The sequence below is a fragment of the Mustela erminea genome, chromosome 19, assembly GCF_009829155.1.
Source record: "Mustela erminea isolate mMusErm1 chromosome 19, mMusErm1.Pri, whole genome shotgun sequence".
Taxonomy (NCBI): Eukaryota; Metazoa; Chordata; class Mammalia; order Carnivora; family Mustelidae; genus Mustela; species Mustela erminea.
The window spans coordinates 15,206,945-15,483,655 of NC_045632.1; the positions used below are offsets into that span (position 1 = coordinate 15,206,945).

Consider the following 276,711-nt stretch of genomic DNA (forward strand, 5'->3'; position numbering starts at 1 on the left):
CCCGTTTTCCCACTAACGTTCTTTTTCTGTTCCAGGATCCAATCCAGGATACCCCGTTGCGTTTGTCCGTCATGTCTCCTTGGTCTCTTCCAGTCTGTGACAGTTTCTCAGTCTTTCCTTGTCTTTCATGACCTTGGCAGATTTGAGGAGTCCTGGTCAGGTATTTTGTAGTGTGTCCCTCAGTCTGGGTTTGTCTCCCATCGGTTCTCCCAGTTAGACTGGGATCATAGGCTCGAGGAAGAGTCCCGCTCAGGCAGGGGAGGCTCGTTTCTTGAAGGAGGCATCCCCCAGGGCTCTGCCCTTTCCTCACTGTGTGTGTCAGTAACAAGTCGCAAGATCCAGCCCACACTCGAAGGGAGGAAAATTCCATTTCGGTTCCTGGGGGGGGAAATGTCGAAGACTTTGTCCTCATGTATGAAAACCACCACAATAATTAATGAATGTGGGAAGGTACTTTGAGGCTGCACAAATGTCCTGTCTCTCCTCAAAGTTCCTCCGCCTGATTTTGGCATCCATCAGTGGACCTTGCCTGGGATGGTTATTACGGTGCTCTTTGTTTTGGTTTTTGTTTTGTTTTAATTGGCTCCACACCCAATGTGGGGCTTGAACTCGACCCCGAGATCAAGAGTTGCATGCTCTTGAAGACTGAGCCAGTCAGGTGCCCCTACTGTGGTGCTCTAATGATGCTTTTCTCTTTTCCTCAGTTCTTCTGCGGTTTTGTTTTTTTTTTTTTAATTCTTCTCCCCACCCCATCCATTTTATTTGTATTGTCATTAATTTATATCAGTATGGACTCGTAGGTAGGGATCATATTCCTTCCATATAACCCAATTATCTTTGTAATTAATGTTTTTCACTCAGGTTGTTACAGGTTTGGCCACAGAGGCCCTGTCAGGTTGGCTCCTGTGTTCTCGACTCCTTTTTTCCCTTTCAAACACCTCCTTACTTTCTGGCACCGTAAGACGCCCCAGCCCTCAAGTCAGCTATCTGCCCGGGGGGGCTCTGGTCGGTTTTACTGGAGAATGGTAGCGGAAACCAAGGTCCACACGCTGTAGGTGCTCATCGCCGGGCCGTCCCTGCCTCGAGGCCCTCCCAGCTGACGGAGCTCGGAAAGATGTCTATACAAACCGGCGTGGACACATACCTCTGCGTTTCCGACTGTGTGTGTATAGCTAGGTGTCTGTGTCTGTGCTGATGGGTTCACCCTGCCAGCTCTGACCCTGAACCGGGGGCTTCGCTCCTGCCACACCCCCCAACCTTGCTTTCTTTATAACCCCTTTCTCTGCCAACAAGAACCTGGCTCAGGGGGCACTTTCTAGCGCTCATCTTACTGGCCATCTTGGCACAAATCAGCAGTGTTCGCCCTTCCTGCCTTCTCAAGGAGCACTCTCCTCTAGGTTTCTGTGGTGCTGCTGTCCCCTGATTTTTCTCCTCTGTCTTGTTTATTTGCAAGAAGTTCCTCTGATTTCACCAGCCCCCACTTACATGTTGGGGGCTCTTCTCTTCTTCCCCCGCTGAGCCATCTTACCTGCCTTTATGGCCTGTTTCCTGTCTCTGTGCTGGTAATGCCCACTCATTCCCTGTCCTCCGCCCTGACCTCAGCCCTGAGTCACTGCATTCCAAATTCTAAAGCTGCTGCTCCTCCAGGGCTGGCCCCTCCATACCCCAACTTTCCAGAAGGAGCCCTGGGCCTCATCCTTGATGCTTCCCTCCCTGGCATCCCCCACTCCCAGCCCGATCCATCAACCTCCATAGCTCATCCACTGGGCTTCCCAGATCTCTCCTACTTGCCCTCTTCTCCCCTTTCAGAGCCCTGCCTTGGTCCAACCCTGCCTCTTCCACCATGGCTCTGCCCGGCCTCCTCCCTGGCCTCCTAGCTCTCACACTGAGCACTTGGCACCTGGAATTTTGTGGACCACAAATCTGATTGTGTCTTCCTGCTAGAAGCCTTTCCACGTTTCTCCAGCATCCTGAGGACTAGGTTCTAAATGATCCTGAGGGCCTGGTGTGATCTGGCCCCTGACCCTCACCCCAGCCTGTCTCCCCAGCTGCCTAAGCTCCAGACACACTCAATTTCTCTTTCCTTGAGCATGACCAGCACGGTCACCCGGGTCTCCATGCAGACCCTTCCGGAGCCCCAGCCATTTTCAGTCCAGCCAGTCCCACCCAACCCACACTCCACCCACTTTCTCCCCACTCACTCTTTCATTATTTTGAAAGGATTCCAGACATCATCATCTGTAAGGCTGATGAGTAAAATGAAACCAGTGGTTATTTCTGAGTGTTGGAAGAGGGTGGGGGCCTTTAAAGAAATGTTCACAGTGACTGTGTTTTTACTGAACACTAACATAACACCACTAGTTCTTGTGGAGAGAAAGTTAACAAGGAGGGAAAAAAAAAATCCCCTTGCGTTTGAGTTTTAAGAGACAAAAAACTTTGAGGAGTTAATTTCTTACTTTAAACATCGCGCAGCAGCAGGACAGCATGGCTCTGTTTCTCTGGGCGCTGTGGGAGTCGTCAGGCCAGAATGAGCTTGTGAAATGTGCTTGTAAGCTTTCGTTCGACTCACATCCACCGAGGGGATTTTCTGCTATTGATTTTCACAGTGACTGTAAACACGACTTCTGTAACATATCTAAGTGATGTGTCCCACACATCTGGAACAGCCAGCCTCTCTAACAGAGTCTCCTACGTGGGAAGGAAGCTCCCTTGGTGTATCAGCGCAGGGAGAATTCTCGTCTTTGCGTGTCCTTGACACCAGTGACTGCTGGGACAGTGAGCTCCCTGTAAAGGACCCCAGAATGCATGTGGCTTTGAATCTGGCAGGCACACACTATATAGTAACAACGGCCACATTTTATCTAATAAGGTCCCGCATTTCTGCAGCTGCCCCCTTCAGCCCTTCACATACATGAGCTCACGAACCCACACAGCCCTTAGGCAGCTGCTGCTGTCACCCCCGACCCGGGTGTCAGTGGGGCACTCAGAGTTTACATGAGTTGCTTCGGGTTCCCTAGCTCATAGGTGGTGGCACCAGGATTTGAACCCCAGAGTCTGGCCGCACGCACATTGTCTGCCTTCAGCCACCTTTTCCTGGATGCTGCTCTTAAAGGAGGCGCCCCCCACACTTCTGATAAGGCACTTTCTTCTTTTCCGAGGAAGGGCTTAAGTTACTTTCTTCTCCATCCGCTAAAATCCTTTTCAGCAGCCCCAGTTATCTGGAAAGAACAATGCATAAGTTCTTTTGCTTTTAGGGACCATTTGAAACAAAGATGCAGAAAGCAAAGTCTAATGAATGCTGATGTCCCCATCTCCCGGCTTCGGCCCTTGAGGCCTTTCTGGCTCCACCCGCATCCTCTACATTTGCTCCTCTGCTCAATTACTTTACATCAAATCCAGGTATGTTTTAGAGAAAAGATCTGCAGTCCCCAGCCCCAAGGCCTCCCCCTACTGGCCAATGGACGACCTTCCAGATTCTCTGTAATGCAGATGGATCTGTGCACGGGGTGATACTATCACTAGGCTCTGTCCCTGGCTCGATTCTCTCGTAACCCTATCCCCCAGGCCTTTCTCCTCGTTACTCTGAAACCTGAAAACGATCCGATCCCTCTTAGTGACTGTGGAAAGGCTGGGGTGGCTCTGCCAGCCCGCCCTCTGCAGTGGGACATTTAATCTGCTCCTGGCGTTTTGCCATGATAGTGGCCTCTTCCCTTATTTGGGTTATTTTCTGGACGCCTCCTTCACTCCAACCAGGTCAGGCCTCCTGAACTTGCACTCTGTAACTTCACTTGAACCATACCACCCTTCCCATAGTCAAAATGAAGCAGGGGCTTGGGTACTTCTCAGTTAATGGCCAGGGGGGCTCCGTGAGGGCAGGAACCACGTCTGTCTTGATCCATGCCATGGCCCCGGCATCACCCAGCACAGGGCCTGGGACTCGGTCGGTGCTCAGTAGTGGTGAGGAATGAACGAATGAATGAGCGATTGCCGAGGTTGGTAGCTGGGCAGTTTTCATGGGGGCAGTAAGAAACCACAGAAGTGTTTGGGACAGAGCCGGACCCATTTTTCCTCAAACCCATGCACCTGTAAGTCCCCTGGGATCTTGTTAAAATGCAGTCACTGGGGCAGGGAAGGGCCTGAGATTCTGCAGCTCTAGCAAGCTCCCAAGTGATACCCGCGCTTTGAGTAGCGATGGTCTTGCCACTCATGTGGCACTCCAGCACCTGAAATGTGGCTGGTATGAATTGAGAGACACTGGAAGTGTAAGATACCCACCAGATTTCAAAGACTTAGTACAAAAAAGAGAATGTAAAATATCTCATTAATAATTTTTATATCATTCACATGTTAGTACAGTAATATTTTGGATATATCAGGTTAAATAAAATATATTATTAAAATTAACTTCAACTGAGTTTTTTTTTTAATGTGACTACTAGAAAATTTTTAATACGTGGTGAATCACGTCTGGGGTTCTCGTTATGTTTCTCTTGGATGGAGCTGATCTAGAACACTCCAGACTCCCTGCCACCCCTAACATTTGTATATGCTTTTTCCTTATTTGGGGCATCTTCTCCCCTTTTCTCCCAGCTGCCTCCTCACAACTAATTCCTACGTCTTTCAGGTCTGAATTAAGATGTCTCCTCCAGGAAGCCTTCCTTGAAACCCCCTCTGCCAGGGTGGTCCGGTGCCGCTTCCAGGCTTCTACAAGTCTGGATTTCCCCTATCTCGGTCCTGACCATCTGTGATGTCAGCATCTCCTGTCTGTCTCCCTCTCTAGACAGATTTATAATGAGGATGGGGACAAAGTCTGTTCTGGCCACCACCTTATCGCCAGAACCTGGCACTGAATTACTATTTTGTGAACTGAATGAAGAAATGACAAGTCAGATGTGGGCTCTGCACATCTTATGAGTCTGGAGCCAGCTGTAGTGGTATTTCTATGGTCCCAGCACCAGCACAGCATTGCCTCCGCTGGGCGTGCAGTAGCCCCATCGTGGGCCTCCCCAATCTCTTGGCAGAATTATTCTGCTTCTGCCCCTGAGCTACCGGGGTCTCCTCTCTCCACGTGTGTCCTCTGCTGATGGCCCAGGTCTGAATGGGGACTCTCTCGGTTAATACCTACCCACTGTTGTTGGTATGACACAGATTGATACAGATTTTCCCCAGTCTGAGATTTATTTTTCTTTTAATTGCTTTTAAACAATAGTTTAAACATTGTTTAGAAACATGCTTTTAAAAAGTAGTCATGGGGTGGAGCGCCTGGGTGGCTCAGTGGGTTGAGCCTCTGCCTTTGGCTCAGGTCGGGATCTTAGGGTCCTGGGATCGAGCCCCGTATCAGGCTCTCTGCTCAGGGAACCTGCTTCCCCCTCTCTCTCTGCCTACTTGTGATCCCTCTCTCTCTCTCTCTCTTTCTCTGTCAAATAAATAAAATCTTTTTTAAAAAAGTAGTCATGGGGTGCCTAGGTGGCTCAATGGGTTAAAGCCTCTGCCTTCAGCTTGGGTCATGATCTCAGGGTCCTGGGATCAAGCCCCGAGTCGGGCTCTCTGCTCAGCAGGGAGCCTGCTTCCCCTCCTCTGTCATCTCCATCTGTCAAATAAATAAATAAAATCCTTAAAAATAATAATAAAATAAAAAGTAGTCATGAAGCAATAGTCTGTTGGTCTTCTCCCTTCTCCATCCCTCTACCATTGCTTCAGTAGTTTTGTAATGAATTTGGTGCGGAGAGCCGCTCTGTCTCCTCAGTAAGCAGGGGAAGACCAGGGAAGGCCACACTGAGGTCATCGTCATCTTCTCCCAGCCTGCTTGGGCCCCCCTCTGTTAGCATGGCCATGGTCCCCACACCCTCCCTCGCCTCCATCACATCCCTCCTCTTTCCTCCACACCCCGCCCATGTCCCTACCCATCACAGAATTACAGTCACTACACTCCCTTCCTCTCTCATGATCCCACCACCCATCTGACCGAAGCCTGCCCATCATTCTACAAACATCCAGAGGGGAAAAGAGAAAGGGCCACACTGAGGGTCTACTTTATGTTTTCAAATTGACAGAACTTAGGATGACTGCCCGTGGGGACGGAGATTAGCAGGGCATCCCACGAACTTTGGGTGGGAGAGCAAGTCACTGTGGCTGTCTGGAGAATAGTTTGGTATTACTTTGAAAATTCAGCCAGGGTGAGGATTGGAGTCCCTCACACTCAGCATCTCCAGCCCTAGGCATTTCCCCAGAAGAGATCTGAGCACATGCACTAGCCGAGGTGTCCAGTAACGTTTGTATGATGCTGTTCAAGGGAACAGAGAGGGAGACAGACAGGAGATGGAAGATTGGAAACAAACCTGACATCCACTGGAAGGAGAATGGGTAGATCATGGTACATTCACACAGAAGAGTGTTAACACAACAGTGAAACGGAAGGGCCCAAAATTGCACAGAAACAATAATGTTGATAGGACAAAACTCAGAAAACTCCATATAGAATGACATTTTTAAAAAATAGATTTATTTATTTGAGAGAGAGAAATAGATTCCATGCTGAGCAAGGAGCCCAACACGGGACTCAGTCCTGGCCAGGACCCTGAGATCACGACCCAAGCGGAATGCAGATGCTTGACTGACTGAGCCACCCAGGCGCCCTAGGATGACATTTTTATAGAGTTCAAATCCAGGCACAAGGAGACATCGTTTAGACTTACAAAAATATGGGACAAAAAAACTCTTATATTAAAACAGCAAGGGGCAAAAGAGAACCTTTTGGGATTCATTGAATTATGCATGTAAAATGGGTATGTTTTATGGCATGTAAATTATGCCTCCATAAAGTTGAATTAAGAAGAAATGGGCAGGATGCCTGGGTGGCTCAGTTGGTTAAACGTCTGCCTTCAGCTCAGGTCATGATCCTGGAGTCCCGGGATCAAGTCCCACATCAGGCTCCCTGCTCAGCAGGGAGTCTGCTTCTCTTGCTGACCTCTCTCCTCTCATTCTCTCTCTCTCCCTCTCAAATAAATAAATAAAATCTTAAGGGAACAAAAAAAAAAGAAGAAGAAGAGATGGGCAATTGCCTGGCAATTTGTTGGCATTCAAGAAATGGTATATTTGGGCGCCTGGGTGGCTCAGTGGGTTAAGCCGCTGCCTTCGGCTCAGGTCATGATCTCAGGGTCCTGGGATCGAGTCCCGCATCGGGCTCTCTGCTCAGCAGGGAGCCTGCTTCCCTCTCTCTCTCTCTTTGCCTGCCTCTCCATCTACTTGTGATTTCTCTCTGTCAAATAAATAAATAAATCTTTAAAAAAAAAGAAATGGTGTATTTTTAGGTAATATTTTTATTGAAGTATAATTTCATTGAATTTTTCTTAAATGTTGGAATTTAACAACCCTGGGACAGACAAGCTCTGGATTTCATGCTCTGTGAAATAATGTGTTTCCTTCTGATTCAAGCAAGCCCTGTTGATTTGTGGGTCCTCTTCCATGCCATCAGATGCATCATAACAGGTGACCCACATGGTGAGTGAGTAACCGCTGACATTTTAGGGGGTCCCCCCACTATGTGTCATGCCCTGTGTCGAGGGCTCTATCTGCACGATTTCTTTGAGTCTTCACAACACCCTTGTGAGGTTGGTTTTGGGGCCACCATTTAACTGAGTGAGCCTGGAAGAGCCTGCAGATTGTCTTGCTTTGTCTTGCCATTTGTTGGATGGCTCCTGGCTGCAGACACACAACTGTACCCACCTGTCACCTCCAAGGAATTCCAATACTTCAGTCACATATTGAAGACTAGAGAAAAGTTTTCTACGTTCACATCACAGGAACCACTGGCGGCATCCCAGTGGTTCCAGTTGTCTACTGCTTACAAACAAACCACCCCAAATCTTCGTGGGGCTTAAAACAATAACTTTTTATGTCTCGTGGTTCTATGGGTTGACTGGGTTCCGCTGGGCACTTCTTGCTTAAGGACACTCATACCATTGCAGTTGGATATCAGCTGGGTCTGCAGTCACCCCAAGGCACAGGATGTCACGATGGCTCACTCACGTGGCTGGCCATTGACACTGACCGTGGCCGTGGGCTGTGGCTGGAGTGCCCATCCGTGGCTCTCCATTGTATCTTGGGCTCCTCAGAATGGTGGCTGGGTTCCAAGAGTAAGCTTTCCCAAAGACCCAATTCGAAGCTGGAAGGCTTCTTACGATCTAGCCTCAGAAGGCCACTTCTTTGTATTCTGTGGTTAAATCAGTAAGCACAGCCTGGTTTCAAGGAGAGAGCACTCAATCATCTCCTGAGGGGAGAAGCCACTCCAGGTGTCTGCTTACATTGGCATTTTACAGTCAACGTATGACTCATCACCAAGAATGGCCTAGCATCAGGTCCCATCTTTTCTTGCTCCATGCCCCTCCCCCATGGTGCCACTACCTCTGGGGCTCCGGGCCAGAAGCTTCCTCTGGCATCAAGACCTGTGGGGAGGGCCAGAGGTGGGTCAAGTTTTCACTCTATCTGACTTTCTCTGATGTCCTTCAGCTTTGAAAACTGTACCTTTCTGTTGTTAAGTACATTTGTTTTCACTCGAGTATAGTAACATAAGCCATAAAGCACACAGCTCCTGAGTTCAGTGTGGAGTAGATGAATGAGTTCCCACATCCAGCTCCATGGCTGGGGATACCGAGGTGAGCAAAAAGCGTCACCGGCCCTTGTGACACTCACGGTCACAGTGCGGGTCTTTGAAAAGGGTTCTGGTTCTCTAGGGACTTTTAAGACAAACCCAGAAAGCCCACTCAGAACCGCTTTCATCTTCACCCTTTAAGCAGTTCTGAATGCCTGTTCTCTATTGTACATACGAGTACAGTCCAACTTGTTAGTTACACACGTGTAGCGGGGATGCGTATGGGAGACTTTTGTGGGGTGTGTGGTCAGGTTAGAGGACTTCAGTCTAGAGTTGGGGGAAAGAGGTAGACAGGACCGCCGAAGGTACGGTGGTGTGTACTCTGATCACGGCCTCACTAGGCCCAGTGGTGTTGAGAAGACTAAGGACGGGGAGGCGGTGTGGAATGTTGGTGGTGGTTTTCTGGAGGAGAGGACAGTAAAGCTAAGACAGGAAGGATGAGAAAAGTCTGGAAGTGCATGGGCAGAGACTCTGGAAACGTCATGGCAGGTGCAGGGGGAAAATAGGCAGCCTGTTGTAAATAGTATGTAGATTAAGAAGCAGCATAACGAGGCCCCCAGCAGCCCCCCTTCATGCCCCCTCCTAGCCTTCCCTCCCTGTGGCATATCATAGTTTATTTTATAAGATTTGTATTCATTTATTTTTGTGAGAGAGAGAGCATGCATGTGAGCACGAGCAGGAGGAGGGGCAGAGGGAGGAAACAGACTCCCTGCTGAGCAGGGAGCCAGATGCGGGGCTCAGTCCCAGGACCCTGGGATCATGACCTGGGTCGAAGGCAGACGCTTAGCTGACTGAGCCACCCAGGCACCCACATATTATAGTTTCTAAAAATATTTATAACCATATGCTCCACGTGCTCTGCTTACAACATCAAGAGATGGCATGTATGACCACTCCTCTTGGTCCTGGACAGACGTTTATGACCAAGACGATCAAGGGAGTACGGCCGAAGCGACACTATGTGACATCGGAGGCCACATCATAAAAAAAAAAAACACTGTTTCCGCCTGGTTGTTTCTCACAATGCTTCCCTTCAGAACCCAGCTGGTATGTGAGGAAGAGCAGACTAGAGGCTCCTGTGGGAGCATTCAGGCCTGTAGCCCACACAGCTGCCAAACCCATGAAGGAGGGAGCCTTCAAGATGACCCCAGCTCCAGCCACCATCTGACGATCACCCCATGAGGGGACCCCAAGCAAAAACCACCTGGCTGAGCTCAGCCAAATTCCAGAAACGTGAGTGATAATAGTGATCAGTGATCTTTATTTGATCTCACTAAGTATAGGGAGGTTTGTTATGCGGCAGTAAATACCGGATCCCCATGGGTAACCGCCCTGCTGATTTCTAACACCATAGGTTCTTTTTGCCTGATTCTTTATATAAAAGAAATGATAAAATATATCAGCTTCTGGGCTTTCTCTTTTACCGTGGTCTCTGTGCTTGGGCCCATCTTAAGAGAATTTTAAGGAATAAATACACATTTTGCTTTTGGCTTAGTAGACCTTGGTTATGTTAACCTGTCCCTCTATTCCCTTTTCTGGCTACCCTGAATCCACCCACCCCCCCACCACACACACACACACACACACACACACAGGATGCAGCTGAGTCTCCCTGCTGGCTCTCTAGGGGTGAGCCCATAACCCAGGCCTGGCTCATGAGAGAACCTTCTATCTCCCTGCCCACAGTGACTGTTTCAGAAATGGGCCAGTGGCCCTCGCCTGGCCCAGTGAGAGCCAGGGTGGGCTGAGAGAGGAAGAAAGGGAGGCTCCTTTGGTGACGTGGCTTGAGAATCGAAGCCGCTGGGGGCCGCCGTGAGAGGCGAGCTTGCCTGAAAACGAAGACAACACAGAAAGGAAGGCAGAGGAGAGATGGAGAGAGAAAGGATCCCAACTATCTCCTTGGCCCTGGGTCCACCCGTACCTAAAGGCAAACTTAAACCCATTGCTGTAACATGAACCTGCTTCAGCCAGTTTGAATTTGGGTTTTCTGTTGTTTGTGGGCGAGTGTCCCAGCAGGTGGCTGTGCACGTGGATTTTCCCATAGAGCCCCAGTCGGCATCTCCATCAGCTGGGAAAGGCGGGATAACAGCACGACCCTCCTCCTGCTGTAGAATCCGGGCGGGGAGCAGCAGCATCACCCAGGGCCCCGTGGGGAGTGCAGATTCTTGGACCTGCCACCCTCAGTGACTCACAAACAGACGCGTGTTTTAGGAAGCCCTGCAGGGAATGTGTGCTCAAGCAGGGGGAGCACTGCCAGGGAGCACAGCGGCCCGGGGAGAGCCCTGCTTCAGGTTCCGGCTGCACCTGCCTCTCCCACTCTGAGCCTGGATGAGTTACAGAAATCCCCCTGCCTCGATTTTCCCACCTGTAAAATTGCACCCCTCCTATCTGTAACGCTGTCATGTGGACCAGTGAGTTGCTAGAGGAAAATCACTCTGAAGCGTGCCTGGCACCCGGTCCAGGCTCGTCAAAGTGAGATCAGGGGTTCTCAGGCTTGGTGGCGCCGGAGAATCACCTTGAAGGGCTTGTTGAAACACCACTTGTTGGGCCTACCCCTCCTCCCAGAGTTTCTCTCACTAAGGGGAGCATGGGAATTTGTGCTGTGAACGAGTTCTCAGGTCCTGCTGGTGCTGGTGGTCTAGGGGATCCTACTCTGAGAACCGCTAAGCTAGAGGTCACTGTTCCTCAGCTCCAGCTCCCTTTCTGCTGGGTCTGCATCACCTCAGGTGCTCTGGAATCGCTCTTTCCGCTGACTCAGGCCCCTGTCTCCTCCCGTCCCTGCCCTCTGGCACCAGTTTTGAGAGCTGGATCTCTGTGCTGGTAATCGGAGCTCTGAGCCCAGCTTTCCGCTGAGAGTAGCCCCAGCCTCCACCTGTTCAGGGCACCTGATGGATGGCTCCTTCCACCACAACTGTTCCTTTTTGGGCAGCCTTCAGAGCTGTCTCCAGCTTTCTTATATAAGCAGACACCTTTCCTCCCAGCCCCAGAGGGCGCCATGTCACTCCTGCCACTCCAGCCCCCACCCCCACCACTCTCTCTCCCCCGACCCCCATCGGAGGCATGTCTTCACTTTGCTGACACAAAGGGCTTTAAAGGCAGGGTCAGACAGCTCAAACTAATGTAACATCATGTGTCAGACTCATTTTTTTTTTTTTAAGATTTTATTTACTTATTTGGCAGAGAGAGGACGAGTAGGCAGAGCCTCAGGCAGAGGGCGAGGAAGATACGGGCTCTCCACTGAGCAGAGAGCCCGATGTGGTACTTGATCCCAGGATCCTGGGATCATGACCTGAGCTGAAGGCAGACACTTAACCCACTGAGCCACCCAGGCGCCCTCGACTCAAATTTTAAAAATTAAAAATAAAGACAGGGCCAATTCAGCCCCCTCCAACAAACTCCTCTGTAACTTGGCCTTCTAGGTGGAGTGTGAAGGTCAGTGTGGCTGGAGCTGAGAGCAAAGGGGAAGATGGCAGGAGATTAGGTCAGAGAGAGAGAGCAGAGGACAGATACGTGCGCAAGGCTTTATGTCATGAGAAGAGCTGGGGCTCCAGCCAAATAGTGGTAAGATTTTTAAATCATTTTTTAAGTTGTGAAATATCATAAATCTTTGCCTAAATCTTTATACACACAACTTTGCACATTTATACATATTATACGTATTTTGAAAATTATACAGTGAGCACACATGTAGCCACTACACAGGTGAGAAGTGGAACATGGCCAGTCAAAATCAGCTCTAACATCTGTGGATCCTGGATGAAAAGTATAAATGGAGGCTCCCTACCTGCCGCTCACGCCCTTCTCTTCCCGTTTCTGTCTACACCCCGAACCTTTGAGGGGTCGGTCGTCCGTGCATTGACCCTAACACCCTCATCTCCGTGTGACAGCTTGGCCCATCTCCCAAATCACCACTTGCCCACCCCTTGGAATGCAGAGGTGTGCACACCAGCATGACCTGGCCTGGCTGTAGGATTCAAGGTGGGCCGGGAGAGAGGTGCACACAGGGGCTGGAAGCAGGTTCCAGAACACCTGGGTAAGGGATTCTAGAAAGCAGGCAACCTTCCAAAGTAGCTATTGTAAATATGTTCAAATAACCAAGAGGAATCATGGTTTTAAAAGTAAAAGGAATGGGACACCTGGGTGGTTCAGTTGGTTGGACGACTGCTTTCAGTTCAGGTCATGATCCCGGAGTCCTGGGATCAAGTCCCGCATTGGGCTCCCACCTCCACGGGGAGTCTGCTTCGCCCTCTGACCTTCTCCTAGCTCACGCTCTCTCTTACTGCCTCTCTCCCAAATAAATAAATAAAATCTTAAAAAAAAAAAAAAGGAAAAAAAGAAAAACCATATTAAAAGTAAAAGGAAGGGGCGCCTGGATGGCTCGGTGGGTTAATGCCTCTGCCTTTGGCTCGGGTCATGATCCCAGGGTCCTGGGATCGAGCTCCACATCAGGCTCTTTGCTCAGCAGGGAGCCTGCTTCCTCCTCTCTCTCTCTGCCTGCCTCTCTGCCTACTTGTGATCTCCGTCTGTCAAATAAATAAATAAAATCTTAAAAAATAAAATAAAATAAAAGTAAAAGGAAGGTATGATGATAATGATTCACCAAATTGAAAAAAAAAATTAATTCCAAATGGAAATCTGGAGCTGAAAAGTGTAATAACGGAAATGAAAAACTCAGTAGAGGGGCTCACCAGTAAATCTGAGCTGACAGAAGAAAGAATTAGCAAATTGGAAGATAGCAATTATGCAGTCTGAAGAATGGAGAGAAAAAAAGAGTGGAGAAAAATGAACAGAGCCCCAGAGAAATGCAGGACACCATTAAGCCAAACAATACACACGTAATGGGAGTACCAGGAAGAGAGGAGGGTAAGGAGCAGAAAAATTATTCTAAGAATTATTCTAAAAAATATAGTCTAATAATACACACATATACCCATGTACATTTATATAGAGTATTGTTGGACCTATAACATGTAGAATTGTGATTTCCAATTACAGCCCCAAAGGTTAATGTCATAAAAACTAAAAGAAGAAGAAGGAGAAAGTATGTATAACAAAAGCTACAAGGGGAGTCTGGGTGGCTCAGTGGGTTTAAGCCTCTGCCTTCAGCTCAGGTCATGATCCCAGGGTGCTGGGATCCAGCCTCGCATCGGGCTCTCTGCTCAGCAGGGAGCCTGCTTCCTCCTCTCTCTCTGCCTGCCTCTCTGCCTTCTTGTAATCTCTGTCTGTCAAATAAATAAATAAATAAAATCTTTAAAAAAAAAAAAAAAGGCTGCAAATACATACTTGCTCTCCTCTCAGCTTCTTTAAAAGACGTAACATCATAGGAGCGCCTGGATGGCTCAGTGGGGTAAGCCTCTGCCTTCAGCTCAGGTCATGATCTCAGGGTCGTGACATCCAGCCCCACGTGGGGTTCTTTGCTCAGCAGGAAGCCTGCTTCCCCCTTTCTCTCTGCCTACTTGTGATCTCTCTCTGTCAAATAAATAAAATCTCTTTTAAAAAGACGTAACATCAGGGACACCTGGGTGGCTCAGTGGGTTAAGCCGCTGCCTTCAGCTCAGGTCATGATCTCAGGGTCCCAGGATCGAGTCCCACATCGGGATCTCTGCTCAACAGGGAGTCTGCTTCCTCCTCTCTCTCTCTGCCTGCCTCTCTGCCTACTTGTGATCTCTCTCTATCAAATAAATAAATAAAATCTTTAAAAAAAAAAAGACGTAACATCATATAAAGTAATAATTATAACAATGGGGGTGCCTGGGTGGCTCAGTCAGTTAAGTGCCTGCCTTCAGCTCAGGTTATGATCCCAGGGTCCTGGGTTCGAGCCCTGCCTCGGTCTCCCTAACCCTGCTTGTGCTCTCTCTCTCAAATAAATAAATAAAAATCTTTTTAAAATAATAATTATCATAATGTATTCTGGGTAACACTGATAGATGTGACATGTATAACAATAATACAACACGGGGGGAAGGTAACTAAGCTATATGGGAATGGCGCTTTTGTATCTCATTGGAGTAAAGTTTGTATGAATCTACGGCTCATCCTGATTAGTTAAGATGTATAGGGTACATCCTAAGCAACCACTAAGGTAATAGCTCATGTCTATTTCTATTTCTGGAGAGCAGCCAAGATGCCCTCAATGACAGAATTTGATCTGATTTCTAGAGATCTTGAAAGGTGAAAAAACAGAGTAGCTCAGAATTCATAAAATCATGTAGAAACCTTTGATTGAGCCCTTGCCGTGCAGCTGGTGGACATCACTGCAATGGTTCTCAGATGAGGAAATGTTTCAGGATCTCTGCATCTCAGCCTCCCTCATTCTGACCCTCAGTCTCCCCCCCTGTCTCTATGTTTCCCTCTGTGTCAGGGTCACCTTCCCCGTGTTCCCCCTCCCCAGCTTCTCTCCACCTCCTTCTTTCTCCCTCTCCCTCATCTCTAATCTGTGCAACTCTCCCTGTTTTGCTGGTTGCCCTCAAGATCGTTCAGGGTTCTGACTCTCCTCACTGTTCTCGCTCTTTCTCGTCCAAGCTGTAAGGAATGGCCAGTTTGTGCTCCAGCTTCCTGCCCCTCCAGCTGGAGGGGCTGAGGGAGGAGTCACTTGAACGGTGGGCCTCTCCCATTAATTCGCACATTTCTCTGCCTTCTGAGACGATTCCATATGATTTCATCTTTAACCTGGAAATGAGCCGGAAATCTCTGGCACATTTTGCCTTGTTGAGATATTTCTGTATTTCTAAGAGCATCCCTACCATTTCTTATGAATCACTGTCTTAAAACATTGCTGAGTTCAATTGGTTAATTTTTTTTTTAATTTCGTTCTGTTTTATGAGTGACATTTGCCTAGTGTTTTGGTTTTCTTTTTAATCCTCTTTTTCTAGGTTTGTTGCAGGAATTGTGCCAAGCATTCAAAAGATTTTGGGAATGTCCTTTCTTTTTCTATTTTCTGGACTTCCTCCCACAACCTAGGAGTTCTTTGTTTGATTATATGGCAGAATTGGCTCTAAACCATCTAATGCCATTCTTAAGACTGTAGCTTTTTTACTTCCTTTGTTACTTCTTTGATTATTGGTGTATTCAGATTTTCCACTTTTTCACGTGCCAATTATTGTCAGGACTACTTCCATGGAGAAACCCCATTTTCATTGTATTTGTTTGTTTACCTTTTTTTTTTTTTTTTTTTTTAAATAAAATAGCCTCTGCCCAATTGATGCCCCAAGGATCCAGCCCTCGATCCTGATTGGACATCAAGGATAAGGGGTGGGTCTTAAACCCAGAGTGACACTGCTGGAGACACCGCAGGAAACTTGGATATAAAGTCCTCAGGCAAAGCGGGTCCCGGTGGCTGCACACACGTCCACTCGTGTTGAGCGACCAGTTCGTGGACCCGGGGAGCAGCGGCTGCCTGTGGGGGAGGAGTACTGCCCACCCACAGGAGAGGGAATAGGGGACCGCACAATCACGGGCACCGTCTTGCAGGTTATGTGCGAATGCCGCCCCCTAGTGCTCAAATGTGGGCGGTGACCCTGGAGTTAGGCAAAATGAGGCGACCGACAGGGAGGCGCCCTGGTCTTGCTACACCCATTGTCCCAAGCTCTCAGGACATTGTTTGGTGCCCTTCGGGGTCACACTACCCAGTCAGAGTCCCACCATCGGGACCTCTGGTTTATTCACCCCATTTCCTTTTTTTTTTTTTTTTTTTTTATTCACCTCATTTCTTAATAACCATCTAGCCAACAAGGGTGCGGATGTTCATGTGTGGGCCAGGGCCTGTGTGGATGGGGTGGAAATGTCAGCTCCCAGGCACATTGGCTTGCAAGCTCCACGGGAGCTTGCCAGGTATGATTTGAAACTGGCTACCGTACAGAAAGGGCAAGGAGAGACAAAAGAAAGAGGCAGACTACCCCAGCTTGGTGCGTGGAAGGTTTAATAAACGAGGGAATTTACATTAGGATTGGGGAAAGGCAAGTGGAATGCGCGGTCCAGGAACAAGAGAGGGGCCCAGGGGCCTCTGAATGCAGGTGTCCAGTGCATGGGTCGAACAGCCGTCCCCTCCTTTCTATGCCCTCCTATGCCTTCCTCCAACAGGAGCTCAGCTTAGTGGCATGGACTCTAGGCACCTTCCTCAGCTGGGATTAGCGTGGGCGAACATTGGGTGTTTGACCCCACTTGGGTCCTCATGGTGAAAGCTGTTGGAATATTCTCCTTTTTTTCTCAAGTGGAGTAGGGGGAGGGGTGTATCTCCGCCAAGGGGATCCCCCTTGGCAGCAAATTGTAGGACTAGGGGTTGAAGTGACACACGTAGAATGGTTTCTGTGCTTTTCTACAGAGGCCTTGGGCTCGTACTCCGGAACTCTTCTCTGAGCTATTTTCACCCATAAGTACCTTGTTAAATCATTGTTTTTCTGGAGATACAAGTGCTGGGACCTCCTAACCCACCATCTTGCTGATGTCAAGACAACTTTTTAATTTTTCTTATTTTATTTTAAAAGATTTTATTTATTTGACAGAGAAAGAGAGAGAGAGATCACAAGTAGGCAGAGAGGAGGGTGGGGGTGGGGAGGAAGCAGGCTCCCTACTGAGCAGAGAGCCAGATGCAGGGTTCTATCCCAGGACCCTGAGATCAAGACCTGAGCCAAAGGCAGAGGCTTAACACACTGAGACATCCAGGTGCTTTTTTACTACTGCAACTTTTTTAAAGAGAGAAAATGGTCCCTCGGGTACCGGTGCTCAGTCCACATGGTATTGACTTTTGTTGGGGGTGCTTTCATGGAGCTAACTCCCCTGGGACAGGCAAACACCCAAGGAAAACTAGCTGGTTTCTGCTACCATTCTACAGGCACCTATGACTGTCGTTGATACTGAATTTGGTTGAAAGGATACTACTCACAGGACAGAACAATGATGAAAGGTAGAGCAATTTATTTTTTTTTAAGATATATCTTTTTTTTTAGATTTTATTTGAGAGAGAAAGAGAGCATGAGCAGGAGGAGAGGGAGAGGCAAACTCCCCACTGAGCAGGGAGCCCAAGGCGGGGCTCGATCCCAGGACCCTGCAATCATGGCCTGAGCTGAAGGCAGCCACTTAACCAACTGAGCCCCCCAGGAGCCCCAGGTAGAGAGATTTCTTTCTCCTTACAGAACCAGATGGACTGCTGGGCTCTGATCCATTTAAACTTAAACTGACCCATTAAACACGTTTGGAAATGTCGCTCGGTTGGTCAAGATTTGGATCACGGAACACCTGTTCCGGCACACACCTGTTTTTCAATAAACAGATAAATGGACATGTCAGCCGTACCACTTCACCTGGGCCACGTGGGGGAGAGGTACTGATCCAGACTGTGGGGACCATCATCCCCAGGTAGGGCATAGAGCTGTGTAAACTGATCGATGTCATAGGGACTGGAGGCCCAGGGAGGATCAGAGTCCCCCAGACATAGATCTTGGAGATCTGCAGGCTGTGAATCCCAAGATGAATTCCATCTGGAGGGACCAGGTTGCTCGTTCTCGGAGGACTGAGGCAGTTCATGGTCAGGGGTGTCTGAAATGCGGGGTCTTTTATGATGATGAGTGTTTGCTGAAGTTACAGGTGAGGAGGGCTCCTCCTCCTCTTTGCCCGCAGTGGTCGGGTTTGGTGACTGTCGTGATGAATTTGATCCATTTGATTGCTGCTCTTTCTTCCTTTTGACGCGCTGGTTCTTGAACCAAGTCTGGGGAGAGAGGAGGGGAGAAGGTTAATAAAGCGGGGTGGGTCCAACAGGGAACCCGCATGTTCCCGGGGACTGGGCTCTTTTGGCATGAGAAGGCTAGTCTCGCATCTCTTCAGTTATGTGAATGAGGGACGTTCCGTCTGTCCCCCGTTGTCCTGAGTTCCAGATGGCAAAGGGAGCGTGAGATCGTGCTTGCAGTGGGTGGGATAGGACAGAGCACTGAAACGCCAGATCGGGAGGGGATAAGGCAAGGTGCTTCTGTCTTGTAAATGATCTGCATTTTTCGAGAGAATTCTGAAGATTGAGACTATGAGAAGCCGCAAGACATCTAGAGGACTGTGAACGTCCTGATTAAGGAGAACCTAGAAATGAACAGGAACAGACCCTGAGGGGATGATCTGAGATCCATCCCCAAAAGGTCCCCTGTAGCATTGTGGTTCTGGAGTCAGAAAGGTCTGGATTCAAATTCCAGCTCTTGTGTTTATAACTCTTGGAGGAGTCTCTGTGAACCTTAGTGTTCCTCAGTGAAATAGGTGATCGGAAGAAAAAAAAATACAGAACATCTGTCCTGACATGTACCAGTTGTTCCATAAACAGGAATTACATGATGTGCGAGTTACAAGTGCGTGTGACACTCTGGGTTAGGTGTGCTAGCTAGAGACATCCGCAGAGATGTACCTTTATTACAGACTCATCGAGATGAGTAATGGAGATGAGCTCCTCCGTGGTTGTCCAGTCTGGGTACATGGTCTCTTCAAACACACGTTTCAGGGCCTGGAGCTGCTCCACAGTGAATTGTGTGCGGCCCCGGCGAGCATACCTTGGATTTTCTGCAAAAAGGATAGACAAAAGCTTTCATTTAAACACACACACACACACACACACACACACACTCCAAGGTAAACTCCTGACCTGAGCCTGAGCTGAGAGCTTGGTCTAAAAAGTTGACTCACACTTCACCATCTTGCTGGGGCTGCCCTGTGTCCCTGAAATTGAGTGTCCCCTACTAGAAAATGGTTTAGGCCTGATTTAAGGGCAAGTAACTGTCCCCTTGTTCTAGAGGAATATGCTAGAAACTCATAGCCTAGAAAAATGAACCAGACGAGTGGGAGAAAAGATAGCTGTCCTTGTTGGGATAACATAGGGACATGACATCGACATGGGATTCATTGGCGTTCATACGATTCAGAGAGTGTTTGAGTGTCCGAGACCATGAAATCAGCAATAGGCTCTGGGCCACTGCTGTCTACACTGGTCGGTGCATGAGATCCTGAAGCTGTTGATTCGGCCGTTTATTAACGAGGCCAGTTAGGGAAGTAGGCGTGAAGCTTAGTGACCTGAGAAAGCATGTTGATTATTCTGTTTATGAGCTCTGTCACTCTTGCCTCTTTTCTTTATCAGTGAAACAGTCCCATATAATTCACTCACTTTGGGGAAGACACGGAGTATCCAGAAAGCAAGTCTGCTAATTACCGGCTTGATGCATCATAGGTACAAATTGGGAGTGGTTTTTTTTTTTTACTGTTGTTTAAAATGTTAACGTAAAACCACGTCATCTAGCAATATTTGGTCCATTCTCCATGGAAGATTCTATATATGTGGGAGGCACACAAAGGCATACATACAAAAAAGTCAGCATTCCGCTAACCACCCCACTGTGAAGACAAGAGGTCATTCAGGGATTTCTCGCAGCTTCTCAGAGTGTCTTTGAACACAAAGTGGGGGTGGCTTAGAAGACCTTGGAGGAAGACACAGAGACAGAAAAGATGAAGCAGGAGGAAGAGGAGGAACCACAAATGAACGAACAGAAACATTTTTCTTAAGAAAAGGAATAGAAGTTGGGGCATCTGGGTGGCTCAGTCGGTTAAGCATCTGCCTTCTGCTCAGGTTGTGATCCCGGGGTCCTGGGATTGAGCCCCACATCCGGCTCCCTGCTCCTCCCTCTCCCTCTGCTGTTTACCCTGCTTGTGCTCTCTCTCTATCAAATAAATAAAATCTTTTTTAAAATAATAAAATAAAAACTAAAGTCTTAAAGGGGTGCCTGGGTACCCCAGTCATTTGAGCACCCAACTCTTGGTTTCAGCTCAGGTCATGATCTCAGGGTCGTGAGATCAAGCCCTGCGTCAGAGCCATGCTTAGTGTGGAGTCTGCTTGGGATTCTTTCTGTCTCTCCTTCTGCCACTCCCCACTTACATGGCTGTGTGCTCTCTCTCTCAAATAAATAAGTAAAATCTTAAAAAAAAAAAAAAAAAAGAGGGGTGCCTGGGTGGCTCAGTTTGTTAAGCTACTGCCTTCAGCTCAGGTCGTGATCCCGGAGTCCAGGGACTGAGTCCCACTTATGGCTCCCTGCTCAGCAGAGAGTCTGCTTCTCCCTCTGACCCTCCCTCTTCTCATGCTCCTCTCTCTCTCTCTCAAATAAAATAAAATCATTTAAAAAAAAAAAAGAAATAAGGGGCACCTGGGTGGCTCAGTGGGTTAAAGCCTCTGCCTTCGGCTTAGGTCATGATCCCAGGGTCCTGGGATCGAGCCCCACATCGGGCTCTCTGCTCGGCGGGAAGCCTGCTTCCTCCTCTCTCTCTGCCTGCCTCTCTGCCTACTTGTGATCTCTCTGTCAAATAAATAAATAAAATCTTTAAAAAAAAAAAAAGAAAAAGAAATAAATACACTTCTCAACTAGGCTTTCTTTTTTTTTAAGATTTTATTTATTTGACAGACAGAGATCTCAAGTAGTCAGAGAGGCAGGCAGAGAGAGAGGAGGAAGCAGGCTCCCTGCTGAGCAGAGAGCCCAGTGTGGGACTTGATCCCAGGGCCCCAGGACCATGACCTGAGTCGAAGGCAGAGGCTTTAACCCACTGAGCCACCCAGGCGCCCCTCAACTAGGCTTTCAAAATAAATAACAAAAGGAAAATATAAATATCATAACATCAATATTTAAAATATTTGGACAATAGAAGTCTTAAGTAAATTGAAAAATACAGACCACAGATGAGAGAACTTATTTTCAGCAAATAAGAGAAATTATCAGTGTCTAAATACAACAAAAATGTTCTCCTGAGGGGCACCTGGGTGGCTCAGCGGTTAAGCCTCTGCCTTTGGCTTGGGTCATAATCTCAGGGTCCTGGGATCAAGCCCCGCATTGGCCTCTCTGCTCAGCAGGGAGCCTGCTTCCCACCCACCCCACCCCACCCCCCCGCCTGCCTCTCTGCCTACTTGTGATCTCCCTCTCTGTCAAATAAATAAATAAAATCTTAAAAGAAAAAAAAAAGTTCTCCTGAGCCTCAAGAAAAAAATCCTAGAAAATAAAAAACGGTAAGTGGAGAATTGACACAAGAGAAAAGCAGAATGGACTTTAAAATTGTACAGGGAGGGGTGTCTGGAGCCAGTACAGGAGGCCTACTCTAGGAGCCGTAAGGGACTGAATATGATTGGCTGTTCATTTAGGTCCACTCTCGCGGGAGGTGCATGAGCACTGCATTTTGATTGGTTAACACTGCCTGTATAAAAACACATGCGCCGAGGGTAAGGGGAGGAGAAGAAGAAAAGCGATTAAAGAAGAAGGTTCGCTGCTACGTGAGTCTCCGAGTCGTTCTTGCGGGCCGAGAGCGACAGAGGGGCGCCTGGGTGACTCATTCGGTTGAACATCTGACTCTTTTTTTTTTTTTTTTAAGATTTTATTTATTTGACACACAGAGAGACAAGGAGAGAGGGAACACAAGCAGGGGAGGGAGGTGGTGGGAGAGGGAAAAAGCAGGCTTCCCACGCCCCTGAACATCTGATTCTTGATTTCTGCTCTTCTGCTCAGGTCATGAGCTCAGGGTTGGTCATAGAATTAAGCCCTGAGTTAGCCTCCCACTTAGTGTGGAGCCTGCTTAGGATTCTCTCTCTCCTTCTCTGTCCCTCCCAGTACACTCTCTTGTGCGTGCTCTCTCTCTCAAAATAGCGCAAGGAGTCTCAGTTTCACTAGGTAATAAAAAAATGGGAAATGGATCAAATATTAAGTACTATTTTATACCGTTAAAAACAAGACAATGGGCCCAAAATGGAGTGGCTCATGCTAATCCCCATATCACTATACTGACACTTAGTTTCTGTTCTCCCAAGGATGGAATCTTAAAACCAGTCAGGAATTACTTGATCACCACTAGTCAGGGAACCACCTGGTAGACCCCTGCCAGCCCCCGCGCAGGAAACCAACTTTGCAATAACCAATCGGCTTGTTTGTCTAGTCTCACTTCCTCTTTCCCTGCTCCTTTTTACCCAGAAAAGTCTTCCTTTAGTACAACTCCCCAGAGGTCCTTTCTGTTGGCTAGATTGGATGTTGCCTGATTCACAAATCGTCGAATACAACCAGTGCGATCTTAACAATGTACTCAGTTGAATTTCCTCACTGAACACACACCAAATGGCTGACATCTGAAAGTCAGACGGTAGCAAGTATTAAAAGGACTTGGAGGGGCACCTGGGTGGCTCAGTGGGTTAAAGCCTCTGCCTTTAGCTCAGGTCATGATCCCAGGGTCCTGGGATTAAGCCCCGCATCAGGCTCTCTGCTCAGCTGGAGAGGCTGCTTCCCTCCTCTCTCTCTACCTGCCCACTTGTGATCTCTGTCTGTCAAAGAAAGAAAGAAAGAACTTGGAAAAACAAAATCTTGTGGCTAATGGTGGAGTCCAGTTATAAAGCGTTTTCCAGTGCTCCCTGTTGGTACAACCCAGTGGTTTCCCAAACTGACCACTTGGTGTTGGCAAGAGGCTACAACAAACCCTCACCCACTATCCTCTGCTTGTCCACAACCCTCTAGCATCTCACTACTATGCTTTGCCTTTGCCCCCAGCTTACCTGCCATATTATCCCCGTTGAAGTACAGAATCCTTCAGCTCTGTGTTTTCCGACCTCCTGAGTTTCATCTGTGTATCTGCTGGGTTTAGGGAGCTCCTATTTAAGCAAGATTTTAATGTAATCAGGCCCCTGCCCAATCCCTCCCTCCACGTCACACCTTCCAGTAATCCATTCAGTACTTGTGCATTAAGAACTGATTCTGTGCCTGATGCTGCGCTGATTTCTGGATAAAGCAGAGATCCCAGACAATCTCCGAGCTTCAACAGTGGAGGGAAACAGACAGAAGTCAAGCAAACAGAAAATGGATAAAATGTCCAGAAATTCCACTCAGGGCAAAAGAGGAAGCACATGGGGTGCTGGGAGAAAGAGTAGGTTGGTAAGATGAAGGAATCCAGAAGCCGAATGATGGACTCTGTGCGTGGGCAGCTCCTGGGGAGACCTTCAGAGCAGTGAGAGAGGGGACAGGGAGCATGGAGAAGCCCCTCATTGTACCCCCTACCAGGCTGTTGTTCTCAGAAGAGGCAGCAGCAGACAAGGGTGAAGTTCTTAGCAAAGCCTAAATCATAGACGTCCTTGTAAATTCTGTTAAGGAGTTTGCATTTGGGACCATTGAAGTCTCAAAGAGAGTTCTGAGCAAATGCCAATTGCTTTTTTTTTTTAAGATTTTATTTATTTATTTGACAGACAGAGATCACAAGTAGGCAGAGAGGCAGACAGAGAGAAAGGAGGATGTGTTAGGACCAATTTAATGTTAAAACCTGTTTACTATTAGGGCCTGCTTAGCCAGAGTGACTCCATATTGCCTCGGTAGCCATATTGTTGTTTACATCCACAGACTTCATTCCAGAAATAAACGCCCCAGTAGTTCCTGGTATTGGTTCCAGGTATCAATTCCGGGAGTAAACACCTTAACAATAGAAGCCACGTACCTTGGGTCTGCGGTTATGCCCTATAAAACCAGCCTGTGAGATGGGGACGGGGGTCGCTCTCTTCAGAGATGGCCCTGGCCGGTCAGTCTAGCTTCTAATGCTTGGCATAGAATAAAGCTTTGCATAACTTTCACTTTGTCTCAGTCTCGTTCCTTTGATAACGGACCCCAACATTCTGGGGGCTCATCCGGGATCAAATGACGAGAAATGAGCCAGCATCAGATTTCTGGGAAAAGCCTATGGAGGTAAGATATAGAGATTTTATTTTGCGAGATCTGGTCTATCTGTCTGGTTGTGGAGCTCCAGGATATAGCCCACTGGGGAGAAGCTGGAAGCAGCTTTGCTCCCCAGGGCTGGTGTGGATGCGGGGATGCCCCGTCCCTCCACTGGGAGATCGCCAGGGGGTATGGGTCCCCCTAGGCGGTCAGGGGACAGAGAGAATCCCCACCAATGGGTGTTTGCAGGGGACCGAGAAAATCCTCACTGGCCACTGGATCTGTGGTTGTCTTTGTCTTGTCTTTTCATTGTCTATTATGTTGTTTGTTGTGTTTGAAGGAATGGGGCAAGCAGGGAGTAAAGGGACTATGACTTTTACTCATTTCTTGTGTTAATGTCTATAGCTGGAGCCAACTGTGGTTAATCTAACTCGAGACAGAGACTTTAAGGAATATTCTCAAGCAGCTGCTGAAACTCCCTTTGTTTCAGGGAAATTCCCTGTCTTCTCTGGCCCGACATGGACTGCCTAACCCCTCCCCGCTTGCTGGTGGGAAAGCATGGCGTCTGCTCCTCTGCTGAAGCTGATGAGCTCTAAAACTGGAAACCCTTTCTCTGCCTTCTGGCAGCACTTTGTTCTTCTGTCTCCCCCTTCTGTTTCTGCACCAACTTGGGTGCGGCCTGCATAACTGGCCTCTAGACCATCCTCGGTGCTTCCTGCACTATGGCTCCTTCTCTCTTCACTGTCAAGGAGCAAGAAGAGCAGCCCCTGGACCTAACACACCCCCACTCCAGATCTTCCCACCTGGGTCTCCGGTAAACATTAAAAGTGGAGTGGGGGGGCACCTGGGTGGCTCAGTGGGTTAAGCCTCTGCCTTCAGCTCAGGTCATGATCCCAGGGTCCTGGGATCGAGCCCCGCATCGTGGTCCTTGCTCAACGGGGAGCCTGCTTCTCCCTCTGCCTCTGCCTGCCATTCTGCCTGTGCTCGCTCACGCGTGCTCTCTCTCTCTCTGACAAATAAAATCTTAAAAAAAAAAAGATAGACATGTCTTTAAAGTTACAGCAATAAATGTGAAACTTCAATTAAAGTTTACTGAAGGTCAAATAAGCTCATGTTATTTATTAAAATCTGTTAGCAAAAAATAACTGAACTGATGGTTAATTGTCTGTCTCAAAGTTTTAATGGGTAATTGTTAAAATGGCTTTCAAAGTCTTTGGTAACCTGAAAGTTTAAAGTTTTGGTTGGATGACAAATGAAATTAAATTATGAACATCAAATGGGATAAAATGCTAAAGCATTGAGTACTTGATGTAGGTTTGTGCTTTTGATTTCTTACCGCAAAGAAACTAAGAATATTTAAGTCTATTGGTAAACATGTTTTGTGCTTAACTGATTCATAAATTTGCCATCTAAAAAATTCTGTTATAGGGATGCCTGGGTGGCTCAGTTGCTTAAGGGACTGCCTTCGGCTCAGATCATGATCCCAGCATCCTGGGATTGAGTCCCATATCAGGCTCCTTGCTGTGCAGGGAGCCTGCTTTTCCCTCTGCCTCTGCCTGCCACTCTGCCTGCCTATACTCTCTCTAATTCTCTGACAAATAAATCAATTTTTAAAAATTTTGTTGTAACAGATCACAATTGGTTAATACTTAGCCATCACTAGAGACTGAAGTATTTATAGAATAGAAAATTCTGCTAATTATAACTAAGACTGATGAAATAAAGGAAGCAATTCTGTATGTAAAAAAGTAGGAGATATGCAAGAAAAGTATAAGGAATGAAAATACATTTTGTTGAAGGTAATAGAAGGTAATTTTATCCTAAATGAGATGGTTGTTTAGAAGAAAATGGCTTGGGACAAAACCTGGGTGCAAAAGAAAGTTGTAAAAGGTTTGTGAAGGAAAATCTTCAGAAAAGAAATTTTAAGTATGGTCAGGACGGACTAAGAATAAAATGAAATCTTTTTAAAGATTTTATTTATTTATTTAACAGGCAGAGATCACAAGTAGGCAGAGAGGCAGGCAGAGAGAGAGAGAGGAGGAAGCAAGCTCCCTGCCAAGCAGAGATCCCAATGCGGAGATAGATCCCAGGACCCTGAGATCATGACCTGAGCCAAAGGCAGAGGCTTTAACCCATTGAGCCACCCAGGCGTCCCTAAAATAAATTTTAAAATGTAGCACGTCAAAGTGGCAAAAACACATTAAATGACTCCATGTATTCTGGACAACCAAAAGAAAAACGCCGTAAGGTTTTTATTAAAAGTTTTTTTTTAAGATTTTATTTATTTACTTGACAGAGAGAGAGAGAGAGCACAAGCAGGCAGAATAACAGGCAGAGGGAGAGGGAGAAGCAGACTCCCTGCTGAGCAGAGAGCCCAATGCGGGGCTTGATCCCAGGAACCTGGGATCATGACCTGAGCTGAAGGCAGAGGCTTTAATTCACTGAGCCACCCAGGCACCCTTTTATTAAAAGTTTTAATGCTGTCTGAAAAACCAGAGGGAAGGCAGTTGACTGACAGTAAGACTAAGTCATAGAAGGATTGGGGAAAGTGACTTTTCTTTGCCTTGGTTTATAGGTTTGAAAGGAAACAATGAAATATGTTGAAAATTTGACCATATTAGATCAGTTTTCCCTTCACAAGAAGGGAAAAAAGACTAATAAATCTATTCCTGTAAAATGTTTCTGTTCAAATGAGACATAGTATTTAAGGAAGGAAGACTAAAGCCCTGTGTCATGGCAAATCTATATTGGTGATCCATTCAAGTAAATGTTGACTATTATGTAAACTAAAAAGACACTGGTATTAAAAAAAATCTGCTTTCTCTCTGTTCAAAAAAACAAAGTTTTCTTAGATTAATTGATCTGCTGTTAAGAAGAAAATGTAAATGGTTTTCTCTTTGCCTGCCCAGAGAAACCAGTTTCTATGTTTTGTTTTATCAGATCTTAAACATCCATAATCCTATTTAGGCATGTGCTTTAAAACTTAGATTTTAGCAATTGTCAACAAGATTTAAATTGTAAATGAGATCTCTTTGACTAATAAGGCTTTTCCTTGGTATGCTAAATTACTCAGGAAGTACTGCTAAACCAATGATAAACCTTGGGTTACATTTGGGTAAATGCTATAACTATTATAGAGAGTCTATGCATTTCCTAAAATTTTAACCTTTTGATAAAGTCATCACTTGATATTGTAATTATTGAAATGTTATGTGTCACAGAAGTAACCTGATTTTCTTGCCAGTTAAATTATAAACTCTCATCTCATCAGTTCTTTAACCATATCTATTCTGAGCTTTTGTCACTTATAATTGTTTTAATTCTCTTGTAAAATAAGTTTTACCTTAAAGGAGATTCATATAAAGGACTTTCAGGACAAATACAGGTATTTGATATGTTTAAAATCCTAAAATTGAAATGGATAAAAATTTCCAGAACTAAGTAAAAGCTGCATTCAGACTAAACCAGAATTAATAACATGGGACTAAATAAACTAGAAGATTATAATGTTATATCTGTTAATTTATTTTTTTTTAAATCTTTTTTTTTTTAAGATTTTATTTATTTATTTGACAGAGAGAAATCACAAGTAGGCAGAGAGGCAGGCAGAGAGAGAGAGAGAGGAGGAGGCAGGCTCCCTGCCGAGCAGAGAGCCCGATGTGGGACTCGATCCCAGGACCCCGAGATCATGACCTGAGCCGAAGGCAGCGGCTTAACCCACTGAGCCACCCAGGCGCCCTATATCTGTTAATTTAAACATTGCTGGTTCTCTAATGTCTGCTCTTCCAGACTAAGGAAACTTTTTTCTTAAGATGTCTGTGACTGGGACGCCTGGGTGGCTCAGCTGGTTAAGCCGCTGCCTTCGGCTCAGGTCATGATTCCAGTGTCCTGGGATCGAGTCCCACGTTGGGCTCCTTGCTCAGCGGGAGCCTACTTCTCCATCTGCCTCTACCTGCCACTCTGTCTGCCTGTGCTCACTCTGACAAATAAATAAATAAAATCTTAAAAAAAAAAAAAAAGATGTGACTTACAGAAATGTAAAAATATTCATTTGTAAACAAATCAAAGCATTCAACTTTTCTCTGTATCTAAACCCTCTGAAACTCAAAAAGGTCTCAGCAAGTATTCTTTCTTCCATGGCAATCAGTCATTTGTATAAGTTCAGTAAAAATCTGTTCTCCTTGTAACAGGACACCATTGGAAACTCTGGTTATTTTACCAAAGCTTTGACTGGAATGTCATATTTGAAAAAGATTCTGATATGACCAGACAGCTTAAAGGAACTAAGGTTGACTTTATAAAACCTGGAGCCATAAAGCCCCTTGGAACTGTTGGCCTGATACCTTGCTTACAGAGTTCCCAGCAGCCTCACCAGGTGAATAAAGAATGTCACTTCCTGGCAGGTGCAGGAATCTCAGGATACATTAGGGACCTCAGGAAGAAGAATTCACCCAAATCGACAGGTACTGCAGGTATGTCTGAGGCCAAGTACTTGGCTTGACTTCTGGCCTGGAGAGGCTATTACAAGTTCAACCTAGAGATTCCTTATAAGAAGTTCCAGCAAAGGGGCACCTGGGTGGCTCAGGCGTTAAGCGTCTGCCTTTGGCTCAGGTCATGATCTCAGGGTCCCAGGATCAAGTCCCGAGTTGGGCTCCCTGCTCGTCAGGGAGCCTGCTTCTCCCATTCCTACTCCCCCTGCTTGTGTTCCCTGCCCCCGCGTCAAATAAATAAATAAAATCTTAAAAAAAAAAAAGTTCCAGCAAAGCAGATTCTATAAGATCTATATGATCACACTCACTGTTCTTGCTGAGCTTATGTAAATAATTAAGCCAAGTTTGTTAAAGCTGGACTTGTTTTTCAAATAAATTAGTCCTGATTTGGCTATCTCTGGAAATGAGGGTTATTTTAGAGAGAAAAATTACGTTTCAGTAACACACCTTTGTGGATGTTAAGTTCTAGATTTTGTTGTCTTTAAATGTTTGTTTACCTAAGCTAGACAACTTGAGGTAAACTTCAGAGAAGTTGCACAATAGCTCGTTTAGATGATCTTGCCTAATATTCTGTAGGGATAATAACAGAATCCATTGGACACAAATATATGTTAGTTTTTAATGGATACCTTTTCAGGCTGGGTAGAGGCTTTTTCCGCCAAACATGAGACAGCAGGAAAGATAGCCAAAAGCTGCTAGAAAAAAATAATTCTTAAGTTTGAGTTGCCTCTCACAATCGGGTCAGACAACAGCCCTGCATTTGTGAGTTCAGTCTCACAGGCATTGGCTAAGGCCATGGACAATAATTGAAAACTACACTGTGCCTACTGGCCCCAGAACTCCGGACAAGTAGAGAGAATAAACCGGACTCTTAAAGAGACCTTGACAAAGTCAATTCTGGAAACTGGCGGTGGATGGGTAGATCTTCCCTTCGCCCTCCTTAGGATGCAATGTACACCCTACTTAAACAAGTTTACCCTATTTGAAATAACAAGAGGTTGCCCTAGCGGAAATGACTGATCAGTCTATACTCCAGTCACTGCAAGTGCTACAGTCTGTCTTATGAATAGAACTACATCCTTACCAACCCGGAAACTTGGTTTGGATATGCTGCCACCAAGTAAAAAACTTGGAGCCTGGGACGCCTGGGTGGCTCAGTTGGTTAAGCAGCTGCCTTTGGCTCAGGTCATGATCCCAGGGTCCTGGGATCGAGTCCCACATCGGGCTCCTTGCTCGGCAGGGAGCCTGCTTCTCCCTCTGCCTCTGCCTGCCTCTCTGTCTGCCTGTGCTCGCTCGCACTCTCTCCCTCTGTCTCTGAAAGATAAATAAAATCTTAAAAAAAAAAAAAAAAAAAAACTTGGAGCCTTGCTGGAAGAGACCATTCACTGTCATCCTGACCACACCCATGGCAGTAAAGGTAAAAGGCGTCAGGGTCTGGATTCACGTGTGTCACGTCAAACGAGCCAAAAGCAAGGACACCCTCTAGAAATGGGAGCCACTGCCGGTGGACCCCACCAACTGTGGACTAAAACTAAGACTCAAAAGGGTTTTATAACTTGGTCACTTTTAACCCTGTTCCTACTCAGCAGCAGCCAGGGGACACCTCACAGGCCTAAAACAGCCCAGTAGAAAATCAAAAAGACAGCCGATAGAACAACATTCAAGGGGACGACGTGGCTCAGTTGGTTAAGCAGCTGCCTTCGGCTCAGGTCATGATCCCAGCGTCCTGGGATCATGTCCCACATCGGGCTCCTTACTCAGCAGGAAGCCTGCTTCAAAAAAACTCAAGGTTAAATGCAGAATAGAAGAGTGCTTGACATATTATTCCTTAAAAAGTGGGGAGGATTTCTGCGTAGCCCTGGGAGAGGAATGCTGCTTCTGGGTATTAAAGCCCTAATGTCGTTTGTACAAGAAAAGGAATTGGGGCGATAAAAATGTTAGTCCTACAAACTCAATATAACCCCTTACAACAGGAAGACATAAAACTGGCTGAAAAGTCAAGGAATTGACTAATCTCCAAAGAAAAAGGGGGAATATTAGGGCCAATTTGATTTTAAGACCTGTTTAACTATTAGGGCCTGCTTAGCCAGAGTGACTCCATATTGCCTAGGTAGCCATATTGTTGTTTACATCCACAGACTTCATTCCGGGAATAAATGCCCCAGTAGTTCCTGGTATCAGTTCCAGGTATCGATTCCAGGAGTAAACGCCTTAACAATAGAAGCCACATACCTAGGGTCTGCGGTTATGCCCTATAAAACCTGCCTGTGAGATTGGGAAGGATTCACTCTCTTCAGAGGTGGCCCTGGCCAGTCAGTCTGACTTCTAATGCTTGGCAGAGAATAAAGCTTTGCAAAACTTTCACTTTGTCTCAGTCTTGTTCCTTTGATAACGGACCCCAACAGAAGCAGGCTCCCTGCTGAGCAGAGAGCCTGATGCGGGGCTCAATCCCAGGACCCTGAGATCATGACCTGAGCCGAACAAAGGCAAAGGCTTAACCCAATGAGCCACCAGGCACCCCAGGATCTTTTTTTTTTTTTTAAAGATTTTGTTTATTTGGGGTGCCTGGGTGGCTTAGTGGGTTAAAGCCTCTGCCTTCAGCTCAGGTCATGATCCCCAGGATCCTGGGATCGAGCCCTGCATCGCGCTCTCTGCTCTGTGGGGATCCTGCTTCCTCCCTCTCTCTCTCTGCCTGCCTCTGCCTACTTGGGATCTCTCTCTCTCCCAAATAAATAAATTTTTTTAAAAAAGATTGTTTATTTCTTTGACAGAGTGTGTGAGCACAAGCTGGGGGAGTGGAAGAGGGTGAAGGAGAAGCAGGGAGCCCAATGTGGGGCTCAATCCCAGGACTCCAGGATCACAACCTGAATGAGCCAAAGGCAGATACTTAACCCACTGAGCCACCCAGGTGTCTCGATGAAAGATCTTTTATAGCCAGTGGTTCTTAAACTTTAGTGTGCATGAGAACCACCCGGAGGGCTTGTAAAACACAACTGGGTTCTACCTCCAGACTTTAATTCAGTAGGTATGTGCTGGGATCCATAAACAGACATCTTAAGAAGTTCCCAAGTGTACTGATGCTGTTGGTCTGGGGACCACACTTTGAGAACCACTGTTCCTAGCAATCCCAGGGTCACCTTTTCATAGAGACTAAGACCTCTTGGGGACTTCTTGGATGAACTACGAAGTTTTAGGCCAGCTCTATATCTATTATAATTGTTACCAACATTAAGTTTTAATGATAGTTTAGTTTTAAAGAGCCTTTTAAATTTAGGACACAGTGAGGTGCCTGGGTGGCTCAGTCGGCCAAGCGTCCAACTCTTGATTTTGACTCAGGTCATGATCTCAGGGTTGTGAGTTGAGCCCCACATAGGGCTCCTTGCTCAGTGGGGATCCTGCTTCTCACTCTCCCTCTGCCCCTCCCCACCTGCTTGTGCCGTCTCTATCTGACAAATCAATAAAATCTTTAAGAAAAAAACTGCTATAAAGGGGAGCCTGGGTGGCTCAATGGGTTAAGCCTCTGCCTTCAGCTAGGGTCATGGTCTCAGGGTCCTGGGATCGAGCCCCACATCAGGCTCTTTGCTCAGCAGGGAGCCTGCTTCCTCCTCTCTCTCTGCCTGCCTCTCTGCCTACTTGTGATCTCTGTCAAATAAATAAAATCTTAAAAAAGATTTTAAAGAAAATGAACTATTTTTAACCAATGAAACAATGAAAAACATGGTGGAATCTCATAAAAATAATGTGTGAAAGAAACCAGACTCAAGAGTATATAAAATTAAAAAAAATAATAAGTGAAACTAAAATACAGGAATGCACCCCTGGGTAGCAAAACAAAAAGCAAAACAAGGAAGCAATCACTGTAAATACCCGGATAGTAGTTACCTCTGGATAGGAAGGACAGGACAGTGAAGCAGGGGGAAGGGTTCAGGAATGTTAGAAATCGATTTCCAGGGGCACCTGGGTGGCTCAGTGGGTTAAGCCTCTGCCTTTGGCTCAGGTCATGGTCTCAGGGTCCTGGGATAAGAGCCCCCCATCTGGCTCTCTGCTCAGCAGGGAGCCTGCTTCCCCCTCCCTCTCTGCCTGCCTCTCTGCCTACCTGTGATCTCTGTCTGTTGACTAAATAAATGAAATCTTTAAAAAAAATTGAAAGAAAGAAAAAAATCAATTTCCAGTGGTGGTTACATGGATGTTGGCTTTCTGATCAATCAACCCGCTGTATATTTTCTATACTTTTCTATGTTATACTGCACAGATACGATTTAGAAAAAAAAAATGGCCAAGAGTGGCCAAAGAAATGTTAAAGACAATTGGGGCGCCTGGGTGGCTCAGTGGGTTAAGCCGCTGCCTTTGGCTCAGGTCATGATCCCAGGGTCCTGGGATCGAGCCCCGCATCGGGCTCTCTGCTCAGCCGCGAGCCTGCTTCCTCCTCTCTCTCTGCCTGCTTGTGATCTCTCTCTGTCGAATAAATAAATAAAATCTTTAAAAAAAAAAAAAAAAAAAAGAAATGTTAAAGACAAGAAGGGAGTATGATTAGAAAGCTTTAGTAGTTCAGAGGATTGTTGTGAGGAAGATAAACAAATGAATAAACGGAAAGTAATAAAGAACACCCTCTCCCTCCTCCTGCCAAAAACCCCACGAATCTAGACTATTTTGGTATACAATACAGGCGGCTTTTTTTTTCTTTCTCCCCTGCAAAATGCTTTATTGTTTCCATTTGGTCCACAGCTTGGGGGAGGACCTCTCCCAGGTGGTTAAAAAGCTGCCTGGCTGCTGGCTGCTCCGACAAACCCAGACAGAAGCCCCGGGACTAAAGGGATGTCAGAGGGCCCCCTCAAAGGTCGCTGGGCTCCAGAGGCTGACAGTCACGCTTGAGGGTGAGCCTTTCAAAGAGATACTCGCCCAGCCCGACCTGGGTGCAGGACACCCTGCGGAGGTTTGTCAGGTGGTCGCCCATCTTCTTGATGATTTTCACCTCCTCGCCCAGGAAGTGGCTCTGCAGGAAGTTACAGAGATGGGCGTCCGCACGGGAGGAAGCCAGGGCGTGCAGATCCAAAAGGGCCTCGTTCAGGTTCTTCTCCAGGACCACAGCGGTTTCCATGGCGTCCAGGGCTTTCCCCCACTTGTCGTGGGACGGCTTCTGCACGTCCTGGAAAAGGGAGCTGCCGCTGCGCTGTTCTTGCAACATCAAGAGCTTCTGGGCGCCTTCGAGCTTCTTCTGGGCCAACTCTTGGAAGAAGTGGCCCAAGCCCTCCAGAGCCACATCGCTGCAGTCGAAGTAGAAGCCCAGGGAGAGGTAGGTGTTGGAGGCCCGCAGGTGCATGTTGACTAGGCAGTTGACGGAGGCCTCCACCTCGGTGGAGTAATTCTGGCGAACCTGACAGCTCATGGTTGGTTGGCAACAGGGAGCTAAGCTCAAAAACCGGTGTTGGTTGGCCCCGGAGGCAGAGGGTAGCTGAGGAGATGGTTCCGAGGGTTGAGGCTGTACAGAGGGTTGAGGCTGCACCAGCGGCTGGAGAGCGACCGGAGTCTGGAATAAAGGGTGGCCCTGGGTCTGTTCACAAATTCTGTTGAAACACTGGACAGATCCAGGGGCCCGCCGGACGCACTGTTGGTGGGGCATTATAATCATGGGAGAAGAAGCTTTGAGTGAAGCATCTTGGATGGGATCTTGGGAAAGCCAACAAGAAGCAGTCTTGTAGGACTTTCCTTGTAAACGTTAAACTGGTCCAAATGGAATACATGGCTCCGCCCTCGGACGGTCGGTTACACCCCCCACCCCCCGCGGCAGTTTCAGCTGTGATGGCACATCCGACCGCTAGGTGGCGCCTGGCGGAGAGCGGGTGCCCGGGCACGACGCGTGCGTAGTGCGCCTGGGTGGAGCCGTAGGCCCTGCGCTCGCGCACACGGGATCGCGCCCTGCGTTTCCGGGCGCGCACGGCGCTGGCGCATGCGCCCTCAGCTGCACGCCCGTAGTCGCGCTCTCCTTTACCGCAATATTTCTGGGAGCGGCTGAGCTGCCCTCGCGGTCCGAGATGTCCGAACTGCCCGCCGACAGCAGTATCCGGCAGACGGACGCGGCGAATGGCCACCGCGACGTCCGGCAGGCGGAGGTAGGCGGCGGGAGGCGGGAGCCGGCCCCGGCGCGGCCTACGGAGCCCCGAGAAGGTCCGGTGGCGGCGGCGGCGGCGGCGGCGGCCGGGGAAGCCCGCGAGGCGGCGGTCGCCCGCGAGCTGGCGGGGCCGGCGGAGGAAGAGGGCGCGCAGGCCAGACTCCGGTCCCGGCCCGCGAACGGTCCGGGCCTCGCTGCGCTGCCGTACCTCCGCCTGCGTCACCCGCTTAGTGTTTTAGGAATTAATTACCAGCAGTTCCTCCGCCACTATCTGGAACACTACCCGATCGCCCCGGGCAGGATCCAGGAGCTGGAAGAACGCCGCAGGAGGTTTGTGGAAGCCTGCAGAGCCCGGGAAGCCGCGTTCGATGCCGAGTATCAGCGGAATCCCCAGAGGATGGATTTTGACATTTTGACGTTTACTATAGCCCTCACCGCGTCTGAGGTTATCAATCCTCTGATAGAAGAACTCGGTTGTGATAAGTTTATCAGTAGGGAGTAGTCTGGCGACGGACCTGCGTGCAGGGGAGTGAGACTTGGCGCCGGCCGTGTCGCTGCGTTGTAAGAAGTCCTTGTATAGGAGATAAGGCCTATGCCTCGTCGGGGGGGAAAGGGAGGTTTATCAGGAAAAAGCATCAGGAAGGAGAGAGAAAAGATTCAAAGCCTCGTGACTTCTATGACGTTGGGTTTGCGACTGATAACATTCTTGACCTTGCGTGGTGGAAATGTCTTTGAAAAACTGCTTCCCCAACATGAAGGAGAGGTTTCCTGCAATTGAGACTCGGTGTGAAATATTGGCCATAATAGAGCCGGTGATGAGGAGAGAAATGGTCAGATACTCATGGTAGCAAGAAGGAGTCACAGCTGAGTTACTCTGTAGACAGATTGGAAGCCCCCGGAAGAGAACTTGAAATTGTCAGAATTTGCGCTCTCCTCGCGTCAGGTTTTAGTCTAAGGTGATTTTGTGTTTTCTGAGGCATTTCAAGTGGCAAACAATGTAACTGTTGTATATATTACGTGATAAATTACGTGTTCGAGAGTTTCTGAAGTTTCTGGATTTTTTTCTTTCATTTTTAATTTTTACTTAAGGTGGGGTTTTGTTTTGTTTTTTGGCAAATGTATGCACACATCCCCAAAAGTAAAATATATGCTGAAAAGCCTTCCCTCCCTGTCCCCTCCATCCAGTACCACAACCCACATCTGTAGGTGCCTCTTCTGTCTTTGCAGTGTCCTTATGTATACACAAGCAAATGCGAATTTGGGTATTTGGCTGGGGGGGGGGGGGTCTGTTTTTTTGTTTTTCATTTCTTCACAAAAGTTGGTGTATTTACTGGTTTATAAGTTACTTTTCTAGTAAGAACGTATCTTGACGATCCTTCCAAACCACTAGGTTTCCTCGTTCTTTTTTAGAGCTGCATTTTGTTTCATTCTGTGGCTGGTTATGCTGTAATTTACTTATCCAGGAACCTACTGATGGGCCTTTGGGTGGTTCCCCATCTTTTGCTTTAGATTTCTTTTTAACGATTTTATTTATTGGGGCGCCTGGGTGGCTCAGTAGGTTAAAGCCTCTGCCTTCAGCTCAGGTCATGATCCTAGGGTCCTGGGATCAAGCACCACATCGGGCTCTCTGCTCCAAGGGGAGCCTGCTTCCTCCTCTCTCTCTGGCTGCCTCTCTGCCTACTTGTGATATGTCTCTGTCAGATAAATAAATCTTTTTTAAAAAACGATTTTATTTATTAATTTGAGAGAGAGAGCACAAGCAGGGGCTAGAGGGGCAGAGGGAGAAGTAGACTCCTCGCTGAGCAGGGAGCCCAGCTGGGGACTTGATTGATCCCAGGACACTGAGATCAAGACTTGAGCTGAAGTCACACATTTAATCAAGTGAGCCACCCAGGTGCCCCTTGACTATATAATACAGCATTTTCCCCTTAACTTTCTTTTCTTCTACTTTTTTTTTTAGATTTTATCTATTCGACATAGAGATCACAAGTAGGCAGAGAGGCAGACAGACAGACAGAGGGAAGCAGGCTCCCCGTGGAGCAGAGAGCCTGATGCGGAGTTCAATCCCAGGACCCTGAGATCACGACCTGAGTCGAAGGCAGAGGCTTAACCCACTGAGCCACCCAGGCCCCCCTCCCTTAACTTTTATAAAATGATGGAGCAGCTTATAATCAGCAGCTTCTTAGATTCTTTGTTATATATAATACCCATAGTGTGAATTTACAGAATTCAAAATTCTGGGCCAAAGGTACTTATTTGAAATGTTACAGATCCTGCGAAGTTGCCTTCTGTACGTGTTGTACCACATTCCACTTCTGCCAGCAACCGAAGGACCTTTCCTTCCAGTCTCGCTGACATAGTTAAGCCACCAATGGTGTGGATTTTTCCAATCTATATACTTGAAAGGTAGTGTGTTGTTGTTTTGAGAGAGAGAGAGCAAGCATGTGCACACTAGCAGGAGGAGGGAGGAGAGAGGGAGAGAGAGAATCTCAAGCAGACTCCCAGAGGCTCAATCCCAGGACCCTGAGATCATGACCTGAGCCGAAACCAGGAGTCAGAGGCTTAACCCAGTGAGCCACCCATGCGCCCCAACAGTATGAGTTTTTTCTTTAAAAAAAAAAAAATTTTTTTTTTTAAAGATTTTTATCTACTTATTTCACAGAGAGAGAGAGAGATCACAAGTAGGGAGAGCAGCAGGCAGAGAGAGGGGGGGAAGCAGGCTCCCTGCCGAGCAGAGAGCCCCATGTGGGGCTTGATCCCAGGACCCTGAGATCATGACCTGAGCCACCCAGGCGCGCCTGGACAGGATGAGTTTTTTAATTTGCCTCTCTCTTAGGATTGAAAAATCTTTTCTGAGAGTTCTGTATATTCCCTTTTCCATGAACTGTTCATAGCTTCTATCCATTTCTCTCCTGAAGAATTTTGCCCTTTCCGTGTTGATTCCAGGGCTATTTGTGTAACAGTGATATGATAGAATAGCTTGTAATGTGAGTTACAGGTGTGTTTTCCCTGTTGGTCATTTGCATTTGGTTATCCTGAAAGCCTTTTGGTATGGAGTTGTTGGGATTTTTTTGTGTTTTGTTTGTTTGTTTGTTTGTTTGTTTTTTGTGGGTTTTTTTTTCTTTTGCTTTTGTTTGCTGTTTTCTTTTAAACGGGGAAGATTTTGAATCTCAAGGTTTTCTTGGAGGAGGTATGTGTAGTTGGCGTATATTTGAGTCTTTGAGCCACTTGGAATCTATCCTGTAGGAGGTAAGGATACAAAATTTCTTTTTTAGAAAGAAACTGGTATTGTTCTAACACCAGTTAATAACCAGTCCAGCTTTTCCCCACTAACTTTGTTTAAAGATGCTTCTAGGTATACTAAACTGTGCTTTTCATTTTCTGACTACATTATTTTAAATCTGGTAGTGCTAACCCTCCTTACACTTCTTTTTCAGAGTATCTTTGGCTGTTTTTGTTTCTCTTACTAGTCAGCCTCAAAGTCAGCTTACATTGTTTCAGGCAAAGCTTTTCTTTTCTTTTTTTTTTTTTTTTTCTTTTGAGAGGTACCTGGGTGGCTCAGTTGTTAGGCGTTTGCCTTCGACTCGGGTCATGATCCTGGGGTCCTGGGATCGAGTTCCACATCCGGCTCCCTGCTCAGCAGAGAGCCTGCTTTTCCCTCTGCCTGCTCTGCCTGCTGTTCCTCCTGCTTGTGCTCTCTTGCTCTCTCCCTCTCTGTTAAATAAATAAATAAAATATTTTAAAAACAAAACAAATCTTTTTTTTTTTTTTTTTAAGAGAGAGAGAGAGAGAGTGTGTGGGGGCCAGGCAGAGAGAGAGGAAGAGAGAGAATCTCAAGCAATCTCCACACCCAGCACGGATCCTGGCTGCAGACTGGATTCCACAACCGGGAGATCATGACCAGAGCTGAAACCAAGAGTTCCACTTGACTGACTGAGCCACCCAGGTGCTCCTCAAGCAAAACTTTTTTATTAGAATTCCACAGCAGTTAATTTAGGAGTAACTGCTATTGTTAAGATACTGAGACTTGGGGCGCCTGGGTGGCTCAGTGAGGTAAGGCCTCTGCCTTCAGCTCAGGTCATGATCCCAGGGTCCTGGGATCAAACCCCCATCAGGCTCCCTGCTCAGTAGGAAGCCTACTTCTCCCTCTCCCACTCCCTCTGCTTGTGTTCCCTCTCTCTTTGTGTCTGTCAAATCAATAAATAAAATCTTATTAAAAAAACAAACAAACAAACTGAGTCTTCCCATCCCAATGGTCTATTTTCCCTTTTAAAAAAAAAAAATTTTTTTTTTTTTTTTTTTTTTTTTTTTTTTTTAAGTAATCTCTACACCCAGCATGGGGCTTGAATTTACAACCCCGAGACCAAGAGTCCCACACTCCACCAACTGAGCCAGCCAGGCACCCCATTTTCCCATATTTTTAAAAAAGATTTCCTTTGTGTCCTTCAAAGGAATATTAATGTTTATCCTCAAATGAATGTTCCTAAAGCAGGCCTTTCACAAATCTAGTTATGTATTCCTACATACATTTACCTTTTTTTGTTTTTCCTATGTAAGTGAGGATTATTTCTGTTACATTTTCTCAAAGTTTGCCTGTGTGAAAATAATTGGTTTAAAAAAAAAAGAAATTCATTTTTACATACTTACTTGCTAGCCTGTTAACACATTGAATTCTCTTAATTGTTTATAGAAGTATTTCATGTGGTTCTCTGAGGTTGGAAAACAAGTCCTATTAAATAGAGAAAATATTGCCTCTTTACCTTTTTATACCTAAAACTTCTTTCTCCTTATAAATTCCAGTTCCTTCTGTCAAATGTAAAATTATGTGAAAGACAGACATCCTTGTCTTGTTCCCCATTTTGTGGAAATACCTCACATTTGTCCCTCTGGAGACGTGTGTTTTACAAAGAATGATGATTGAATTTTGTCAAAGCCCTTTTTAGACTCTTCAGTGATCCTAGGGTTATTTTTAATAGAATACTGATAATTTGTGATTTTTCCATTCTTCAAATGATCCTTATTTACAAATGAGGTATAATCCTTTTATTTGTTTTTGTTTTTTAAGATGTATTTATTTATTTATTTGACACAGAGAGAGAGAGATCACAAGTAGGCAGAGAGGCAGGCAGAGAGAGCGGGGGAAGCAGGCTCCCTGCTGAGCAGAGAGCCTGATGAGGGGCTCAATCCCAGGACCCTGAGATCATGACCTGAGCCGGAGGCAGAGGCTTAACCCACTGAGACACCCAGGCGCCCTGAGGTATAATCCTTTTAATGTGCTTTGGATTTCTCTCTTTTTTTTTTTTTTTTTTTTTTTTTAAGATTTTATTTACTTATTTCACAGAGAGAGCACAAGCAGGGGGAGAGGGAGAGGGAGAAACAGGCTCCCCACTCAGCAGGGAGCCTAATGCAGGGCTCGATCCCAGGACCCTGTGATCACCATCCCAGCTGAAGGCAGATGCTTAACTGACTGAGCCTCCCGGGCGCCCCTCTGCTTTGCTTTTCTTTCCTTTTTCTTTCTTTCTTTCTTTTTTTTCTAACAAAAAAGAGGCTGGCATTAGTATTCTGTAAGTGAAGTTGCTGTGTCCTTTTCTTGTGCCATAATTGTTATTCTTAGATACTAATGTTCTTGCATCATATAAGTAATAGGGAAGCCTTCCTTTCCTAAAATCTGGAACACTTTAAGACCCACTGGAATCATCTTGTTAAGATTTGGTGGCATCTCCTTTGTGACTGTCGGGGCCCCATGCTTGGGGTGGTGAGGTGAGGGTCTGGTCGTCACTTTCCTCCTTTTCCCCGCCCTGAGAGAGGTGGATTTGTAGGCACTTAGAAGACACACATGTCCTCGCAGACTCGGAGTGACTGGCTTTCTTGATGGGGTGCCTTTCTTTGCACTCCTGGTGACAGAAGGACTCGGAGGCGGCAGGCACTAAATACACGCCCCTGACCTGCCAGGCGCCTTTTTGATTTCTCTGGTGTGGTGTGTATCTCAGGGTCAAGGCCTGGAGTTTCTGCTTATCAGGTTACCCCGGAGGCTGCTTATTCTCAGTTCTTCCAGGATCTGGCCTGAGACAGAAATAGCAGGTTGTTGCCCAGACAGGAAGCAGCGTGATGACTCTGACGTCCACAGTTGTAAAGCCCTCCGAAGACCTCTTGTCCCTTCATTTGTCCAGAAAAGAACACGGAGGCTTAGAAGGCTCCAGGTCCATCTAAGATCCTGTGTTCTTCCCACTGAAGGGCATTAACCTGAAAGTCGGGATAGCCTCTCAGCAGGGGAGCGGGACCAGGGCTTTGCGGAGGGTGGATATTAACAGCATCACTTGGGGTGTCAGACTCCTGGGGTTCACAATCTGATTTTGACAGTTTTCTGTGAGACCCTGGGCTTATTACTCAATGCTCTGTTTCTCCTTGAAGATACTCTCTCTCTGTTCCACAATCTTTATTGGTGATGAAATCTTACAGGGGTTAAATGCATACGCTTTTGGAATTTCAGAGGAGGGGACACAAGAATCTAGAGTTCCTGGACCAACACGGGTTCCTTAGAATATGTAAATGCATGTTGTCACGTGACCAAGTTAAGTTTTCTTGTATGAAAATCCGCGTGTATGATTGCCTAGCAGAGTCCCAGACTCTGGGACTTTTGGTTTGGAGAAATGCTCCCCCACAGATCATCCGAGCGTGGGAAGGGTGTCCAGTAAAAATGGCACTGGGACTGCCAGCTCCGAACTGGATGTAATTAGGGTCGTGGATAAAGCTCTGTTTTCTTCAGGGACTGAGTGGAAGACACAGAGAAGGAAAGTAGGTCATTCTCAGCCCGCTAATGAAAATGACTATGTGGTTTCCGTTTCCTCCTGTCACCAAGACCTACCCATACCTATTGTTTTCTGCAAGGAAAGGGAAAAATACGGCCCTTTCTCCAGAAATGGATGGGCCGCACTGCACCCCCGGGAGCAAGCACCCAGCTGAGAATCCTTTCACCTCAAAGCAGACATAGCCTTTATGGTATAACTAGGTATGTGGTCTTTGCCCCTTGTTCCTGGCACAGAGCTCCTGAAATTCACCTAGGATTTCCTGAATGATAAGAGTGATCGGTGTCTTTTGTGGATAAGGGTCTTTTGTTCTAAGGAGGTGACTCTCAAGGTGGCCCCATAGATAGCTCCAGGATGAGGACTAGCTGCCAGAAAGACCAAGCCTTGATTAGAAGCTCAGACCTTTCAGCCCCATCCCAGGCTCTGCGGAAGGGACAGCGGCTGGAGGCTGAATGAATCACCCACGGCCACTGATGTCATCAGTCATGTCTGCATAAGGAAACCTCCATAGACAAGAATTTGGAGAGATTCCACAAGTGGGTGAACACATTGAGCCGCAGGGAGCTCCGTGCCCCTTCCAGCATACTGTGCCCTCTCTCTCTCCCAGTTGGCTGCTCCAGACTCATTCTGGTGAGTTATCCAACTTGGAAGGAGCTGTGGGAACCCCTGAATTGATAGCCAGTTGGCCAAACCTGCCAGCAACAACCTGGGACTTGGGGTGGGGTCCAAAGTGTGGGCAGCCTCATGGGACTGCGTCCTTCCCTTGTGGGATCTAACGCCAACTCCAGGAGAATGTCAGCACTGGGCTGACCTATAGGACACCCAGCTGGTGTGCAGAAAGCTGGAACTGGTGTAGATAGCACCTACGCACCTGATGTCAGGCCCATTCAGGGTAGTCTCCGGTTTGACTAATTCACGGGGCAAAATCCCTTTTGTCATTTATTGTGACATGTCCTGGGAGTGATAGCCTGTCCTGTTCACGTGTCCCACCCACACTCAAGGGAAGGTGGGGTTATATGAAATGACCCCAGTATGCATCACTGGGGGTCATATTAAGATTCTGCCTGCCATAAAAAGTAAATATTGGGGGCACCTGGGTGTCTCAGTCGTTAGGCATCTGCCCTTGGCTCAGGTCGTGATCCCAGGGTCCTGAGATCCAGCCCCGGTGGGGCTCCCTGCTCAGTGGGGAGCCTGCTTCTGCCTCTCCACCCAGGCGCCCCCAGATAAATGAGATCTTTAAAAAACCAAAATAAAACAGGGGGATCTGGGTGGCTCAGTGGGTTAAAGCCTCTGCCTTCAGCTCAGGTCATGATCCCAGGGTCCTGGGATCGAGCCCCGCATTGGGCTGTCTGCTCAGCAGGGAGCTTGCATCCCCCTCTCTCTCTGCCTGCCTCTCTGCCTATTTGTGATCTCTGTCAAATGAATAAATAAAATCTTTTTAAAAAAATTAAAAAAAAATAAAACAGTAAGGAAGCTTATTCTTCCCTCCTGTAACTGTTCCCTATTATTGCTGTCTCCTTCCTCCGCTCCCATGGACACCTTCCCTGGCTCTTCCGGACGGTGCACCGTCAGAGTCCACATTCCAGGCAACAGCATGACTGGCACCCCTTCCCTTAAGAGCACAATCCAAAAACTGCACACCTCCATTTTCTTACATCCTACTGCCCAAGCTTAGTCATGTGGCCATGCCTGGTGGCAGAGGAGTCTGGGAAATGTAGTCTTCAGCTGGGGACTCTCAGGAAGTCCGGGAGGACAGATACTGAGGGACATAGTCTAGCGGTCTCTGCCACAGCCGGGATGGCCAAATCCTCGTCTTCACTTTCCAGCTGGAGACACCAAGCTCAGAGTGCAGATGTCACCAAAAGCAGCTGGGTAAATAAATCAAAGGTGGAGGGGGGAAGGGAACCTCTTTGTACTGTACCCCAAGACCAGGGGCTTTTACCAGCTCAGAAGAGCTGCTCTCTCATCCCTGGTGCAGGAAGAGGCAGGTGGGGATAAATGAAGGTGGGGAAATGCATACATTTGTGACAAGGGCTGGGAGAGGGTCTCTCATGGTTGCCACCTCGTGTCTGGGTGTGGGGTTGCAGGCGGCGGGAGAATGTTCTGAATTTACTGAGGCACCAGTCCTGGATGCTCCCTTCCTCTCACGCTCGTATCTGAGCCGTACAGTGCGGTGGGCAGCGCGGGGCTCTGCAGACTGACTGACTGCCCTGGATTCTCGGGGCAGGACTTACGCGCTTGCAAGGAGGTATGCCCTGAGAGAGTTAACGTGCAGAGAGTCCCTGTGCCAGGAAGCACTCTTCAGGGATTTTCACACACTTAACTTGCAGACTTTTTTCAACAGCCCTAGGTGGTCAGTGCTACTACATCCTCCATTTTACCGATGGAGCGACTGAGGCACAGGGAAGTGAAGTTGCCAGAGGTGCCAGAGCTAGGATGTGGCAAAACCGGGATTCGAATTTAGGTAGGTATTTGGCTCCAGGGTCTGTGCTCTTAGCTAGTAAGTTTTAGGTTCCTCCAGGTCTGCCCCACCCCCAGCTGCATGGGCTAATCACGGTCAGGACTAGAAAGAGTCCAGACTCATCGAAGGCCCAGAGCTTCACTTTGGAAGTGCGGGCAGCATGTCTGCCGTCTCTCCAGTGACCATCGCATCTCAGCCTCTGTGCTGTGGCAGACCCTGTTAGGGGCCTGCACTGCGTCTGTCCCCCCTTCTTCCACTGGAGCCGAACATGGGGCTGAGCCAAACCAGGAGCTCTCATCCTCTCCCCACCTGCACCATCCCCTCCCCAGGAGGAGGGCATACCCGCCCAGTCTGCGGGGGAGTCTGAAGTGTTTGTGAATGGACAGCTGCTCCTTTCCAAGAAGGGGATTCTTTTTTTTTTTTTTTTTTTTTAATATTTTGTTTATTTGACAGAGATCACAAGCAGGCAGAGAGGCAGGCAGAGAGAGAGGAGGAAGCAGGCTCCCTGCTGAGCAGAGAGCCCGATGTGGGGATCGATCCCAGGACCCTGAGATGACCTGAGCCGAAGGCAGAGGCTTAACCCACTGAGCCACCCAGGTGCCCCCCAAGAAGGGGATTCTTAAAAGGGTTTTTTTTTGTTTTGTTTTTATTTATCTGACCGAGAGTACAAGCAAGGAGAGTGGGAGCTCAGGGAGAGGGAGAAGCATGCTCCCCACTGAGCAGAGAACCCGGCACGGGACTTGATCCCAAGACTCTGGGATCATGAACTGAGCCCCAAAGGTATACACTTAACCCACTGAGCCACCCAGGCGCCCCCGAAGAAGGGGATTCCGACATAGAGGGTGGTACTAGGATGTGGGGGGGGAACCTACAAGTTCCTGATGTTTCTTTCCCCTCTGTGCCCAGAAAGGTGATGGCTTTGGGGGTGAGGCCAGGCTACAGAAAATTGTGAGCATTATCAGGGAAGAGATCAGGAGAAGGTAGTGGGGCAACAGGCAGGCTGGAGGGGAGGGAGGTGAGCTGGGAGGGGTACAGGGGAGAGCACCATCCTGGCATCACAGCCAAGACTGGGTGGGGCTTCCAGGGAAGGTTTGCCTCCCTAAAAAAAAAAAAAAAAAAAAACATGCTCCAGCTGGCATTTCCTTCCTTATTCAACCCTTCTCCGCCAGGAATACAGACATGATGGGTAGGAGCGCAACAGTGAAATGTGTGTGAACCCAGCCCCCCTCCTACCAGTTCATGGGAAAAACCATTAATTGGTCCTGTTGTGTGAGCCACTGGTGGTCTGGTTTGCTGTTACTTGCAGAGAACACCACTCCAAATGAAATCTACTTGTTCTGTGCCAGGCCTTAAGAATTCCATGATTAAGTAGTGTTAGGATCCCCATTTTACAGAGGAGAATATTGAGGCTCCCAGAGGGAGGGTCCCTTATTGGAGGTCACAGCAAAGGTCTGACTCCCACACTTTGCAGTGACCTCTTGGCTACTGCCCGGTGACCCCATAGCACCAGGTGCAGAGTAGGGGGCCCATCGATGTCCCACGAATCCACACACGGCCCTTGCCCCAGGTCACTGAGACCCCTCCCAACACAGGAATTCTAGGACCTGAGGCTAGATGACCAGGAGCAAACCTGGGGAGCAACAGGCCAAGGCTTCTTGTCAAAGCTGCCCTCCCTTCCCCTCACCCCCAGTCCAGACCGTTGCTGATGCCAGGACCCGGGAACAGGTGACTGCCACAGTCTTCAGGAAACAGTGGGCCAACATTAGACACCATCAGACCAAACACAGGGAGGCAGACTGTATGTATTTCCCTGTTCCCCTCCCCAACCCACCCCAGCCCCAGCCACCATCAGGAAAGGACCTGACTTGGCAACATTTCAGCCCTTCCCGGCATCCTGCTGAGGCTCCTGAAATAGAGAAAGAGAGAAATTTTTCTAAAATACAGTAAATAGTTATTTAAAATAACAACTGTAGGGGCGCCTGGGTGGCTCAGTGGGTTAAGGCCTCTGCCTTCAGCTCGGGTCATGATCCCAGAGTCCTGGGATCGAGCCCCGCATTGGGCTCTCTGCTCGGCAGGGAGCCTGCTTCCTCCTCTCTCTCTCTGCTGGCCTCTCTGCCTACTTGTGATCTCTGTCTGTCAAATAAATAAATAAAATCTTAAAAAAAAAATAACAACTGTATTTTTAAAAATAGCATTTATATTAGGGTTTACTAGGTGTCAGGCACCATACTAATGCTCCCCACTTGAGACTCCTTGCCATTTCTCAAACACACCAGACACATTCCTACCACAGACCCTTTGCACTTGCTGCTCCCTCTGCCTGGAATACTTTCCCCCAGATATTCACATATGCACATGGTTCAATCCCTTACTTCTTTCAAGTGTTTAGAGATCCAAAAAAAAAAAAAAAAAGTGGTTTTTTTTTTGAGGGGGTTGGGAGAGAGAAAGCGAGAGAGCATGACGTGGGGAAGGGGCAGAGGGAGAGGGAGAAACAGGCTCCCCGCTGAGTAGGGAGCCCACCTGGGTCTCCATCACAGGACCCCTGTATCATGGCCTGAGCCAAAGGCAGACCTTCAACTCCCTGTGACCCCCAGGGGCCCCTCAGTTTAACCCACTGAGCCACCCAGGTACCCTTCAGTTTAAATACCATCTTCCAAATAAGGTCTTCCCCACCACTCAATTCAGAATTGCAAAAAATTCCCAGCACTCCCCCACTCCTCTCCTGCTTTGTTCTCTTCTCACTACTACTTTTAATCTTCTGTTTGCTTTGCCTGGCTGTCCCAACACTAGAATATCAGCCTCCCTAGGGCAAGGGTTCTTACTGTTTTGTTCACTGTCCCATCGTCCCCAGGATCTAGAACAATATCCAGCACAAAATAAGTACTCAGCAAATATTTGTTGAAAAAAAAATGAAATCCAAGGAGGTGAAGGCTGTCATAGTTTCTGGGTTACAGAGGAGGAAACAGGCAGAGAGAGGTACAGGCATTTGCCTTACGTCACACAGCCAGTAAACAGCAGAGCTGGGATTTGAAGCCAGACAACACTGACTTAACTATTATCCATCCTCCAGATTTGTAATGTAGTTGATTGTCGTTCTGGTCCACCCAACTTTCTCCCTCCTTATCCCTCTTCTTCATGTGGTTTTGGGGGACCAACTCCATCCCCTTGTCCCGGAATGGCCACATGAGAGCACTATGTTCCCTTGGGTCTCAGTGATTGATTCTGGAAGGAAAATGTGACCTAATCCAGGTCAATGGGAACTTTCTTCAGGATTCATGCCACCATGAGGGGGAGCCTGTCTGAGAATAAAGTTAGCCCAGGAAAAAAGCAGAACACTAGTAAAGAAGAGTCAGATTCCCAAGGCCAATGTTTTGGTGCCTGGATCAAGCCATGCCTGAAGCTAATTAGCCTCTAGACGTTTATTCTCATGAGGCAATTTTTTTTTCTTAAGCCAAACTGAACTGGGTTCTCTTGCAATAAGAACAGTCATTACTTATTCCAATAACAGCAGCTGTCACTGAAGAAGGGATTTGACTGGCCTTTAATTCACAAATAACATCACCTGCTTCAGCTTTGTGTGGCTGGTGGATCCAGGGTTTGAATCTAAGTCTCTGTAACCCCAGAAGCTGCATGCATAACCATTATGCTTCTTGGCAAGTGTGAAAAACAGACCTCTCATCTGCCTCCCAAGCCCCCACCCCCGGATGGCTGCTGGAAAACAGACTTACTAAGTGCCTGGCACATAGTAGGGATTCCAGAAATCCTGTTTGTAATTAAAAAAAAAAAAAACAGCTAATATACCATGTGAACACTGTCTGGAATCTGATTCCCAAACCATCTCGACAAAAAGATATTTTTGAGGGGCACCTGGGTGGCTCGGTGGGTTAAGCCTCTGCCTTCAGCTCAGGTCATGCATGATCTCAGGGTCGTGGGATGGAGCCCTGCGTCGGGCTCTTTGCTCAGCGGGGAGCCTGCTTCCCGCTCTCTCTCTCTCTGCCTGCTACTCTCCCTACTTGTGATCTCTCTCTGTCAAATAAATGCAGTCTTTAAAAAAAAAAAAAAAAGATATTTCTGAGACACTGGAATAGTATTAAATGCCATTAACACATTTTAAGATTTTTGTTGGGGGATGATGGGACGCCTGGCTGACTTAGTCGATAGAGCATGTGACTCTTGAGCTCAGAGTCGTGAGTTCAAGCCCCGTGTTCATGGAGCCTACTTAAAAATAAAATAGGGGCACCTGGGTGGCTCTATCCATTAAGCATCCACCTTGGGCTCAGATCATGATCCTGGAGTCCTGAGATCGAGCCCCATGTCAGGCTTCCTGACCAGTGGAGTCTGCTTCCCCCTCTCCCTCTCTCTCTCCCCTTGTCTAATAAGTAAAGCGGGGGAAAAAAAGTCTAGAAAATGCAAACTAATTTATGATAAACAGATCTATGGAAAACAGATCAAAAGGGCACCTGGGTGGCTCAATCAGTTAAGTGTCTGCCTTTAGCTCAAGTCATGATCCCAGGGTCCTGGGATCGAGCCCCATGTTGGGCTACCTGCTCAGCGGGGAGCCTGCTTCTCCCTGTCCCTCTTCTCCCCCTCGTTTATGCTCTTCTGTCACCTCTCCCTCTCTCTCAAATAAATAAATAAAATATTAAAAAAAAAAAAAAAAGGCAAGCAGATCAGCAGTTGCCTGGGGCAGGGAAGAGAGCACGAGAAATTACAGTCCCCAAGGAAATTTTGGGGGTGACATACATTCATATGTCAAAACTCATTAACTCATATGTTTTAAACATGTACTGTCTCTTATACATCACTTATGCTCCCAAAAGGTGACAACTTTTTGTAAAAAATAGATAAACAGATTAAAAGTATCAAATCTGTAGCAGCTTGCAAATGTGTATGTATAGTAAGTGGTTTTAAAAATGCACTACCTGAGGGGGGAAAAAGTCCAGTATGTGGGGCACCTGGCTAGCTCACTCAAAAAAGCATGTAACTTTTTATCTCAGGGTTGTGAATTAGCCCCACACTGATATATAAAGATTATGCACATAAATTTTTTAAATGAATAAAAAATAAAAATCCAGTATCGGTGGCAAAAAATAAATAAAATCCAGTATTGGCAGCAAATAAATTATTGTGCATATGGTTTAATACTTTATACCAATTCCAATACCAGTGGAACTTTCTGCAGTGATGGATTCGATATCCTCTGTGCTGTCCAATCCAGTAGCCACATGTGGCTATAGAGCACTTGAAATGTGGCCAGTGTGACTAATAACTGCAGTTTTTAAGATTAATTATTTCTTTGTCAGAGAGCGCACACTCGAGACAGCAGGAGCAGGGGGAGCAGGAGAGGGCAAAGCAGCCTCCCCGCTCAGCAGGGAGCCTGACGTCTGCCCTAGGACTTGATCTCCTGACCCTGGGATCATGATCTGAGCCAAAGGCAGCCGCTTAACCGGCTGAGACACTCAGGTGTTCCAAAAAGTGAGTTTTTATTGTATTTCATTTTAATTAACTTAATTGTAAATAGCAGAGCATCGGCCTGCTATTGGATAGTACAGCTTTACAACTAGGAGCTAAGAAAGGAAAGAAGGAACCTTAAGTTCTTTTGGAAGAAAATTTAGCCGACATCCCACTGAGCCCTTCTCTGAGCCTTGTAAATTTATGTTAAGTGAGGCGTCTTATGGGAGCATCTCAACAAACCCATTTTACAGAGGATGAAAATGAGGTTCAGAGAAGGGTAGAGCTGACTTGTCCTGATCTAAACAGGGAGGCTGGGCTCAGCTAGGACTGTGACTAAATCACCTTTGACTCCCAGACAGTGCCCTGCCCCCACCTACCCACCACCCCCATCCTCAGCCCCACCTCACCTCCCTGACCTCACCTCCAGCTGGTCACCTGCTACCTTTTGCTGATCTCCTCCTCGATAATGCTGAAAATTTTCTGCAGCCCGGCCTCATCCACAAAGCCATCACCTTTCTGGGCACAGAGGAGAAAGAGCACGGACATGTAGGTCTCCCACCCCCAGAGGATCCCAGCACTGCCACCTGCCCGCCCGCCCGCCCTGTCTGGGCCCCTTGCCAGAATCACCTTCTTTGAATGGACCAGTTTTCCATCCACAAACACTTCGAACTCCCCCGTAGCCTGGGCAGCTCTTTCCTCCTGCTGGAGAGGGAAGGTGGGGGTTGGGGGGAAGGTGAGAGCTCCCCTCCAAGCCCCTGGAATCTCCCAGCCCTGACTGCCCCCCTCAGGCAGGCCACTCACAAAGTGGAGACGATTTGGAAATTGCTGCTCCAGACTCTTTCTCAGTAGAATGAACTGCAGAGAGGAGTGGGGAGCATAAGGTCACAGGTCTTAGAGGGAGAAGAAACAGGACCTCCTTCTAGACTTCATGTCCTAATCCCCCTTCCCAGGCCCCGCCACCCACCTACAAAGTCAAAACTACTTACCCGAAGGCTATAGCTTCAGAGGCCGCTGGAGAGAGGGCAGAGAGAGATGGAGGGAAGACACTACATCAGTATCTCCTCCAGCCCAGAGGGAGCCTGGGAACAGTCTGATCCTGTCCCTCCGCTGCTTGGAACCCTCCCATAGTGGCAGCTCACCCAGGGCAAAAAACCAGTCCTCTGCATGGTCCACAAGCCCCCACCCGCTCTGCCCCATCTCCTCCTCCACTCTCCCCCTGGCCTGCTCTGCTCCAGCCACAGGGACCTTCTCCGATACTCCAGGCATGCCTGCCTCAGGGCCTTTGCACCACCTGTTCTCTCTGCAGAGTCCTGGTATCTGCACAGCTCCTTCTCTCCCCTCCTTCAGGTCTTTGCTCATACATCACCTCAGGAAGACCATCCTGACCACCCCAGCTAAAATTGTGACTGCCCCCTTGCCTTCTGCCATTAACACTGATCACCTTCTAAGATACTATATAATTACTATGTGTTGTATTTATTGTTCATTCCCACCCTCCTCTCTACACAAGGATGTGAGTGCCATAAGGACAAAGATTTTTTTTTTTTTAAGAATTAGAGAGCAAGCGAGAGAAAGAGGATGAGCCTGGGGAGCAGCAGAGGGAGAGAGATACAGACTCCCAGCCCAGCAGGGAGCCTGATGTGGGCTCCATCCCAGGACCCTAGGATTGTGACCTGAACAGAAGGAGATGCTTAAAGAATTGAGCCACCCAGGCACCCCCAACGATCTTGGTCTTATTCACTGCTCTGTCCCTAGTGCCAAGGGCAGGGCCTGGCATGAGGTAAGTGCTTAATAAATGAATTAGTGAATTAATGAATCCATGGAGCCAGAGAAAGAGCTGGAAAGGAGAAGGGCAGGGATGCTTGGGATCGAACCCCACATCAAGCTCCTTGCTCAGCAGGGAACCTGCTTCTCCCTCTGCCTGCTTCTCCCCCTGCTTGTGTTCTCTGTCAAATAAATAAAATCTTTTTAAAACCAGGGGGAGAAGGGCAGAGAGAGATGGGGGAGATGAGGAAACATAAGAAAAAGGAGAAAGACACTGAGTTGTGGAGAGAGACTGTCTGGGCACAGAGAAATGGAGTTGGGGGAAGAGAGGAAGAGTGAGGGAGAGAGAGGAAGTGGGGGGGAAGAGTGAGACTGGGGAGAGAAAAGGGGGAGAGAACATTCTAAAGCAGGAGAGGGGGATGGGGATGGAAGGGAGAGACCAGGCCTCAGCCTCGGAAGGTCAGGAAGGTCACCGCTGTTACTAGGGCCGCTGACACAGAGACTCAGCTCTGAGACCACCAAAGAGAACAGAGGCCAACTTCCTTCAGCCTTTGTAGCTGGGTTCCTCCTCCCCCACCTTTCACCTAGATCCCTTCCCCACGCCCCAGCTCTTCCCTTAGAGGCCGTCTTCTCATCTGGGGAAAGGCCATCCCTGACAGTCTGAAATTCCCACACCCCCAGTGCTCCCTGGTGTGCTTTGCACTGCAAGGCCTAGCTGGGCCTGGGGAGAAAAGCAAGGGGCTTGGGTCAGCGCTATGTCAGAGGCATAGGCCAGTCCGTGGGGGGCAGCACACTCCAAAAATGGATAAATGAGTGAGGGGGAAGCTCAAAGCAGGGATGTGAAGCCCCAGATCTCCAGCCCGTATGAGCATGGCAGGTGGAGCCAAGACTGGGACTTGAGACTCCCTCCCTTCCCCCTCCTAGCAAATCCCCAAAGCCCCACCGCCCCGCCCCCCCACCCCCTCCAGCCTTGCCCCACAGGGAGGTAGGCAGGCATGCACCAGGACGACCCTCACCAGTAGATCACTCGAATCAGGATCTTCTTGTCCATCGGGAAGTTCTCGCTGGTGGGGGCTAACGGTCCGGGCCCCAGGATGGGCACCGGCTCAGACTCGGGAGTGGAATCTGTCAACTTCGTGGCGGAGGAGTCGGTCCTCGAGGTGGAGCCAAGGGTGAGCCTCAGTAAATCAGAGGCGGATGGAGTGTGGACAAGAATGGACTCTCGGTTGAACCCGAATTCACTGGTGACGGATGGAAAGTGCTTCACACTAGGCGGCCGCGAAAGATCCTTGTCGCGCGACGAAGCGGGTTCCGAAGCGGGTTTCGTGGGCTGATCCAAAGGTAGGGCCGAATCCGGGAAGGATTGCGACACAGGGACAGCAGTCGTGATCTCGACCCCGACCCGGGATGAAACTGGGGTTGGGGCAGGGACCGGAGGCGGGGTCCAGATTGTAGTAGGTGTCTGTGCCGGAATAGGGGTCTGGACCTCGGTCGGCATCCGCGCCCGAGTTGGGGTCCGGACGGGAGTGGGGTTCCAGACCTGGGTCGGAGTCTGGACGGGAGTCGGGGTTTGGGCCGGGGTCTGCATCTGGACCAGAGTTGGGGGCCAGGCCGGGCTCTGGGCAAAAGTCGGGGACCAGGGTGAAACCTGGGTCTGGGCGGGAGTCGGAGACCAGGCTGAGACCTGGGTCTGGGAAGGGGTCCAGGCCGAAACCTGGGTCTGGGCGGAAGCCGGGGTGTGGATGGGAGTCGGGGTCTGGGCCAGGGTTGGGACCGTAGTTGGAGTTTGGGGCGGGGCCTGGGCAGGAGTGGGGGTCCAGGCTGAGACTGTGGTCTGGGCGGAAGCTGGGGGCCAGGCCGAAGCCTGGGTCTGGGCAGGAGTCGGGGTCCAGGCCGAAGCTGGGGTCTGGGCAGTAGTGGGGATCCAGGCTGAGGCTGGGGCCTGGACGGGAGTCGGGGTCCGGGCTGGGGTCCGGGCGGGAGTCGGGGTCCAGGCCGAGGCTGAGGTCTGGATAGGAGTTGGGGTCCAGGCTGAGGCCCGGGTCTGGGCAGGAGTCGGGGTCCAGGCTGAAGCTGGGGTCTGGGCAGTAGTGGGGATCCAGGCTGAGGCTGGGCTCTGGACGGGAGTCGGGGTCCAGGCCCGGGTCGGGGTTCGGACGGGAGTCGGGGTCCGGGCCCGGATCGGGTTTCGGACGGGAATTGGGGTCTGGGCCCGGATCGGGTTTCGGACAGGAGTCGGGGTCCAGGCCCGGGTCGGGGTTCGGACGGGAGTCGGGGTCCAGACCCGGGTCGGGGTCCAGGCCCGGGTGGGGACCGGAGTCGGGGTCCGGGCGGGGGTCAGGATCTGGACAGGATTCGGTGTCCGGGCGGAAGTTGAGGCCCAGGCAGGCGTTGGGCTCCGGACCGGGATCGAGGTCCTGACTGGGATCGAAGCCTGGGCCGAGGTCAAGGGGGTTGGGGCCCTTGCCTGGTTGTTCATGGTGGGGGCAGGGGGGGCCCCCCCGGGTAACAGGGGGTTGGGGAGGGGGGATTGGGCTCCTGCCCGGTTCTCCTTCCTTGGGCAGGGAAAGCCTCACCCACACCAGGATTCTAACATGGGAGATGACCACAAGGGGGCACTGTGACATCATTTTCCACCCGGTAAGAAGGTTCCATTGCTCTGGGCCAGGGACCAGGTGGGAGGGATCTCTGGATCTCACCTAAAAATTCCCATCCCTAAACGCCCTGCCACCGCCAAGGGAAGGAACACAGACATTGCTCCAGTGTTCTCCTCACTGTCACTAAACATTCATTCATTCGGTACCTATTTCTTGAGCGCCTGCAGTGTGCACATTCCTATGCTGAGTGATTCCGAGGTCAGCCCTCATCAGGAAAGCCTTGGTCCAGGAATCAGTTTCCCTGTCCAATGGGGAAACATACCAAACAAGGACAGCCCAGGGTGGCCAGGGCTGGAGGGGTCAGAGATGATGGAGGCCCAGAAATCTGCAGGCTCTCCAGAGGTGCTGTTAGGGTCTGTAATCAAAGGAGTGAGACTGATACAAAGAGAAGGTCAAGCAAAGCTTTATTTCTCGCCAAGCATTGAGGATCAAACTGACTGGTCAGGGCCATCTCTTGCAAAGAGGCGACCCCTCCCAGCCTCACAAACTAACTTTTATAGAGGTAGTTTAGCCAGGCTATACACAGGTGGCCAATGAGATTGCAATACACAGAGAAAACTGCACAGTCATGCTAAGTCTGCCACACACAGAAAAAACTGCTAGGTAACACATGGGTGGCCAATTGAATTTTAATTTACCCTAGTAGATATATGTGCACCCCACTGATTGGATGTCTTCACCTGGCCTGACCCACCCTTGTAGCTAGGCTTTGCAAGTTAAGTTCCTCTGGGAGGGGCAGGGTCAATCTAAGTTTACTGCATGGGGTCAATCTAAGTTTACTGCATAAACACAATCTAAGTTTACTGCATAAACACAAAATGACTCCCTCTGACCAACCAGGCCCTTACATTCCCCCTTTTCTTTGGAGATTAGTCAAATCCTTGACTTTTCAGCCAGTTCCATGTTCTCTGGATGTAAGAGGTTATATTGAGCATGTAAGTCTAACATTTTTATCGCTCTAGTTTTCTTTTGTACACATGACACTAGTGCACAGTTGGCTGATGAGTTAGCCATTTACCGCTTCATCTGATTTCCTACCTATACTTTACATAAACAGGTAACAATAAGAGCAACAATAAACTCATACTTTTTTTTTTTAAGATTTTATTTATTTTACTTGACAGAGAGAGAGATCACAAGTAGGCAGAGAGTCAGGCAGAGAGAGAAGGGGAAGTAGGCTCCCCGCTGAGTAGAGAGCCTGATGGGGGGCTTGATCCCAGGACACTGAGATCATGACCCGAGCCAAAGGCAGCGGCGTAATCCACTGAGCCACTCAGGCACCCCAAAACTCATAGTCTTTGAGTCTTAGCTTTAGTCCATGGTCAGCGAGATCCATTGGCTGAGGCTTCCACCTCTGGGGGGCGTCTTCGTCCTCAGCTCATTTGAAATGACCCGCATGAATCCAGCCCTGATGCCTTCTACTTTTATCGCTGTGGGGATGGTCAGGATAACAGTAAACAGTCCCTTCCAGCAAGGCTCCAAGTTCCCCACTTGATAGCGACGTATCCAAACCAAGTCCCCGGGTTGGTAAGGATGTGGTTCCACCTCCGTCTCCGTCCCAGTGTGGGCAGTCCAGATCCCTGCGTGGATTTTTTTTTTAAGACAGACTGTAATGCCTGCAGTGACTGGAGTACAGACTGATCAGTCATTTCTGCTAGGGCAACCTCTTGTAGCTGAGGATGGGGGGGGGGGTCTCCCAAACATTATTTCAAGTGGGGTCACCTTGTTTAAATAGGGTATACATTGTGCCCTGAGGAGGGCGAAAGGAAGGAGATCCACCCATCCACCGCCAGTCTCCAGAATTAGTTTTGTCAAGGTCTCTTTAAGAGTCTGGTTCATCCTCTCTACTTGTCCCCGAACTCCTGGGCCGATAGGCACAATGTAGTTTCCAATTTGTGCCCATGGCCTTGGCAAACGTCTGTGAGACTGAGTTCACAAATGCAGGGCCATTGTCTGACCCAATCGCGAGAGGCAGCCCAAACCTAGGAATTATTTCTTCTAGTAGCCTTTTTTGCCTACCACTCCTGCTGTCTCATGTTTGGTGGAAAAAGCCTCTACCCAGCCTGAAAAGGTATCTACAAAAACTAACATATACTTGTGCCCATATTTTCCGGGTTTCATTTCTGTAAAATCTATTTCCCAATAAATTCCTGGTTCCTTACCTCTTTCTCTTTTCCCTCTTCCCATTCTAGTTCCTCCCACATTAACTGCCTGGCATTGAGCACATCTATCAACTATATCCTGAACCATACGCCCTAATTTAGAAACCTGGAACTGCTTGCCTTTAAGTTCCTTAAGTTTGTGTGACCCCAAATGAGTACCCTGATGTATCTCGTCTACTAACCTCTTACCTAGTCTTTTTTTTTTTTTTTAAAGATTTATTTATTTATTTATTTGACAGAGAGAGATTACAAGTAGGCAGAGAGGCAGAGAGAGAGAGGAGGAAGCAGGCTCCCTGCTGAGCAGAGAGCCCGATGCGGGACTCGATCCCAGGACCCTGAGATCATGACCCGAGCCGAAGGCAGCGGCTTAACCCACTGAGCCACCCAGGCGCCCCCTCTTACCTAGTCTTCAAGGAAGAATTAACTTTCCTCTTTTAGTCTTATCCCAGTCCCCTTCGTAGTCTAATTTAGCCCATTTTTGTAAATACTTTAAATCTTCATCTGAATAGTCCGTTTTTTTTGGTAGGGCTAGAGACAGGAGTGTAACCAGCTCTTGCACTGTTTCTCGGGCTGCTTGCTTTGCAGCTGGATCTGCTAATTGGTTTCCTTTTGAAATCAGATCAGTCCCATTTTGGTGTCCCAAGCAATGCATAACAGCTACCTCTTTTGGGTCCCAAATAGCCTGGAGGAGAGTCAATATTTCTCCTCTGTTCTTAATTCCTTTTCCTTCTGCTGTTAATAGGCCCCTTTCTTTATAAATAGCCCCATGTATATGGAGAATAGCAAAGGCATACCTGCTGTCCATATAGATGTTGGTGTTTTGACCTTTGGCCATCTGCAGTGCCTTAGTGAGTGCAATGAGTTCCGCTTTTTGTGCCGAAGTTCTATGTGGCAGGGCTGCTATCCAGAGTTCCTGCTCAGGAGAAACCACTGCATCCCTTGCATACCTCTTTCCATTGACCATGTAGCTACTCCCATCTGTGAACAGAGTCATTTCGGCATCCGGGAGGGGAATGTCTCTGAGATCTGGCCTTATTCCTGTGACTTGGGTTAGGACCTCCCCACAGTCATGTGGATGGTCAGCCAGCTCCTCTGGCAGCAGTGTGGCTGGATTTAGCATCTCCGGGGGCTGGAAGGTCACTCTTGGTTCATTGAGGAGGAGAGCCTGATACCCTGTCACTCGGGTGTTCATCATCCATCAGTCGGGTGGAGTCCGGAAAAGGCCCTCGATAGCGTGGGTGGTGGTCAAGATGAGATTTTGACCCAAAGTCAATTTACTTGCATCCTTGACCAGGAGGGCCGTGGCAGCAATTATGCAAAGGCATGGGGGGAACCCAGCTGCTACTGGATCTAGTTTCTTGCTAAGATAGGCTACTGGACTTTGCCAAGGCCCCAGAGTCTGAGTTAAAACTCCTTTGGCCATCCCTGCTTTTTCATCCACATACAAGTGGAAGGGCTTGGTAACATCTGGGATGGCCAATGCTGCGGCACTCAGTAGGGCTGTTTGTAATTCCTGAAATGCTCCTTCTGCCTCAGCTGTCCACTCTATCATAGGTCTGTCAAATAAATAAATAAAATCTTTTAAAAAAAAAAAAAAAAGAAGTTTGTTGACCTTATTTAAAAAAGAAAGAAAGAAAGAAAACTTTGTCTTTTTTTTTTTAAGATTTTATTATTTATTTATTTGACAGAGATCACAAGTAGGCAGAAAGGCAGGCAGAGAGAGAGGAGGAAGCAGGCTCCCCACCGAGCAGAGAGCCCGATGCGGAGCTCGATCCCAGGACCCTGGGATCATGACCCAAGTGGAAGGCAGAGGCTTTAACCCACTGAGCCACCCAGGCACCCCCAAACTTTGTCTTTTTAAACAGAGAAAACCAGCTTTTCAATACCAGTGTCTTTTTTTTTTTTTGAGTATGCAGATAATGAGTTTACTAGGTTTCCCTCCCATCGTGAATGATGTCCGCAGACAAAGGGAGGGGAATCTTTCAGATGCTGTCCTGCTCCCGTTCCTTTCGGGAACTTAGGAGCATCTTAGCTAAGGTCTGTCCGTATAAACCCCAGACCAGACTACTCAGTGGAGTAGAGGACTCAGCATGCAGCCCACTCAGACTCCATAGCGGAAGCGGTGGAGCCATACAGGCACATTCACACAGTCAGGCACTCCTCAGATTCAAACAGGTTGAACATCCTTCCCTTTGGGTATCCCTGGCTAATGGGAGGTGATCAGTCTCCCCTTCCATTCTTTTACAAATGGATTTAGCTCCGACAGTGGCCTCGGGGCGGTTTTCCTTTTTACATATCTCCTACTTTTTACATACAGAGTTGCTTTTCTCATTTCCACCAGTCTTAATTACACTTAACAGAATTTTGTACTCTTAGAAATACCTTAACCTCTACTGAAGACTAAATATAAACCAATTGTGAGTTGTTACAACAGAATTCTTTAGATGGCAAGTTTATCAATCAGTTAAGCACAGAATGTGTTCACCAGCAGATTTCAAAAGCACAAACCCAGTTCCAGCAGCCAACGCTCTAGCATTTTATCCCATTTGGTTAAGACCTAGATGTCCAACAAATTTAATTACATTTGTCATTCAAGCAACCCTTCACAGTTTCAGGTTACCAAAGACTTCAGAAACCACTTTAACAATTACCCATTAAAACCTTGAGACAGACAAATAACCATCTCCACTTCAGATGCCATGCTCTCCTGCCAGCAAGGGGGAGGGGCTAGGCAGTCCACATTGGGCCAGAGAAGGCAAGGAATTCCCCGAAACAAAGGGAGTTTCAGCAGCTGCTTGGGAATATTCCTTAAAGTCTCTGTCTCGAGGTTGGTTCATCCCGCAATACCAGTTCTGCTTACCAAAAGTGGCCTACTAGGCACTCATATTCCACGCCCGGCTCCAATGAGCATCAGCATTGGGCACCTTAACCGGCATTAGACTAACTCTGGTTGGCTCCAGTCATAGCCCTTAACACACGAAATGAGTGAGCAAGAAGCCTCACATCTATTATGAAGAACAGAGAGATGAAAGTCAGAGTCCCCTTACTGTCTTCTTGCCCCATTCCTTCAATCATAACAAACAACAGACAACAAAAGGGCCAGGCAAAGACCGCATGCCCAACAATTCTTACCCATAACCTGCCACTGGTGGGGGCTTTCTTTATCCCCTGACCGCCTAGGGGGACTCAAACCCCTCAACTGTCCAAGTGGACTCGAACCCCCCGACCATCTAGGGGGACTCGAACCCCCCAACCATCTAGGGGGGACTCGAACCCCTCCAACCACCCAGGGGGACTTGAACCCCCCAACGGCCTAGGGGGACTCGAACCCCCGTTGATCTACCAGCAGAGGGATGGGGTGTCCCCGCATCCACTCCAGCCCTGGGGAACTGGCTGCGTCCAGCTTCTCCCCGGTGGGCTATACCCTAGAGCTCCGCAACCAGACAGACAGACAAGATCCCAATACCTCCAGAGGCTTTTCCCAAAAATTCTGATGCTGGCTCAGTTCTTGTTGTTTGAATCCAGGTGCCCCTCCAGTGTTAGGGTCCGTAATCAAAGGAGCGAGACTGATACAAAGAGAAGGTCAAGCAAAGCTTTATTTTGTGCCAAGCATCGAGAATCAAACTGATCGGTCAGGGCCATCTCTTGCAACGAGGTGACCCCTCCCAGCCTCACAAACTAACTTTTATAGCCAGGCTATACACAGGTAGCCAATGAGATTGCAATACACAGAGAAAACTGCACAGTCATGCTAAGTCTGCCACACACAGAAAAAACTGCTAGGTAACACATGGGTGGCCAATTGAGTTTTAATTTACCCTAGTAGATATATGTGTGCCCCACTGATTGGATGTTTTCACCTGGCCTGACCCACCCTTGTAGCTAGGCTTTGCAAGTAAGTTCCTCTGGGAGGGGCAGGGTCAATCTAAGCTTACTGCATGGGGTCAATCTAAGTTTACTGCATAAACACAAAATGACTCCCTCTGGCCAACCAGGCCCTTACATTGCTAGAACCAGCCTGGGGCAGAACAGGCTCTCTGAATGGGGTAACTGGGTGATCTGGAGAAAAAGCACCATAGTAGCCAAGATAACGGAGTTTACAAGTATATAGTGCCAAGTGCTATCCCTACAAGCACAGTAAGTGACCTGCCGGGATCCACATGGAAACGACAGGCTCGGGTGTCCTGGCTCTTAACCACTGGTGGCCCATTCACTGCTGAATCCCAGGCTCCTAGAACAGGGCCTGACTTGTTTGCAGGAGGTGCTTCCTAAATATTTGTCTTTTTATTTTGAAATAATGAGACACTCATATGTAACACTCATAGGAAACTGAGTAAAACTGATACTGAGCACATCCTGTATCCTTTCCACCCAGCTTTCCCCAGTGACAGCCTCAGCTGTAACGCTAGCATGTTGTCAGCACCAGAACTCTGACATTGGTCTGAGACCATTAGGTCAGGTACACACCTTATTTTGAATCATGAAAGGGTTGGGTTTGGGGGTTTGTTGTTTTAAGATTTTATTTCTGAGAGAGCAAGCATGAGTGCGGAGGGGGGAGACAGAGGCAGAGGGTGAGGCAGACTCCCCACTGAGTGGAGCACAATATGGGGCTTGATTCCAGGACCCTGAGATCATGATCTGAGCCCAAGGGTGACACTTAACTGAGATGGATGCCAGGGGCCCCATGGGTGTTTTTGAAAGGGATAAGAGTTAGGAGCACCTGGGCAGCTCTGTCAGTTGAATGGCCAACTCTTGATTTCAGCTTGGGTCATGACCTTGGAGTCCTGGGATGGAGACCTAGATCAGCCTCCTTGGTGGGGAGTACCCTTAAGATTTCTCCCTCTTGGGTGCCTGGGTGGCTCAGTGGGTTAAAGCCTCTGCCTTTGGCTCAGGTCATGATCTCAGGGTCCTGGGATCGAGCCCCGCATCGGGCTTTCTGCTCATCAGGAAGCCTGCTTCCTCCTCTCTCTCTGCCTGCCTCTCTGCCTACTTGTGATCTCTATCAAATAAATAAATAAAATCTTAAAAAAAAAAAAAAAAGAATTTTCCCTCTCCCTCTGCCCCTCCCACCCACCCACACAAGTGCACTCTCACTCTCAAATAAATCTTAAAAAAGGGGGGGAGAGGGTAGAAAGTTATGACCTACTGTACTTTGCAAACACTGAGCCCTTCTTGTGTTAAACCTTTGGCCTGGGTCTCAAAAACTATGAAGATCATGAAAGACCAAATTTTCTGTGTGATGCCTACAGGAAAATATTGAAAATATTGATGCCTACAGGAAATATTGAAAAGGGTCCTCTAAGCAAAGAGAGAGCCTATAAGTAACAGATCAGAAAGGAACAGAGACAATATACAGTAACAGTCACCTTACAGGCAATACAACGGCATTAAATTCATATCATTCAATAGCTACCCTTTGTGTAAATGGGCTAAATGCACCAATCAAAAGACACAGGGTATCAGAATGGATTAAAAAAAAAAAAAAACCAAGACCAATCGATATGCTGTCTGCAAGAAACTCATTTCAGACCCAAAGTCACCTCCAGATTTAAAGTGAGGGGGTGGAAAACAATTTACCACACTAATGGACATCAAAAAGAAAGCTTGAGATAGCAATATTTATATCAGATAAATTAAATTTTTAAAAAAGATTTTATTTATTTGACAGAGATCACAAGTAGGCAGAGAGGCAGGCAGAGAGAGAGGGGGAAGCGGGCTACCTGCCAAGCAGAGAGCCTGATGTGGTGCTCAATCCCAGGACCCTGAGATCATGACCTGAGCCAAAGGCAGAGGTCCAACCCACTGAGCCACCCAGGCACCCCCAGGTAAATTAAATTTTAAGCCAAAGACTATAATAAGAGATTAGGAAGGACACTATATCATACTTAAAGGTCTGTCCAACAAGAAGATCTAACAATTTTAAATATCTATGCCCCTAACATGGGAGCAGTCAATTATATAAACCAATAACAAAATCAAAGAAATACATTGACAATAATATAATAATAGTAGGGGACTTTAACTCCCCCTCACTGAAATGGACAGATCATCTAAGCAAAAGATCAACAAGGAAATAAAGGCTTTAAATGACACACTGGACCAGATAGACATCATAGATCTATTCAGAACATTCCATCCCAATGCAACAGAATACACATTCTTCTCTAGTGCACATGGAACATTCTCCAGAACAGATCACATCCTGGGTCACAAATCAGGTCTCAACCTGTACCAAAAGACTGGGATCATCCCCTGCATATTTTTAGATCACAATGCTTTGAAACTAGAACTCAATCACAAGAGGAAAGTTGGAAAGAACCCAAATACATGGAGGCTAAAGAGCAACCTACTAAAGAATGAATGGGTCAACCAGGAAATTAAAGAAAAATTGAAAAAAAATTAATGGAAACAAATGAAAATGAAAACACAACTGTTCAAAATCTTTGGGACACAGCAAAGGCAGTGCTGAGAGAAAAATATATAGTGATACAAGCCTTTCTCAAGAAACAAGAAAAATCTCAAGTACACAACCTAACCCTATATGCAAAGGAGCTGGAGAAAGAACAGCAAAGAAAGCCAAAACCAGCAGTAGAAGAGAAATAATAAAGATCAGAGCAGAAATCAATGAAATAGAAACCAAAAGACCAGTAGAACAAATCAATGAAACTAGGAGCTGGTTCTTTGAAGAATAAGATTGATAAACCCTGGCCAGACTTATCAAAAAGAAAACACAAAGGACTCAAATTAATAAAATCATGAATGAAAGAGGAGAGATCACAAGCAACACCAAAGAAATACGAACAATTATAAGAACATATTTTGAGCAACTATATGCCAGCAAATTTGACAATCTGGAAGAAATGGAGGCATTCCCAGAGACATATAAACTACCATAACTGAACCAGGAAGAAACAGAAAACCTGAACAGACCCATAACCAGTAAGGAGATTGAAGCAGTCATCAAAAATCTCCCAACAAGAGCCCAGGGCCAGACAGCTTCCCAGGGGAATTCTACCAAACATTTAAAGAATTAGTACCTATTCTCCTGAAACTGTTCAAAAAAAAAAAAAAAAAAAAAAAAAAAAAAAGAAGAAGAAGAAGAAGAAGAAAGAAAGAAAAGAAAAACTTCCATTCTCAATTTATGAGGCCAGCATTACCTTAATCCCCAAACCAAAGACCCCATCCAAAAGGAGAATTACAGACCAATATTTTTGATGAACACAGATGCAAAAATTCTCACCAAAATATTAGCCAGTAGGATCCAACAGTACATTAAAAGGATTGTTCACCACAACCAAGTGGGATTTATTCCTGGGCTGCAAGTTTGGTTCAACAGCTGCAAATCAATCAATGTGATACAATATATTAATAAAAGAAAGAACAAGAACCATATGTTACTCTCAATAGCTGTTGAAAAAGCATTTGCCAAAGAACAGCAATCTTTTTTTTTTTTTTAAAGATTTTATTTATTTATATTTGTCAGAGAGAGAGGGAGAGAGCTAGCACAGGCAGACAGAGAGGCAGGCAGAGGCAGAGGAAGAAGCAGGCTCCCTGCCGAGCAAGAAGCCCGATGTGGGACTCGATCCCAGGACGCTGGGATCATGACCTGAGCCGAAGGCAGCGGCTTAACCAACTGAGCCACCCAGGCGTCCCAAGAACAGCAATCTTTATCAAAACTCTTCAAAGTGTAGGGTTAGAGGGTACATACCTCAATATCATCAAAGCCATCTATGAAAAGCCCACAGTGAATATCATTCTCACTGGAGAAAAACTGAGAGCTTTTCCACTAAGATCAGGAACATGGCAGGGATGTCCACTATCAACACTGCTATTCAACATAGTACTGGAAGTCCTAGCCTCAGCAATTGAACAATAAGAAATAAAAGGCAACCGAGTTGGCAAAGAAGAAGTCAAACTCTCACTCTTTGCAGATGATATGATACTTTATGTGGAAAACCCAAAAGACTCCACCCCAAAACTGCTAGAACTTGTATAGGAATTCAGTAAAGTGCCAGGATATAAAATCAATGCACAGAAGTCAGTTGCATTTCTATATACCAATAACAAGACAGAAGAAAGAAATTAAGGAGTTGATCCCATTTACAACTGCACCCAAAACCAAAAGATACCTGAGAATAAATCTAACCAAACAGGCAAAGAATCTATACTCAAAAAACTATAAAGTACTCATGTAATAAATTTTAGAAAGACACAAAGAAATGGAAAAATGTCCCATGCTCATGGATTGGAAGAATAAATATTTTGAAAATGTCTGTGCTACCTAAAGCAATCTACACATTTAATGCAATCCCTATCAAAATGCCATCAATCTTTTCCTTTTTCTTTTTTTTTAATATTTTATTTATTTATTTGACACAGAGAGAGAGAGATCACAAGTAGGCAGAGAGGAAGGAAGAGAAGGGGGGGAAGCAGGCTCCCTGCTGAGCAGAGAGCCCGATGCGGGGCTCGATCCCAGAACCCTGAAATCATGACCTGAGCCGAAGGCAGAGGCTTAACCCACTGAGCCACCCAGGTGCCCCACCATCAATCTTTTTCAAAGAAATGGGACAAATAATCCTAAAATTTATATGGAACCAAAAAAGACCCCAAATAGCTAGGGGACGGTCAAAGAAGAAAATCAAAGTTGGTGACATCACAATTCCAGACTTTGGCTCTATTACAAAGCTGTCATCATCAAGACAGTATGGTACTGGCACAAAAACAGACACATAGATCAATGGAACAGAATAGAGAGCCCCAAAATAGACCCTAAATTCTATGGTCAACTAATCTTTGACAAATCTGGAAAGAATGTCCAAAGGAAAAAAGTCTCTTCAACAAATGGTGTTGGGAAAATTGGACGGCCACATGCAGAAAAATGAAACCGGACAATTTCCTTACACCACAAAAGTAGACTCAAAATGGATGGAATACCTCAGTGTGAGACAGGATTCCATCAAAATCCTTGAGGAGAACACAGGCAGCAACCCCTTTGACCTTAGCTGCAGCAACTTCTTCCTGGAAACACTGATAAAGGCAAGGGAAGCCAGGGCAAAAATGAACTATTGGGACTTCATCAAGATCAAAAGCCTTTTTTTAAAAGATTTTATTTATTTATTTGACACAGAGAGACATGATCACAAGTAGCCAGAGAGGCAGGCAGGGTGCAGGGGAAGCAGGCTCCCCGCTGAGCAGAGAGCCTGATGCGGGGCTCCATCCCAGGACCCTGAGATCATGACCTGAACCAAAGGCAGAGGCTTAACCTGCTGAGCCACCCAAAAGCTTTTGCAGAGCAAAGGAAACAGTCAACAAAACTAAAAGAAAACTGACAGAATGGGAGAAGATATTCGCAAATGACATATCAGATAAAGGGCTACTATCCAAAATCTATAAAGAATTTATCAAACTCGGGGTGCCTGGGTGGCTCAGTGGGTTGAGGCCTCTGCCTTCGGCTCACGTTGTGGTCCCGGGGTCCAGGGATTGAGCCCCGAGTTGGGCTCTCTGCCCAGCGGGGAGCCTGCTTCCTCCTCTCTCTCTGCCTGCTTCTCTGCCTACTTGTGATCTCTGTCTGTCAAATAAATAAATAAAATCTTAAAAAAAAACTTATCAAACTCAACACCCAAAGAACAAATAATCCAATCAAGTAATGGGCAGAACATGAACAGACATTTTGGCAAAGAAGACATCCAGATGACCAACAGACACATGAAAAAGTGCTCCACATCACTGGGCATCAGAGAAATACAAATAAAAACCACAGTGAGATACCACCCCACACCAGTCAGAATGGCTAAAATTAACAAGTTAGGAAACAACAAATGTTGCTGAGAATGCAGAGAAAGGGGAACCCTCCTACACTGTTGGTGGGAATGCAAGCTGATGCAGCCACTCTGGAAAACAGCATGGAGGTTCCTCAAAAACTTGGAAATAGAGCTACCCCATGACCCAGCAATTGCACTACTGGGTTTTTATCCTAAATATACAAATGTAGGGACCCAAAGGAGCACATGCACCCAAATGTTTATAGCAGCAATGTCCACAACAGCCAAACTATGGAAAGAACCTAGATGTCCATCAACAGATGAATGGATAAAGAAGACGTTGTGTATATATACTATGGAATACTATGCAGCCATTAAAAGAAATGAAGTCTTGCAATGATGTGGAGGGAGCTAGAGGGTATCATGATAAGCAAAACACGTCAATCAGAGAAAGATCTCTTTTTTTATTATCATATGATCTCTCTGATATGAAGAATTTGAGAGGCAGGGCCAGGGGCTGTGGGGGGTAGGGAGTGTAAAATTGAAACAAGACAGGATTGTTTGGGAGACAAACCATAAGAGACTCTTAATCTCAGGAAAAACTGAGGGTTGCTGGGGTTGGGGGGAGGGATTAGATGGCTGGGTTATGGTCACTGGGGAGGGTATGTGATATGGTGAGTGCTGTGAAGTGTGTAAACCTGATGATTCACAGACCTCTATCCTTGAAGCAAATAATACATTATATGTTAATTTTTTTAAATGGAGGGGGGGGGTCTTGGTTCACCTATTATTGATTCTCCTGGTTTTCACCAAATTTTTATTTTTTTTATTAATTTGCTATGTGCCCTCCAGATCATCCCCGGAAGCTTCAAATGGTCTGTCATTTTGGTTTTTTGTTTTAAAATTTTACTTATTTGACAGCGAACACAAGCAGGGGGAGCAGCAGGCAAAGGCAGAGGTAGAAGCAGGCTCCCCACTGAGCAAGGGGCCCAATGCAGTGCTCAACCCCAGGATCATGACCTGAGCCAAAGGCAGAGGCTCAGCTCATTGAGCCACCCAGGCGCCCCTGTCATTTTGTTCCCCAGTGAGCAGGGAGCCTGAGGCGGACTCAATCCCAAGACCCTGAGATCATGACCTAAGCTAAAGGCAGACACTTAACCAACTGAGCCACCCAGGCATCCCTTGTTTCTATAATTTTCACCTGTTTGCCAGTAGGGAGGTCTGCCAGGCTCCTCATTTTGTCAGGTCACTGTAGTAATAACTCCATACAGTCCATTTTAAAAACACAAACAGTAGAACCCTATATGTTCTTCTGCACCTTATATTTTCCCCCCTTGGACAAAATCTATCAAAGATTTCAGTTGAGCACATCTGTATCTCATCATTTGAACACTGGTGTAATAGTTTTCTTATAAATGGCCCCTAATCAATGTAGCCAGTCCTCCCTCATCAGACATTTAGATCGTTGACAGCCTGTGGCTATTACCAACAATTACTCAACTACAGACACCTACAGTCACCAAAGTCTACGTGTAGGGTAAATTCCCAGATACGAAACCATCCGATTAAAGGGAATGTGAATTTTTTTACTTTGGAAGTTATACTAAATGAGTCTTCTGATGTTTTATTTTGTGCGAGACCGTAAAAACATCAGGGTATTGCAGGCGGCCAACACAGCTGCATTTTGGCTTTTAGAAACAAAGAAGCAGGGGTGCCTGGGTGGCTCAATGGGGTTAAAGCCTCTGCCTTTGGCTCAGGTCATGATCCCAGGGTCCTGGGATTGAGTCCCATATCCAGCTCTCTGCTCAGCAGGGAGCCTGCTTCCTCCTCTCTCTCTCTGCCTGCCTTTCTGCCTACTTGTGATCTCTGTCTGTCAAATAAATAAATAAAATCTTAAAAATAAAGGGGGGGTGAGCACAACCCAGGTCCACAAAAATCCGACAAGCTCTTTAGCAAGCTTTCAGCTGGAAGGCATCCTGCAGGACGACTGCATCCCAAACCCCCCAGTCTCTCCCTATCTTTGCAGCAGTTACTTCAAACTCCCTGAGCCTCAAATTTCTCTTCTGTAAAATGGATCCTTTCCACTCTTATTGACTGGTTCCATGGGGTTAAAAAAAAAAGCACAGGCTTGTGGCACCCTGCTGGCTCAGTCGGTGCAATGTTAAACTCTTGATCTCGGGGTTGTGAGTTTGAGCCCCAAAGCAGAGATTACTTAAAATCTTATTAAAAAAATAAAATATTAACAAAAAAAAACAAAAACAAAACAAAAAAAAAAAACCTACAGGCTCAAAATGGCATCACTTAGGCTAAGTCATCAAACTGGGGCTTAATACCTAACCTAACTGCAGTTTCAACTTCGCGGGAAAATTAAGTCTCACCAGGCTAGTCAGGAATTCTCTGATCAGCACCAATAATTTGTAACATGGACCCTCTCCACCCCCAAAAGGAAAATGAGGTAATTCCCCAATGACTCCCTGCCCTTCCCCTACTAGGAGGTGCCCTTGCCTGGAACAATGCTTTTTCTTTTGCTAACTTTCTTGCCCCGCTCTCCTTCCTATAAAAATCTTCCTTTTTGGCCACCTCCTCAGAACTCCCCTACTCCGCGGACAAGACGCTCACCAATTCATGAATCACTTATACAACTCTTCAAACTTACTGTGCTTTTCTTCTGGAACAGTTGGTTTCCCGGCCCGATAAGGTACTGACGTCTAGTAAGTAAGAAACCCAGATATGGGGTAGACACAGGGCCGCTGCTTCACCCACACCCTCCATTTGCTCTGGAAAGCCTGACTGACCTTACTTCCCGCCGCGCGCTAAACAAATTGCCAAGATTGACCAATCAGAATAAGCCATTCTGCCTGGGCCCCGCCCTGCAAGGCCATGTGACAAGCCGGAGCCAGTGAAAGCCCCGTTTACAAATGAAGCCATTCGCAAACACAGCTGAGTGAAAAGATACTGAAGGCACCGGGTCCCTGAATCCAGCCCCGCTGAAACTACACCTACCACAAGATGTTTCATTTTTATGAATAAACTCTCCTTATTTAAGCCACTTTGAGTTGCTTCTGATCCCTCCAGGAGAGTCCTGCTACTTCTCTCAGGAGATAGTAGCTCTCCCCTCCGTCCCAATACTAAGTACAAAGCACTTAGGCAATGAGTCAAAGCTGATCAAAATAAGAGCCTTTATAGACGTCTCTAGAGAGGAGGGGGAAAATTGGACTTAAATAAGCATTATATACAACTCCCAAAGGTAAAATTCTCCCACACACGCCGTCCAGCTCCAAAGTGTCTCAGGCAGAGATTGGGCATCACCAAGTAAGTACAAAAATATCCAGGTTCTGTCTCCAGGCGCTGATGGAGAAGGGGCAGGTCAGGCCTAGAAATGAAAAGAGTAGGAGGCATTAGACAGGGCTGCCCTCGCTTCCTCCCCCTCTCCCCAGTGAGTGGAAAACAGGGAAGCTCTGCTGGGGCTCCCCACTGTGACCTCTTGAAGGCCGTATGGTCTGGCAAATAGCTCCAAACGACAGCAAGAGGGCTGCAATACAGAACTAATAAAAGCCGTAAGTGAAATGTGGCTTAAGGACCTCCCAGAGACCCTACGCTCATTTTACAGATAGAGTAAAAGAGGGCTACAGGAAAAAAAAAAAAGAAAAGAAAACAAAAGAGGGCTACAGGAAATGCAGGGGCTGCCTCTGCCCAGCGTGCCCAATGTGTGGGGAGCAGGTAGAGGGGTGGTAACTACCTCCCGAGCATAGACGGAAGGAGCCGATATGACGTAAATCGCACGAGAGTCTCCATCTTCAGGGTGATTCCAATCCGCTGGCTGGCTGTGGGAGGAAAAGAAGATCAGATCCCTCTAATTCTCCGATCTTGTTTTCCCCACCCACCATGGAGAGACTGCAAAGCCAACTAGGGGAGCTGTCAACGACCCAATCAGAAAAGGCGGGGAGCAGGTAAGAGGAAGGGACCAATCAGGAAGGTCTATCAGGGAATCGGGTCAATTGCACTATGGAGATTGACGAAAGCAGCCAGGAGAGAAGCCAGGTGCCTGGGGCCCCTCACCTTGGCCCATCCTCCGAACCCTCCTGCGTTCTTCTGTTGTTGAGTGCATCTGGGAGCGCGTGCACCGATGGCTCCGGGGTTCCCGCCAGCAAGCGAGACCCAGTATCCTGGCCCGGGCCTCGGCGCCGCACGTGGACCAGCAAGAGCGCCGCGCCGGCCAAGCCCGCGGCCACCAGCAGTCCCAAGGCCGGAGGCAAAAGAAAGCGCTGCGGGTCCCCCTGTTTCAGGCCCGGCAGCTCTGCGGGCAATACCCGTGCGCCATCGTCCGCGCCGTCGGGGTGAACCGGGAACTCGCAGCGCGCGCCCATGTAGCCGGGGGCGCAGGCGCAGACGAGGCCAGAGAAGTGGGCGTAGCAACGGCCGCCGTGGGCGCAGGGGCGCGCAGCGCACGGGTCGGCGCGTTCGCGGCAGTCACGGCCGCCGAAGCCCAGAGCGCAGGAGCAGCGGCGCGCGCCGCCGCCCTCTAGGCACGTGCCGCCGTTGGCGCAGGCGCGGCCGGAGCAGTCGTCCAGGTCATGCTCGCAGCGCGGCCCCGCGAAGCCCGCGCGGCAGCGGCAGCGCAGGGCATGGCCCAGGTCCAGGCAGAGCCCGCCTGTGGGGAAAGGGTGTCAGGGGCGCGGCCTCGACGGGGATCCCCGAGCCTGTCCGTGCGTCCGCTCCTCTGCGCTGTAATCCTGCCCGCCCTTTCCTCTGCGTCCCCGCTGTCTCTGTCTAACTCTAGGGCCAGCCTCTGGGAGTTGGCCTGGAAAACAGGCCTTCTTCCTCTCCTCCCCAGTGAAGTCTTGGTTTGAGTCAGTCTCACCTCCTGGGCGCTCTGTATGGCCGTTTTTCTCTCGGCTTCAGCCATACTCCAATAGTTAGCAGTCCCAAACATGTTCGAACCAGCTGGCCTTTGCCCAGGGCTTCTGCCTGGGATACCCCTTGTCTTTTCCCTTCCTCCTTTACTCCCATTCTTTTCACCTTATCTCTCCCTGAGCTCCCTGGTATCTGCTCAGATGTCCCTTCCTCCAGGAAGCCTTCCCTGACTCTCCATTCCAACCCTGGGCTCCCCTATCACAACCCTGACAACTTCAGGCTCCAAGCACAACTGTGTCTTCCCCCACCCCGAGATGGTACCCTCATGAGGGTGGGGCCCTGAGCTGTCCTAGTCACTGCTGTGTCCCTAGTACCACTCAACCCAGAGTGAACACTCTGTTTTGGAGAGAATTAGTATTATGAGAATGCGTGGGGCGCCTGGGTGGCTTAGTCGGTTAAGTGGCTGCCTTCAGCTCAGGTCATGATCCCAAGGTCCTGGGATCGAGCCCCGAATGGGGCTCCCTGCTCAGCGGAGAGCCTGGTTCTCCCTCTCCCTCTGCCCCCTAGTGCTTGCTCTCTCTCTAGTAGTCTGTGTCTCTCAAATAAATGAAATCTAAAAAGAATGCACTGAGCCCTTTACTCATAATCTTATGTAACTTTGTAACACCGTTATCAGATCAGATCTCTCCACTGCTCATTCCTGTGGCTCCATCTCCCTCAGGGTAAAACCAAAATCCTCCTCATGGCTCAGGAAGGCCTACATGATCTGTCTGGATCACCTCCCTCCCCTCATCTCGCACCACTCTCCCTGCACTCACTCTGCTCGATCCACACCTGCTTCCCTGTGATCCTCAAAAGGTCAGGCACGTTCTGACCTCAGGGTCTTTGCACTTGCTATTCCTGCTTCCTGGAACATAACTCTTCCCCCTAGAACCCACATGGCTCCCTCCTTCTCTACCCTTCAGCAAGGTTTTGCCTAACCACTTTTGCTAAAATGTCAACCCTCCACCCCATACACACTCTCCATCCCTTTCTGGCTTTATTTTTCTTCTTAGGTTTTTTTTTTTTTTTAATATCTTGTGTATTTATTTATTCGAGAGTGAGTGTGAGTGTGAGCAGGCGGAGGAGCAAAGGGAGAGGGACAAGCAGACCCCACACTCAGCACAGGCTTCACACAGGCTCTGTCTCATGACCCTAAGATCGTGATCTGAGCCAAAGCCAAGAGTCCTGTGCTCGACCTACTGACCCACCCAGTGCCTGTTTTCTTCTTAGTTTTTATCACCATCTAACTTCCCATATAATTTACTTACTTGTTAATTGTCTGTTCTGTCAGCTCTATGAGGGCAGGGATTTTTTTGTTTTGTTTTGGTTTGGGTTTTTTTGTTTGTTTGTTTTATTTCATTCCCTGCTGTAACCCTAGTGCCTAGAACAGGACCTGAAACACTGCAGATACTCAATTATATGTGTTTTTAATATCTACACCCACCATGGGGCTTCAATGTACAGCTTCGAGATCAAGAGTCTCACAATTTACCTACTGAGCCAGCCAGTCTCCCCTTACTCAAATATTTTGGTATGGGAATACCACCTTGCCCAGAACAAGCAGGCTGGACAGGAGTGCCTGGGTGGCTCAGTTAGGCGTCCTTTGGCTCAGGTCAGGATCCCAGGGTCCTGGAACTGGGTCTCACATCAGGCTCCCCGCTCAGTGGGGAATCTGCTTCTCCCTCTCTTTCTGCCTCTCCCCCTGCCTCTGCTTGTGTGCTCCCTCTCAAATAAATAAAATCTTTAAAAAATAAATAAATAAAAATAAAACAGATTGGGGGTGGGGGAGGCTCACTTCCCCAGGCCAGAGGGTAGAGAAAGCTCAGCCAAGATTCCCACCCAGGACTGTCTGAGCCAAGCCCCGCTGCTGCCCACTGACCACGCAGGGCCCCTCCCTGCCTGGCCTCCCCACCTCACCGTTCCGGCACGGCTTCAGGCTGCAGCGATCCACTCTCTTCTCACAGTTGGAGCCTTGGAACCCGGGCGGGCAGTGGCAGATGTAGGCAGAGTCAGGGTCTGCGCCTCCCACACACAAGCCGCCATTGAAGCAGGGTCCATCCGCACATGTCACCCCGCTCACCTCACACCGCAGTCCGTAGAACCCTCGGGGACAGGCACATTCGAAGGATCCCGCGGTCTCCTGCGCAGAGGCAAGAGGACTTCAGAACGGGTCTCTCGGGAGCAAAATCCCAATCCCCCCTCCTGTCTTAACCAAGGAGGGCTGCTCCTTGTCGGGTCCTACCTCCCAGTCTTCGGGGGCCCTCCCCTGACAGCTCCCCGCCCCACCCCCAGCCCTCCCCAGGCTGTGATCTCAAGGAGCCGCAGACAGGGGGCGCTTGGAACTCCCGGAGGATGAGGAGGGAGGGGCTGATACTGACGCTACAGCTGCCCCCGTTGGCGCACGGGTTCCCGTCACAGGGCCCAGGCCTGGGTACAAGGCATCCAGGGGTGGCAGGAGACGGGCCCCTGGGAGTGAGGCAGCTGCTGGAGACCGGGATGGTGCAGAGGGGCCCAGTCCAGCCCTCCAGGCATCGACATTCGTTGGGCTGCTCGCAGAAGCCGTGGTCTGGACTGCAGCCCTGGCGACACGCTGCTATGGGGGAAGGAGAGGCAGAGGAAAGAGTAACGTTGATGAGGGCCGGGTCAGGAGGGCAGGAATCAGAGAAGTTTCTGAGGGCTTTCTGTGCACCACCTTCTCATCCTCGTGACAGACAACCCTCTGGGCTAGCGGGTATTGTGATCCCCAGTTTCCAGACAAGGGCACTGAGGCCCCGAGAGACACATAGGAAGTGGCAGACGGAGGATGTGAACCCAGGCCATTGAGCTCCCGACCCTGTGCTCTTAGAAGGAGAATGGAGGGGTGCCTGGGTGGCTCAGTCATTAGGCGTTCGGCTAGAGTCATGATCCCAGCATCCTGGGATCGAGCCCTGCATGGGGCTCCCTGCTCGGCGGGAAGCCTGCTTTCCCCCTCTCCCTCTCCCCCAGCTTGTGTTCCCTCTGTAGCTGTCTCCCTCTGTCAAAAAATAAATAAATAAAATCCTAAACAAAACAAAACAAAACAAAACACTCTCTCTGCCTGCCTCTCTGCCTATTTGTGATCTCTGACAAATAAATAAATAAAATCTTAAAATTTAAAAAAAAGAAAAAAAAGAAGGAGAATGGAGTGGGGCCTGCAGGTTCAGAACCTGGAAAGATAAGAATGGTCCCCTGGGGCTGGGGAGGGGCCCCTGGACTTTCAAGCGAAATGGGAGGGTCTTCAATTAGGGCAGGTCTGGGAGAATCTGGGTAAGCCTGGGAGTCCTAAGGGCTTCACTGGGATTCAGAAGTTAGGGGAGGAGTCTGAGGGTCCCCATAATGGTGGTCAGGGATCCAAGCTTTAGAAAGCAATGATATCTGGCCTCTGCAGCTGCGGGGAGGGAGCATAAAGTATCCCTTGGTGACCGGGTTGTGGGAAACTGCAAGGAGTTTCCAAAGCTCCTGGGTGGGGGTAGGAAGGGCCCCAGCATTGGAAGAACCGAGTGTCCTAGCATCTGGAAAGTGGTGTGCGCATGCGTTCGAGGAGGAAGCAGGTGGGTAGTGCTTACACGGGAAATGGGTGTGGGGCTCCTATTTGGGAAGAAAAAAGTGCTAGGGAGGGGAGGGGGTTGGAGTGCCCAGGCAGGACTGGAGAGAAGTCCAGGGTCCTCAGTTTCCCCGTGGGTGGTAGCTGGATCACGGGAGGGGGCTGAGGACCACGAGGGGGCCTGGAGCGGGGCCTGACATTCCCTAGTTTCCTGGAGAGGGGTGTGTCTGCCGCACCACGGCAGAGCTCTCGAGCCCCCGGTTCCCTGAGGAGGGTAACCGGCTTGTAAAAGGAACCTTGGGGCCGTGAGTGCAGCTAAGGAAGGAAGTGCCGGGGACGGGGTGGGGTGGAACGCAGGACTCACGCGTGGCCTCACACTCGTCCTCGACCGGCGTGCAGGGGCGCAGTCCCGAGCCGCACCGCGAGGGGGCGCTGCGCGAACGGCAGAGGCGCGCGCATGCGGTCCCGACGGCTGGCGGCTCGCAGCGCGCGCGGTAGGAGAAGCGCAGCTCCCAGGCGCCTGCGCGCTGCACGTCCCGGGCCCACGGTCCCCCGGCCGCCAGGCGGCGCCGACCCGCCACGCGTGCCAGCAGGCTCCAGGCTGGCCCTGCGGGGAGAAGGGAGCGAGGTGCTGGGGCGGGACGGGTCGCAAACGGACTCTGTCTGGCGAGACAGATGGAGCTTGCACTCTCCCTGCCGCTCTTAGCGAGGCCAAAACACCCCTTTTCCGAGCACTGAGAATGGCTGCAAACTCCCATAATGATGTAGTCATCCCATTAATACCCTAGGGCCATTGCGATGACAACGGTCCTCCCAAAGAACCCGAAACACCCCCATATCTTGCCCAGGAATCTTTGCATATCAGTAAGGAGACCTCTAACATCCTGTGACATCTGATATCTCTATATGGCCAAGGTGCAACACGGGTCTTTTGAACTGAGGTCATGACACCCCGAAACTGTGCCTCAGAATCTTCCTAGATCGAAATGGTGACAGATACCCCAATTACTAGACCGTAAATTGCCCTCATTGCCTGAAGCCTTGGGATACAGAGAGAGAGTGGCATTTTCTCCCCCAAGAAAGCTGTCACAACGCCCCCATATTGCCACAGGAGCTTTCTATATCTAAATGCTGACAGAACCCCCCAGACACACACACTGTAGACCTTACATGGCTCAAAAATCCCCTCAAATTAAGAATAAAATCACCCCATCTCCCTCCCTGAAACCTTTGCTCAACCTGCGACATCCCATAGGACTCCTGGGACCTCTGTAGGGACACCATGACTGAGCTTATAGCCAGGTTTATCAAAATCCCACAGTGACGGTGCATTACTGTGCCATCCTGTATCCTCCTGCTCTGGGGGCTTTGATTCCAAGATGCTAAGAGTGCCCTCTGCCTGGTATCAGCCCCTGGAGACTCCCGGGTCCAGGACCAGGACAATTCTACACCGACCTGCCAAGAGCCCTGGGACTACTGCCACCCAGCCCCCGCACTCAGAGCTGGGAGGACAGCACAGGCTGTTGATCCTGGGAATGCCCCACCCTACAGACAGTCCCATGTCACTTTCCTGGACCATACACGGGGCCCCAGCTCCCTGGAGTCCCCACACTGTGCACTGTAGTCTGATGACTGAAGACACTCACCTCCAATCTCTTCTAACTCCTCTCTCCAGGTTTCGATGATGAGAGAGAAGGTGCCCTGGTTGGGAGGAGAAAGGAGAGGAAAGAATGGAAGACAGTGGAAGGCCAGATTTTTGGGGTGGTGATCCTTCCAGGGACCAGGCAGACAAGGGACAATTCCCAGAGGGGCTGGCCCAGGGAAGGAATGACAGTTTGGGCTTCCTTTATGGAGCACTTCCTGTGGGTAAACGTTAGACTGGAGATAGATGGTTGAACCCCTCAAGAGGGACCCTTGTGAGGTACCATGATGACCCCATTTTACAAATGGGGAGACTGAGGCTAGAACAGGGAAAGCCACCTTGCCCAGAAGGACAGGGGTCTAGACTTCAAGTACCGGTCCGTTCACCTGCCCACTTTTGGGGTTGTAGGCTAGGAAATAGGATTTTGGAGGTAAAAGTCATGAATACGGGCCCCAACTGGAAGATAGGAGAAGGGATAAGGTGAGAGGAGACTGGGTTTCGAAAACAAGGTGGAGGAAAGTCCCCAAGTGCAGGGAGATCTGAAGATAAAGATAAGGATTCCAGTGTTTAGGAATCCCCAAGGAGCAGAGGTAGGGTCCTGTGAATTTAGGATTTACAGAGGGTTAGTTTGAGGTTCTGGGAATTTGGGGTCCCAAGCATGCAGGGTGGGTATCAGAACATCTGGGCTCCCCAAAGGGGAAGTGGGACTCATAAATTTGTGGTGCCCTGTGGGAAGTCCTTATGGTAGAATGCGGGATTCTAGGTGATAGTTACTCGTCTGGGAATTTGGGGTCCCCAGAGGAACCCCCAGAGGGCAATGCTGGGGGCTTGGAGGGCAGAAGGCCATAGAAGTTTGGGTAGGGCCTCCAAGCACGGGGTTCTCACCGGCCAGGCTTCCCGGAAGGGAACGCGCATGAAGCCGTCGGGCAGCGGCAGGTCAGGCGCCAGCGCTTCGGGCTGCTGTTGGGTGTAGACCGGTCCTCGCGCAGTCAGCGCCGCGCCCAGGGCGCACGGAGACTCGGCTGCCTCCTCGGAGACCCCTGGCTTCAGGCAGACCCTAAAGAAGAGGCGACACGGGCCCTGCGCAGTGCAGGGGGACCGCGGGGCACCCGGTCCTGGTCCCGGCCCGAAAGAGTGGATCTGCAGCTCGAAGACGCCTGCAGGCCGTGCCTGGGGCGGGAAAGGGGCACAGCGTGAGGAGGTGTGGGAGCCCAGGCGTTCTCCCCGCCCCGCACCTCCTCTCCAAGACCTCTTGGGTCGCACCCCTTCCCATTTCTCCCTCTCCACTCCCGCTCTGACCTGGGGAAGGAAAATAAGCGCCAGGATCACTGTCCGGGGCAAGAGCTGGGGCATCTGCGGGCTGACCATGGCCTTTCGGGGGGGGTGCTGGAAGCAGCTGCTGCGGGCTCCCGAGCCTTATATGTGAGGGGACGGCCCCGCCCCTTCAGGCAGCCGCCGGGCTCCGGGAGACCCTAGGGGAGGAGGTCGCAGGAGAAGGGGAGCTTGCCGGAGCAACCGTGGATTGCGGTATGGGCGCCGGCTATGCAGTGAGTGTGCCATCCTGCGTGTGCTTTGGGCCTGACTCCGCGTGTGACTCAGGGTGGGGTGGGGTTAGGGGCTTAAGCCAGTGTATTAGGCTATACAGGGTTTTAAGATTCTGTGCGTGCATGCGGTGTGAGCAAGAGCTGCAGGCGGGAGGCTGTACGTGATTCTGTGATTGTGTGCCTGGCTGAGACCGCGTGCCTCCACGTGTGCCTAAAAGTGTATACAGTTAAGACTATTTGTGAGGTTGTAAGTAATTCTAAGATTCTGTGGTTGTGTGTGTGTGTATGCGTGTGCACCAGCATGGGAGAATAGAGATGTACGTGACTTCATGATTGTCTGACTTTTGGGGACTGTGTGGCTGTTGTGGATGCTTCTCTGGGCGTGTGTAAGAATGAAGGTGAGATCCTGGACCACTGTGTGGAGTCACGTGAGCCTCTAACTTTGAGGTCTGTGCAGGTACCTCTAGGTGGCTGTGCGTGTGTGGTAGGGTCTGTGTCAGCTGTGAATAACCAAGCGTCCACGTGTGAACGAGATTAGGTGTCGGGAAGCCCAAGGGCGTAGCCATGTGTGCGGGCGATGAAGATCCCGGGTTCTTTGTGGACCTGTGTGTATGTGTGTACATGCTTGGTGTGTGCGCTGCCCTCCCGAAGACAAAGCCACCCTTCCAAACCCCGCGTCACGGATGCACCAGACGCCGGGTGGGGAGCCCCCGTCTGCGAGGGGGCTCCAGCTGTATGTAAATGCCGCCATCTGCCGGACGCCCGCGCCCCTCCCCCTTTGGGCCGCAGCTGGGCCGCCCATTTGGCCTCCGGAAGGTGTGAGGAGCAAATGGGCAGGAAATTCCGTCTTCACAGATCAGCCACCCCCCCCCCGCCCCGCTCCCTCACAATGGGGGGACCAGGCATCCCCCAGGGCCCTCCAGAAGCCCCAAAGTATTCCCGGGGCCACGCCAAGGAAAGCAATGAGAGCAGGTGCTCCAGCCTCCAGTTCCAAACTCTCTGTGCCAGGTGCTGAGTAAAGCCCTTAGGTGATGCCAACCCCTTTTCCTAACCCCACAAAGAAAACATTTTAATACTTAGAGCCTAATACTTATGGGGGAAATACAACTTCGATTTACAAACTTATTTTTCTTTTGGAGAAGACAGGATGATCACGAAAGTGCAGCCCAGCAGAACCCAGCACACACAAGCGCTTGGCAATTTTTAATCAAGGAGCGAGTTCAGTTAGAGACTTTCCCTCTTAGGGGCACCTGGTTGGCTCCAGTAGTGGAGCTGGCAGCTCTAGATCTTGGGGTTGTGAGTTCAAGCCCCACACTGGGTGTAGAGATTACTTAAAAATACAATCTTTCCTTTTTTTTTTTTTTTTTTAAGATTGATATATTTATTTTAGAGCTCCAGCGAGTGCGGGGAGAGGCAGAGGGAGCAGCAGACTCCCCACTGAGCTCGGAGCCTGGTATTGTGACCCCAGGCCAAATCGGGTCCCTCACTCAACCAAGCCACCCAGGCACCCCAAAAATAAAATCTTTTTAAAAAAGTTTCCTCTTAATCCTGAGGAGTGGAGTCATGGAAAGCTTTTGAGCAGGGGAAGGCCATGGTCACAGCACAGACAGCCCAGGCTCCTTCACACAGGTCTTCCCTCTACTTGCGTCCTCTATACTCCCTCCTCTATTGAATTCCCTTCTCAGCAGATTCCCCCTCCTGCAGGCACTTCCCTAACATTCACTAAGGTGGCCAGGCACCTCCTCTGAGTCCCACAGCCCCAATTCTTCTCTCCAGTCAAGACCATTCTGGCCCATGGGATCTAAGCATAAATCTGACCCTGTCCCTCTCCTCCATAGCTCTGCAGTGCCTTCAGAATACACTCCAAGGGCCGCCCCAGTTGGTTAAGTGTCTTGATTTCAAGGTCTTGATCTCAGGTTGAGTTCAAGCCCCACAATGGGTTCCACATGGGGAATGGGGAAGAAAGGAAGGGAGGGAGGGAGAGAGAAAAAGAGAGAGAGAGAGAGAATGAGACAGAGAGACAAAAAGAGAGGGAGGGAGGGAGGCAGGAAGAGGAGGGAAGGAAAGAAGGAAAATACACTCCCAAGACTCCAAGGCTGACATTTGAGGCCTCCCTCCATATCCTCCATCTCAAACTGGCTCTGTAGCCCAAAGCAGAGCCAAACCTCATGGTCCAACTGGGAGGCAAGTTAGGCCCTGTACTGGGGGAGGTGAAGTGAGCTTCCCATCATAGGAGACATTCAAATGCAATTTGGACAGTCTTTAGAACCAGCTGTGGAAGAAGGCAAAGTCCTGCCCTGGATGGTAACTTGGGAAGGTAACAGATTCCAGGTCCGAGATATCTCTTTTTAAAGATCATAAAAATAGCCAGGCTTTATTGAAGGTTTGTGCCAGACAGGATGTTTCAGGTGAATTCTGTCATGTCTATGTGTGAAGTATATTTTCAGGAGTCTCGTTGGCTATTCAGGATTTTTCCTTACAAGCTGATCTTAGCGCCCACAGGCCATGCTGAGGTGACATCTGAGCAAAGACGTAAGGTGGGGGTGGGGAAAAGGAAGTGATATGTATCCTGGGAAGATATTCCCGACAGAGGAAACAGCAAGTGCAAAGGCCCTGAGGTGACCATGCCAGACACAGAGATCCCCATGGCTTTCCTTATTTCCTTGTAATCTGTCAGATACCCCCTCCAAGAAACCTTCCTTGACCGTTCCATCCAGTCTAAATCAGCACCTCCAGCCCCCAAACCACTGCCTACTTACCATACCTTATTTTTCTTTATGCATTTCTTACTTTGAGAAATATCTGACCGTTGTCTCCCCTGAGACTTTTCACCTAATTTGCTCACTGATGCAGACTAGTGCCTAGAACAAAGCTGGGGAGTCACCACTTAGGAAATACTGGTGAGTCAATGAATGAGGGAGGTACTGTTATAAATCTCTTATGAATGCATAAACCAAAACCCCCGAGACCTAGCCCAGGTTATAGACGGTACACCTGGGGACTGGGCGGGTATGCAAATTTTAACACTTCTCTGTGAGCCTTTAAAAAAGGTATCGAGTCCAAAGACTCAATCCGGTCCACAGAGGTATATCTTCATTATCATCGCAAACACCAGTTAAACTATTTACCTGGTCCCCACACTAAGTGCTGGCTGGAGGAGAGGCTGGGCAGCCGGGGGCAGGAGCTGTCAAACCAGCCCAGGATGCTTCAGTCTGCGAAGCCAGTATGGGAATCTACACACGCTGGGTACAGGCTTTCCCGTGACTGACTCAACTGCTTGAAGACAGGTCCTACCATCACCCACCCCTCGTGAGCTAAGGAAGTGGAGGCACAAGATGCCAGGCCCAAGGTCCACGGCTACCATCTAAGGGCCTCCACGGGACGCCTCACTCAGCCTAGCCTGCGAGCTAGGTACCGTTACCTTTACAGACGGGGAAACTGAGGCACAAGAGGCAAAGTAACCTGCCCGAGACCACATGAGGCAGGAAGTGGTAAAGCTGGGATTTGAACATGGCCAGTCAGGAACTCAGGACTGTGGAATGGCTCGTGACTGTGCCGTCCCCAGCAGGGGCCACGAGCCACAGATGGATGCTTAAATTAAGGTTACTTAAAATGATACAAACAGAAGCTCCAGTGCTCGGCTACCCTCATGACACTGCAGTACTCTGTGGCTCTGCCCGACCATGACAGTGCAGACACGGGACACGGAATAAACATCACAGAAAGTTCACATGGTGCTTGCATACTGCCTGTCCCAGTTAGGAGCCAACATTTCACAAGAGACTTAATATGAAAATCACAACTTCGGGCTTCTGTCAAAAGAGCAGATCAAGCAACTCCAGGTACACCTTCCCGCAGGGCCACAGGTGGCGGAGGGAGCAGCCCCCCCACTGCACCCTGAGCCCACACGTGGTGCGTGCACACAGTGGCCTGGCAGTGATTTGGCTCTCGGACCCCCCGTGCCGCCCTCTCCTCCCTTTTCCACAGGTGAGGAATCTGTGGAAATCAAGGAGTGAAACGCACTTTTTGTGGTCACACGGCACATGGGAAGACGCAGCCAGAGGAACCCAGCTTTGTGGCTTTCTAGGCCAGGGTTCAAACCCATCCTGATCACTGAAGAACCTACTCTGTGCCCGGTGGCCGATCGGGACGATGACCCAAGAGTCCCGGACCTCGCCCCGATGCCCCAGGCTGGAGACTCTCGGGACACAGGAGTGTGGCATCTGGGATGGACTTTATTGGATGTGGCTGCCCAAGCCACAGTCTGGGAGCACTGAGCCCTGGGCCCAGGACCCAGGCAGTGAGTCTGAGGAGGTTCAGAGGTCAGGGCTGTTTGGAGCGAGGCCATAAGCGGTTGGTAAGAGAGCCAAAGAAGAGGTTCTGCTTGCTTGATTTGGAGAGCTCAGCCAGGCGCTGCTGTTCTTCCTGGGGTGAGGGACAGAGGAGGGTCAGCCCAGGGTGGGTATTTGCCTCCTAGGCTCCCTCATCCAAGGGCCCACCCTCCTTAAACCTCTGACCAGCCCACACCCCTCCCCAAAGCCTCTAGAACACCAGCCCTTTCCCCAAACCTGGCCCAAACCTCCTGTCCACACAAAACTGGGGCCTCCAGATCTGCTGGAAACCATCGCAAACTACCCCTCTCCAAGACCCATGCTTGGCATTTCCTGCCTCCTGCTCTCAGATGAGGCCGTGGAATCGAACCCCCTCCCCCATTACAAGAGGGGAAACTGTCCCTACAGGACAGGTCATGGGGAAGACAAAGGCCTTGCTCAAGCTCCTGCAGCCAGAGTGCAGACAGGCAGCTCAAGGGCCCTTCTCTTGGGAGCCTCGGGAACTGATGCAATGCCCCCCACACCCTGCGGATTCGGGGGGCCCACCTGCTCTAGCCGGCTCTGGCGCTGTTTGAAAGCCTCCAGGGGGTCATCCTCCAAGGCGTAATGCTCCAGCACAGTCCTGACATCCTCCACACGGTTCAGCGCAATGGCTGCAGGCACAGCAGGCAGAGCTCAGCCAGGCAGAAAGGCCATAGGGAAGCAGGGCCCGCAAGGGGAACGGTCAGATACTGGGGCTGCTCACTGCTACCTGGAATGCTCTAAAAGGGCTCCCCTGGACATTCTCCCAAGTATTCCCTAAAAATCCCCGAGCACCCCCAAACATTCTCAGAAACTCCTAAAAATGACAAGATGCTTGTGAACCTCCCACACCTCAAGTACCCAATTTTACACAGGGGTGGGGGCAGAATTAAGCAGTTATCATTCCTCCTAAGAGTCAAGGACTCCTAGGTCAGAGCCCAGGAGCTCAGGGGTCAGCCTCACTCTTAAGGAAGGCAGACAGGTCCAACAAGACCCGGTCATCGGAGTTGCCATCCCAGGGCCGCAGGGCGACACCATTGTAGGGCTGCAGGCGGAAAGCTTCTTTCTTGCAGTCCACGACGACTACGCGGGCAGGGTCCCGATTCAGACACGAAATGTCCTGGGAGTGCAAACAAGGCCCAGAAATTCACACAAGCTACCACAGCTACACAGCCCCAAAGACAATAGGTTCCAGACAGACATCAGATGGCTTCCAGATCTCAAACCCCTCTGTTACCCCCAACTGCCTCCTTTGGAGACACTCCATCCCCTGCACCCTCACTGGGAGTGGCTCCCAGCCCCCGATACTGGGGAAGGGAGAAGAACCTAGAAGCCCAGCCCTTGCTGAGGGCAGGCCGAAGGCTGTCAGAATCAGACCTGCGGCAGAAGCAGGGCTGTGGCTGGGGTCAGAGCTGGGGCCTCTTTCCCTCAGGAAATGCCACCCCTCCCAACAAGTCCCAGAGGACAACCCGTGGCCCCCGACGTGACACCTTAACATGGTGGCCATCCATGTATCTTGTGGCATCCCGGAAGAGGCGGTAGGAGATGAAGCCATGGGGGTCCACGCTGTCGATGAGTGGGAAGGCAGTCTGGGGACGGGAATGGGGACAGAGAACAGGGTCAGGCTGAGCTCTGACCCTCCCGCCCTCCGGCCACACTGATCAACCCTCTGCTGTCCTGGGGCCTTACCATGCCAGTCTCGGATGTAAAGATGACGATTTCATACAAAGGGGCAAGCTGCTGGAATAAGGTTTCGATGCCTGGACGCTTCTTAAACCTCCAGCCAGTGGCAAGCTTGGGAGGCAGGGAGGACAGTGAAACACCAAGACCCAGAGACCCCCAAGAGAACAAAGCCCCAGCCTGGGGGATCCCCAGAACGAGTGCTCTCCCCATCTTTCTAGCTCCGGGGTGGGGCAGGGAGGGAGGGGCTCAAGAGTACACGGCCGTGACGAGGGTTTTGGAGGCTGGAGGGTCTGGGTCCCAGGCTGACTGACTCCTCGGCAGCATGGAACGTGCGCCCAGGCAGCCTCACAACAAACTACGGGGTAGGAAGTCTCACAGGCAAGCAAGGCAAGGCAAGGCGAGCGACGCCTCCTCCCCAGCAACACAGCAGAGCTGGGGCCAGTGTCTCTGCCCTTAACCATCATCACGATCTGGATCCCCAAGTCCACCTAGTGTCCCCAACCTGCTGCCGTCCCCAGGACACACCGACCACTCAGGGTGCAAGAGGACGCCCGTGAGCTCCAAGACCAGCGTGTAGGGAGGCTGGTAGTACGGCTCCCGCAGAGGGTCTGGGAGGAGGCAGGGACTGGTGGGCTCGATGATCATCTGTGGGAGAGAGATGGAGTGGGGGGCACTCAGAAGAGGAGGCAGGGGCCCACGCGGGAGGGCTGGGGACTGGGCTCAGGGCTCCCGCTCACCTGTCTATAGTCTTTGAAATATTTGTATGTCCGACGCAACTGCTGTACGAGAATCGGATCTAGGAGGAGAGCAGGGCACAAAGGAGTTCCGAGATAAGCCAATGCTCAACCTCCCAGACGAAGCTGGGGTTTGTTTACTTACCGGACACAAGTCTACAGATCCACTTGGTTTGAACAAGCTCATTTCTAAGTCCAAAGGTAGAAGGGAAGGATGTAACCGTCAGGCAGGAGTAATACATCTATCCACCTGCCCAGTTTTAGTGTGGATACTTACACCCACGCGCCCCACCAGATATAAAACCGAACACTGATACGTCTCCCCACTTAAAACCCACACCCACGAGACTCTGCTGACATCATGTCTGTGTGTTCAGTCCATTGGAACCACCAGGCTTCTGGATCTGCCTGCTTCGAGCTAATATGCCGAGTCTACTTAAGCCACACTAACTACGTACACACACCTACATATTTCATAATCTAGTGGTTCTCAACTTGGAGCTATCTGGTCTGCCACCTTCCGGGGAACTCAGGCGATGTCTAAAGACACGTGTGACTGTCAAGATACTGGCGTCTAGAGGACCAAGGCCCACGATGCTGCTCAACACACTCCAAGGCACAGGGCGCTCCCCCACAACAAGCACTACCTGCTCCAAAGTACTGAGAGGACCAAGACTGAAAAATCCTGGTTCAAATGAATATACTGAAGCCCGCTGAAAGCAGCAAGTCTACCTGACTGCCTCCTTCACTGCGGTACTTTTGGTCTAGTTAAGCCACCATCTATGTACGGGCCTGCCTTTTCACAAGCAGAACACCGCAACGAGTTATGCTAGCAAACACACACTTCTTAAACCCGTGTGTTTACTGCCCCACTTAAATCAGTACGTTGACTTATTTGAACCAGAAAGATTACCCAGTTAAAAGAGCATACTTACCCACCTGCCCAGCCTAAGCAACCAGGTATTAACATGTAGGTCTGCTAACTTCCCCAGCACAAAGGTGGCTTTCTGGACCTACCAATTTTATTTTTCTCCTGGGAAAGGCCAGATGTGACAAGACTGACAACTACTCTCTACTATCCAATTTGTCAGAAACTCTCCACCAAAAGCTGGTTAACTAAAAGGAGGAGGGAGGAAAGAAGACATTGTTTTGGAAATGAGGAGCCTCATGGGGTGGGGGGCTGGGGGTGAAAAAGAGGATGTCTTTATGACAGGAGGGGATTAAGGGCTGCAGCCGCCCAGATCTAAGGCACAGGAAGCCATGTGTCTGGTGACAGACAGCCCCTCTCTCCAAGCGCTCCTACGGTGGACTCCCCTCCCCCATCTGTCCCTGACCATCTGCTCCTGGGCCAGTGAAGAGGGCTGAAGAGGACTAGGGCTTTGTAATGCCCCTCCCCTCAAAGCCATCCAGCTGCTGACTCCCCTACCACCCAGTGGAAGGAGGAGGGGTGGGGGGGGGCACCAGATGGGAAAGCAACATCCCCATAAATAGCAGAATAGGGAGGTTCGGGGGAACCTCAGAATCTGTGCTTGTTTTTACTCACCATTGTCAAATTCATCGGGAATCTGGAAGGTGGAAACAAAAATATAGGGTTTGGGATGGCAGAGGCAGAACCCCATCAACCCCCAAAGAGGAATCTCTGGGGCCCTGGGAGGAGTCAGCAAAGGTCCCTGGGAGGGAGTCTCACCCCAAGACCAGAAATGAGCCTGAGCAGACCAAAGGGGAAAGGACCCACAGGATGGGACCCCTGGCAAAGCCTCTGAGTCTCTATCTCCCTCACCTTGGCACCAGTTTCATCCACAGAGTTGTTTCCTGTAAGGGAGACAGGGAGGAATGAGAGAAATTGGGGCCTGGTCTCCTGGGTCTTGAGGAAGGAAGAGGGCAGGGGGCCTGGATTCCTGGGTCTGGGGGAACAAGGAAGAGGCATGGTCTCCTAAGATCAAGAGAGGAGGGGGTTGGTAGTCAGGATCCTGGGTGTCTGAGAGAAGAGGGACTAGGGCAGGGTCTCAACAGTCTCTGGAGGAAGGGACGTGGGGGAGGGCTGGAGCTTTGGGTGCTGAAGGAAGAGGCAGCTTAGGAGGCTGGTCAGGCCCCTCATTCCCTAACTTTCCCTCTTCCAAGTGACTCTCTAGATCCTGGTGCATAACCAACTAAGAGTGAAACCTTGAGCAAAGTGGGTAGAGGAAGAAGAAAGATCTCCCGTTTCCAAGGTAGATATTCTAGTTGGCGGCCTTAATGAGGGAGGATCCAGGAAATGGGTCAAACCCTTAGGGGAAAGGGCCTCTCTGCAAAAGAGAGGGCCAAAGGAACAAAACTAAGAAACAGGCATATGTCTCTCACCAAAGATATAGATGACGCTCACAGTCCCACCGGCCCCCAGCAGCCCAGCAAGCCAGAGTGCGACTTTTTTGGCGTAGCTGGGACCCTCTGTGTCCCGCTGCTGCTGTGGCCCCTGAGCCTGGGCCTTGGTGCCCGTGCGGCTCCCAATTTCCGTGGCCTGCAATTGAGAGGAGATAGGTTAGCCCAGAGAGAAATGAGAAAGGGCAGGATGACTCTGGTACCCTAGTAGAAGGCTCAAGGTCGGGAGCCAGGAAACAGACACCCACATAGCCTCAGAGTGTTGTGTCTCTGGAGGAGCAACCAGGAGATTGGGTCTCTTAGAAGAGTCAAAACTAGACTGTCCGGGGCCAGGATCCCAGAGGTTCAAGAGTTGATAGGCCAGGTGCCTAGGATCCTGTAGGGCAGGGAAATGAAATCAGGCAGACTAGCTGGACACTGGGATGCTGGGAGCAGGCAATGGAGGGCACAAAAGGGGATGGGACGGGTAGTTAAAACATTCGGATGCCTAGGGCTCACAGTAGCGGGTAGCGAGGGGAAGGGATGGGAGCAGGGACAGAGGGGCACTGGCTTGCCTGGGGAAGTAAGGGCACGAAGTGAGGTCAGAATGGCTGGATCTCTGTCAACGTGGAGGCAGGGTGAGATTAGAAGCTCGCATATCTACCTCATCATCACCAACACCACCACCGCGGGGAAATACCCCCAAGGCCAGAATGGGACCCCAGCATCCCAGGCCCTTCCCCTCAAGTATTACCTGAGAGGTCACTGAGAGGGGACACAGGTGACCTACCTTCCCCCCTGCACCCACGTGGGGTCCAGAGAAAGTGGCGTTCAGAGGACGCACTTCAGCCCTCAGCACCTAGCTCTGTAGGGGAGGAAAGCGCTTTCCACCCCGGGAGGCAGAGAAGCGCCCCGAAACGCGTGCGGCATTCCATTCAGCACCCTGAGGTGTTGCGTCCCAGAGCCTTCGCGCGGCGGCGGTCCGCCCGGAACGCCAGAAAGGGGCCCCCGCACTCGGGGGCTACCCCCGTTCGGCTCACCTGGTCCGGGGTCCGGGGGGGCGGTGTCGCCAGCCTCGCGCACAGCCCCCGCGCGCCGAGCCGGAGCTCGCTCCGCAAGCGGAGGAACAGCGCCGCCGAGGCCGCCATCTTGCCCTGACGCCACGCGGCCCCGCCCACTCGCTCCGTCCTCTCGGAGCCCGGGCCCGAGCCCTGGCCAATGGGGGCGCAGGGGTGGGGCGGGCGGACGGGAGCCCGAGAGAGACAAAGAGCTGCGGGCGTGCCAGGCTCGGGCGGACCCGGTGCGCGGACCGGTTTGGAGTCCGACGACCTCACGCCTCCTTCGGGCCGTGGAGCGCTCCCCGGCCCCTGCGGCGGCACCGGGCGGCACACCCAGTGTCCGGGGGTGAGACTAAGGCCACCGCGTAGGGACCCTGTGGCTGCGGATGGTGTCCTGAAAGCGAAAACCCGCGAGCTAGTCCGTCTAGCCTGCCCCGAGGGGGGCTGTCCAGGAAGCGGACCGAAAGCCAGCCCTTCCCGAACTCTTCCCCCACGTGGAGCCTGGAGGCCGAATCAGCCTTCTCTCCAGTTCTCAGAGCTCTTTTTTGCTCCTCCTCCCATGAGCTTCTAAGAAAGGGTATGGAAAGCCAGCCATTTCAGCGAGGCCTCAGCCGGGTATAGGTAGCCATGAAGAATCTCCCTCCTTACGTCGAGAAAAGTAAGATAAGGCTTATGTAAACTTGGAACAAAACATGGAAAGACGACCACGTGACATTTAGGGATAAATACTGAGGTCAGGCTTCTGAGCATTCCCTGGTGGAGCGAAATGGACTGGGGCTGCTGCTTCAAGTGGGTCCTATCTGCTACGTACTGTTTCCTAAGCTGGTGGTGGTGGACATGGGTGTTCCGGGTGTTGTAATTTCTTTTTTGAATATCTGAAGTATTTTATAATACATTTGATATTGCATTTATTTTTTAAAGAAGACATTTGTCGGGTAAGAAAGGTCAAGGTACTAACAAGCCCCATTCTCTACCTTGCTCCCCATCTCCATCCCCAAGCCATGAGACAGGCCACAGCAATTCTGGTGTCACTGGTTTGTGGGCTCCAGAGAGAGAACCGTCAGGTGTGGTATCCTGCACCATAGGGGGAATTCAGGTTTTCCTGGAGAGTTACGGATTTTCACTTCACATAACTGAGAAAGAGATGAAACTTCAATCACAGGCAGGCTCTGTCCTAATAATCTCTTTCCAGTGTCTCATACATTCATCCTGAAGAGCCCTCTGGCATGGGCAGTATCATTTTCTAGATGGGGAAACTGAGGCTTAGGTACCATCCAGTTATTTGCTCAGGAAGTAAGTGGGGTCTGCAAATGACCCCACTTACGAAACACACACACACAGGAAGTAAGTGGGGTCTGCAAATGACCCCACTTACGAAACACACACACACACACACACAGAGGAAGTAAGTGGGGTCTGCAAATGACCCCACTTACGAAACACACACACACACACACACACACACTTTTGACCAAACAGCTTTTTATTGAAAGACCATAACACAAAAGCAAGCTGTGGAAGGGAGGGTGCAGAAGGTGGGGACCCTCCTGCAGACTCTACTCTGATTCCCATGAACACCAGAGAGGGAGACAGGAACCCAGAAAGGAAAATAAAGGAAGTCCTGAACAACCACATTAGCCCTGGTCCGGGCCCCAGACCCTGCGTCACAGCGGAGGGCCAGGGAAGTTAGAAGGGACGCTCCCTGCCTGCCAGGTATCCACCAAGGTCTGCCCACCCTGCACTTCTCAGGCCTCCAGGAGCTTCCCCAGGAAGCGGAGATTGAGGATCTTGAGCTGCTCGTCAAGGTCCATGCGGACGATGCCGTCCTCACCATCGATGCTCAACAGGACCCCTGTGGCTTCCCGGTCCTCACCCAGGATCACCTTCACCTGGGTGGAGGGACACAGGGTCAGGCTCTGCATCAGCAGCCCCAGGCCCCCCCGTCTCCTGGCCCCTCATTACCTTGTTGTTCTTGGTGGGGGTGATGGGCTCCAAGTGCTCGCTGGAGATGCTGACCACCTTCTCACTGTCCTTTAGGTACACAGAGCACATGCCTCCCTGTAGGCAGGGACAGCCCGGTCAGTCTGGCCTGTTTCCAGTGTAGGACTGCTGCCCACATTCAGGGGGCATGGGCTCAGGGCTCATTCCAACAAGTCGCTTTCCCAAGGTGACGCGGGCAGGAGAGCCCAAAAGCTAGGCCTGGTTCCTGGGCCTGTGGTGTGTGGGGACACAGCCTGACCAGGCCAGCATGGGAAGCACCATAATGAAGCTGACTCAGACCAAAAGAGACTGCTGCTCAGGCACCTGACTCTTCAAGTCCCCATGCGGGCCTCATCTTTCCTCCCCTGGGCCCGTCCGTTATCTCAGGGATGTCCTCATACTCCCTAGTGCCTGCCCGGAGCTCTGGCCTCATGTTGGTCAGCTCTTCCACCAACAACCTCCAGCTCTGACATGTGTTCATTTTGCCTCCTGAGGGTCTCTGCCACCTCTCTCCTCTCTTCCTCACAGCCTCACAGGGCGGGCTGACCTCCCCCCAGGGCTCACAGCCCTCTGTCTCACCTCCCTAGTCCATCCCTGCTACAGCAACATGGTGAATTAATTCCAAACCACAGACCTGATCCCACAGTTTTCTGCCTGCTTAGCTTCCTCAGGACACAGTCCAAGGTCCCCAGTCTGCCACGTGACCTGGCCCAGTCCCTTCTCTGGCCTTGTCACTCACCTTCCCCTTAGGCTATGTTTCAGCCACAATGAACATACTTCAGCTCCCCACATGTGCCAGGCTTTCCCTCACCACCAGGCCTCAGTGTGTCCTGAGTGTGTGTCCCCCTTTTTGGGACACACTGAGCCCCTCCCCAGCCACTTCTCTCGGGTTACTCCTATTCGTTCTTCAGGTCTTGGTGCAGACACCTCATTCTCCAGGAAGCAGCTCGCAAGCCCCTCCAAAGTTAAGTAAAGGTGCCTCCTCTAGGTTCCCATAGCTCCTTTTGCCCTTGGGGCTTCCCCTGTCCCAGCTCTGGTCACTCAGGCTCTCTTTCTTTAGGGACATGTCTGCCTCCTCAACCAGAATGTGAGCTATGTGACGGCAGGACCTGGAGCTGTCTTGGTCCCTGGTGTTTAATTCAAATAATATTTACTGGAAGGCCAGCACACTCTTTCTTGGTCCCTCATCTAGGAACAAAGGCTACTTACTTAGGAACAAAACACAGGCTTAGTAATCAAAGAATCAGCCCTGAGTCAACTTTAAGCTTTTAGGCAGCAGGTAAGTAACATGAAAAAAATTACATGGAGTTACAATTACATGGAGATACTTCAAAAGGTTTCCCTGAAGGATGATTAGCAGTTTACTAGTAAGAGTTCTAAGAAGGAAGAGCATCCTAGCCAGAGGAAAGTGATGAGCAAAGGCCCTGAGGCTACAGAGAACTTGGTGACAGTAAAGAATGGAAAGGCCAGTAATGCTGCAGCAGGGGTGGGGTGCCTGGCAGAACACACAGTCCCTGTTACGGAACTGGTCTCAGAGGACTATGTTAAAGAGTAACCTAGTCCCTGGGTGCCAGTCACTGCTCCAGGCTGGGAAGGCCCCAGCTATGCCCTGTGGGGCCTGCAGGCTGGCCCTACCACACCCACTTTTCCAGTTATAAACAGATACTGGAGAATGTGGTTAGGTGATTAAAAACAGAAACCCAGTGGCCACAGAGATTGGGGATCCCAAAGGAGAGGACAACTACCCACCCACCAGCCTGGGCCCCACTTACTGTGACGCTGCGGATGACTCCTGTCTGCCCCACCACCTGCGTATCCAGGTAGGTGTCCCGCACCTTCACCTGGATGTCTGTGGTTACCCAGTCGCTGGAGTTCTGCTCAATGCCTGAGCCTGGTGTGTGCGGGTTGTAGCCCCCAGGGGAAGGGGCTCCGGGTGTCATCGGACTGTAGCCAACAGGGCTCGGGCTCGGGCTGGCCTATGAGTGAAAGGGGGACAGCGTCGTTGGAATTAGGTCATCTAGCTTGGCTGTCCCCACAGACTCAAGGCCCATTCTAACCCATCTCCCCCCTTTTTTAAAGATATATTTTAGAAAATGAGAGAGAGTGAGCATTCAAGTGCAGGGAGGGGCAGAGGAAGGGAAAGAAACTTTAGCAGACTTCCCCGCTGAGTTTGGAGCCTGACACAGGGCTTACTTAGTCAGTCTCAAGACCCTGAGATCACAACCTGAGCCGAAACCAACAGTTGACAGCTGAACCAACCAATGCACCACCCTGGCCCACTGTAGCCCACCGCCCTTAAGGACATGCAAGCTGGTCCATACCTGATAGGCCATGGGGGAGGGTGTGGGGTGGTAGCTGGCCGGAGAGTGGGTGTTCTGGTACCCTGCTGGGCTTGGTGCCACCTGGTGGTAGCTCTGGGGGCTGGGGCTGGGCTGGTAGGAGCCTTGAGGAGAGGGGGCAGCATAGGGGGAGAACTGGTCTGTGTTGTACCTGGAGAGTCAGAGACAGAAAGGGGCACTTGCTGGAGATGGTGTTGAAGAGAAGAAGGTAATGGCAGTGGGGAGGGTCGGGGCAAGGTCTAATTAGGGTCAGCCCCAGTGGACTCACATGGCTGGCGTCCCTGGCGTCTGTGGGTTGTACTGAGGGTTGACCTGTGGGGATGAGGGGTCGGGATAGCCAGGTGTTTGGGGATTAGGGGTGCCCCCATAGGCCTGTGGGGATGGGGTGGGCTCGTCGTCGAAGGCATACTCATATTCTTCCTCTGCCCTGTTGGAGAAAGAAGTCTGTTGAGAATGACTGCGGTGATCACAGCGATGCAGCAAATGCTTCCAGAACAGCACTGGACACCTCACAACAGCCCCGTCCAGAGGCTTCCATTTCACAGCTCAGACTGGGAGGCAGAGACAATGCTGCAGCCCAAGGTCACGAAACTGGTCACACGACTTCAATTGCACAAATCTGTCTAGGAGCCCAGGACTTAACCACAGCAGGCTACTCTGGTGGGGACTGGACACTATCTGATCCCCAGCCCCAGTCCCAACCACCAATTCGCACATAAGCAGCCCCAGGCGGGGAGCAGAGAATTCAGGGAGGGCCATTCAGACCCCTCCATCCCGCAGACACCCGACATAACCACTTGCACACACACACGGGCTCAGGTAACCCTGTCCCCACTCCCCAATCCTCACCGGGATGGCGTGTTGGGATTGTTGGGGTCCCACGCCCCACTCTGAGCAGGAGTACGGCTGCCATCATGCAGGGGTGTCTGTGAACCGTAATGCGGGGTGCGGCTGCCTAAAACGGGAGAGTGGGAGAGAGGTGTTCGTCTGTTATGCCCTGTCTCTAGGCCACGCCACATCACCCCTCATCCCTGTCCCCGGGCAAGCTCACCATCCTGGAGAGGTGTCTGAGAGCCATACATGGGTGTGCGGGAGCCAGAGCCGTACATGGGCGTCTGGGAGCCGTACATGGGCGTCCGCCCGTAAGTGGAGGTCATGCCTCCCGGGCGCCGCGAGCCCCTGTGGACACAGAGAACCAGTGGGGTGAGGAGAAACCTCTAGCCACCTAACAACCCCCACTCCCGGCCCCACGCTGCCCCGGTGCGTACACCGTGGTGAGCCGCTGACGGTCCACAGAGATGGTCTGGCAGGTGGAGTGCAGCTCCACGCGGGCTGTGGACTCAGTGGCATCCTTCACCACACCAATGTAGCCTGGTGAGAGCCAAGAAGTCAGGCTGGGTGGGGTGCCCCGCCATGCCCCTCCTTAGGCCTCCCACATGGCCCTCAAGGTCACCTTTGTAGGGCCCCTGGGAGATGCGAACGGTCTGCCCTATGAGCTCGTTGTCTCTCCGCCCCCGGCCCCTGCTCATGCCTCCGCTGCCGCCACCGGGGCTGCCAAAGCCACCACGCTGACCTAGGGAAGAAGGATAACATCACCAGTTCCCAAAGCCATGTCCTCCCCTACATGCTGTGTCTACAGACAGAGCACCCTCAAGCCTCCTCTCCCCCAGCTTGACTACCCCAAGGCACACCCCGGGTTTAAGAGCTTCCTCTGGGCAGCCTGCACTGCCATGACTGCCCTGGCTGCCACTGGGAGCTGCGGGGCAGGGGGAGGATCCTGGTCACTGTGAGCCGAGAACCCCATCATGGCCAGGCCAGTGGAGCAGGCACCCAGAGAGTATGGGCTGAATTATCTCCCTCCCCCAGTCCCCAGCCCCACCCCTGCCCACTCGCTCTCACCTCCAGCGCTAGGGTGCATGGGACTGCTGATCCGAGGGCTCATGGGGGCAAAGCCGCCCACTGTGAAGTTGGTCACATCTCGGGGCTAAGGAAGGGATGAGCACTGAATGGGCAGGCAGGAGCCTGAGGGATGGCTCCCCCAGGCCACTACCTGCCTCCATTTGGGAACAGCTCCTGCCTGAACTGGCCTGGAGGCCATCCCTCACTGGAGGGATTGAGGAAATGCCTCAATTTCCCTTTGGGGAAACTGCCACCTCCATGCCACTGTCAATCAAGAGGCCCGGTCCTCTCCTGGCTGGAGTCTGAAGAATTCCTCACCCCGTGCGTAGGACTCTGAGGACCAGCTCCTGCTCCCAGCTCCCCAGAGTCTGGGCCTCATTTCCTGATGACTGCTTCTGTGCAGCCTTCCCACGCGTCCCACCTCATCTACATTTGCTGCTCCCCAGAAACATTCATAGCTCTGGGTCCCTTTGTTCAGGTCTGTGCTCGGGTGTCATCTCAAGGAGGCCTTTCCTGAACCTTCTCCCTCTAAGGCAGCACCCCCCCCCCCCAACAATTCTCTCCCTATTCTGTTCTACTCTCCTTCATGGTGCTTGTCCTAGCCTCATAGGCACTACATCTGTATTTACTGATCTGCTCATCTGCGGCTAGCAGCTCTAGAAGCACACACATGTTCGCCTTATTCGCTGGTGTATCTCCAGTGGCAAGGCACCTGTTAGGTGCTCAAAAAAACTGAATGGATGAATGATTTGGTAAAAAGTTTGGAATCTCAGTAAACTCTGGTACGGACCTGAGCCTGACACGTGCCCTCCTAATCCCCAACAAGCCCATTCTCGTTGCTGCTAGGGCCAGGGAAGGCCAGGAACCCAAGGGCCAGGAACTACACCCGCCTTACCTTGGAGCCCCCTGCCAGGACGAGGTGGCGGGTCTTGCAGACAAACATGCCCCCGTTCTCCACCAGTTTCTTGCAGTGCAGGAAGGCGAAGCTGCGGAAGAGATGGCGAATTTCGCCCTCCCGGCCCTGGATGGGGAAAGGATGGTCACTCTTAGGGCTGTGGCCCACTCTTGTAGTTTCAAGCAGGGCCGATGGGCGGGACCTTATACTCACTGAGTGGGGGCCGTCAATGACCTTGACGATGTCCTTCACATGGATGTTATTCTGTTCTGAGTCCAGGGCCACGGCAAAGCGGTTGTCCTTCTTCCGGGTCACAGCCTGATGCCTGACAGTCACCACCTTCCCATACATGTTCAGCACCTACAGATGGAGAGGGGGATGCTGAGCCATGAGAGTACAAAGGCGTGACGTGGAGCAGGGCTTCCCTAAGGTGGGACGATTCTTCCTTGCGGAAGACCATCCCAAGCTCTGCAGAAGTCCAAACTCCCTGGCAGTCTCAGGGCACCACCGCCCAGGCACTGGGTCAAACAAAAATGTTCCGAGTCATTCCAAAATGCCTTTCGGGAAGACAGTCCATCCCGACTAAGCATCAGGGATCTGAGAAATGGGTGGAGAAGTAGATGTTAACATAATGTTTACCCATCACTGTGTGCCAGACCCCCTACTAAATTCTTCACACAATATTTCACTGAAGCCTCAAAACTTCTCTCTGAGATGGCTGTGGTCATGATTCCCATTTTTTTTTTTTTTAAAGATTTTATTTATTTTCTTGACAGACAGAGATCCCAAGTAGACAGAGAGGCAGGCAGAGAGAGAGAGAGGAGGAAGCAGGCTCCCCGAGGAGCAGAAAGCCCGATGCGGGGCTTGATCCCAGGACCCTGGGATCATAACCTGAGCCAAAGCAGAGGCTTTAACCCACTGAGCCACCAAGGCGCCCCCATGATTCCCATTTTACATGGCGGGGGGACTCTCAGGCCAAGAGAGGGTGAGTCACTAGCCCAGCATCACACAGCATGGAGCAATAGGCCCCAGGTATGAATCAAAGTCCAGGGTCCTAAGCATTAGGCTCTGACTCCCATGAGCACTGGGTATGGGTGGAGGGGAGGAGGGCACCTGCAGTCCCCAGCCCTGAGCAAGCATCTAGGTTTACATATTTGATCTCAGGGCCTCAGTCATAACAAATGAAGTGCATGCTACTATTATTTCTGTTTTACAGGGTGCGAAACATGCATGGAGAGAGTCAATGACCTGCCACTTACCCAACACCACAGAGCCAACCTGGGCTGACAGCCCTGATCGGCCCCCCAAAGCAGTCTGGGTTCATGGCTACCATACTCCACCACCTCCCAGGATAAGAGGAGCTCAAGGGAGAGGGAGACCCCTATAAGGAAGCCCCGCCACTGAGTGCAACACACACACCTGGAAGGTCTCCCGCTCCAGTCGCACGATGACACCCACGGTCTGGGGGTCCAGCTGCACCAGCTCCCCCCACTCATGCTGGCCCCCCACATCCACGCCCGATGCCGTCTCTGAGCAGAGCTGCAGGTCCCGGGGAAGCACCTTCAGCTATGGGAAACAGGAAAGGGGTGAAGCAGGGTCCCAGTAGCTCCTCAGCCTGGGTCTCCTCCTGGCACATTCCACGCTGCTTCCCCTCCCCCCACCTACCTCATGCATGGTGAGGTCAGAGAAGAGGATGACGAAGTTCTCTTCCACTCGCACAATGAGACCTGTGTCACCCTCAAATCGGCCAGCAATCACCTTCACATGGTCCCCCATTTTAAAGTACTTCCGAAGTTCCTGGGCTGGGAACTCCAGCATGTCCTGGGGACCGGGTGTGGGGAAGCTGAGCGGGGAAGGGAGGCCACCACAGCCTGCCTGCCTCGCCGTTTCCAGAAGCCACTCATATTCTCAGAAAACCTTCCCAAGACCCACTCTAGGCTCAGCACCCAACCACAGACTCCTGTAGGCTGCCTGGACAACCCTCAGACTGCCCCAGAGACAGCTCACTTCAGACTTGTGGTATTAGCCTGGACAACCCTTTACTCCACACACAGAAAGGTGGTCCCCAAGACACTTCCTCAGACCTAGCCGGTGAAAGCCTCACCCCGGACACACCATGCTAGCTAGCCTGGACAAACCCTCACACGGACACAAAGACCCAGACACATGAACCCTTACAGCAAACACAAACCAGGCAGCCCCCTCAGATTACTCCAGACTACACCTTGCTCTCAACCCGACCCATACATATAGGCAGCAGGGCGCCCACCTTGAGGTCCTCGTGCTTGGGCATGATGGTGATCTTGTTGCCGTCCACGCTGAGAATCTTGCCCTGCAGGTTGATGAGTTCACCCTCACACACCTCCACGTTGTCCCCAGGCTGGAAGTTGTGCTCCCTCTCCTTCCCTGCAGGGGCAGGTGCATGGCTGACTTGCAGGGTGCCCGCCATGAGCCGCCCCCTCCTCTTTGGCCTGAATTACTGCCAGAGACCAAATACCTGTGCTCTCAGTCACGACCTCAAGGTCAATACCCTCCGGCTGGTCCTCAAACTTCTCCAGCTCAGAGAGCGTGGGCTTCACACCCTCCGTGATCTGAGCCCCAAAAGACAAGGGGAAGAAGAGAAAGTAGACGAAGGTCTGTGTCACAGCCCAGCCAAGGGAGCTATATGGTGAGATTTATATCCACAGGGACACTCCTACACTCCTGACTCGCAAGACTGTCCAGGACAGACCCCGATAACCCCCTGCTCTGGGGCCTGGACTGAAGGAGGGAGAGAAAGCCTGGCCTCCCGGCTCCCCAGCATGGTAAGCAAGATGCCCCTCGGGACCCTCACCACAGCAGACATGGCAAAGCTCTTGAAGAGAAAGCCCTTCCGGCTGTAACGGTTCCCCTCGAAGATGAGGAAGTCACCGTCGGAGGCAACATCGCCGCCAAGGGACCTGGGATTTTGTGGGGGAGAGAAGATGGGGAGGGGGACTAAGGAGAGAATCTTGCTAAGCCTCAGGCTCCTTTGCTGGCAGAGGGGGAAGGATCACAGGACCGCTGCCCATCCCGCCCCACTGCGTGCCCTACTAGCCGAGTGCCCTGTCCCTGCACTCCCTGCACTCTCTCCTGTGTGACCTCAGCACAGCGCAGCTCACCCTCCGACGAGCTACCATCTGATGCATCTCCCTGACCAGAACAGCCACTCCCAAAGGGCAGGAGTCTCACCGTTTCCACTCACTGCTAGTCCCCCAGAGCAGCAGCCTGCACACCAGAGGCACTTGGTGAAATACTAGCTCGACACAATATTGGACCATGTCAATGGTTATCACGCATGGAGCACTCAGCCTGAGCCTGACCGGGCCATGCGCCTTTCAGACTGCCCCCAAAGCCTGTGACGTCACTCACATGCCCTGCATTTCCCAAGGAAATGAGGGAGTGAAGCACGCATGGGGCACACTTCCTGGCTAGGGTGGTCTGAGTCTGGATTCGAATTCGGGGGCTGGGACTCCCAAGCCTCTGCTCTAACTCTCCCGGCCCTGCATGTGGGTGGGCAACATTCAGTTCTGGCCCACACTTCTACAGTGAGAAGGGAAAGCCTGCCCCACTCCCAAAAAGGGAGTGTGGGGGAGCACGGCGAGCTCTTCCTGCCACTTGATCCTCTTCTCGGTGTGCTGAGTTTGGCAGAGGCCAGAACAAGCTCTGTGGGCGGGGCCGGGCACTCAATAAGAAGGTCTGGTCAAGTGGAAAGCAGGGGGGTGAGAGGGTCCAATTCAGGCATGTGAAGTAATAGCCAAGTCCTGGGGTGCAGCTCAAAAGGTGTTCTATAATTCCCCTTTAAAGGCATGAAAAACCATCTGGTGGCTGACAGGGAGTTCTAGAACAGGACCAGTGGTTCACGTTCCTCCGTCTCCTCGTCACCCGGCCTCCCCATCAGGAGCCTTCTGGTTAGCCCTGGAACACTGGGGTCCTTGGGCTGCTCCAAAGCTCCCTCCATCTGGGGAGGGTGAGGGACACCCCCTGATGGGAAAGGGCTCTGCAGCCCTGTCTCCACTGTCCAGGCATGAGGATGTCAGGAAAAGAGACCTCACATAGCCCGACATGCCGAGGGATGCAATTGCCGTCCCTGATACTGGGGCCAAGTGCTACTCGGGGTACACGTGCACATTAACTCATCTGACACTCATGACAATCCCAAGAGGCAGGGGGCATCCCTGTTGGTGGTTATAGCAGAGGAGCCTGAGGCCCAGGATGTTCAGTAACTCAGCTGAGGTGATGCTGCCAAGCTGACCAGTCACAAAGTAAACCAAGGATGGGTCAGGGGGCCCAACCCTGCAGGGGAGCCCGGAGGCACACTCTGCGTCACAGCTCAGGGGACCTCACCCAGCCAGGCCCTAGGACACTCACCTGATCTTCTCAGCGTCAAACAGCCTCTGTGGAGGCCGCTTAAACTTCTTCCTTTTGGCAAACCAGTCTTTCTGTGGAGGAAAGAGGGCGCGGGTGGGAAGGGTGGAGGAGGAGGGCTCGGCCACCAGCAAGGATCAGGCATGCTCCCCGCCCATGGGCCACAGGGTGTCCCCCTGGTACCAAGCTCATGCGGGCCTTGATGCGGTCGTAGTCAATGCGGGGGATCATCTTCAAGGAGATGGTGTTTTGGCTGGGCTCCACATAATCCACCTGAGGAGAGGGGGGTGGTCAGGAGGGCCCTCGTCTTCCCTCCCCCATCCCAGACACAGGAAAGGCAGGAAAGCGGGTGATGGGGAAGAAATCACACTCCCGAGAACTCCCTGCCTATTCTCTAGCCTGTCTCCCCTCAGCTCAGAAGCAAAATACCTACTACTTGCTTGACACCTCTCCACGGACATCCGAAAGGCCCCTGAAGTCTAGCACAACCACAAACAACCTCCTGCTGGCTCCCAAGTCTGCTCCTTGCCCGGTCTTCTCCCACTCCATCATTCCTTCTGCTCTGGCACACAGCCTGGGAGTCATTCTTGGCTCCCTCTTACTCTTCCATCCATCTCCATCGTGCTACCAACCCCTGTCAGCTCTGTCTTCAGAAACTAACCTCATCCTCCTCCTCCTCCCTGCTGCCACCCTGGGCCTGCCCCACCATCACCTGCCGCCAGGACTATGGCAGTGGTCTCCTCGCTGGTCTCCATGCTCCTGTGGCCCCATCCAGTCCAGCCCAGGGTTTGACGGTTAGGTAATTCTTTATTGCAGGGTGCTGTTCCCTACACTGCAGGACAGTAGCATCAATCCTGGCTTCTATCCACTAGATGCTGAACAACTCGCTCCTCAATTGACACAACCAAGAACAGTGCCCTGTGGGCAATACTGTCCCTGCCTGAGAACCAGGTATCTATCCTCCAAGAAGCTGTCAGAGCAATCCTATTAAAATCCAAGTCCCGCCACATCCCTCCACCTCTAGTAGAAGCCAAAGCCCTATGACAGGCCACAGGCACAGTCCCCTCCCTGGGCCCTCCTCCTGTTACTCTCACTCTGGGGCACTCTGCTTCAGCTAGGGCAGACCTATGTGCATGCTGTTCCTTCCACTGCAACTCTCTTCCCCAAGAATCCTACAAGGCTCCCTCCCTCACCTCCTTCAGATCTTACTCCCTGTGCTTTGAAGATGCACAGAAGATGTTCATCCATTTCAATGAAAAGGGAGGGGCACAGGAGAGCAGGAGTGTGACAGCAGCAAGCCCTGGCTCCTCAGCCTCCCTGCCCTGCCCCCAGCCCTAGCACCTGGGCGATGTCGTCCTTATAGATGCCCCTCTTGAGGCGGACCCAGGATTTTGGCTTCAGGTTGGCCACCTCCTTCACAACTTTGAGCACGTCTGTCATCTCCTTGATGGGCACCATCTGTTGGTTCCAGTAGCCGAGCCGCAGGTTGCCCACACCCTCGATGGCCTGCTTCACATGCGTCTGCTTGTAGGCCTCCACGTAGATGTAGCCCTTCACGTGCTCCGGCGCCACCACTGACTTAATCTGCAGGGGCTGCAGGGCCGAGCCCATGGCAAGAGAGAGTGAGACAGTAGTGCCACGAACAGTGACAGCTGCCATAACAGTGCCCGCTCTTCCAGGAATTTATCCCACAGAAACATCCGTGCAATGACCAGACACAAGGATGTCCGTGGCAGAGTTACTGATTACAGCAAACAAACAAGACTGGACATTTGTAAATGTCCTCAAGAGGGAACTGTTAAACTACAGCATAACCACTCCATGAAATATAACGTAGAACTTACAAACTAATGAATCTGTATGTAGTGACATGGAAAGGTAACCAACACAGGGGCACCTGGGCAGCTCAGTCGGTTAAGTGTCTGACTCTTGATACCGGCTCAGGTCATGATCTCAGGGCTGTGAGATCGAGCCCTGCGTTGGACTCCACACTAGGTGCGAAGCCTGCCTGAGATTCTCTCTCTCCCTTTGCCCCTCTCCCCACCCTCCTGGCAAGCATGCTGTCTTTAAAGGGGAAAAAAAAAAAAAGAAAGAAGGAAAGGTAAACAGTGTATACTACGTGAAAAAATAAATGGATGGAAGAGAACTGGAATAAGTACACTAACAGCAAACAGAACACATTTTAAGACAAAAGCTACCAGAGATAAAAAAGGACATTTATACTGATAAACCGTTCAATCATTCAAGAAGATACAAGAACTACAAATACATATGAACGTAACAACAGAAGCTCAAAAAACAAAAGGCAAAAAAGCAACAGAAATAAAAGGAGAAACTGACAGTTCACTAGTAATAACTGGGGACAAGACCCCACTTTCAAAAATAGACAGGACTAGACAGAAGATCAACAAGGAAACAGAGCACTGGAGGAACCCTATAAACCGACTAGACTGCACATGCATCTACAGACAAAACTCTATTGAACATCACCAGTATGCATACTCTTTTTTTTTTTTTTAAAGATTTCATTTATTTATTTGACAGAGAGAGATCACAAGCAGGCAGAGAGGCAGGCAGAGAGAGAGAGAGGAGGAAGCAGGCTCCCCGCTGAGCAGAGAGCCCAATGCGGAACTCGATCCCAGGACCCTGAGATCATGACCCGAGCCGAAGGCAGCGGCCCAACCCACTGAGCCACCCAGGCGCCCCCAGTACGCATACTCTTATGGCACACTTAATACTCTCCAGGATAAACCGTATGTTAGGCCATTAACTTAAGTATCAACAACTGTAAAAGAACTGAAATTGTATGAGATACACTCTCCAACCACATGCAAGTGAAATTAGAAATCAGTAACAGATTTAGAAAATTCAAAACTATATGGATATACACTAAGTAACCAATGGATCAAACGTTAAGAATTACAGGGGGCCTGGATGGCTCAATGGGTGAAGTGTGCGACTCTTAATCTTGGGGTTAAGGGTTCAAGCCCTACACTGGGTGCAGAGATTACTTAAAAATAAAATACTGTATCATCTATCTATCTATTTATTATTTTTTAAAAAATTTTATTCATTTATTTGACAGAGACAGAGATCACAAGTAGGCAGAGAGAGGAGGAGGAAGCAGGCTCCCTGCTGAGCAGAGAGCCCCGCCCAGGACCTTGAGATCACGACCCAAGCCGAAGGCAGACACTTTACTCCACTGAGCCACCCAGGTGCCCTCTATTTATTTTAAAGATTATATTTATTATATTTATTTAAAGATTCTATTTCTTTAGTCAACAGAGAGACAGCAGAAGAAGAGGGAGTGGGAGAGGGAGAAGCAGGCTTCCCACTGAGAAGGGAGCCAACACGGGGCTTGATCCCAGAACCTGGGGATCATGACCTGAGCCGAAGGTAAAGGCTTAACCACTGAGCCACCCAGGCATCCCTAAAAATAAAATATGTAAAACAAAAAAACCCAAGAATTATAAAGGGAAATTAGAAAGTATTTTGAGATGGATGAAGACAAAACACTAAAACTTTTGGGATATGAAAGAGCTGTGCTGTAAATTTACAGCTGTAAAAAAGAAAAATGTCTAGGGGTGCCTGAGTGGCTCAGCTGGTTAAGCGTCTGCCTTCGGCTCAGGTCATAGCAGGGTCCTGGAGTACAGCCCCGCATCTGGCACTCTGCTCAGTGAGAAGCCTGCTTCTCCTTCTCCCTCTGCCTGCTCATGCTCTTACTCACTCTCTGATTCAAATAAATAAAGTCTAGAAAGAAAAAAAGAAAGAAAGAGAAAGAAAGAAAGAAATCTCACATCAATAACCTAAACTTCCACCTTTAAGAAACTAAAAAGGTTAAGTCTGTTAAGTGTCCAACTCTTCATTCCCACTCAGGTCATGATCTCAAAGTTGTTGGATCGAGGCCCATGCTAGGCTCCGTGCTAGGCATGGAACCTGCTTGGGATTCTCTCTCTCGTTCTCCCTCAGGCCCTTCCCGCCTCTTAAAAAAAAAAAAAGAAAGAACTAGAAAAGGAAAAGAAAACTAAACCCCAAGCAAGCAGAAGCGAAGAAGTAACAGAGTAGAAATAAATAAAAGAGAGGGAGTAGAAAAACAGAGAAGTCCGTCAAAACCAAAAGCTGGTTCTTTGAAAAGACTAACAAATTTGACAAACCTTTAGCCAGACTGACCAAGAAAAAGACAAGAGACTCAAGTCACTCAAGACTCAAATTACTAAATCAGGAATGGAAGAAAGGTCATTACCACCAACCTGACAGGATTAGGAAGCAAGTGTGAAGAAGTGTACACCAACAGATTAGATAACCTCAATGAAACCAATGTTTTCTGTAGAAAGACGTACATTACCAAAACTGACTCAGAAAGAAATAGAAAATCTGAATAGACCTACAAGAAGTAAAGATAATGAATTAGTAATAGAAAAAATCTCAACACATACACACACACAGAGCCAGGACTAGACAGCTTCACTGGTGAATTCTCCCCAATTTTTTAAAGTTTTTAAAGGATTTTATATATTTGAGATAGAGTAAGAGCAAGGGAGGGAGAGAAAGAGAGAGAAAGCATGAGCGGTGGTGGGAGGAGCAGGGGAAGAGGGAGAAGCAGGCTCTCCACTGAGCAAGGCAACCCAGCATGGGGCTCAATCCCAGGACCCTAGGATCATGACTTGAGCCAAAAGCAGACACTTAACCGACTGAACCAGGCGCCCCTCTACCCAATGTTTTATTTTTTTTAATTTACTTTTTAAAAAGATTTTATTTATTTATTTGAGAGAGAGAGAGCACATGCATGAGAGGGGAGGGATCAGAGGGAGAAGCAGACTCCCCGCTGAGTAGGGACCCCCCCCAACACCCCCACCCGCCACCTTGGGGCTCTGATCCCAGGACCCTGAGATCATGACCTGAGTCGAAGGCACTTGCTTAACCAACTGAGCCACCCAGGAGCCCTCTACCCAATGTTTTAACAACATCGATCCTTCACAAACTCTTTTTTAGAAGAGGAACGTTTCCCAATTCATCCTATGGATCTAATATTAACCTGATACGAAAAACAGGCATCGTTAAGAAACTACAGACTGGGGGCGCCTGGTGGCTCAGTGGGTTAAGCGTCTGCCTTGGTTCAGGGTCCTGGGATAGAGCCCTGCATCAGGTTCTCTGCTCAATAGGGAGCCTGCTTCCCCCTCTCTCTGTCTGCCTCTCTGCCTCCTTTTATTCTCTGTTAAATAAAAAAAATCTTTAAAAAGAAAGAAAAAAACAAACAAACTACAGACTACAGGCCGCCTGGGGGGCTCAGTCATTAAGCAGCTGCCTTTGGCTCAGGTCATGATTCCAGGGTCCTGGGATCGAGCCCCACATCAGGCTCCCTGCTCAGTGGAAAGCCTGCTTCTTCCTCTCCCACTCCCCCTGCTTGTGTTCCCCCTCTCTCTCTGTCTCTGTCAAATAAAATCTTAAAAAAATAATAGTAATAAATAATTTAAAAATTAAAAAATAAAATAGAACTGGATTCAGCAACATACACCATGTAATACCATTTTCTTTAAAAAGAAAAAAAAAACCTGACATTTTTTGACTTGCAGAGAAGATAACCCAGAAAGACACACACCAACAGTAATTCCTTCTAAAATCTGGGACTCAGGGAGAGAGGTCTGGCCGTCTACAATATGCACATACTTTGGTCATCAAAAACAATAATCAGTTGTAACTCAGATGGTACTAGAATTCTGCCCAGAACACATGATAGTGGTTTGAGTGTACTTCAAATGATCTGCAAATCCTACAACTATCCGCTCGGCCCCACAGACACACACCCACTGCCTCAGTAGGTAAAAGCAGTACACTCGGCCTAACACGGAGCATAGTACGGGAAAGCATCAGCAGCCACCATAGGGTTAGCAGGAACGCCCTGTTTCCTGAGTTTTGAGTATACCCTTCCCAGGGCTCGCTCCTGTTCCCAAACTGACAATTACGCCTCCGACAATAACTCTATTTATTGAACACAAGCTACAAGACGAGTCCCAGCTGAAAGCTAGACATGTCCAGAGCTATCTGATCCTAATGATGCCGAGGGGCAAGCAGGGCACCCAGAAAAGGGAAGTGGCTTGATCAAGGCCACAGGGCTAGGACGCAGCAGGGGCAGGATTCAAACTCCAACAGTCTAAAGAAAGATATGGGAACTTAATGCAGCCTCTTCATGCATTGTGGGCTGCGAGTGAGCCCTGAAGGGGCGGAACGGGCTCCTGCAAGGTCAAAGCGCCTCCCAGTGCACACACCTGTCCAGAGTAGGGGTTCAGTGGATATGTAATGACTGCATAAGGAGAGAAGAAAGGAATTCTCCCCCTGACAGGCCTGTCCCCTGACCCGCTCAGCCACACTGTTCCATCCTAGGACTCCTCCCAAATAGTGAAAGGGTGACAGCGGCCAAAAAGGGTTGGTGAACAGGCAGAACTCACTCAGAAAAGGCTCAGGGGCTGCTGACCCCTGCCAGGAATGCAGACAGTGAAGACATTGTCGGGCACTGAAGAGCCCTTCAATCCAGGGAGGGACAGTTTTAGCTAAAGCAGCTCATAATGGGCACCTAGTACCCTTGGACCTACACTGTCCATTCCTTTGGGGTTCACTCTGTCTCTTTTTTCCAAGCTGCCTGCCTACCCGACTTACCGTGTCTGTGAACTGGTAGGCAATGAACTTGCGCATCAAGGAAATGGCTGTGGCCCGTTCCTCCCCAATCTGAAAGACAGACAGACTTCAGAGAGATGAGGACATGAAGGACGGACACACGAAAGGGGTATGAGACAGCAGCAAGGCAGACAAAGTCACCAGGCAAGAAAGATAAAATAGACGAGAGAGAGAGAGAGAGAGAGAGAGAACAGGAGAAGAAGAGGTACAGAACAAGAGGGATGGGCAGCAAGACAGGGTGGGAGACAGTGAATAAGGAAGGGCAGCAGAGGTGGGTAGGGGGCTGGGAGATGGGAGATGACCAGGCAGAGACAGGACCAAGAGACTGACAGGCCAAGGAGACCCAGGACAGAAAAGATCATGAGCTCTGACAAGGCCACCTCCCCCACTCCCCAGCCTCCCAGAGGACACACCTTACATTTGACAGTCCACAGATTTGGATCCCTAGACAGGAGAGGAAAAGGAAGCCCTTCAGTGAAATGGCTTCATCACAAAAGATCTGAATCACCACACCATCCTTCTTCCTCTCCCTCCACCCACCTCTCCTTCTCCCTCCTTCCATCCATAAGCAAGAGAAAGAGGTCGAGTGCCAACTTGCTACTAGTCCCCACCACTAACCACTCTGTGCCTGCAGATGCACATCATCACCACACAAGATTCCCCCATCTCAGCCCAGGCCACCCCCCCTTACTTGACTCCTGGGAGCAGCTGTTGCTGGGTAATGTCATCTGAGAGCTCGTCGGATCCTCCATATACCCTGGAGAGAGGACAGCAGTTGGGAAGGGGCGTGATGCTCTGTTAGAGGCCTGACCCTTCCGGAAAAGGGACCACCCGCCTCCACCCACCCCCGCGCCCTTACGTCTCTCCCACAGATGACTTGGCATATTTCTTCATGTAATACTCGCCCAGTTCTTCCTCTCGCTGATCCCTGGGGTGTGAAGGGGGAAAGCAAACATGAATTAAAGGCTGTGGAGAGAAGGGTGGGCTGACTTGCCCCCAGATCTCCCCTGGGAGCCAGTCTCACCCTTTCGCCTCCCTACTTACCTCCAGAGGTTTTGTAGGCGGCGAGCCCCAGAACGGTCTTCATCCAGGACAACATTATCGATATTGGAGGCTGCAGAAAAATGGACAAACAGGATAAGGGGAGATGAAAGGCAGGGGCCTGGAGGAAGTGGTGGGGGCCAAGAGGGCCGGAGTTGGGCCCTGGGGCAGGAGACACCTCACTAAGGAACTCTCAACCCTCACCCGCTACTCTGTCCTGCTCAGTAATCCTGCTTCTCACAAAAAAGACTTCGGGGACAGGGCCCAATAGGTGGGGGCATCCAGCCATTCCCCATCTCACAGCCACTGAGGACGCCCTGAACTCCAACCCACCCCACCCATCCCTGTTGCCCACCACACTCACACGTACACATAAACACATACACACTTCCCCAGGCCAACGGCTGCAGACCTGGCCTCAGAACTCCCTGATTCTGGACCCTCTACGAGTCAGAGCCCCCAGGGCCAGACAGGGTCAGGGGTGGAGGGAGGGTGCTGTGGGCAGGAAGGAGATGTCAGGATATGGGAGAAGGGCCGGGGAAGCACAGTTTCCAGATTCTTACCTTCAATCTCTTCTACTTGGAGGAAGAGGAGGTGGTGGTGGTGGTGGTGGTGGTGGTGGTGGTGGTGGGCGAGGGCAGACAAAGTATGAGCCAAATTATAGCAGCGAAATCAACCAATGGGTTGGGGGGAGGGGAAGGGAGGGACACAGGAAGGTTGAAAATCAAAAGTAAAGGCCAGGCACCAGGTGGTTGGGGGAGAAGCCGAAATGTATGAGGCGCACAAAACGGAAAATAACAGGGAAGTGGGGGCACTGGCCCAGGAAGTGGGGGGTACGTTGGGACAGAGCCCACCCCCTACAACCCCCAGAAGGGATTCACTGGGGCCCTGGGATCCCAGAGTCCTCTTCCCACCACACCCACCACCCACAACCCCCGCCCCCCAACTCATGGGCCTAAAAGGAAAAGGGTACAGAGCTGGTCTCTCTGGCAACGACAGAAAGAAGCGAGGTGAGGGGGGGGGGTGCGGGGCATGGGTGGGGGATGGGCTCTCAAGACCCTCTAGGTCACACCCCAAAGCAGTTTTGCAGAGATGGGGCCCCCACACACCTTTCTCTAGAATGTCCTCTGCTCCATCCTCCCACTGGTCCTCATCCTCATACTCATCGTCCACATCTGCAACAGGAAAGCCAAGTGGTCGGGGAGGCAGCCACAGAAGAGATTACCTCGTGACCGTGGCTCCCGAGAGACAGCACTGGGAGGTGGGCATGACAACCACGCACCTTGCAGGTCAGCACAGAGACGCCAGCACAGGTCAGGCTCTCGCCTGGATGCCACGGAGCTGCTGCTTTAAGCCACAGGAATAGGTCTCCCCATGCAGATCCACTTCCACCTAGCTCTGAAAGCCACCCACCCCCAACCTACCCACAAGTCCATTTAAATAATCCAATTAGGGACACTAAGTTGGCTCAGTCAGCAGAGTGTGTGAGTCCTGATATCGGGGTCAAGAGTTCAAGCTCCACCTTGGGTGTAGTGGTCACAAAATAAATAAATAAATAAACTTAAAAAAAAAAATCAGATCAAAATAAACAAAAACGAAAATTCCCTCCAAACTATTAAGACCAGTATACATATGTTTTTTTAAAGACACGATTCACAACCTATTGGTGTTGTTATTATTCCTTCACACCTGTGACCCTAATGCATACTGAGTATCCCGTTTGCCCTGCTCTGCTGGGAGCACTTGCCACAGACTCCTCACGGAATCCTTGATCCCAGCACCGTTCGGATTTTCCAGTAAGGGCTCTGAAGCCCAGAGAGGGGACCTAACTGGCCCACAGCCTCTCAGCTGGTCCCGGAGAATCAGACTAGCTCCAGGGCTCATGCACCCAACCTCCTCACTGTGTTTCTCATGCTCTTTTGTATGTAGCGAATATTACTCAAAAAACTAAGCAGCGATACCTGCACGTGACGAAAAACTCCAAAGCTGACGAAAAACTCCAAAGCGTTCAGAGGCTACGTGTGCAGGGAAGTCTCCCTCCCATTTCTAGCCCCTGCCAACTCAGTCCCCTTCCCCAGACGCAACTCTGTGAGCAGTTTCTTGCCTAAAGATCACCTGAGCACATGGGGGAAGTGCGTCTAAACCCTCGACGGCCAACCGCCCCAGTACAACTTTTTAACACTGTTTGGTACCTTCCTCTTTTTCTAAGCAATGCTATCAGCCTGGGGCTCTTCCACAGGAGCACAAGCCTCATTTGCTATCAGACGATCCACCCCATAACTCATTTTACCAGGCCCTTACCATCAACCTATACTTAGGTCATCAGACAAGTACAACTGAAAACGGGACTACCGCAACTATCTTGTGTCTTTACCCACCTCTGAGAATTTAATCGCTGGGTTAATTCCTAAAAAAGAACTTCTGGATCAAAGGGTCCCTGCCTGTTAAACGTCAATGGGCACCTCCGCATAGCCTTCCCACATGCAGTGCCCAACCATGCTCCCACCACCAGTGCCTGCTTGTCCCTGGCAGTCCACATCTGTCACACAGCATGTTATCCCTTCTACTACCTAAGATCCCTTCTCAAAGAAAGGACTCCCTCCCCTCAGCCTTTAAGGGGAGGACCAGGAGTACGCTGAGCATGTCCCGCCCATCTGCTCCCTGGTTCTCCCTTAGGGAAGAGGTCTCATGAAAATGGCCGATGGCATTCCAAGTAGCTCTCCTTGACATGGGTGTGGGGAGCAAGTGCCCTCACGGATGGCTGCTGGGAGGTAGGACCTTTTCAGGGCCAATATTTGGCTGCAGACATCGAAAGGCTTTAAAGCCATGTGCATCTCCTTTGCCAAGGAGTTTGACTTATAGGACTTTAGCATGTAGAAAATTTTCAGGATCCATGACAGATAAAATACATTTTCACTTATCTCTAATTGAAAAGTCACATTCATGTCAATTACAAACAATGGAAATATATCATAATAACGTTAGCCGTAAACTCTAGTATTTTCCAGCACACTACAGCTGCTGATATCTCAAAATGTCATCTGCACTCATCACTACTTCAAAATTAGATTTTTATCAGACCCTATTAAGTCTTGTTATTTCAATGCATTCATGACAAAACCCACACGTTCTATAAATATTTAGGTCCCTTGGGGCGCCTGGGTGGCTCAGGTCATGATCTCAGGGTCCTGGGATCGAGTGCCGCGTCGGGCTCTCTGCTCAGCAGGGAGCCTGCTTCCTCCTCTCTCTCCCTCTCTCTGCCCGCCTCTCTGCCTATTTGTGATCTCTCTCTGTCAAATAAATAATAAAATCTTTAAAAAATATATATATATATATATATATTTAGGTCCCGTATTTCAGTATAATTATTCTCTTTGGAATCCTATGTTATTCTTCCCGTGAGCATTTCAGATCATGGTTCTACGAAGGGGTCTGCAGACTTCACCAGACTACCAAAGGAGCCACTGCACAAAAAAGGTTCAGAACACCCAGGCTAGGTAATAACTTGTGTCTTTGTGTCTAAATACATAGGAAGGTGTTCCCAGCAGGGCTGCTTGTAGTGATGAAAGACACAAACTTCAATATCCAGTAAGACATTGGTTAGAAAACAGATTAAGGGGTGTCTGGAAGGCTCAGTTGGTTAAGCGACTGCCTTCAGCTCAGATCACGATCCTGGAATCCCAGAACTGAGTCCCGCACTGGGCTCCCTGCTCAGCAGGTAGTCTGCTTCTCCCTCTGACCCTCCCTCTTCTCAAGCTCTCTCTCGTAAATAAAATAAAATCTTAAAAACAAAACAAAACAAAAACCCTGATTATGGAAAAATACTATGTAGCCATTGGAGGAAAAAATGGGTATTTCCAGGATGATGATGGTGATGATAGCAGCTAAAGTTTACTGAGCACTGAGGTGCCAAAAGCTGTTCAGAAAACTTTCTTTATGTGAATTAACTCATTTAATCTACGTTATCTATGTTATGTGCTCCTCCACAATCGTTGAAAGTAGAAAAAGCAATTTACAGAATATAAAGTATGACATGGGCCTGTAGAATGGTAATAGATAACCCCCATTTTGGAGAACCTGCTCTGGGCTGGGCATGTCACTTTGGGCAGACATCTACTTGATGTGCTTTACATGCTCGGCCCCCCAAATCCTCAAAATATCCCTGCTGGAATGCAAAGGACTGTTTGTCCCCCTGTGTGGAAGGGAAAAGGCGCTCTGAGAGACGGACAGCGACTCACCCAGGGCCACATGGAGAAGAGAGCAGAGACAGGCCAGGAGGGACCCAGGCCTGTCAGCCTCCACGACCCTCTCCTGGCTACATGTCGGTCATTGGAGCTTTTCACGACAAGCTCAGAGTTCAGGTTTTTAAAGGAAGGTTAACAGTATTTTAACAGCATATTTTGAAAGGACTGACGTTTTAGGAATATGAAGAGAAATATTTTGGGGCAAAATTACATGGCTTTGACATCATCTAGCAGTGGGCGGGAGTGAGGAGGAAGGAGCAAAACAAGACTGGTACTAAGCTCTTAATTCTTTAAACATTCTTTTTTTTTTTTTTTTTTAAAGATTTTATTTATTCATTTGAGAGAGAGACAGTAAGAGAGAGAGAGCATGAGCGAGGAGAAGGTCAGAGGGAGAAGCAGACTCCCCATGGAGCTGGGAGCCCGATGCGGGACTCGATCCCGGGACTCCGGGATCATGACCTGAGCCGAAGGCAGTCGTCCAACCAACTGAGCCACCCAGGCGTCCTAAGCTCTTAATTCTTGATGCCAGCTGCCGGGGCATGGAGGTTCCATGCACTATCCCACTACTATGGCATTGAGATTTACCAACACAGGGGAAAAAAAAAAAAGTACATTCAAGGAATAGAATTGAAGGTGAAGTCCAGCCTCTGCCCAGCACTCGCTAGCCGGTGACATACCAGCCTCGTCCAGAATGAAGCCGCCATGGCGGGGTTTCTTGGGAGGTCGGTCGTCATCTTCTTCTTCCTCTTCCTCATCATATTCTTCCTCCTCTTCCTCCTCCTCTTCTTCCTCAGGCTCTTCCTCCTTCTCACTGCCTGCTACACTCCGCCGCTCTTCCTCAACCTGGAGAGTCAGGTAGGGTTGGGGCACAAGGTTCTGTACCCCCAAATCCAGACACCAAGCCTCCCCACCCCCAAATCTGATGCCACCTCTGCCTGGCTAGTCGTAACCCCCCCTGCTCTGCATACACTCCCCTGCCCCCTTGGCTGGGCCTCTCTGCTAGCCATCCCATCTCAGTGAGAGCACTGGTTGGGTGTTATCCATCCAACTGATACCTGGGAGCTGGCCCAGACCCCTGCTCCACTAGACCTCCTTGATAGCCTCCCCTTGGCCTGTAAATGTAGCTCCATGAAGTTTGGTCCTTGACCCTCATGTCTTTCCACCCTACAACTCCCTAGGCCATCACATCCACTCCCTTGGCTGGTGGGCGTCTCTGTGACAATGATTCCTATATCTCTAGTTCCAGTCTACACTGCTCCCCAAGGCCATGGCCTGCCTCTTGTTGCTAATTCCATAAACAATCTTTACTCCTTACCTACAAAACCCTTCACACCACTGATCCTCCCTCCCTGGAGAAAAGCTCTTCCCTTAGCATCCATCACAGCACATTACCCTGGCTTTTCTCCAACTGCTCTGGCTGATCCTCTGCAAGCCCCTCTTCCTCTGCTCACCCTCCAGTGCTGGCTTCCATCCCCAGGCTTCAGCTCAGGATCCACTATGCTTCTCGCTGCACACATTCTCCCCCTGGGCCACTTTACCTTCCCCAGTCTCAGCTCCTGTCTCTGTAGGTGATGCCCCATCTGTCTCCAGTTCACACTCTCTTCTGGAACTAGAGGCCCCCATGTGTCAGCACCCTCCACAAATGGCTCCCCCAGATGTCCTCTAAGCCTTACACACACTTCACGTCCCTACACTGACCTCAATATCTTCCCCCAGACCTGTGCTGGCTCCCTCTGGCTTCTAACAGGCACCAAACTCTTGGCCTGTTTTTGGAAAGTTGTCCCTTCAATCTGTCCCTTCTTCTCCATCCCTACAGCCCATAGCCTGGGCCAGAACACTGCCCTCTCAAAAAACCTAGCCCCTTGCCCAGCACTTCTGGTCTCTTGACTTCTAAGCTCTTTTTCCAAACCAGTCACAAAAGGAAATGTGATCCCAAACTTCAATCTTTTCTTCAATAACTTCAGGCCCTCTTGCCAAGCTCACTTCAGTACAACTCATTTACCTGATATATTCTCTAAATCACTCACCTTTTCATTTAGATTAACAAAGAAACTCTTCCGTACTTTGAAATAGTTCAGAAGTAAAAACGTTTTTAAAGTTAGCCTGTCACAAGCAACAAGTAACCATAAGGATAAAAGCAGGGGTGCCTGGGTAGCTCAGTGGGTTAAACCTCTGCCTTCAGCTCAGGTCATGATCTCAGGGTCCTCAGATGGAGCCCCGCATTGGGCTTTCTGCTTGGCAGGGAGCCTGCTTCCCCCCCCCCCCCCGCCTGCCTCTCTGCCTACTTGTGATCTCTGTCAAATAAATAAATAAAATCTTAAAAAAAAAAAAAAAAAGATAAAAGCAAAACAATGTTATTAAGTCCTAGCATGATACTGTTGCAGGCTGCAGGCTCTATGTCAAAAGCCTGTTCTCCCGAAAACAAGGAAGCAAGCAAATTTCAGAAAAGTGTTCAAGGCACAGTGGCACCAAAGTCGAACTTTCTCCATGATCCAATCAAAAGACAGGATGCGTAACTTATACAGCAAATAACTTCATGATGGATCAATGTAGTTTAAGGGCTTGTTCTACCTAAAAGCACCTCCCATCACCCCCAACCCTATAGTCTGTTTCAAACATGGCCATGGGTCTCCACTGCCCTCAGGTAAAGAACCAACTTCCTAGCTGCCTACACTAGAAGCACACAGTCTACCCATTGCTCTCCCTCTCACCCTGCCTCTTTGGGCTCCTCCTTCCAAATGCTAGGTCCCAGGCACACTGAGCCACTTGTACCAAGCTCTCTTGGTGCTATCCATCACTCACGCTAGTCCTCTGCAAAAAAGCTATTCTCCTTTGCCTCTCACTCTTACTTCAAAGTATCCCCCTCCCTTCCAGGAGGTCATGCCTACCCCCTAACCCCAGCAAAATCAGGCATATCCTCTAGCTTCCTCCATCACAGCCTTGACCACCTGGGCTCCCTAAGAGCAAGGCCCAGTTTACCTCAGGCACTGATGGGTCCCCAACAACACCCAGTCCAGGGATGAGAAGAGAAGACAATTGAAAGACATTTGGTATATATTCCTGACTAATCCACAATGTCCCACATTTTACCTACTCAAACCACAACAGGACCACAGCCTGATTTCAATGAACCTTGTCATCATTCCACTGGCTCAGTCCCAGCAAAACCTTCTCTCCAAACCTGGCTCCCCAATCCCTGAGGTGAGGGCTCCCATTACTATCTTTGTATTATCTTGGGGCTTGAATGTGCTCTTCCATTGTTCATCCTCACAATCCCCTGAAGGAAACATCTGTATATAAAACTATCTCCACCCCAGGACAGAGAGCTCCATAAGGGAACCAGTGATCCCAACATGATAGAAACTCTAGAACATGCATTCAATGAATGAGTGAGCAGGTTACTGGGGCTGAGAATGGTGAAACAGATCATTCCCCCAACAGGGGCTCATCATCTGCCATCCCTACCTTCTCCGTTCCACAAAGCCTGGTCCTTCAAGGACATGCTAACGTCTGGCTGTCCAAAAAGCCTATCTAGTCCCATATCTGGCTGGCCTCTCACTATCCTCCTGCCAGGTGAGTCATGAGCCTGGTGTGGTGCTGAGGAAGTGACATTTGCACACAGCAAACCAGAAGTCCTGGCCAGGAAAAGGACCCCGGGATCCTGGTCTCATTAACACCAGGATTTAACCACATGCAGCACCCTCAGGCCATGAGTCAGAGAGACCAAGAACCCAGTTCTACTACTTAAAGCAAAAACCCTTCCTAGCATCCTCCCACCTGCTTTACCCCCACCATGGCTTCCCAATTCCTCTAATTCTTCATTGGAAGCTGAGGACTCCCTACAGGGCACAAGGATTGACAACCAAATGCCTACAGAGGTCAAGAAAAGATGTAAGTGGGGCAGCTCAAAGGAAACCCATGGTACTTTCTTTTTATCTGACACTTCCCAGGACACAAGTACATGAAATCTTTCCTTTACTTAAATTCTCCATAAGGGGGGGCGCCTGGGTGGCTCAGTGGGTTAAAGCCCCTGCCTTCAGCTCAGGTCATGATCCCAGGGTTCTGGGATCGAGCCCCGCATCGGGCTCTCTGCTCAGCAGGGAGCCTGCTTCCTCCTCTCTCTCTGCCTGCTTCTCTGCCTACTTGTGATCTCTGTCAAATAAATAAATAAATAAATAAATCTTTTAAAAAAAAAATTCTCCATAAGGTATGCATGATAATAAATGGCAACTGATATATACCAGAATTGAAGAAAATTTCCCATTCCACAGCAGGCTGACACTTCTTGAGCAAGGACCTGCTGGACAGAACAACGCTGGGTCTCAGGTTGCTGGCCTCTCTCTCTTTCCCAAAAAAGCAGAAAAAATCACGATTTCTACATGAAGTAGCCCTTACAAATGTTGGCAACTAACTTTAAAAAACTGATTCACATTTCCAGAGGTTAAAGGAGTTATCTACAATCATCGAGTTATCTCTTCATTAGTTTGTTAACTGTTGCCCACTAAGTGTAAACTCCGTGAAAGCAGATTTGCCTGGCTCCACTCTCGCCAACACCTGGAAGAATCTGGAACACAGCAGCAGATGCTCAAACATTTACGTAAGGGGCGCCTGGGTGGCTCAGTGGGTTAAACCCTCTGCCTTCAGCTCAGGTCATGATCTCTGGGTCCTGAGATCGAGCCCTGCATCGGGCTTCCTGCTCAGCAGAGAGCCTGCTTCCCACTCTCTCTCTGCCTACTTGTGATCTCTGTCAAATAAATAAATAAATCTTTAAAAAAAAAATTTACTTAATAAACAAGTAAGTCAGAAACAAGCAAAAGCAGAAAATAGTTAATAGCAGAATATTTAAAATCACATATATCCCAGGAAATGTTTATTTGGTTCCCGAAACAGTAACGTTCAATAGACCCAAAGCCAGAGTGACCCTTTCAAAACATGAGATCACACCCCTTCTTCGCTCCAAAACTTCACAGCTCTCCCGCACTCAATCAGCACGAACTCCTCACCAGAACCTTCAAGATCCTATATGATCTGGCTCCTGTTATTTCTTTGTTGCACTCACTCTGACCACCCAAACTCAACTCCTTGTTCTTTCTTCAACATGCAGACATGCTCCCAGCTTCGCACGTGCTGCTTCCCCTTACTGCAACACTTTTCTTCCACAAATGACTCACTCCCTCACCTCCCACAACGTTTTTTTCAAGCATCACCTCTGAGACTCACCTTATTTAAAACTGACCAAGACTCCCTATTCCCCTTCTCTACATTTCTCCAGGGTACCCTCTGCCTTACTAAACGATATACTTATCAGTTATGTTTATTTATGACCACAAGGGCAAAGACTTTCAAAATCTATTTTGTTTACTGATGCAGCCCCCGGACAAAGAACTGTGCCTAGTACACAGCAGGCACTAAAAACATATTTCCGAAATGATGGCGCACACCCCAGTATAAGAGCTAACAATGAGTGCTTGCTATAGGCCAGGTCCTTTATACACATCACCTGTTATTTCACTGTACCTGGGGCATCCCTGCTGCCCCCCACCCCGCACCTATCCCTCTGCCTGACTTAGGCTTGCCTACTTCTCTATCACTACCAACAACCTGGAAACTCCCAAAGGCCGGAGCTCGTTCTGATCTCCTTTGAGCTCCCACAGGGGCCTTTCTGCCCTGGTGCTGTCCCAGACGCGATGCCTCCCCACCATGTCCCCGCCACACACCTCGGCCTCCTCGCCGTCACTGCTGCGCTCGCTATCCTCCTCCTCGGAGAAGTTGCTGTCCTCGCTGTCCGACATCTTCTACTCTTGCAGGAAAAGACGGCGGCCTCAGTGCGTCCCCCAGACAGGAGCCCCACCCCAGCCTCAGTTTCCCCGCCAGTTCCCGGGAAGAAGAAAAATCCTTTAGCGCACTTCCGGCAGCCTAGTTCTGGCAACCGTGAGACCGAAAGACTACCCTCTAAGCCACCTTCCGTGTCCCCGAGTCCGGGCTCTAAGCCTCCCTGTGCCCCAGCGAACCCCAATACTGCCACCTCAGCGTCCGACCCACTCCTCACCGCTCCGGTTCCACCTCAGTCTTCGGTACCAGCAGCTGTTCACACGACGCCAGGCCGAGACTGACGTGCCCTCTCGCGAGAACCTACTCGTTGGTCTCGTCTAACGCGAGATTTCCGGGGCTAATCTCCGGCGACGCACATCCAGGACGCCATCTTGAACGTGGCAGATCTGTCTTAACGTAGAGCATGGAGTCGACATCTCGGGAAGGTCAAAGAGGGGTAGAGTTACTCCCCTTCTCCGAACCGGCTTTTCCAGCTACAGGAGTTCGTGCTTGAATTTACTAATGAGGTGTGTCAAGCCGTGAGGAGTCAGGGAATGACCAAATAATAATGAGTTAGCAAAGACATCAGACTTTTATCTCCTAGACCCTCTAAAACATTCCTAGGAGGTAAGTATCCCCATTTTGCTGACAAGGAAACTGAAGCTCAGAAAAAATTAACTGCTCAGTGGCCGACTAAGGCTCCTCCCCAAGTTTGGGTAATCCTGAAAACCCTTGTTTTCCTTTACAGATCCCCAAGTTTAAGTCCATGTGAATTTACATATTAGTAATTATTTGTCTGACGGTGGCAAAGAGGACCGGGTATGAGAGAGAGAGGTAGGAAAAATTAATCTGATGAAGGGAGAAACAGATCAGAAACCTTTAAAAACATATTGCTAAAATTTCTTGCATAAGCATTGAGACACCTGGATTCAATTTACAGAAATTTAATATGCACCTAGTTACAGGGTAGTATAGTGTGGTTGGCCCACCAGCTGGCTCACAGGACAGCTACTAGGGAATGAGTATACCACACGTGCGTGCCTATAGGAGCACACACTCCCTGATCCAACAACCCCAGACTGAAACCAACGCGGGGGTGGGGAGGAAAGCCTGGTTGCTCTATAACAATGTTTCCCCTTCTTAAAGCAGGCTTGGTTCCCTTAAACAGCAGCTCTTCAAAACAGGATTCCACGTACAAAATGCCTTTTGATGTTGCTGCAGGAATGAGAGGGAACAGTAATTTCCCCGCCACAGGAAGTTTGGTGTGTCCGTGGTTCCCAACGCTCAACCCCAGCAGTACAGAAGATGATGCAAGAAGAGAGTGATGCACTGTAGCTGCAAAGTGGAAACAACCCGATAGCCATCATAAAGACAGTGGATAAAACAAATTGGGGTGCATCTATACAATGGGATAGTAATAAGCTGTTGATAAGCACATGAATGAATCTCAGAAACATCATGCTGAGTGAAAGAAGCCAAACACTAGCATGGATATATGTACCTACTACAATTCCCTTCATATGAAACTCTAGAGAAAGCAAAACTGATCTCTACACTCAGCAGATTAGTGGGTGTCTACTACTGGAGGTGAAGACTGACGGGAAGGGGCATGAGGGATGCTCCGGGGTGATGGAAATGTGGCTATGTGTATACCTTTGTCAGAACTCATTGAAATGTACACTTAAAATGTATGCTATCTATCTGTAAATTACACCTCAATGAAGTTGATTTTAAATCTATGGTGTTCAGAATCTGCCAGAGACCAATTATCAAAATCTCTGGGATGGGGCTTAACCATCAGTATTACTTCAAAGCTCTCCAGGTGGTAATTATTTGCAGTCAGGGACTTGAGGAACAAGACTCCCCTTGTCCTCTAGGGGTGGGATTAGGTTAGAAGACACCTGTGCCATGCTTTGTCCCTTCCTCATAGAGGAGAGAGGAGGGAGTATCTGAGAGGGAGAACAGGACCAGATGGGGGCCCCCACACCCTAGGAGGCCAGAGATTTCAGGCTTCAGATCTTATCTTCCTCCTTCTCTCCTCTTCCCCTTGGCTCCTTGGACAGCACATGAAGTCCTCTGGCCTAGAAGGAGAAGGCTTAGGACTGGAAGCTGGGGCTAGAGACCACGTCCTCTCCCCCTCTCTCAAACAAGCCTCTCCAGCAGCAGTACCAGGCAGTCTGTGTCCTCCCAGACTCATGCTGAGGGCCGGTGCCGAGCACATGCCCCCTGTAATAACTCCAAGAGCTTGGCCAGAAAGAGAGGGACAGGTCTCTGGGGATGTCCTTCGCAGGGTGGACAAGGGCCCTGGCCAGTCACCCACAGCCGGGACCCCAGTGCATCCAGCAGACGCTGTAGCCGGAACACGGCAATCCCCAGGGATGGGCCCTCTTCGAACTGGATCACAGACAGCTCCAGCCGGAAGCACCCTAGAGTCTCAGCAGGACACACCTGTGGGGACAGAGTGACTTGGTGTCTCTGAGCAAGGGTCTGATCCCAAATCCCCAGTTCTGAACTATGACCTGGGATAATCAACCCGCCTCGTCTCTTTGGCCCTCAGTTTTCTCATTTGTAAAAGAGAACTCTGAAGAATTCCTAACTTCAGGGTTGATGCCCGCCTCTACCTAGGAAATGACACTTCTTTCTTAAAACACTTGGAAGTGCTGATTTTGTTAGAACAAGATACATTACCGCTCTATACCAGAAATTGACGAGCACATCCAGGGTGTGAATACTGCTCTTGTGGACGCGTGACCCTTGTGCAGTGTGTATTCTGCACATCCCTATATGGTGTCCCTAATAAATAAGCTAATATACTTAGAACATTTAGACCAGTACCTGGCAGAAGCATTACTATCTAAATGTAGCTGTCATCCTCACCACCATTACCATTGTTTGTTGCTATGTGCCAGTCACTGTTCTAGTAGGTGCTTGGGATAGCATGGGCGCCTGGGTGGCTGTCAGGCATCCAACTCTCGGTTTTGGCTCAGAGTCATGGGATAGAGCCCTGAGTTGGGGCTCCCCACTCAGCGGGCAATCTGCTTGCGATACTCTACCCACTGCTCAAGGGCATGCATGCATTCTCTCTCTCTCTCCCTTACAAATAAATAAATCTTAAAAAAAAAAAAAGAGAGAGATTTTGGAGATAACAGTGAACAAAATGTATCTGTGAAGGCTGGGAGGTGGGTCAGAGCAGCTGGACAGCCAGAATACCATACCCCTGCCTCCTGCCCCCAACATGTGTTTTGAGCCTAGTGGATTCTCCCTGAACTTCCAAGGTCCAGTAAGAAGCTAATGAAATACTCACCGAGAGGTCATCTGGTGTGTAGAGAGTGCCATCATTTTTGTTTCCCTATAATTTGGGGTAGGGAGAAGAATCAGATCTTGGAGGGGGGAGCCTGACCCTTCCTCGAGCATGCCCCCTACCCCCTCCCTGCCTGTCTCCAGTCTTTCCCCTCCGTCCTCCTCACCAGCATCTTCATGATGGCAACAAGGAAGTAGAAAGGCTCCCGAGGACAGAGGGGTGATCCTAAGCCTCCTAAGGGTCGTACCAGCAGGAGGATGGTCCAAAGTGACCACATGGGCACCCTGCCCACCGCCCAGGCTTTCTCTGGTCCCAGCCCAGCATCCTGGAAGCAAGAATTACAGAGAGCTAGTTAGAAGACTAAAGTCCCGGACCTCTTCCTGCCCAGCTCCACTCAACCCAGATACTCAGGGAATGTTCTCCAATAGCCCCGTGGGAAGATGGTCATCCTACAGCAGGGTGGGTCCAGGTCAGAGGGTTCCCTGACACCTCTCCCCCAACCCCCACAGGAAGATATGAGACTCAGCAAAGCTGGGAGTTATCAGCCCAGAGAGACTAGAGGATTTGGGGAAGTCCCATCCCAACCCCCTCCCCAACAGGTCCATAAGGCAGTACCGAGTGTGTGAGTGCTTGAATCCCGCCGCCTGTCTTCTCATTGGAAAACACCCCTGCTAGGCTCTATCTGTGTTTGCAGGTGCATATTTGGGGGTCTTTGCTCTCCTTTCTACTTCTAATTCTGTATCAAGTATTCCATATTTCAAATATCTTGGAATCTCCATGCTTCCATGTACCTGTCCGTCTTCTTTCTCTGAGGGCTGGCCTCTCTGCCTCCGAATCGCCGCCACTTGTGTTTTCTGGGTCATTCTGTGATTGACCCTGTGTCTATCTTCTTTCTCCTCTTCTCCATTGGCCCCTTCTTTGTCCTTTTCCTTCATGTGTGCCTGTCTCTCTTGTGCTGTGTATCTGTCTGTATGGCCCCCCCCAAGTCAGCCTCTGGGGGCCCCCTCCCTTCACTTCTCCCTCTCTTACCCTTTTGGAGCTAGACTCTGGGCTGGAGGATCCTCCCTCCCGCCACAGACCCGCCCAGCAACCTCCACCCCATCGCCACCTTCCAGGCACAAGGTGAGTCACCATGGTCCTTTGAACTTTGGACCTCTGACTCAGGGCTGCCAGAGAAGCTGAAGAAACTGTGGGCTCTCTGCAGGTCTGAGAGAGAAACCTTTTGGCTGGGACCCTAAGGAGTATCCTGAGTTTGGGGGAGCAAAGGGGCAACTCAATCCTGAGGTTCCTCAGATGGGATGGGGGGGGATACTGGGGATAGAGAACTCTGTGGGGGAGAAGCCTGGAGAGTAGGATGATTTGCAGGGGGAGGGGATGAAGAGATGATTTGAAAGACCCTGGAGAAAGAGGGATTCTAGGGTGGGGACCCTCAAGGGGGGCATTCTGGAGGGTGGGATTCTAAGGAGTGGAAAATCAAGGGGAAGCCAGCTGCTGGCAAGAGGAGGCTCTGAAAGGAAAAGAATTCTTAGGAAATGTAGATTTTGAAGGAGGGGGCTCTGAAAGCGAGAGAGATTTTGTGAAAAGGGGATTCTAACGGGGCTGTTCTGGGAAAGGTGGATTGCGGGCAGAAGTAGATTCTGGGACTCTTGAATGGAGAAAGATTCTGGGAAAGAGGAAGTCTGGGTGAGGGCTCTGAAGAGTGAGATTCTGGGAGAAGACTTTAAAAGGAAGGAAATTCTGGTGAAAGGTGGATTCTGAGGGGCGCTAAAAGTTAAGATTCTGGGAGATGATTCTCGGAGGAGTTGGTTCGGAATCCGGAATTTGTAAATCCTGACTTCCTGCTGTGGGTTCTGACGGAGAAGGATTTGGGGAGAAGGGTGTCCACAGGGCAGGATGGAGTTCACAGAGTATGGTCAGTGCTAGGGGTAAAAAGAGCCTCTTTAGACGAGGGTAAGAATCGATTTTAGGGCGGAGGGAGATTATCAAAGAGCTGAATGCAAAAGAACCAGCGATGGCCAGCGAGGACCGAGAATGTGAAGAACAGCCCGCCCTCGCCCTTCGTCCGCGATTGCACCCCGCACACGTCAGGTCCCGCCTCCTCCGGTCCTGGGACCCACCTCGTCGCCACTATTCCGAAGTCCAGCCCTCTGGCCGCAATATGAGCCGTAAAACGCTCTCCCGTCGCGACACTGCACTCAGAGCGCCTGCGCAGACCCTGAAAAGCGGCCAGGGAGGCCCCTCATTTTCCTTTTCCGGTTGCAGCGCCTCGCGGTAAGGAGTTGTGGCCTACGTTCCAGCCATGCCGTCCAAGGGTCCTCTGCAGTCCGTGCAGGTCTTCGGTCGCAAGGTAGGCCGGGTGCCTGATAAGAGGGGCAGAGGGAGACCGGGGTTGGCTGGGGCCTTCGGGCAGGTTCTGAGGTCGACATAGAAGCGGGGGACCGAGGCTCACGTGGCTCCGCTCTTTCTCCCTCGCTTTCCGCAGAAGACAGCCACAGCCGTGGCGCACTGCAAACGGGGCAACGGCCTCATCAAGGTGAATGGGCGGCCCCTGGAGATGATCGAACCCCGCACGCTACAATACAAGGTGCTGGCATTGAGGGTGGGCGTTCGGGTTGAGTGGAGGGCTTTAGAGAGAGAGATGTTTAAATAAATGGGTTCTTGGCAATCCTTGGTCTTGGAAGCTGAGGAATCTGGTATCAACAATGGGATGTTTAGAAGCTGAGTTGGGGACAGAAAAAGGGTCATTTGGGATTTGGGGGGCGCCTGGGTGGCTCAGTCATTAAGTGTCTGCCTTCAGCTCAGGTCATGATCCCAGGCTCCTGAGATCGAGCTCCCCATCGGTCTGTCTGCTTGGTGGGAAGCCTGCTTCTCCCTCTCCCACTCCCCCTGCTTGTGTTCCCTCTCTCGCTATGTTTCTCTCTGTCAAATCTTTAAAAAGGAAAAAGGGCATTTGGAGATGGAGTTGGATTTTCAGGGGGTTCAGATATTGTGATTAAAGTGGACAGAGTGAAAACTTGGAGATTAAAAGGGTGACTTCAAAAATGGGACATTTGGGGTGCCTGGGTGGCTCAGTGGGTTGGGCCTCTGCCTTCGTCTCAGGTCATGATCCCAGAGTCCTGGGATCGAGCCCCGCATCGGGCTCTCTGCTCAGCGGGGGAGCCTGCTTCCCCTTCTCTCTCTGCCTGCTGCTCTGACTACTTGTGATCTCTCTCTCTCTCTCTCTCTCTCTCTGTCAAATAAATAAAATATTTTTTAAAAAATGGGACATTTGGGGTGCCTGGGTGGCTCAGTGGGTTAAGCCTCTGCCTTTGGCTCAGGACATGATCTCAGGGTCCTGGGATGGAGCCCTGTGTCCCGGCTCTCTGCTGAGCAGGGAGCCTGCTAACGCCCCTCTTTCTGCCTGACTCTGCCTACTTTTGATCTCTGTCAAATAAATAAATAAAATCTTTAAAAAAAAAAAAAAACTTGGGGCGCATGGGTGGCTCAGTGGGTTAAGCCGCTGCCTTCGTCTCAGGTCATGATCTCAGGGTCTTGGGATCGAGTCCCGCATCGGGCTCGCTCCTCGGCGGGGAGCCTGCTTCCCTCTCTCTCTCTGCCTGCCTCTCCGTCTGCTTGTGATTTCTCTCTGTCAAATAAATAAATAAAATCTTAAAAAAAAAAAAAAACTGGGACATTTGGAAGCCCACTCATTTGGGGACTGCAAGGTAAGGGGAGTTTGTGCAGCCTGGTTTTTTATAGTATAGTAAATTAATGGCAGATGTGTGTCGTGTTTACGATCTGACTTCTCTTTTTCCTTGTTAGAGCATATATTCTCTGAAGACAGAAATCAATTGCTTTCTTAAGACATTTTGTTTAAAAGTAGGGTTTGGGGGGTGCCTGGGTGGCTCAGTGGGTTCAAGCCTCTGCCTCCGGCTCAGGTCATGATCCCAGGGTCCTGGGATCGAGCCCCACATCGGGCTCTCTGCTCCGCAGGGAGCCTGCTTCCTCCTCTCTCTCTGCCTGCCTCTCTGCCTACCTGTGATCTCTGTCTGTTAAATAAATAAAATCTTTAAAAAAAAAAAAATAAAAAAAAAAAATAAAAGTAGGGTTTGGTTGTTGTAGGTGCTTAATAGTTAAATACTGGAAGAACAGGAAGAGAATTTGGGTTTGTTGTTCTTTGCTGTGAAAGGGGTTCCTCCCCTGCCTGTTTTGGCCTTAGTTTTTTCAGCTCAGAATGGAAAGAGCAGAATCTGGTTTTTTGCCTTTTTTAACCTGTGGTGTTACTTGAGTCAAGTAACATTCTCTCAGGTTCATTTATAAAAGGGATAATTTCTATCAAAGGACTGTTGTGAGGATAGAGTAGTTTGTCAGTATAAGCTTCTTGGTGTATGTGAGAACTTACTTGTTTTTTTCAGAGTGTTGCTTTTACTTTATTAGTTCCAATTATTTTTTAATTTTACTGATGTTGAAATGCAACGTTAGTTTCTGGTGTGCAAGGTAGTAATAAAAGTCCGTATCGGGGCGCCTGGGTGGCTCAGTGGGCTGAGCCGCTGCCTTCGGCTCAGGTCATGATCTCGGGGTCCTGGGATAGAGTCCCGTGTCGGGCTCTTTGCTCAGCGGGGAGCCTGCTTCCCTTCCTCTCTCTCTGCCTGCCTCTCTGCCTGCTTGTGATCTCTGTCAAATAAATAAATAAAATCTTTTAAAAAAAAAAAAAAAGTCCATATCCTTTCTAACTCTGAGAAATAACATTTATGTTGTAGGTTTAGTTAGAATTTAATATGACGGTGTCTGAGATCCCTTTGTATTATGGTGTGCTCTTACCAACTGCTGGTTATACAAAGCTTTGGTTTGTGTGGCCTGTGTTGAGTGCTGGGGACACAGCAGTGATCAGGTAGCCCCAGGCCCTGCCCTCACAGAGGCCCTTGTCCAGTGGAGGCAGCAGACTGGACTCAGTACTAGACCCTGCTCCAGCATAGTCTGGGTTGAGATTGGGGAACCCAGAGAGGGGTTCTGCCTGGATAGAAGGATTGGGACAGGCTTGGGGAAGATGAAGGTGGGGATCTGTGAGCTGAGACCTAAAGCAGGTAAAAGAAAAACATCAGGCACCTACAAAAGATCTAGAGCTGGAAGGGGAGAGCATGGCATAGGTTGTTGTACTGTTGTAATTTGGAAATGGGATGCTCAGAGGGCTGGGCAGAGTGCTCAAGGGGGGAAATCCAGAAAAAGCACTGGACGGGGCTTTTCATGGTTTCTGAAAGCCTTGGTGGCTGGAGAGGTTGGCCTTGTTGAACTAAAGTGCCAACACTCTTAAGAACAAGTGCTAGAGATGGGGTTTCTGAGGCCCCAGAGGGACACAGATGGGAGGGCCCAGCTCAGGTTGCCTTCAGCAGTCTCTCCTCGGGCTTCAGATCTTCCCTGCTCCCCTGCCTATGCAGAGGGGTCTGCAGTGTCAGCATCTTCCTCGTCCACAAGTGCTCTTACATCAGCCGTGGTAGAAGTTACTTGGAGAGAGTGGAGTCGGGTGCTCAGTGAGGTAGCACTCAGCTAAAATCCTGTCGTGTCCCTTGCTCCTCTAGCTGCTGGAACCTGTTCTGCTTCTAGGCAAGGAGCGATTTGCTGGGGTGGACATCCGAGTCCGAGTGAAGGGTGGTGGTCACGTGGCCCAGATTTATGGTGAGTTCCAGGAACTGTGGGCATGGTGGTGGGGAGGTGGCTCTGAGAGCAAGGCCCTATTCTTGGGCCTTCACAAAGCTGACAACACTCTCTCGTACATGTATTTCCCTCACAGCAATCCGCCAATCCATCTCCAAAGCCCTGGTGGCCTATTACCAGAAATGTGAGTGAGCATGGCTCCTTCCGGATGGGTGGGTGGGTGGCAAGTGGGGGACCAGCCCCTCCCCCAGCCCAGTCTTTAGCCCCAGAGACTTGGAGGGCATTTCCATGGCTCTCTCAGTTCTCACTCTCTTTTCATTCCCAGACGTGGATGAGGCTTCCAAGAAGGAGATCAAAGACATCCTCATCCAGTATGACCGGACCCTGTTGGTAGCTGATCCCCGGCGCTGCGAATCCAAAAAGTTTGGTGGTCCTGGTGCCCGTGCTCGCTACCAGAAGTCCTATCGATAAGCCTGTCGTGAGGATGAGGGTTCATCTTTATAATAAACAATTGTTACGGGACTTAAGGTTTCAAAGACTGCTTTGGTGGTTTTTGGTGGGTCTTGGACTGTGAGAAATGCAAAAATGCCCCAGCCTGGATTGTAAACTTACCCAGAAGACAGCACTCTAGGGTCAGTGTGAATGGGTGGGAGAGGCAGGTGGGCCCAGTCTCCCTGCACCTCCAATAGAGTCCGGTCTGGGGAGTTCTGGGCTATTGGTTGTGTGGGGTGTCCTTGTGAGTTTGTCCTTTTTCAGTCCATTTGCCACTGTTGAAATGGCATGTCAAGGAGGAGCAGTAGAAAGCGTTCGGAGACCAGAGAAACCTGGGTGCATTCTGAAGTCAACCACTAAGGGCCATGTTGGATTAGAAAGCAGTTTACCCTAATGCCATCCTGTAGGGAGACAGGCTTCGGATGGGGGAGCGGATTTCCCCCGACTGGTTTCATGTTTCAGGATGGCAGTACTACTGGGGAAGGTTTCCCAGTTAAACCCATTGTGGTGATTGTCTTTACAGGGCTCAGAACGTGTCTGAGACCTTAGCTTTAGTACCCACCACGCAGTAAGAGCCAACACTTAGTGGGCACTCGGTTGCTATTCCTGGGCTACACAGGACATTTCCATCGTCAAAGTTCTGTGGGACAGTACTGGTGTATGTATAGGGAAGTGAATGTTGCTTGTGAATTCAGTTACTTTGTGGGGGCCCCCCCCACCCCCGGTCTTTGCAGGAAGCCAGTGACTGACATTGAGTGGAACGTGCATCTCCACCCACATTAGCCCTTGAGCCAGCCTAACTACCTCAGCCATCTGTCCCCAGGCTAGGGCCCACACTCCTCTCCCTGCTGCCAGGGTACCGGCAAGAACACTGGACATGGACAGAGGAAGGAAAACCTTACAAATTTTTTTTTTGGTAAAAGATGGAACTTGAAATTTACTGTCCAGTTGCCCTTTTTGTCTCTGACCAGTGTGGCTGCCATGCCTGGGCTGCAGACAAGAGAACATGTTCATTGTGAGGCCAGTTCTGTAGGACGGCACAGATCAACAGGGAGCGTACACGGATAGTGCTGCGTACAGGTGGACGGTGGGGTTGATAAGCTGGGCTGGCACCAACTAGGTTCCCAGCTAAGCATTGTTCCTGTGAGGTTGGTGGCAGGCAGAAGTCGAGATGTTAGCTAAGAAAGGTAGCCTAGTGGCCACGAAAACTAGCTCACCAGGCTCTTCATGGGAGATGTGGTTAATGGGTTAATGGTTTGGCTGGCATTAACTTAAATGTCCCAAAGAGGGCAGCAGGGCACTACCCTCCCACTTTTGAGCGTGATGGAACTGTGGCTCTAAGGACAGCTAGGCTGACCTATCAGCGGGCAGATTAGTGGACCAACAAGGAGTGTATCCCAAGGCGCTGTCAGCAAGGACTGTGAAGGGGAAAGCTAGGAGCCTGGCAGGTGTCAGGAGTCCTGGAGTCCAGGGGTGGGGAACAGGAGGGGCCAAAGCAAGCCTGGTGTCCATGGTTTTCCTCCAGGGTTCAGAGACCCCCTTCCGAGGCTCCTGGCTCCCTGCCAGAGGCACAGCTGGGATGCATCTTGCATCTGGAAAGGCGGAGGGGGTTCGCCTCTCCTTCCCCACTTGAGGCTTTGGAGTAGACTGCCCCTTTCTCTCCCAGCCGCCTCCTCAAATACCGGGAATTCCGGCGCCACTGGGAGCCCAGGCCAGGCTGGGAACTTTCCTTCAGCTGGGAATGTGCAGCTGGAGGTGGAGGAGGGGAGGGCAGCTCAACCCTAGCCCTGCTGTATAGCCCAGTAACTGTCTGGTAAGTGACTAGAAGTCAGCAGCTGACATTTACTGAGCCAGGTCTTGTTTCTGCTGCCTTACGCAGCTAAGGATCACTTAGGGCCCTTCAGGCACTAGGCTGTAAGCCTTATCCCAGAGGGAAGGGGTTCCTTTTATCCATTCGGGCACAAGATAGACACTTAACAGTATGGACTCAAGCTAGACTGTGGATCTGAGTTCCAGCTCTGCTTCTGCCTAGCTATGTGATGGGGCAGACCCCCTTACTCTCTATTCTGTTTCTTCATCTCTTGAGGATCAGAAACCATCCTCATGTGTCTTTTAGGGACACTGAGAGGATTCAAATTGAATGAGTTCACATAAAGCGACTAATGCCATTGCTATGCAGTTAGGACTCAATAAACCACCACTTTTTTTTTCTTTCCATTCGCTGTTCAAACTTCAGATTCCTAGGATGGAACTGGATCCTGGACCCTGGGGGATCTCTCTGGTAGTCAAGCAGTGCCCCGGGAAGTGAGGCCATGCTCACTGAATTTACCATGATCTTACAAGGCAGGTACTGCTCTAGTTTCTTGGCTGGCCCAGCTGAGAAAACCAGACTCAGAGGATGTACACCAACTAGAAACATCAGGATTTTAACTCAGCTTTGACACTGGTACCTCAGGGAATTCCGGGGAAAATGAAATAAAACAAGGTGCTAAGTACAAGAGGTTTAGCATTCAATGAATGAAGCTAGTATTACCAAAGAAACTGCTTAAGTTATGCTGCTTGCCCAGCATAACACTGCTGGGAGGGGGCAGAATGATTCTAACATAAAAGCCTTTGTCTCCGACCTGAATTTCACTTAGGGGTGGGAGCACTTGAGAGGTCCCAAACTAAAGTGAGGGAGTAAAAAGATCCAATGTGTGTAGGTGGGCACAAGAATTAGAACATTCATGTGTTGGGGAGTGAGAAATCAGATGTGGAACGGACTTTGCAGAATCCCAAACCCAGTTCACTCTGGTGTTAGTATAGTAGAATCTGAAATTTTGTACTACCAAGACTCAGAAGAATATGATTAAAGAGGGATGGATGAAGAGCGATCGGAAGGGATGGATGGATGGATGATAGGGAACATAACGTGATGGCACTGATGGATTAGATGGTTGAATGAGATGTAGGGATGGGTAAAAGGGGAAATATGGAGGAACAGAGGGATGAATGGAGAGGGCCAGTTGGACAAAATGGACAGGTGGGATAATGGAGGAATGGGTATGAGAAAGGGGGTAGGGGGATGGATGAATAGGGCAGAGTTGATTAAATCATGGCATATGGATTGGAAGATGGGACATGGGAGTAGGGGAGATGGGACAGCCAGCCGATGGATATACACAGAGATGGCTGAACAGATGAGATACTAGCAGACACAAACTGGGTAAACTTCTAAGTTGACCTGGAACCAAGCTGCTTAACTGGGTTTTCCTGGATGGCATCAAGCAGTTCATAAACTATCTAAATGCAAACACCAAACTAATGGGTGGTTGTCAGTAATTCTCCAACAAGTTTGAGATGCCTCCTGTTTTCAGAACCACTGATTCATGCTGTGTCAGACCTTCGCATTCATTGTCTTGTCATCCGCCCACTACCTCCAGGATGGGAAAATATACATAACTTCATAATATTAACAAAATATTAATGACATCCCCTTCCCCATCCCTGCTGAGTTAGTCAAGGTAAGTAAAAAGGACCATTCGCCAAAGCAGCTCCCAGGAGTTGGAAAGCTGCAGCAATTTCTAGACCTGTGCTCAGTGTCTGGACTTCTGGTGAAGTTCTGAGGGTCTGTGGCATCCAGCTGAAGTCCTTGCTTTTCAAGAAGCCCGATATCTGGGCTCACATATGGAAAGGGGCATCAGGAGCTCCCTGGGCCCTGCGAAGGCCCACAGATTCCTGGGCAGGGGCCAAGAGAGCAGGGTGGTTCAACCTGACCTGGGCCTTGGCTGGCCGGAGCCGCCCGCCACCCCCAACGTGGATGTTGACCGTGGTGGCATAGCTGAGCCTCCGGGCTGGGGGCGGTGGGGGCTGGGGCTGGGGTGGTGGTGAAGGGGCCCGCGATGCAGGGGCAGAGGAGGACCAGGGACCCCGGGAGGCCAAGGGGGCTTCTCCCCCAGACCCTTGCCGCCGAGCCAGGCTCTGGCTGATGTATGAGGCTGCCAGGTACCTTGAGAGGGCAGCTGCGTTGGGGCCCAGGAGCTGCCGAGTCGGAAGAGGGGGACTATGGGGTGGGGTCAACTCTGAAGACTCTGACCTGGTGACAGGAGAGGCCAAGTAGTGTCCTGGTTTGGACAGAACCATGGTGGTCTGAGCCGGGGTGGAAAACAGGCCCTGAGAGTCCCGAGAGCCTCTCTGCTCAGGCAGGAGAGTCGGGGCTGGACCACGGACGTCGGGGAGGCTCCTCTGCTCCAACGGTGAACGTTTTTGGATCTGAAGGTCTGTGAAGCTTTGTTCCTGAAGCAAAGGTGTAGCAGATGGACCCTGGGTGTCTGGGAGGCCTCCCTGCTTGGGCAGAGGTGGGAGGGCCTGGACTTGGGTGTCTGGGAGGCCTGGTCGCTGGGGCAGAGGTGCAGCAGCTGGAACATTCAAATTCTGGGGCAAAGACAGTGCGGTGCTGGCCGGGAGCTGATGGTCGAGGCAGCATTCGTGTGCAGGCAAGGACGAGGTGTCCAGAAACTGAATGTCTGAGGGGTCTTGGGGCAAAGACGGCGCAGCGCTGGCTGGGATCTCATGGCTCGGGGGGCCTTCCCAGGCAGCTAGAGGTGAAGCACCCAGAACTGGAACGTCCGGGAGGTCATGTTGTGAGGGCGGTGCAGTGTTGGCTGGGATCGGACGGTCCAGGCTGCTTCCATGTGTAAGCGAGATGTCGACAGCTTGGTTGCCAACACCAGCCAGAAATGGAACATCCCTGGGACCTCCTTGTCTGGTTAACGGGGTATTGCTCGGGCTCTGGCTATGTAGAGGACCTTCTTGCTTGGGCACAGTGGCGGTAGCTAAAACTGTGACGTCAGGACAGCATCTCTGCCCAGGCAGGGCTGGGCTGGTTGGAACTTGGGTGTCCATATGGCCTCTTTGCTGAGGCAGAGGAGTGGTAGCTGGACGCTGGACTTCCAGGTGGCCTCCTGGGTCAGGCAGAGCTGTAGCCAGCACCTGCACATCTGGGGGGTCTTCCTGCGGGGGCAAGGCTGTGGTGGCTGCAGCCATGCTCTGTGTGTTCTGGGGGTCTCCTTGCTCAGGCAGACGCCTAGCAGCTGGTACCCGGATGCCCAGATGGTCTTCCTCAGGCAAACTGGAAACAGAGAGACCCCGGCCACCCGGACAGCCTCCCTGCTTAGACAAAGGTGTGGCAGCTTGAACCCGAGCGGCAGGACCCAGAGGGACAGACTCCTGGGCACAGGTCAGAGGGAAGGCCAGCTCACACACCAGCACGTGTCCAAAGGCAGGCAGAGGCCCTGTGTGCACAGAAAGAACGGAGTCAGGACGAGGTCTCCATGGGGGCCATCTCTGGCAACCACACACCTGGACCTCACCTGGCTCAGCATGCTCTTGGGGCAGGCGGGGGGACAACTGGGGCTGGGCCAGAGCACGAGGCCGGCGACGGGGGGCGTTGGCCGATGCCCGGGTCTCGGCCCGCTGCATCTGCTGGATCCGCTCGCTGTAGAGCCGGGCTAACTCTCGCACCCGGGAAGCTGCCCTCTCCGAACTAGGGGCTCCTGCCTTCCTGCTCCCGCTGCCTCCGCCCAGATCCGAATCTTCCAGGATCAGCAGTGGCTCTGGGAAACCCGGCCGGGCCAGCTGCCCCTGCTCCAGGGCCCGCCAGGCGCTGCGGATTTCTGAACAAGAGCGGAATTCCAGCTCATCTGGGAATCCCTGATCTTGGGGGACATCCTGGGGTTGGAAGTCTGGGAACGGTTCCCCTTCTTCAGGCTCCTCCTGCCCTGCCCTGCCACCTGAGGAGGGTTCTCCCAGTTTTGCTGAGCTGCCTCCGGGGAACAGTTCTCTCCTGGTGGCTACAGCCTCATCGGGCCCTTGCAGAGGTCCCTGGAGCCATGAGTCACAGGGAAGGGCGGGAGCGCTGGCGAGACTAGGAATGTCCGGGACATTAGGTATGGCTGGAAGGCGGGGCATTTCAAAAACACTGGAAATGTCAGAGAGGCTAGGAAGGTGGGGAATCTTGGGAATTTCAGACAGGCCGGGAATTTCAGGGAGGCCGGGTGCGTCTGGACTTTTGCTAAGGCCGGAAACGTTGGTAGTTTCAGCCGCGCTGGAACTTTCGAGCCCTTCCAGGACGTGGAGCGGGGAAGGCCCCCGTTCGTCCATCTCTAGCTCCTCCTCCTCCTCCTCTTCTGAAGAGTCTCGGCCGGGCAGGGCTCGGAATGTGAGGGTTTCACTGTCGCCTGGCACCTGGGAGTCTCCAGAGAACTTGGGAATGTCGTGGGGGGATGGCGGCAGTGGGCACTGGGGAAGAGGCCAAAGATGTCAGGGCAGGCTGGGCCCCCTGGCCCCCTGGGGCTATTCCCCTCCCAGCTGAGAGCCCCCAGGACACCACGATGTGATGCCCAGCTCACCCCTGGATCCCGGAGGCCTCTTTGGTTCAACAGTTCCAGAATCTCTTCAGTGATGGAGGTCCCAGAGGGCTCCAGCGTGGGGGGTCCAGTGTCCTCCAGGTCCTCAGGGGGTCCGGAAGTTGGAACTGGTGGCTGAGGCTCTAAGGGGGGGTAGAGCTCCCCCTCACTGCCAGTATGCTGCGAGCAAGGAGAGAGGATGGAAGGCTGGAGTGGAGGGCCCCATCCCTTTCTCCCAGGCCCAGGAGTACAGGTCCACAGACCCTGTCCTAGGGTGTTTCTTACCTTGAGTCTAGGCTTAGCTGGGGATGGAGAGATGATAAAGAGAAAAGAATGAGATGCGGGAACAAGGTCATTCCTTACAGCTGATGAGCTGCCTGTCACCCTGCACCCATGCCCATGGGACATCCCCTGGAAAAAGACAGACAGACAGACAGATGGGGCTGGACCCAGCTGGGCTGGGGCAGTCACTTACCGTTTGGTGGAAACATAACGTACGGCTCCTTTACAGGCTCTGGGGAGAGAACACAGTGATGTCAAGGACCCAGCTCCTACCGCATTCTCTAGTCAACTTTTAGGTGGAGGACACTCACCAGACTGTCTACGGCCACGGCGGGTAGCAGAGGGTCCTGGAGATGGAGCTGGGGGACAGGGAGATTAGAAGCCCATGAGGGGCCCAGCTCCAGGCTCCCGAAGAAGAAGGCTGGGGGTACAGTTCCTGGGGGAGAAGCCAGGGTGGGGAGCTCAGGATTCCATCTTTACCTGTGTTTCTTCGTCCAGGGGTGAAACTTCTAGCATCTCGAGGTCGTGGAGACCCAAGTGGGGGTGTCAGGGGCTCTGGGATAGGCTTACTTTTAGGAGCACCTATGGGGAGAAATTGGAAACTGATAATTGACTTTTCCTCGGGAGTCATGCCTCTACTCCCACATAATCCCAAGGCCCCAACTCACAGTGCAGGCTGTTTTCAAGTAGAACTTGTTTGGCCTGAAAGAGACAACGGTGGGAGTTGCGTGGCAGAGCGCCTGTCTCTGAGCGCCCCGGTCACAGTCCTGTTCATGGGTGCTGTACGCATGAGGCACCTCACATGACTTGTGACTGTCAGTAATCCCCCCAACTCCGTGGGGTTAGTGCTGATTCCGCCAGGTGAGGAAACAGGCATCAGAGAAGTTGCCCAAAGTCACACAGCAGAGACATGGTGGAGCTGGGCTTTAAACCCAGGCAGCCTAACTCTGCAATTTATGGGTCATGGTCTAAGAGAGTCCCCTGCCCTCAGAGTTTTGCAGAGCTATGGTGGGGAGAGGTCCTCCAGCTCGCTCAAGGCCTGTGGACATAGCAGGAGCTGTACCTTGGCAGGGATGGAGGCAGGGTGGTTCTCAAAAAAGAGACGCTGGAGACAGTGAATCCACAGCCTCTTCTCTTCTTGGTTTTTGGCCTGGGGGTGGGACAGGGCAGAGTTGGGAGCCGGGTGTAAGGTCTAGAGGCGGAGGGGAGCCCTGACCACCCAGCACCACCTTGAACCCACCTGGAGAAGGTGCCTGTGTTTGGGAATGGTCAGATCAGACACCTTGAACCCTAGAGGGTCTCGAGGACTCTCGCTCACACTCAGGTTGCAGCACTAGATGGGGGGAGGGGTGGACAGAAAGGGGCAGCAAGCTTAAATCCAGGCCCCCCAGATCCCCAGGCCCTCACCGGCATCCTGCTGGCCTCGCCCCTTATTAAACCTCACCCCTATCCTCGGACTCAAGAAAATGTGGCTCTTTTAACCTGGGTGATTCCTCCTTTGCAGACCCTGCCACTAGCCCTCCCTGTAGGTACCCAGCTATAGGTATAGGTGATAAACCTTGCTGGGGACATTCTGGCCTCACCCCCAACCCTGAACTCACGAAGATATGGCCTTTGTAGGTGTACTCCGGGCCCCGGCGCTTGGCCACGAGCAGCATCCGTGAGAATAGAAAAAGCAGCCGCTCGCCCCCTCGAAGTCGGGGGCCACCCCCTCCGCCACCTCGGAATGCGCCCTCCAGCACCAGCTCCCCGAAAGCGCTGAGCTCCGGGCCAGTCCAGCCGCCCAGCCGCCGTTGCACTTCCTGCTGGGACCCCATCAGGTGCAAAAGGCACCGAAGTGCACAAGCACCGAGACAGGAAGTGCACACACAACGAGACGGGGGCGTCAGCCACAGGGCTGTGCTGTCCCAGCCAGCGCTCGGAGGCCGATCACCTCCACCAGAGGCCCTCCTGCCCACTGCCCCCATCCAGCAGCCCCGACACGCCCCCGCCTCCATCTTCCGGGGCTCACCTGGAGGCGCGCCGCATGCTCCTGCTTCCGTTTCATGTCATTGATATACCAGGCAACCGCAGTCATGGACACGATGGCCTCTTCCACCATCTCGCGGCCCCCAGCGCCTGGGCCCTCTGCCCAGTGCTTGCCTAGCTCCTGCCAGGCAGTCCCCAGGCACCCAGGGAGGGGACAGAGATGAGAAAGAATGATAACAACAAAGAGGGAGAGAAACAGAAAAGTAGGGGCAGAGGTGGCGACCCAGTGAAGGACAGAGAGACACAGGCAGAGTCAGAAAGTGGGATCAGCTGGCGCCAGTCCCCACCAGCCACAAGCCCCGGCCCCAACTGCTGTCCCAGCTTCTAGGAACTTGTCCTGGGTCCACCCTCCAGATGTCCCACCAGGGGGTCGCCGGACAGGACCTTGCCCTTGCCCTCCCCGGGCAGCCCCCTGGGGCCACAGCCCACCTGCAGCAACAGATGGTACTTGAGGATCCGCTGAACAGGTTTCAGCAGGAAGCTCTGCAGAGGCAGTGAGTGGCGGAGCTGGGCCTGGCGCTCCTGCAACCACAGGGCTGCGGGTGGGGACAGCGACAGCTCCCGGAGCAGGGCTAGGGAGCTGGGGGTACAGCATAGGTCAGGGTTGGGGGGTGGCTGGCAGCCCCGGGTTGGGGGTGCTGGGAGGGGATGGGGAGTGGTCAGGGTTGCAGGGGCTGGCAGCAGGGGCTGGGGGCGGTCAAGGGCAGCTTAGGGAGAGGTCAGTTACTGTCCTGGTCTGGTAGGGGCTGGAGCTGGATGGGTCGAGGTGAAGGAGACCAGCTGACACAGCAACTCAGGGGGCAAGGCCTGGGGCCCGGCAGGAGCTCCTCACCCCTCACCTCGGGTAGTTCATGCAGTACAGCGTGTAGATGTCAAAATCCTCACTCTGCAGGTGACACAAGAGTCAGGGAGACCCAAGGTCCCAAATCCTGAGGGCCTCCCTCCTGCCTAGCCCAGGCCTGTTCCCTCTGACCCCCAACTCCCGCCCTGCCCCAGGCCTCATCCCAGACTGAGCGCCCTCACCCTGACTCACCCTCTGCACAAAGCACTCAGCAATGCCCCCCGCGCTGCTGCTGCCCTCCAGGTCCTCCAGGAGCTCACTGTGAGGGAGAGAGGGTGGTGAGGGGCTGCCCCATCCGCAAACCCCCCTGTGGGAGGACTCCAAGAGGCTGGGGCCTTGGTGGGGGCCAGGGTCTCTCAAGGGGTCACCACACCCAAAGGAAGTCTTCTTGCTGTGACACAGCAAGCTGCTCAGACTTTGTCCGTGGACAGCATCCTATTCCTCCGCTTGAAACACTGTCACAGGGGTGCCTGGGTGGCTCAGTGGGTTAAGCCGCTGCCTTCGGCTCAGGTCATGATCTCAGGGTCCTGGGATCGAGTCCCGCATCGGGCTCTCTGCTCAGCAGGGAGCCTGCTTCCCTTCCTCTCTCTCTGCCTGCCTCTCTACCTACTTGTGATCTCTCTCTGTCAAATAAATAAATAAAATCTTTAAAAAAAAAAAAAAAAAAGAAACACTGTCACAGCTGGCATGGACCTGGGGTGGGAGTGGGGATTTTGTGATATGACCCAGGGAGAGGGGTGTCATGACCCTCAGGGCTGCGATGAGCTTAAGATCCTGTTGCGATTCTTGGCATGCCTTCTCAGATCTCCTGCAATTATCCGCAGATCTCATGAAGACACTCAGAGGGGTCAGGATCCTTGGACCCCAGCATCCTCCTTCCTGGGTCCCGGCCAACCATCTGGTCTATCTGGGGCTGAGGGGGTTCCCAGGCCAAGACGGTCGCATGAATGCTCACACTGGCATGATCTTCGGGCCCCACGTGAGCCCTGGATTCATCGTGATCCCACATCTGACACAGCACTAAGACACATCTCAGGATTTAGGCCTCCTCGGGGTCCTCAAGCTCCCATCTACCTCACCCTCTATCACTCTGGTTCCTTGCTTCCCATCATGATCCCTGCCCCAAGTCACCACACCCAGGTACAAGGCATTATGGGGCTCCAAGGTCTGGGTTAGGATACAGCCCACCATCCCTGACCCTACCCACTGGTACCCGTGCCCAATCCCTCCCACCTCTGACCTGCTGAACTCGTAGATGTCCTCGATGTTGGCAAATAGCATGCCCACCTGCTCCGCACTCAGCCCTAGGACCCCACCATCCATCAGAGGGGCCAGGTAGTCCTGCGGGGATGACTGGGGTTATAGGTGCGGAGGGCTGGCCTGGGTTCCCATTGTGCTCAGGTGCCGGCTGGCCTCACCTCCACGATGCTACGAAGGTCCCGGACGTAGGCCCGCTCTGTCTCCACGATCTCTCGAACCACTCGCTCCAGCCTCGAGGGTTTGGCCAAACCCGGGGTTCCCACGGGTGACAGATGCAGGCGGATGGGGGGCCCTGGAAGGGGCTCTGGCCTGGACGCTGAGCAGACTGGGGTGGGCCCTGGAGCCGGGTCCCCCTCAGAGCCCACCGTGCTCAGGGATGTGGAGCTCCCAGAACCTCGGGGGGAGGCCATGGCAGGGGTTGCAGGGCCTGCTGGGAGTGTGGAGCAGGAGATCAGGGGGTGTCCCCACCTCAGTGAGTGCTCTCAGCTCTACACTCATCCACACCACATCACTATCTTTCCCCAGGACTCCAGTCTCCTCTCCCCATTGCGCTGCCCCAGTCCTGGCCAGTCCTCTCCCATCAGGGTCTCCTCTGGGCTTCGGCTTCCACTCTTCTAGTCCACCTCCATGTGTCAGCCTGGGAGATCTTTATTAATCTGCCCATTTGACCCTGTCACTTCAAGTGCTCGAGTCCTTCACGTCTTCGGGATAAAGTCCAAACTCTCAGATCCACAGGGCCCTATGCAACGTGGCCATTCGAGACCTTTCCATTCTGCTCTCTTTCCATAACCATACCACTTCTCACACTCCAGACTCCAGTCCTATTTGCCTTTCAGTTACTCAAGAAAAACCAGCCTCTCTTGCCTCTGCACACACTGTCCCCTCAGCATGGAATACTCTTCCTTGCTTTTTCCAACTCATTCTCCCTCATCTTTCAATTCTGTTTAGATGTCCCCTCCTCCTTGAAGCCTGTCCCCTCCTCCATGAAGCCATCCCAGGCTGGGCTTCCACAGTGAGGGGATGGGGCTTTTCCACCACTCCCCACAACCCTGTCCCAGCCCTGACCATTCTACCACAGGTTTTCCCCTCTGGACTGTCAGCATCTGGGGATGGTTCCATCTGCCCTAGGCGACCTGGAGCTCTGTGTAGGCAGGGCTGGGATTGTCTTGATCACTTGTGTTGCCAGCACTGCGCAGCACCAAGACCAGCCATAGAGGTCCTCACAGTGCCTGGCCTAAAGGACCCAATGCCCAGCAGACCCCACCCTCTCTTGCACGCTCACCTGTCTGGCTCTCACACACAGCTGCGCAGTCACACACTTCACCTGTGGGGCCACGGCCAAGGCTAGGGCTGGGTTTGGACAGGTTCGGTCCACGGGCTCCCTCGGGCATGGCTGAGTGGCTCAGCGCCTGCTGCAGAGAGATCCCCTTCTTGGATATCAAGACCCCATCAGCCTCCCCACACTGGCCACACTCACAGATTAGGCCAGAGAATTGGGAACCCGGTCTAAACCCAGGAGGGACCCCCTAAGAGTAACTAAGGAGGCAGACGGAAGCACGGTGACAGAAACAGGGGCACAAGCGGCGATAACACAGAGAAAAAATGGAAAGGTTGAGACAAAGAAGACTGAAGCTGGAGTCTGGTCTGTCTGGGGCTGGAGGCTCAGGGATCCTGGGAACGTTTGGCTGGAGCCGAGGGCGAGGGGCAGGGCTGGGAAAAGCCGTGGGCGGGAGGCCGCGGGGTCCCAGGGGAGGGCGGAGGAGGCTGGGGGACCGGATGCCAGGGTCCTGCAGACGGCTCCCTCCCCCGCCCAGGGCTGCGAGTTGGGGCGCTGGCCCTGAGCCCTCAACACACCTCCCCTCAACCCCCCAGCCAGTCCCTCCGCGATCCGCTTACTGTCCCCACCACCGCGCCGGGTCCCCAGCGCCTCCCCACACCCCTCCAGACCCAAACTCCCGCCGGCGCCTCCGCTCGCCCCCCGCCGGCACGCCCCCTCATTGTTCAGCGGCTGCGGCGCCGCCCCCTCCCCCAGCCCGTCGGGGCCCCTAGCCTCCCTCCCTCACCTCCCTGGGAGTCTCCAGCCCAGAACCGAGGTTGCTCTATTCTTATTCGACCCTAGTACGGTCCTCGGGGAGCCGCAAGGCCGGACTCCTGGGTCTCTGCAAGTCAGGGGCGTGAACTTCGGGTTCTCAGGCTCCGGGAACCACAATCCGGGGTCTCTCGGAAAGGGATGTAGCAGTCCGAATTTCTTGGTCCTCTAAATGAGGGATGCTGGGAGTCCCGACACTTAGGTCTCAGATGGAGCGCTGGAGACCCAAATTCCTGAGTCTTCCAGATAGGGCCGTGGGGCGACCGGATTCCTGAGTTCCCCTAACTCTTGGAGCAGATATTAAACCATATCCAGGCGGGAGCGCAGGGGAGTCCCAAATTCCTGGGTCCCCTTGAAGTGGTGGGCGTTTCAGCCCCAAACAAACTGGCTGGGGCGCTAGGAGTCCGTATGCCAAGTTCGGATATCTGGGCTCGAATATCTGGGAACCCTTGGAGGTAATCACCGGTCTGGGATCCCAACTTCTTTAACCAGGGTGCAGGAAGCTCGGCCTCCAGGATCGCGCGGAGTGATGTCCCGGACTCCCGGCTCCTCCAGGAGGGGGCGCTGGGCACCTGGATATTTGGGTTCCTTTAGCCTGCGCTTTGGGGTCTCTCAGGACGCGGTACAGACTCGCTACTCCGGAGTCCACGACTTTGGACCCCTCAAAGCTCTGGGATGAGTACCGCTGGGTTTTGGCGGCGGCGGTGCGACATCTGTGGCGGGAGAGTCCGGTCCCAGCTGTGAGGCGGGGGGCGGTCGCCGGGACCTTCCCCTCCCCCCACCAGCCACCCGGGCTCATATCCTGTTCCCGCCCGCGGGGGGGAGGGGCTGCCTTCCGGCCAGGCAGCCTTTAAAGGGTTAAGCCCCTCCCTTGTATCTGAATATTCATGAAAAGGCGAGTCCCGGGCAGGCTACGCCTCCACATTCCTAACGTCTCTGAGACTTTTCCCTTTTACAGCAAGGGCCTTCGGGGCGTGAGAATCCGGAACTGGAAGCGCGCTCTCTCCCATTGGTCAACCAAAAGACTCTTATTTGCATATGCAGCAAAAGGCGGAGTTGTCCAGCTAGGTCACGTGGTCAAGAACAACTGAAGGACTTCGCGACGCGAGGGTGCGGCCGGGGCTCCAGTGGCGCAATCGGTTAGCGCGCGGTACTTATACGACAGTGCGAGCGGAGCGATGCCGAGGTTGTGAGTTCGATCCTCACCTGGAGCATCTTTTTCCTCTTAACCTCTTTTTACGAATTTATACATCTTATAAATCAACCAAAACATCTACATCCCCACTTAGAGGAATGAACGTTTCGATATTCGGAGTTTTCGGGTTGGAACTCCTGGAACTCTACCTCCCGGGAAAGTGTTGTGTCGCGGGGAGGTGCCGTTTTCATCCCGGCCGCCGGAGGGTGGTATCGCCTCTTAAACGCTTGAGCTTTTACTTGGGTTGCAAATCTCAGTTTAAGACTTCTTAGATGTGTCGGGTCCTCCGCAAACAGTATGGCACTGCCTCCTTTTCCATATTCCTGTGTTGGACTTTTTACCAGCTATAATTGCCATATAACACCGTATTAGTCCAAGACATGCAACATGGTTTGATATATGTATAAATTGTGAAATGATTACTATAAGTTAACATCAATCACATCACAGTTAATCGTTTTTCTCTCCAGTGTTTTGGGGTTTTTTACTCTCTCTTTTCCTCCATTTTTCTGAACTGATTTTTTTTTTTTTCAACAAATGCTAAACAGCACTATGTGACTGACTCCTGTTTAGGGTTTAGGAATGAGCGATACAGCGAAGACAAGACAAAGTCCCAGCCCCTGAGGATTTGACACTCTAGTGGGAGAGGCAGGTTTCTATAAGCATGAAAACTACATCTTATATGCCTGGTAGTGGTGAATGTCACGGAGAAAGTAGAGTAGAGTTGGGAGAATGAGGGTGACAGAGATTCAGTGTGGGTTGTAATAATAGTAGTCAAATACCATTTCACTGAGGAGACATTTGAGCAGAGACCTAAAGGAGGGGAGTAAGCCATGGGGATACCTGGGGGAATATTCCAGGCAGAGGTAGAAGCCAGTGCAAAAGCCCTGGGGCTGAAGCAGCAAGTCAGGTATATTGGTGAGCAGCCAGAAAGCCAGTGTGACTAGAGCAATAGTGGCCAAAGAGCCAGGCCATGTAAGCTGGTGAGGACTTAGGACTTTGCCTTTTAAGTGATCTTACTGACTCAAGTGTTAGGTCAGGTTCCCTGTGGTTGTCTTGTTGGCGAGTGGGGAGAGACTGAATGTAGGCCCTGAGCCATTAAAACCAGGAAGCGGGTGTTAGGAAGGTTCAGATGGAAGATGGTGCTGGGTAGGACCAGGGTGGCTGCCGCGGGAGGCAGGTAGATCTATGGAGAAGGTGAATCAGACAGAATTGCTGCTGGGCTGGGGTGTGGGTTTGACAAAGATGAGTCAAGGGGACTCCTGAGTGTTTGGCACTGATAGCTGGTGGTAGGGGTCATTTTCTCAAATGAGGTTTTTGATCTTAGAAGGGGCAGAAAATCTCTTTTTGCTAAGGGAAGGACCAGATATGTCAGTTTCTTGTTCTTTCAGTGTCTGTAAATGTCTCTGCATGGCACGTTCTTGCTTTCTGCCTCCCCAGTGTCTTTGGGTCTCCGTGTTTCTTTTACTCCAACCCTTTCCTCTAAGTCTGGGGATCTGAAACCTTTCCCAAAAAATGAGGGGAAGAAGGGCAGTTTCCGGGAAGAGGAGATCAACGGTCAGGGCCTGCCAGTGGGCAAAGAGAGAGAGCCAAAGAAGAGAGGGCAAGGAGGCAGGAGGAAGCGAGGGGAGAAGGCAGAGGAGGGGAAGGGGTTGGAGAGGGTGAACACCAGCAAGAGGGAGCAGAGGGGTGGGGAGGAGAGGTGGAACCGAGGAGACAATGAGTGAGTGAGAGGCCGGGAGGAAAAGGGTGGAGAGGGGAGGAAGGGGGAGAAGGGAGAGGAAGAGGGGAACTGAAGAAGAGAGAGGAGGGGGTCAGGGACAGGGTGGTGGGGGCTGGAAGGGGAATCTGTTAAAAAGGGGAAAGGGAGAGGACTACTGGGGGAGGGGAAGAGTTGGAGAGGGTGAGGGGAAGACCGGCGCCGGCGGGTAGGGGAGGAGGAACTGGCAGGGGAGAGGGTGGGGAGAGGAGAGGGAAGTGGGGGAGAGAAGAAAAAGAAGGGGGAGGAAGGGGGAGAAAGGGGTAGAGGGGGGCGGAGGAGGCGGCGGAAGGGGGGCGGGGCGCCAGCGCTGACGCGGGGCGGCTTCCGGGCGCGGGGCTGCCGGCTCCCCCGCCCCAGGGTGGTTCCCGCCGCCTGTTGCCTTGTATGGTCCGAGGACGCCGCAGTACCCGGGGCCCCGCCCGACGCGGCCCCGACCCACAGTCGGGCCTGTCGGGCCTCCCGGGCCCGACCCCCATCCCGACCCCTCCTTGGAGCGCGAGCCCTCTAGCTTCCAAGACCTCCAAAGGGCGAGATCCCGCAATGCCGGACTTCTCGAGTCCCGACGGGCCAAGACTCTGCAGTTCCGAGGTTCTGGGGCCCCGGAAAGCCAGAATGCTGCGTTTTGCTGCCCCTGTAAGTTTTCGGAGACACCGAGGAACTAGAATTCTAAGTCGCCGAGACTACCTCGCAGATCTGGACTCAGGCTTTCAAGCCGCCTCCCCAGGGGTTCCAAAAACCTGAGTCCCCCGGGCTTTCACGTCCTGGAACGCCGGGTGGTAGGACCCCGGGACGCCCCGACTTTAGGGATGCCCCCTCCCCCACCCGCCGCGCCACCCTCGTCTGTCCTGGGCTCGCGCCCGGGCACATTCCGTCCTCTCCGCTCCGCCCCGCCCCGCCCTCCTCCCTCGGCCCCGTGGGGACAGAAACATGCCGTCCCCTCCCGCGCCCGGCCGCGAGCTGGGTCAAGGAGCAAGGCTGGACGGGAGCGCCCGCGCCCCCACGCCTCGGGAACTGGCTCTCCGAGTTCCTAGGGTGACTTCACCTGGGCCCCGCCCTCTCAGGTGAACAGCCGGGCCGGGTGACGTCACTTCCTGCCAGGTAAGCGCCGCGGGCGGCTCGGTCTGCGCAAAGGTTTTGGAGACCGATTGGTCTTCCGCGCCTATCCTGCTTCTGAGAGCCCACGCCACCCTCCCCGCTCTTCTCTGCTTCTAGACCGCGGAAAACCCGGGATTCCAGTTTACACACAGATTTCTTTTATTTAAAAATTCCAAAAACCACAAAAATAAACTTTCAACAATATATTACTTAATATATTATTATAGTATACTTATAACAATAATTATTCCATCGTTTCCAATATTACAAAAAGGAGGAAGAAAAATACAAGGGAAGCAGACGACCCATATATATAAATACTATAAAATCTAATAGAATAAATAAAGTCGTCATAAATAAGGGGCCCAATGGGTGGGGTGGGGGTGTTTGGCAATGGCTTTGGCTACTTGCTTTTAGAGGGAAATTTGAGCACCAGGATTCCCCCTCAGCGGGAGGCTCCAGTCACCACCAGACACCGGAACCTCAGGGTCTAGGAGAAATTGGAAGGGGGCAGTGGGAGCCTACTATTCACAGCATTGGGAAAGGGAGGGGTGGGTAGAGAGCTCACTGCCTTCCTCAAATCTGCTACATTTTTTTTTTTTTTTTACAAGATCCCAGAAAACACTCCGTCCCCCAACACCATGAACACAGCTTGCACACTGGGGACCTGCCCCAGCGTGGGGTCAGGGGAGTGGGTTAATGCACTTCGGAAGGTGGGGGGAGGCTATTTGATTGAGTCCCCCGGTTACCCGGAACCCCCAGCAAAAGAGAAATGGCCCCCTTGAGATCCAGCTGATCTGTACCGGGTGGGGCACTTGTCACTCAGACACCGAAATTCGGTTGAAGATGGGAAGTCGTCGGGGGGCTGCAGCTGCAGGCGGCTGGGGGGGCCCAAAAACCCCAGCCTCGAAGACAGGTGAGTCGGATCCCCCCAGGCTGCTGCCACTGCTGGCATATTCATCAGGATCAGATCCCAGAGAGTGTGCAGAGGGGCTCCGAGCCAGGCCACCCAAGGGCCCCCAGAGGCTACTAGTGGTAGCCCTTCGACAGGAGGGGCAACAGGCTGGGGTGGGGTCCCTTCGGGCCACTGGGGTCCCAGGGGCAGCAGAGAAGGCAGAGGGTGAAAGTGGAAGGTCCCCAGGTGGTGGTGGTGGGGAGCTGGAGGGAGAGAAAGAACAGGAGGACAGGGAAGGGCCTGCCAGGCCTGCCGGTGGCGGTGATGTCCGGCGGCCAGAGGGCAGGCCTGAGAAGCTGATGCTTTGGCGCAGGACAGGGGGGTGGCCCGGGGCAGCGAGATCTTCATTGAGGTTGTGGATGAAGTGGCAGCGGGAGCCGTAGGGGCAGCGGCCCTGGTAGTAGAACTTGTGGCAGAGTTCGGTCTTGTACTTGGGGTGGCGGCTGGCCTGGCGCAGCTCCCCCAGACCATGGGCAAACTGGCACTTGGCCCCATAGCGGCAGCGCCCGCTCTCCGAAAAGGTCCGACAGAGCTCAGTCTTGTACCGGGATGAGGTGGTGGGGGTTGCAGTAGGTGAGGTGGGTGAGGGCGACAGTTCAGGGCCCGGGCGGGGAGCCAGGGGGGCGAAACCCGGGGGTGGCGGCACCCAGCCACAGCTTCGACCCTCCACCAGGCTGGTGGAGCGGCCAGGCAGGCGGGCACCCACCCCAGCCGGGTTGTTGTCGGATGAGCTGAGGCTCCAGAGTCCGGAGGAGGACCAGGTTGGGCTGGACTCGCTCTCTCCGTGGTCAGATAGCAGGTCAGTGCTCACCGACAAGAGGCTCTGTGGGAACAGGGATTGGTTAAGACACCGAAAATGCTGGGTGACGCCCCACCACAACTGCAGGGCACCTAAGAGCTTGCCAGTCCGGTTTGTGGGCTCCTGGCCTGAGCCCCACCTGCGCACATTAAAATATGGGTGCCGGATCGCAGAGATCCCGATTTGGACGTTCTGAGTTTCCTCGCGACAGAAGCCTATCCCGAGGGATCCAGGCACCCCGGCTCCCCTGACTTGATCCATGAATGGATCAAGAGAAGAACCCCAGAGTCAGGCAACACCACTGTCCTCCCAGTTTCGAGCCTCTGGGCCCCTCGGGATCTGACCCCGCGCAAGGGGTTCTCCAGTTTCACAACCGGAGAAGCACACAAACTTAACCCGGAATCGGGATCTCTCCGGTTTTAGAGTTCCCAAAGTTCCCCTCTGGGTCAATGGGTGGAGAGACATTAAATCGGCTTCCCCTTACCCCGAGACTCCAACCCCAGAAACGCCTCCGCGCAAAACCGCGCCCTGAGCAACTACCAGGGGGTAAGCCAGGTGTGGGGCCATTTCCGCCTCCAGACAGCCCGGGTCTGAAAAAAGTCCTCCAGCTTCTTTTCTCCAAGACCACCCCACCAGTTTTGGGGCGGAGACCGAAAGTCGCGAGCTCCGTCTGCACCTTCCGAGACGCGCACTGGTCTGAGAAGGGAGGCCCGGGGCTGGAGTGTGCGACCCTCCCGAGCTGCAGTTTGAGAAGGGAGCCGGAGGTCCCGGTCCTGGACTTTTCGGCGCTAGTGAGCCCTAGTTTAAGAAGGGAGTCAGGCCAGAGGGCCCCAGGGATGTCGGTCGGCGGAGGCTCACCTCGTAGATGGCGGAGAGATCCATGGCGGCGCGAAAGGCCGATGGGCTGAGGATCCGGCCAAAAGTGGGAGCGCTGAAGTCAGGCTGCGGTTGGTTGGCGGAGCGGTATTTTTATAGAGGCGGTGGAGGAGGCGTGGCCACCGGGGCTGGCCCGGGTGGGTGGAGCCAGGAGGGGCTCTTCCCGGACGCTCGCCCCCAGCAAGGCCCGCCCGGCCCCCGGCCCCCGGCCAAGACGAATCCGAGCCTGGCCCGCTGGCGGCCCTGACCCAGCGGGGAGTGTCCAGGGTGGGGAGGGTGGTGGTGGTGTCGGCCCAATTTCAGGGCTGGAGACCGAGGCGCGTTGAATCGAACTGCGCGGTGGTGGGGGGCAGGGCTCCCGGGGGAATTGACAAGGGCAGAGGCCAAGAGGGCGTGCGCCGGAGAAGCGGACGGGGGGCGGAGAGAGAAAGAGACAGAAATGGAGAGACCCAAAGAGAAAAACACACAGAGAGACAGAGGTGGCGAGAAAGACACACGCAGCGAGATGTAGACACAGAGGGTGAGACAGGTCAGGGAGAGAAGTTGGGAGACCGAAAGGACATGTTAGAGATAGTTCCCAAGAGACAAACCCGAAGCCGGAAGCGAGAAGGACCGTCACATAAACAGAAAGTGGGCGGAGGGGGGAGGGACAAACACCTAGAAACAGAAATCCTTAGGAGCCGCACGGAGGGGAGACTAACAGGCCAGGTGGAGAATTCTGAGCGCCGCCTGCCTGGCCCGGTCTCACCCCTGAACAACCCGGATTCGGAGAACTTTGATCGCCATCGCCCTTCCCCGACTCGCGGGGGGACTCGCGGGCCGGGGGCCGGGGGGTCCCGGATACCCGCGAGGCAGGAAAGGAGCCTCTCCTGCTCACGCAGATAGTGAACGGCCCTCGGATCGTTTGCTCTGGGCTAAGCACTATTCTTTGAAAGTGCTTTACATACGTTAACTCTAGGACGTATTATGCCCATTTTACACACCCGGAAGCCCAGGCACAGAAAGGCCAAGTTACTGTGCTAGTGCCTGTTACTACGAGTTGGCCCTCTGAGAAAACTCAAGATTGCAAAGGGGGAAGTCTTATTGTGGTGGAGGGTTGCCTTGATGGAAAGTCGTTTGGAGGTGGAAGAAATGGGTCATGCCCCCAACTGATGGTCGCATGGGTGTCTTTTAAAGGGGTGAGCCTTGAGAGAACTCTTACCTTGCCGGGGTAACCCCCCACGTTGGCAAGTCTGTAATTGTCAAGGGGGTGCCCTGAGTGACACTCTGTTACAGGGACCTGGGAAGAAAGTTTACTTTTAAGGGGATCTTGGTGAGTTGGCTGCCCTGAGTGAAAACCCGGGGGTAGAAGTCATTGCCACGGAGTGCAGTTACAAAGTTGGAAAGTTTGTTTTTTGCAAGCTGCGACCGCCAGGCACACCGAGTTGCCTGGTCGGACAGAACTCGGGGGAATCCCTGGTGCGGCGCTTTCTGGGGCTGAGGGGCCTTCCCGGCCAGTCCCGTGAGCTGGGCGGTTGCGGGCGGCTTTGGCACGGTTGCAGCCTCCCGCTCGCCCGTGACTCATTCGCAAGGGGCGGGGGAGAGGGGGCTTCCTGGAAGCCGTGACGAGGAGATTCGACCCGGACGCCCGGGTTCCTCTCCTGTAACCAGGGCTTGTGTCGCCTGTAAACAACAGCCTCGAGGACAACGGGGAAAAAGGGGGAAAGGGAGGTGCCTGGTACCCGCCTCCCGGCTGGGCTCCAAATCCTTGTGCCGCTAGTAGGACTGAGGCGGCGGGAAAACCGGAGGTGGGGGGACACCCCGGGGTCTCCGGCGTCTGGCTCGGCTCCGGCTGCGATGCTGGGGGAGTTTCGATTCCCTAGAGACTGGGAGCATTTCCCATCCCTGAGTCAGGCTGACCCCCTCCCCTGTCCTATCTGCTTAGTCATCGGCCCCAGAGCCAGGACGCTTGGGATTGGGCGACGTTCGAAGAGGTTGGAGAGGGAGCTTTGCCGACCCTCCACCGAAAGGCAGACGGGTGGGACCCCGGGCCCTGGCCCCTTCTTGCTTTCATATCAACGGGTCCGGGGCTCCAAACCACCTCTCTGCTCAGGTTCAGGAGACCGAACCTCCAGTCTCTCCTATGTCAGACCCCCAAGTCCGGGCGCCCAGCCCCCTTTCTCTCTAGTTCAAGTACGAGCCCCCAGCCTCTCCCCAGTCCCGTCTAGGAGCTTAGCTCCCACCCCCCTGCCCACCCCGTCCAGGCCCCAGACGCCCGGCCCGGGAGGAAGTTCAGGGCAGGACTCCTCCCCGCTCCCCACGTAGCCAGCGGGAAAATCCGTGGCCCCAGTGGCGGCCGGGAATCCCCTCTGGAATGACGGTGGGAAAGGGGATGGCCGGGGTCCCCGCGGGGTGCGGCGGGGTAGGGGGGGTAGCTCCTGGGCGGGCCGAGCGAGGAAGAAAGGGGCGGAAACCCGAGCGGCTAAAAATACGGCGGGCACTTCCGGCCTAGGGGGAGGGGAACGGAGAGCAGAGTTTCCAGAAAAACAAGCGGGGACGGGAAACGCGGGGGTGTGAGACTCGGTGCGAGTGCGCGGGCGAACCGGGGAGCGTGTACTCGCGGCACGTGTGCGCGCCTGGCTTGCCCGGCGTTGTGTGGCGGGTGTGTGTGTGGGGGGCGTGCCCGAGGGTTATGTGGCGCGCGCGCGCGTGTGTGTGTATACTGTAGGTGCGAACGTGTGTGCCCTGGTGTGGCTGGGTGCAGTTAGGGCAAGTAGGTGCGGGACGCCAGAATGCGTGCCCCATTTCCGGTGTGAGGGCTGTGTCCTTACAGTCCTGCCCGCCATGGCTGTGTGAACACATGTGTGAAACCACCTGCGCCTGTGTGGTTGACTCTACTGTTTACTTTAGCCATCTCCGGGTGTGGGAGCGTGTACTCGACTGCAGCTGTCTTCCGGGTGGCGGTCGCTTGTGACTTACATATCTAGCTGCACATCTGTGGCACTCAGAGCCACTATAGGATCTGGAGAGACTGAGAGTAGGGAACTCCTTGAGGAGCCCCCGGTGTGGATCTGGCCGGCTGGGGCCTTCTGGCCTGAGGAGAGGCTGTGTGCGAGCATCTATGTGACTGCAGCAAGCTGTGGCTGCGTGTGTAGCGAACAGTGTTTCCAAGTGTCTTTGTCCTTATTTGGGGTGAGGCTGAGAACACCAGAGGCCAGAATCTGGATGCAGTTCCTCGGAGGCCCAGTCACAAGGCAGTGAAACTAGTGAACTTCGGTTCCTGACGTCTGCGATGCACATGATGGGGAGGGTGGTGGGTCACTGGTTGCCGCCTCCATAGGCACAGCTGAGGCACACACGCACACACTTGTACCTAAGAAATATTATCTGTCCCCAGCTAAGGCTGCTTTCAGTAATGTTGAGCTGTGGGTTATGGCTGAGTCAGCCTGTGATGGGCAAAGTCTGCGATGGGGTGAAAGATAGTGGGTTAAGCGGTGATTAGAGAGTTGTTTGTATATTCATGCGGTTGGATTGTTCCTTTTAGAGTCTGTGGGACTGTCTGTCACTGGGCCAGAGAACCTGGGGACACCATGATTGTAGGGTAGTGGGCTATGCTGTTCTCTGCTGAGGAAGGGGAGGCGTGTTGCACCTATGTCCCTATGGTCTGTTGTGCCCCATGTGGCTGTCGTTCTCATGTACCTTTTCCTGGAGCATGTGGTTTGTGCACTAGGCTGTATAATCCCCCTCTGGGTCTAATAATTTGGTAAAAATCTTGCTAAGGACCTTCATGACATGCATCAATTCTTCTAACCCTGTCCCTGCACTGTGGTCCAGGCCTCCACATTGTCCCATAAACACATCAGCACTTTCCTGCCTCAGGGCCTTTGCACTTGCCATTCTTCTCCCTGGGATGCTCTTTCTCCAAATGCCCGCATGCCTTTCCCTCTCCTTCGAGTCTACTCCAGTACCACCTTCTCAGTGGGGCCTTTGTGACCTCTGTCAAGGACTTTTTTCCCCAAAAAATAAATCTTAACCACCTATTTAACAAGTAATTAGACCATGATAATAATGAATCCCCACAGACCACTACCCAACCTAAGCTCTCAGTTTTTTTTTTTTTTAACAAAGTAACATAATTCTCCAACTACATAGCCTGTATTTGTGTCAGATTTATTCCTGTGGACAGCATCTTTAGCTAGTGCCTGAGAATGGTCTGTTGCCCTTCCTGGGGGCCTGCCCTACATGCCTGGTTCTTTAAGAAAGAAACTTCCTGGGATGTGTACACACACACACACACACACACACACACACACACACAGGGGGCTGGCCATTTCCCAGGACTCCAGTGTGGGGACTTGAGCTCTGGGTGAATCAGAGGTCTCTGTAGTTCCAGGCTTTCCTTGCAGATGTGGGGTCCAGGACAGGATGCCTCTGGGCGGCAAGATGGCAACCAGGGCAGAGAAGGTGTTGGGTGGGGCAGTCCCGCAACCAGGCTGACTCACTAGAGCCTTTCACATCCCAACAGCTGGGCCTGAGCTGGTAGCTCCGCCTTGCACTTGCCCAGGCCTGAAAGCCATGGCTGAGCTCCCGAAGCTTGCTCTCAGAGAAGAGGGGAGCCTGGTGGGCCACTCCTTCCCTGAAGCCCCCTCCCCAAAGCCTGCTTCCCGGAGCTGGGGCCCAGGCGCCTGGGTTCTTCCCCAGGACTGATGATTCACCCCTGCTAGGGCCTTTTCACTTCTCCTTTGGGGCTAAAAATACAGGGACCCAGGCATCCAGCTGGGCTAGGCTTTACCACGGATTGCACAATGCCCCTTGCTGACGCAGACTCTAGGTTCGGGTGGGGGAGTGAGTTGCTCTCAGACCAGGCATGCTGAGGTCAGGGCCTAGAACCCCTTCACTTCCCCTTTCCTGGGCTGAGGACCTGGGGGCTGGGCCGACATGGGAGGTGCTAGGGATCCGTGGACTTGACTGTGCCCTGGAAATGAAACTCCTTCCCCTGGCCCCAGGTAACCAAGGGGTCTGGCTCCCAGAATCCAGCCCCCTTCAGAACAGAGGCCTAGTCAGGAACCGGGGGCAGAAGGGAAAAAAAGAGGACCAAAACAGAGATGGTCAGAGACAGGACCACAGAGGCAGAGACACAGAGACAAAAAGAGATCAAATGACAGATAACAACTGACCCATGCCTTAGAAACACACTAGAGACAGCTAGAAAAAGCAGCAAACACAGAGACCCCACCCCCAACGGACAAAATCAGGAAGGACTGAAGGAGAGAGGCAGGTCTGGGCTCTCTGCCCAGGCCAGGTTGGGGAAGAGCCCTAGTAAGAGGTCATCCACAGACAGTCCAAAGTGCATCCTGGGCTAGGCAGGAGAGCAGGCTGCTTGGAGGCGGTGAGGCCCCGCCCTGCCCGCTCCCTGCTGGCCTCTGCTGCCCCCTGCTGGCTCCAGCCACAGGGCTTAGACGGGAAGAAAAGGCAGAGACTAAGGCTGCTTTCAGGTCACTCTTCATTCCCTCCCTGTCCCCTTCCCCCCGCGGCCCGCCCCACTCCCAGCCCTGCCAGCTCACAGGGTGCCCCCGGGGCCAGTAGGTGGTGCAGGCGTCTTGCCTGTAACCTTGTTGGCGCAGTCCAGCAGAGCGGTGTGAATGTCCTTGGCACAAGCAATCTGGGCTTTGATGACTGCCAGGTACTGCGGGTAGGGCAGGCTGTCCGGCTGCACTGCATCCGGTTTGGTGGCCGTGGGCACCAGAGTGGGTGAGTGCTTGGCACTGTCGCAACTCTGGGACAGGCACTCATGGGCCAGGCGCTGTGGACAGGCAGGCAAGGTGTGGCTTCAGTGTCACTCCTGATGCTGCCACCCCCACCCCAAGGGCCAGCCTGGGATAGCCTGCTTGGTCCTCTGGACTCCGGGGGGCTTGGAGTCAGAGCCTGGCCCTGTTGACCACATGCTCGGCGACCCTGAGGCACACGGCTGCTTCTCTCTGAGTCTGTTTCCTTCTTTGCAAAACAAAATGGGTTTAACAACTGCCTTTGCTACCTTGTCAGGTGAGAAAAGGGAGACTAGCGTGTGAGACAGCCACAGTCCCAGCACATCATGCAGTGAATGTCAGCTGCCATTACTGGGACTGTCCTGACTCCAGCCTGGACACTGCCAGTGGCTGCTCTGATGACGCCTGCCCCTGGTTTTCCTCCTCCTTCTCTGGCTGCGCTGTCTAGTTATGGCTTACTCAGCCCAAGCCCTAAGTGGGGCAGTTCCCAGGTCCCAGCTGCTCTCGTTCTCATGCCTCCCACGGCTGTCCCGCCCACATGCACTGCTCAGTTGCCACCTCCGTGGTGACACAGCCACACCTGTGTCCCCAGCCTCCCCTGAAATTCCAGAGCTCTCCTACACTTCCCACCAAACTGTTCCTCTTCCTGGGTGCCTGTCTCAGGAAGGCCACGCCATTCCAGTTTGAGCTCTGGGCCTCATTCTGGAGACAGCTCCTCCCACAGTCCGGGGCAGCCCTATGGCTGTACGCAGAGCCTTTAGAGTAGCTTTCCCATCTGCTTGTCCCGGCTTTCTCAGGGTGGTGGTGTAGCCTAGCCCACCTGAGTCCTGTCATGGTTGCTTCTTTGGGCTCCCAGCCTCTACTCTTGGCTCCTCTAACCCATCCTTCACGTGGCAGCCACAGGTATATTCCTAAAAAAGGCAGCGGGGCCACGTTCTTCGTCCATGGCTCCCCAGCAGCCTCGCTGCTATATTCAAAGTCCAACAAGCTCTGGGGCACCTGGGGGCTCAGTCGCTTAAGCGTCTAACTTCTGCTCAGGGGATGATTTCATCAGGTGATGAGATGGAGCCCTACGTCAGACTTCATGCTCAGCAGGGAGCCTGCTTCTCTCTCTCTCCCCCTCTGCCCCTCCCCCCTGCTCCTGCATGCAGTCTCACTCTCAAATAAATAAGAAATCTTTTTTTAAAAAAATTTATTTATTTATTTGACAGAGAGAGAGAGAGCGAGCGCACGCGCTAGAGAGGGAACACAAACAGGAGGAGTGGGAGAGGGAGAAGCAGGCTCCCCACAAAGCAGAGAGTCTGATGCAGGACTCCATCCCAGTACCCTGGGATCATGACCTGAGCCAAAGGCAGATGCTTAATCAACTGATCCAACCAAGTGACCATAAGTAAGAAATCTTAAAAAATAAATTCCAACAAGCCCTAATGCTTACTACACCTCAGCTAAACTGAGTCTGTGACATTCTTAAAGGGAAATGAAAGTAGAAGCTCTTCCTTCTGGTTGGAACACCTTTCTACTACCACCAGGTTTCTCAAATTCTGACTTTGGCTTCAAACACCAGTTTACAATGATGATGATGATGATACTACAGGGAATGTTTGCCATGTGCTTAGTACCCTGTTATGCTTTCTACATACATGATCTTGCCATCTTTCCCCAAAATCTATTTCTCAAAGGAAAAATCTGAATCTTGCAGGTAGAGACTGGTGGTCGATGCAGATTCCAGAGGCCTGTGCTCTTAGCCACCCGCCCTCCTCAAAACTCCTGCCCCTCTTCCATTTTTGTTCCAGCCTCAGCTCAGATGCACTCTCTATCAGTAAACTTCCCTGAGTCACCATCCCCTCCCTGACCCATGCTAGGCAGAGTCAGGTGCCTTTTCTGAGCTTCAACAATCCCCAAGCTTCCCTCATTTTAATCCTGACCGCCCCCCGCCCCCCACGCCTCCCCCATCACAGCCCTGACCTCTGTGGTCTAGGTTTTTCCTATCACAGCCCTGACCACTCTGAGCTGTCACTATTTGGGGATGTATGTCACCCTCACTGAACCGGAAGCTTAGTGAAGGCAAGGACTGGAGCAACACTGGGTCCCCAGCCTCACGTGTGAAGCACAGGTGTGGCCCATAGGAGGTGTGCCCAGTGTGTGTCGACTGAATGAATGAAGGTTCCTGAAGACCTGGAGGCAGAGGCAGGGCTGTGATCACCCACTATCTAGGAGGCCACTTACCAGGCAGAGCTCCAGCTGGTCACAGAGTGCGTAGAACTCTTCCAGACACTTGTCAAAGCGCTGTATGGGTCCATCACTGCTCTTTCTATAGCCCAGGGGAAGAAGGTGACTGGAGAATGGATTTCCAATCTCTGGAACTTCAGTGGCTACCCAACCAAGTATCCATCAGGAAACCAAGTTTAGGCCCAGAAGCCCAAAGGCAGGGCCTAAGGGACTGTTTTAGAAGAGGCAAAAGAGCAAGGCAGGTCACAAAGGAGTGGGGCTCCGAAATGAAAGGAAGGGGCATAAGTGGGTGGGGATCTGGGTATGAGGTTCTAAGAGGAGGGAAAGGGGACTATACTCACTGTCCGTTGTCAATGTTAGTGTTCTGAATCAAGTTCTGAGCTGCAACCTTCATCAAGGTCTATTTTTTAAAAATGCAGGAAATAGAGAAACAGAAAGGGCACTTTTTGTAAATCTACACTCTTCCTTAAGATCTATTCAATTTCTGGACGCCTGGGTGGCTCTGTCAGTTGAGGGTCTGCCTTTGGTTCGGGTCATGATCCCGGGGTCCTGGGATCCCACCTGCGCCGCGCTCCCTGCTCCGTAGGGAGTCTGCTTCTCTCTCTGCCCCTCCCCCGCTCCTCCTCATGCTTGCTCTCTCTGAAATAAATTTTTATTTTATTTTATTTATTTATCAGAGAGAGAGAGGGAGAGAGAGCGAGCACAGGCAGACAGAGTGGCAGGCAGAGGCAGAGGGAGAAGCAGGCTCCCCGCTGAGCAAGGAGCCCGATGTGGGACTCGATCCCAGGACGCTGAGATCATGACCCGAGCCGAAGGCAGCTGCCCAACCAACTGAGCCACCCAGGCGTCCCTGAAATAAATATTTTCTTAAAAATCTACTCAATTTCAAGCCTCCTCTTCACTTGGCATCTCTCCTGTCAATACAGATTAGCAGCCCTATTTCCCCAGAGGCCCGCTCTCACCTAGGGTTCTCCGGGTAATCTCTCCCGACAGATCTTACAGTCCTCCCTCACCCACCAATCACAGGCAGAATCTCTGTACAGGCCAGTCCTTTACTCAGGCTTTAACAACCAGGGCCTTGTTTTTCCTTTAAACTCCCTCCCACTCGAGTTGCGGCCATTCCCAGGCCCAACATTCGTGCCGATCCCGTTCACAGGGCAATCCGCAGACCTTCGCTTTGGCCTCATCAAGAGTACCAAATGCCATTCCACTTCCTGCCTAACGCTCTTCTGCTCGCTTCCAGACTGAAAAGCCCCTTTGCCTTCCCGCTTGGAACCAGAGAGCCAAATCCCGCTAGCTTCTCGCAGCTCTCGGCCAATCACCTGTAGACTCTCCTTCAACTGCGGGATGAGCATCTTATAACGCTGCACCGGGTCGAAGTCCTGTTGCTGTTGCTGCAAAAGCCCGCTCTGGGCAGGCCCCACCAGCTGTGCTGGTGGTTGAGGCTGCTGTTGCGGACCCGGGCCGCCAGACGAACCCGGACCCGATACGCCCGCAGCAGACGAAGCAGCTGCAGCCTGCTGCTGGGACGCAGCCATTTTTCTCAGTTTAGCGCACCGGAAGTGCGCCACAAGCGGTTTTCTCCCTGTTTCTTTTCAGCGTCTCGGTCTCCAGGCCTCGCTTGCTAGTTAGCCCCGCCCCCAAACAACTCAGCCAATGGGAGAAAAGAATGACCGCCTCCCGCACTTGACTCTCAAATAAGACGTCCAGACTGAGACTCCCGATTCGCCAATCACAAGAGGCTCTTTCTCCCTCGCTCCGCCCTGTACCCAGCCTTTTGCCAATCCGGGTGTGGGTGTAATCCGGACTCTATGTCCCAGAAGGCCTCGCGGCCTGAGGCGACCTGTCCGGTCCTTAGCGTCTAGGCGGCAGTTGGTGGAGTCGGAGCTGCGAGGCCGTCTTTGGCGCTGCCTGCGCGTTTAGCTGAGTCTCCACTGGAAATCTTCACCAGCCCACCTCATTCCGACCCTGCCCCGGCAGAGAGCGGCGCCAACCCGAGCCCTCCCTCGGATTAGGCGTCCGCCAACGTCGGTATACCCCTCCGCGTCTCCCCGCGGCTCAGCAAGGACCCCGTCTGGGCTTCCTTCGCCTTGTCTCCATGGCGCCCACCATCCAGACCCAGGCCCAGCGAGAGGATGGCCACAGGTAGGCGCCACGCCGCCTGGCTGTATCGTTTTCGTTTAGGTCTGTCCAGGTTTCGGCGAGGCGGGGGGTCGGGCGAGGGTGTCTTCCTACGACGTCATCAGCCCCCCAGTGATGTCAGACCTTCGCCGCGAACGCCCTGGCGTCACGGAACGCTTATTTTTGACAGACAGGGGTGGGTTCCTTCAAGGATGGGGTGTTGCCCCCACCTTCCTGCCATGCAATTCAGGGATTAAGCTCTTGGGAGACTATCTAGACGGACTGTGCGTTTATTACTTCAGTCAAGCATTTGGAGAATCCCTTTGCTGAAAGCAATTGATCACGTAGTTCTAGTACTTGAAGACGTCCCCTCCAAAAGGGATTGAGCAGTTGATTTCATTCATGAAAGCGTTTGGAGACACTTTCTCTAAAAGGAGTTGAATCCTAGGGTTTTTCCGTTAAAGTACGTGGAGCACCCCTCCCACAGGGATTACCATTTTTGTCACTCCCTCCTTCCCTTTTTTAAAAGTTTGGAGAAACCCCCCTCACTCTTCTTTCAATCGTGTTCTCCATCTTTCCTTCAATATCTCGCTCTCTCTTACCTACCAGGCCCAATTCTCACCGGACTCTGCCTGAGAGGTGAGCCCCATTGGGTTTTTCCAGAAGGGGTGGGCCAGTGGGGGCTGGGAGCAGAGGTGGGGCAGCAGGGGACCGGTTTTGAGCCATTGTATTCCCAGGTCTGGAGTGGTCTGCCGAGTCAAGTACTGCAATAGCCTCCCTGACATCCCCTTCGACCCCAAATTCATCACCTACCCCTTTGACCAGAACAGGTGAGACTGAGATGGAGGGCAAAACAACTCACTTAGATCATGAGTTCCGTAAGGGCAAGGATTGCTTCTCTTGTTGACTGCTCTCTTCTCAGAGCCTAGAACAGTACCTAGCAATATGGTAGTAGGTGCTCCATAAATATTTGTTGATGAATGAAACAAGCAGTGTCCGAGTCTTTTCCCACTCAAGAGCCAGCCTTCTAACTCCAACATGAGGGATACTCCCATTTTGAGTTCCTCCCCGGAAAAGCTTAGGCTCTGGGAAGCAGGAATATGAGGGTAAAGCTAGAATCAGGAAACCATAATGGGTATGTTTCCCCACCCAGGTTTGTCCAGTACAAAGCAACTTCCTTGGAAAAACAGCACAAACACGACCTCCTCACTGAGCCAGACCTGGGGGTCACCATTGACCTCATCAACCCGGATACCTACCGCATCGACCCCAATGGTGTGTGGGAAGGCAGGGAGGGCCTGCTCTAGGCCAGCAAAGGCCAGGCCCTCCCTCACAGCCCTTCTGCCCCCTTGTTCTCCTCTAGTACTCCTAGATCCAGCTGACGAGAAGCTTTTGGAAGAGGAGATTCAGGCCCCTACAAGCTCTAAGAGGTGTGTGTGTGTGTGCTGAGTGAGGACTGGATATGTAGAGGGAATCTATGATGGGAGGAGGGTGGTGGGTCCTAGGTGCCTAACACTCTACCCCCAGATCCCAGCAGCACGCGAAAGTGGTGCCATGGATGCGGAAGACTGAGTACATCTCCACTGAGTTCAATCGTTATGGCATCTCGAATGAGAAGCCCGAGGTCAAGTAAGTTGTGGCAGGTAGAGAGGGAAGGTGATTTCAGGTATGTCCAGTGACCCCTAAAGTCTTCTCTCTTTACTCCTAGGATTGGAGTTTCTGTGAAGCAGCAGTTCACAGAGGAAGAAATATACAAAGACAGGGATAGCCAGATCACAGCCATTGAGAAAACTTTTGAGGATGCCCAGAAATCGGTAATTGAGGGAAGGGGATGGGGTGGGATAGGGGTTGAAGGCGGACCAAGGTGCAGCTCCAGAGCTCCATATCCTCCTCACCCACCCGGTTTTTGCCCCCACCAGATCTCCCAGCATTACAGCAAGCCCCGAGTGACACCGGTGGAGGTCATGCCTGTCTTCCCAGACTTTAAGGTCAGATCCAGGGCAGGAGGCAGTGAGGCAGAACCTGGTATCTCTGCTTGTCCCAGTCTAATTCCAGTGCTCTTGTCCCTAGATGTGGATCAACCCATGCGCTCAGGTAATTTTTGACTCAGATCCAGCCCCCAAGGACACGAGTGGTGCAGCTGCTTTGGAGATGATGTCTCAGGCCATGATCAGGTAAGTGGCCCCACTGCCCACCTTGGCCTGTTCTTCACTGCCCCTTTGTGCTTACTCTTCACTCCTCCCATCCAGAGGCATGATGGATGAGGAAGGGAACCAGTTTGTGGCCTATTTCCTGCCTGTGGAAGAGACACTGAAGAAGCGAAAGCGGGACCAGGAGGAGGAGATGGACTATGCACCAGATGACGTGTGCGTGGGTCAGGATAGGTTTTGGGAATGGAGGACTGGTCGCTCCCTTTAATCCCTTGTAAGAAAGAAGTGGGGCTGCTGACCGTGTTCCTCTCATCCTCATCAGGTACGACTACAAGATTGCTCGGGAGTACAACTGGAACGTGAAGAACAAAGCCAGCAAGGGCTATGAGGAGAACTACTTCTTCATCTTCCGGGAGGGCGACGGGGTTTACTACAACGAACTGGAGACCAGGTACTTGGTACACTCCTACCTCAGATTAGCCTGGGGCTTTGCTTCAGAATCCTGATCTGGGGTACATGGGAGCTACCTTGGAGGCCATTTGTACGTACGGATTGGTTTCGTGTTTCAAACGAGTAGCAGAAGATTGCTTGACCATGTGAGCTGGACCTAGTTCTAACACACGAACCCAGGGAAAAAAGCTCGGGATTGAGGTTTTTTGTAGTGTAGATAGCCAGGTTCCCTCTGATGTAGTAAGAGACTTCATGTGAAAGTCAGCATAGGCAAAATACGGAGTAATAATATCAAATTAGCATCAGTATTTTAAATGAAATCCTGGATACCCAAAAACCTTCCCCTAAGAGCTACAAGTTTACTCCTGTGCTAGGGAACTTGGTGTAATGTAAGGGTTGGGAAGTAAGTGTGACCTTGAGTTTGTTTAAAGCAGAGATCACAACCTCTGATCCCATGTAAGAGGTAGCACGGTGCCCTTGTGGGCTCTGGGTGACCTGGAGCTCTTGGCAGCCTCCAAGGGGCACTATGACCTGGCCCAGCAAAGGGTTCCTCCAACCTTTTGTTGCTATGCTTTGGGAAGGTAAAGTCCCAGATTAACACTTTCTAAAAGCCAGTAATCTAGATTCTGTGCTTTTAAGTGTTGCTAATTTAGCTTAAAATCTCTTATGTGTACACACACTTTATAAATACAGGGGACGCATGGAGCTATTATCCTTCCCTTATCCAACCTCTTAGTTTGGTCTCCTTCATTCACCCCGCATTTATTCTGGTCTCTTCTGGACTAAGCATTGGTGAGGAAGTAAGAACCAAGTCAGACTGGATCCCCCACTGGGGTCTTTAAATGCATCTTCCACACTACCCCACCCCACCTACTTGCCTACTACAGGGTCCGCCTGAGTAAACGCCGAGCAAAGGCCGGGGTTCAGTCCGGTACCAATGCCCTGCTGGTGGTCAAACACCGGGACATGAATGAGAAGGAATTAGAAGCCCAGGTAACAAGCATCACTGGCCCAGGGCAGCCATGGAGAGGGTGGTGGTGGGTGAGGAGAGACAGAAGCCTGACAGGACAATCTCCTTCCCCTCAACCCTGCTACTTCTAGGAGGCACGGAAGGCCCAGCTGGAGAACCACGAACCCGAGGAAGAAGAGGAGGAAGAGATGGAGACAGAAGAGAAAGAAGCTGGGGGCTCAGGTAAAGCTGGACAGGCCAAACCCCAGGCGCCCTGGAAGGGTGAGAAACTGGGTCTCACTTCTCCCTGCTCCCTTACAGATGAGGAGCGAGAGAAAGGCAGCAGCAGTGAGAAGGAAGGCAGTGAGGATGAGCGTTCAGGCAGCGAGAGTGAACGTGAAGAGGTTGACAGGGATGAGGCGAGTGACAAGAGTGGTAGCGGCGAGGAGGAGAGCAGTGAGGACGAGGCCCGGGCCGCTCGGGACAAAGAGGAGATCTTTGGCAGTGATGCGGACTCGGAAGACGATGCGGATTCTGATGATGAGGACAGAGGCCCGGCCCGTGGCAGTGACAATGATTCAGATAGCGGCAGTGATGGCGGTGGCCAGCGGAGCCGGAGCCGCAGTGCCAGTCCCTTCCCCAGTGGCAGTGAGCACTCTGCCCAGGAGGATGGCAGTGAAGCTGCAGCTTCTGATTCCAGTGAAGCCGACAGTGACAGTGACTGAGTCCCAGGTCCTTCAGGGTTGGTGCAGACATGATTATAATGCGATTATTATGCGCAGGAAGGCACTTTTTGAGTGGTCTGTTTGCAAGCCCTTCGCTTTGTTCGTTTCCCTCCTCTCCTCCAAGCCTTGCTGTTAATAAAGCCAACTTTTTTTCCCTTTATGCCCCTTCCCAACCCTATGGTCTCATTCTGCTTATACTTCTCCTTCCCCCCCATCCCAGGAGCTCAGTGGCCTCAGCTTAAGGCCTCTAGATTTTCCATGAAGTATAGTATAGCATAACAAAGGTCAGAATCCTTTTTTCGTTTTTGTTTTCTTGTTTTTTTTTTTTTTTTTTTCCAAAATAAGCCCAGACCATTAAACAAGTGAAACTCCAACAAGTAAGTCTTCTCCAACAGCGAGAAAAACTGTACAGTTACTCAAAGCTGATTCTGCCAGTGGGGCTGGGGATAGGAGGGAGGGTGAAATCATGGTGGCGGGGGAGGGTGCTGGGGAGGGGCTGGGGTAGAAGAGGGTCAGGGTCCTGCCCATCAGAGTGGGGCCGCCTGCGTCCTGCACACTCTGCTGTCAGGTGGGGGGAGGGGGGCAGCTCTTGCCTCCCATTGTGTGTGTGTGTGGGGTGTCCCTCACCACCTCCCAATGCCAGGCAGAGCCAGCTCACACTGATGGGTAGTGAAGAAGACAGGACTGGCTAGGAGGTGGTGAGGGTCCTATAAGAGGGACACCCTGCTGATTCCAAACGAGGTGGCCCCTGTCCATCCCACTTCCCGGGGCTAAATGGGAGAGGGGGACTGGAGAAGCCCTGGGAGCTTGAGGGGAATGAGCAAAGGCACAGAAACATGGAGGGGCCGGGGTGGGGGACTTGCATAGGTTGATGAGTGTGCAAGAGGTACATAAATAAACCTGACACCCCACCCAGCCCGGCACTGGGAGAGGAGGTGGGGACCTTAGCAGATCCCCAGGGCCACCCCACCCCCTGGCTTCCTCCCCTTCCCTGGGCTCAGAGGTGAGGGAGGTCCAGACCAGGAGGGCAGAGGCAAGAAGGTCCGGGGAATGGGCTGAGAGTGCAGGGAGGGCGGTGGTTTTAAAATTTTTTTTTTTGGTTTTTTGTTTTTTCCCAACATTTTGTATCTTTAATAACATACACAATGGTTACCAGCCATATTCATAACAAAAGTTATTCATAAAATGTATCTAAAAAATAACATTTTTTTTTTCCTTTTCGGTGTGAAAAGCTTGAGAATGTCCCAGTGGGGGGTGGGGTGGGTTGAGTGGGAAGAAGGGGTTGGAATAGGGGACCCTGGCTTCCCCACAGCCTGAACCCCCAAGTCCCCTCCCTCCACCTGGGCCCCAGCACAACCCCTCAGCAGGAACAGAGACCAGAGGGTCTGTATGACTCCACGGCTGGGACAAATCTCTGGGTTATGATATAGTGTTCCACTTAAGTGAGGTCATGACAGAATGGGGGGGCGGGGAAGGATGAAAGAAAAGAGGGGTGGGGAAAGAAACCAAAAACCAAACAATCCCCTTTCCCTTATTCCTTACCCCAAGTCTTTCAGCTACCAGACCTGGGAGTGGACAAGGGTGTGTGTTGGTTGCGGGAAGGGGATGTTAAGGCAACAGACTTCCTGACCTCACTGGCTGCCCTGGCTCCTGGCCTTCAACCTCGGCATCTGGGGAGCCAGGACTGGAGGGAAGCAGGGGAAAGACTAGGGGGTCTGGAGGAAGGGGCTCTGCCCCCTCCCCTCATAAAATTCAGGCTCCCCCTGCCACTTTCTTGGCTCAGAGAGAGACCTGGGGATTCTAAAAACGAGAGGGAATGATCAGAGAGAAAAACCGTTAAGAACTATATAAATATGCATCTTAAATAGGCCTAAGAAATTAATTGTAGAGAACCTCTGATAAACAGGGCAAAAGGAGGTGAGTGAAAGGAGGGTGGCTCCTGTCCTTGGGGATGATGGGAATGGGGAAGGAGAAGGTGGTGGCCAAGGAGAGAGAGAGGATCCTCTCAACCACCAGCTTCTCCTTAGCTCCTCTCAAATAACATCCAGGAGAGCAGGTTATCAACCCCGCTTCTTTCTCCCCAAATATCAGATGGTTCTGAGAAGGCCCCACAAGATAGGGGTAAGCTGCTCCCTTAGGAGGGGCAGGTGGCCGGCAGTCTGGAAGAGGCAGGGGTGGGACGGGGCCAGGTAGGAGATGAGGGAGGGAAGGAGGGGCAGTCAGGCTGGCCAGTCCCTGCCTCCTTTATCCTGGCTGCCCCCTACCTCCCTGAACCTCAGCAGAGATCCCTCGACGGGCCTGGGAGTGAGCAAGGCGCGTGCCAATGTTAAACAAAAGTTAAAAGGGTGAGAAAGTAGAAAAATACTAGAATGTATAGCTGAGCCAGCCCACCCTCTCGCTGTCGCAGAGAAGCCCGTTGGGGGTTGGCCCCCGCCCGCCGCCCAGGGAGCCTATGGGTGCGCTGGGCTGTGGGTCCCGTCAGATGGTGGAGGTTTTGTCTGTCCCATCTGTGGTGAGAAAGGGAGGAAGGGAGGAAGATCAGGAACTGGCGGGAGGCCCAAGAAAAGGTGCTCAAGGTAGCCTGTCATCCCAGTCAGGCCCTCCCTGGAGGCTGGCCTCCCCTAGGGACCCCTCAGGATGCTCTGAGTTGCTCAGTTCAGAGGTGGAGACGCTGCTGGGTAGGTGGGAGCTGGGTCAGGGAAAGAGGAAATGCTCACCACCCAAGGCGTGTTCTGTCATGCTCAGACACAGAGACTCCAGAGTGGGATTGATCTCCAGGTCAGGCCCAGGGACCGGGCAGTCTGTGGGGACAGAGAACAGAGGTGAGGGCTGACTGAGACTGGCAGAAGGCAAAACCTGGGAGACAAAGGACTGCAGGGGCTGGTATGAGGGAGGGGTTGGAGAGGGATAAGAAGAAAAGGAGGGAGGGAGAGAGGGGCAAAAGACAGAGAAATCGTATGTAAGACGTGGCACACGCTCTGATGGGAAGTATGACCAGGCAGGGATGAAGGACACAGACGGGCCTGGGTGTATCACAGAGCAGGCAGAGGCAACAATGGCAAGGGCAGAGGCTTAGCAATGAACAGAAAGGCTGAGCAGCAGGCTGAGGGAGTGACGGGAAGCTGAGGGAGTGTCCTGGAGGCCACACACTGCATGTTGCCTTAGGCGCAGTCTAGCCATCAGGCCCAGGCACTGGGCAGCCCTGTACTCCCTGACTGATGACCTGCTCCTGTACTTGGGTGCAGAAGCTTAATTAGAACAATTCCCATCCCCACTTGGACTTGCTCCATTGGGCAGGATGTCATCTGGGTAGGCCGGACAGACAGGGCAAATCAGGACAGCAGCCATGGGGCTTGTCTCAAACCATCTCTAAAGGGCCTCTTGTTGAGTGTCTGGGAAACAGCCCACCTCCCTAAGCAGACCTGACCCCCACCCCACCACTGCTTAAAACCCCCTCCTCAGCTCCTCACTGCTATGGGGAGAAAGCCTCTCTTTCTACCTGATTTCAGAAGACGCTGCTCCCACCTCCAGCCTCTCCTCATATCCCCAATGAACCCAGAGCTAAGGCCTTGTTGGGACACCTGTCTCTTCTTAGCCAATATTTTTTTTGATTTTGGGCAAGTGACCTGAGTCTCACATTCGTGACTGATATGATGGGAATAAACCAGCACCCTCATGTGTGCAGCCGGGAGGATCTGATTTGATGCATGAAAGCCGCTGGATCCATAGTCCAGCACGCAGCACGCAGGTAAAAAGAACTACTCCAATGTTCTGCTCGTGCAGCTCATCCATCCAGTCACCTGCATCTGCAACTGATGTAACGCAGATGCCTACTGCGTTAGGATGAACACAACGGACAGGGTCCTCTGCTTCTCACAGGTTCACATCATCTCATAAGTAAAGTAACCCACTGACTGGCATTTATATCACGAAGAGCTTAGAATCACCTGCAAATCTTTTTTTTTTTTTTTTTTAAAGATTTTCTTCATTTATTTGACAGAGATCACAAGTAGGCAGAGAGGCAGGCAGAGACAGAGGGGGAAGCAGGCTCCCCGCCGAGCAGAGAGCCTGATGCGGGGCTTGATCCTAGGACCCTGAGATCATGACCTGAGCTGAAGGCAGAGGCTTTAACCCACTGAGCCACCCAGGTGCCCCTGAAAATCTTTTCAAAAAAATTTTTTTAAAAGTAAAACTCTACCTCCAACATGGGGGTTGAACTCATAAGCCTGAGACAGGAGCTGCATGCTCTACTGATGAGCCAGTCAGGCACCCCATTGCCCCCTTCCTCATCTCTTCCAGACTGGCCTTCTCTGCCTTTGTAGCCTGAGTGGCCAGCAGAAGGCCTAGCCCAGGGCAGGGGACTCCCCCACTCAATAACCAAGGCAGGGCTAGCATTTCTCTAACCTCCCTTTTGCCCCCTTCACCCTCATTCTGATCCCTTACCTCTATACTGCTCTGTGAGCAGAGGGCAAACAGCCATCTCATCTCACAGACCCTTTAGTGTGGAACCTGATCTACAAACTGAAGTCTGCTGCTTCCTGCCTGAAGGAATCCCAGGGGACAGACAGGCAGAACTCCCCTCCATAGAAACCTCAATGCTCTGACAGTCTCATCCCCTCCACCCCTTCCAAACTGAGTACTTAATGATCCTCTAAGGAGATGGTGATGGAGACCAACAGGGACACTAAGACTGTGAACACAGGGAGGGAGAGGTGTGGAGACGTAAGGCTGGCAGTAGGGGAGAAAGAAGACAGAGAAAGCAGGTAGGATCTGAGAAAGAAAACTGATGTGGGGGAGGGGGTACAAGAAAACTCAGGATGCGGGAAGACAGGTGCAGAGTGGTGGGAGGTAGGAGGAGAGGATAGTAGGAATGGGACTGAGAGAAGGGCCACCTAAGGGTATTGCCGAGCCCCAAGGGTGGGGGCAGCTTACCTGGAGGGAACATGAGAATGGCCTGGGGTGAGGAATGGACCGGGAGGGAGTGGGTGCGCTGCACAGAGCTACGGCTCTGGCTGGGCATGCTGTTGCTGCCTCCAGGGTTGGCAAACCACAGGTTCTGCACAGGGAATGGGGAAAACAAGTGGTGAGCTGAGTGGGAAGAGGCTGAGGCTGAGATCTAAGTGCAGGCTCGGTAGGGCTGGCAAAGGAGCCTCTTCCCTTTGAGAAAGGCCCAGGTGCAAACACATGGACACGCACAGCCCAGGCACAACCACCCCAATCCCCGAAGCGCCAGGCCCTCCGCTTCCCACTGGCTCACCTGTCGGCCCTGGCCCCCAAGGCTGGGGCTAGTGAGAGCATGTCGTGGGGAGATGCCCCCGATGCCTGAAGGGCTCAGAAGGCCCATCCTACCGGGTGGGAGGGCCCGGGGAGGCATGGGGAACTGCCGCTGGGTCCGCCGGGCCACCCCCATCCCCACAGAGCCAGCTATGGGAAGCGAGTTGGAGCCGAATGCCCAGCTGTGAAAGAGCAGAAGGCATGGTGTCAGTTGAGGTGGTCCCCTCTGTCTGCCCCTTCCTCACCTCCCCCACCAGAATCCCCATGGAAAGGACAGAACACAGACCTGCTCTGAACAAGGATTCCCTGCCCAAGTCCTTGCATCACATACTGTTCTCCCGCCCCAAGGCAACCCCAGGATGGAGATGGGAGCAGATAAAGGTTTCCTCATATCCACTTATAGCAGTTCTCCTAACTTGAATTCTCAAATGCGGTATTTAGTAGAATAGAGGAGAAACAGGGAGAACAGGGGAGAAAAGGGACTTCACAGCACCCTGCACACAGGGGAGAACATGGAGTAGGTGTTGCTTCTGCCAGCTCAGCACCCTGTTCTAGTGCTGAGAACACCAACGTTTTTTCCGGGTAAAGTCTTCACTGGGTGACTTGTGGAAGGTCACCCAGTGACTGAATGAGGACAACAAATTCCCAGCCCAGAACGTAATCAGCCCACTGAGTAACACCTGTCCACCACCAAGGGACTCGGGAAGGAAGGCCCCCACACCCTGGCGGCCCCTCACCCTTTCTGCTGCCGGTAGCTCTGCATCTCTAGAGCGGCTTTGCGCGGGAAGGTCCGGAGGAGCTTCAGCACTTGCTGTTTCCAGGACAGGAGCCGTTTCTTCTGCGTCTCCGTGAACGCCTGAAATTGGGAGCGTGAAGTGGGAAGGGTGTGTGTTCAGATCTGTCTTCCATTCACCCACTCAAGTTATTTACTGCCTGCCTGCTCTGTGCCAGGGAGTACTGGGAGGCAGAGGTTCAGCGGGGGAGAAGACATGTACAGTACTGAGCTCACGGTTCAGCGGGGCAGAAGACATGCAGGCCATCTGACCTGTGACGAGCACTGTGAAGGAGAAGCCTCATCTACTAGGAGGGGCCAGTGAAGGTGTCCCTGAGGTGTACTCGTTTGAACTAAGTGCTGAGGGACCAGCAGAAGGGAGGGGAATCTCGCTCCCCAGAGAAAGAACATGTATTAGCACCACGCTCTAACCAACTGAGCTAACCGGCCAGGATTCCAGAGAAAGAACATGTAGTAAGGTTCTGAGAAGGAGAGCTCACGGCAGCCACTAGAGCCAACACTGGTGAGATGAGGGCTGGAGACGCTGGGTGGGTGCCAGCCAGGCAGGGCACTGAGGGCCACATCAGGAATATGGATACTGAGAGCGATGGGGGAAGCCTTGCCCTTTTTGGGACCCTAGAGAAGGCCTCACCTCATGAGTCAGGCACTTTTCAATAAGCTGGAGGTAACTGGTGATGTTCTCCTCGTCCGGTCGGGACACCAGCAGCTGGGTGCACACTGAGGGACAACGGAAAGGGAGGGAAGTTAGCCCCAGCATGTCCTCTGCCATGCTCTAGCTCCCTCAGCCCTCCTGGCCAGCATAAGTATAGGAAGAGGACACTCAGGCTGGATGAATTCTAGCTATGTGCGAAGCATGGTACCTGATTATCATGAACATATATAAACCCACAATAGTAGCTCAGAGAGGTGGAATCACTTGGCCTAGGTCACACAGCTAAAAGGATATGGATCCAATCGTAAAGTTGGCTATGCCATGCTGCCTTAGGAAAGGCCAAGCCCACTGTGAGTTACACCATCCCCATCCTGTGGACTTTAATTCCCCGTGAAAGAACCAATGGATTTGTCTCATACTATACACAATATCTACTGACACATCATTCCGCCTTTTGCTGAGGCTGGAGACACTGTGTGGGTAAATAAGGGTTGTCTCCTACCACCTACCTAGACATACCCGAGGGTGGGGCCTTGCTACTCTCAGTCTCAGCTACTCTCTGATATAGTCACTAGGGTCCTTTAAAAAGCTCTGCTCCCATCATTTAACTTGGATCCCTGATGACTGGGTTCAATTGGCTCCCTGTCCCAGAACTTCTTGCTGGGCCTTACGTGGTCTCACCTTTGCCCATCACCCGTGTAAACTGGCTGGGGATGTCTCCGTCGGCAACGGGAGCTGGGGCTGGCTCACTGCCATCAGTGGGAGCCGGAGCTGGTGGAGGGGGGTAGCTCTCTGCAGCTGGAGGGTCCTTGGCCTCAGTGCCCTTGTCTGTGCCGGGGTGAACCAGGGAAGGCTCAGCACCTGGCAGTGGTGGCTCTCCCCGGCTCCCATCCTTGGCAGTAGGGGTGGCAGCAGCGGCAGCAGCCACAGTGGCCTGGAGGACGCTGTAGGCCTTGATGGGGGTGATGATTATCTGCTGTAGCTCCTGCAGAGCGTTGCGCAGATTCCCGCCTTCCAGCACATCCTGAGTAGGGAGGACACATCCGGGGTCACATGCTGACCCCCAAAGCTACACCGAACGACTACACAAGAGGGGTCAGACAGAGCTGGGAGAGTGCTGGTGGAACCCTGAGTCCTAGCACTTAGAGAAAGGAGGTAAGGACAAAACAAGCTCACATATATACACAGATATGTACACATTTGTATAATGTAATCCCTCTTCCCCACTTCAAAGTGGAGTTCCAAGGGGGTTAGTTCCAAGGGGGTCTGATGCTGGGCCTCAGGGTCCCACCAAGGATGGAACCAGAAAGCAAGTGGCAGGAAAGGGAAAAAGGAATGCAAATCAAGGCAGATATGGAAGAGGAGTGAGTGAGAAATAACCAAATGGAAAGAGATCATGCACACCGGGTGACATTCTGCTCCATCAGGACATTAGTTAGGAATGGAAAAGTGAAAGGAACAGGGACTGAGTTAACAGAGACAAAGTCTGGAGACACAGACCAGGACAGAAAAAGAGGGGAGCCTCTCGGCCACAGGCCCATGAACCCTGTGATCTGACTTGCTCCTGGCCTCCCTAGGGCTGGGTTCTCTGGAGGTCAGACCTGAGGACTGGGGAAAGCCCCAGGGGAGGCCACCCAGAGCCACCACGCAGTTAGCTGGACTTGGAGATGGGGATACCAGATCCTCACCTTCTCCAGGGACTTGAGGACACTCTGCCTCTCGCGCAGCTTCTGGATGCTCAGTGCTATCTTATGGCGGGCACCTTTGGTCACATTCTGTGGTAGAGGCAGAAGGGGATAGGAAGCTGGAAGTGTGAGGCTAAGGTACCTGGGGTGCCCCCAGGGCCTGAAGAGACACCAGAGGCTTGGGCCGCAAGAGTAACGTCAAAATGGTGCTGCTCCCACCACCTCCCCATGGTCCCACTGGCTTCACCTGAGATTCCAGATGCTGCTCAGTCAGTGTCATCATCTCCTCATAGCTCATCTGTGAGAAGAGGGCCGCGTACTTGTGCAAGCGGAGGCTTTTCAGCCATGAGGGCACATCTATGGAAAAGGAGAGCAAAAGGTCAGGAATCTGGCCCTTATGACTGGCAGAGGAAGGGTTGTGGGGAGGGAGCAGTTTTCTGCAGTTTTTAATGTTCCAGCCTTGGTGGGACTCTGAGGCCCCAGCATCAACCACCTTCTCCAGAGCCCCATGGAACTCCACCTTGAAGGAGGGGAAGAGGGAATACGCGTATACAACCAGAGGTAAGACCAAAAACTGCAGAAAACCAGGAGTAGGGGAAAGCCAAAGGTCCATAAGCCACTTTTTTTTTTTTTAAGATTTTATTTATTTATTTGACAGAGAGAGAGCACAAGCAGAGGGAGTGGCAGGCAGAGGAGAGGGAGAAGCATGCTCTCTGCTCAGCAGGGAGCCCGATGTGGGGCTCGATCCCGGGACCCTGGGATCATGACCGGAGCTTAACCAATGGAGCCACCCAGATGGCCCCATAAGCCACTTCCTCTCCTGCCCAGTCACACCGTTCTAGGTGGTCTTCCCTGGTATCAGGACATCTGAGCCTTCTGCTCTGCCTGGCTGGGTATGTACTAGGATGACCTCATTGGTGTCCCTGGAACATCAGCTACTGCCCTGTCCTGGCTTCCTTGTCAGGCTGGGGTGTCTGAAGGCAGGGGTTTCTGGGCTATCAGACCAGGGCTGAGAGGGATCTCTCTGCTCAATCTTGAGCCCTAAGGGCAGGGACTCACTCCTTCCCTCAGACCTGTCCCTGGCTAGGGTAGGGTAGAGGGTGATGGGACAGGAAGTTGGAAGCTACCACGGCTCCCTTCTGTCCTCTAAGCTATGCAGAAGCCTCTCTTCAGAGGGTCCTAGTGCTACCCTCCCCTGTCATACCTTTCATGCCACTGCCGTCCTCCTGGAAAGTGTTCCGGCTGGAGCCCTGCTCCTCCGTCTGCTCACTGCCAGAGGAGGCCACGCTGCTCTGGGGTGAGAGGGGTGCGTGGTCGGGCGTGGTGAAAGCAGCCCGGGCCCCAAGCTCCTCCGGACTCGGCCACTCACCAGGGGCCTGGGGGCTCGTGGGGATGAGCGACATGGAGCGCTTCAGCGGGCTGGGGTGAATTTGGCAGGGGAGACCTGGCCAGAGGGGGAGAGGCAAGAGGTCAGGTTTGGAGATCTGACCCCAAGAGATCATGCCCCCTGGTTGGTGCCATGGACAGCAGCTCAGCCCCAGAATCCAACAACAGGAAGGGACCCTGGGGTCTGAGGGGAACCACCTACGAGATACTGCTCATTACCTCATTCCCCATACCTTACCCATCAGCAAACTCTCAGCCACATCTCTCAATCTTCCCACTTTCTCTTCCAGCACCCTGGTCTGTAACTGGTGTCCCTTGTTGGAATTACTGCTATAGCCTCTTCACTGGTTTTCTGCCTTCATTCTTGCCTCCTACAGCCCATTAACCTCACAGAAGCCATGGTGATTCTTCTAAAAATGCAAATCTGACCAAGTTAGTCCCTACTTTAAATCTCACCTATGACTTTCCTTCACACTGAGAATAAAATTCAAACTTTTCCACATACCTACAAGGCCCTGTGGGACCTGGGCCCTGCTCACCTCTGACTCTCACCTCCACCAGCTCACTCTTCAGTTCAAGCCTTTTTAGCTTTGGCTTCCCCACCAACCCTCACTTGTTCCTGGAACACTCAAGCTGTCCAACGTCAGGACTTCTGCATTTGTTCTTTCTTCTTGTCTTCCTGATTTTAGCAGCTGGCTCCCAAAAATCTGATCTCCAGCAAGCATCATCTCTTCCAAAGCCTTCCCTGAGTGGCTGCCCTCCAGCAATCTTGGTTACTCTATCGTATGACTCTTACTTGTCTTCCTTACAGTACCTACCACAACCTGGAATGACTTCACCTAGTTAATTGTTTACATGCTTATTAACTGTACACCCCTGCTACAATATGAGATCTGTGACAGCAGGGACTTGTCCTGTCTTAAAGATCACTGCAGCCTCAGTAATTATAGTGGGGCATGGGCCGGAGGAGCTGCTTCGTTAGTATTTGTAAAGCAAATGAATGAATGGAATATATAAACTGCTTCTTCAACATCTCTATCATTGGGCCTCACCACCTCCCAAAGATTTTTCCTGTACTGAGCTAAAATCAGCTACCCATAAGGCCCAGTAACTCAGGGCGAATCCAGGCTGTCTTCCACAAGGTGTTTCATATTCTCCATCTGTCCCATTCCTGAGGTAAGAAAAGGGTTCCTACTTGATTTTAACCATCCTCAGGAGAGTGCAGGTTCCGAGTTCCAGACCTTTCCATGTAACTACTCCCTTTGCAGAACTCATTGCTCTTCCACCCTTTCCTGCCGGCCACCTTGTCTTCACTCCTCACTCAAGTGTTAGCTCTTCTGTGACTTCTCCCTCTGCACTCGTGAGGGCCCTGTGTTACTGCCTCAAGCCTAGCAGTAGCCTCCACCACCAGCCTGCCTCTTGCACTGGACTCTGGGCTCATGTGTATTAGGGCCACATTCTGGGAGGCCTTGAAGGTAGGGTGAAGCTTTTCAATTGCAAGCAGTTGCAGGAATAACAACCCTGCTCAATCATTTCTGCATCACCAGGATCAGGTGCAGGGTGTGATACACAAGAGCCCTCGGATTCATAAAAGCTTAAAGGAGGGCACCCATGGTCCATCCTAAGGGTGCTAAGGGTGCCTCTGAGCTTGACACATGGAATTCAAAAGTACCCAAAGTCAAATAAAAAGACAGGGACACAAAGCCAAAAAGCCTCACCCTGTGTAGGTGAGAACATCAATGCTCAGAGAACAGAAGCACTTTGCCCCAGTTGCCAGAGGGAGTTGGGAGGCAGCTACAGAAAAACCATAGCCTTGTTCCTGATGGAAAGGCTGGGATTCCTGCCAGTGCTCCACTGAAACTCAACCCAGGAAGAACAACCAGTCTGGTACAGGCCCCAGACCACCTTCCTTCATCTGCGACAGTCTATGCTCCTAGCCAGGAAATCACCTGAAGGACAGGGCAGTGCACTGATCCATACCCTCAGGCCAGCCTCCACCTCTGCCTGTGACCTCTGGGGTCCTCTTTTCATGGCTTCTCCCAAGGGCCTGGATTCCCAGAAATGGCACCTTTTGGGCCCCATGGGACTCGGTATAGGCTTTTTTTTCTTTTTGCCTGTCTTGGTGCCCATGGCTTCCTTTTCCTCCCTTCTCAGTGAAGGAGGAGGCAGGAAATTATCCTGATTAGATCGTGCAGTTCCTGAGGAGCCCTGCTTGACCAGGGACTGGGGTGGAGGCCGGCCACAGCATGTATAAAAACAGGAATGCCGGCTGGAGATCCAGGACCTCACTCTCTCTCCAAGAAACCCTGGTCTGTCCTTGGCAGCACCCCAAACCCACCCTGCTTGCCCTTACAGGCCAATCCTTGCTCCCCACTCAAAAATATTTTAATGGTTTCCGGTTTCCTGCAACTGCCTGAAATCGAAAAGCTTCATCCTATCCTTCAAAGCCCCCCAGAATGTGGCCCTAATATACTGAGATCTGGGAGTCAAGACAGACCTGCACTAAAATTCTGGCTCCACCACCTATTAATTTTATGATCCTGGGAAAATCACTGCCTCCATTTCCAAGTAATGTCCTTGGCAAAGGGATAGGCATGCAGTAAACATGAATGTCTGTGACTGTTATTACTCATTTAAACCCTTGTATCTCTCCATCCCAGCCAGACATCTGCACACTCCAATTTGCCACCCCTGTGTCTTCATTTCATGCTGTGTCCTCTACCTGGAATGCCCAATTCCTTTCTCTCTTCTGGTTTAACCCCTCTATCTGACGTTGCTCCAGCTTAGTCCTTTAATAGCTACTATGCCCCACTGGGACATTGTGGGGAGGAAGAAATATATGGATACCCCTCCCCTTGTTGAGGTCTAAGTGTCTATGGGAGGGTCACTTTTACATGGAAGTAATGTAGCACAGTAGTTACAAGTATGAGCTGTGGAGCCAGACTGCCTGGATTTAAATTCTGGCTATACCACCTGGGACAGGTGACTTTTCTATGACTCAGCCCAAGAATTTATTTGTGTAAATTTCTCAGAACACCTTTTGAAAAAGACTAAATGTTCAATAATCTGAGCTAGAATTATCTTTATTAATGTATTTCCCAATTTGGACCCAGAAACTATGATGCTCTAAGACTATAAAACATGGTCTAACACACTTTGTGTTGCCAGAAGTGCCAAAAATGCTTTCCTATCCCTCTACTTCCTGCGATCCTTACCAGCACTTGGGAGGAGACAAGTAGCTAGGACATCCATATGAAACTGGGGGAAGAAAGGAGCTCAGAGCACGAAGGGCGTGTACCAGGTGCCACCAGGAGACCCAGGTTCACTTCACCTACTGGCATGGATGACATTTCACTGCCACTCTCTCTTGGCTTGCTTTAAGCACTACCAGCCAGCCAAAGCGGACCAGCCATGCTGAGGTTAAATCTTAGAAACCTCTCACACCTGGAGTCACGTCATACTACCTCACCACGCCTTGGAAATGCCACATTCCCCTTATCCTGTTCATTTCAACTAGTATTTCAAAAACTCACCAGCTCCTCCTGCTCACCCTAGCCTCTGGGGTGCTTACCAACATAGCCCTTCCAGACCATTTAGGCTGGAGGACAGAGTAGTCACCAGGGCAGAACTCTGGTGTCAGATTGCTGGGTCTGAACTTCGGACCATTCTACTACTTGCTCTGTGTATAACCTTGAATATGTGACTTCACTTCTTTGAGTGTCAGTGTCATTTCTAGAATGAGGCTGATGATAAAGTTGTGACAAGGATTAAGTGAGATATCATGTCAGTAAAGCGCTTACAACACAGTCAACACTCAACAATGTTACCTGCTATCACTAATATCTTACAGTGTGACTTACATCTTACATAAACAGGCTTACAAACAGATTTCTCAGAAACAATGCTGCTAGCTGAAGCCATAAACACAAATCCACAATGTCTTAGCTGGAAGGGACCTTAGATTACATCTAGTAACTCAATGCTTTCAGAGGCCTGGCAGTTATCAGACATGCCCCAAAGAAGTCATTAGGGGCACAGGCCAACTGGGGCACATGTACAGGGTCTTAAGGTGAGGGAACACAATATTCGGCCATCTTAGTGTTGCTACAGGATTACAGGACTTGAGTTGCCGGACTTTTTAAACAATTTTAAGAGAAACTGAAATCTGGATTTTTAGGGGAAAATTACCAATTTCTTATGTCACCAAATTTATTTTAAAACATAGTAAGAAAAAAGCAAAGATTCACTGAGTTTGGGCTCAACAAGACATGTCTGTAGGTCAGACATGGCTCCTGGAATGGCAGTTCACAAGCTCTGCACAGCCTCATAAAGCTGAGGTCCAGAGAGACTGTGTGACTTGCTCAAGGCCAAAGAACGAGTGAAGAGCCCAGTTTGACCTTTTTCAAGTAGGCATGGCCTCCTGGGACCCTCACTCCCTCACCTGCATTTGCGTTGCTCCCAATACTGTTGATGGCTGGCGGCACTGAGCTGGATGGGTGGAAGGGCACGTGTCCATTTTCCCGGGGTGGCTTGTCCTGCCAGCCTGGCCCTGCCTCCCCAGGGCCCAGCTCTGCAGGGCTCCCCCACTCATCCGAGCCTTGGCGTGAGTGGTAGGTAGGCTCAGGCCGGGTGCGGAAGCCACTAGCCAGCCGTTCTTCCAGGTGGCTCAGCCAGAGGGCCAGTGCATTGCGGTCCTCCAGTGTGGTGGCCGGGTGGATGAGGGCATAAGAGAGCAGCTGGCGGCTCTCCTCGATGAAGGCATTGCTCTCGATCGAGTAGGCCAGCACTTTCTGCAGCAGCCTCATGTACTCCGACTTGGCCTCCGTGTTGCCTGGCTGAAGTAGGGGCAGGTGGGACAGCAGGAGGGATACCACCTTCTCTTTGGACTCCTGCTGCCACTGGCTGACGATGGCTGCAAAGGGGACAAAAGGGAATGTCAGGGAAGACAGGGTGGGGGACTCTCTATAGATCCAGGAGTGCTACCTACAGTCTGCTCCCTCAGCTCCAATCTCCTCTCCCTTCCCCCTTCAAGACCCCTGAGCTTGTCCTTCATACTGATGAGACCTATTACCAGAGTAATTTTTCCTGGTTCCATCACTCCTACTCTCCAACACCTGCTGTGGCTCCCCATCAGCCAAACTTGCTACTCTGGAATCTGAGCTCCTCCTGCTGTCCCCAGGCCTGCCCTTCTTCCTGTATCCCTGTTTGTTATCTTCATGGCCTCTACCCACACTCCCTTTCCCCCAGCAAAAGAGCCTCCTCCTTCCTGAAAGGGGAATGACACTGGAATATGATGGTTAACAGTTTGGGCTCTGGAATCAGACAGTCTAGACTCTCCAACTTACTAGCTAGACTCTGGGAAAGTCACCTTGAACCTCAGTGAGCAGTGATCTCCTCATTGAAAAGTTTTGAGATAATTACAGTACTCAGTTCACAATGCTGTTCTGAGATCCACTGAGCTAATAAAGAATGGAAATGGCCAGGCACATAGAAAGAATGTATTTATTAAATGCTTGCTGTTTATTTATATTTTAAAGATTTATTTATTTATTTGAGAGAGAGAGAGAGAGAGAAAGAGCAGGGAGCCTGACGTGGAGCTCGATCCCAGGACTCTGGGATCATGACCTGAGCAGAAGGCAAATGCTTAACCAACTGAGCCACCCAGGCACCCCGGCTTGCTGTTTTTTTTTTTTTTTAAACTGGTCTCTTTGCCTCCAGAAAACTCTGGAGGCAAAGAGACCAGTTAAAAAAAAATATTCCCCTCCAATCGGTACCATTCACCAAGATGGATTTCTCTTCCTAAAAGTACAGCAAGGTGTCATGTTCCTGACCAGGAGCTCACAATGCAGGGCTTGATCCCGGGGCTCCAGGATCATGACATGAGCCGAAGGCAGATACTTAACCAACTGAGCCACCCAGGTGCCCAAATTCTGGATTGCCTAAACCTGCTCTCTTCCAGGAAGCGTGCCTGGCTGCTCCATGCCACAGTGATCTGGTGACATCGTTTTCCCATCCCACAGTGTGACTGCCTAATAAGTCTGTCTGTGGAGATGAGCCAGGTTTCCCCTCTTGACCCAGAAGGGGACTCCCAAGGAATAAGACCACTGCCTGGCCACATAAAGGAGGCCTTGGGAATGAACTGTTTGTTATAGATCTGTCCTCTGTGAAGACCTTGTTACCCCTGCCTTAACTTTAACTCTCCAGTGGAGTAGAGGATAGGAGAAAATGCTGCCAGGGCAAAGGAAAGGGACAAAGAATACCAACCAATACTTGAGAAAAGAGATAATGATCAAGGACTAGGGCCAACTATGTCCTCCCTCTTGGGCAACTGAACTCAGACCTGTAGCCACAGTGATGATTTGCAAACACCTAACATGGGCGTTTTGAGAGATGACCTACTGGGCTATTGGTAAGGTCCTGGGAAGGTGTGAGGGAACTGGATCTAACCTGACAGAGAGAGGACCCTAGAGGGGTGAGTGATGAAAAAGAATAAGCAGAAATATGGCTTATGTCTGTCCTCTCCCAGATACTGACCATGTTACTCTGGGCAAATGTAGAACTTCACTAAGCTTTACTTTATCTCCCAAGTGGGGGTCAGAATCATTCCTACCTGGCATAGCTACTACTAACTACTATGAATTAAAGTGAGACCATAGCACAAAGTAGAGCATAAAGTAGGTCCTCAGCAAATATTAGCTACCCTATCATCACAGTTATTATATCTTACTGTGGCTCCTTCTTTTCAAATACCCACAGAGATTCTAAAGCCACATGCCCACTCCTGGTCCTGGAAATGGAGAGGCTGGGAATGGGCATATACTATATAAGGAGAGCCTCAGAATTCTAGGCATCTGGATTTCAAGTGAGCCCCAATCTGGATCGCTCTGCATCTGACGGGCTCAACCCAACTTCCTAAAGGCTTAAGATTCCAAGGACCACTGGTCTCTGCAAAGGGAGTCTTGCATAAAAACATGAGAAACAACCCCTCACACCTCCCTTTGTCTTAATGACCTGTGTGGAAATCTATGGTTTAGGAATTCACATTTATTTCTAATTCTGGGGGTGTCCCTGGGGGTGTCTAGGTGGCTCAGTCATTAAGTGTCTGCCTTCAGCTCAGGTCATGATCTCAGGGTCCTGGGATGGAGCCCCATGGCAGGTTTCCTGCTCAGTTGGGGGTCTGCTTCTCCCTCTCCCTCTGAGTCTCCCCTCTGCTTGTGCTCTTGCTCTCTCTCAAATAAATAAAAACTTCAGGAAAAAAAAAGATTTCTAATTCTGCTTAAATCTGTAGCTTTATGAAAATGAAACACACAACTCCCAACTCCTGGCCATATAACTAACTACTCATTCTCTTGGCCTGGGACTCTCTGCTCTAAGCTTCCTAGAGAACCCCAGGGATTCATACATTTAAGCAGAGTTATCAATTCCTACTATGACCATAGTACTGGCCAAAACAGAACAGTAATACTACACAGTAACAGTAATAATGGATAGCACTTACTGAGTATTTACTATATACCAGACACTATGCTAAGAACCTCACCTCAACCCTCCTTTAACATCCCACCTTATAGATGAGGGACTAGATTTCAGTGACAGAACCATGATCTGAACCCAGGTCTGTCAGCCTCTAGAACTGGGAGGAACTTTTATGTATAACATTGTACTAGCTCTCCAATGCCAAGTCTCTTGTTCTCCACCCTGGCTTTCTAGATCTCATGCATGACTTACCACTCAAAGCTAGGAAAACTCATCTCCTCTGTCTTCTCTTGAACCAGCGCCCCATGACTACAAGGCTGATTCTTAGGTCATCTCTAACATCTAAGGATGTTTCCAAGGTGGAACAGGCCTTCCTGATTTCAGGAAGCCTTCACTTTTCCCACCCTTCTACCTCCTCCATCTGGCACTTGATCACATAGGGACAAATACCCTGGCACCCCATTTCCCTGACTTAATAAGCCTTGAATTTTTTGCTCTTGATGAGAAGGAAGAAGAAATACAGTGATGAAGATTAGGGACAGAAAGTCAAAGACTTACATCCCAGCTGTGTTATATAGTTGCCTGGCCAATGTGCCTCCTTCTCTGGAAAGGGGGAATTAACAGGGCCACTGAAAGGATTTAGGGAGACAATGTGTGTAAAGCACCTGACAGGAGTCTACCCACAGTAAGCACTTAGTATGTGACTCAGTGATTGGTGTTTTTCTCCCTTCTCCGGCAGTCAGCCTACCCTTCCAGCCCTACCCTGATGTTCTCAATTGCTGTTGTTCAGGCCTTACAGGGTAGCCAGAGGCATCTGGGACAGAAAGAAGCCTTGTCTAGTTCCTCCCCCACCCCCGAATACTGCCAGGACCCCAGGGCTATGGGACACAGCTTCTCCTCTGGTACTGCCAGGGGACATGACAGAACAGCCCCAAGGGTTGGGCTCAATGAAGGACCTTGTTCTACTATGGAGAAAGGAGAGAGGGGTTTTGGATGACTGGAGGCTGACCCTGGGGAAATGTGTGTTCATGTGTCTGTGCAGCGGTGTGGTGGGGAGGGCGGGCCTCCCATGACTGGGAAGCATCAGTGAGCACTGGAATGGGTCCAAGGAATTTGCGCAGCCTCAGGCCCCTTGGGGTGAGCCCAGCTGGGGCTGCAGATGACGGGTGGGGATGAAACTTCGTTTCCTGCTCTGATCAGAGAAGTCTGGCTCAGAGCTGAGGCACAGCAGGGGCCTAATGAATACCTGCACAACTGAACTCAGATGGCCTCCTGGAAGGTAGTGGGGTCTATGTGTGGGTCATGTGCCTCTCGAGGACCCCTGACCTCACGTCACCCTGTCTCATGTCCCAGCAGATATACTAAGTAAGAGCACAGGTTCAAATGAGAACCTGCCTGGATTCTAAATCTACCTCTGCTTCTATGACCCAGGTCAACATAACTGTGGGCCAGTCCTTTAACTTTTCTGAGCCTGGTCTCCTCTTCCGTACAGCAGGGGCAGTAAAAACCCTATGTCACAGGGTTGTTGTAAAGATTCAATGAAACAATCATGCAAAGCACCTGACGTGTGTTAAGTACTCCATGGATTTTAACTATTATTGTCATTGCTCCTGGTTGAGGATTGAGAGCCCACACTGTTTTGAGACTGTGGGGAACAATTAACATAGGAGAGCACATCTGGGACTCCCCCTTAGGATTCCGGACAGGGGTGGGGAATTTCATACAGTTATTTACCAAAAACAGACATGTCTCTGGCTCCTCTGAGCTAGAGGCACAATAAGCAGTGATGAAATTCTGAAGGTGGGCGGATGGGGGAGGGGGCTGGGGAATGCCATGATGCCAATGACTGCTTCTTCCCAAGCGGCAAACCTGGATTCTGCAGGCATGGAGAGGATCAGAGAGACTGTGCATGAGTACCCTCCTTGGCCAGGTGACCAGAGCTAAGTAGGTCATGACCCTGGGTCCTGGCAAACCATAGGAGCCAAATATATCTTGGAGACTGCCATAAAAGCAAATCCATTTTTATGTGCTGGGCTGTTGCAACAATCCTGGCAGCCTCAGGCACTCGTCACAGGGGCTGGGGTTCGGCTGCAAACACGCCCTACTCTACCTCACCCCAGCTCGCACAAACATGGGGGAGGGACAGGGGGCTCACATTTTTGTTTGATGAACTGTGTCAGTAGAGCTTGAAAGGGGAGGGTGGAGGCATGAGAGCTGAGCTCTGGTGACTCATTCAGCCTCGGCCCCCTCCTGACCTCAGTTTCCCCACCCAGATTCAGTGAGCCAGAGAGGGAGGAGTTTAAACCTGCTGGATATAGGGACTCTGACTCACAGAACAGGAGGAGGAAAGAAAATGCAGGAAATGCGGCCCAGGAAGCTGAAGGACCAGGGAGGGAAGGGGATTCCAGTTTCCCTGGCTCTACCCTTTTGGTCCAAGTTAGCATCAGGGGTAAAGAGAGGGCCAGGATTACTGTTACAGCTCCAAACAGGCAGGGAAGACAGCACTGGGAAAAGGAACAGGGATGATAGCAGGGGGAAAGCTGGAGCCTCTCTCCTTTCCTGTTCCAGAGACCCTTAGGGTACTACTTCTTTTCTTTTCCTGGGTATTGTTTCAGATTCTGCTTCCATGAAACCAACACTGGCTGCCTGGGCTGGGCCTCTTCCCTAAACCCTCTCAGCTGCTTGAGAGGAAGGAACAGCCCAGACTAGATCCTCCTTCCACAGCCCCAACTCCTCACTCCCCGCAGGCTGCATACCCTCACTACCTTCCTGGGCCCACCTGGAATCAGCACCACTATTAAGACAAGAGGTTCTTCACTGGATGCACACAAGAGCCAACTAGGGACCTTAAAAAAACATCAGACTTGCTGGGGATGGGGCCCAGGCCTCAGATTATTATTATTACTTTTTAAAGATTTTATTTGACAGAGAAGAGAGAGCGCACACACCAGGGGAACAGAAGGCAGAGGGAGAGGGAGAGGGAGAAGCAGGCTCGCCAAGCAGGGAACCCGTTGCGGGGCTCAATCCCAGGACCCTGGGATCATGAACTGAGCCGAAGGGAGATGCTTAATGACTGAGCCACCCAGCCACCCTGTCAGATTATTTTTATAAAGTCCTTGAGTGATTCTGACATGAAGCCATGGTACCCACTTGCCTAGATCAAGCCCTCTGCAGATCTGCCCTTTCTGGTAGCTCTGCCCCAAACCCAAACCTGAACCCACGGTCTCCTTGGGAGAGCTTAAAGAAGGGGCAGGGTTGGGTGGCTGGGACAGAGTACAAACCCCAAAATGGCAGAGGATCTGCCTCACTGTTCAGCCACTCAAGTCTGAAGGGATCTAAAAAGCTGAAGAGTTTCAGACCCTGTAAGAGGCAGCTCTTCCCTGGGGATTGGTGTACCAACTGAATTCATGATTTGATCTGTGGGGTAAGTGTGGATTCTTGGTGGTGGTGGGGGAGGCAGGGAAGAGAGTCTCTGAAAAGTCTATCTCCTAAAATAATAAGAACTATTCTTTTAGAAGAATGTGCTGGGCTCCCAAACAAAGAACGTAATATGCTTGGCTGCGGCTTTGGCGAGTTAACTTCAGAGCTAACTTCAGAGTAACTTCAGAGCCCAACACTTGGACAGTATCTAGAACAACCTTCTTACGGTTCAGATCAAGTTCCCTGGGCTCAAGAGGGGTGGAGCTGGTCCAACGCACGAGAGTTGTTAGTGGCAGAGATGGAACTAGAATTCCTGAATGTCCTGATTCCTATTCTCAAGTCCCATGACAAATGATTAATCCAACAGGGCATCATTTCTCAAGAATCGTCAGCAGAACCTGGGTTGTGCTCCCAGGCCCATACCCTCAGGATTCTGATTTGGTGGGTCTGGGTTGGTGGGAGGAGCTGGATTTTAACAGTCACAACCCTTCACCAGGTGAGATGGATGATGATGCAAGTTTGGGAAACAGAGGGAATGGGAAGGCCATAATGAACACTGGGAGAGAAAAAGGAAGAGGGTGCACAGTTCCTCCCATAAGGCAGGCCCCTGGGCCCAGGAAGTAGCTCCTTCCCTCACAAATACGGCAAGGCTGGTGTTCTACTTGAGGTTGGACCAAGACAGGAGACACAAGCCTCCTTAGTTTTTGAACTACCACGCCTATTAAGAAAGAGGTACACAGGGCGCCTGGGTGGCTCAGTGGGTTAAGCCTCTGCCTTCAGCTCGGGTCATGATCTTGGGGTCCTGGGATCGAGTCCCACGTCGGGCTCTCTGCTCCGCGGGGAGCCTGCTTCCTCCTCTCTCTCTCTCTCTGCATGCCTCTCTGCCTACTTGTGATCTCTGTTAAATAAATAAATAAAGTCTTAAAAAAAAATTAAAAAAAGAAAAAAAGAGAAAAGAAGAGGTACACAAGGGTCTACAGAATTTACCTCTGTGTCAGTTCTCTCTCCCGTCATGCTCTGCTCTAATCCTGGCAGGCTGCCTGCCAACTCTGATATACACCATAGCCCTCCTTCTCTTTTCTCATTCAAAGTTTTCCCTACCTTTCTATCCAAGTACCAGCTTGTTATACTCTCACCATCTGACATGGGACTGTGGCTGAAGACCTAGATTCCTATTTTCATTCACCAGTGAATTCACTCCTCATCAGTTCTCAACCCATTACCCTGCCAAATCCCAGTGCAAACCATCTGGGAAGGGCCTTGGTTCTTGGTGCAAAGTGTACCAAGTCTTTCAAGGCAATGTCGTAAGAGGGAATATTTAACTTATTTATTAATTTTTCAAAGATTTTATTTATCTATCTATCTATCTATCTATCTATCTATCAGAGAGCCAAGTGAGCATACAAGCAGGGGGAGGAGCAGAGGGGACAGGCAGACTCCGCACTGAGCATGGAGCCTGACCTGGGGTTTAATCCCACAACCCTGAGATCATGACCTGAGTTGAAATCAAGAGTTGAAGGCCTAACCAACTAAGCCACCAGGTGCCCCTAGGGAATATTTTAAATGCACATTACTTCAAACTAGCAGCTCCACAGAATTCTAGGCATTTATCCTAGAGATGCTTAAAGGGTACTCATTACAACACTGTAAGAGCAAGACCAAACATACCATATGGTAAAGCCTAGAGGTCAAGAGCCAAGAGGTCTAAAGTCAAATTTCAGTTCCACCTCTGACGAGTTGTGTGACCCAGGGCAACCCAGTGTGACCCACTAAACCTCTCCAGACCTTAATCTCACCTATAAAATCAGGGAACAGTAAGACCTACCTTACAGAACTGTTGTGAGGGTTAAATGAGTAATAAAGGTAAAGTATTGCTTGATACCCAGGTAGGGCTCCATAAATTTACCTATTCTACGTATTCTTGCTATTATGCAGCCATCAATAATGAAGGATTATATATATACATACATACAACTGGAATATGAGATCTCCAAGTTATACTGTTAAACGAAACTGGTTAATATGCACAGTGTTCCATTCTATGTATTAAAATGATCAAAACAGGGGTGCCTGGGTGGCTCAGTGGGTTAAAGCCTCTGCCTTCGGCTCAGGTCATGATTCTGGAATCAAGCCCCGCATCAGGCTCTCTGCTCCGCGGGGAACCTGCTTCCCTTCCTCTCTCTGCCTGCCTCTCTGCCTATTTGTGATCTCTGTCTGTCAAATAAATAAATAAAATCTTTAAAAAAAAAAAAAAAAGATCAAAACAGGGTGCCTGGGGGGCACCTGGGTAGCTCAGTGGGTTAAAGCCTCTGCCTTCGGCTCAGGTCTTGATCCCAGGGTCCTGGGATCGAGCCCCGCATGGGGCTCTCTGCTCAGCAGGGAGCCTGCTTCCTCCTCTGTCTCTGCCTGCCTCGCTGCCTACTTGGGATCTCTGTCTGTCAAATAAAGAAATAAAATCTTTAAAACAACCACAACAACAAAAAACAGGGTGCCTGGGTGGCTTAGTGGGTTAAAGCCTCTGCCTTCAGATTAGGTCATGATCCTGAGGTCCTGGGATCGAGCCCCACATCAGGCTCTCTGCTCAGAGAGGAGCCTGCCTCTCTCTCTCTCTCTCTCTCTCTCTCTCTCTCTCTGCCTGCCTCTCTGCCTACTTGTGATCTCAGTCAAATAAATAAATAAAATCTTTAAAAAATAAAATAAAATAAAATGATCAAAACAATGAACAAGCTGAAGGGAGAGTATGAATGTATTTATACATGCACAGAATATCTCACAGAACATACACCAACTGGGAATGTGGAAGTATGGAAGGGAGGAGACCTCACTTTTTACCTTTCATATGGTCTGATTTTACAAGTTTTGAAAACACAGAAATTAAACATGCTCTAATAAGAAAACAGAATAAACACCATTGATGGTTCTGATATATAGACAAGATTGGCACCCAGTGCTCATGCAACTGCCTGGTCAGGATGGGATGGGAGGGATGTGTGCCAAAGCTGCAAAAGAAAATGGCCTGCCCCAAAGGAGCCCTCCTCTGGGGGCAGAGCCATACTGCAACCAAGAACTCCTGCTACAGAACAGAGAGGAGCCTTCCCTGGTGGGGATGGGGGAGGGGTTGAGCTCTGAGCCTGCTGCAACCTTGCTAGGTTCTTGCTCTCACTCATACTGGATTTAAGCCAGTATGACTCCTGGCCTAGGAGCCCCCTCTAACCACCCTATAACCATGGTGCTTCTGTGACTTCGTACACAAAAATTCAGAAAAATAAAGGTGACTGTTACCAAGGCAGATGGACCTGGGGAGATGAGGGAAGCCAGGCAACTCTGTGGCTCCCCAGTCCCAATCTTAGCAGTCCACTGTGGATTTCCTCACCTATAAAATGAGGATAATAACAGTACCTATTTCATGGGGTTGTTGTTAGGACTAAATGAGTTACTGACAATAAAAACCATTTACATTTATTAAGTGTTTACTACATGCCAGATACTGTTCTCAGAGTTCACAACTACCCTAGAAGGTAAGCACAGTTATGGTCTTGATTTTAAAGATGAAGAAAAAAAGGCTCAGAAAGATTAAGTTACTTCGTTATATCACAAATGACAGAACTGGGACTTAAACCCAGACAGTCTGACTCTAGAGCCACCAAAGAAGACTGCTTTCAAAGTTAGTATACAAGGCAGTACTTGGCTTGTTTTAAGGGCTTGACATGAACCATTATCATGGGGAAGAAGGTGGGTACTGACACAGAGCCCCTAGGTGCCCTCCCCAGTCCCCAGTTAGCTTTCAGGTAGTACGACTTGCCGTCTTCTCTGGCCTCCATCTCTCTCTCACCCATCGCTGAGGTCAACAGCTCTCCAACTAGCCCTGTGGAGGCCCAGAGGCCAGAGTGTCCCCTGAGAGGATTCTCTGGCCTGACTCTTGTCTACAACTGGGGGTCTTGGGACAGACAGTTCTATAGACGCCTGGCTCAGCCATCCCAACGCCAACCTCATGGGACACAGAGTATCTCTCTACTAAGTGCTGAGGGAACTGATAGGGACCATATCTAAACTCAAAACTCTCTTGAAGCTGTTTATCCCTTAAGTCCAACTTACCTTTGGGAGTAAAGAAAAGTTTAAGATGACTAGTAAATTTTGGAAGAATTCTAAAATTCCCTCCTAGCTCTGCATCCTGAAGCTTGAGAAATGAATTATTTGCTCAGCTTCCAAATCCTTTCACAGTAATGACTTTAGTCTCTTCCTCTGTCACCTAGACAAGCCACCTATGTAACTCTTCCTCTGCCAAGGGATGTTCCCAGTTTGCACTGTCCTCCCCAGGAAGCCCCACATCTCAGTACATCTGGCAACAACATAGCCCCAAGAGACCTATGATGATGATTTGGGAGGTCAGGGACTCCCTAGCCATCAACAAGCTCAGAACCCACATTCCTCAGCACCACTGTGGGGGTGGGCCTCCTCCACCATCTGACATCAGCTCTTGTTCCAGGTCTCCCTTCCACTGTGCTTGTCTCTAGGGGTGGAGACTCACCAGCACTGTTGGCCTCCGACTCCAGCAGGTGGATGTCATTGCAGTCCGCTAGCGAGTGCTCCAGGCAGAGCTGCAGGAAGCGGGCCTGGGTGCGAGTGACCCGCTTCAGAAGTGACAGCAGGGCCACCGTCTGCTCACACTCATTCCAGCCCTTGAACCAACCAGCGAGGATGCCCACCTGGTCTCGGAACATCATGGTGCCGGGCCTGGGGCCAGGGTGGGGGGGACGGCGGTGGCGAGGGCCAGCGCCGTCACATGGTCTCGGCTCGGGACTCCTGTTACCTCTCCCCTGAGGGCCAGGGCTTGAGGACGTTCCCTGGCGTGGCGGCAACGGGCAGTGGGGGGAGGATGAAACCTGCTCACATCGGGGGAGGTCTTGGTCCAGCCACACCTCTCCAGGCTCCTAGAAAAGGAAGTAAGAGGGTCAGACAGAATGAAAGGGCTGAACTGGTGTGGTTAGTGCTGGCTGAGGGGGTAAGAAGGCTTCATGCCTTCCTTTCTCAGGGTTTCTGCTCTGCTGAGTCCCCGGGGAGAAAGATGGAAGCCAATTACCAGATAAGAAACCAATTTTCCTTCCAATCTACAGATTCAGAGAAAAAGCTTGATTGGGATTCAGAGAGACTAAGGAGAAGATGTTGCCCAGCAAGCCTCACTGTCACAGGGCCAAAGGAAGCAGAGTAAGTTGGTAGGATTTTCCAGAGATGGGAAATAGGAGAGGCTGCACACTATAGGGAAAGATCTGAATTAATGGAGACCTGGTCCCAGGTGACACATGACCCCCAGCACATGTCTTGACCTTGCTGGTCTCTGGCCACCTCTTCTGAGAGTGGGAAAGAATGATGGCTCACCTGGTAAGAGGACTACATGCAGTTTATATTACTTCAATCTAAGCCTCAAAAAGCAAAGATGTGAGTGGACAATGTGAGTGGTGATCCCAGTGGAGATCTCGAGTATGCAGATAGCTAACTGATCAGTAACTGCCTCAGTGTTGTGGGTACAGGGACGGACAAAGTCTTTTTCAAAGATTTCCAACAGGCTGGGGGATCTCACCTCCTTCAATCCAGCTCTGCCACTCTGAGAAAGGTGTACCTCTGATCTCTAAGCTCTCACTCATCTCTGCTCTGAGGTGAGTCTCCCCCAGACTTCTTCATTCCCCTGAAGATTACTCCTGACCCAAGTCCTCTGGGTTGGTAAGTCCCCTTGGTTCCCAAAGACTCCAGATTGTCATCCAGACTCCTAAGAGCACAGAGGATACCAACCTGAGAGGGGTTACATCCAAAGTAAAAAAAATCCCAAGAGGGGAGCCTGGGTGGCTCAGTGCATTAAAGTCTCTGCCTTCGGCTCAGGTCATGATCCCAGGGTCCTGGGATAGAGCCCTACGTCGGGTTCTCTGCTCAGCAGGGAGCCTGCTTCTTCCTCTCTCTCTACATGCTTCTCTGCCTACTTGTGATCTCTCTGTCAAATAGATAAATAAAATCTTAAAGAAAAAAAAAAAAACACAAAACAAAAACAACTCCCAAGCAAGAAAGTGTCCAAATTCTTCTCTCAGACAGGAACTACACAGGAGCAGTGTTAACTGGGCAGACAACAGGCCTATTCTTCAGTTGACTGATTTCTGGACACTACTCTGAAGCCTTTCTCTAAATGTCTTGAGCTCCAGGTCTCCACTCACATTTCCCTGTCTCTCCTGCAACCAGTGCCTTGGCTCTATCCCCAAACCACATTTGGCTCCATCTCCTTCTGGCTGCCAAAGGACTGAGAACTCCACACAAAGACCCACTGAACCTACTGGGCTCAGATCTTAGAGAGCTACTGCTATCTCCCTGAACTTCCATGCTCCTGCTGAGCAGGGCTGTGAGGTCCATCTGAAGATGGCTGTGGTTCACCTGGCAAATCCTCTGTGGGACACCTGAACAGAGCAAACTGGCCCAGATGTCAATCCTTTTGGATATAAGGAAAAGCACAGGGGAAATGAAATGTGTTCCAAGTTAAACAGATCTCCCAGATACCCTTTTATTTATCTCTACACTCAATGTGGGGATTGAACTCATGACCTCAAGATTGAGATTTGTACACTCTTCTGACTGAGCCAGCCAGGTGTCCCCAGAAATCTTTTTTTAAAAGGAAATCAATCGTTGCCTCCTGGCTTAAATCCTCCAATGACTTCCCACTGCACTTAAATGAAACCTAAACTAAACCTGACCATATCTTGGCCTACAGGGCCCTGCAAGACTCCTGTGGCCTCTCCAGCCTCATCTTGTACCAAGATTTCTTATTCACTGGAATTCTCTTCCTCCAGACCTACTTATGGCTGGCCCCTACTTGTCACTCAGGTTTCAGCTTAATGTTACTTCCTGAGAGAGCTTCCCTGACCATCCAATCTAAGGATTCTGTCATATTAATACTATTTCTTCTATATAATTTGACACCCTCAGGTACCATCATCTTATTTTTGTTGTTTCTCTTTCCATCAAAAAGCAAGCTATCGGGTCACCCGGTGCCCAGAACAGTGACTGGCACATAGATGGTGCTCAATATGTATTTGTTGAAAGAATGAATAAAGATGGTAAGCATGAAAGTCACACTTGAGATTTCTACAGCCTCGGGGCGAGAAGATGATAGAAGGAATGGCCCACTGGATGGTAAACAGATTTAGAAACCTTGTCCCAAGAGAAAAATTTGAAGGCACTAGGGAAATTTCTCCAGGGGAAGAAAAGACTCAGAAAGAATGGCATAACTGACTTTGAATATCTGAAGGGGTAGCACACAGAAGAGGAATTAGATTTGTTCTTTTACTCCAGAGGAGAACCAGGGAAAATGGCTGGAAGTCAGAGGTGACATGGGAAATGTAGAGAGTCAAGAAAATTCAGTTCTAGTCTTGCCCCAGACACTGATTCACTTTGATCTTTAAACTAGTCTGCTTCCCTTCCCTGCAATGTGTAAGGAGCCAGACTGGATCAGACACAACAAATGGGTTTTACCTCGGAGGCTAACTCCAAACGACTGGTAGAGGCTGCTTGGAGCACGGTGGTGAGAAGGAGCCCAAAGATATGGAGCAACAGGAACAGCCATCAAAGGGCAATGATTAATAAACTGGGGACACACCTCACATGATGGGATACTGTATGGGATAATAAACTGGCGACACACCTCACACAATGGGATAGCTTTTAAAAACATGCTTGATCCTGATAGCAGAATACAAAAAACACAACAGAACTATATAGTGTTTGATCTTTTAACCACCAACCTACAGGGATGATAAGCTCTGTAGTAATACATACAATACAATCGCATTTTTATAAAAAGATAAAAAGCCACACAAAAACCCTTATATATCTTACAGTATCTATATACGCATGTGTATAAGGAAATGTGTACAAGGACACACCCTGGGCTGTTCACATTGGTTACCTTGGAGAGAAGGAATTATTAACTTTCTTCATATAACTTTGTAGCATTTCACTAGTTGCAAGTAAACATATATTACTTACGTAATTTTCAAAAAATTTTATTTGAGAAAGTTTTATGATTGCATTCTACTTCCGGTTCAGTGAGAAAGAACACTGTGATTGATTACCAATGTTTGCCCTGGATGCAGGATGGATGAGTGGTAGTTCACATGCCTGAAATAATCAGTTTCCCTTCCCAGCTCCAGCATTTTGTGGCTTTCGGCCCCAAGAAGACAGCAGCTGCCTCAACATAAGGAAGAATTTTAAAATAATATATCTGTCCAAGAAAGGAACTGGCTGCCATGTGAGGAGGTAATAAGCTCCTTGGCTGCTGGAAGTGGTCAAGTGGAGGCTAGATGAACATCCCTTGGGAGTGGGAGGGATTCCTTCACTGGGTAGCAACTCATAAGATAGAAGGACATGTTACTATTTCAGAGAGAACATTTGTGACGAGACGTTTGATATGCCAACAGCATTTACGGCAAAAAGATGACCAAATCCACGAACAAGACCAAAGATGTGCACTCTCTTTCCCATAAACTTTTACTGGGTTGTTACTTTTCCTAAGCAACATCACTGTGCCCCCCAAATAAACTGCTGACCAGCTTCTTTCCCCAAATAAGTAAAGCTGTGGGAGAGGGCAGGGCCTCAAACATGACACTTAATAGTTAAGGCCAGGTTTTGAATGAAGCACGCTGGTGAGGACTACAGTGAGTTGAAAGCACTTACCCTGTCTAAAGGGAGAAGTCACTTGTTTTAGCTCTAATCAACTGCTGCCATGGGGGAATGTGGGCCCAGTATTGCTAGGTTTAGTAATTCAGGTTTTGTTTTTTTTTTTTTTTTTAGTTTTTTAAAGAGGAACCAGAAATCAGGATTTTTAAATAAAATTCAGCTATTTTTAAATATTGGAAACAAATTCACATTAAAACAGCAAAAACGAACCACTATCTAAGAAACAAACAAAGCCTGTGGCCTGTAGTCCTCGGAATAGATGGACACAAACTGGGAAAAGACCAAAAGTCTGCTAACTATCCTTCTCTCTCATGCCACCCAGCTGCTCGGGAACATGATTGGCACAGAGAATCTAATGCCCAGCCATGGTTCTGACAATCCTCAGTAAACACTAGGGGGTTTAGAGCAACAGTCACTTTTAGGATAGGAGAAGGATGCTGGGTGTTTGGTGTGGATAGTGACTGGAGAGGACTGTATGGCCTTCTTCCATTGAAGGGCCAGAGGTCCCCAGCTACCTCCTGTCCTGGGTGCTTGGCAAGCAATGAGAAGGGAAGGGCTGCGCTGATATGATGGCCAGGAAAGAGGCATCAGCACCGACTACTGCAAGGCACTTTACGGTGATGGATTCTGGTGGATCTGCTTGCCAGACAGCCATTCCCATCTTCTGGTACCTCTGGAAAATAACTGTCTTCCTTGGCTCCAGGAGGAGACACAGAAAATCTACTGGCCAAGAAAGTCCTCACTGGATTCCTGCTGGAACTACTGGGGAGAATAAGTTCTCCATTAGAGCTGCTCACATTATGCAACATCTCCTGATGTTACTGGCTGCCACTTCTGCTACCTCACAGTGAGAGCCTGTCTCAGAATGAAGCTGACACAGATGAAAGCAGAGTCAAGAGGTAAGGGGACAAAGAGGGAGCCTTGTTCACATTTGAAGCTCTGGATCAAATCCAGCTAGCGTGAAGCCTCCTCACCTCAAACTCTTCAGTTATATGGACCAATAAATTCCTTTTGGGCTAAGGACAGTTGTTTCTATCACCTGAAGTTGGAAGAGCCTTGACTGATCCCATACAAAAACAGAACTCACCACTGCTCTGGTCTTGTATTCATGTGACCAAAAATGACTCTCTCCTTTGAGGCAAGACTCTAGAGGGGGACCCCTATGGCAAAAGCCTCTTGGACAGTCCCAATATTACCACTGCCATATTTGGTCTTCAACGGACCAAGTAACCTTCTTTGAAAGCATCTATCAACCCTGGAAGGTGGGAAATGAAGCCAAAATTGGCTAAGAGGTTCTAGGAAAAACTGTTCACTAGGCTCCCCTCTTTGGCTTCAAACAGCAAGAGGTGGCCCACAGATAGGAGGTACCTCCGCAGGTCAGCTCTCCTCATCCAGAAGCCAGACTGTGGAGTCAGATATGGCTGAAACCTGGGCTCTCCTGCTGATACTTACTTACTCTGTTGACCTTAAGCAAGTAACTCAGTTTCTTCCTCAGTGAATCTTCTTGTAAGATTAAATGAAACAATGTGTATAAAAATACCTATATGAATGCTTAGCATATTTCCCTATACCACCTATCGTGTCATATGCTAGACCTCATGCTAACAGCTTTTTGTGGATGAGTTCATTTGATTCTAAAAACAACATATATGCTATATTACACATATATACACGAGGTACACATGTATTCTACAGATGTACACACACATTATTATCCTCATTTCACAAAAGGAGAAACAGACACAGAAAAGGTTAAGCCTCCTAAGACTATACCCAGCTAAGCTGAGATTTTCAAGGCCAGTCTGTCCAGCTTAAGAGCTCTTGCTTGTTCCTAAGAATGTTACAACCTCCTATAAGTTCACTTCCACTGCCTAGAAAAGTTGGGCAAAAGGTAAACCCTTTAATGCCAACATCTCTGGATAAATAAGGGGGGTCCTGTTAACCTTCTTACCCATTCTTAGCCCTTCTATAGCACCCACCTAGGCCTCTGAAGAACTCATAATTCATGAATAAGGTACCAGGCTAGTTACCTAAGGTTAACTCACTATCCTGACTTGAGAAGAACAGGAGAATGTCAGATGCCAAGGGAGCTCAACTTCCTTTTAATTTTTTTTTTATTTTTTTCTTTCTTTTTTTTTTTTTTTTAAGATTTTTTATTTATTTATTTGACAGAGAGAGATCACAAGTAGGCAGAGAGGCAGGCAGAGAGAGAGAGAGAGAGAGGAGGAAGCAGGCTCCCTGCTGAGCAAAGAGCCCGATGCGGGACTCGATCCCAGGACCCTGAGATCATGACCCGAGCCGAAGGCAGCGGCTTAACCCACTGAGCCACCCAGGCGCCCAACTCAACTTCCTTTTTATAAAGATCAACCATTATTTTCAGAAACTCTTGAAATATGTACGCAAAATATGTATAATATTGTCTCAGCCAAGAATGAGGCTTTTGTATGAATAGTTCTCGGGAACAGAGGGAGAGGAGGGAAGAAGCCAGGCAGGGCCTCCTGGAAAGCTGTGGGAAAACTTGAAGTAGAGAGGAAGCTGGTATCCCGTCCCCCTGCCCCCATGTATTGCTCTCTTTCACTCATCCCATGCTTAAATGTGTTGACCCTTCTCCAATGTAACTCCATCTTCAGCTCTTTCCTTTCTCTATACTAGTATCCTTCACTTGATAATCAACTCCCACAGGTTCAACTATCACCTTTTTGTGGACAACTGAGAATTTCTTAAAGTCATCTTGGACTCCTTTCTCTTCCATAAGATCTATTCATCTGGTCTTGATAATTCTTTTTTTCTTAACATCAACTTAACATGCCCTCCTTTTTCTTTCCCAAAACTCAAGTGGCTCTGGGACTATGCTGTCTGGGTTGGAAACAGAATCCTACCATTTACTACCTATGTAACTTTGGGCAAGAGATTTCACCTTCCTGTGACTGTTTTCTCATCTGTAAAATGGGTTTAAAATAGTACCTACTCTTACAGAGCTGTTAGCTACTATCATCCTGGATTCCCCTCTCTCTCTAATCCCATTATTTTAATTTTTAACTTTTTATTAACATATAATGTATTATTAGCCCTAGGGGTACAGGTCTGTGAATAGTCAGGCCTACACACTTCACAGCACTCACCATAGCACATACCCTCCACAATGTCCTTTAACCGAACCACCCTCTCCCTACCCCTCAACCCCCAGCTCTCTAATTCCATTATTAAGTCCTATTTTCTCTATACTGAAAATACATCTAGTTCTCTCATTTTTTACTGCCACCATCATATTCAAGTTACCATCTTTTTTCATCTGGACAAACGTAATGCCTCCTAATCAACCTCCTGCTTCCATTTTTACCTGTTTTCCTTGCAGAAACCAATGAACTCTTTTTTTTTTTTTTAAGATTTTAATTATTTATTTGAGAGAGAGTGAGAGCATGAGAGCTGAGAAGGTTAGAGGGAGAAGCGGGCTCCCCATGAAGCTGGGAACCCGATGTGGGGCTCGATCCCAAGATTCTGGGACCATGACTTGAGCTGAAGGCAGTTGCTTAACCAACTGAGCCACCCAGGTGCCCACCAGTGAAAATTCAACAAAAAAAGAAAAAGGAAGTAACGAAGTCAGACCATGTCACTGTCTTGTTTTAAAAACCCTCTATAGCTTCCGAAGTCTCTTAAATAAACATATGAACTCCTTACCAAGGCCCACAAGGTCCTATGTGATCTAGACTCTGTCAACCTCTCCAATACCTTGCCCCTTCTCCCTTACACTGGTTTCCTTGTTGTTCCTTGAACACATCTCAAGGTTTCTGTCACTTTTGTTGACCCCTCTACCTGAAATGTTCTTCCCAGATCACCACATGGCTGGTTCCCTCCCATCAATCAGATCTGGGTTCATATGTGCCCCAGTCTTCCTCATCTCCCCAGGAAGGAGTTTTCGGTCTGATATCCAAAGGTATTTCTTTGAAGGCTGCAGCTCTTCCAGAAATACCTAGACTGTAAGATCCATCAGGGAAGGAAAGACTGTGGCTCTATTATTCATGGCTATGTTTTCAGTTCCTAGCATAGCACCTGGCACACAGCAAGCACACCCTCAATATATCTGTGAAATATTCCCCCTCCCGCCCCCACAACCCTTACAGCAGTCCTTTCTCCACATAAAACAATGCTTAGACTGGAATGCCCCACTCCAAGATCACCCCACAATTATGCCTTCTCATCTTTGAGGTTATCAGGTTCAATTGTCACATCCTCAGAGGCCAATTCTGACCATTCTGAATATGGTGGCCACAGCCACCCTCTTTTTCACTCTACTGTTTTAATTTCTTCATAGCACATATCACAGATCTGTTTATGTATCTCTCCACTGCCCCATCAGAATGTAAGCACCATGAGTTCCAATACCTCGACTGTTTCTTCAGTGCCTCCATAAAGTGCCTCCATAAATTGTTTAACTGCTAGAGTTGAAACTTTTATACTGCAAACACTGTTGTTCTATAACCTGCCCTCAATCAGACTCTATTCAACAAATTTACACTAGAACAAAACAAAACTCTACTCAAAGTAATTTACCTAACTCTTCACAAAGTTCAGGGTCCAAAAAACCCAAAGTTGAAGTACAAAACTAAACACCACTACTCCTGGATTCCGCTACCCTACCCTGGAGCTACCATGAAAACTGGGCAGCCATCTCTTCCCTGTCTCTATCAGTAAGATCCCAAAGGAAAGTCTGGTTGGGTCAGGCTAACCATTGACTCTCTGGATCCAAACAATCACAGAGTGGAGAATGACTAGGGCTGAAGAACAAGGGAGGAGGAAGACTGTCACCAGTACTCAGTAAGGTTGTGGTATGGAATCACAGCAACCTCAGCAAGCAAGAGACAATTCCAGGGTATAGAACCCCAAACATGTCCCTAAGGATCTTCTGTTACTTCACACTTACTCAGGGAAGAAACTGTTTTCACACTGGGGCTCTCAGGAAAGAGTTCTCTTTCCACTAAGGCTGTTAAGGAGGTAGGATGTAAACCTGGAGTTGCTGAAGGCCATCTTAGTCACCACAAGTAGAAACCTGTTGAGGATGAAGCTAACTCTTTGGAGAAATGGGCAGAGATTACTGAAAAGAGTGTTTGAACTCCTGGATAAAGCTAGGTCTGAAGCCAATCTAGACCTGGACTTTTTAGTAACACAAGCCAATTAATTCTCTTTTTTGATTAAACCAGTTCGAACTAAGGTTCTGTCATTTTCGTCTCTGGAGTACAGGCTCACCTAAGCCATTTATTTATGAGCCATTTATTCTTGGTAACACTGAGCAGTTATACACAGGGCATTGTTCTAGATACTTTATATGTATTAACTAGTTCAATCCTTACAATAATTTTATAATATAGAATATCATTATTAGTTTCATTTTTTAGATGTGGAAACTAAGAACCAGAACAAAATTTAAGTAATTATTCTAGGTCACAAAACTGGTAAGTGACAATGTGGGATGGAAACCCTGTCTGGCCCCAGAATCAGCATACTTAACCATTATGCTACAACGTCTCACTGCACCCAACCCTATCGGAACAGAAAATCCAACTCTATGACTCATGGCACTATCATCTTGGGACTGACAGGGTCCCGAGACCTATTTGTGCCACCTGTCTTCAATTTCACCATTCGTAAAATGAGATTAATTGTAGCTTACCTACCTCATAGGGTTCCTATAAGGAACACGAGATGAGAATACATGTGAAGCGTTTAGACAGTGACTGGCAAATAGTAATTACTCAATAAATAGTAGCCATTAGTATTATCACTCTATGGGTCACAAAAGTGCAGCTGGCAAATACAACAGAGATTGAAGAGATCTGTTTGCTTTCATCTCTGTCCTTTAAGTGAAGAGAAGAGATGCATGAGTGGGAGATGAGGAGGCCTTCTTCTTGTCTTTGGCCCACTGCAAAGCTGTTAACTGCCTAGAAGGCTACTCACCACCGTCCCAACTCCTGTGGAACATCACCGAGCCCCAAAACCACCTTTCCATGAAGTCTTTACAAATAAAAGGATCCCTCTTTCACTGCCAAATTTCCACAGCATATATTTGTACCTCATGTTCTGTCCCATGTACCTGCCCAAAACCTCTAATGTACTGTGAGCGCAATGAAGGCAGGCCCCACTGTTTATCCTGTGATCTCTGTTTCCTCTTCTAGACCCTAGAGAGAAACAGAATCCCTCAGAGAAAGCTGAGAGCCCTGTGGAGGCCCCAGACTTACAAAGGTGAGAAGCTAACCAGGATGGGTTGCAGGTCACCGAGAATAGGACCTAAGGCAGCTCAGAATCAGGAATGAGCACACAGAAAAGTCCCTCAAACAGCAGTAGGAGGGGCAAGACAGCCTCTTCTAGGAGGAGAGACAATGGGAGCTGGGTAGAGAGAGAGGACAAGAGGGGGTGGGGAAGGTGTATAGAACCTGAATGGGGAGTGAGAGCTGAAAAACTTAAGAGATTTCTTGCCAAATGCAGGAGGAGGAGTTGCCCATTCTCTAATAATTCCCAGTAACTTACAGAGGGCAGATACCAGTGTGGGATTCAGAGACAAGTAAGACACATCCCAGTACTTTCCAAACTGGCTAGTCCAGTGAGGATGAGTAGACAAGTACATGAAAAACTACAAGGGAGAAGGTGAGTAGTGCTCTAAGAAGTAAAAGAGAGGACTCTCAACAGTAAGACACAGAGAATGAAAAAACCTGAGGGTGTCTTAAAGGGAGAGTGCCTACGTGGAGAGAAACAGATGAAGATTAGAAATGGACATGTGTTCAAGGAGATATCAATTTGAAGCGAAGCCCCAAAGGCTGGGGTATGGTGTGGAAGGGAAGCCAGAAGGTGAAAGTGCTGAGGGAGACCTGTAAATAAACCATTTGAAGGTAGAATATGAAGTAATTGCTCAGAGGGTGGGGTAACCTCTGAGAGAAGCCAGAATCCTTTCAAGGAGGCAGACTTTTTGGAGGATGGATATTTCACAATGGGGACTCTCAGGAAAATGGGGGTGGGCAGGAGTCCAGAGGTATACCCTGAAGCATCTTTCAGGGGGCTTTCTGTGGCAAAAGGGAAATCTTCTTGGGGGACAATGGTTCTCAAACTCAAGCATGCACCAGAAAAACAGACTGCTGGATCCTACTCTCAGGTCTTCGGGTTCAATAGGTCTGGGCTGGACCCAAGAATCTGCATTTCTAACCAGTTCCCAGGTGATGTTGATGCTGCTGGCCCAAGGACCGTGCTTTAAGGATCACTGGTATAGGGGAAGGGATTCTTTAGTGAGGAGGCCCTCAAACGGGAAAAGGAAGGAGAAGGCTGCTGAAAAGAAAATGGGGGAGTCCTATGGAAGTCTCTAAGGAGGGGGTTGAGGGTCTCTCAATTTCCAAAGGGAGGAGTCGTCTTTGAGGATGAAACCTAAAAAAAAAAACAAAACGGCCTGTTTCTGAAGGTTGAGATTTCAAGAGGTGAGGCTGTCTCTTGAGGATCTTTTCATTAAAAGGAGACAGTGGAGGCTCTAGAGGGTGAGGGGAACCTGGAAGATGCTGGGGACCTCTGAAGGGACAATGTGGGGAAGGAGACTCAAAGCTGAGAAGGATCTCTGAGTTGATTTCAAAGAAAAAAGAACAGAGGTGGTGAGAGGATATAAACAGGAATCCTAAAAGGGGTAAATCTGATAGGGTACTGAATGGAAGCATGAGGCAATGTTCCGAAGAAGTCTCAGAAAGTGCTAAGGATTAGGTTGTCCATGCAGGGCAATTTTGAAGAAAATTCTCTAAAGGGTGTCTGCAGGAGGTGTGGTCTCCAGAGAAAGGCTTTGGATGTGCTGGGGCAGGATGGCAGAGATCTTTTCAGGAACTCCTAAGCTTAGATGAGCTTAGATGAGGAGAAACCTCTGAGTAAAGTCTTCGAAAGATAAAGTATGGGAAAAGTGGGTCTTCTGAGTAGAATGTGGGAATGTCAGGGTAGAAGGTCTTTCAGAAAGAATTCTGGGACTTTCTAAGAGCAGGACCTCAGTTATTTTAAGGGAAGACTGAATAGGGAGGAGGTTCTAGAGGATGTGAGGGAACCTGTGAGGAAGAGCTCAGGGAGGGAAGTCTCTAGGCAAAGTGTCTTAGTAAGGCAGGAGCTCTGAACAGTGATTCAGTGGGTTCTGGGGGTGTGTCGGAAGGGTCTCTGGGAGGGATTTCAAGGGCTTATACCAGGAGAGCTCAAGGGGTTGCCGACGTCTCCAAGAAGATGTGAGGACATCTTGGAAAAACTGCATCTCACAGAGATCATGAAGAGTCTTAAAATTTAACAGGTTTTGAAACTTCAACTAAAAGCCAGTCTAGAAAGGGGGATTTTCAAGGGTCATCTAAAGAGAATTCTAGAGGATATCAGAGACTACAAGGGACCTTTTTGGAATCCTGAAGAAATTTGTGGAACATGTGGTGTAAGTTACCGAGTAAGAGTTGGGATAGGTAACAGGGCTTGTGGAAAAGGCTTTTGGAATATGGGATATGAGTTCTCCAAAGATTTCAGTGACTCTCTGGAGGAGACATTTGGGAGAAGTGAGGGTGGTCTTGGGGGAAGATTCTTGGGGTATGTGAGGGTGATCTCTAAGGTATTTCAGGCTGGTGAGACTTGGGGGACCCAAAATCTTTGGGAGAAATCTTTGGGATCTGTGGAAGGGTCCTAAGGAATGACTTCGCAAAGGGGGAGTGTGTATGGGAGATGGCTGGCGCTTGGGTGGAGGGAGGGTCCTCCAGGTGAATTTTGGGGATGTGAGGACATTTCAGAGTCTCTGAGGAAGAATTTCAGGGTATGTCAGGGACATTCCAAAGGACATGGTGGCAGGGAGGGGTTTGGAGATTTGGGGGCCATGTGTGAAACATCTCCCAGGTGATTTCTGGTGTGGGGGTAGGTAGGAGGGAAAATTCTTGGGACCTATGAGGCGGAAGACCTGAGGAGATTGTGGAGATATGCGAAATAGGTCTCTGGGGAAGATTTCTGGAATGTGCGGGGTCTGGAGGGGATCTCAGGGAGACTGCAGGAGATTTTTAGGGCTTATGAGGGAGGCTCGGGGAGGAGATATGACACACATTGTTGGAATAGATGAGGAGTGGCCTCCGGGGAATATTTCTGGACGGAGGAGGAGGATGGGGATCTGGGGCCAGAGGAGGGGTTCGCTGGGGAAGATTTCCGAGACCTAACCCGGCGTCTGGACAAGATTCTGTGGACGTAAGGCGGGGAGGGGGGCCGGGGGGTCTTTCGGAAAGATTTCGGGCAGGAAAAGGGGTGCGGGTTTTCAAGGGGGCTCTGGGGCGGCTTTGGCGTGGCTGTGAGAACACCCTCCAAGGAGGTGTCTGAGGCAGACCTGCGGGGGGGGTGGTTCGGGGGTAGGTCCCCCGGCCCCTCGCGGTCCCCAGGGTGTGAGGAGGGTTTCGGAGAAAAGCTTCCCAGGCGGCCTGGGCGGGCGACTCGGGGGTCGAGGGTGGGGGATTCTCTCGAGGGCCGGGACCCCCGAGGCCCGCGCTCGCCGCCGCCCGCCGCTCGGGGTCCCTGAGGGGGCGGGGCCGCCCGCGCGGCCTGGGGCGCCCTGAGGTGAGCCCCGCGCGCCCCGACCCGCCGCCGCCCTGCCGCCGCCCGGCCCTGTCCGCGACTCACCGCCTCGGCCTCCGCCGCCGCCGCCGCCGCTCGGGCCTCCTCAGGCCCCCGCCGCCGCCGTCTCCCCCCTCTCCGGCCCGCGAGCTCCCCGCCCTCCTCCCGCACCGACCACCACCGCCGCCGCCGCCGCCGCCGCCGCCGCCGCCGCCGCCGCCGCCGCCGCCGCCGTCGCGCTGCGTCACCGCGCCGTGCGTCACCGCCCCTGGCCCCGCCCCGCCGGGGCCGCTGCTCGCCGGCATTAGCTCACGCCGCGGTGACGAACGGCGCGCCCGCCAACGGGCGGCGAGGGCAGCCCGAAGGGCGGGAGGTGTGCGCGGAGAAAGGCGGGGTCCTGGCGGAGAGGGGAACGCTGGGGGTTGAGCGAAGCCCAAGAGGCCCGCCCCCCACGCGCTGGGATTGGTTGACCGCGGGGCTGACGGGCAGTCGGCCCCTCCGGGACCTGGGGGCGGGCGGGCGGGGCGCGCGCGCGGCGTTGCCATGGGCGACGGGCGCGGCGGAGCCGGGGATTGGGCCTCCCCGCCCGCAGGGGGCAGTCTCGCGCCCGTCTACCTCAGCGGCGGTGAGCTAGGTCACAATTCCTGAATCTGGTGTTCAAGGCCTGCCTCTCCTCCCCTCTTGCACCGTCCGCCTAAGGCCTGGGCCCAAGTGGGCCCGAGCGTCCAGCTTACAGTTTGGCGCTCAGGCTCTGGACGCTCAGCTCCATCACCGCAACTCTGTCTGAACTTGCTGCTTCGTGTCCCAAGTGGGAATAGGATTGAAAGAGACGATGCGTAGAAAGCGCTTGGCACAATGGAGGTCGTCAACAAATGGGAGTTGTTGCTTTGACTATTGTAATCTGTTCATTCCACAAGCTTTCCTGGATCTGGTGACTAAGCGGAGCGGGGGCCCTCACCCATAAGGTGACCGAGACATGGCGTCATTGAGGAACTCCAAAGAAAATACAGTCGGGGTGGACGGAGTGTAGAGTTCCGGGCAAGGAGTGGTGGGAAAGGAGCTGTGGCCAGATGTTTGGCCACTTGAGGGAGTTTGGGCTTGTCTTGAGGACGCTAGGGAGCCATGGAAAGGCTTCAAGTCAGGGAGAGTCATGGTGAGTTGGGGATTTGGAAAGATGGCTCCGGCTTTCATATGGAGCGTGGATTGGAGGGAATAAAACTGGGCCTTCAGTAAAGGGAGGCAGTTGGGGTGGAACAGGGGCGTTTGCACTGGGGTGGGACTGTGGGAAAGGGAGGAGGTGTGGGTGGAAGAGACGCCCAGGAGGCCTAGTGAACCTGTCTTGGGACTGGCTGCAGAGCCGGGAGAGAGATTGAAATCCTAGACAAGGCCTCTGGATGGGGGGGTTAGGGGTTAGTGGTTTCTCCCTCAAAAGGAGACCCAGAAGAGAAGCAAGTTTGGAAGATGCTGAGTCCAATGTGGGCTACCCAGCAGCGGGGCGGAGGCGTGGGTGGGGGGGCGGGGGCGGGCAGGAGGCTGCACAGAGATGGGTCTGGAGCTTAAGAGAACTTGGGGCCGGAAACCAAGATTTGAGGTTCATCAAAGATGGTAATTGAAGCTGTGGGTGATCTAGCCTTGGAGGATACGAAGGTTGAATGGAGACAAGGACTCAACAGAACCCTAAGAAAGGAGGACACCTAAGGTTTGAGCAAAGGAATGGGCATCTGTCCAAGATTGAGAAGGGACAGCCAGACAGGAAAATGCAGTGAGGAAAGTTCATTTCAAGCCAGGCTGGCAGAGGGTATGGAATCCCATCCATTACCTCCTCCGTTTAAGCAAAACCTTCGTGGCATGTAGAGTAGTTCAATAGATACCATTTCATTTATTCACATATTAGGTACTTGAGTATCAAACTCAGTGATACTCAAGTACCTAATATGTGTCAGGGGCTTCAAGGTTCACTAGAACCTTGTTTCTAGAAATTCAGCAATGGAACAAAGCTTACATTCATGCCTGAAGCTTAAATTCTGGTTGACGGAACACAATAAATAGATGTTATTTATTTATTTTGACAGATCACAAGTAGGTCGAGAGGCAGGCAGAGGGAGAGGGGGAAGCAGGCTCCCTGCTGAGCAGAGAGCCCATGTGGGGCTCGATCCCAGGACCCTGAGATCATGACCTGAGCCGAAGACAGAGGCTTAACCCACTGAGCCACCCAGGCGCCTCTAGGGGACACGATAAATAAATAAATAAATATAATGTGACTTGGTGATAAGTACTACAGGGAAAAATAAAGCAAGCTGAGGGGATGGAGTGATGAGGTCAGCACTGTTTTAGCTGGGGGAAAGGTGTGATCAGGTGAGGTTTGAGCAGAGATCTGAAGAAAGGAAGGGGTAAGCCATAAGGGAAAGAAGGTTCCTAAAAGAGGGAACAGCAAGTGCAAAGGCCCAGTGGCAGGCTTATTCACAGAACCACAAAGAGGATAATGTGGCTGCAATGGAGTGACCAAAGAGGGGAGGGTAGGAGAAGACAAGGTCCAGGTGGTAATGGAGGAGGGGTGGTGGCAGATAAAGGCCACTGTAAGGATTCTAGCTTTTACAACTAGCTTTTACCCAAATAACATGGAGGCTGTAGGAGGATTTGAGAGAGGAAGTGTGTCATCTGCCTTGGGTTTTATTAAGATCCCTATGGCAGTCCTGTGAAAAATAGTGTCTCTGTGGGGGCGGGGTGGGCACAAGGGGACAGTGAGGAGGTTGCTGCAAGAGTTCAAGCAGGAGATGAAGATTTGGGGGACCAGGGTATGGGCTGTGCATGGAGGGGGGAGATGGGAAGGTTCTGGTTACATATCCAAGTTCAGAACTGACAATTCTGATGTACAGTGAGAGGAATGAGACAGGTTAAGGATGACTGAGACATCCATGTGGAGATAATCAGCTTAGCAGCTGGATGTAGGAGTCTATGTAGAGTCCACAGAGAAACCTAGGCTGGAGAAATAATTGGGGTATGCCCTTTGAAAGCCAAGAGACTGGATGAGATCAGGAGAGGACAGTAGGTGAAAAAGAGAAGGAGACAAAGGACTGAGCCCTGGGACACCCCACTGTTAAAAGGAAGAATCAGGGGCGCCTGGGTGGCTCAGTGGGTTAAGCCGCTGCCTTCGGCCCAGGTCATGATCTCAGGGTCCTGGGGTCGAGCCCCGCATCGGGCTCTCTGCTCAGCAGGGAGCCTGCTTCCTCCTCTCTGCCTGCCTCTCTGCCTGCCTCTCTGCCTGCTTGTGATCTCTCTCTGTCAAATAAATAAATAAAATCTTTAAAAAAAAAAAAAAAAGAATCAGCAAGGGGCCGAGAAGGAGCACAGCCAGAACACTCAGAGGAAACCCAGGCCAGGGTGTTGTCCTGAAAGCCAAGTGAAGAAAGTGTTAATTCAGGGTACAGAGAAGGATGGATGGTGACACATGCAGCTGCCAGGGCACAACAGACAAAGACTGAGAATTGACCAGTAAGTCCAACACCATAGAGGTCATTGGTGGCCCAGACAAGGCTATGACAGGGGATGGGGACAGGAGTCACAATCTGCTGGGAGAGAGTTGAGAAAATCAGGGGGAGACATTGGAAGCAGCAAGTATAGATGATTCTTTAGAGAAGTTTTGCTTAAAAGGGAAGGAAATGAATGGGCAATGCTGGACGGGAGATGGGGTTCTTCGTTTGTAAGAAGGAAGACAACCCAGGGCGCCTGGGTAGCTCAGTTGGTTGAGTGACTGCCTTCAGCTCAGGTCATGATTTGTGAGTCCCAGGATCGGGTCCCTCATCGGGCTCCCAGCTCCATGGGGAGTCTGCTGCTCCCTCTGACCTTCTCCCCTCTCGTGCGCGTGCTCTCTCTGTCTCTCTCAAATAAATAAAATCATATTAAAAAAAAAAAAAAGAAGGAAGACAACCCTACATGTAGACTGAGAGGAAAGATCTAGTAGGGATGGGAACATTGATGATGCAGGGAAAGGGAGAATAGCTCTAGTGACCCCTGTCCCTCGGGGGGAGGGGTGGGATCCAGTGCCCGTGGAGGGATTCAGGAAGGTGAGGGTTGGGGGTGGGGGGAAGCTGAGCCAATATGGCGGGCCAGCCACTGGGGAGCAGGAACCTGTGAAGAGTCTCTCTTTTTTTTTTTTCAAAGATTTTATTTATTTGACAGATCACAAGTAGACAGAGAGGCGGGCAGAGAGAGATGGGGAAGCAGGCTACCCCGCTGAGCAGAGAGCCTGATGCGGGGCTTGATCCCATCCTGGGATCATGACCTGAGTCAAGGCAGAGGCTTTAACCCACTGAGCCACCCAGGCGCCCCTAGTGAAGAGTCTCTTGTTGGCTTTTATTTTCTCACTGAAATACAGGGAATTTTCCCATAAATTACTTCCCTTTTATTTCTCCTTTATATGACAGGACACTGTATTGATTTGGGGGATAGGAGTTTGTGGTTTAAGTAGGTTACATTATCTAGGACTTTGATTTCATGGTGGGAAAGGGGGCAACACAAAATGCACTTAATAAAAAAGGGAGTACTGGTCTGACACAATTGGACACCATTGTTGTAAGGCCCGTTATTAGGCCCTGAGGCTGAATAAGTGCAGGAGAAAATCCAGCATTACCTGGAATAATGGAGTGGAGTCTCCACAGGATAATGTGGAATCTCGATATCCCCATCAACACGGTGGGTGTCAGTTTGGCTAGCAAACATCCCTAAGCGCCCCTTTTCTACTCTGGAATTAAAATATTCCTCCTCAAGGAAGTTCTCCTGGATCGTCCCCACTCTGGAATTAAAATATTCCAGAGTGGGGACGATCCAGGAGAACTTCCTGGAGGAGGGGAGGAGCTAAAGAGCTATGTCTGTCTCTCAAGTAAGCAGAGGCGCAGGCAGAGAGAGAGAGAAGGAAGCAGCCCCCCCCTCCCCCGTGGAGCAAAGAGCCCGATGCGGCTGAGCCCAGGACCCTGAGAACATGACCCCAGCCAAAGGCAGAGGCCCTAACCCACTGAGCCACAGAGGCGCCCCAGACCTTGCTCTTATGTACAGTGTATTGAGCATGTCCACCATGCCAGGAGGTATGTAAGGCTGTTTTATCCCTACAGGAATCCTGAATCAGAGGGATGAAGCTACCTAGCTAGGGTCACACAGCAAGGCAGCATTTGAATCTGGGTCTGGGTGATTGCAAAGCCTGGGAGGTCCTGGCAGATGAGGGGAAGGAAGGAAGGGGAGGAGCCCTCTGAGACAGTTGTCCCAGAATGGGCATAAACAGGATGTGGTGTTGGATGAAACCTTTCCCCTGCCCCACACCCCTCCCCCTGCAGCCCTGGTCCCCAACTCTAGAAGACAGCGGAACTGAGAAAAGAAGAGGCCTGTGGACAGAAAAGTCATGGTTAGGGGGCTGAGGGGGTGTATGGGAAGGGCTGGGGGCTGGGGTGGGGTTGGGGTTGGGAGATTGCCTGGGTGAAGGTCAGCCTGGGGGCTAGTCAGGGGCTGGGAGGGTGACCCCATTGCAGCAAACGGCCTGGCTGGGGGAATAGAGATTCTGGCTCCGGGTTTAGTCCCCAGCAAGCAGATCCTCAATTGTTCCCTGAGGGCACCTGCCTAGAGGGCTGGAGCCCAGCCTCTGCCCTGCTCCCCAAACGCGTGCACTGGTAAGGGGTGGCACCCACCTGCGGAAAGCACCTTTTCCCTAATGTACCTGGGGCGTCCTATGGGCCGTCAGGCCCACCTCTTCATTAGTAGTTGGGGAAACAGGTTTAGGGAAGTTGACGGGGTGGGGTGGGGGGCTTATGCTCTCTTAAGCTCTTCCTGGGCTTCTCTGGCAGTCGGATTCCCTGGTGGTGTGTGAGGTGGACCCTGAACTAAAGGAAAAGCTGAGAAAATTTCGCTTCAGAAAAGAGACAGACAATGCAGCCATGATCAGTGAGTGTCATCTCCTCCCCTGGAAGGTTGGCGGAGGGGGTGGGGCCAAGAAGGAAGTCTGGCTAGTGTCCCCAATGGATGGAAGGGGCAACTAACCCCCATATGCCATCCCTCCCCAGTGAAGGTGGACAAGGACCGGCAGATGGTCGTGCTTGAGGAAGAATTTCAGGTGAGGGTATGGGATGGAGGGGGCCACCGAGAAGGGCAGGGTGGGACTGGGAGAAAGAACCAGGGGGCTGGAACTGATGCTACGAGCCTGACTTCAGGGTCTAGACAGGACTGGAGGTCAAATCCCAGCTTAGTTGTGACTTGAGGCAAGAGACTTCACCTATATAGGTCTCTGTTTTCTCATCTGTGAAATGGGGATATCTGTACCTACTTGTACCTACCTCCTAGGTAGGTCTATGATTTAGTGCTTTAAATCCTTGTCATGGGCCTAGAAGTGGGCCTGGCACATAGAATATGCTCAATAAAATGATGATGGTGATGACAACGATGATGATATTTTATTGGCATGTAAATGAAAGTTTCCAGATAAATCAACAAAAAGCTAGTGGAAATCCTGCATAAAAGGATAGACCTCCCCTTTTCTTGCCTCGATGTCTTTATCAGTCACACAGGGATGCTAATAAGGCTTACTTCATAGTGTTGTGGTAAGGATTTGAGGGGGTAGCCCATGGAGGCTGGGGCTGTTTGACGGGGCGGTGGGGGGGATCAACTAGGAGCTGGGCCCTCTCAGGTCCTCTAAAAGACAGTGTAGCAAAATGGTTACGATTTGAACCCAGATTCAAATCTGAATCCTGTGGCTCGCTCTCCACAACCTTGGACCGGTGTCTTAACCACCCTGGGCCTCAGTTTGCTCACCTGTAAAGTGGGGCTAAGAGGAGAAGCTACTGCACAGAATTGTGGGAGAAATCAGTGAGTTAATCTATGTGTGTTTCTTAGACCAGTGCCTAGGCACATAGGTCGACCTTACTTAATGACGGTCTTTTCTTTTTCTCCCCCCTCACCCCTAGAACATTTCTCCAGAGGAACTAAAAACAGAGTTGCCAGAGAGACAGCCCAGGTATCCTGAGGGTAGTGAGGGGAGGGTCAGGCCAGGGAGGGGTGAGGGTGATGATGAAGGAACAGACTGAGGGACCCGTTGGATTCCAGTATTAATCGTGGGTTCTGGTCTGGGTTCGAGGCCACGAATTCACACCCTAGGACTTTTTGTTTGTATACTAATATTTTATTGCAGAATTTTACACTGGTAGTCATGTGATATTAGAGCTTGCTCTCTTTTTCTTTCTGTACAAACATTGTCAGATTTCAGTCTCATGATTGCACTTCATTAAACAAAAAATGAAATTTTCCTTTTTTAATGCCTGAGAATACTTTGGGAAGTGGGGGAGTTGTTTGACCTTTAATGATTGGGGAGAATCCTGTGTGAAGCCTCCTAAGCTAGTACAAAGGAGGTCTTCGACACTCCTGTGAAGCCTAGTCATGTTATTTTACATCTCCACTGGAGTGAATTTGGGGTGCACCAGGATTTTGACCCGCCATCTCAGGCTCTCCATCCCAGCCAGGACCGGCTCCCCAGGTGTCTGATAAGTGTAGTCATGCTGGGCCCCATGCACAGAAGGGAGTCTCAAACACAGACGGGGCTTAGTGCTCTGCGGCTGTCTGCCATCTGGAAATTTTTATAGTTTTATCTTTGAGTTAGTGTTTTGTGTAAAGTCTGGTGGGACAAGTGGAGCATGTACTGGGGGCTTGGAGCCGCCTTCAGCTCACACATGGTCCCTCCATCAGCCCTGGTTGGTCAGGTTCTCCCCTGGTCGCTGCTACCCTCTGTCCCAGGCAGGGGGTCTGAGTGCAGATAGGGGAGGGTCAGAGTCAGAGTCAGGGTTGGCAGACACCCCCTGCATGACAATTTCCAAGGTCTGTCTACAAGCGAGCCAGCGGCTGTACTTGCCCTGTGAGTGTCCCCATACCCAAGAGAGCCCGACTTGAAGTAGTAAATTTAAAGAGCCAGGGACCAGTCTGGAGAAAGACTGTGGAGCAAAGGGAACAGCTTTTCTCTTGCCTTTTTTTTTTCTTTCTTTTTTTTTTTTCTCTTGCCTTTTGAACAGCAGGCCCCACATTTCCATTTTGCCTTGGGCTTGGCAAATGATGGGCGCTGGCCTTCGTCCCAAAGGTCTAGAGCTTTGGATGGTCCCACGTAGTGCTTGAGCCTTTACAGGCACGAATTCCCTGGGCTCAAATCTTTCCTGTATCCACAGAAATCCAGTTAAGTGACTCTGGGCCTCGGTTTTCCCATCTGTAGTATGGGAATAACAAGAGCACTTGTGTCAGGGGGTTATTGTGAATCAAACAAGCACTTACAATGAGTATTTTTCATCCTTTTGTTTTCACGGCCTGTATCCTGGGGTCTCATTTGTTAGACCTAGGTTCTCAGACTCAGGCAAGATTTCAAGACTGTGGACTCCGGTAATGGGCATTGGGCCCGGGCTTCAGGCGGAAGTACTGAATTTGATTTCCCTTTGGCTGGTGTAGGTTTGTGGTTTACAGCTATAAGTACGTGCACGAGGATGGCCGAGTGTCCTACCCGTTGTGCTTCATCTTCTCCAGTCCTGTGGGTGAGGCACGGCTCTCCCTGTCCCCACAAGAGGGTCTTAGATTCTGTGCTTGGGGTGTGCAAGAGCATGTCCGTGGGTGCAGGTATGTGTGACTGGTAACTGTGAGTGTGCAGCATGTGTGGCGCATGGGTGTTGGGGTGGGGTGCGAGCTCAGATTCCTTAAGAGCCCACCTGTCCTCCTCAGTCCCAATAACCTCTCCCTTTTACTTAGAAACTCCTACGTGGCCTCTAAACCCTCTCCTGGGACCCTCAGCATAACAAGTCCCTCCCCCAAACAGCCCCCAAACCCTGAGTATGGCTTTAAGAGACCATCTTAGAACAGCTCCCAGGACCCTTCGAAAACTTCAGGGCCTGCAGGACATAACTAGAGCCTTAGTGATAAGCGGGGTCCCCTAGTTACTCTCTTTTCTCTTCTTTTGCACGCAGGCTGCAAGCCTGAACAGCAGATGATGTACGCAGGGAGTAAAAACAGACTGGTGCAGACGGCAGAGCTCACAAAGGTCTGGGCCTGGGGCTGAGGCTCCCCAAGGCTAGGGAGGTAGAGCCCGAGGGTCTGGGCTCCTGTTCTGAGTGGGGGAAGGGGCCAGAGGGCTCACTACTTCACTTCCTGAGTGGGTCTTAATGCGGAGAACTCTCCCTGCCTAGGTGTTTGAAATCCGCACCACTGATGACCTCACTGAAGCCTGGCTCCAAGAGAAGTTGTCTTTCTTTCGTTGACCTCTGAGCTGAGGAACTGGATTCCTGATGTCGGAGTCTCTGAAGAAACTGGGGACTGGGACCCCTAGGACCTGAACGTCTGAGACCCTAAGGAAATTAAAATGCAGGAATTCAAGAGATCTCAGTTCTGTCTCTGTTTCTCCTTGGGAGAGCTAGCAGAGGGTCCCTGCAGTACCGGCGTTGGGCCAGCAGAGGGCAGGCAGACCAAGTAGATGGCCGCTGAGTCCCAGAAGAAAAGGGGCGGGAGGGATACCTGTTTCTTGGCAAGAAAGGAAGAGGCCTGTAGGTTTTTCTGGGGAGGAGTTGGCGGGCTGAGGAATGGTGGGGGAGGGGTTTCCAGGAAGAATTGGAAAATATCTGAAACCAGGAGGGGGCCCTCCTAGGGGAATATGGCCACCTGGGTTCCTGAGAGTGAAGGAGGCAGAGTGCCTGTTCCCCTCCTCCCTACTTCTCACCGCAGCTCTAGGAGCTAGCAGACAGTGAGCCCCCAGGCTGGAAGAATTGAAAGATTTTATTTATTTATTTGACAGACAGAGATCACAAGTAGGCAGAGAGACAGGCAGAGAGAGAGAGAGGAGGAAGCGGACCCCTGCTTAGCTGAGAGCCCAATGTGGGGCTCTGATCCCAGGACCCTAGGATCATGTCCTGAGCAAAAGGCAGAGACTTTAACCCACTGAGCCACCCAGGTGCCCCCAGGCTGGAAGAATTTAAAGGCAGAAAAGCTGTTGAAGGATCAGACATAATTGCTTCAGGGAGTTGCTGTGGTGGGTGGTTTGTGGGGTTAGGGAGGCCTGAGGGCCCAAGGCTAGGGAAGGTGAGAGGATCTAGGGCTCTCAGTGAACCCCTGAGGGGTATGAAGTTGAAGGTCAGGGAAAGGACCCCCTACCTGCCCCAGTTGGGAGATTCTTTTTTCTTTCATGTGGCATGTCTGGGCTTTTGAGTCTCTTGGACCCTCTGTCTTTGTCTCTGAGGGACATTTATTGAGCACCCACAGTGTACCAGGCTCTCAGAATTCTGAGATGGGCAGGTCTTCACAGAGATAAATCACTCTCTGCTTCTCCTCCTAGTCTCTGGTCCTTTCTCTGTCCCCAGATGCAGGGACCTGGGAGCTCCCCCCCCCCACACCCCTTTTCAGGTTCCCTGTAGAGAGGTGTTCGTTGCCATGGTAACGATGACACAATGACCTTGGGCCTGGGCTGCCCCTCCCCCAGCCCTGTCATTCCTGGGGTTGGGTCCACAAGCCCAGCTCCAACCCCTCCCCAACCCTTCCAGCCAGAACACACCCACCCATCCCCTCACCACCCGGCTCAGCCCATTCCTTTACCCCCTTGTCCCCCGTCAGGACAAGTCCTTTGCATAAAGAAATCGCGAACACATGCCCTCTCCTCCTCCCCCATGCCAGTATTAGGGGGAGGGATTTGAGTTTCTTTCTGACACCTGTCCTGGTGCCCTCCCCAGCCCATCTCTGCCAGGAACATCTCTACTTCTCGCTGTGATCACAGCCTCAGTCTCTCATGGCTAGAGATGGAAGAAGAGGAGGGCTGGGGATAGGAAAGGTCGTTCAGTTAAGAGGTCAAGAAAGCAAAAGGACTTGTCCAAGGTCGTGCACTTACATGATCAAATTAATAATAATAGTTAACTCTTTGAGGCCTTCCTATGTGCGAAGTACTTCTATAAGCCCTTTACAGATGTTAACTCATTTAATCGTTACAAAATCCCATGAGAATGGTATCATAATTATCCCCAATTTACAGATGAATAAACTGAGGCACAGAAGCCAAAATAGCTGCCTGAAACCCCACTGCTAGGGGTTTGCACAGTTAGAACTTTAACTCAAGGCTATTAGGGAGTGGTCAAAAGCCACTCCCTCTCTCCCGCAGGGAATTTAGGGGTTCATCCCTTCCTTTTCCTTCCCCTCCCCTCTCTCTATCCTCCTTCCCACGTAGTTGAACTTCTGTCAGCCTCCAGACTCATGATTGCAAACAATCCAATCAGGAAGAGGCATGTACGAGGAGTTGTCCAATCAGGAGCAGGGAATTTGGAACGCAAGGACCAATCAGAGAGGGTGACTCTGGAGACTGCCCAATACAGAGGAGGTTTGGCTAGAGGGATTGCGGAGGGACCAATCAGAGAGGCAGAACGGAATACACCATCCAATGGAGAGTCAGCACAATGGGGCGTGGCTCCAGGTTGGGGGCCACTCCTTCAAGGGTCCTCCCAGAACAAACGAGGGACTATCTCCTCTCTTCCCACTTGCTTTCACCTAGGCTTCACAGATCCAGGCTCCCTAATTTTTGAATCCAGGCTCTAGGGTTTCCCTGGGGAGCTTCTCCCTGCTAACCTTAAAGGAAAGTAGGGCTTACGTTAGAGAGGAAGAAACGGGATTTAGGGCGGAACTGAGAATGGGGGATCTAAATTAGGCAAGTGGTGCCTGGACTGAAAGATGCTTTTGGGGTGGAGTTTAAGGTTCTGGGGGCAGTGTTGGGGCTAAGAGGGTAGGACCTGGGCCCGAGTGCAACCTGATGTCAGAAAGGGTGAGGGGGGCGGTTTGTTTTGGGCAGAGCCTTGGAGGGGGGTGGGGCTGGGATTGGGGGTGTGAGGGTGTGTGTGCGTGTGTAACTAGGCTTGGGGGCGGGGCCTAATTGTGGAAGTGTGAGAATGGTTGCCGGTCTCTATTAAAATGTCTGGGGCAGGAATTGAGGCTGGAGGAAACTTCCACCTGTTGCCCCCTTTCAGGCCAACTCACAGCCTCCAATCGCTGGGCGTTTCCCTCTTCCCTTCTAGTGACCCCAGGCTGGGACATTATGTTTATTGCTGAGTGTGTCTCCTGCGGTGAGTCTGGGGTGGGCCTACCTCCCTGGCCCTCTCCTGAGAGCTATCAAGAACACGTGTTTGCTGAGCACCCACTGGGTGTCCTTTGTCGTTCTGGACACTGGAGAGAATTGGTGCCCAAGCCTCTCCTCTCAGGAGGCTTATATTTCAATGACTAGACAACAAGCAAGAAACAAATAAGTGAACAATAAAGAGACATTATTAACAAGCATGATAAATGCTAGGTAGGGGATAAAATGAGATGATGGGATAGAAATAGTGGGACCTTTTGTTGCCTCTTTAGTCTCTAGAAGACTCCCCCTGCTCACCAGTATTAGGTGACTATGTATTAGGAAATATATATTAGAAAATATTTCCAACATGCAGCAAAGTTGAAATAATTTTACAGTGAACCCTCATAGACCCACCACCTAGATTCTACCATTAACGTTTTATTGTACTTGCTTTCTCACCTCCCCATCCGTCAACCCATCCATCAACCCATCTTCTTTTTTATGGATTTCAGAGTAAGTGGCAGACATCTGGACAATTGGTGGAGGGTGAGGGGGAAACTGGGGAGGGGGAAGGAAGGACTCTCTGAAGAGATCACATTTGAATTAAGACTTGAATGAAAAGGAAGGGGAAAGAGTGCAAAGACCCCAGGGGCTGGACTGAGTGGGTGTGTTGGAGGAGTAGGAAGCCATTGAGGGGAGCTAGGAAATGAGAGTGGTAAAGGATGAGGTCAACAGGTGGATAGGGCCAGAGATACTTGGGCTCAAGCTCTTTGTTTCCCCATCTCCGTGGATCTCCCTTTTCCATCCCAGGCCGGCCATGGCCTTCTTTTCCTTGCACTTCCTGCCATTTGTTACCTGTGTAACTTGAGGCGAATTAACTAACCTCTATGTGGTTAAGTTTTCCTCATCTGTAAAATAGGGGTGTGATGGGACCTCCTCATCTGGCACCTGGGAGGAGTCAATGGAGTCATGTAGGAAGCTGTGCCATCCCTGGCACACAGTAGCACTGGACACTTGTCCACTTTTGTGGTTGTTAACTATTCTCTCTCTCCATCTTCCCAGCCCAGGACCTCCACACCCCATCAGGGAGCATCAGGAACCAGGGTGGTGGTGGTGGTGCCTGGCTGGAGGTGGTGATAACGGTGGTGATGTTGGAATCTGGAGATTGGTGGGGAGGATCGTGGGTGTCCCCAGGGGGCATCTAATGGTGGTGAGTGGGGTCAAGATTCACTAAAGGGGAGGTTTTGCAGAGGTGCCCTGGATCTGGGAGACAGGGCAGGCTACAAGTGATGATGATGTGACTAGGAGGAATTTAGGGAAGGGGTTTGACAGAGGACCTTGATACAGTGGGATCCAAAAATGGGAAGGGTTTGAGCTGCCAAGGAGCTGGGGGTCTGCCATAAGATGGATTTGGAGGGGAGGCCTTGTTGGTTTCTGAGTATCTCAGAAAAAGGTGGAGAGTGGCCTGAGATACTCAATGGGATTTTGGGGAGGGACTGGGGGGTCAGCTATTGGGTAGGAGTTTTGCAAGAAAGGAGTCTAACCTAGGAAGGAGCAAAGAATCCTGGGATCCATGGAAGTCACAGGGAGGGGGAAGGGTCTGCAGGGTCCAAAAAAAAAAAAAAGAGTAGGAACAGGAGGGAAAGAATCTGGCACAAATCAGGGGTTCTGGAAACCAAGGGGGGCTTTAGAGGGAAGGATGATCTGGGGTCTGATGGGAGGTAGTGAGGAAAGGTAGGGGGAAAAAGAGACATCTTGGGGTCCCCCTAGAAATTAGACATGGTCTGGAGTCCCTCCTGGGGGGTCAGGGAATGGTTCATGGTCCTAGAGAGTGGAAGGACATGGCTGGGGGGCCCCCAAGATGCACAAGGACATGGTTTGGGTCCCCAAAGGAAGTAAGACATGATCTGGTATCTCCCTGGATGTTGAAATATGGTTTGGGTCCTCTCTGGAAGCTGGGGCATGGTCTGGGGTCTACCTGAATGTTATAGTGTGATTTAGGGTCCCTGCAGGGGGTTGCTCTGGATCCCCCTTTGGTGCTGGGATATGACCTGGGGCTCCCACTGGAGTATGGGGCAGAGTCTGAGGTCACCAAGGAGAGTAGGACAAGGTTTGTGGGTTCCTGGGTGGCTGTAGAACATGGTTTGGATCCTCAGAAGAGGTAAGGCATGGTCTGAGGTTCCCCTGGGTATTGGGACATGATCCCAGGTCTCAGCTGCGAGATCCGAGTCCCCACGCCAGTTGGGGCGTGGTCTGGGGGGGGTCTCGGGGGAAGCCGGCAGGGCTGGAGGTGGGGCTGGGGAGGGGTCGGGGGCGGGCCGGTGGCTCCGCAGTGGAAAGGGGTCTGCCGCGCGTCCCCGGGCGGGGGTCTGGGCGGTGCGGCCGCCCCGCCCGCCCCTCCGGTCGGCGCCCCCTCCCCCCTTGCGGCGGTGGTGGCGGCTGGGCTCTGGCGGCGGGCGGCGCGGAGGGCGGAGCTCGGCGGCGGCTCAGGAGGGAGGGCGGGAGGCGGGAGGGAGGCGGCCCCGCGGCACCGCGCCCCCTCCCCCGGCCCTCCCCCCACCATGGCGCGGAGCGAGGCGGCGGCGGCGGGGCCGGGCCCTGGGCCCCCCCGGGCTGGGTGAGCGCGGCCCGCAGCGGCCCGGGAGGCGGCGGGCGGGGGCGCCGGTGGGAGCGCGGGTGTGAGCGTGCGAGCGTGAGTGTGTGTCCGCGGCGCTGCGGCGGGCCCGGCGTGCGCTCGCGCGGCCCTGTGTGTGCCCGGCGCCGGCGTGTGCGGCGCCCTGCTTGTGTGGCCATCCGGGTGTGTGCGGGGTGTCGAGCCGAGGTGCTGTGTCCGGCCGCGCGCGTGTCCCCCTGAGTGGCTGCCCCTCTGGCTGTGTGTCTGGGGGGCTGTCGCGCGTCCATCGGAGGGGCTGTGTGCAGGTGTGTGTGCGTGGGCTGTGTGCCCAGGTGTGGGTGCCCCCCGCCTCCCCCCACCCCCAGCCAGTGTGCGCGGGGCTGGCTGCGTTGGGTGTTTGGGTCCAGGTTGGATGTCCATCCTAGGGTTTGTGTAGCCGGGTGTGCCCGTTTGGGTGTCCATTTGTGTTGTGTGTGTGTGTGTATGTGTGTCTGCGGGTTGCATGTCTCTGAGGGTGTGTGTCTGTGCGTCCACCTCAGGTTCCCGGCTAGGGGCTGGGGCTCGTTCTTGTGGGTCCAGGCCTCTGTGTGGGTTGGGGGAGGGGAGTTTGCCGCTTCCTCGGTCCATGTCAACTGGGGGGTCCTCAGCGGTCCTTGGGGGAGACGGCCATGTCTTCCCCTTCCCGGTGCCTGGGAGGTGGGGGGGGATGGGCGGCCGGTAGGTGGACAGATGGAGGGATGAGAGGCCGAGGGATGGACAGATGGGCTGGAGGGGAGGGGCACAGACCCGGCCCTTCCCCACCCACCCCACCCCAATCCCCCCACCCGCCAGATCTCCGCAGATACGGCCTGCCTGAGTTGCCGGCATACAGATGGCCAGGCCGGGGGATCTTTGGGCGGCTGGAGGGAGGATTGCCTTGCAGCGGGGCTCTAGGACTCAGCCCCCCAACCCTTTGAGACTCCACCTGCTGAACTCTGACCTCAGGCCCTGGCAGGTGCCTCGGTTGGGGGTGGGGGAGGATGTGCTGGGAGGGAAGGATGTTAGGATTTCTTTGAGCTGGGATGTAGGTGGGGCGGGGGTACCTCAGGGCTGGGAGGGATGCGTGTTCATGACTGTGTGTGTGAATGTATGCCTATCTGTTGACTATGCCACTGTGGTTCAATATTTTATGTGCATTTTGGAAGTGTGTAATGTCCCTCCCAGGGCTGTTGTGTGAGTATGTGTCTGTCATGAGTGAACATCTCAGAATGTGTGTGCAAGGTGGATCTTTTTGTGCCTGTGGGCTTGATTATCAGTTTTTGTGTTGCCTGTGTGTGCTTGTAGTTATGTGTATGTGTGAGGTGTGTATCTGCTGGTGTGTGCATTTGTGCATCTGGCGGTGTGGGGATGGAGCAGTTTTGTGACCATGCACCTTGGGGATATGTGAAGTTGTGTGAGTGTGTAGGATTGTGTCTGGGCATTTAAGAGCCTGCACCTGTGTGTCACCTGTATGTGCAAGTGAGTATATGTTGTATGTATGGGCCCCTGTGTGTTGGCAAGTGTGCACGTGTGTGTCTGTTATAGAAGCATGAATCTGGTTGTCTGCAAGGGGGCACACAGGTTTCTCTGCTGTGTGTGTCTGTGGGTATGTATGAATGTGCAAAGGAAAGTCAGTGCTGTACATGCGTGCTTGTGTGCAGGTGTGTCCACCTTGAGGGTGTGTGTCTGTGCTGTGAGTCCATTTATGTGTCAGTGTTGGTCTTTGGGGATTGGGGTTGTATCTGTTCATACGTGCAGGGCAATCTGTATGCACGTGCTTGTCTCCCTGGCACGGGGCTGACCTTACTTCTTGGCCCAGTGAGACTGGAGCCTGTGTGGCCTGACCTGTGGTATGCTGGGGTCCTTCGTGGAGGGGGGTGTCCAAGGACACAAGTGTGTCCACATGCCGGGCCAAGAGCCCACGGAGAGTGGGGGCACACATCTGGCTGGTGTGTTCCTAGAAATCCAGATGTGGAGACGGTCCATGTGGGTTTTGGTGTGTCCGCAACATGTTGGTATGGCAATGGTATGATGGCGAGGATGGGAGCCTCTGGTTCTTTCCTACAAAGTTGGTGGACTGGGATGTGAACTCTGTAACACGCTGGGATCCTGAAATCCTGGATCTACAAGAGAAGGTGACTGGGAGGCCAGTTCCTGGATCTTGAGGAAGGAAGAAACCTAGACTCTGGAGTTTGAAGAAGGAAGAGACGGGTTGCAGACGCCAGGTCTTGAGGGAGGAGGGGGCTGGGTTCTCTGGCCTGGTGAGCCCATAGAGGACAAAGGGTTAAAGTCCTGGACTCCTGGGTTTGGAGGGTGAGCAGTCCTGAGGCCCAGACTCCCTGGATTCCAGAAACGACTCGCTGGGTCCGTCTGAGATCGTGTAGAGTCTGCAGCAGGAGGGCGGAGAGAATGATCACCCCAGAGATTTCCTTGGCCAGGATGGTCTCTGAGGCAGGTCTTCAGAGAAGAGCCCGAAGGATGCTAATAGGATCATTTTGTTCCTTTGCAGGTACCGGCCCAGGCCCTGACTCCCTGCAGAGAGGTGAGTGGGGTCCTCCAGGCTGGGGAGAGAGATGTGGAGTGATTGGGCCTGCTCTGAGACAGTTGGAGGCCTGAAGCCCTGCCTGGTATGGATTTCAGGGCAGGGTACGGCAGTGTCCAAGGGGTGGGGGTGACAACAAGGTCAGGAGCATCGTGTTTGGGTCAGGGCTCATGGTAGAGCCTGGACACGGGTGGTAGGTGGGGATTTTGGGCCTGGAGGCATCCCCTCTCTGGATGGGTAAGGTGGTGGGGACAGGGAAGTCTCCTGGTGATATGGGAAAAGGGCACAGAGAGTTTCACAACATGAAGTGATCCCCTGCATTTGGAGAGCGGCACGGACATGGTTTACCATTTGTGTGTGTGCGTGTGTGCATGTGGGAGGATCTCCTGGTCACCTGACCTGCTGGTGGCTGAGAGAGAGCCAGAGAAAAGTGATATGTTAATAATTATTAGTAGTAATAGTAATAATATTTAGTAATAATAGTAAAAATATTTAGTAATAATTACCAATAGTAATAATAATATGATGATGATGACGATGATGATGATGGCTGCTAATATTTATACAGGGTTTACTCTGTCAGGAACTGACCTAAACATGTTACACTGTATTATCTCTGAATACTTAAAATAACCCCATGAGGTAGCTGCTCCCATTATCCCCCATTTTATAGATGAGCACACTGAGGCACAAAGAGAGGCAGTCACTCCATTAAAGTCACGCTGCTGGGGTCTGGGGTATGAGCCGCAGCAGTCAGGTCCTGGTTCTTCCTTGCGATGCCACACTGCCTCTCAATAAACGTTAGCTATTTCCATTGCTGTTATTATTCCTTTCACTTGAGTCCCACCCCAGCTGTGGGAGGCAAAACTGTGTACTTGCGCTTCACAGACTGGGGTTCTGAGCCTTAGAGACCCCGCAGCCGAGCAGGTGCAGAGCCGGGCCTCTGAACTTGGGAGCTCTGCCTGGCAGGCCAGGGTTTTCTATCTGAGACCGATCAGTCTCCCGGGCACAGAGCACAAGACCAATTAATGGGGGGCACTCAGAGACTCGGTGGGATGCCCCAACTCTGCCCCTCGTCCTCTGTGCATCCCAGGCACTGGCTCTCCGTCTCTTTCTCTTTCTGCCTCCCTCTTGGTCTCACGATAGTGTCTTCAGATTGCCTCCTGTCTCTTCTGGCTCGCTCTCCCCTCTTCATCTTTTGATCTCAGTGCCCTTCTCTGTGTCTTCTTCTCTGTTCTTCAGTCTCTCTTGGCTTCAGGCTGGCTCCTTGCCTCTGTACCTTTCTTTCAGATTCTTTCTGGTTTCCTTTCCTTTTATTTATTTATTTACTTACTTGCTTATTTACTTATTTATCTATGTGAGCTCCTGGCACAATGTGGGGCTCGAACTAACCACGCTAAGATCTAGAGTCATATGCTCTGCCCGCCAGGCATGCCTCAAGTTCTCTTTTTGCCCCTTTCTCTCTCTTTCTCTCTCTCTCTGTTCTTGCCAGTCCACACCCCCCCCCCCAACTTGTCTCCCTGTCTCTTCACCTCTCTTTCTCTGACTGTCTTGGTCCCCTCACTACAGCCTGGAAGACCTAGGGCCACAGCAGGCTGCAGCCCCAAACTGCAGATTCCTAGGAGGTGGGCTGGCAGGGACTGGGTGCAGGGTGGGGTGAAAGCAGTTTCAGGGACGCCCCCTTCCCATCCTTTCCTCTTCACCCCCCACCCACCCCTTGTTGTGATGGGAGTTGACACGTCGTGGGCTGCAGGCACCGCAGGGAAATCCCTGCCGGAAGGTTTTGCCTGGAGCAGAGGCATAGCGTGAGTGTGTGAGAGTGTGGGCACGTATGGGGCCTTGTAAGTGCCCGCTTATGTGAGCATGAAAGCCTGCCTGCTGCCTGGGAGCTCACCAGGGCCCAGGATGAAACCTGGCTCAGAGAAGGACTTCCCAAGGCTGAGCCAGAAGACGTGTGTTTTTCTCAGCCCCTCCTACCTTCAGATTCCCTCTGCCACTCCCAAGGGGGGATATGTTTTGAGGGGGGGCTTACCCTTAACATTCACTGAATATTTACTATGTGACAGACCCTGTGCTCAGTGGCTCCCACTGAATGAGATCACAGAACCATTCCAACAACCCAGGGAAGATGGTACGAACATCATCCCATTTTGCAAATCAGGAAATTATGGCCTAGGTTAGGGGAAACAATAATTTGGGATCACCAAGCGAGCAAGTGGGGGAGCCAGGACGTGAAGTCTGGTCTGTATGATTTCAGAGCGCTTACTTTTAATGATGGTGCACACTTCTACGCCCGGCACATAGCGGGCACTCCGTGGTCATGGTGATAATAATCACCAACATGAGTTGAACAGATTTCATGGGCCAGGCGTGGTTCTAAGTACATAATGCTCATTAACCCATTTAATCCTCACAGAGGTAAGGCCTGTTCTTATCTCCATTTTACAGATGAAGAAACCGAGATTCAGAGAGGTTCAGACACTTGCCCGAGGTCACACAGCTAGTAAGTGTCAGAGCTGGAATTTGAACCCAGGGGCTGTGGCTTTGAAATTCATGACCTTAAACCCTAGTCAGCCATGAGTTTTCCGAATATTAAGTGGGTACTGGAAGGCCCAGGCTTAGTCAGGTGTCACCCCGCTGGTTGGGAAATCATGAGAAGTCTGGGCCTTCTGGAGGAGAGTCAGTTGGGATTGGGACACTCAGGGGTGGGGTAGTGAAGTTTATCAACCAGCGTGGAAATATTGTCCATTAACGATGAAACGCATGGCCGCTGATGAGCAGTCCTGCCACTGTTCTGCCGCGGGTATCGGGAAGGGAGGGACACAGTGGTCGGCCAGGCTGGTGGTCAAGCCCTGCGCCTGCGTAATCCCGTCTCCTTCTCTCGCAGGTCTCACGCCCCGCTGCTCCCGCCTTCCCCCTGCACCATGGCTCCGGGCCCCTTCACCTCGGCGCTCCTCTCGCCGCCGCCTGCTGCCCTGCCCTTTCTGCTGCTGCTCTGGGCTGGGGCATCCCGTGGTCAGCCCTGCCCCGGCCGCTGCATCTGCCAGAACGTGGCGCCCACGCTGACCATGCTGTGCGCCAAGACTGGCCTGCTCTTCGTGCCGCCGGCCATCGACCGGCGCGTGGTGGAGCTGCGGCTCACGGACAACTTCATTGCGGCTGTCCGCCGCAGGGACTTTGCCAACATGACCAGCCTGGTGCACCTCACCCTGTCCCGCAACACCATCGGCCAAGTGGCCGCTGGCGCCTTCGCCGACCTCCGCGCCCTCCGCGCCCTGCACCTGGACAGCAACCGCCTGGCCGAGGTCCGCGGGGACCAGCTCCGCGGCCTGGGCAACCTCCGTCACCTGATCCTTGGCAACAACCAGATCCGCCGGGTGGAGTCCGCCGCCTTTGATGCCTTCCTCTCCACCGTGGAGGACCTGGATCTGTCCTACAACAACCTCGAGGCCCTGCCGTGGGAGGCTGTGGGCCAGATGGTGAACCTGAACACCCTCACGCTGGACCACAATCTCATCGACCACATCGCTGAAGGGACCTTCGTACAGCTGCACAAACTGGTTCGCCTGGACATGACCTCCAACCGCCTCCATAAACTGCCCCCCGATGGCCTCTTCCTGCGGTCCCAGGGTGCGGGGCCGAAGCCGCCCACGCCGCTCACGGTCAGCTTTGGCGGCAACCCGCTGCACTGCAACTGCGAGCTGCTCTGGCTGCGGCGGCTAACCCGGGAAGACGACCTGGAGACATGCGCCACCCCCGAGCACCTCACCGACCGCTACTTCTGGTCTATCCCAGAGGAGGAGTTCCTGTGCGAACCGCCGCTCATCACGCGGCAGGCGGGGGGCCGGGCCCTGGTGGTGGAGGGCCAGGCGGTCAGCCTGCGGTGCCGCGCCGTGGGGGACCCCGAACCCGTGGTGCACTGGGTCGCGCCCGACGGGCGGCTGCTGGGGAACTCAAGCCGGACCCGGGTACGGGGGGACGGGACGCTGGATGTAACCATCACCACCTTACGGGACAGTGGCACCTTCACCTGCATCGCCTCCAATGCCGCCGGGGAAGCCACGGCACCTGTGGAGGTGTGCGTGGTGCCCCTGCCTCTGATGGCGCCCCCGCCGGCAGCCCCGCCACCTCTCACCGAGCCTGGCTCTTCCGACATAGCGACACCCGGCCGCCCTGGTGCCAACGAGTCAGCTGCTGAGCGCCGGCTCGTGGCGGCGGAGCTGACCTCGAACTCGGTGCTCATCCGCTGGCCTGCCCAGAGGCCTGTACCCGGAATCCGCATGTACCAGGTCCAGTACAACAGCTCCGTGGATGACTCCCTGGTCTACAGGTGGGTGCTGCAGTCCCAGGACGCCCCGCCCACCGACTCTCGGGGCCCTCCCCTTCATCTTCGCAGCCCCTTGGCCTTCTTGCTCAGCCTCGGTTCTCTAGATGGCTGTGCGGAGTTGTCCTGGGCTCTCATTTGCCCTGTCCCCTCCTCTTTCTACTTCTGTCTCACGATCTCTCTCTGCTTTTCAGGCATTTAGTAAATCTTCGTTGAGACCCCACACAAGCCAGACGTTAATATGCCCAGCACAATTCCTACTCTCTGGGGTTCCTGGTCTACATCACTGCTGGCCAAAGGTGTCTGGCCATTTACCTTGTCAGTTAAACATTTTGGAACATGAACTATATTCGCACACTTACATATGTATAGTTACATTTATATTTACAGATTACATACCAGTGTTACTGTATCAACCCACTGGGTACATTACAGAACAGAAAAGGAAAAGTATGAGAAAAATAAATAAATGCTCCTTTGATCTTACCCACTTCGTTGCGAAGTGGTGATAATGCCCCCTCCCATTTTATAAACACCTATGTTATTTCCACCATCCACTAGGCTAGAAGCCCTTGCTCTGGTGTAGACAGATCTGTTCGGTATAGACAGACATTAAAAGGTTACTTTCTCCTATCATCTCTGTTATTCTCTTGCTTTTGCCTCTGTCTGCCTGTACCCTCTCTCCCTCCAGCTCTTTTAAGGCACTGAGCCCTTGCTCTGCACTAGGCCCTGTGCCACCTCATTCAATCTTCCCAGCTCTGCTGTGAAGTAGTGATGATCCCCTCTCCCATTTTATAGATAGGGAAACTGAGACTCAGTGGGAGGAAATCACTTGATCAAGGTCACAGAGGAAAGTGGCAGAGCCAGGATTCCAGGCCTTACCCTTCTAACTGCTAATCTTTCCCTTTTGACATTGAACAGACATTTAGTGAGCACCTGCTGTTTGCCAGGCAGGGATTAGGGGAGAAGGAGAATACATTTCTGTAAATGACTCTTGGTTTCTGTGACTCTCCACCTCTCTTTTTCTCTCTTTCATTATTTAACCCTTGGCCACTGTGTGGGGGGAGTGGGGAGTATCCTCAGACACTGCATGTACACAGATGTTGGTGGCCCTCTGTCCCCAGCAGGGCAACAAACCCCTGGTCTCTTCCTTTCCCCTTAAGGCCACAGTTCCAGTCCCCTGTCCCCCCATTGCAGATCCCTGCGCTCCGGTGCTGTAGGGGTTAACCTCCTCACTGCTGCCATGGGCGGAGGTGACGACCAACCAGAAACCTGATCTGCTGCCTGCTCAGGTCTTGCAGCCAATTAGAGACACACCAGCTGAGGCTTTCTTAAGGAGCCAGCCTCTGTCCTTGAAAAGTGGGGAGCCCCTAGCAACTGGCTACTTTGGGGGAAGGAGCAAGAGGTATCCAAGCCTCTTGGGAAGGGGAGAGGAGAGGATGAGGAAGACATACAGCTAGGGGTCCGAGGTTGGATGGGGTGGGGGCAGTGTGTGAAATGGCAGGAAGGGGGGTCCACCGGAAATGTGGGTAGGCCTTTTGGTGGGGGCTTATTTGAAATCTTCTGGTTGAAGGGTGGCCCTTGGTGGTAACAGAGCTAAGGTGGGCTTCAGGACCAGAGCTGGCCTGGTCAGAGGGAATGTGAAGTTTCCCAGAGAGAAGAGGCCCATGGAGATGGGGGTGTGGCCTCTCTCAGGAGACAGGGCTCCTGCAGCATGATCCCAGGCAGAGGAGGCCCCAGTCCTTGTCTCTGGGGACCCACTAAGAGTTTTGGAGGTGGGGAAGGCTTGTGAGATTGAGTCCTGGGCATGCAAATTCATGTGGACATGGCAGTCCTGGCTTAGCCAACAGCCCAGAAGGGATGTGCCAAATAGAAGAGGGTCAAGGCCTAGTGGGAACGGTCTTAACAGATGGGGAAGAGTGCAGTTGGCAATAAAGTGTGAGCCACAGCAAGGGTTACTGGCCAACACAGGGTGGGATGTGAGCTAATCATGATGAAATTATTGGGTGCCAGGCGTTAGGTGTGTTAACTTATTCACACATCACACTATCTTTATGATGATCTTAATATCTCCATTCTGGGGAAGCAAGGCACAGAGGGTTTAAGAAACTTGCCTAAGGTCACAGAGCTAGCAAGTGGCAGAGAGACTCAAACACGGGCTCCGAGACTTTGTCAGCATAATGGCTCCTTTACAATGATCCTCATTGGAGGGCAGGGGCCGATAGCAAGAATGGGGCATGTTGCTTGGTTACATTTGACCCAATTACGGATGAAATTTATCTGGGCGGGGGGCATGATTTCATGACCTCTGGTGGTATGGGGCAGAGTGTGCACACAGAGTGACTGATTGCAGGACATGCAGAGTGGGCATGGCCCTAGGCACAGTAGGGAAACCATCCCTAGGAGGCCTTGGGAGTGTGGCTTGGAAGCCACTGCTCAATCAAAAGGGGAGTGGCTTATAGATGGCCCCTTAGTGGATGGGAATAGGTACTTGAGGGGTTTGGTAGTTGTCCCAGAAGACAGACACAGCTTGATGTATCTACCCAGAAGTGGGACATGCAGGTGAGGGCCGTGGCCTCTGAGTTTCCCCAGAAAGGATGGGAATACATAGAAAAGAGAAACTGGAAGAGCATCCATTGTCCCAATTGAAGTAAGACAGAGTGGGTGAGCTGACCTCAGCATCCGCTTGAGTGAGGATGAGACATACAGGAAACGAGATGAGGCCTGTTGTATGGGGGCCCTTAAAGGGTGGAAATATGTAGACCTTAAATGGCAGTTGTCCCAATGAAAGTGAGACACTGCCAGGTGGGGTGTTCCTTGAGGGCAGGCCTTAAAAGCTGTAGCACCCCCTCCCTTGCTGGGGGTGGGGGGTGGTGGTGGTAGTGGTGTGTGTGTCAGGATATGCAGATGAGGGAGCAGGAATGGCAGATATTACCTAATAGGTGACAAGACACCACAGGAGTTGGTCTGAGGGCAGGGCAGGCAGAGGAGGGCCATGGCCCACAGCAGGGGTCCTGACAGGATGGGAATTTGTCGCTTGAATGGCTGCTACTATCCCATAGAGGGTGAAATACCAGTAGGGACACATGGTTTGGTCCCCCCTGGTCACCACGGGTGGGGCATGAAAACGAAGTGATGCTAACCCAGTGCTGATGCCCTCCTGTCCTGCAGGATGATCCCATCCACCAGCCAGACCTTCCTGGTGAATGATCTGGCAGCGGGTCGCGCCTATGACCTGTGCGTGCTGGCTGTCTATGACGATGGGGCCACAGCACTGCCGGCCACTCGAGTGGTGGGCTGCGTGCAGTTTACCACCGCTGGGGATCCTGCACCCTGCCGCCCACTGAGGGCCCATTTCTTGGGCGGTACCATGATCATCGCCATCGGGGGCGTCATCGTCGCATCGGTCCTCGTCTTCATCGTTCTGCTCATGATCCGCTATAAGGTCTACGGTGACGGGGATGGCCGCCGTGTCAAGGGTACCTCCAGGTCGCCGCCGCGGGTCAGCCACGTTTGCTCGCAGACCAACGGTGCAGGTGCATCGCAGGCCGCGCCCCCGCCGGCGCAAGACCGTTACGAGGCGCTGCGCGAGGTGGCGTCCCCAGCTGCTGCCGCAGTGGCGGTCGAGGCCAAGGCAACTGCAGTTGAGACGGCTACCGCGGAGCCAGAGACCGTCCTTGGACGCTCCCTGGGCGGCTCGGCCACCTCGCTGTGCCTACTGCCATCTGAGGAAACCTCTGGGGAGGAGTGTCAGGCAGCGGCGGGCCCTCGGAGGAGCCGTTCCGGGGCCCTGGGGCCGCCAGCTTCGGCGCCTCCCACTCTAGCTCTGGTTCCTGGGGGGGCCCCGCCTCGGCCGAGGCCACAGCAGCGCTATTCGTTCGACGGGGACTACGGGGCACTCTTCCAGAGCCACAGTTACCCGCGCCGCGCCCGGCGGACAAAGCGCCACCGGTCCACGCCACACCTGGACGGGGCCGGAGGGGGCGCGGCCGGGGAGGACGGAGACCTGGGGCTGGGCTCCGCCAGGGCACGCCTGGCCTTTACCAGCACCGAGTGGATGCTGGAGAGTACCGTGTGAGCGACGGGCGGGCGCCAGGACGCCTGGGTGCCGCGGACTAACGCCCAGCCGCACGGACGCTGGGGCAGGACTCGGGGAGAAAGCACGGCGCCTAGTCGTCGGACTAGAGGCGGAGACTTGCCCTTCTTGTCCCCGGAGTTGGGGGGGCGGGGCTCCCTCGTCTGCGGCTCTTGGTCATGCCCCCGGGCCCGAGGGGGTTAGGGGGCAGGCAGCCGGGCCCCCCTCCTCCACGGACTCCTCGCCCCCCTCCTGCCCCTCCCCCCGCGCGCTCGCGGACCTCGCTGGAGCCGGTGCCTTACACAGCGAAGCGCGGGGAGGGGCAGGGCCCCCCCGACACTGCAGCACTGAGACACGAGCCCCCTCCCCCCGCCCGGGACCCGGGGCAGGGGCGAGGGGCCCATTTCTTGTATCTGGCTGGACTAGATCCTATTCTGTCCCGCGGCGGCCTCCAAAGCCCCCACCCCCACCCCATTCACTTCCCTGGTCCCGTCGGGTCTGGCTTGGGGTCCCCCTTTCTCTGTTCCCTTCGTCTCTGTCCTGCCCCCTGTCGTCTTTGTCTTACGCGTCTGCCCTTCCCTATTTGTGTCCCCTTTCTCTGTCCCGTCGTCTCTTCTCCCTCCACCCTCCCATTTCTTGTCCAGTTGTTTCCCTATCTCTCCCGATTACCTCTTCCCCTGCACATTCTCCCGGGCAGGTCCCACTGGAAGGACCAGACTCTCCCCTATTCCTTCCTCTTTTCCCAAATAAATCCCCACATGAACAAAGTCCAAAACCAAATTCCCCTCCCTGCCGGAGCCGGGACCCTCCGCCGCAGCAGAATTAAACTTTTTTCTGTGTCTGAGGCCGCTCTGCTGACCTCTGTGTGTGTCTGTGTGTCTTGGTGTGTGTATGTGGGGGTGTGTGTGTGTGTGACCTGGATTACAGCATGAGGACTCAAGTGAGACTGAAGAAGGGATGGCTAGTTGGGACCCGGGAGACTCGGGATAGTCTCCTGTCCCCTGAGAGACTTAGAGGTGGGGAATAATAAAAATAATACTAGCTAACATTTAGTGAGCGCCTACTATGTGCCAAGCCCTCATTTAACCCTCTAAACCCTAGATATCAGTGCTATTATCCCGTTTTGCAGATGAGGAAATTGAGGCCCAGGAAAGTTAAGACTCTTGCCGGAGGTCTCCGAACCAGCACAGAAAGTAGCAAAACTGGGATTTAAAAAGGCAGGCAGCCTGACTTCTGATTCTGTATTCTTAACCACAGAATTGTGCTGAATAGCTGTTGGATGTCCATTCCACATTGCGCTCAGCACAGCTCCTCTGAGGTGGGTCAGCTAATTGAAGTAGGTATGTTTGGTCCCATTTAACAGTCAGGAATCTGAACCAAGGAGAAATGAAAGTCACTTGCCTAAGGCCCCCAAATGAAGAAATGGGGGAGCTGGCAGGTTCCCCTCTTTCTGTCCCTCACTGCTGCACTGTGCACATTGCCTCTGGTGTCTGTCTGGAAGCTAAGGAATTGCCCCAAAGACCTTAGCTGAGCATAGATATCCAAAGTCAGCCTTGGGGAGGGGATGAGGGAAAATGATCATTGGCCGGGGTCTCGAATCTGAGGGATCCTGTGTGCAGGAATCTGCTGGGAACACAAAGGATGGTGTGGGAAGAAGAGTTTCTCAGGTGAGGCTGAGGGCTGTGGCTGGGGAAGGACCGTAGGTTGATGGTCTGGTGGGATGCCCCAGCCCTTGGGGAGGGGGAGGCCTGCAGTGGAAACTGCTTCCCAATCCTGGAGAAGGAGGAGGAAGGCTTCTTGCCAGCCAGGGGCCCCCTGAGGCCTGGGGAGGAGGAGAGGAAGACAGAAATAGAAACAGAGCAGGAGGGAGGGGGATGGATCTGGGCAGACAGGGTGGGAGGCAGCAAGGACAGAAGCACCAGCGACTCACAGGCCATGAGGCTCCCTCACCCAGTGGCCCAGCCACACATCCATCTCCATCATCACGACTCCTGGATACTGAGGGCTTCCCACACGCCAGGCACTGTGCTCACGAACCCTCCCTGATGCAAGTAGAGAGTATGCAACCCAGAGCCCAGCAAAATGGAGTTACTCAGTAAACGTGATTGCATTTATACACTGCAGCAGATCTGTGTAGCGTGTGCAATCACTTTTCTAGAGCAGGAATCTGAAGTTGAGAGGTTAAGGAGTTTGCCCAAGATCATACAGCCACAAAATGGCAGAGCTACGATTGGAAATTTTATTGTCTCCAAATCCTGCACACCCAGCCATCTGACTATATTGTCTCTGATTCGCCCAATAAAGCTTTATTGAGCCTGTACTGTGTACTGGGCCCTGTGCAGGGGATACAACAGTGAAAAAAATAATCAAATAAAACAAACCCCTCCCCCATGGAGCCTATATTCTAGGCATGGGGATGAGAGTAAACAAGCACATAAATGATGTGTCTGGGGGTAAATAAATGCCATGGAAAGAATAAGAACGGGAAGGGACGGGGACTGACCAGAAGGCCTACTTTAGATTGGGGGCTCAAGGAGTATGATGCTGGAGCTGAAGAAATCCCTTGTAGGAAGAGCCAGGATAAAGCATTCCAGGCAAAGTGAATAGCACATGCAAAGGCCCTGAGGAAAGAGTGTCCTTAGTGTTTTAGAGGTAGTATGTCTGGACTGGAGCGAGTGAGAGAGCGGGAGGGGAGGAGGAGGAGAAGCAAGCAGGGAACAGATTCTGCAGAGCCTTGTGGGCTGGGGTCAAGAGTCCAGATTTTATTCCCCAAGCTATGAGAAGTCAATGGAGGGTTTTCTGTAGAAGTGATATATGATGTCTGATTTTCATGGAGACCCCGGCTGTGGGGTGGGATGTATGTGTCTTCAAAACAGAACCAGAAACTGCCATCTACCCGACATGTTCGGGACCCACATGGTCCCTAGTTCAGTTCTTTGGATAACACTCCACCCTCCTTCCTTCACCTGTAACCCCTTCATTTGGTAGAGAGTTATCAGTCAATGCCAAAGCCGTGCTGTTTTTCAAAATTGAGAGATCTAAACCCAAGAAACAGGTACACTAGGTGAGAGAGGGCATAGTATCATCCAAGGGAAATGTCTGAGTAGCTCTTCTGTGCCTGGCCCTGGGCTGGTCACTGACTACCCGGGAGTGACCAAGACAGACTCAGTCCCTGCCCTCCCAGAGCTGAGGGCGATCACAGCCCTACTGCTGTAGGAAGAACAGGAGCCTGGGAGCCCAGCAGAGCTCTCTGACCCTGCCCCAAGGTTCGGGGACATGTATTAGTCAGTCTTTAGGTAGCAAATGACAGGAATGCAGCTTCCCTGGATTAGACCTAAAAAGTGGGCATTGTTATCTCATAAATCTGGGGAGCAGACTGTCAAGGGTAAAGCTACAAGGAACTTGGCCTTAGAGACTGAAAGTCAGACTCAGTTTCACCCAGACACTTTATTCACTCATTTCTCTTCTCTGTTTCTCTCAGCTCAGATTCATCCTTTTCAACAACATGTGGGGGAAAATGGCCATTTATTTACAGACACAGATTTAATGCTTCTAGCACCATAGCCCCAAAGGTAAAATGGCAAAATCTCCTCCCATCCTAAAGGAGGTGGTGGTGGGGGGGAACAAGGGCAGGGCTCTGATTGGCCTGACTGGAGTCACATGACATTCTTGCTCTGACTGTAGTATCCAATGTAATGCTTTGATTGGCCAGGTGGGGGTCAGGTGTCTGGGTTGTATGTTCTGGGGGAGGGGAGGTTACTAAAATAGTATGAGGTTGAACCAAATAAAATCGCCAGTTTTGTAGGTTAGAAATGGCAGAATATTGGCAATTTCATATGATTGTCCCTAGATAGTCACCAGAAAAGTAGGATGGGAAAGTTTTTAGACATATGAAAGCAGTAAGAACCCCAGTACACCATGCAGAAGGTGCATGGTTTTGAGGGAGAAGGTGGTATTAGCTAAGACATAAGGGATGAATGGGAACAGACCAGGTGAAGACTTCATGGTGGCAAGAGAGTGATAGGACATGTCTCAGGCACAGGGAACAGCAGATACAGAGGCTGTTGTGTGTGGGGACAAGGGAGGGCTTGCCACCGTGCTCTGGAGATGGAGTGCTCTGACTGATCTAACCTGAGTCACCTGTTCAACTAAATGAAAGAATAGGAAAATGGGAGTTAGTCCCCAAAGGAAAATTGAAGAGCTTTACCAGGAGAAATGAATACTGACCAGGCCAAACCAAAATATACCCAGATCAAAATTTTTTGTTAGGCCTTGGCATCTCCAAGAAGGGATTTGTGACTGTAATTCTGGCATGCCTATTGAAAAGGGTCAAATGCCAGAATTCAGATATGTCCTATATGATTCAAATGTTTATTAGCAAATATATATATTTGATAACATAAGCTCTACGCCCAACATGGGGCTTGAACTCAAGACCCTGAGATCAAGAGTTGCATGCATGCTGTACCAACTGAGCCAGCCAAGCACCCCATATTAGCAAATATTAATTGACTACCTTCTCTAGGCTTTATGCTGGGTATACAGAGATCAATTTGTGAGGATACCTCTGGCTGCAATTAACATGACTTAAGACATTTATCTCATTTATTTTTTTTTAAGATTTTATTTATTTATTTGACAGATAGAGAGCACAAGTAGGCAGAGAGGCAGGCAGAGACAGAGAGAGGAGAAAGCAGGCTCCCCGCCTAGCAGAGAGCCCGATGCGGGGCTCAATCCCAGGACCCCGGGATCATGACCTGAGCAGAAAGCAGAGGCCTTAACCCACTGTGCTACCCAGGAGCCCTGTTTATCTCATTTAATAAGAAGCCTGGAGTTAGGAGTTTGGGGGTTTTGGTGCAATGCCTCACTGATGTCACCAAGGACCAATTTCCTACTCTTTAGTTCTACCTACCTTCCTTAGAAGAATAGCTTCATACGCTTGGCTCATTGCCTCCTGGCCACAAAATGGCCACCACAGCTCCAGAGCTCACATCCTCATACTAGTGAAGTATGCAGGAACTAAGGGAACACATGGAAGAGTTTTCTTTGCATCAAGGAAAAAAATTCTAAAATAAGAGTAAGAGCAATAAATACATATGTGGGGCTTAACCTGTGCCAAGAACTGTTTTAAATTCCTTACATATGTTAATGAATTTAAGAAGCCCTTCAGTTGGATGGCCATCCCAAACTGCAAGGCAATCCCGAAAGCAGGTATCAGGCAAAGGAAAAGAAATTCATGCCATGGGCTGAGCAACTTATATCTTCCTTGCCACTGATTGCTTTAGGCTTAAGCATGTGACTAAATTCTGGCCAATGAGACAAGCATGCACATCCAATAGGGAGTTTCTCTGGAAGGTTTTCTTTAATTTTTTAAAAAAAATTTTTAAAAATACTTTATTTATTGGGGCACCTGGGTGTCTCAGTTGGTTAAGCATCTGCCTCCCGCTCAGGTCATGATCTCAGGGTCCTGGGATTGAGCCCCACGTTGGGGGGGGGCTGCTCAGCAGGGAGTCTGCTGTTCCCTCTCCCTTTGTCCCCCCCTCCATGAACTCTCTCAAATAAATACACTTGATCTTAGCCAAAAGGCCAAGAAGCGATATCTCTCAAATAAATAAATTAAACCTTTTACTTATTTATTTGAGGTGCCAGTTTTCCTCGCTTTTAAGAACTGTGGAAGAGGGGCACCTTGGTGGATCAGTCAGTTAAGTGTCCGACTCTTTTTTTTTCTTTTTTTAAGATTTTATTTATTTATTTGACAGAGAGAGAGGTCACAAGTAGGCAGAGAGGCAGGCATAGAGAGAGGGGGAAGCAGGCTCCCTGCTGAGCAGAAAGCCTAATGTGGGGCTCGATCCCAGGACCCTGAGACCATGATCTGAACTGAAGGCAGATGCTTAACGACTGAGCCACCCAGGTGCCCCAGGTGTCTGACCCAGGTTCAGCTCACGTTGTGATCTTGGGGGTTGTTGGAGTGAGCTCCACATCAGGTTCCCTGCTCAGCCAGGAGTCTGCTTCTCTCCTCTCTCTGCCCCTCCCCCACTCATGATCTCTCCCTCCCCCCTTCCAAAATAAATAAATAAACAAACCTTAAAAAACAAAAACCTATGGAAGGCGAGTTAGCGCCCCAGACATCGTGGAGCAGAGGCAAGCTATCCACATTGAGCCTTGTCCAAATTTACGACCCACAGAATCTATGAGTAGGATCAAATGGTTGTCATTTTACTCCATTAAGTTTGAGGTGATTGGTTGTGACAGCCAGAGCTGTGGCTGCCACCTTGAGACCATGAGGTAGCCAGAGTAAGAATCAGCCAACAGATGGGGCACCTGGGTGGCTCAGTGGGTTAAAGCCTCTGCCTTCGGCTCAGGTCATGATCTCAGGGTCCTGGGATCGAACTCCGCATCAGGCTTTCCACTCAGTGGGGAGCCTGCTTCCCCCTCTCTCTCTGCCTGCCTCTTTGCCTACTTGTGGTCTCCGTCTGTCAAATAAATAAATAAAAAATCTTAAAAAAAAAAAAAAGAATCAGCCAACAGAAATGGAAAGAATTTGGTTCTCAAAAACATTGCTAAATAATGAATTAACCCATCCTAGACCAGCCCTGTGAGCTGACTTTTTGTTATGTGTGATAATAAACTCAATTTTGCTTTCCCCACTTGAGTTGGGTTTCTGATACTCATTACAGGATAAACCGTCTTGATTAGGCCTCTCTGTGTCCTAGGTACCCATGGAACAGAGAGATATCCAGTTCACAGACGGGACAGACAGAGAGACATATAAACGTGTGTTACATGTTCACAGAACGGCGTACATGTGGGCACGAACTTGCTATTAGGCACCTACAGTCAGACAGAGGTTCAGGCAGACACTCACTTAAATGCATACATGCACATGGTCACGGAAATCAGGCACACACAAATATACACAGCCGGTCACACATTTTACCTCCACCTCCCAGACACCCACACTCAGTCGCAGACTCACAATTCTACATGTACCCAAGGACTCACTTATCACAGAAGGTTCCAATTCCTTCCTGTTTACTTGTGCATATTGTATAAAAGTAGAAAAAAAGCATTTCTTTTGGGTCAGCACTCCAGCTTCATAACTAAGGGGGGAGAGGAAATAACTTAAGGCAGGGCTGGGGCTTAGTGTATCACTTAAGGTCTGGGGTCCCAGATGGGCTGGGGGTGGGTCCAGGTCCTCAGACACACAGGTCTCCACTGGCGACACATTCCAGGTCCTTTTTGAGGAGGCGGAAGAGGTTGAACAGGACAGACGCCTCGAGGCAGCCTTGTGACTCCTGAGAAAGGAGACATATTTGCCATTTCCCAGGTGTCCGCCTCCTCCCTCACTCAGGGCCTGGGCATCCATCCCCCTCTTGAGTCACTCACCTTCTTTGAGGCCTCATGAAGCCGGTGCAGCCAGTGGTGGAGGCGGCCCTGGGGATGGGGGCCTACTGTGGGCTGAGCCTTGACCTGTGGGCAGAGGAGGGTGGTGTATGAGGTGGGGCCTGGGGCAGAGTGGTGATGTCCCCTATGCCCAGACTCCACAGAGAGGACCCAGGTGCCCCAAGCACTCACACAGGCCTGGAGCTCAGAGTGGATGTGGCGCAGAGTGTGAAGGGGCTGGTCCAGGATGCTCCCCTGGGACCTATCAGCCATGGTCTCCAGGACCTTTAGGGTCAAGGTCAGCTCAGCCTCCAAGGCCACGGGGCGTTCCCACACCTGAGGAGAGGTGAGAAAGAACAGACAAGGTGGAAAGGTAAGGAAGCGGAGGCAAGAAGACCCAGTTATGTGGGGGCAGGTCAGGAGTGCAGGGAAAGAGGGCAGGTGATAGGTGACAGAGGACGGGAATAGGTGATGGGTCAGGTAAGAAGGAGGCAGGAGAAGGGAACACATGCAGAAGGATGCAGATGAAGGATAGAGGTGAGGCAGAAACCTAAGGGAAGATACAGGAGAAAGACTGAGGTGGGACAAGTGAAATGTGGCTCATGGGGGTCACAGAAGTTCGGAGAGATGGGAAGGGGATGGGTGAACAGAGACAGGTTAGGGAAGCAAGGGGAGGGGGTGCTGCTGGCTGCACAGGTGACCAAGGTGAAGGAAGGAGGCGCAGACTCTGGGAAAAGGCAGTGGAAGAAAGACGATGGGGGACACAAGGGAGAATCAGTGGTGTGAGGGGCAGAGGGAATCGGCACTGAGACTAGACAGTGACAAGCTGGCCAGGGCAAGGGGCTTGGGTGGGAGTTAGAACCCGGAGAGAGAAGGGAGAAATGAGAAGGAATTAGGTAAGAGTGATGGGGACAGTGAAAGAGGGATGTGGGGAGAGGCAAAGAGGTGATAGAAAGGAACTTAAGAGTCTACAGCCATACCACCGTGAGCACACCCGATCTTGTCTGATCTCGGAAGCTAAGCAGGGTGGGGCCTGGTTAGTACTTGGATGGGAAAGGGACCCAAGGGAGAGATAGGGTCAAGGTAGCAGTTGAGGAAGGATGGGGGGTGGGGGGGTGGCAGGGCTGTGGGGGGGTGGCACAGGACAGGCGAGGGGAGACCAGACAGAGGGGAGGACAGGTGAGATAAAGGAGGCAAGGGGCCACTTAAAGAATGAGGGAGAGGGGCCAGGTGAGGGCAAGTATGGCCTCACTTCCAACTCACCTGCAGCTGTCTCAGGTCCCGGTTTCTAGGGAAGAGGCGGGAGCTGCAACTCCAGTTTTTTAGTGAATTTTCCTAGAGAGTAAGAGCAGAGGTTTAGCCCACAGTAGGAAGGCTGGAGGCTAGCTCATAGCAGCAAGGATGGAGGCTGACCTCGAAGGAGGGCTTGAGTTTAATGCACAGCAGAAAGGACAGAGGCTAGCCCATTGCAGGAGGATATAGAGGTTAGCCCACTGTAGCCAGGTGGCACCTGGGCCAAAGCAAGAGGAGTAGAGGTTAATCCATAATCATAGGGACTCACCAAAGCATCCTTGGCCATCTTGAAGGCCTCCAGCTCCCGTGGTGACAGAGATTTGAACCTGCCAATGTCACAGCCCTTCCAGGTTGTGGTGAGCTTAGAAGTAGGGACGGGGCCAGCTGTGGCCATGCTCAGCCCTGCAGTTACCAGCAGCAGGACCCACACCATGGCCATGGTCATATCGCAACTGCTTCCCTGACTGCATGGCTCCGTTTTTTAGGCAGGTTAAGCGAGCAGTCCTGGCTGATGTGTGTAAAGCGAAAAGGCAAATGGAAATTGTGATTTTCACAATGACTTGAAAGGCGGGAGTGGGTGGGGCCAGGTATGGAGTCAGGTGTGCCGCTTTCTGACAGCTCATGGGAGGAGAATGAGGCACAAAAAAGTCAGCTGCAGGAGAAAGGGATCAGGGGGTGACAGTCTTTTCCAGAAGCCGCAAGGTGAGCTCACAGGTTTGGGTGGGGCCAGATGAGCACAGAAAGGAAGGAAAGGGAAACTGAAATTCAATCCCAGGGTGAAGCCTAAGGAGTTCCTGACCTAATTTAGGAGTTCCTGGAATTTTGGGAATCCACCGATTGAGGCCAAGGCAGGTCACAGCAGGGCAGGGACTGGGGCAGAGCATGAGTGGTGAGGCTGTAGGGATGCAAGAGAGGGAGCTTCCCCCATCGGTTTGAGCTAGTTCTGGGAACTCATTTTATGCTCTGAACATTCCTGTGAGTTGTTGCTTTTAGGCTTGTTCCCATTTCACCAGCTAGAAAATGGAGGCACAGGAAGGAAAAATGACTTGCTTAAGGTCCCACAGCTGGCTAATGGCAGAGCTGGGGTTTGAACAGAGTCTCGTGTGCTTACCCCCTGCTCTATGTACACCCAGAGAAGAAGGTGAGAACCTGTGGGAGTCATAGCCAGGAAGTTTTCCTGTCTCTCCCTCTGGGTAGCAGGAAAGGGTAGAGAGCTCCTCATTCGCTGGGGACAAGAGAACTTGCTGGGGAATGGAGGGGCTGCTTGGGGAGAAGGCAGTGAGGAGGGCTTCCAGAAGGCAGATGGAGTCTGGTTGCTTTGTTATCATCACCCCCCACGGTAATAATAATTGTGTAGCAGGTAGGGAATTGCTTTGATGTGTGGGCACTTTATGTTTTTCATTCCCTTGTTTTTTTTTTCTTGGCCCTTAGGTGCAGAGAGTTATTAATCATCCTCTTCAGATCATAACGCAGAATTGCAATTGGCCCATGAAAGACTCTCTAGGGTTTTCCCCCCACTTCCTGTACCTGATCCCCACTCCCACCCCCCCACCCGCAGGCACCCACTTTAAGGCACTTGATATATAGCTGGGAAGATGTGTCTTTATCATTTGTGATTTTGTGTGTGTATATGTACTTCCCAATCTGCATAAATGGGATTGTGCTATAAATTTCATTCTATCTCTTCCCATTTTTTTTTTTTAAACTTATGTTCTGGAGATCTCTGGTGGCATACACCAGGTTCTCCTAACTGCTGCATTGTAGCCCATGGTGTGCCCACAGCACATTCACTTATCTACTCCCCCAGTGATGGGCGCTTAGGTAATCTTCCGGCTCCCTATCACCCAAAGGCTTGTACACATCCCCTCCATGGGAGGTCTTGTAGGACATGCCATAGCACCCGCCACCATATCCACTCAGCTCATTTTTTTCACTCACTTGTAGCTCTGGTGGGCAGTTCATGAACACGCTGACACCTTCCCACATCATATGCCTGTATCTTTCTTCTCCATCTGAGGTCTTTCTCCCGTCTGCCTGCCGAACAGACTGGAAGAGCCTGGATTACTTCCCCAGGGGCAATCTTTCACCCAGAGAGGGGTGGGAGCCAGCGAATAAATACTTTTGCTTCTCTTTTCCTCAGTGGGTTGATTCAAAGCCGTGTTCTGCATGACTCCTTGAGTCCTTAGAGGGTCCCTGGCTGGTGGGCATGAGCCCTAGTGGCTCACAGCAGTTGCCCTTCAGGGGCTGGGACGAGGGTGGGGAAGAAAGGTGGCGGGTGTGTAAACTTCAAGGAGGCACTCCCTCTCAGGTTCAGGCAGGTGCCCTGGTGCCTCACTTGCCTCAGTGAGGTCTAGACTCTGTGCCATTTTTGGATTTTTTTCTCCTCTGGTCCCAATTTCTCTGCTCACCTGTGTTTCTTGGGGATACCTCCCAAATAAACCACCTTTCCCTTGGCTCAGGGCACGCTTTTGGTAGACCCAGATTAAGATATATATTCAGAGTGGATTTCTGAGGCACAGAGTAAACCTGAACTTCTATTGTCTAGTTAGCACTATACTGTAGAACTTTCTGCAAGGTTGGAAAGGTTCTATGTCCCTACTGTCCAGTACAGTAACCACTAGCCACATGGAGCTATCGAGTGCTTAAAATTTAGCTAGTGCAATAGAGAAATTGAATTTTCAGGTTTTCCCATTTTTGTTTAATTAATTAATTAAAAGGGTTATTTATTTATTTATTTATTTGAGAGAGTGTGTGCATGTGAGCACAGGGAGGGGCAGGCGGAGAGGGAGAAAGAATCTCAAGCCAACTGGAGGATGGACCCCAAGACAGGGCTCCATCCCACAACCTGGAGGTGTTGTCCCCAGCCCAAATCAATAGTCTGATGCCCAACTGATTGAGACAACCAGGTACTCCTCATTTTTCTTTAATTGAAATTTAATTGGTGTATGTGGCTGATGGCTACCATAACAGGCAGTGCAGTCCTAAATAATTCATCCACTGGTTTCCCAAATAGTTGCAACCACTTCCCTCGCTCCGGAAGTGCTCCAAAGTTCTAGTTTTCCGGCAATCACGGCACCTCCACAACACCTGGCTCTGATGTAGACTCACTCAGGGGGAAGGGTAGCTGCCATGTGAGAAGGATGACCACCATTCTCCCATCCTCACTAGCCATCAACTGTCAGCCACATGAATGAGCCATCTCAGACATCCAGCCCAGCTCTCCATTCCCCTAAACTGTGGTTGGGGTCCTGTCACCATTAATCCCCACCCCACCAAGAGCCTCAAATCCATTTTACTCCATTGCTCGCATACCTCTAGGGCCCAGAGCATAAAATAATTATATATGCACACATATATTCATACATAGACAATCTCTCCTTCTATATACAAGTGGATCTCTCTGTCTCTGTATCTTTCTCTCTCTTCTTACAATAACTGTACAACAAATTATCCAAAACTACAAAAATTGTGATTCAGCCACTGTGCAAGGTGACTGGTACTGGGGATGTGCAAACAGAGCTCTGATTATTGCCTTGGCAGTAACACTTTAAAAATGGAATTATAGTTTCATAATATCCTAAACATCCAGGGTATAATAGAAAATAATTCATTATACTCAATATTTCAAGAATCAAGAAAATCTTAAATAGAATGGGAAAAGCCAATAAGTTGATGCCAACACCAAGATGACACAGATACTGGAATTATCTGACAAGAATTTTAAAGGAACTTGTAAAAATGCTTCAAGGAGCACTCATGAACCCTCTTGAAACAAATTAAAACATATAGAGTCTCAGGGGCACCTGGGTGGCTCACTTGGTTAAGCATCCAACTCTTGATTTTGGCTCAGGTCATGATCTCAGGGTTGTGAGATCAAGCCCCTTGTCAGGCTCCATGCTGGGCTGAGCATGGAGCCAGCTTAAGAGTTTCTCTCTCTCTCTCTTTCTCCCTCTGCCCCTCCCCCCTCAAAAATATATATCATTTCAGAAAGAATTAGAAAACATAGAGAACCAGATGAAGAACTTAGAACTGAAAATACAGTAAATGAAATAAAATTCACTGGAATAAACTCATTCTTCTCCATGGAAGAATGGAGATGAGAGAGGAAAGAGTTGGTGATCTTGATAATAGGCCAATAGAAATTATCCACTCTGGGGAGCCTGCTTGGCTCAGCTGGTTAAGTGGCTGCCTTTAGCTCAGGTCATGATTTCAGGGTTGTGAGATCCAGCCCTGAACTAGGGCTGCCTGCTCAGTGGGGAGTCTGCTTGAGACGCTCTCTTCCTCTGCCCCTCCCCCACTCGTGCTCTTTCTCTCTCACTCTCAAATAAATAAATATCTTAAAAAAGAAAAGAAAAATTATCCAGTCTGAATAACAGAGAGTAAACAGATTGAAGTCTACATGAAGAAAAGTAGATTTTTTTTTTTTTTTTTTGGTCTCTATTGAGACGAAGGGAGCTTCAGGGACTTTGAGGACAATGACAAAAGATGTAATATTCATATTACTGAAGTTCCAGGAGAAAGGCAGAAAGAAACTTTGATGTGAAAAAAATATTTGAAGAAATAATGGCCGAAATACTGGATACCTGGTAAATTACCCTTAGGTAGTCTACAGATTCAAGAAGCTGAGTAAATCCCAAATAGGATAAAGTGAAGAAAGCCATATCCAGGCACATCGTAATCAAGCTTCTGAAACCTAAGGACAAAGAATCTTAGCAGTAACTGGCGTTCTGCCGCAGGAGCCAGAGAGGAGCAGCAGCCCCAACTTTGCGCGCTGCCCTACGGCAGGGGCCGCAACAACGGTCGCAAGGTGAGTAAGAACATGAGCAAGCCGAGGCGCGGCCATCGCTGCGGGCGCACCACCAAGCACACCATGTTCGAGCAGGACGTGATTGGAGAGATGAGCGGCTTTGCCCTTTATGCCTGACATGCCATAGAGCTGTGCAAGGTCTCCAAGGACAAGCCTGTCTTAAGTCCCTCAAGAAAAGGGTGGAGACACACATCTATGCCAAGAGAAAGAGAGGAGCTGAACAATGTCCCAGGAGTCACAAGGAAAGCAATAGTCAAGAAGGACTGAACCCCTCTCCTCTGTATATAATAAAGCCTTCTTGGAATTTGAGAAAGAGGGGAGGAAAGAAGGAAGGAAGGAAGAAGGAAGGAAAGAAAAAGAAAAAAAAAAGAAAGAAAGAAAGAAAGAGAAAAGGAAGAAAAGAAAGAGAAGAAGGAAGGAAAGAGAAAGAGAAGAAAAAAGGAAGAGAAGAAAGAGAGGAAGGAACGAAGAAGAACAGAAAGAGAAAGAAAGAAAAGAGAAAGAAAGAAGAGAAAAAGAAAAAAGGAAAGAGAAGAAGTAAGGAAGGAAAGAAAGAAAAGAGAAAGAAAAAAGGAAGAGAAGGGAGAGAAGAAGGAAGGAAGGAAAAAGAAAGGGAAAGAAAGAAAGAAAAAAGGAAGAAAAGGAAGAGAGGAAGGGAGGAAGAAAAAAAGAAAGTAAGAAAGAAAGAAAGAGAAAGAAAGAAAAAAGGAAGAGAAGAGAGGAAGGAAGGAAAGAGAAAGAAAGAAAGAAAGGAAGGAAGGAAGAAAGAAAGAAAAAGAAAAAAGAAAGAGAAAAAGGGATGCCTGGGTGGCTCAATTGTTAAACATCTGCCTTTGGCTCAGATCATGATCCCAGCGTCCTGGGATTGAGCCCCATATTGAGCCCCATATTGGGCTCTTTGCTCAGTGGTGAGCCTGCTTCTCCCTCTCCAGCACCCCCGTGCTTGTGTTCCCTCTCTCGCTATCTCTCTCTGTCATAAATAAATAAAATCTTATAAAAAGGAAGAAAGAAATCAAAGAGAAATGACAAATTACATTTTATAGGGGAACAATAATTTGACTGACAGCAGATTTCTCTTCAGAATCCATGGAGGCCAGGAGAAAGTGGCACATTTTTCAAATCCTGAAAGAAAAGAACTGTCAACCCAGACTTCTTTATCCAGTGAAAATACTCTTCAGGAAAGAAGGTGAAATAAAGACATTTTTAAGTGAAGAAACCTGAGAAAAATTGTTATCAGCAGACCTGTATTAAAAGAATTACAGACATTCTTTAAACAGAAAGATAATGAAAACCAAAGGAAACCTAGAATATCAGAAACAAAGGCAGGCATATAGAATGGGTAAGTATGTAGTTAAATATAATAGACTGTCTTCCTTGGAAGTTTTAAAAATAATGTTGGATGTTTGAAAGCAAAGTATACTACCGTCTGATATTATTCTCCATGCATTTGATACTTATGTATTTATAAAGCAGAGAGGGTAAAGGGACCTAAATAGTAATATTTCTGCACTTCATTTGAAGGGTAAAATGTCAATAGTAAAATGCCATGATAAGCTATATTTATATGTATAGTGAAATCCTAGAGCAATGGCTAAAAAAAAAAAACCAAAAACCTACACAAAGAAATATATGCAAAATCACTCTTGATAAAGCAAAATGAAACACTAAAAAATGTTCAGGTGATTCACAGGAAGGCAGGAGAAAGCAAAAGAAAAGGAAATAAAATTAAAAAGAAGAGAAAAATGCAATGGCAGACTTCAGTCCTACCATATTAACAATTACATTAAATGTAGGGGGTGCCTGCGTGGCTCAGTTTGTTAAGTGTCTGACTCTTGATTTCAGCTCAGGTCATAACCTCAGGGTCATGAGATCAAGCTCTCTGTCAGGCTCTGTGCTGAGGGTGGAGCCTGTTTGAGTTTCTCTCATACTCTTTCCCTCTGTCCCTCCCCCACCTGCTCATACGCACTCTTTCTCAATAAATAAATAAATAAAATCTTTTAAAAATTACATTAAATGTAAATGGTCTATATGTAGGTTAGACAGAATTCTTAGACTTGACAATCAAAGCATAAACCTTCAAAAAAATCCTTTAATCTTCGGGCACCTAGGTGGCTCAGTTGGTTAAGCGACTGCCTCCAGCTCGGGTCATGATCCCAGTGTCCTGGGATTGAGTCCTGCATCAGACTCCCTGCTCCATGGGCAGTCTGCTTCTCCCTCCGACCTTCTTACCTCTCATGCTCGCTCTCACTGTCTCTCTCTCAAATAAATAAAATCTTTTAAAAATCCTTTAATTTTTTAAAAAACAAAAAGGATCAATTGGACTTTATAAAAATTAAAGACTTGCTCTGTGAAAGACTCTGTTAACAGCACAGGAAAATAAGTAACTGACTGGAAGGAGGTATTAGCAAACCATATATCTGACAAGAACTGATATCTAGAAGAATTTTAAAAACTCTCAAGTGGGGGCACCTGGGTGGCTCAGTGGGTTAAGCCTCTGTCTTTGGCTCAGGTCATGATCTCAGGGTCCTGGGATCAAGCCCCACATTGGGCTCTCTGCTCAGCAGGGAGCCTGCTCCCCCCTCTCTCTGCCTGCCTCTCTGCCTACTTGTAATCTCTGTCTGTCAAATAAATAAATAAAATCTTAAAAACAAACAAACAAACTCTCAAGGGGACGCCTAGATGATGCAGCTGGTTAAGCATCTGACTCTTGGTTTCAGCTTAGGTGGTGATCTCAGGGCTGTGGGATTGAGCCCCATCTAGGGCTCCATACTCAATGCAGAGTCTGCTTGAGATTCTCTCCCTTTTGCTTATGCTCACTCTCTCTCTCTCAAAATCAATCAATCATAAAAAGAACTCTCGAACTCATCAATTAAAAAATCCAAAAATCCAATTAGAAAATTGACAAAGGACATTGACATTTCACTAAAAAGAATATTCAGATGGGATATAAATACAAGAAAAGATGTCAGTATTGCTCACCACTAGGGAAATGCAGATTAAATGATGAACAACCACTATACACCTATTAGTATAGCTAATTAGAATAATACTGATTAGACCAAATGCTGGTGAGGATTCAAAGAAACGAACTCTCCTATGTTGCTGGTGGGAGTGCAAAATGGCGCAGCCGCTCTAGAAAACAATTGGCAGTTTCTTAAAAAGTTAAACATACACTTAAACTGCATGATTCCTTAATCATACTCATTGACATTTTACCCTGGAGGAATAAAAATGTGTTGACACAAAAATCTGATACAAATATTCATGGCACTTTTTAAAAAGTAGGCTCCATGCCCAATACGGGGCTTGAAATTATCACTCTGAGATCAAGAGTTGCATAGTCTTTTGACTAAGCCAACCAGGTGTTCCTTATGATACTTTTAATAGCCCAGTACATTATTGGTACTAGCTAAACTATTTAATATTAGTAATTGTAGTAACCTCAAGCTAGGAATGATCCACATGTCCTTCAACAGGTGAATAGTTAAATATCCCATTATTGGCACTCTGTACAATGGAATAGTACTCAGCAATAAAAAAAAAAAAAAGGAACTAGTGAGACAGATAAGTTGGATGGCTTTTTTTTTTTTTAACTTTTAGTTGGATGGCTTTTAAGGACATTGTGCTAAGTGAAAAAAGCCAGTCTCAAAAGGTTACATGATATATGATTCCATTTATATCACATTCTTGCAATGACAAAATTATAGAGATGAAGAACAGGTCAGGAGGGTAACAGCAGAGGGATGGTGTGACTGTAAATACATGGCCCTTGGGTGTTTCTTTGGGGTGAGGAGACAATTCTGTATTTTGATTGTGGTGTTTATACATGTGATGAAATGTCACTGAATCATACACAAAGACAGACAAAATGAAATGAACGTATTCGAAAGCTGAAGTCCCAGTAAGGTGTGTAATCTAGTTAATTGTATTGTGACAATGTCAGTTTCCTAGTTTGAAAGTGTGCTGTCGTTATGTAAGGATGGATATGGGGAACTCCTCTGCAGTATTTTTACAAAAGTAAGTTTTTAGTTTTTTTACTTGTAAGTTTTTAGTATTTTAAAATAAAAAAATTTAAGTTGATAAAGAAATGTACTAAAAGAAAAAAAATTGATCCCAGGAGTATTTTTCCATTCAGCTTAAATGATTCCTCTTTCTTTCTTACATCCCTCTCCACCCCTCCCTTTACAACTCGAACCCCCAAAGATAAGCATTGTTAACTCGCAGCTTTCCCTATACTAATAGCACATGCAGGTTTGTCGCACATATTCTTGTTACTTTTACAAAAGCGGTGTCAATCATATGGAATACATTTTTCTGAAATTTGCCTTTCTTGCTTTGCAGTGGTCCTGAAAATGGCCAAACTTGTCCTAGGTGGCCTGGGTAGGGTTGGGTGATGGAATAAAGGGCATGGGTTCCTGGTGGGGGTGGGAAGAGCTGCATCAGGGGACCCTGAGTGGGGTCTCAGCCCCACTTCCACCACCACCTTGGGTTCTCTGATGTGTCTTTCAGGGCCCCTACTGTAGCATCAGGGTGGGGGAGACCATGGGAGAAAACAGGGGTGCATCCTCAAGGGAAGAAGGTGGGACATGGGCAGAAAGGGGCACTTAGGGTCACCTAAGGGTAGAGGAGGTGGACTGGCTCCACCAGCTTTTGACTTTTGCTGCAGAACCTCAGATTCCAAGCCCAGATCCCAATCCCAGAGGACCTCCATCTCCTCCTCAGCCTTTTCTATATCTTCCTCCCCACCTCTTGCCTCTCTCTTCTGTGCAGGTCTGAAACATCCTGATGCCTCTTAAGTCCCTTCCCTGCTCTGAGGTCCACAGTCCAGACCTCACCCGAGGGCTCTCAGAAGCCCTGAAGACAACTGAGGGGTCCTGGGTGGGCTCTGCACTCAGTGCAGTCTGCTTCAGATACTCTCTCTCTCTCACTCTCACTCACCCATTGTCTTAAATATATATATATATGTATTTATATATATGTATATAAATAATATATATAATACATATTATACATAATACATTAATACATACAGTATAATACAATATAATATAATACAATACAATATAATACATACAATACATAATAAATATATATGTATTTATATATGTATATAAATAATATATAATACATATATTAAAATTATATATGTATATAAATTATAAATATACATGTATATAAATATATGTATATATGTATATAAATACACATATATGTGTACATCACTCTCACTCACCCATTGTCCTAAACATATTTATATATGTATATATACATATATAAATACATATATGTATGTAAATACACATATATATGTATACATATATATAAGTATATATATGTATTTATATACATAAATACATAAATACAGATGGTGGATGGATGGGTGGATAGATGGATGTATAGAAGCTATTAATGAGGTACAATAAAAAATGGAGGCTCTTACTGCTAGGATAAATGAGGCAGAAGAGAGAATTAGTGATATAGAAGACCAAATGATGGAAAATAAAGAAGCTGAGAAAAAGAGAGATCAACAACTACTGGACAACAAGGAGAGAATTGAAGAGATAAGTGACACTATAAGACAAAACAATATTAAAATAATTGGGATCCCAGAAGAAGAAAGAGAGAGAGGGGCAGAAGGTATAAAGGAACGAATTATAGGAGAGAATTTCCCTAATTTGGCAAAGGGAACAAGCATCAAAATCCAGGAGGCACAGAGAACCTCCCCCAAAATCAATAAAAATAGGTCCACACCCAGTCATCTAATAGTAAAACTTAAAGTCTCAGTGACAAAGAGAAAATCCTGTCCCAAGAAAACACCTTGGGACAAGAGGTCTTAAACATACAATGGTAGAAATATTAGATTGGCAGCAGACTTATCCACAGAGACCTGACAAGTCAGAAAAGACTGGCATGATATATTCAGAGCACTAAATGAGAAAAATATGAAGCCAAGAATACTATATCCAGCTAGGTCATCATTGAAAATAGAAGGAGAGATAAAGGGGCGCCTGGGTGGCTCAGTGGGTTGAGCCGCTGCCTTCGGCTTGGGTCATGATCTCAGGGTCCTGGGATCGAGTCCCGCATCGGGCTCTCTGCTCGGCGGGGAGCCTCCTTCCTCCTCTCTCTCTCTGCCTCTCTGCCTACTTGTGATCTCTCTCTGTCAAATAAATAAAATAAAATCTTAAAAAAAAAAGGAGAGATAAAAATATTCCAGGACAAACAAAAACTAAAAGAATTTGCAAACACCAAACCAGCCCTACTGGAAATATTGAAAAGGGTCCTCTAAGCAAAGAGAGATCCTAAAAGTAACATAGACAATATACAGTAACAGTCACCTTACAGTTGATACAATGGCACTAAATTCATACAATTCAATAGCTACCCTGAATGTAAATGGTCTAAATGCCCCAATCAAAAGACACAGGGTATCAGAATGGATAAAAAACAAGACCCCTTGATATGATGTCTGCAAGAAACTCATTTTAGACCCAAAGAAACCTCCATATTTAAAGTGAGGGGGTGGAAAACAATTTACCATGCTAATGGACAGCAAAAGAAAGCTGGAGTGGCAATCCTTATATCAAATAACTTAGATTTTAAGACAAAGATTATAATAAGAGATGAGGAAGGACACTATATCATACTTAAAGAGTCTGTCCAACAAAAAGATCTAACAATTTTCAATATCTATGCCCCTAACCTGGGAGCAGTCAATTATATAAACCAATTAATAACAAAATAAAATAAACATATCAACAAGAATACAATAATAGTAGGAGACTTTAACAACCCCCTTGATGAAATGGACAGATCATCTAAACAAAAGATCAACAAGGAAATAAAGACTTTAAATGACACACTGGACCAGATGGACATCACAGATATATTCAGAACATTCCATCCCAAAGCAACAGAATAGACATTCTTTTCTAGTGCACATGAAACATTCTTCAGAATAGATCACATCCTGGGTCACAAATCAGGTCTTAACCGGTACTAAAAGACTTGGATCATTCCCTGGAAATCTTAAGACCACAATGCTCTGAAATTAGAACTCAACCACAAGAGGAAAGTTGGAAAGAACTCAAATACAAGGAGGCTAAAGAGCATCTTACTAAAGCATGAATGGGTCAACCAGGAAATTAAAGAAGAATTTAAAAATTCATGGAAACAAATGAAAATGAAAACACAACTGTTCAAAATCACACAGCAAAGGCGGTCCTGAGAAGAAAGTATATAGCAATACAAGCTTTTCTCAAGAAACAAGAAAGGTCTAAAGTACATAACCTAATCCTACACCTAAAGGAGCTAGAGAAAGAACAGCAAAGAACAGCAGAGAAAGTCTAAACCCAGCAGGAGAAGAGAAATAATAAAGATCAGAGCAGAAATCAATGAAATAGAAACCAAAAGAACAATAGAACAAATCAATGAAACTAGGAACTGGTTCTTTGAAATAATTAATAAGATTAATAACCCCCTGGCCACACTTACCAAAAAGAAAAGAGAAAGGACCCAAATTAATAAAATCATGAATGAAAGAGGAGAGATCACAACCAACACCAAAGAAATACAAAGAGTTATAAGAACATATTATGAGAAAATATACACCAGCAAATTTGACAATCTGGAAGAAATGGATGCACTTCCAGAGACATATAAACTACTAAAACTGAACCAGGAAGAAATAGAAAACCTGAATAGACCCATAACCAGTAAGGAGATTAAAGCAGTCATCAAAAATCTCCCAAAAAATAAGAGCCCAGGACCAGACAACTTCCCAGGGAAATCTACCAAACATTTAGGGAAGAATTAATATCATTCTTCTGAAACTGTTCCAAAAAATAAAAATTGAAGGAAAACTGTCAAACTCATTTTATGAGGTCATCATTATCTTTTTTTTTTTTTTTTTTTTAAAGATTTTATTTATTTATTTGACAGAGAGAAATCACAAGTAGATGGAGAGGCAGGCAGAGAGAGAGAGAGGGAAGCAGGCTCTCCGCTGAGCAGGGAGCCCGATGTGGGACTCCATCCCAGGACTCTGAGATCATGACCTGAGCCGAAGGCAGCGGCTTAACCCACTGAGCCACCCAGGCGCCCGAGGTCATCATTATCTTGATCCCCAAACCAAACAAAGATCCCATCAAAAAGAATTACAGAACAATATTCCTGATGAACACAGATGCAAAAATTCTCACCAAAACACTAGCCAATAGGATCCAACAGTACATTAAAAGGATTATTCACCATGACCAAGCAGGATCATTCCTGGGCTGCAAGGTTGGTTCAACATCCACAAATCAATCAATGTGATACAATATATTAATTTAAAAAGGAACATGAACCATATGACACTCTTAATAGATGCTGAAAAAGCATGACGAAGTACAGCATCCCTTCTTGATTAAAAGTCTTCATGGTGTTGGGATAGAGGTTATATACCTCAATATCAGAAAAGCCATCTATGAAAAACCCACAGCGAATATCATTCTCAATAATGAAAAACTGAGAGCTTTCCCCCTAAGGTCAGGAACAGAGCGGGGCCTAAAATTTATATGGATCCAGCAAAGACCCCAAATAGTCAGAGGAATGTTGAAAAAGAAAAACAAAGTTGGCAGCATCACAATTCCAGACTTCAAGCTCCATTACAAAGCTGTAATCATCAAGACAGTATGGTACTGGCACAAAAACAGACAAATAGATCAATGGAACAGAATAGAGAGCCCAAAATGGACCCTCAACTCTGTGGTCAACTAATCTTTGACAAAGCAGGAAAGAATTCCAATGGGAAAAGGACATTTTCTTCAACAAATGGTGTTGGGAAAATTGGACAGCCATATGCAGAAGAATGAAACTGGACCATCTCCTTATACCACACACAAAAATAGAATCAAAATAGATGAAAGGCCTCAATGTGAGACAGGAATCCATCCAAATCCTTGAAGAGAACACAGGCAGCAACCTCTTCGATCTCAGCTGCAGCAACTTCTTCCTAGAAACATTGCCAAAGGCAAGGGAAGCAAGGGCAAAAATGAACTACTGGAACTTCATCCAGATCAAAAGCTTTTACACAGCAAAGGAAACAGTCAACAAAACCAAAAGACAACTGAGAGAATGGGAGAAGATAATCACAAATGACATATCAGATAAAGGGCTAGTATTCAAAATCTACAAAGAACTTATCAAACTCAACACCCAAAGAACAAATAATCCAATGAAGAAATGGGCAGAAGACATGAACAGACATTTCTGCAAGAAAGGCATCTAAATGGCCAATAGATGCATGAAAAAGTGCTCCACATCACTTGGTATCAGGGAAATACAAATCAAAACCACAGTGAGATACCACCTCACACCAGTCAGAATGGCTAAAATTAACAAGTCAGGAAACAACAGATGTTGCAAGGATGCAGAGAAAGGGGAACCCTCCTACACTTTTGGTGGGAATCCAAGCTGGTGCAGCCACTCTGGGAAACAGCATGGAGGTTCCTCAAAAAGTTGAAAATAGAGCTACCCTATGACCCTGCAATTGCACTACTGGGTATTTACCCTAAAGATACAAATATAGTGATCTTAAGGGGCATGTGCACCCCAATGTTTATAGAAGCAATGTCCACAATAGCCAAACTATGGAAAGAACCCAGATGTCCAACAACAGATGAATGGACAAAGAACATGTGGCATATATATATACAATGGAATACTATGCAGCCATCAAAACCCCCTGAAATCTTGCCATTTGCAATGACATGGATGGAACTAGAGGGTATTATGCTAAGTGAAATAAGTCAATCAGAGAAAGACAATTATCATATGATCTCTCTGATATGAGGAATTTGAGAGGCAAGGTTTGGGGTTGTGGGGGGTAGGGAGGGAAAAAATGAAACAAGAATGGGACCAGGGAGGGAAACAAACTATAAGAGACTCTTAATCCCAGGAAAGAAACTGAGGGTTGCTGGGGGGTGGAAGGCGAGGGATAGGGTGGCTGGGTTACAAACACTGGGGAGGGTATGGCTATGGTGAGTGCTATGAATTGTGTAAGACTGATGATTCACAGACCTGTACCTCGAAGCAAATAATACATTGTATCTTAATAAAAAATACTAAAGTCCCCCAAAAAAGAACAAAACCCATCATTCACTGAGTATTTATTATCTCCCAGCTACTGTTAGTGACTTCATTTAATTCTTACATTCACTACTTTAAGTAGGTACTACTATCATTCCAATTTTACAGATGAGGAAACCAAGGATCTGCAAGGTGAGACAACTCAGTCAAGGTGAAACCATTTTAAAAAAATATTTATTTATTTATTTATTTATTTATTTATTTATTTAGAGCATAAGCAGTCATTGCCGGGAGAGGTTAAGGGGAAAGGGAGAGAAAGAATCTCAAGTAGACCCCACACTGAGCACAGAGCCTGAGGTAGGGCTCAGTCTATGAAACCTGAGATCACGACCTGTGCTGAAATGAAGTGTCACACACCTAACTGATTTAGCCACCCCGGCAGCCCGGTCAAAAGACTTGTAAGTGGCAAAGCCAGTCTTCAGACTCTAGTCTGTCTCTTGCATCTCATTCTCCCTAACTCTACCTGACACTGTAGTACTTGTTTTTCAGTAACCACTTTATCAAGATATAATGCATATACCATATAATTTACCCATTTCTAGTGTACAATTCCATGGATTTTAATATACTCACAGAGTTGTGAAGCCATCAATTTGAGAACATTTTAGAACATTTCATCAACCCCTAAAGAAATTCCATATGCTTTAGCCTTCACTCCTCATTTCCTCCCAGCCTCCTCTCCCTACACAGCCCTAGGCAACCACTAATTTACTTTCATCTCTATTCTAGACATTTCATACAAATAGAATCATATAGTATGTCTGTATCTGGCTTCTTTGACTTAGTATAATGTTTTCAAAGTTCATGTTGTAATGTATCAGTACTTCATTATGGCTGAGTCTGTATTCCATACTATGGATATACCACATTTTGTTTATCCATATGTTATTTGGTGGCCTTTTGGGTTGTTTCCACTCATTGGCTATTATGAATAATGCTGCCATGAACATTTGTTCAAGTTCTTATGTGGGTATATGTTTTCATTTCTCCTGGGTATTGTGGCTCATTTTTGAACCCAAGCTTTTGGGGATGTCCCTGATTGGTGCACTCCAGGTCACACGTCTATAGAAATTCTTCTTAAGATACAGAGAATCTGGGAGTGTGAGTTTTTGACTCACACTCATAATGAGGTGAGGTGAGCTCACCCCTGGGTGAGTCTTGAGGAAGGCTCAGACTCATAATGTGGCAAATTACCAACGTCTGGGAGAGCATTTGTATAGGTTTTAAGTTTATTGATTCTTTACTCCAAATTCCCTCTTTTTTGCCTGCTCTTTGATAATGGAGCTGGGCCTTGGTATTTCTCCTTGGCCAGCCAGGAAGTTGTTCAGCCTGGCTTGTAGAGGGGGCTGGAGGGGCAGTGGAGGAGAAAGGGGCTCTCTTTCTTCATTCTAGTTGCTAGGGTTCTTTTCTCTTCACTGTCTGGTCCCCTGTGGTTTCTGCCAGGAACAGCTTTCTCCGGCTTCCATGTGCTTCTTTCTCGACTTGGGTGGCAGTTGGGTATCTGGGAGCCTCAGGCAGGATAGGCTGTGCCCTGAAAGGTCACTGGTTTCACACCCTCCCCTCAGCCCCAAGCATATGTGTGCTGGGGAATGAGATGGGATGGGGTGAAGGCTGTGGGATGGCTGTCTGATGACCCAATCCTGATCCCAAACACCTGGCCTGGAGCTGCCTTGGCCACACCACACACAGAAGAAGTATGCCAGACCCTGCTGATGGTGTCCCTGTTCATTCCCAGCTCCATCAGCGTCTTCACAGTCCCCAATTCCCTGTACAGCCTCTCACCAGCCTTGGCTTGTGTGCTCCCTGAGTACAGTTCTGCCCACATGACGACTGTTGACCAGCTCTGACCCTGGTGGCCCAGAGTACTCTCCACCATCCAGTGGTAGAGGTCTGAACCCTTCTTCAGTTTGTCCTTCCTTGGGTACTCCTTCTCTGACCTAGTGTATGCTTCAGAATTCTCATTCCTTCTTTATAGTCTTTCTCTTACCATTGAGCCCCATATTGGGCTCGATCTCACTACCTTGAGACCATGACCTGAGCCAAAATCAAGAGTCAGATGCCTAAACGACTGAGCCACCCAGGCACCCTAATGCCTGGCATCTTAAATCATAATTTCAAGTTGTATTTCCAACAGAGACTAGTAGCTATTTTTTCTACCTTTAGGTAGATTTCTTAAACTTTTTTTTCCCATATCTTTATTAACTGTGTTGGTCAAGTTTCTACCAGAATCAGTAGAATCTATCTATCTATCTATCTATCTATATCTATCTATCTATCTATCTATCATCTATCTATTATGTAGAGATTATTGTATTCCAAGTAATTGGCTCAGACAGGTGGTGATGTGGCAGTCCACAGGCAGAATTTCTTTTCCTGCAGGGAAGAATTCTCACCCTCCTCCACTCCACCACTTAGTTTTGCTCTTAATGCCTTTCAGCTGATCAGATGGGCTCACTTGCATTATTGCAGATAATCTCCTAGACTAACGATTGCAGACTTTAACGACATCTACAAAATAGCTTTACAGAAACACCTAAATTAATGCTTAGTTGAAAAACTGGAAACTATAGCCAAGTTGATTATAATTTACATACAATGAACTGTACACATTTAAAATGTATTGTTGCATCTTGGCATCTATAGACACCTGTCCACTCCCTTCCCCAGGCATCAAGAGATCTGCTTTCCGTCATTATAGGTTAGCTTGCATTTTCCAGGATTTAATAACAGGTATTTGTGGATGAATGGATGATGCCCAGTGAAGTGAAGTAACTTGCAAAACTCACACAGCTAGGAAGTGGTCATGCCAAGATCCACACCCGCACCTGCAGGTTCCTCAACTCCGCAGCCAGTCTCTACTGCCTCCCCCGTGCAGGAATCTTCTGGGGGCAGAGAATGTCAGCTCCTTGAGGGGAGGGACTGTCTGACCCTCTGATTTCTTTCTTTCTTTCTTTTTTTAAAAAGACTTTATTTATTTATTTATTTATTTGACAGAGAGAGAGCACAAGCAGGGAGAGCAGCAGGCAGAGGCAGAGAGAGAAGCAGACTCTCCACTGAGCAGGGAGCCCAATGCGGGGCCCGATCCCAGGACCCTGAGATCATGACCTGAGCCAAAGGCAGGTGCTTAACTGACTGAGCCCCCCAGATACCCCCGACCTTCTGATTTCATTCTTTCCTCTCCTTAGCTTCCCCTGGGACCTACAGGACATGGCACTTTAATAAGTGGTTGATGAATTTGTCTCTTCTCTGTACGTTTCCTCACGTCCCTTCCTATGTCTCTGCCTGTTTCGGTTATCTACTGATACACAGCACATGACCCCAACACTCTGGATAAAAACAAGAGTGACTTATTACTTCTCAAGGTTCTAAGAGTCAGCTGAGCTGTTTTTCTCCCGTACTCATTCACTCACCAGGCTGTTGTCAGCTGGTGGGCTGGGTGCTGGGGTCAGCTGGGATGCTCATCTGGGTGGGTCTTTCTCTCATGGAGGTCTTTCACCATTCAGTAGTCCAGATTGGGCTTCCTTGTAAGGTGGCAAGAATATTTACGACACACAAGCCCTTGGCAAGCTTCTGTGTTAATTCTCCAATGGCCAGAGCCAGTCATGTGGCCAAGTCACAGTCAGTGTGGGAGGAGACCATACAGGGGCGTCAGGGTGGTGCGGTTGCCACTCAGGTCAGTCCACTGCCCTGCCCTGGGGCTCTCCCTTGTTTACAAGCAGAATACTTTTCTCTAAGAGAAAGGGCTGAGGCTCCTGATGGCCTGCTTCATAGGCTGGCTCTGCTACCTGTTAGCCGCGTGACTTTGGCCAGGCGACTCAGCTGCGCCGTGCCTCAGTGTTCACGCCTGTAAAATGGGTTAATGTTCATCCATTTCACAGAAGTTAGATAAGTTCATGCAGGCAAAATTCTTAAATCAATGCCTGGCTCCTAGACAGCCCTCAATAAACAATGCCGCTGTTATGCTGTCCCCATCCCCTCCGGCTGGTGTGCTAGTGTCCACGGGAGGTCCTGTGTCAGCTGTGAATTCTATTTGACTGTTAGAAAGGAGACCACCTGCAAGATAGAGGTCTGTTTCTCTCCCACGTGAGACAAATCCAGAGGCCGGGCTAGTAGTTCAGCTCCACTGGGCTTGTCAGGGAAGCAGTGCCTTTCAGCCACCTGCTCAGCCCATTTACAGGTCATCACTGCGGCTCCAGGAGCCTGAGGCATATTCAAAGCAACAATTACATCGGAGGAGTAAAGGGGATGAAGGGCACCTGCCAGCTCACTAGTCCCTTTAGGAAACTTTTCCGGAAGTCCCGCCCCATGGCTAGAGGGTTGGGTTTTTTGTTTGTTTTTCTTTTTCTTTTTTCTTTCTTTCTTTCTTTTTTTTTTTTTTTGTCTTAGCTATCCTAACTGCAAGGAAAGCTGGTAGATATCGTTTAGCTGGGCACTAAATTGCCACCTGCAATTAAATCCGTGTTCTGTTACTAAATAAGTGGAGAACGGATACAGCCTGGACCACTAGGAGTCTTTGCCACACACCCCTGGCTCGACGGTGAGGGTGCCAGTGTGAGTAGACCGAATGTCAGCTCTTGGAAAGCAAGGATCTTTGTGTTTTGTTCACTACTCCTTAGTCATGCCACCGGTAAGGCCTGGTACACAGCAGGTACTCAGCAATGCGGAACAAATGGACCTCTGGCTAAGATCCCCGAGGAGCAGAAAAAAAAACTTACAATTGTTTGAAACACAGTAGAGGGAGCAGGAGGCTGGCTGAGGACAAAGCAAAAGCTGGCACCTTGCACCCCCTCTTCACCCTTTCCCCTCCATATGTGTAGCATCCCTCAGGCAGCCCTGACTGCCATGAACAATAAGCAAATAGTTAACTTGCAGAGCTCACAATCCTGCTAGACAGGAGTCTCCCTTGGCTTACAAATGTCCTAAATCTCACTAACAAAGACGATTGATAGCAGGATTGTGACACCCCCGGCAAAAGGTCTCCCAACTATCTTAATGTTAATGGCTGGTCTAAAGACAACATTGATCCAGCCGCAAGGACAAGGGCAAGGCCTCCGGCAGGCCTGGAACATCCTGGCACCTTGTAGGCCCTCTTTAGCATATGAAAACTCCACTGAAACCTCCCTTCCCCTCACCGTCCCCCAACTGCAGGGTATATAACATGCCTACCCTCACAACCGGGGGCAGCCACATCTCCGCCTGCCCACGGGCCCTGTCCCCGTGCTCTAATAAATCACCTTTTTCACCAACGACGTCTTAAGAATTCTTTCTTTAGTCGTCGGCTCCGAACCTCCTCACCCCACCGAACCTGACTTAGGTTCTGGGACTTCATCATTTTTGGCGAGCCAGCCAGGAGATTTGTGAGTCTTTACATTTGGACTCTGAGCTTCGGTGCAAAATTGGTGAGTACTTTCTCTCCTTTTCCTGTACTCTCATTCCAGGGCTTTTTCAAGGAGTATGGTCTTATTGGAACACTTGCATGTCAATTGCTCAGGCTGTAATCCTCTAGCCCGTGGCTACTCCATGGGGAGGAGAGCGTCTGCCTTTTGGCTGTAAGCTAGTACCCTGGCCAGAATGGCAATAAGACCCAGAAACTTGATACCCTCTCTTTATTCCTGTTCTTATACAAAGTTGTCTCTCTTGGGCACGGGACAGCCACCTAAGTCACCAGGACGGCTGCCAATCTTAAGACTCCCGTGTGAGGTTTCCTCCTGATTGATCTAATGTGATCCCCTCCACATCCCTGGTCTAGCCACTTCTGGCCGCGAGACCTCCACTGGGAGCCGGCCGAAACCAGTACCCGACTGAATTAAAACGCAACCGGGGACTGTTTCCTAGGGAAGTTGGCTGTAAGGACCACATGTGTTGGAATGTCGCATAGACCATGATGGATTTCAATCTTTACTGTTTCTCGTCAGTGTCTTCTGCAAACCGCCTAAAGCTATGAAATTGAGTAATTTCCCCTTGCCAAAACTTCTCTAGCATTTTTGTGGGTTAATATGGCAAAACAGTATGCAGTCTTCAGGATAGACAATGGCTTGGCATGGCACAATTTCCTAGTCCATTCACCAGGCACCCATCTGTAGCCTAGGATGCGATGGGGAAGTGGAGGGACGCCGGCACCCCTCCAGGGCCTCTTACGGCAGGAATGCCTTCTCGGGGAAGGCAGGATGGTGATCAATAGCGTATCTTGAGGGACGCCTCAGGTCGCTTTTGACACCTAAAACCTCTGATATACCCTGTGTGGGACGCCACCCAGGAGTTGGGGGATTTGGTAATGGACCTTCATTACATTTCTGGAAGCATGGCCTCAGTAGGCTTCTTCAGTTCCCAAGGACTCTACCTTGGGGTGCCTTTTAACCCACTGGAAATAATTTGGATTGCAAAACTTAGGAAAGGACTGACCTCCTGTAACACTGCATGGCCTCAGTGGGATCTATCAGTTAGATCTCTGCAGGAAACAGGGCAAATGGACCTAGGATACCTTCACTGCTCATACCTAGGCCTTCATTGCTCTACACCAGGACCCCAGACTAAGGGGCTTTTGCGAAATGTGTTTGCCCAAATGAGTCAGCTAGTAAAATTTCTCCTGACATATTCGATGATAATTACATAAACAAGCCTTCTTCTAGTAAACCCAGGTTGCTGAGCCATCCCTAGCAAAGGGGACTCTGGCTTTATTTCTCTCTGTTTCTCCTAACAGATGTGGGGGCTTCTCCCTCACTCACTTCCCGTGTTAATGGCTATAACTGGAGCCAACTGGGGTTGGTCTAACTCGAGACAGAGACCATAAGGAATATTCCCAAGCAGCTGCCGAAACTCTTTGTTTCGGGGAAGTTTCCCTGTGTTCTCTGGCCTGACTTGGACTGCCTAACCCCTCCCCCCTTGCTGGTGGGAAAGCATGGCGTCTGCTCCTCTGTTGGGGCTTATGAGCTCTAAAACCGGGAATCCTTTCTCTGCCTCCTGGCAGCACTTTGTTTCCTCTGTTTTCCCCTTCTGTTTCTGCACCAACATGCGTGCAGCCTGCATGACTAGATTCTAGATCATGCACCACGGCTCCTCTCTCCACTGTCAAGGAGCAAGAAGAGCACCCCCTGGACCTAACACCCCCACTCCAGATCTTCCCACGCATGTCTCAGGTAAACATTCAAAGTGGAGTGGGCCCAGGTGGAACGTAAATCAGTATTGGAACTAAGTTAAGTTTGTTGGTTTAATTAAGATAAGACCTGTCTTTTAAGTTAACAGTAGTAAATGTGAAACTTCGAAGTTTACTGAAGGTCAAATAAGCTTGTGTTATTTATTAAAATTTGTTAGCAAAGAAATAACTAAACTGATGGTTAATTGTCTGTCTCAAAGTTCTAATGGGTAATTGCTGAAGTAGCTTTCAAAGTCTTTGGTAACCTGAAAGTTTTAAAGTTCTGCTTGGATGACAAATGGAATTAAATTTTGGACATCTAGGTGTTAACCAAACAGGATAAAATGCTAAGTCGTTAATTACTGGATGTAGGTTTGTGCTTTTGACTTCTTACTGCAAAGAAACTAAGAATATTTAAATCTGCTGGTAATCTTGTTTGCCACTTAACTGATTCATAAATTTGCCACCTGAAGAATTCTGTTGTGTAACAGTTCACAATTGGTTAATAACTAAAGGTGTTTCTAAGAATACAAAGTTCTGCTTAGTGTAACTAAGACTGATGGAAATAAGGGAGACTCTATGTAGGAAAGTAGGAGATAGAGGTTTTAAAAGGAAATACTTACTGGGGCACCTGGGTATCTCAGTGGGTGGAGCCTCTGCCTTTGGCTCATGTCATGATCCCGGGGTCCTGGGATCGAACGCCATATCTCTCTGCCCAGGAGGGAGCCTGCTTCCCCTCTCTATCTCTGTCTGCCTACTTGTGACCTCTCTCTCTGTCAAATACATAAATAAATAAAATCTTAAAAAAAAAAAAGAAATACTGATTTGCCTCTAATATTTTATTTTGAAATTTTGCACTCTTACAGAAAAGTGATAATAGCAGGTACAGCAATGTTCCTAAGCCCTTCCCCTAGATTCACCAGTGTTAACCTTTTACCTCCCTGGGGTACCTGGGTGGCTCAGTCGGTTAAGCCTCTGCCTTCTGCTCCAGTCATGATCTCGGGGTCCTGGGGTCGAGCCCTGCATCAGGCTCATTGCTTGGCAGGGAGCCTGCTTCTCCCTCTGTCGGCCACTCCCCCTGCTTGTACTCTGTCTCTCTGACAAATAAATTTTTAAAAACCAACCAACCAAACCACTTTACCTTCCTTAGTCTCTCTCTCCCACTCCAAAGCAATTGCAGCTATCACAGTACTCTACACCTCAGTGCCTCCTGTGAATCTCCTCAAATCAAGGACATTTTCTTTTTTTTTTTTTAAAGATTTTATTTATTTGACAGAAAGAGACACAGTGAGAGAGGGAATACAAGCAGAGGGAGTGGGAGAGGGAGAAGCAGGCTTCCTACTGAGCAGGGAGCCCAACGTGGGGCTCAATCCCAGGATGCTGGGATCATTACTTGAGCCGAAGGCAGACGCTTAACAACTGAGCCACTCAGGCACCCCTCAAGGACATTTTCTGACACAAATCACAGTGCTCCAAAATTTCAACATTACGGTAACAGGACAACACTATATTATTTAGTATGCACTCCATATGCAAACTTATCCAGTGATACCCATAATATTTTTGTTCTTTAAAAATATTTACAGTTTCAAATCCAGGATCCAATCCAATCAAGGACCATGCTGATGTTGATGACACGTCTCTTTCTGTCCTTTAATCTGGAGCTGTTCCAAAGCCTTTCTGTTTTGTTTTATTCTCTTACGACATTGACGTTTTTGAAAAGTCCAAAGCTGGTTGTTGTACAAAAAATTTTGGCTTGGATTTGTCTGATTGTTTCTTCATGATTTAAATTCAGGTTAAATGTTTTTGGCAAGAATAATTCAGAGATGGCGCTGTGTCCACGAGGAACATGATTTCGGTTTGTCTCCTTTTTGGTGATTGGGTTAAGATGAAGTCTGGCAGGTTTCACCCTTGTAAAGACTTCATTTCTTGGGGCGCGTTGGTGGCTCAGTGGGTTAAAGCCTCTGCCTTCAGCTCAGGTCATAGTCCTGGGGTCCTGGGATCGAGACCCACATCAGGCCCTCTGCTCAGCAGGGAGTCTGCTTCCTCCTCTCTCTCTCTCTGACTACTTGTGATCTCTATCTGTCAAATAAATAAAAATCTTTAAAAATAAAATTAAAAAAAAAAGACTTCATTTCTTCCTTCCAATTAATACATCATCTGTGGGATGCTATTGGAGACTGTGTGAATATCTTTTGCCTCAAAATCTTTTCGCCCAAAGGATGAAAATTGATTGGTGATCTTTATTTGAATGAATTATTCCATTGGTGGTTCCAAAATGCCTTGAAGAGTTTGAAATACCAGTGATGGCTCAAACAGAAACAACCTGGATTTTCATGGAGAGAAAAATTTTCAGCTCTCTGGAGTCCTTCGACAACCGTGTAGAAATAAATTTCTCTTGCTTTTTTTTTTTCTTTTTCTTGAATTGGTTTTGTAGCTAGATTCCCCCACATCCTGAATCTATTTGTCCATCTGTCTCTGTCCCCTTCCTCCCTTCCTTATTCCTATTTTCCCCTCCCCTGACTCAGAATTCCTTGGAAAGACTAGCCAAGAGTCACTATATCCTAGTGTTTGGGGAAATCATTAAGCTTAAGTGAGCCATGAAGCTTTGGGGCCATAGACAGGCAATGAGGATATGATGACGCGGGTGATAACGAACATTTACTGAGCACGGATGACGTGCCGAGAATGATTCTAAGTGGTTTATAGATATTAAGTACCTATATTTTCAACCTTATGAGCTAGGCACTATTTTTATCTACCTTATTTCAGAGGAAAGTGAGGTACTGAAAGGGGAGATGATTTGATCAAAGACACATATACCTAGTAAGTGGCAGATCTGGGACCTGAATCCAAGTGATCTCACGCCAGGTTATCTTTCCCACTCTCTTTAACTTTAACAAAGAGACTTTGCAAAGAGAAAGACTTTGAAGTGGCTAACAGATATCTTGCAAAAAGACCGATATTTGTATCAGTCAGGGTTCATTTGTAGGAGGAATAAACCCCGGTAGCTATTCTAAACAAAAAGGGTTCATAGTAAGATTCAGGCACTTACTGTGATGGTTAATTTTACGTTGGCTTGGCTGGGCCATGGTGCCCAGACATTTGGCCAAATGTGATTCTGGATGTTTCGGAGAGGGCGTTTCTGGATGAGATTAACATTTACATCCATTGACTTTTGAGTAAAGCAGATTGTTCTCCATAACATGGGTAGGCCTCATTCAAAGGCCCCAAGAGAACAAAAGACTGACCCCCCCACCCCGCAGAGCAAGAGAAACATTTCCCAGCAGTTTTTTAGACTTGAACTGCAACCTTGTCTCTTCCCAGTGTAGCCACTTTTCCAGTTCACCATGCAGATTTTGGATTTGCCAGTTTCCATATGTGAGCTGATTCCTTAAAAAAAAAAAAAAACTCTCCAGGCGCCTTCATGGCCCAGTGGTTGGAGCCTGTGCCTTCGGCTCAGGTCATGATCCCAGGGTCCTGGGATGGAGCCCCGCATGGGACTCTCTGCTCAGCAGGGAGCCTGCTTCCCCCTCCTCTCTGCGTGCTGCTCTGCCTACTTGTGATATTTCTCTCTTTTTTAATCTTTTAAAAAAAGATTTCATTTATTTATCTGACAGAGATTACAAGTAGACAGAGAGGCAGGCAGAGATAGAGGGCGGGGGGAAGCAGGCTCCCTGCTGAGCAGAGAGCCCCACGCAGGGCTCGATCCCAGGACCCCGGGATCATGACGTGAGGTGAAGGCCCAGGCTTTAACCGAGCCACCCAGGCACCCCAAATAAATGAAATCTCAAACAAACAAACAAACACCCCAACCCCTCTTCATATACATATCACAATAATATATGATAATTATATATATTAATACCTCCATATCTATAGATCACTTATTGGTTCTATTTCTCTGGCGAACCCTGACTAATATGCTTATAAAATCACTCAAAGGCTTGGAGGAGAGAGCTATAGGCTTGACGTCCAGGAATGACCTTCTGGCAAATTCTGCAGAGTTTGCCCACCAGAGAGCTTCTACTTCTCCCACAACCAGGGAATTCAGGAGACTGTTGTGGGACTATTGAATTCAGGAGCAAATTGGGAGGACTGATTGTTCATCTATAGTCTCAGCTCCAAGCTCATTTGTCTCTGCTCCGTGTGTGCTCCATGCTCCATGATTGTAGGGCTGAAAACCGACACACTGCATTTTCCTGAACTCTTTGGCATCTTCTGATTAAAGTTCTGCCAAGGAGAGAAGAAGGGAACCGCAACTTTCTTCTTGCTTCTAGCTCAGATCAGCATCCTTACAATCGCAGCCTGTAGTCACTGGGGTTCCTAGAAAGAAGACCAGGGTCGCCCTCAGGATGGATACCTGTGGAAGGGAGGGGGAATGTAGCAGGATTGGGCAGGGGAGACGTGGAGCTGTGATATATTCCCAACAAAGACAGCCCCCCGACCCTGCAGCAGCTCTGGATGGTCTTTCAGAATTGTCTTGAGTTGGGATGAGCAATTGAGGTCTTTAGACCCCCACATTTATCAGTCGTTGTATGCAGGCTGCCCATGGAAGGAGGTGTGAATTTAGGCAAAACAGATACTTTAACTCAGGCAATTCCCGAAGACAGTGACAGCGAAGCCCTCCTGGCACCTGGAGAAGTTCTTCATTCTTGAATGGTGTTCTGGGTCATTTATCATAACACCCACTGCACGGTGGAACACTCTAGCTCCAGCTGTAATACTGCAGTGGTCCCAGTACTAGCTGCTCTGTAGCCCCTAAAACACAACGGTAGTCCAATATGCTATGTGCCATGGATGGTCAGAGAACCAGCTCCAAGTTCTCTCCTCCAAGCCTAGGCACCTGCAGCAGGGAGCGTCCTTCTGTTGGAGCAAGAGTGGCCATTGTGCCTCCTTGGAGGTTTGCAGTTTCTAGCACAAGGTATCGATAGTCTGAGAACCCATCCAGTGGGGACTTGTCACAAAGATCCTGGATTCTGGGAGCACCACCTGTCTTTGTTCCTTCAGTCCTAGAGGTGAGAGCTGGTTTATTCCATTGCTGATATTTGGGTTACTCTGGTGTTCTTCTTTTTTTTTTTTTGCTCAGTCAGCTTTCCAAACACCTGTGCAACCAAATCTCTGAATTTAAACCCTGTTACTTGAAATATCTAGAGTAGTTCTATTTTCCTGACTGAACCCTGATGAGTAACACTGCTCCAGTTAAAAGAAAATGTGGGATCATGAGGTTATCACCGGAACTGTTGACTTCAAGAGTGTGCCCTGTGGTTGGGACTCCGCGGTTATGAACTTGTCCCACTGCTTCTTGACATCTGTGAATCTTGAAACTCCAGCTGTTGCTGTGGAACAAAATGAAAACAGTGGGAAGAAGGCCTGCACACCACTTCTCATGCTCTCTCTCTTTCTCTCAAATAAAGAAATAAAATCTTAAGCAAACAAAACAAAACAAAAAATAGGCTGCTAGATTTGGGGTGCCTGGCTGGTTCGGTCAGTAGAGCATGTAACTCTTAATTTCAGGTGAGTTTAAGCCCCACACTGGGCATGGAGCCTGCTTAAAATTAAAAAATAAATAAATAAATAAACTGCTAAATTTATGTGGTGGTTTGTTAGGGCACCAATAGGAAACTAATAAAATAAGAGAAAAAGACTCTCAGATAGGCATTAACCCTGACGGATGATTTCTGTGTTTGTCACCATCTGCCTGCAGGGGAGAAACCAGCCCAGCTTGAGAGGCTCCCGGGACTGAGGCAGGCGAAGCCCGGACATGCCCCGGCAGTCTGATCAGGCTTCCATCCCTATTCTGCCTTTTCCAGGATGTCCAGAGTGAAGTCGTAGAGTGTCTGCAACCCTTTTCTGACTTATTTTGAGAGTGCTTAATAAACAAGGAAGGGCAGGAGGGAAGTTACAATGCAGCAGAGGAAACTTTTACAATGCAGCAGAGGAAACTTTAGAAGTGATGGATATGTTTATTATCTTGACCATGGTGAGGGTTTCACAGATGTTTTCATAGGTCAAAACTGATCAAATTGCAAACTTACGTTATAAATATCTGCAGTTTATTCTATGTCCATGATACCTTGGTAAAACCATATAGGAAAAACAGACAAGGCTAAGGCATGAAAAGTGAAACCATAGATGGGGGAGAAAATATTTGCCAGACAAGGATTTGATAATGGCCTTTCATCCGGAATATAATTTTTAAAACTTGCAACTCAATAGTAAGACAAATGAGCCAATAAAAGTGGGCAAAAATGTCGAATAGACAGTTCCCCAAGGGGAATATGTGGGTTGCAAAGAAGGAGATGAAACCATGCTTGTCATCGTTAGTCATTAGGGAAATGCAAATTAAAATCACAATGAGATTAAAGAGGGCACGTGATATGATGAAGGCTGGGTGTTAGACTGAACCAATGAATCATTGAACATTCTATCAAAAACTAGTGATGTACTATATCTTGGCTAATTGAATTAAAAAAAACAGAAAAAGTTTAAAAAATAAAAAGGAATTCCCAACATTAGAAAAATAAATAAATAAAAATAAAATCACAATGAGAAAGAAAAAAAAGGAAATCACTATGAGATACCATTACTCACCCAGATGAATGACTGAAATCAGAAAGACTGAAAATACCAAGTGCTGGAGAGTTCAAGATCAACAGAACTTGGTGAGGGCTAGACCTGGGTTCTCTTGGTCATCACTGTGTCCTACTGTCACACAGGTCAGGGCCTAGCACAGAGCAGGTACTTGGTAAATGTTTACTGAATAAACGAATGAAGTACTTTGAGAGGATATTTTTTTAAAGTAAGTTCTACACCCAATGTGGGGTTTGAACGCACAACCCTGAGATCAAGAGTCACACCCTTTACTGCCTAAGCCTGCCAGGTACCCCAAGAAGACATTTCTTGATGATGACTAGAGTCCCAGGGCAACTGGCTGCTCTCTTCTGGGGATCCTCCAAGATAATATCCCAGCTCGGGGGTGATGACTTCACAATAGTTGTTTTTTTTTTTTTTAAATGATTTATTTGAGAGATAGAGTGAGAGAAAGATCATGAGCCAGAGGAGGGGAAAGCTAGCAGGAGAAGCAGACTCCCCAGTGAGCAGGGAACCCACTTTGGGGATTGATCCCAGGACCCTGGGATCATGACCTGAGCCAAAGGCAGATGCCCAACCGACTGACCCACCCAGGCGCCCCGTACAATAGTTGTTACGTTTCTTTATTCATTAATCATACTTACTTGACATCTACAGAGTCCAGGCTTTGGCCCTTGCTCCTGGAATCCAATGTGGCCCACTGTCCCAGCCCTCTGACGGCTCAGAGGCCACATTAACAAAGAGCCCACACATGGGGTGAGTGTCATGTGCAAAGTGTGGAGGAGGAAAAGAAAGGAGTGACTTACGGATGGGTCCCGTGAAGGCTTCTCAGAGGAAGAGCTGATCTTGTTAAATCTCAATGGATGAAGGAGAATTTCCAAAGCTCCCCAATGAGAAGGTCTTATCAATACACCCAGGTCAATTTCCCCTCTTACACGCCTGCCGCCTGCAGGGGTGAGAAGGCTAAACTCCCATTTCTCAGACTCCCCTGCAACCAGGATCTGCTTTACATTTGGGTTTGTCCAATTAGATGCACTCATACAAGATGTGAATGAATGGTGGCGTGAGGCGGAAACCACTCTTCTCTCTGCTCCACCATCATGGAAGGGTTGGCTTTTCTGGGATGGTCTTTCTGATTAAAGCCATTTCCCTTTTTTTTTTTTTTTTAACATTGTATTTATCTATTTGACAGAGAGAGAGAGAGAGCACAAGCAAAGGGAGTGGCAGGCAGAGAGAGAAAGAGAAGCAGGTCCCTGGTGAGCAGGGATCCCAATGCTGGACTCGATGCCAGGACGCCGGGACTATGACCTGAGCTGCAGGCAGATGCTTAACCGACTGACCCACTCAGGTGCCCCTGATCATAGCCATTTCCTGAGGGTGGTTGTCCCATCACTGGGACAGATTCCCAGTTATGTTGCCTTCCTGAACGAGGCAGTGGAAGCCAATTCCTAATTAAGCAGTCAAGGTCCTGATCAAAGAGAAGAAGTCAGCCCTTGAAAAACCTGTCTATGGTTTGGCTCCTGAAATTGTACCAGGATGGTCAACACAGAATCTGTTTGAAGATCTTTTTCTTTAATTTGACGCAGAAAGAGAGCGAGAGAGAGAGAACACAAGCAGGAGGAGTGGGAGAGCCAAGCCGGGAGCCTGATGCGGAGCTTGATCCCAGGATCCTGGGATCATGACTCGAGCTGAAGGCAGACGCTTAATAAATGAGCCACCCAGGCACCCCAGCAAAGAATCTATTTGTTCTGATATTTTTGTTAGCCATTTAACATCCGATAATAAGGCCCTTTCTGCCACAATTAACTAGCCTCGGTCCTGGTCTCTGTAAGGAAAGGTGTGAGTTCGTTATGGCTATTGAGCAAATCCCCACAAACTTTGTGGTGTCAAATAGAAATTTATTCTCTCGGGACACCTGGGTGGCTCAGTGGGTTAAGCCACTGCCTTCAGCTCAGGTCATGATCTCAGGGTCCTGGGATCGAGCCCCACATTGGGCTCTCTGCTCAGCCGGGAGCCTGCTTCCCACCCCCCTTCTCTCTGCCTGCCTCTCTGCCTACTTGTGATCTCTCTCTTTGTCAAATAAATAAATAAAATCTTTAAAAAAGAGAGAAATTTATTCTCTCACAGCTCTGGCAACCAGAAGCTCGCTATCGGTATCATTGGGCCAAAATCAAGTTGTGCTCCCTCTGCAAAGGCTCCCAGGGAGAATCTGCCTTGCCTCTTCCAGCCTCTAGGGGCTACCAGTCTTCCGTGGCTTGTGGCCACATCACTCTCTACCTCTGTGGTCATATTACCTCCTCTCTCTCTCTCTCTCTCTCTCTCTTTTTTAAAGATTTTTAAAAAAGTAATCTCTATACCCCAGTGTGGGGCTGGAACTCACCACCCTGACATCAGGAGTCGAGGCTCCGCTGACTGAGCCAGCCAGATGCCCTGTCTCTTCCTCTTTTGTGTGGGTAATCTCTCAGTGTATCGCACTTACAAGACACTTGCCATGGCATTTAGCTCTCCCCACCCCCTTGTCCAGAATAATCTCATCTCTTCTTTAATTTAATCACATTCGGGAAGACTTCCCCGCCCCAATAAGGTCACATTTCATTTTTCAGCCTGTCACATGGAACAGTGTAGGACCTTTCTTAGAGCACCTGTTTCACCTCAAGCCAGATTCCCCTCATCATCCTCCGGAACTGGATCATCATGAAACACTTTGTCTCTTTCTTCCTCTAGATTCACTCTCTGCTCTGTCCTAGGTCTCAGAATCTGGATCACACCAACGGGGACTCCCTTCCCTTCTGTGTTCCAGATGGGGTTGGCCATAACCCCTCCCTCCCACGTCCCTTCCAGTTTGGGAGTGGTAAGTTTTCAGCCATTGGCCTGGACCATCCCTTTGTTGGTTACCCTTAACCACGCCCTGTCTCTGATCATTGCTGCTTAAGTCAGTCCCTTCCCTCATTTGACTGTGACATGGGTGTGCTACAGGGATTCTGGTTGACATACAGTCACATAGTCATGCCTACTCTGATCCTTAGCAAGAGGAATGGGACTCCCATGATTGGTTTTAGGTCAATCAGATTCGGCCAAGAATAACGTGGGGGAGGGGATCTGCCAAAAAGACACGAGAAATATTTTGTCGGGCTGGGAACAACTCTGTCTCCTTTATCCGTTTTGGAGCTAGAACCCTGAGAGAATGGTTCCTCCTTGTTTGGCAGTTTATATGTTAAAGCTTTTCTTAAAGTAATGGTACATTGAGTAAGTATGGAGTCCTTACTTGTGCCAGGGACTGGCAGCTGACATGACTTAATGTTTTTAATTCCCACAATCACCTGGTGAAGAAAGATATTGGGACTATTTTATCCATTGGAAACTAAGAGTTGAAGTGACTTGCCCAAGGTCACACAGCAACTCGGTGAGCAGACTTGAGATTCTAAGATCTCTCTGACCTCAGAGTTCATTAAAAAAAAAAAAAAAGATTTATTTATTTATTTGAAAGAGAGAGAAGGGAAGGGGCAGAGGGAGAGAGTCTTTCTTTTTTTAGATTCTATTTATTTATTTGACAGACAGAGATCACAAGTAGACAGAGGCAGACAGAGAGACGGGGGGAAGCAGGGTCTTCGAGGAGGAGAGAGCCCAATGTGGGGTTCGATCCTAGGACTCTGGGATCATGACCTGAGCGGAAGGCAGAGGCTTTAACCCACTGAGCCACCCATGCGCCCCAGAGGGAGAAAGTCTTAAGCAGACTCCACGCTGAGGGCTCAGAGCCCTACCTGGGGCTTGATCTCACGATTCTGAGATCACACCCTGAGTTAAACCAAGAGTCTGACACTTAATCAACTGTGCCATCCAGGCACCCCAGAGTTCACATTTTTAACCACTATGATCATACTATCTTCTTTATCATACTGGAGACACTTCTACCTATCAGGTCGAGTACTCATTGCTTTGCATATATTATTTCGAATCCATGAAACGTATGAATACATCTCACCATCTTCTCTGCCCTGCTGAGATCTAACTCATCATCACAGCACACCTAGACTCCCTTATCCACTCCTAGGCATGCCAGTCCCCTTTCGTCTTACAAGGCCAGAATGTTAGACGCATACATTGGAACAGCGGCTTCCTTGCTCAAAAACCCTGCCGGGACTCGCTGTGTATCCTCCAGGAAATCCAAGTGCTTTGAAGATCTCACAGACGCCGTAGGACCTGGCCCTTGTCTACCTGGTTAACCTTGCTCCCAGCATGGAGCTCTGGACTCCAGTGCTAGCCTCCTCTCTGCTCCTCCAACTGATGACCAGCTCCTTCCCCAGTCTGGAGCTCCTTGAGGATAGGGGCTGCAGCACAGTACCCCAATACACGGCAAATAACTGACAACCAGGAAACAGCATCCACGCAGAATGAGTGTGTGACTGAATGGGTGGATATTGACAAATGCCTTTAGAAGAAAAGTATCACTAGGCTATTTTCAGATGAAGAATCTAGAAGTCAGAAAAGGCTAGTATGTTACTGAAAGTAACTTGGCAAATAAATGTCCCATCTGGGTATCAGATTCAGGTTGGCCTTCCTCCTCTTCACACCACCTCCAAATGACTGCTCCCAGCTAGTCAGTGTAACACCATTTAATAAGTGAAAATAAACAACTCAGGGGGGAACAGGTGAAAACAGGTACACAGGGCATACAGACAGGAGGACACATAAATAGCAGGATCCAAAAAATATCACAACAAGGGGGAACTCTGACGTTTGTGATCCCCCAATCCCTCAAGAAATGAGACCAGCTTCGTTGGGGAGATAAAAGATTCAGATTCATAGAATCTTTTTTTTTTTTTTTTAAAGTAAGCTCCACACCCAGCGTGGGGCCCAATAGAACTCATGACCCTAAGATCAAGACCTGAGCTGAGATAGTGAGAGGAGGTTTAACCCACGGAGACACCCAGGCACCCGAAATTCCCAAATTCATAGAATCTCAAAGGAGGTGTTGAAGGTTCAGATCAGAGGTCCAGCCCCGTTATGGTGAGAAGAACCCAGGACAACGGCATGAGTAAGACTGTCTCTGGGTACTTGGCAGAAGGGGGTAGGGGTTAGGGAAGCAAAAGACTGTCGGTGGCCAAAGTGGACCAAGGTTTGAAGTTTCTTCCTGAACAACCTTGTAAAGATCACAGGGCAATGCATCCCGCGGAAATATCGTTGCACCCCGGGGAAACTCGGTCTGGTCTTGCGAAAAACACCCGCCCCTCTGGCCCTCAGGGCAGGTGGGTCGAGGTCGGGCCAACGCACGCTGAGTCTCCCGAGCCTCAGTGCCCACTGGCTGAGACACCCGCCTGCTCCAGCCGGCCAGCAGAAGGCAGCCCCCCGCAGCCGGCCGCCTGCAGACCCGCGGGTCCCAGGTAAAGCCGCCGCGGGGATCAGAGACAAGGCCCCGAGTTCGCCACCAGCTTCAGGTCCCACGTGAGCAGGCGCAGGAGGTTGAAGATGACGTTGGCTTCGTGGCACCGAGGCGAGTCCTGGAACCCGGGGAAGGAGGCGGAGCCGGGCTGAACCAGGAATTCCCTTTCGGGCAAAGTCCCCTCCAAAGTCCCCTCACGGCTCAGAGTCGGAGCTCCCAGCCTGCCTCCACCTCCCACGGTCCTCCCTGCGGTCTAACTGCCCCACCGCCTGCTCCACTCACAGCTCTCCGTGTTGGGGGACGTCTCCTCGGTGGCCGCAGGGACTTCCTCCACGCGCCCGGCCGGACCAGCTCGAGCTGCAGGGGGGACACGAGGGCCATGGAGACGGCGAAGAAGCGAGTGTCCCGGCCACTCTGCCCGCCACCCTCCCAGCCACAGACCAAAGCCCGGATCGGGGGACACCGACACCACGCGAATCGCGGCTGCGGAACAGACGGCCAAGCGGGTGGGCCTGGACTGGAGGCCGGGGGCGCAGAGCGAGCTGGGAGAGCCCGAGGGGCCGGGGGCGCGAGCGGCACTCACGCAGGCCCCCACATCCCGTCGCGCGGCCGCCAGCAGCTCTAGGGTCGGGCCGGTGCCGGAGAACCGATCAGGGCTGGGCAGGCGGCTCAGCACAGCCTGGGCGTCCGCCAGGTCCCGGATCACCACGCGGAGGCGTGCGCAAGACTGCGGGGGGCGGGGAGCGGACGCCAGTTAGCGAGGCCGCGCCCCCGGCCCGCGCTGTCCCCCATCCCCCGCGACTGCTTGCCCGCCTCACCCAGGGCCGCGGACGATCCCTCCTTGGGCGGAACGAGCAGTTGCGCGGCCTTCAGCTCAGCGTCTCCTCCTCCTGCGGGACAAGGGCCGGCGTGAGGCTGGGCCTCCTCGCCAGGCCCCCGAAGCGCTGCGGCGGCGGGGATTCCTGCACGTGCAACGCGCCTGGCCGGGACGGTTGTGCGGACTGTGCACGGAACCGCGCGGCTCTCGCAAGGCGCGAACGCTGGCTGAAGGCACCTCGAGACGCTTGGCCTTGCGCAGGCAGCCACTTGGCCCGACGTGGAGCCCAGCCCGCCTGCAGGGGGCGCCCTCGGGGCACTGGCCCAGAGGCGGGGTCGGTGCTCCCGCCTGCTCCCCGCGGCAGCCCGCAACATCTGCTGCTCAGAATCCTGGCCTGAGATCCGAGCCGCCCTGCGCCCCGCTAGAGCGTCAGGGCCGTCGCACACCGGGATCAGCGGCTGGGGCCCGGCGGGCCCTCGGGCTCGGGGGACCGGGTGGGGACGTCTGAGCATCACTCACGTAGCGGTCCCTCAGCGCCTTGACGGCCGCCAGCGCCCTGGGATCCAGCGAGCGGTAGTGAGACAGGAGGCAGCGTCGGGGTGTCGCCACGCCGGGGTCTGCCGCCTCGATTGCGGTCAAGACCCACAGCGCCACGGCCATGGCGGCTCCGCCCCTCCGCCCCATCTCTGCTCCTGCAGAAAGCGACGGAGGGCAGGTAAGACGCCCAGGCCCTGTCTCTGCAGTCAAGACGCCCAGCCCCTGTCTCGCACACCGACTGATGCTCAGAGCGCGGGCGCCTAGCACACGCGGTGGCGATGGCGGTGGCGATGGCGGTGGCGATGGCGGGAGAGACCAGGAGCCCGGAGACCCCCTCTCTGCGTCGGCCTCTCTGCGCTCGCCGGCTCCCCTGCGGAGTGCCCTGGGTGCATCCCTGGTGCGGCAGCGGGACGGGCCTCCCACTGGCCCCGGCGTGGTGCGCACCTCCGACAGCGGTGCCTGCGCCCTCCATGGCGGCTTTATGTGTGCGGCGGAGACCCGGTGAGCCATCGGGCTTTCCCTCATCATCCGGTTAAGCTTTCCGAACATCAGCGCTGGCGACAAGCCCGGCGGGATGCCTGCCATGGGGAAAAGGACTTTACCCGGGCAGGGGACTGTGCCAGCCCTGACTCTGCCCCAGTCTGCCACCAGTTCTGGTCTCCGTCCCATTCTGTATCCCAACTTCTTGTCATAGCCTCGGGGTCCTCATCTCCGTTGTATATATGTTACAGAACTGTATAAACGGCTGTGTAGCAATCAGCCATTGTATAGGCTTACTGTGTCCTAGACCCTGTTTTAAGAAATCCATACATAGGGCCGCCTGGGTGGCTCAGTGGGTTAAAGCCTCTGCCCTCGGCTCTCTGGTCATGATCCCAGGGTCCTGGAATTGAGCCCCACATCGAGCCCCACTTCGGGTTCTCTGCTCAGTGGGGAGCCTGCTTCTCTCTCTCTTTGCCTGCCTCTCTGCCTACTTGTGATCTCTGTCTGTCAAATAAATAAAATCTAAAAAAAAAAAAAATCCATACACAGGTGTCACCTTTTTGGAGAGAGATTTTATTTATTTATTTGAGATAGAGAGAGAGCATGAGTGGGAGGCAGAAGGAGAGGGAGAAGCAGGCTCCCCGCTGAGCAAGCAGTCCGATGCAGGACTCCATCCGGGGACTCTGGGATCACGACCTGAGCGGAAGGCAGACGCTTAACCTCTCTCTCTCTATCTCTCTCTATCTCAAATAAATGCTCTCTCTCTATCTCAAATAAATAAATAAAATCTCTCTCCAAAAAGGTGACACCTGTGTATGGATTTTTTTTTTTTTTTAGATTTTATTTATTTGACAGACAGAGATCACAAGTAGGCAGAGAGGCAGGCAGAGAGAGAGAGAGAAGCAGGCTCCCCACTGAGCAGAGTGAGCAACCCAGGCACCCCAAGGTGTTACTTTTAATTCCTCAAAAAGCACTCAGCAAAGGATGTCCTATTATTACCCCCATTTTGTAGATCAGAAAACTGAGGCACAGAAAAGTGAAGGAACTTTTCCAAGGTAGGCAGTACCTGACAGAGACCGGATTTGAACCTACAAAATGTCCAGCCCCAAGGCTTTCTCTCTAAGCCAGTAACTGCCCCTCCATATCTGATTCAGTTTCTCCTCTCTCTCCATCTCCATTTGCCTGGTTCCATTCCTTCTTCTGCGCTCTGTAGTGGCCTCTCTTGGCTCTTGTTCCTGTTTCTGTCTCTGATTTTGTCTAGCTCCATATTTATCTCATTCCTTTTTCTAGCCATCATCCAGCCTGGGACTCCTCTGTCTGTGTCTGTCTGTCTGTCTCAACCTCCTTGCTTTAATTTAAAAATAAAATCTACTTCACCTTGGAACTACTATAAAAAAAATCTACTACTTTTTCTGATAGCAATAGTAATGCCAGTTCATGGAAAATACAGAAATGCATAAAGGAGAGAAAAAAAATACTTTTTTTTTCTCCCCTCAGCCTGCCTCTGGACCCATGTTTCCAATGTGTAGCTCTTTGATGTCTGTTTATTTGTGCATATGTTTCCTGATTACCAAAGTAACACATTTGAAGATTCAGTCAATGCAAAAACACTGGATTTGGTGAGTTAAAGGAGGTCTTTAATCCCACTTCCTGGAGGTGATTCTTTTTAACAATTAGCAACAATTACATGTGCTGTCTCCCCCCTTGTTAAACACACACCCCCCCTTTTTTTTTTCTTTCTAGAAATCATTTCTCCTAAACTGAAACCAGGCTGTATACGGTTTGGTAACCTGTTTTTTTGTTTTTAATGTCTTACCATTATCTCTCATTTGCATTTCTCCACATCTTTAATGCTACTGTACCAGTTAGGGTCCCAGCAGGAAACAGATGGCCCAATCAATTTAGGATAATTTGAGGTGGGTTTAATACCAGGAGAATTTACAAAGAGTTTGGGTGGTAAAGGTAAAGGTAAATGACCAGGGGCAGTGCAAGGCCTTGGGGCCCTGGATGGGGGAAGGTCTGCCCTCCTTAGGCCCAGGGGAAAGGGAAAGGGGAGGGAGTGGTTGTTTGACCTGGGAAGGAGAATCTTGTTCGCAGGATGGACAAGTGCACAAATTGTCATGACCCTGCAGGGAGGAAAGCCGGTAATTACATATATTCTCACGTCTCAGAGAATAAATACTCTCCTCTCCCTGGGCCTTCTATGAGGCTGCACCCCCACGGAGGCCAATGGCCAGCCTCCTGGGGTCCAGAATGTGGCACCAATGAGGGGGAGCAGTCAGTGGGAAGAGTTGGGCTGGAGGGGCAGTGGGAAACATCCCACATATAACACTATTAAGGCTTTCGTTCTAATGGGATCATTTAGTAACCAATCCCCTCCTGGTAGGCATTGAGGTTATTTCCAGGTTCTGTTAAAGCCATGGTTCTCCAGGCTGGTGGAGAGGCAGGTAGCAATTTTTTCATTCTCTTAACTGCTGAAGTTTTTAAGTTGAATAAAATTTACCTGCTCAATTTTTTTCTTTTGTGGGTTGTGCTTTCGTTGTACCGAAAGTCATACCAAATTCAAAGTCCCCTAGATTTCCTCTGTGCTGTATTCTAGTAGTTTATAGTTTGCACTTTATATATTGAGATCTATGATCCACAGTGAATTACATGCAGAGTTATCATGCAAATGAGGGGCTCAGGTCATGATCCCAGGGTCCTGGGATAAACCCCTTGAATTGGGCTCCCTGTTCAGCAGGAAGTCTGCTTCTCCCTCTCTCTCTACCCCTCCCCCCACTTGTGTGAGTGCTCTCTCAAATAAATAAAATAAAATAAAATAAAAAATAGTTGGTTACTTAACTGTCTAAGCCTCACGGACACCCTGTTCTTTTTTTTTTTTTTTTTTTAAAGATTCATTTATTTATTTAAGAGAGAGAGAAAGTTGGGGGAGGAGCAGAGGGAGAGAATCCTCAAGCAGCCTCCTGGCTGAGCACAGGAGCCCAACCAGGACGCTGAGATCATGACTTGAGCTGAAACCAAGAGCCAGATGCTCAGCGATTGGGCCACCCAGGCACCCCTGTTCATTGCTTTTATGCAGGAAAACCAGACTTTTGTATGTTAACCTTGTGTCCTGCAACCTTGTTATAATCATGTATCGGTTCAGGAATGTGTTTTTATTTTTTTTAAAGATTTTATTTTATTTTACTTTGACAGAGAGAGAGAGAGATCACAAGTAGGCAGAGAGGCAGGCAGAGAGAGGGGGGAAGCAGGCTCCCTGCCGAGCAGAGAGCCCCAGGACCCTGAGATCATGACCTGAGTTGAAGGCAGAGGCTTAACACACTGAGCCACCCAGGCACCCCCAGAAATGTGTTTTTAATGCATAATATAAAATACACATGGCTATGCAGAAAACTCATTATATTGAAACCCAGTTCCCAAAACATAAAAGCAAGTTTGTAATAAGTAATGCACATGCCTCGTTATCAATGCATTAAGTAACAAGATACTGCAATGGGGTTTAACAACCACTATCCTTTTGAGGTGGTAATGAGAGTAAATGATATGTCAAGACACGTGTTACATCTGTAGTGGACCGTGAAAATATCTGATTTCTTTCAGCAACAAAGTCACAGTTTCTGCTATTACCATTGTGGTTTGTTGCTTACATTCATAATGGAAAGACATGCTAACTTTCATTAGAGAGCAGTGAAAACGAAAACGCATCTTTTTCTCGTGCAAGTTCAGCCTCCCCTGAGTCCTACTGTGGGGGTCATCTGTGGACCCCAGGTTAAGCGAAACCTGCAGCAGTTAAATAGAATGAAACAGAGCTATATGTGTTGACACGGAAGAATCTTCACAACATCCTATAGAGTGAAACGAAGTTATATGGCTGAACAGTACCCCTGGCAGGCCACTACCTTTGTTCAGAAGAACTCACACGTGCAAATGCAGTTCAGTGGAGAAAAATAGCCTTTTCCACCGACGGTGCTAGAGCAGTTGGACATGCACTAGCCAAACAGTGAGCCTTGATGTAAACTTCACACCTAAAATAAAAGGAACTTAAAATGGACCACAGACTTAAATGTAAAATACAAAGCTAGAAGACTTTTGTGGGGGGGATCACCAAGAACACCTTTGGGATCTAAAGCTTGGCAAAGTTTTTAGGCTTGACACCAAAGGCTCGATCCGTAAGAGGACAATTGAGGACCTGGACATGACTGAAAGTTTTTCCTCGGCAAGAGACCATGTTAAGTGAACGGAAAGTCAAGCTAAAGACTGGGAAGAAATATTTGCAAATCACCTACAGATCAAGGACTAGTACCTAGAGTATACAAGGAACTCTGAAAACTCAACAGTAAAAACTTAAACAGTCCAGGGGCACCTGGCTGCCTCAGTGGGAGGAGTGTGCAACTCTTCATTTCGGGGTCCTGAGTTCAAGGCCCATGTTGGGAGTAGAGACTACTTAAATAAATAAAACTTTAAAATAAAGTTAACAGTCCACATGGGAAATGGGCAAAAGAGACATTTCACCAAAGAATATACACAGATGGGAAATAAGCACACAAAAACCTGTTAGCCATTAGCCATTAGCCAGTTGCAAATTAAAACCACAGTGAAAGAAAGAAAAAAAACCACAGTGAGATCTCATTACACAGCTATCAGTATGGCTAAACCAAAAAATAATTGTAACATCAAATGCTGGTGAGGATGTAGGAGAAAGTGATCACCCACCATTGGTGTGAATGTAGAAATGGTACAGCCACGCTGGAAAAAAGGATTGACAGTTTCTTAAAAAACTCAACAGGCAACCACCACATGACCTAGCAGTTGTGTTCTTGGGTATTTATCCCAGAGAAATGGGGACTTATGTTCCCATAACATCTCCATGTGAATGTTTATAGCAGTTTTATTTGTAATAGTCAAAAACCGGAAACAATCCTGATGTCCTTTAACAGGTGATAGTTAAATAAACTGTAGTGTATACAAACCATGGAATACCATTCAGCAATAAAAAGGAACACACTTGGGACGCCTGGGTGGCGCGGTCTGGGTAAGTGGTTGCCTTCGGCTCAGGTCATGATCCCAGGGTCCTGGGATCGAGTCCCGCATTGGGCTCCTTGCTCAGCGGGAGCATGCTTCTCTCTGACTCTGCTTGCTTGTGTTTTCTCTCTCTCTCTCTCTAACAAATAAATAAATGAAATCTTTTTTGTTTTTTAAGATTTCATTTATTTATTTATTTGAGAGAGAGATCACAAGTAGGCAGAGAGGCAGGCAGGGAGAAAGGGGGAAGCAGGCTCCCCTCTGAGCAGAGAGCCTGATGCGGAACTGGATCCCAGAGCCCCGAGATCATGACCCCAGCCGAAGGCAGAGGCTTTAACCCACTGAGCCACCTGGGTGCCCCAATAAATAAAATCTTTTAAAAAAGAGGAAAGGAACATACTCTTCCCCCCCTCAATCTATTATTTTTTATTTCTTTTAAAAGGAACACACTCTTGATACACAACTGTCTGTGTAAAGGTCCAGGGAATGATACAGGGTGCAAAGAGCCCATCACCAAAAGTTACACACCATAGGATTCCATTTATATAACACCCTTGACATGACAGAAGAACACAGGGGTGCCTGAGTGGCTCAGTCGGTAAAGCCTCTGCCTTGGGCTTGGGTCTTGATCCCGGGATCCTGGGATCAAGCCCCGTGTGGGTTCCCTGCCCTGTAGGGAGCCTGCTTCTCCTTCTCCCTCTGCCTCTCCCCCACCTCTTCCTCTCTCTCTCTCTCTCTCACTCTCTCTCTCTGTAAATCTAAAATTAGGTCAAAATAAAGAAGTTAATCAACACGATTATGCACAAATATTATATATTGTCTCAGAGCTATATGATATATCTCAAAATGTATAAAAAAGGTTTTCAAACATATATATCCCTAGTTGATTAATAGGGGCATATCTCTGGGGAGGGCTTGGGAACTGGGGAGATGATCCTTGGAATACTTAATCTCATCAATAATATTTTAGTTTCTGGAACAGCTGGCTCAGTCCGTGGAGCTTTCTGACTCTTGTGGGTTTGAGTTTGAGCATCACGTTGGGTGGAGAGATTACTTAAAAATAAAATCATTAAAAAATAATATTTTATTTCCTTACAAGGAGAGGGGAATTCTACTTGAGTAATTAAAAATTTAAACTAGCTCAGAGCGTCTGGCTGGCTCAGTTGGTGGAGCATGCAACTTTTGATCTCCAGTTCATGAGTTCAGGCCCCACATTGGGTATAGAGATCACTTGAAAATAAAATCTTAAAAAAAAAATTAAAACCAACTTATTGGTTATGGGAGAAATGCTAGCTCATTGATTCCTTAATTCCTGGTAGGATGAAAACATTCTGAGAGCTTTTTAAGAGGTAGAACCTGTTGATTTGACCTCTAGACCTGCGGATATGGCCGCATAAAATGCTGAGTTTGCCCTCTGCTGAAAATCTCTATTTACCAGATCTTTTTTCCAGCCTGTACTGGGCCCACAGACACTGCATCTGTGAGTCTCCCCTGCCCTCTGGCTTATGGTTGGGTTCAGGCAACAGGACGTGCTAGCAGGAGATTGAAAGGAGGAGGTGAGCAAGGCTGGGGTATTTATTCTCTGTTCTCCTGATGCCCTCCCTGCAGGGCTGAGGTCTGACAGTGGCTGCATTTCTGTTCCTCTACTTATAGCCTTGCTACGGTGACCCCAGCTTTCCACGTTACTAGCCACTGGATGCAACGTCATCCCTTGTTGCTTCCCTTAACCCGCCCACTTTGGCCCAGATTACACATTTGGGTAGGTCATCTGCTTCCTGTATATTTCAATTTTTTTTTAGTTTTTTGCACTTGGACTTTTATTGTGAAAACTGTAGCCCTGCATGCTGTTGTCAGTAATAATACAGAGAGGGGCGCCTGGGTGGCTCAGTCAATTAAGTATCTGCCTTCAGCTCAGGTCATGATCCTAGGGTCCTGGGATTGAATCTGGCAATGGTCTTCCTGCTCAGTGGGGAGTCTGCTTCTCCCTCTGCCTCTGTCTCTCCTCCCTGCTTGTGTGTTCTCTCTCTCTCTCTCTCAAGTAAATAAATAAATAAAATTAAAAAAAAAACAAAAAAACAAA

General features: G+C 50.3%; 16 protein-coding genes, 2 long non-coding RNA genes, 1 other non-coding gene and 1 pseudogene across 39 annotated transcripts; 8 read left to right on the top strand and 12 right to left on the bottom strand.

Moving 5' to 3' along the window:
- Window positions 1-33,477: 33,477 nt before the first annotated feature.
- Window positions 33,478-34,697, bottom strand: LOC116579856 (ferritin light chain-like). The gene has a single exon (XM_032325742.1). The coding sequence runs from the start codon at window positions 34,447-34,449 to the stop codon at window positions 33,652-33,654; it is 798 nt and encodes a 265-aa protein (XP_032181633.1). The 5' UTR covers window positions 34,450-34,697; the 3' UTR covers window positions 33,478-33,651.
- A 60-nt stretch (window positions 34,698-34,757) lies between these two features.
- On the top strand, window positions 34,758-35,972 carry LOC116579857 (EP300-interacting inhibitor of differentiation 2-like). The gene has a single exon (XM_032325743.1). It carries the CDS (start codon window positions 34,853-34,855, stop codon window positions 35,429-35,431), a length of 579 nt encoding a protein of 192 aa, XP_032181634.1. The 5' UTR covers window positions 34,758-34,852; the 3' UTR covers window positions 35,432-35,972.
- A 10,006-nt stretch (window positions 35,973-45,978) lies between these two features.
- SELENOV (selenoprotein V) lies at window positions 45,979-53,980 on the bottom strand. Its single transcript, XM_032325747.1, has 6 exons — window positions 52,431-53,980; window positions 50,637-50,661; window positions 50,452-50,505; window positions 50,278-50,352; window positions 50,072-50,166; window positions 45,979-46,102 (listed from the first exon to the last, which is right to left on the bottom strand). Exons 1-5 carry the CDS (start codon window positions 53,891-53,893, stop codon window positions 50,089-50,091), a joined length of 1,695 nt encoding a protein of 564 aa, XP_032181638.1. The 5' UTR covers window positions 53,894-53,980; the 3' UTR covers window positions 45,979-46,102; window positions 50,072-50,088.
- A 15,271-nt stretch (window positions 53,981-69,251) lies between these two features.
- DLL3 (delta like canonical Notch ligand 3) lies at window positions 69,252-78,934 on the bottom strand. Its single transcript, XM_032325746.1, has 9 exons — window positions 77,394-78,934; window positions 76,980-77,264; window positions 76,099-76,153; window positions 74,817-75,059; window positions 73,269-73,483; window positions 72,808-73,030; window positions 70,054-70,645; window positions 69,734-69,818; window positions 69,252-69,367 (listed from the first exon to the last, which is right to left on the bottom strand). The coding sequence occupies exons 1-9, from the start codon at window positions 77,460-77,462 to the stop codon at window positions 69,362-69,364; spliced, it is 1,773 nt and encodes a 590-aa protein (XP_032181637.1). The 5' UTR covers window positions 77,463-78,934; the 3' UTR covers window positions 69,252-69,361.
- A 2,919-nt stretch (window positions 78,935-81,853) lies between these two features.
- On the bottom strand, window positions 81,854-88,251 carry TIMM50 (translocase of inner mitochondrial membrane 50). The gene is made up of 11 exons (XM_032325328.1): window positions 87,785-88,251; window positions 86,748-86,904; window positions 86,188-86,219; window positions 85,951-85,972; window positions 84,411-84,469; window positions 84,199-84,318; window positions 83,680-83,784; window positions 83,481-83,579; window positions 82,954-83,110; window positions 82,516-82,622; window positions 81,854-82,063 (listed from the first exon to the last, which is right to left on the bottom strand). Exons 1-11 carry the CDS (start codon window positions 87,890-87,892, stop codon window positions 81,962-81,964), a joined length of 1,068 nt encoding a protein of 355 aa, XP_032181219.1. The 5' UTR covers window positions 87,893-88,251; the 3' UTR covers window positions 81,854-81,961.
- Window positions 88,252-89,267: 1,016 nt separating this feature from the next.
- On the bottom strand, window positions 89,268-117,437 carry SUPT5H (SPT5 homolog, DSIF elongation factor subunit). Of its 3 annotated transcripts, none has more exons than XM_032323195.1 (30): window positions 117,308-117,437; window positions 116,976-117,053; window positions 111,936-112,101; window positions 108,124-108,189; window positions 107,578-107,589; window positions 107,018-107,087; window positions 106,833-106,901; window positions 106,665-106,730; window positions 106,387-106,417; window positions 105,956-106,024; window positions 100,643-100,894; window positions 99,485-99,574; window positions 99,305-99,375; window positions 97,749-97,854; window positions 97,413-97,506; window positions 97,185-97,321; window positions 96,581-96,736; window positions 96,335-96,481; window positions 95,129-95,275; window positions 94,916-95,041; window positions 94,021-94,105; window positions 93,575-93,694; window positions 93,390-93,492; window positions 93,173-93,300; window positions 92,971-93,076; window positions 92,390-92,548; window positions 92,104-92,272; window positions 91,555-91,758; window positions 89,765-89,860; window positions 89,268-89,691 (listed from the first exon to the last, which is right to left on the bottom strand). In XM_032323195.1, exons 2-30 carry the CDS (start codon window positions 117,048-117,050, stop codon window positions 89,548-89,550), a joined length of 3,264 nt encoding a protein of 1,087 aa, XP_032179086.1. In that variant the 5' UTR covers window positions 117,051-117,053; window positions 117,308-117,437; the 3' UTR covers window positions 89,268-89,547. The 3 variants fall into 3 exon arrangements, with proteins under 3 accessions (XP_032179086.1, XP_032179087.1, XP_032179088.1); XM_032323196.1 differs by having other exon boundaries at window positions 117,284-117,380; XM_032323197.1 differs by lacking the exon at window positions 107,578-107,589.
- A 155-nt stretch (window positions 117,438-117,592) lies between these two features.
- Window positions 117,593-118,398, top strand: LOC116578754. 2 transcript variants are annotated; one of them, XR_004281042.1, is made up of 3 exons: window positions 117,593-117,696; window positions 117,818-117,903; window positions 118,291-118,398. It is a non-coding gene; the product is annotated as an uncharacterized LOC116578754 (long non-coding RNA). The 2 variants fall into 2 exon arrangements; XR_004281041.1 differs by having other exon boundaries at window positions 118,216-118,304.
- An 840-nt stretch (window positions 118,399-119,238) lies between these two features.
- Window positions 119,239-122,575, bottom strand: LOC116578752. Its single transcript, XM_032323198.1, has 5 exons — window positions 122,488-122,575; window positions 121,162-121,337; window positions 120,537-120,695; window positions 120,374-120,418; window positions 119,239-119,517 (listed from the first exon to the last, which is right to left on the bottom strand). The coding sequence occupies exons 2-5, from the start codon at window positions 121,303-121,305 to the stop codon at window positions 119,263-119,265; spliced, it is 603 nt and encodes a 200-aa protein (XP_032179089.1). The 5' UTR covers window positions 121,306-121,337; window positions 122,488-122,575; the 3' UTR covers window positions 119,239-119,262.
- Window positions 122,576-122,580: 5 nt separating this feature from the next.
- RPS16 (ribosomal protein S16) lies at window positions 122,581-126,532 on the top strand. Its single transcript, XM_032323199.1, has 5 exons — window positions 122,581-122,717; window positions 122,853-122,954; window positions 125,926-126,022; window positions 126,138-126,185; window positions 126,327-126,532. The coding sequence occupies exons 1-5, from the start codon at window positions 122,670-122,672 to the stop codon at window positions 126,470-126,472; spliced, it is 441 nt and encodes a 146-aa protein (XP_032179090.1). The 5' UTR covers window positions 122,581-122,669; the 3' UTR covers window positions 126,473-126,532.
- Window positions 126,533-128,903: 2,371 nt separating this feature from the next.
- On the bottom strand, window positions 128,904-140,213 carry PLEKHG2 (pleckstrin homology and RhoGEF domain containing G2). Of its 7 annotated transcripts, none has more exons than XM_032323194.1 (19): window positions 139,354-140,212; window positions 138,573-138,702; window positions 137,449-137,717; window positions 137,271-137,371; window positions 136,223-136,289; window positions 136,029-136,075; window positions 135,619-135,769; window positions 135,173-135,310; window positions 134,763-134,963; window positions 134,402-134,494; window positions 134,225-134,311; window positions 133,830-133,863; window positions 133,642-133,743; window positions 133,473-133,520; window positions 133,355-133,393; window positions 133,165-133,181; window positions 132,883-133,059; window positions 131,845-132,772; window positions 128,904-131,766 (listed from the first exon to the last, which is right to left on the bottom strand). In XM_032323194.1, the coding sequence occupies exons 2-19, from the start codon at window positions 138,679-138,681 to the stop codon at window positions 130,154-130,156; spliced, it is 4,221 nt and encodes a 1,406-aa protein (XP_032179085.1). In that variant the 5' UTR covers window positions 138,682-138,702; window positions 139,354-140,212; the 3' UTR covers window positions 128,904-130,153. The 7 variants fall into 7 exon arrangements, with proteins under 7 accessions (XP_032179085.1, XP_032179084.1, XP_032179079.1 ...); XM_032323193.1 differs by having other exon boundaries at window positions 137,449-137,720; XM_032323188.1 differs by having other exon boundaries at window positions 132,883-133,181; window positions 137,449-137,720; window positions 138,573-138,699; window positions 139,354-140,213.
- A 287-nt stretch (window positions 140,214-140,500) lies between these two features.
- Window positions 140,501-140,593, top strand: TRNAI-UAU. The gene is given in 2 exon segments: window positions 140,501-140,538; window positions 140,558-140,593. It is a non-coding gene; the product is annotated as a tRNA-Ile (tRNA).
- Window positions 140,594-142,630: 2,037 nt separating this feature from the next.
- Window positions 142,631-144,036, top strand: LOC116580147. Its single transcript, XR_004281517.1, has 2 exons — window positions 142,631-142,969; window positions 143,398-144,036. It is a non-coding gene; the product is annotated as an uncharacterized LOC116580147 (long non-coding RNA).
- Window positions 144,022-146,152, bottom strand: ZFP36 (ZFP36 ring finger protein). Its single transcript, XM_032326212.1, has 2 exons — window positions 146,044-146,152; window positions 144,022-145,209 (listed from the first exon to the last, which is right to left on the bottom strand). Exons 1-2 carry the CDS (start codon window positions 146,065-146,067, stop codon window positions 144,250-144,252), a joined length of 984 nt encoding a protein of 327 aa, XP_032182103.1. The 5' UTR covers window positions 146,068-146,152; the 3' UTR covers window positions 144,022-144,249.
- Window positions 146,153-151,526: 5,374 nt separating this feature from the next.
- Window positions 151,527-155,667, bottom strand: MED29 (mediator complex subunit 29). The gene is made up of 4 exons (XM_032326213.1): window positions 155,357-155,667; window positions 154,376-154,434; window positions 154,032-154,116; window positions 151,527-151,843 (listed from the first exon to the last, which is right to left on the bottom strand). The coding sequence occupies exons 1-4, from the start codon at window positions 155,570-155,572 to the stop codon at window positions 151,601-151,603; spliced, it is 603 nt and encodes a 200-aa protein (XP_032182104.1). The 5' UTR covers window positions 155,573-155,667; the 3' UTR covers window positions 151,527-151,600.
- Window positions 155,668-155,870: 203 nt separating this feature from the next.
- On the top strand, window positions 155,871-160,602 carry PAF1 (PAF1 homolog, Paf1/RNA polymerase II complex component). Its single transcript, XM_032326211.1, has 14 exons — window positions 155,871-156,179; window positions 156,765-156,794; window positions 156,893-156,985; window positions 157,309-157,430; window positions 157,519-157,585; window positions 157,683-157,784; window positions 157,864-157,969; window positions 158,075-158,143; window positions 158,226-158,329; window positions 158,405-158,521; window positions 158,628-158,756; window positions 159,643-159,748; window positions 159,857-159,947; window positions 160,026-160,602. Exons 1-14 carry the CDS (start codon window positions 156,133-156,135, stop codon window positions 160,427-160,429), a joined length of 1,587 nt encoding a protein of 528 aa, XP_032182102.1. The 5' UTR covers window positions 155,871-156,132; the 3' UTR covers window positions 160,430-160,602.
- A 112-nt stretch (window positions 160,603-160,714) lies between these two features.
- On the bottom strand, window positions 160,715-199,588 carry SAMD4B (sterile alpha motif domain containing 4B). Of its 3 annotated transcripts, XM_032326208.1 has the most exons (13): window positions 199,467-199,580; window positions 185,644-186,046; window positions 174,661-175,131; window positions 170,038-170,277; window positions 169,081-169,190; window positions 168,837-168,923; window positions 167,830-168,172; window positions 167,128-167,213; window positions 166,441-166,559; window positions 165,687-165,885; window positions 165,362-165,485; window positions 163,147-163,230; window positions 160,715-162,936 (listed from the first exon to the last, which is right to left on the bottom strand). In XM_032326208.1, the coding sequence occupies exons 2-13, from the start codon at window positions 185,837-185,839 to the stop codon at window positions 162,908-162,910; spliced, it is 2,088 nt and encodes a 695-aa protein (XP_032182099.1). In that variant the 5' UTR covers window positions 185,840-186,046; window positions 199,467-199,580; the 3' UTR covers window positions 160,715-162,907. The 3 variants fall into 3 exon arrangements, with proteins under 3 accessions (XP_032182099.1, XP_032182100.1, XP_032182101.1); XM_032326209.1 differs by lacking the exon at window positions 170,038-170,277 and having other exon boundaries at window positions 199,467-199,588; XM_032326210.1 differs by lacking the exons at window positions 185,644-186,046; window positions 199,467-199,580 and adding an exon at window positions 184,398-184,486.
- Window positions 199,589-200,084: 496 nt separating this feature from the next.
- On the top strand, window positions 200,085-208,784 carry GMFG (glia maturation factor gamma). Of its 4 annotated transcripts, none has more exons than XM_032326217.1 (8): window positions 200,085-200,365; window positions 204,728-204,795; window positions 205,232-205,328; window positions 205,448-205,497; window positions 206,345-206,394; window positions 207,864-207,946; window positions 208,373-208,446; window positions 208,592-208,784. In XM_032326217.1, the coding sequence occupies exons 2-8, from the start codon at window positions 204,793-204,795 to the stop codon at window positions 208,661-208,663; spliced, it is 429 nt and encodes a 142-aa protein (XP_032182108.1). In that variant the 5' UTR covers window positions 200,085-200,365; window positions 204,728-204,792; the 3' UTR covers window positions 208,664-208,784. The 4 variants fall into 4 exon arrangements, with proteins under 4 accessions (XP_032182108.1, XP_032182107.1, XP_032182109.1 ...); XM_032326216.1 differs by lacking the exon at window positions 200,085-200,365 and adding an exon at window positions 200,435-200,553; XM_032326218.1 differs by lacking the exons at window positions 200,085-200,365; window positions 204,728-204,795 and adding an exon at window positions 200,530-200,553.
- Window positions 208,785-214,064: 5,280 nt separating this feature from the next.
- LRFN1 (leucine rich repeat and fibronectin type III domain containing 1) lies at window positions 214,065-225,919 on the top strand. Of its 7 annotated transcripts, none has more exons than XM_032326202.1 (5): window positions 214,065-214,105; window positions 216,630-216,747; window positions 219,111-219,165; window positions 219,550-220,992; window positions 224,158-225,919. In XM_032326202.1, exons 4-5 carry the CDS (start codon window positions 219,587-219,589, stop codon window positions 225,062-225,064), a joined length of 2,313 nt encoding a protein of 770 aa, XP_032182093.1. In that variant the 5' UTR covers window positions 214,065-214,105; window positions 216,630-216,747; window positions 219,111-219,165; window positions 219,550-219,586; the 3' UTR covers window positions 225,065-225,919. The 7 variants fall into 7 exon arrangements, with proteins under 7 accessions (XP_032182093.1, XP_032182094.1, XP_032182095.1 ...); XM_032326203.1 differs by lacking the exon at window positions 214,065-214,105 and adding an exon at window positions 214,132-214,407; XM_032326204.1 differs by lacking the exon at window positions 214,065-214,105 and adding an exon at window positions 214,132-214,309.
- A 6,163-nt stretch (window positions 225,920-232,082) lies between these two features.
- Window positions 232,083-234,240, bottom strand: IFNL1 (interferon lambda 1). The gene is made up of 5 exons (XM_032325913.1): window positions 234,006-234,240; window positions 233,708-233,779; window positions 232,637-232,780; window positions 232,448-232,531; window positions 232,083-232,356 (listed from the first exon to the last, which is right to left on the bottom strand). Exons 1-5 carry the CDS (start codon window positions 234,180-234,182, stop codon window positions 232,258-232,260), a joined length of 576 nt encoding a protein of 191 aa, XP_032181804.1. The 5' UTR covers window positions 234,183-234,240; the 3' UTR covers window positions 232,083-232,257.
- Window positions 234,241-267,004: 32,764 nt separating this feature from the next.
- Window positions 267,005-269,276, bottom strand: LOC116579644 (annotated as a pseudogene).
- Between the last annotated feature and the right edge of the window lie 7,435 nt (window positions 269,277-276,711).

Bases quoted from the DNA above. Each gene is read 5' to 3' on its own strand.
- DLL3 (XM_032325746.1), bottom strand. From the start codon at position 77,462: ATGGTCAGCCCGCAGATGCCCCAGCTCTTGCCCCGGACAGTGATCCTG. The intron at 77,265-77,393 runs GTCAGAGCGGGA...TTCCCGCCCCAG, and splicing joins CGCTTATTTTCCTTCCCCAG to GCACGGCCTGCAGGCGTCTT. The intron at 73,031-73,268 runs GTCAGTATCAGC...GCCTCTGCGCAG, and splicing joins CCAACGGGGGCAGCTGTAGC to GAGACCGCGGGATCCTTCGA.
- PLEKHG2 (XM_032323188.1), bottom strand. From the start codon at position 138,681: ATGCCCGAGGGAGCCCGTGGACCGAACCTGTCCAAACCCAGCCCTAGC. The intron at 137,721-138,572 runs GTGAGCGTGCAA...CCACACTCCCAG, and splicing joins TGTGTGTGAGAGCCAGACAG to CAGGCCCTGCAACCCCTGCC. The intron at 133,182-133,354 runs GTAAGTGACTGC...CTCCATCCCCAG, and splicing joins CGTTATGTTTCCACCAAACG to CTAAGCCTAGACTCAAGGTA.
- LOC116579856 (XM_032325742.1), bottom strand. From the start codon at position 34,449: ATGATTATAATGCCCCACCAACAGTGCGTCCGGCGGGCCCCTGGATCT.
- RPS16 (XM_032323199.1), top strand. From the start codon at position 122,670: ATGCCGTCCAAGGGTCCTCTGCAGTCCGTGCAGGTCTTCGGTCGCAAG. The intron at 122,955-125,925 runs GTGCTGGCATTG...TTGCTCCTCTAG, and splicing joins CCCGCACGCTACAATACAAG to CTGCTGGAACCTGTTCTGCT. The intron at 126,023-126,137 runs GTGAGTTCCAGG...TTTCCCTCACAG, and splicing joins TCACGTGGCCCAGATTTATG to CAATCCGCCAATCCATCTCC.
- LRFN1 (XM_032326202.1), top strand. From the start codon at position 219,587: ATGGCTCCGGGCCCCTTCACCTCGGCGCTCCTCTCGCCGCCGCCTGCT. The intron at 220,993-224,157 runs GTGGGTGCTGCA...CCTGTCCTGCAG, and splicing joins GATGACTCCCTGGTCTACAG to GATGATCCCATCCACCAGCC.
- LOC116578752 (XM_032323198.1), bottom strand. From the start codon at position 121,305: ATGAAGGAAAAGGACAAAGAAGGGGCCAATGGAGAAGAGGAGAAAGAA. The intron at 120,419-120,536 runs GTGAGGAGGACG...CCCAAATTATAG, and splicing joins TTGCCATCATGAAGATGCTG to GGAAACAAAAATGATGGCAC. The intron at 119,518-120,373 runs GTGAGTATTTCA...CTGTCCCCACAG, and splicing joins ACACACCAGATGACCTCTCG to GTGTGTCCTGCTGAGACTCT.
- MED29 (XM_032326213.1), bottom strand. From the start codon at position 155,572: ATGGCTGCGTCCCAGCAGCAGGCTGCAGCTGCTTCGTCTGCTGCGGGC. The intron at 154,435-155,356 runs GTGATTGGCCGA...TTTAAAAAATAG, and splicing joins AGTTGAAGGAGAGTCTACAG to ACCTTGATGAAGGTTGCAGC. The intron at 154,117-154,375 runs GTGAGTATAGTC...CCTGGGCTATAG, and splicing joins ACTAACATTGACAACGGACA to AAAGAGCAGTGATGGACCCA.
- IFNL1 (XM_032325913.1), bottom strand. From the start codon at position 234,182: ATGACCATGGCCATGGTGTGGGTCCTGCTGCTGGTAACTGCAGGGCTG. The intron at 232,532-232,636 runs GTGAGTGCTTGG...CTCTGCCCACAG, and splicing joins ACTCTGAGCTCCAGGCCTGT to GTCAAGGCTCAGCCCACAGT. The intron at 232,357-232,447 runs GTGAGTGACTCA...CTCCTTTCTCAG, and splicing joins TTCATGAGGCCTCAAAGAAG to GAGTCACAAGGCTGCCTCGA.
- ZFP36 (XM_032326212.1), bottom strand. From the start codon at position 146,067: ATGGATCTCTCCGCCATCTACGAG. The intron at 145,210-146,043 runs GTGAGCCTCCGC...CTGTTCCCACAG, and splicing joins ATCTCTCCGCCATCTACGAG to AGCCTCTTGTCGGTGAGCAC.
- PAF1 (XM_032326211.1), top strand. From the start codon at position 156,133: ATGGCGCCCACCATCCAGACCCAGGCCCAGCGAGAGGATGGCCACAG. The intron at 156,180-156,764 runs GTAGGCGCCACG...CTTACCTACCAG, and splicing joins CAGCGAGAGGATGGCCACAG to GCCCAATTCTCACCGGACTC. The intron at 156,795-156,892 runs GTGAGCCCCATT...TTGTATTCCCAG, and splicing joins CACCGGACTCTGCCTGAGAG to GTCTGGAGTGGTCTGCCGAG.
- GMFG (XM_032326217.1), top strand. The intron at 205,329-205,447 runs GTGAGTGTCATC...ATCCCTCCCCAG, and splicing joins AGACAATGCAGCCATGATCA to TGAAGGTGGACAAGGACCGG. The intron at 206,395-207,863 runs GTATCCTGAGGG...TGGCTGGTGTAG, and splicing joins TTGCCAGAGAGACAGCCCAG to GTTTGTGGTTTACAGCTATA.
- SUPT5H (XM_032323195.1), bottom strand. From the start codon at position 117,050: ATGTCGGACAGCGAGGACAGCAACTTCTCCGAGGAGGAGGATAGCGAG. The intron at 99,575-100,642 runs GTGCTAGGGCTG...CCCTCTCCTCAG, and splicing joins ATAAGGACGACATCGCCCAG to GTGGATTATGTGGAGCCCAG. The intron at 99,376-99,484 runs GTACCAGGGGGA...TTTCCTCCACAG, and splicing joins TCAAGGCCCGCATGAGCTTG to AAAGACTGGTTTGCCAAAAG.
- SAMD4B (XM_032326208.1), bottom strand. From the start codon at position 185,839: ATGATGTTCCGAGACCAGGTGGGCATCCTCGCTGGTTGGTTCAAGGGC. The intron at 168,924-169,080 runs GTGAAGCCAGTG...CCTCTACCACAG, and splicing joins AGCAGCATCTGGAATCTCAG to AATGTGACCAAAGGTGCCCG. The intron at 168,173-168,836 runs GTGAGGATCTGG...CTCCCTACTCAG, and splicing joins TCCTCAAGTCCCTGGAGAAG to GATGTGCTGGAAGGCGGGAA.
- LOC116579857 (XM_032325743.1), top strand. From the start codon at position 34,853: ATGTCCGAACTGCCCGCCGACAGCAGTATCCGGCAGACGGACGCGGCG.
- TIMM50 (XM_032325328.1), bottom strand. From the start codon at position 87,892: ATGGCGGCCTCGGCGGCGCTGTTCCTCCGCTTGCGGAGCGAGCTCCGG. The intron at 83,111-83,480 runs GTGTCACGTCGG...TTGCACTCCCAG, and splicing joins TGGATGGCCACCATGTTAAG to GACATTTCGTGTCTGAATCG. The intron at 82,064-82,515 runs GTGGGCCCCCCG...CCCTCACCCCAG, and splicing joins GCCAGAGCCGGCTAGAGCAG to GAAGAACAGCAGCGCCTGGC.